Source organism: Saccopteryx bilineata, chromosome 5, assembly GCF_036850765.1.
Source record: "Saccopteryx bilineata isolate mSacBil1 chromosome 5, mSacBil1_pri_phased_curated, whole genome shotgun sequence".
In the NCBI taxonomy this organism is placed as follows: Eukaryota; Metazoa; Chordata; class Mammalia; order Chiroptera; family Emballonuridae; genus Saccopteryx; species Saccopteryx bilineata.
Window position 1 is genome coordinate 255,207,417 of NC_089494.1, and position 286,655 is coordinate 255,494,071.

General features: G+C 46.7%; 7 protein-coding genes, 1 non-coding gene and 1 pseudogene across 8 annotated transcripts; 4 read left to right on the forward strand and 5 right to left on the reverse strand.

Moving 5' to 3' along the window:
- Nucleotides 1-759: 759 nt before the first annotated feature.
- Nucleotides 760-27,516, reverse strand: NCAPG (non-SMC condensin I complex subunit G). The gene is made up of 21 exons (XM_066232482.1): nt 27,306-27,516; nt 26,182-26,382; nt 24,729-24,957; nt 22,722-22,867; nt 21,977-22,061; nt 20,046-20,238; nt 19,195-19,344; nt 17,000-17,140; nt 16,046-16,169; nt 14,803-14,892; nt 14,301-14,480; nt 12,814-12,924; nt 11,511-11,630; nt 8,416-8,640; nt 6,278-6,459; nt 5,833-6,007; nt 4,954-5,115; nt 4,577-4,721; nt 4,085-4,171; nt 2,133-2,202; nt 760-1,071 (listed from the first exon to the last, which is right to left on the reverse strand). Exons 1-21 carry the CDS (start codon nt 27,414-27,416, stop codon nt 948-950), a joined length of 3,051 nt encoding a protein of 1,016 aa, XP_066088579.1. The 5' UTR covers nt 27,417-27,516; the 3' UTR covers nt 760-947.
- LOC136307160 (U6 spliceosomal RNA) lies at nt 17,611-17,710 on the reverse strand (annotated as a pseudogene).
- A 174-nt stretch (nt 27,517-27,690) lies between the features above and the next one.
- Nucleotides 27,691-37,408, forward strand: DCAF16 (DDB1 and CUL4 associated factor 16). Its single transcript, XM_066278767.1, has 2 exons — nt 27,691-27,845; nt 34,337-37,408. Exon 2 carries the CDS (start codon nt 34,924-34,926, stop codon nt 35,596-35,598), a length of 675 nt encoding a protein of 224 aa, XP_066134864.1. The 5' UTR covers nt 27,691-27,845; nt 34,337-34,923; the 3' UTR covers nt 35,599-37,408.
- A 14,457-nt stretch (nt 37,409-51,865) lies between these two features.
- On the forward strand, nt 51,866-123,917 carry FAM184B (family with sequence similarity 184 member B). Its single transcript, XM_066278766.1, has 18 exons — nt 51,866-52,254; nt 73,795-74,547; nt 75,278-75,413; nt 76,285-76,424; nt 77,017-77,223; nt 90,737-90,847; nt 95,554-95,661; nt 103,421-103,527; nt 106,320-106,449; nt 107,227-107,439; nt 110,631-110,784; nt 113,782-113,948; nt 114,606-114,775; nt 116,742-116,888; nt 117,843-117,960; nt 120,065-120,169; nt 120,990-121,189; nt 122,711-123,917. Exons 1-18 carry the CDS (start codon nt 52,108-52,110, stop codon nt 122,802-122,804), a joined length of 3,207 nt encoding a protein of 1,068 aa, XP_066134863.1. The 5' UTR covers nt 51,866-52,107; the 3' UTR covers nt 122,805-123,917.
- Nucleotides 123,918-127,881: 3,964 nt separating this feature from the next.
- Nucleotides 127,882-135,889, reverse strand: MED28 (mediator complex subunit 28). Its single transcript, XM_066280583.1, has 4 exons — nt 135,686-135,889; nt 132,580-132,646; nt 131,781-131,893; nt 127,882-130,451 (listed from the first exon to the last, which is right to left on the reverse strand). The coding sequence occupies exons 1-4, from the start codon at nt 135,842-135,844 to the stop codon at nt 130,254-130,256; spliced, it is 537 nt and encodes a 178-aa protein (XP_066136680.1). The 5' UTR covers nt 135,845-135,889; the 3' UTR covers nt 127,882-130,253.
- Nucleotides 135,890-143,014: 7,125 nt separating this feature from the next.
- On the reverse strand, nt 143,015-169,243 carry LAP3 (leucine aminopeptidase 3). Its single transcript, XM_066280757.1, has 13 exons — nt 169,087-169,243; nt 166,663-166,778; nt 165,272-165,326; nt 164,698-164,803; nt 162,177-162,336; nt 160,542-160,706; nt 156,446-156,604; nt 153,889-154,013; nt 152,052-152,140; nt 150,930-151,032; nt 145,501-145,580; nt 144,242-144,351; nt 143,015-143,554 (listed from the first exon to the last, which is right to left on the reverse strand). The coding sequence occupies exons 1-13, from the start codon at nt 169,189-169,191 to the stop codon at nt 143,365-143,367; spliced, it is 1,563 nt and encodes a 520-aa protein (XP_066136854.1). The 5' UTR covers nt 169,192-169,243; the 3' UTR covers nt 143,015-143,364.
- Nucleotides 169,244-173,186: 3,943 nt separating this feature from the next.
- Nucleotides 173,187-173,262, forward strand: TRNAT-AGU (transfer RNA threonine (anticodon AGU)). Its single transcript has one exon. It is a non-coding gene; the product is annotated as a tRNA-Thr (tRNA).
- A 12,904-nt stretch (nt 173,263-186,166) lies between these two features.
- On the reverse strand, nt 186,167-194,467 carry CLRN2 (clarin 2). Its single transcript, XM_066232543.1, has 3 exons — nt 194,138-194,467; nt 189,576-189,755; nt 186,167-186,456 (listed from the first exon to the last, which is right to left on the reverse strand). The coding sequence occupies exons 1-3, from the start codon at nt 194,388-194,390 to the stop codon at nt 186,191-186,193; spliced, it is 699 nt and encodes a 232-aa protein (XP_066088640.1). The 5' UTR covers nt 194,391-194,467; the 3' UTR covers nt 186,167-186,190.
- Nucleotides 194,468-198,323: 3,856 nt separating this feature from the next.
- On the forward strand, nt 198,324-214,989 carry QDPR (quinoid dihydropteridine reductase). The gene is made up of 7 exons (XM_066281155.1): nt 198,324-198,522; nt 201,186-201,278; nt 204,770-204,866; nt 207,332-207,472; nt 211,982-212,090; nt 212,834-212,917; nt 214,319-214,989. Exons 1-7 carry the CDS (start codon nt 198,421-198,423, stop codon nt 214,422-214,424), a joined length of 732 nt encoding a protein of 243 aa, XP_066137252.1. The 5' UTR covers nt 198,324-198,420; the 3' UTR covers nt 214,425-214,989.
- The last annotated feature ends 71,666 nt before the right edge of the window (nt 214,990-286,655 follow it).

The window sequence follows — 286,655 nt, forward strand, 5'->3', positions numbered from 1 at the left end:
CAGAAGGAAAGGGGACTGATTTCATACCGTGTATGTTTCATAAGTCAGGTAAGTGCCAATTTCAGAAGATAAATGAAATCGACAATGAATAGCGCCCATGATTAGTATATAGAGGACTTCCTGTCACATTCTTTTCTCATTAGTATTGTTTGCCCACAATAAATGTTATTGTTATGCCAAAAACATAGAAAGCAAGTCCATGTTTCACCCTTTGAGTAGTGAGTTATTTGTTAACCCTTTGAGTGAGGACATACATGAACGTTTGCACCACTCAAAGGGGTAATATGAGCGTGTGAACACCTCCCCAGCCCAGGAAACACCATCACAAACAAGCAAACTAGGGCTCTCGTGCAAATATTTTAGGAAGAGAAATTACCCTGCAGGTAGCATGATCAGAAATGTTTTTAGTATAAGAGATGTAAGTTATCAGAATGAGAACTGTTGAACTGGAATGCTGGTAGTGTGGTTCATGATACGTCCTTCCTGGAAGTGAGCTCATTTCTAGCAAGTCTATGGGACTTCATTAGCCCTCGAGACGGTGCTTTTTACATAGGTTCTGAGATTGAAAATCTGTTCAACTACATTGTAACCAGCCCTTCTAGGTCATAAACTTCTCAAATGCTAACCATTAGCTAGTTCTACCAGTGCCGTGATTTTAAGCATGTTCCTAGCATCACCTGGAAAGCCTGTTTGAGACGCAGTCCCTAGGCCCACCAGAGATTCTGGTGATACCCCTGGGACTGACGCGGACACTGTGCGGAGCACGCTGACAGACACAGTCCTCCGGCTTCAGTACAGGCCAAAGTAACGTGGAGTCACACAGCACAACGTCCGGCTAGACATCAGGCAAAGTGTTCCAAATTTTAACACAAGGTTAAGTTTATTAAAGCAAAGAACTGAAAATAATTGTAAAGACATTTGTAAAAGGACTCCCGCCATCATTTCTCCTAACCGACGTCTTCATTGAGCAGCTGCTCGAGGTTCAGTTTACTTTTTGCCAGTGCTGCTGTCTTGGCCCGTCTTGGTAATCTCATCCTCATTTCTGACTGTGGCTCTGGAACATCACGATCACTAAACAGATGTGGAAAATACACCAACTTAAGTACAAGCTTTAAAACCACAGTTTATTTATAAATAAAACTTTCTTTGTTTCTGACTCGCATTCTATCAGTGTGTAATTGATACCCCAATTCCACTAAGCCTGAAACTACAGTCTCAAACAAAGCCAAAAACTGGTTACCCAGCAAACTGAAATCATGGAAAACCTAGCTAAACCTGGTGTTGTACAGAAGGAAAGAAGGAAAAAAAAAACAAACAAACTTTTGTAATGAAGGATGTAATTAAACAAGGTTCACAACTGCCCAAGAGTTTTTTTGGAGAACACAGAAATGGTAGGAAAAAAATGTTCTCTTGATTTGGGCAATAAATTACTAAAACACTGTAAACAGCATGGTTCCAAAAAGATTTTTAAATTTATTACAGTAATGTACTGAAAACATAACACAGTTTTGCCAATGAATAAATGAATGCAAGGCAGCTACAGCCTTCAGCTCCCACCAGTGGCGAATTGGCAGAAACCAAATCCAAACACTGTAACAGTGGTTTTCAACTACTGGTCCATGAAAGAGTGAACCACCCTGATGTATGAAAATTATGAAGTCTATAATCATGGGTCTATAATCTTCACACAACATTAGGGTGGTTAACTTTCACAGACCAGTGGTTGGAAACCACTGCACTATACCCCTAATATGTCCAAATTATAGGCAGAATTATTCTATCATTGTAAATGTAGAGACGCCATATCTTAATCTCAAGAGTCGCTAATTCAAATTAGAGTCACATATACATGATCGTGTAATTAGAACACATGGAAATATAAATTGAAAGAACATACTATCAAGATGACTACCTTGTAATAAAGACCATGCCAACTAATAGGAAAAGCAAATAAGCTATAGGAGGTCAAAATGCTTTTGATAATGGAATCCAAGACATAGCTATGAGTTTTCACTGATTATCTTGTTATATACTGAGGTTCACTGTCATTGTAGAACACAGACATTAGGAAAACAATTTTTTCCTAATTTTAGACACAAAGTAGACCTCTACATACTCTACACATGGAGTACCTTTCCGAGTCAGCCTCAGAAGTCCATCGTCTCCTGGTAATTCTGCCTGATGCTGTCACTTTCCTTCGACCTTAAAGATAGTTCAGTATCAAAATTGTTAATTGCTTATTTTTTAAAATCAGTTTCTGGGCTACCTAAATTCTTTACATTTCTTCTGCAACACATCGCCTCCTAAGTTCCCAGCTACCCTGTACCAACTATCAACACCACAGAGAGAAAGAACTTCTACAATAGATGAAAAAGTTATCAATTTCTTTTGTAAATTCTGATAACAGGCAAGGGAAAATATGAAGGAAAATTTTAATTAAATGTAATTATAGGCAAGAAGTATGTGGAAAACATGCTTTATAAAGAAAGTATCTCTATTAGGGCTGTAGTACAAAGTATATGGAGGAGCTAATGAAAATTTATAGTACAAAGATAGGCAGGTTAATCCCATAAAACAGGTCCTTAAGAAATAGAACTTTAATCAGTAAGTAATGGCTTCTTGTACAATAATCAAACATATACCTGGTCAATTCAAACGTGTTCTAAAACATATTTCAGTATAAATATTAAGAGCCTTAATATGTCAGGTGTTGCAAAAATTCTGCAAGGTTAAGAAGATAAAGTTTGGCAGGTTCCATCTGTGATAACAATATGTATATATATGTGTATATATATATATATATAAATTTTGAGCTATCAAAAAAAGCAGTGTTTTACTGGGATAGTATCTGACTAAAAGCAATCTTATCAAAATCATATTGTTCAGTATAATAATCTGGTTGAAATTTGTAAACCCTACTTATTCATGAAACGTATTGGTTTTTCCCTCCCGAAACCTTATAATACATATTTGCTTTTAAACTTCTAATATCATTATCCCCAGGAAAATATCCAACAATTGGGACTAATTTGGGATATCCAGCAATTAGCATTTAGATAATTGACTAGCTACAAAATGATATCATGGACATATTCCATTTAGAAAAATATTAAATCTGTATAGAAAAAGGCCTCGAAAAACATTTTTCAAGGATTAAAATAATAGTTGACTCATGGATGATATTATTGGTGTTCTTTACATTGGTATGGTTGGATGGATTTCCGTAATAATGCAATGCTTTTGAAATAAAATAATAAAACAATAAACATATCTTGATTTACAGACTTTTTCTCCAAGTGATCGCCTAATAGTCAACATTTACATTTACATTATTCCAACAAATCCTCTATTGTTGGATATCCCTCAGAAAATAAATTATGTTGGAGAAATATGAAATAAAATGTGAAAAAGGAAAACAGAAACCCAGAAAAAGCGACAAGACTGCTTAATCATTTAAGAACAGAACACCACTTGACCAGGCGGTGGCACAGGGGATGGAGCAGCAGACTGGGACGCGGAGGACCCAGGTTCCAAACCCCAGGGTCGTTGGCTTGAGCGCAGGCTCATCTGGTTTGAGCAAGGCTCACCTTGAGCCCAAGGTCACTGGCTTGAGCAAGGGGTCACTCGTTCTGCTGTAGCCCCCCAGTCAAGGCACACAAGAGAAAGCAATCAATGAACAACTGAGGAGACTAAGGAGCCACAATGAAGAATTGATGCTTCTCATCTCTCTCCCTTCCTATCTGTCCCTATTTATCCCTCTCTCTGACTCTCTGTCTCTGTCAAAAAAAGAGCAGAACACCAAAATCTGATAATAGAAAATCATCATTGATCATTTGCTAATAAAAATCAACTTAACCCAAATAATCTTTTGCAACAGATCTTTTGTATCATATTTCTAACAAAGGCACTCAGAGCAACGCTAATATTTTAGATTACAAGACAAAACCTAATTATCAGCTGAAAGAATTAAGCAAAAAATACCTAAGACATCTGTCCCTAGGGAAACAAAGGTTAGGACTTGCAAAGTAGTTCACTAGAAAACAAAACTGAAAGGTTTATACAGAGCTAATCAACCCGCACACACCTCTGTTAGTCTTCGGCTGAGTGGTTTTTGACGCTCCGGTTGCTTTTACATTCTTAAGAGGCGTTATAAATAATTCTTTATTCTTTTCTATTAAAGGAGACAATGCAACAATGTGAATAAAAAATAGCTTCATGAATTATTTTAAATGGTCTTTCCAAGTCAATTTTTCATAAAACAGAAATGACAACCAGTCCCATTAGCAGCTATTGAAAATGTATCATAAATCAGTGTTCCAGAAAATGTGAATACTGGCAAGTAAGCAAGCAAAACTCCTAGGAAAAAAGTCTGTACGGTCATATGGTGAGAAATGTACACAAAAAAAAATTGTAAAAGTAGAACAAACACTTAGCAATTATACGTGGTTCTCAAGGGGATTAATTAGAAAAATTTCCTTTCCGTTTCTGAAACCCAACCGCATATTATAGGAAAAAAACTTCGTCTCAGGAAAGATGACAGGAAGAGTCATGAATATTCAGATGAGCATGCTGTTACCGTCTCCGCTGTCCCAGGCCCTTGCTGTCGCCTTGGTACCAGCATCCGGTGCCACCGCAGCTTGGTCACCAGATTCTTGAGTTCCTTTTTCTAACTGAAGTTTGATTTTCTCCAAAGCTCTCTGACATATCCTATCTTTTACTTGCTATGACAAAAAACATTAACATTTTTTAAATACAGGATTTTCTAATATTTCAAAAAAGCAACATGCTAATATCAAGTTGTTTGAAAATATTCAAGAATTTTATTAAATTTATGAAGGAAATATTTACTTCAAATGAGCAAAGCCATTGTGCTAACATGTAAAACTTAATACAACCATGTAAATTTTACTTTGATAAAAATATATAAATAAGAGTATTTAGAAACTGCCTTACCTCCAGCATCTCATTCAACAGAACCAAAAGATCTTTAGCAACATTGCTACTGAGTTCCAAGGAACTCAAGGCTTTTATATAGACCCGAACTTCTGGTGAACATGGACATGTTAAGATCTCACTGCAAATTTTTATAGCCAAATTGTCGTGAACTGTTAAGGCCTAGAAAATCAAGATAAAAATCTTTGTAAATTAAAATGGTATGATTACAATACAGTCCTACACATCTAACAAACATTTACAACTAATTATCTTGCCATAATCCAAGAAACAAAATGTCTAAAACCAAATGGAACATATTCCTCCCAAAATGAGCTCCCCAACCTAACTGGCAGCTGAAATTAATTACACACTTACTTTCAATGTGGTGACAAGCTTGACCAAAGGACATTAAAGGGTTAAAAACCCAGAGTACATTTAATTATGGGACAGTTTAAATTTATCTTCTTTGAATTAAAAACAAAACTAAGCTTGAGGAAAGTTTCATTCTTTGAATTCTCCTTCCTCCTATCAGAAATAGAGCAGGTCAGCTAACATCAGGACTCTCAATGAGTCCTCGATAACACATAGGTCATTATTCAGAAAGATGAACAGCCAACAGTAGGAGAGGAGGGGTAGTGAGGGTGATGAAATTTTGGTAATTTTTCAGCAGCAAACATGTCGGCACTGATTGCTTCTATGTCTGCATTTCCCAAAGTAACTTTTCTTTTTTCTTACTTTATATTATGGACTAACACATAGACCAGAAATTTCAAGATCAAAATGTAGCTTCTATTTCAAGGAATCTATCAGAGGGACTATTTTATCAAACAAACAAAAACAGTGACCTGCATTCTAAATCATCATCCTGACCACTCAGAGGCCAGCACACTCACCCACCTGATAATCTTGGGAGTTCTTGGCCTGAGGATTCAATCCACTTGGTCTTGTCAAATCTACAAGTAACTCCATAACATTAGCGATATCTATTTCAGCTAAAGGAGAAGATGCAGGAGCATTGAGCAGTGTTTGCAGAGTTGGAAAAAAGGCTTCTTCAAAACACTCCTGGTTGGTCCTATTGAAAAACAATTTCAAAGTAAACTGGCAAAGAAATAGCACATGATTCTTAAAAATATATTCTGTCTCAAATTCACCCCATCAAGACAGTACATTTTCATCCCGGAAAGAGCCAAATGATTCAAGTAGATAACATTTAGGTAAGTTCTTCCATTCATCACTTCCCAATGAAGAAAGAGAATAAACAACAAAAGGATGCTACAGACGTGACCCGGGGGAGTGAAGTTCACTTCCAGTCAGATTTCATTTACGGCCATGACTCAAGCACCTGCTCGCATAAGCAAACATCGGGAAAAACACGCCGAGACAGTGTCGAAGTCGCACGTCCTCCTCGGTCACAGGATTGTACCAGGACAAGAGGAGACGAGACAGAATCCTGCTGCTGACCAGGAGCCCGGAGAACATCAGCTTGGCCAGCCCTTCCGCTGCTCCTGTCCGCAGTTCAGACACCTATGACAAATGACTTGCATTAAAAAAGTCTTTTATTTGTATTTCCTTTGTAAACCTTAAAATGTGACCTATCCTGCAATATATTTATATGAACTATCCAGAAATCATACAGGTTATTATTTATCATGACTTTTTTAAAGCACATAAGATTTTGTTTCCTCTTTTAGGTTCCATTTATGTTATGTTATTAGTCTAGCTGTTAAAACTTCAATTCCTTTAGAATTCTTTGGAAAATAGTGTTGATAAGGACGTGGAAAAACTGGAACCCATGTACATTGTTGGTGGAAATATAAATAGTTCAGCTGCTGTGGAAACAGTTGGGCAGGTCCTCAAAGACTTAGACAAAAAAATTACCATACGACACCACAAAACTCCTAGAAGAGAACAGAGAATAAGGTCCTTGATATAAGTCTTGTGATTTTTTGAATTTGACACCAAAAGCAAAGAAAACAAAAGTAGAACTAAACAAGTGGGACTCCATCAAACTGAAAAGCTTCTGCCCAGCAAAGGAAATCATCACCAAAGAAAGACAACATAAAAAACGAGAGAAAATATTTGCAAATTATATATCCAATAAGAGGTTAATATCCAAAATATATAAACTCATTGAACTCAATAATAAAAAAATAAAAATTTATTTTCCAATTAAAAAAAATGGGCAAAGGAACAAAATAACCATTTTTCCAAAGACATACAAATGGCCAACAGGTACATGAAAAGGTACTCAACATCATAAATCATCAAGAAATTGCAAAACAAAACCACAAAGAGCTATTACCTCTTAGAATGGCTATCATCAGAAAGATCAGAAATAACATGTATTGGTGAGGATGTAGAGAAAAGGGAAACCTTTTGCACTGTTAGTGGGAATGAAAACTGGTGTCGTAGTAACCGAAATTTGTTAAGAGTGGAACTTAAATGTTCTCACTATAAAAAATTAATAAATAAATAAATAAGTGAGGTGTCGGATGTGTTAATTAACTAGGTTAGGGGAGATCCTATGGAGAAACAAAAGAAATTCCCATAGGACACAGTCCCCCCCTCCTAGGTATATACCCGAAAGGAGGGGCACTCCAAGCCACACACACACGTGTGCACAGCGGCACCATGCATTCCTGGTAGCCAAACGTGGAAGTAGCCCCAATATCCTTCAGTGGATGAACAGCTAAACAAATGGTGATATAAATATAAAAGGGCATATTCTTCCGCTGTAAGAAGAAATGAAGTCCTGATCCACAGTACAGCATGCATGATCCTCAGAGACTGGCCCCATGAATGAAAGCGACACAAGTCACAGAGTGTATATGCCATTTATTTGAACTCTCCAGTGTCGTCAGATCTGTATAGACTGAGTGAGGGCGGGGTGGTCTGGAGCTGGTGGCAGGGGGAAAATGTTTTTAAAAATTAGAGGTGGTGCTTGTACTACATTGTGAGTGTACTAGATGCAAATATATTGTTCACATTAAAACTGTTAGTTCATGTATGTTAATTTTACCTCAGTAAAAAAAATCAATATAAAAAATGTTACTTAAATGTTTATATATGCTAAAATATGTAGTTCAAGAGTACCTTAAGAAGAGAGATGCAATCCATACCTGATCTTAGACCTTCCACCCACCCAATGTGAATTTATTTTAATTTATTTCTCAAGGCACTTGGGAAAAAACACTTTAAGTCATAAATCACAAAGACAGAGAAAAAGATGAAAAAATGATAGCAACCACTTTCTAATACTCATTTCATTTTTGCTTACATTTCCATTCTCGGCACATACAATTTATAGCCAGAAACTAGGAGTACTGGAAGTGAACGTAGAGTTTAATTATGATAGTCAAAAGGCGAAATTTTGAAATGTTAGCCAAGTTGAAACTTCAGCCTATAAAGAACAGAAATATAAAGAACACAACGTACACGCCGCACGTGCTGCTGGGGAGCCGGGCTGCGGCTGTTTCTCACCTCGCTGTCTAAGAAGTCAGAGAGAAGCTTCAGAATGTTCTGGGCTGTGGCTGTCACTTCTCTGGCTTCTTTTGATTCTTGCTCGTCAGTGTTTATTTCTTCTCCTTCACTTTGAACTGCTTTGGTATTTTTAGTTGTAAATGGTTCAATCCCAAATGTCATCAGCTGATCAAAGATGGCCTTTAAAGCACTTATTTTTATTGTCACATCATCAATTTGCAAAACCTACATTGAAATATCCCCCGAGAGAAAGGAATTCAGTCAATTTTTATTGTTATGCTGTATAAAATTAACAAGTATCTTATTTTCTTAGTCTAATTTCATAAGAGGGTCAATCACAGATAAAACATTTTTCAAAGATAATAAAAATTTCCATTTTTTAGTTATTTTTATTTATTAGTATCATAACAGTTATAGTTACTTCAGAAAAAGTTGACCATCAGTCAAAAAAAGTCTGGAACTAGTGTCTGGCTGAATTATATTATTTGTTTCTTTTATTTAAAAAAATTAGTATGTTCAACTTTGATTTTATTATATTATTCTTTTTTTTAATCTAGAAAACCTGTTCACTTATACTGAAATTGTCTTGAGCAATCTATCAAAACAAAAAATTACATTCTAATCAATAAAAAGCATTCATGAGAACATCAATACTCTTTGAGGTTATCACGTTTTATTGAAAATAAATGTTTCTCTTATGAGCTCAATAAATTCAGATTTCACTTACAGTGAATTCAGTTTTCAATGAACCGGACAGGGTGGCTCCTTTATAAAAGGGGGAAACCAGAGAGCTCAACCAGCTGTGTGAGTCTATCCTGATACAGAAAACTGAATTCCTACATACCAGGTTTCAAAACCATGAAAATCAGAGCTGACTCTTTCTATTATAAAGAAATTTACTACTATCTTTAATGCACTTAAGTTTTGGTGAGTGATAAACTACTTGGCTATATATTATAGCTTAACCTTCAGAATGAATAAATTGCACATATAACTCATTTTACTTCATTTGAATCATTCACAAACAACATTTTTAATTCAAAAAGTAGACTTATTTTATTCAGGTAAATATTAGTAGCCAGTGTCTGAAAAAATTAAGTTCAGAAATCAAAGGTGTTTAAAACTAAAAACAGAAGGGTAAACTTTTAATTTTTTAAAACTTTAATTCTGTGACAAGGCTGCTCTTGACTGGTTTGATTTGAAAGAAGGTAAGATTGTGGAAGGGTCTTGATAAGAAACTCATCATCTTTCACGTCAACTGATTTTGACAACCCCTTTTCACTACAGAAAATTCTAGAGGAGCCCTCAGTACCAAGGCTCCTGGAGCTCTCTCTCTCAGTGGGGGATGCCTTAGTATTCAATGACTTCAGAGTGCTCCAGGACACTCCTGAGCATTCTGGTCACACTGCATTTCTTCTCTCTACAATGACCAAACCACAGTATTACTACTGATATTATAGTCAGCAAAAATTACAGCGGTCAAAATTCACATTTCATCTTTAAAAATCAAATGAACTTAAAATATCTTCTAAAAGAGTCCTTAGGATTTCCTTTGCTGCTATACTAGAAATCTCATATAACCGTCTACCTCCACTCTCCTCTGTCATAGTTCTAACTTGACAGCACCTTGTCGTTTTCAGCAACACTCATAATGGTATACAGGAAATCTTAATGAACGTCTTACCTCATTTTTATAGCCAAAAATAACTAATTTAGCAAGCTAGATATAAATGAATCCTTACTCTCAAATGTTCTAGCAAGATTTTTCTTCCATTTAAAAAAAGGTAGCCCTTCTTCTGTGTATCTACCCCAAAATTTTAAAATATTTATTTGTAAAGATATATGCACCCCGCCTGACCTGTGGTGGCGCAGTGGGTAAAACATCGACCTGGAAATGCTGAGGTTGCCGGTTCGAAACCCTGGGCTTGCCTGGTCAAGGCACATATGGGAGTTGATGCTTCCAGCTCCTCCCCCCTTCTCTCTCTCTGTCTCTCTCTCTCTCTCCTCTCTAAAAATGAATAAATAAAATAAAAAAATAAAAAGATTGCCTTCTCTTAAAAAAAAAAAAAAGATATATGCACCCCTTGTTCATTGCAGCACTATTCATGATGGCCAAGACAAGGAAATAATAGAAGCATCCTTCAATAAACAACTGCATAAAGATGTGGTACAGATATACAGTGGAATACCACTCAGCCTAAAGAGATGTTAAAATCCTGCCATTTGCAACAGCACAGATGGATCTAGAGTATGTCATGCTTAAGCAAAATAAGTCAGACAGAAAAAGTCAAGAACCATATGATTTCACCCATATGAGGGATATAAAACTGAAAGCAACAAGTGAACAAAAAGAAAAACAAAAACTCAGACACAGAGGACTGACCGTATGATGGTTACTAGAAGGAAGAGGGGTAGGGGGTACTGCAGCGTAAAGGGGGTCAAATATTTGGTGACAAAGGATTTGACTCCAGGTGGTGGCCACACAATGCAATATATAGCTGATGTATCATAGAAATGCACACCTAAACCTATATAATTTAATTAACTGATGTCACCCCAATAAGTTTAAATTTTTTAAAGAATGCTAAAAAAAAACACAAAAAAAAACCAATAACCAGGGTCAATCGAGTGCTTCAATACCCAAATTTCTAGAAAGCCAGGAAAATGAAGTGGAAAATTTTCTGTTCCAATTTCATTTTGAAAATGTAGCATTTTACTTCCTGGGCACCTACAAGCCAGTACATTTCACAAACAGTCAACAAGACTTCTTTGAGAATTACTAGCAGAATCGCTGATGTCAACTATACTGTATATTGTTTATTTTTTCAGTTTCCTCTTCTAAAATGTAAGCTCCTATCTTATTTTTTTCTAAGCTTAGAATAATGGGCATATAATATGCACTCAATAAATTTTACTATATGATTAATTTTAAAGGTACTTTAAATAACTGACATTTCATTCCTTTTCTACAGAGATGTCTGAATAAAAAGGAAATCAAAAGATAAAAATTGAGTCTCTAAAAGTCATGCATAATGATCATGATCCTCAATAAACATGGGAAGAAATTAAATTTATACTACTAAGACAAGTCCTACCTGCAGTAATAACACAAAGTGTTTACTTGCAAAATTCTGATTCTGTAGTCCACAGCATCCCAGGCATAAAACAGCCAGGTTTCTTATGATAGGATGAACACTTATTATTCCAGGAAGAATCTAAAATGAATTAGAAAGTATAATAAATCTTACCAGGACAAGAAATGTATAGTAGTATATTAAAAACATGGTCAAAATAATTTCTGTATCATTTTGCAGATCTACATTTCCAAATTGTCTATTAATTCAAAGTAGTCCATTTTCAGTTGAAAAGGTAAATATTAAATTGCTAAAACAGAAGAATATGGCCAGAGTGAAATAGTCTGATCATGAAACAACTCCCCCTCTCCCTGCTAAAACTTTCTCAATGGCTTCCCAATACCCAGAGGACAAAGAGAACACTCCCTAACATGACGTACAACATACCTCACTGTGTACTCTTTCCCAGCATTACACTGTGCTACTCCTTGCTCTCTGCTTATTCTGTTGCTCTGATTATGATGCCTCCTACTCAGTGCTACCAATAGAAATATAATGGAGCCACACATGTCATTTTAAATTTTCTAGTGGCCATATTAAAGTAAAAACAGGTGAAACTACTGTAATCTTAATATATTTTCTTTCACCCAATATAACTCAAATATCATGAATCATGTAATCAATATTTACAAATGGAGATAATTGACATTTCCTTATTTGTACTAATTGTAAACCCAATGTATTTTTATACTTATAACACATCTCAATTTGGACTAGTTTTTAATAGCCACATGTGGCTGGTGGCTACTGTACTGGAGAGAAAGTCTAGAACATTCTTCCCTCCTTCACATAGTTAATGTCTACTCAAATAACAGATCAAGGTCACCTTCTAGTGTCTGCAGTATTCATGTACCTAAACTCAGTAAAATGGAGATTATCTATGAAGGGTTACTTTAGTAAAAAGTCTTTTAAATATATAGTAATAAACTCCCTCACAGGACTCATATCTTTTCATACTCTTCCTATCTACCTAGCAAGATTCCAGTAATGAAATATTCCTGCTGTTATTTCCTCTTACTATTCCAAGAATGAAGATACACAGCACCTCTTTCCAGCATAATAATTTCATACCAGGTTCTTTACATGCATCATCTTAATTTAATACTCACAATATGATTGCAGTCACTGGATTTTCTTTTACCATTTATATTTATCAGACATTTAAAATGGTCATCTTTTCATACCTCTGCACCCCAAGGAACATATTACTTATAAAACGAGGAAGGAGTGTGCGAAAATCCCTCTCCCAGAGCCACCAGCATACCAGAGACTCAATGATGCCGTTCACGGTTGCGCTTATCCCTGTCGATGGGGCCATCTGCTTCAACAGCTCATGACACAAAATGAGACACTTCTGTAGTGTTTCAGGATCATTCTAAAATGAAACATGAAATATTCAGCATTAGTAAGAATAGCTTCGGCCCATCCCTTAAATGTTTGCTTTCTCGGGGCTTTGTGTCAGACATATTGCCTCTGCTCACACACTCTGGCAATCTCAGACAGCCATCCAGCTTCACGTACCATCTGTGAGCTAGCTCAGCTGCTGTCGAAGTTTCAGATTCATATATACAACTGCTAGAAAACATTTCCTCTTATATGTTCCACAGGCTTCTCAAACTCAGTACATCTAAAAGGAAATTAACTCATCTTTCCCCAACTCCCTCCTCCTCCTATGCTAGATCCATAAATATCACTGTCATCTACTCAGTTGTCCAAACCGAAAGACTAGCACACTTTCTTGACTTATTCTTCTCCCTGTTACTAATTCCTATACTTCTCAAACCTACCACTTCCTTCCATGTCATTATCTTGTTCAGAACACAACCACTTCAAGCCTACATTACTGTAAAGTCTTCAAACTAGCATGCCTGCCTAGGCTTTTACACTGCAATCCGTTTCCTGAATAACAGTGATCTAAGATATAGCCCTGGCCAGCTGGCTCAGTGGTAGAGCGTCAACCCAGCATGTGGATGTCCCAGGTTTGATTCCTGGTCAGGGCACACAGGAGAAGCACCCATCTGCTTCTCCGCCCCTCCCCCTTCACGCCTCTCTCTCTCTTCCCTTCCTGCAGCCATGGTTGATTGGTTCAAGCTCATCGCCCCAGGCACGGAAGATGGCTCCTTGGAGCCTCCACCTCAGGCACTAAAAAGAGCTCGATTGAGAGCATGGCCCCAGATAGGCAGAGCATTGGCCCCAGAAGGGGGTTACGGGGTAGATCCCAGTCAGGGCACATGTGGTAGTCTGTCTCTGTCTCTCCTGCTCTCACCTGGAAAAAGAAGAAAAATATATATAAAGCTCATCCATCCTACCACTTCTTCTTCTTTTTGTTTGTTTGTTTGTTTTCTTTTATTTAAGTGAGAGGCAGGGAAGCAGAGACAGACTCCCGCATGTGCCCCAACCAACAACACATCTATCTGGCCAGCTCTGGGCCCCAGCCAACTAACAACACAGACGTTGCTGGTTCAATTCCTGGTCCAAGCACATACAGAAACAGACTAATGTTTCTCTCTCTCACTCCCTTCTTCTCTCTCTAAAACCAACAAATAAAATTTAAAATAAAATAATAATTGAAGTTAAGGCCTTTCAAAGTCCAAAATAGAAAGGAACCAGAAATAAAAAAAAAGTATTTTCGTATTAATTCAAGGTAGTTAAAAATCCTTCAACGTGCATGTATTCTGGCAGCTGAGTTAAGAAAACAAGGTTTAGTTGAGATAAATAACAGCTGAAATTACTATAAAAAGGCAGAGATACCTTCTCTACATGGACTTCTTTCATCTGGAGCTGCTCCGTCTCCTTCAGCAGGTTTACTCTGGAATTTTCCAATGCATTTATTTCTTCTTTTAATTCTGCTGCTCGATTAAAATTCTGTAAGATGATGCAGTTTTCCAGAGCATCTTTTGCCTCAAGAAGTTTAACTTTTATTTCAGCCATCTGGGAAAGACATAAATTGATTATGTAAATATCAAAAACTATTAATATGCAGATCTGTAGCAAACTGCAAAGTGCAATTTAACATCTCACATCCCAGAAGTTAATCAGTCAGACACATAAGCTATGGTCTTCCTGAAACAGACATGCAAACCTTTCAGACTGACATAATCTGGTGACACTCTAGACACTTCTGTAATTTAATGGTTAACGAATAATTTGACCTTGTGAGAACAAGTCTAAAAACATACAGCAAGAGGGAATAAAAGACATGCACTACTACTACATTATATTCAAGTATTTCTTTAACTTAGAAGAGAATTACCTTGAGTTCTTTCTTTCTGGCCTCAGCAGGATCAATTTTAACACCAACAGTAACAATGGGTGCCCGAATCTCTGAGATAATTTCTGTAACCTGATAAGTAAAGTTACAGTTCACAGTACATGCTTTAATAAATGTTCTATTTCAGAAAATGACAGCAAACTGCTACATAAAACTCCAATTAGTATCCGCAATCTCTTAAAAACTAGAGCAAAATATACAAGTAAAAATGGTGCACATTCTATCTGCTAGACAATTTTAGAAAAAAATGACCAAATCTGACGAAAAACGCTAAGAATAAGGGACAAAACAGGCACATAGATATTGAAGTTCTCAGTGTCTAAACTTAGGCACCACAAAAATGAAGTCTCTGCCTTCAATCTTCACCTCCCTACCCTGTTCGGCTCCATGGGAGCTAGATATAAAAAATAGAACACTCTTCATTGTTCCTTTGCATACAGAACACATAAATAAGCCAGCATTAACTACAAACTTGGCTCAGAGGCACTGGAGTCGGCCATCTCAGGAAAAGGCTGCATCCCTACCGAGGGTACTTAAGCAGACAGTGGATCGCCACTACGTGGGAGTGCTGTGGAAGTAAGTGATTTATGTATAAGTGTGTATTTATGGAGGGGTTGAAAAAGACAACCTCTGAAGTAACCCACAACTCTGAGATGGTATGATTTTATGAAAAATAATGATACAAGTTTGTTTTTTGACTAAAAATAAAATAATACTTGAAAAAAGTAATATTACAGCAACATTTATTTCTGTACTTACAAAGCAGTTTATGAACATTATTTCACTGAACAATGAAAGGTAGGTTTTACTGTTATTCTTATTTTGCGGACAAGAAAAATATCTAAATGAAATAACTTGCCCCAAATCACAAAGCCATCAAGTGTCGGAGAAGATTGGAACCCAAGTATGTATAACTTGAGCCAGCTCTCACTCTAGTGACTAATGCCCAATGTCACCTCTTCCCCAAACTCCATTTCAAATTGATGCAACACATTAACAGGCACAGAGATATTGTTAAGTAAGCTAAGAGGAGATATTATTTTTCAGTGTGTGGGGGGGAGAGAGGGGGAGAGAGAGAGAGAAAGAAAAAGATTTGGTTTTAAGTTTAAAACTTGACAAAATTAAAACCAAAGGCAGTTAAAGAAAAATCAAAAAGTACTGAAAAGAAAGTAAGACAGTCCTCAGTCATTGGCCAATCCTGATCAACACTGGGGAAAATACTTACAATCTGTGTTCTCTTATTATCATCTGTAATGATGTGGAGCAGTCTCTCAACCAGAAAAGAAACTAGGGAAGTCGGGGTTGTGGGCAGAGTAAGAATCTCCTGTAAAATAGCCAGCAGCCGTTTCCTGCATTCAAAAAGAATTCTAATTTAAATATGACGGTAAAAACTCGTTTTATCTCTAACATTTCACCTATTCTGCAGACTTATTCACATTTGTCTCACTCCTTTTTTATATTTATCACTATAGGTACAAAAACATATGTACAGATTTTAAGTCAAAAATTCATCTTCTGGCCTTGGCCGGTGGCCTTGCTCGGAGCACATCTGATCTCCGCCTGGGCACGTACCGGAGTCAGCCAGTGACCACATGAAAAAGTGCAACAACAAATAGGTGTCTCTCTCCCTCTCAAATCAGTCAACAAATCAAACTCTTTAAAAAATTCATGTTCGGCAAAAAAAAAAAAATATTCTAAATGACCTTACAATCTTTCATACATCAACATGATGAAGTAGCAAGATGCCAGAAGTGAATAAAACCTTCTAGAGAATATTACTAGCCCTCTGTCATAAAGACCAACGGATTTTTAAGCATAAACCTGCAATTTCATTGACTTATTCTGAAGAAATGAAGACCTTATCTATTTTATATTTTTATACACACACACACATAAAGGGGGGCAGGAGTGAGGAAAGAGTGGATTTCCTTTGATACAGTACTCTCTATGACATATTAGAGAGCAAGGTAAATACAGAGGTGGGCAAAAGTAGTTTATAGTTGTGAGTACACGAAACACCGACTTTATCCTTGTACTATTTTTACTATTATATTATTTTCCACAGGAGCAACTGAAAACTTACTTCTTTGCTCACTCCTGTATATTTAATTACCTTGTAACAAGACTATACTTCAGAATAGAAGAACAAATTAGAACCAGGCTTAACATTTAGACATACCTTCCTCCTTCTTCATTGGTATCCAGAGTCTTGATAATCAGAACCAACTGCTGCCCTATGAACTCTTTCGTCATCACATGTGCAATGTAGGAAAAATCACTCCTCTGTTCATCAGTAACAACTGGAATGCTCTGAATATAACTAAAACAAGAATTAATAAAAGATAGGAGGTGTTAAGAAACATTAAATAGCTTCCCATTAGGGAGGAAAAAGTTTTTCAGTTCACATAAATCCAAATATGTGGCTGTCTATACCACATGATAATAATTTGGTCTATAGAGTCAATTCTATGCTATCATCATGAAATTTGTCATAAACAAACTTATTGGCCTGAATCAAAAGAATTTGGAAAATCTCAAACTGATAACTATTTCAATGCACTAACAGTCACTGATTTTTAATTTTTCTATTGCAGTTGATATTCAGTATTATATTAGTTTCAGGTATGTATCACTAGTGTTCTTAATTAGAAACTTCTGAGTCTCTTATACAATATCTGATTTCAAAAAGAGCTGTCTTCCATCATCATCCCTAATTAACCATTATTTTGTTTAAAAGAATAGTAATTACACAAGTAATCCACGAATACAATGATCTTTTTAAAAAATCATAAAAATATAGGGAGCTTCATGAATTTGTATTATCCTTGCTTAGGGACCCTACTAATCTCTGTATTGTTCTTATTTTAGTGTTGGTGCTACTGAACAGTACCATCAACTACGTGTGTATTCTTACTGTAACTGCCCAAATTAAAGCTTCTTACAACCTTCACTTAAATAATATTCAATTGCTATCAGCAGAGGAGTAAATTAAATGATACCACTACACTGTGAATGATTTGTTGTTAAGACTGTGATAGATTTCACCTGACCAGGCGGTGACGCAGTGGATAGTGCGTTGGACTGGGACGCAGAGGACTTAGGTTCGAAACCCCAAGGTCACTGGCTTGAGCACAGGCTCACCAGTGTGAGCACAGGGTTGCAGGCTTGAGTGTGGGATCACAGATATGACCCCGAGGTCACTGTTTTGAGCAAGGGGTCAGTCATTCTGCTGTAGCCTCCGTCCTCCACCCCCCAGTCAAGGCACATAGGAGAAAGCAATCAGTGAACAACTAAGGTGCCACAACAAAGAATTCATGCTTCTCATCTCTCTCCTTTCCTGTCTGTCTGTCCCTATCTGCCCATTCCCTGTCTCTCTCACCAAAAAAAAAAAAAAAAATCAATTATGTATAATGTGCTATATTTTAAAAAAGCACTTCTGTATTTAGTATACATGTATGTAAACGTACAGAAACATTTGAAAGTATACATCCTGAATTGTTTAGTTGTTAACTCCAAGAAAATCAATGGGATTGAGGAATTAGGAGATAAAAGAGGAAACTCCACATTTTTGTTGTATGTACACCAATATTGGAATTTTCACAAGAATGCATTCTGTTTCACTGGTATAATTTTAGAGTGAAATAAGTGAAAATTAGAGTATTTCAAATAATTTAAGAAAAAGAGTACAGGTTCAAAAAAAATTTTTAAACAAAAAGCCAAATAGTAACAGTTTTAATTAATAATAAAACTGGCCACAAACAGACACCCTGTCAGTTGGAAAACTATGGCCCACACAACAGATGCAGCCTACTGCTCATGTTTCTATAGTGTGCAAGCTAAAATGTTTACATTTTCAAATAGTAGTTTAAAATATATATATGAAAATATATATGTGTATAAATATATACATGTAAAAATTACTCAAAATTCAAATTTCTGCATTCATAAAAGCCAATTAAAGTTTTATTTAAAATAACATCACACTTAAGTATCACATACTGTCTTTGGCTGCTTTTGCAAGAGCACAGCAGAACTGAGTCATTGTGACAGAGACAGTGTAGCCCACACTCTGAAATATTTCCTATCTGGCACTTAGGAAAAGTTTGCTACCCAATTTCAGAGTTAACACATTGTCATCAACTTTATGGAGAAATGTACATAATCACAGCTTAACAGTTTTCAGGATATATCCCTAAACAGATCGACTTGACTCTTTCTTTGGAAGATTCAGTGTGCATAATTATTCCTCTTTGCCTGTCCAAAAGATATATGGTTTTTAATTTATTCCCAATCAGCCTATCTCTGAGGGAAGTGTTTGGGAGACCGACACGGACAGCAACACTAGTACATTCCAAACCAAAGAAAAAACTTTACCTCAGTAAGTAATCTGCATAAACCACAGGCTCTGGCAAAATCTGCTCCAAAAATTCTTCACCTTCATCTCCCTTGGACTTCAAATATTCACAAAGAACACGCCAATACAAAGTGATTTCAGGAGTTAATGTTTCCACTGGAATCAATTTTCTTCATGTAAAAGGAAGAAAATAAGAAAAAGCATTATCTTAAAATTTTCTATTCAGTTAAAAATGTGAACCGAATAGAAAAATGGGAAGAAGCAGACTTGATTTGTAACCACTATTCTTTTAAATTAAGTAATAGATAAAATGGCTACTCAGCCACCATCTTTCTTAAAAGCAATGCAGGTCGAAAGGAGGAAGGCCTTGCCTACTCAGTAATCCGGCTCAGACCTCCCTTGTAGCTGGATGCTGATAAGGGACGATTGAATTAGGGTGCAGACAATTTTGAGGGACTGTGGTGCCACTCCCAAGCACAAACAGAAGCAGCAATCTTTCACTTGCCTTTGCCCAAGGCCCTTTGACGAATCTGTATAACCCCTGCCCCATCCCTCCCTCGGGACTGACACCCTTTCCTGGTCTCAGCCCGCCTGCACCCAGGTGTTTTTAAAATAAATTTTCCTTTTGGCACACACTAGCCTCATGTTTTTGGTTCGGCCCATGGTTTCAGCCTTTCACTAAAAGTCATTAAGTTGTCAAAAAAAAAAAAAAATCAAATGACCATACTATAGGTTTGCATGTTGCTGAGTAAAAAAAATGAAAAGGGATAAATAAAAAGTACTGATACAATATGAATAGGGGGAGAGGACTAATTTTCATTGTTAGAAGTTCATCAGTATTAACATTTCAAATAATGAATACTTTGTATACCTGTCATCGTTTTTTTTACAGATTTCTACCAGTTCATTAAGAGGAGTCACTGAAAACAAGGCATTGAGAACAGGGACTGCCACTTCAGAAGAATTTTCCACATCCAACCGATGAAGCAACTCTAATATATTTCCTTCCATAAAACGTAGCCAGCTTTGTAGAAGATGCTTCTGCGTTGCTTGTTTCACAGCCTCTGGGAAGTCATTTGAAACATAGGTGAACAGAGGCTCCCTCTAGCTTCCATCCCCTGTATTTCACCTGTTTTAATTAACTTACCAGATCAGTGTTAAGATAATGTTGATATTTACAGTAAAAATGGAAAGAAACTAAGAGGCAAAACGAAGTATATTAATGAGAAGCTAAGAGTACAATGCTATTGCAAAAATCAGTATGATGATCACCTCCCCAAAAAATGAAGGTCAGAACCAAATACTCAACCTCTACCACAACCTTGCATTCCTTCTCCCTGGATTCAGTGCACTTCAGGTCTTGTCCAGACTAAATAATACCTAGTATTTCACTTGTGGACTGATTTCATTGATTACACATGATGCTATTTGCAATGTTAAGTCATACAAGCATTTATCACTGAACAAACCTTATTCTTAGTTTTTAAAGCCATCCTAATCATTAGTCCTGTGACAGTGTTTTCAAACTAAGGTTTCCTTGCTACAGCAAAATTAAGCCATCCTAGCCTTCAGGGATTGGAAATTTAAACCAGATCATTCCTCAACATTCCTATATGAAGATTCTCTAGTCTTAACAGGGACAAAACAACAAAAAACTAAGAAAATTATACTTGTATGACCATTCCTAATTGCTGTTTCCAATGCATAGAACACATTTGTGTCAAATAGATAGCATTTTAATAGGAAGCTGAAAAAGAGATCGTGCCCTACTGGTACTTCTGATGTACATTAGCTCTCAGTAGCCTTAAGCTATGGTTTCTCAATCTGTAAAACAGGAACATTCAAACAAACTCTGCTCCTTCTAAGTATCAAGATCAGGGGTCTCCAAACTTTTTACACAGGGGGCCAGTTCACTGTCCCTCAGACCATTGGAGGGCCGGACTATAAAAAAAACTATGAACAAATCCCTATGCACACTGCACATATCTTATTTTAAAGTAAAAAAACAAAACGGGAACAAATACAATATTTAAAATAAAGAACAAGTAAATTTAAATCAACAAACTGACCAGTATTTCAATGGGAACTATGGGCCTGCTTTTGGCTAATGAGATGGTCAATGTGCTCCTCTCTGACTACCAATGAAAGAGGTGCCCCGTCTGGAAGTGCGGTGGGGGCCGGATAAATGGACTTAGGAGGCCACATGCGGCCCGCAGGCCGTAGTTTGGGGACCCCTGATCAAGATCTTTTTAACTTTAGAAAATGTTTTCTAGGCCCTGGCTGGTTGGCTCAGTGGTAGAGCATCGGCCTGGCGTGCAGAAGTCCCAGGTTCGATTCCCAGCCAGGGCACATAGGAGAAGCGCCCATTAGCTTCTCCACCCCTCCCTCTCTCCTTCCTCTCTGTCTCTCTCTTCCCCTCCCGCAGCCGAGACTCCATTGGAGCAAAGATGGCCCGGGCGCTGGGGATGGCTCCTTGGCCTCTGCCCCAGGTGCTAGAGTGGCTCTGGTCTCAACAGAGCGACGCCCCAGAGGAGCAGAGCATCGCCCCTGGTGGGCATGCCGGGTGGATCCCGGTCGGGGGCATGCGGGAGTCTGTCTGACTGTCTCTCCCCGTTTCCAGCTTCAGAAAAATACAAAAAAAAAAAAAAGAAAATGTTTTCTATACAATACAGCAAGATAAACTTCTATAGACTGTGGAACTAATAAGCTTACTTGACTTATTTTAGGACACCTGTTTCCTAAATCTTTTAAGTCTGAACTTACAGTCTACTAAAGTTTCATATATAAATGTGTTTATCTTACCTGACCTGTCATTAAGACCTTGTTGAAGGAGCATTACTCTCTGAGCAATGGACATAACTCTCATATGAACTTTTTCGCCTAAAACCTTAAAGAGATAATAAAAAATGGTCATTAAACTTAACAGTTTACATATTTCATAACTAATATCTCCTTCTTCTAAGACAATTACCCAGGATCTCCAAAAAAATTTATATCTGGTAACACATTTAATGCAATAAGATACTATCAAATTACCTATGCTCTCCATATGTAAAAATCTCAATTTAAAAAATCATTATTTGTCAAATATTTTTCAAAAATATTTTAAGAATGTGGCTTTTGATAGCCCTGGCCAGATAGCTGGGTCGGTTGGAGAATTGTCCTGAAGCACAGAGGTTGCCAGTTCGATCCCTGGTTAGGGCACATACAGGAACAGCTTAATGTTCCTGTCTCTGTCTCTCCCTCCCTTCCTCTCTCTAAATTTAAACAAACAAAAAAAAATTAAATTAAATTTTAAAAAATATGTATAAAGCTTTTTTCTCTTTTAAAACTATGCCTAGGCTCTAGCCGGGTGGCTCAGTAGATCAAGTGTTGTCCAGGTGCACCAAGGTCATGGGTTCAATCCTGGGTCAGGGCATGTACAAAAAGCAATCAATGAGTACACAACTAAATGGAATTAGTAGAACAGTGAGTTGATGCTTTTCTCTCTTAAATCAATAGGGGGAAAAAAAAGGACACGCTTATAGAAGACACTGAACTTACTAACCTGAAAGGCCAGCCTCCTGACAGCCTCTTTCACATCCCTCGTGCGTCCCACAATCTTCGGCAAAGTCTTTGCTGATGGTACAATACATGATAACACTGCCCGCCTAACTTCTGAATTTGAATCATTTTCAATCAAAGTAACATATGCTAAAAATAAAAATATATATTGGTACATTAAAGAAATATTTCTTTAACCATAGTCATAAAATAGCCCACATTATATTTAATAGTATTTTTTAAATGATAAAAGTAACACTCTTTTAGTCTTACACCTTTAATTTTCGCTGAAGATTTTCTTCTGCCAACTTCTCTTAACACGGTCAGGATGGGAAATTATTCAATGGACTGTACGTGAAGGCTAATACAAAAACAAACACTCCTAAAGATCTCAGAAAAATCTATCATTAAGATTATGTCTCTGCCCTGGCCGGGTAGTTCAATTGGTTACAGCGTCACCCCAATACACCAAGGTTATGGGTTAGATTTGTAGTCAGGGACACATACAAGAATCAACAAAAGCAGAATTTTTTTTAAAAAGCTTTAAGATTATGCCTCTAATACTCTTCAAGATTTAGAAGAGTATCTATTATAGCAGGCAGTTTATTTTTAAACTGATACGGCTTTATAAAAAGCTCATACTATTTTGATTTTTAATGAGTTCTAAAAAGAAGTAACTTCTGGTTTTACATACTGAAACAAAATCCACTCCTGTAATTAAATGTTTATTTATCTCTACTGCCCAAATTTTCCCCAGCTTTATAATCAAGTACATGTTGACTATTAAACATATGTTTTACACACTATTATGTGTACCAATTAACACCAGAAAATATCAACTACTGCCATTTATCAAAATTGATTACAAAGCTAGTAACAGAGACAAAGGGAAAAATGAACAGAAGAGTATACAAAATATACCCAGGCTATCTTTCTGAGCCCAGAGGTAAAGATTTCTTTAATAAAAGATTAAAAAGTGCAAATCAAGAGATTGATAATTTTGACATTAGAAGGTCTACCCAACAAAAGACATTCCAAAAAGAGTGAAACAATAAGCCATCCAAAGTAGGAAGGGATTTACAATTCACATAACCCAAGGATTTCTTTTCAGAGTATAGAACACCAATAAATTAAGACGAACCAACAAAAAAATGAGAACACATCAACAGGCATTAAATAGAAGAAAGATAATTAATTGGCTGCTAAATATCCACAAAGATACATAACAATGGCATACATCATACAACCTGATAAACAAAAAATTAAAACGTGACAGTACCAAACATTGGAGAGGATATGGATCAATGGATCAGTTAAGACTGTTATACACTTTTATTGGGAATATTAATTGGTACACTGTTTCACAGAACACACGTAACTTATCTAATAAAGTTGAACACATATATATGCCCTAGAAAAACTCAACCTGTGCATCAGAAACCACGTGTTAGTTCATAGAAACAACACTTTTTTAAGAAAATAACTAAAAATTAGAAGGTCCATCAATATTAATAACAATAAATTCTGTTCATACCACAGATCGCTATAAAACAGAAAATAAACAGATCAACATGGATGAGTGTTACAATTAGAAATAATGTTGAAAAAACAGAAAAACAGTCTGACCCATATAGCATACAAAACGATAGGCAAATCTTAACATTATTTAGTGATACACACATGTAGTTAACTGTCTAAACAAAAAGACAAAAGGATTAACCCAAAATTTAGGATAATCCTTATCTCTGAGAGAGATGTTACTGGGGTGGTGCTTAAGTTAGGCTCCAAAGTTACCGAGGACACTCTGTGCTTTTAAGTTGGGTGGTGTCTCCTTGGGTTTCTTTTTAAAATCACACACATATATGTGTGTATAAATATACATATGCGCGCACATGCACACACATATACACCTATAGCCTTTCATATATGTCTAGTTCATAATAAAAATTGTATCTACTGATAATTTAACAAAGTCAACAAAACTGAAAAAGGATTTAGGTGCTATACATACCATTAGCCACCGGGCATTCATCATCTTTGGGATCCTGAAGGCGTGAAAGAGCAAGAACTGCCTGTAACCTCACATTTGGAATTTTATCTTTCAGTCTAATAAGCATGGCTTCATTAATCTTAACAAACAAATCATCATCAATCCGGGCATTTTCTGGCAAATTTCCCAAGAGCTTGTTTACGAGCTGGCACACTCGAAATCGAACTGCATTGCTGTTTGCTTCATGAGACTGAGATGAAGACAACCCAAAATTTAGTCACATACTATTAGTAAATAATCACATAGCATTTGAATTCTATATGACTAGAATTTGAAAAATTACAACTGTAATTCATTACTTGCAGATTAATTATAATGCTGCCTCGATCTACAGGCAACTAAACATATACATTATAAAGTCTCAACATATACAGTACAGTCTAAAGCAGTGGTCCCCAAACTACGGCCCGCGGGCCACATGTGGCCCCCTGAGGCCATTTATCCGCCCCCGCCGGACTTTCAGAAGGGGTATCTCTTTCATTGGTGGTCAGTGAGAGGAGCATAGTTCCCATTGAAATACTGGTCAGTTTGTTGATTTAAATTTACTTGTTCTTTATTTTAAATATTGTATTTGTTCCCGTTTTGTTTTTTTACTTTAAAATAAGATATGTGCAGTGTGCATAGGGATTTGTTCATAGTTTTTTTTATAGTCCGGCCCTCCAATGGTCTGAGGGACAGTGAACTGGTCCCCCTGTGTAAGAAGTTTTGGGATCCCTGGTCTGAAGTATTCGCTAAATTAGAAGAATAAATCCCACCTGACCAGGAGGTGGCGCAATGGATAGAGCATCGGACTGGGATGTGGAGGACCCAGGTTAGAGACCCAAAGGTCACCAGCTTGAGCACAGGCTCATCTGGTTTGAGCAAAGCTCATCAGCTTGGTTGGAACCAAGGTCGCTGGTTTGAGCAAGGAGTTACTTGGTCGGCTGTGGCCCTGCGGTCAAGGCACATATGAGAAAGCAATCAATGAACAACTAAGGTGTTGCAATGAAAAACTGATGATTGATGCTTCTCATCTCTCTCCGTTCCTGTCCGTCTGTCTCTGACTTTCTCTGTCTCAGTAAAATAAATAAATAAATAAATAAATAAAATTAAAAAAACAAAATATTATCTTTAAAAAAAAATAGATCCCTCTTTGCAGGAACCGTTGCTTTATTTCTAAAATAGAGAACTCATTTGAAACAACCGTATAAGAGAACTAGTTTAAAAAGCTCATTAAAAATTTTATACTGGAGTTATTTTAAAAGTCCACCTTTTAATCTTAACAACAGTTCTAATATTCCCTATAAGAAACAGGCTCATTCACAGACATTTTTCTCATCTACCAGACATTTCAGTCCCTAACTCCCATTGCCCTTTTAATATACTAGTCAAGTTTTCTACAATTACGTCCCCAGAGTTCTAGTTTTCATAATACCTTTAACAGAAAAGTAAACAAATAATTTAAAATGCCACCGTCTTCCTCTTCATCATCTTCCACATCCGACTGGTGAAAGGAAGTAACAAACTTGGCTGCAAACTCTATCGTCCTCTCCACAACGGGCTCCCGTTTGTAGACCACCATGGCGTATTTAAGGTAATGAACGAACTCCTCATGAAAGATTACTTTATCCTCCGTCTGAAAGACAAAAGAAACCCTTCACAAACTGCACTGATAAAATCCTTATCTTCCCCACACTACCCTAAGACTGTCGGAAGTTTTAGCCATAACTGAAATTAAAATCATCATTAAGCAAACTCTGAATTATCCAAACCATCAAAACGGAAATAAATGTGCACGAATTTCTCTCCATAGAAATTAACTTCTCCCAGGGAGACAACAATCGTGAAGTCTGGCAATGAAAGAATTCCCTTTTTTCCCCCAACAGCCCTGAATTCTCAATATGCCTTGGTACCAGTTTAGTAAATATATGATTCATGAACCCAAGATCAACAGTAGCTTGAATATTTTTATCATATTTAGCCTCACACAGAAACTTCTTTTTGATAATAACTTTCACATCCTACCTATCTTCAAATGCTATTGGGTTGACTTAACAATTTTTCTTGGACCCCACGGCAATTTGTTTTACCGACATTCATTGCCCTATTCTTCTCACCGCCCCCATTCAAAACAAAAGAAACAGTATTGACATGAATAGGAAGAGCCAGGTCCTAATAATTTGCTATTTGATGATCTGATACAATTTAACCACAGGCAGAGGTTAGAGTGGTTTGGCTGACGGTCGGCGCTTCTGGTGTGCGCGGTGGCCAGAGGGACAGCGACAGCTGAAGCACAGCTCTCAGGATCCACCCAGAGGTCCCACACAGGGTGCCCGGTCGCCCCGGAGCTCGTCAACGTTTCCCTCCAAGTGCACCGCCAATAAAGGACTAACGGTCTGCGCCAGAGGTTGCTGGGCACCGAGGGGAGGCCCGGCATCTCTGGCAAGTCGCGCGATCAGGAGGGTTAAGGAGGCTGGAATCGCGGTGCGGCCAGTCGGGAGAGTCGCGGGAGGGCGAGGGGCGAAGCGGACAAGGGGCCTCGGGGTCCGGGGCGCTCACCGTGCGGTAGGTGCGGCTCAGCGCCACCACCAGCTTCGCCTGGTTCTGGTGCGGCTGCTGCGCCAGCTGGAAGGCCTCCTTGATCCGCAGCAGCTTCTTCTCTACCCCCATCGTGGCGCGACTCCGCGGGGACGAGCCCTGTCTGCGATCGCCTGCTGCCGGACAGACAGACCTCACAAACCCAAACCCAACCTCCTCAGCCTCCCCTCCGCCGGCCACTGAGCACTCGGGGCGTGGCTACCGCCAGAGTATTTAAATAACTCCCGCGGTAGAGGAGGAAATACCGCGAGACTGCCACGACTGCCTCGGGCGACGAGAGCGGGAAGAGATGGATCCACTCACGTCAAAGCCTGCGGTTTGGGCGCATGCGCGTAAGGTTTCGCCAGCGGTTTTCCGGGTGGGAAGTGGAATTTCTAACGGGAAGGTGGGGAGGCGTCGGCTCGCCCGGAAGTGGCCCCTGCTGAGGGGACGGAGTGGCGTCAGGCCTGTCCTGGTGGTGTGGCGGGCGGGAGGCAAGGACCCAAAAACGATCCTCCTTGGGTGAGAGGAGGGAACCTGCTGAGGGGAACAGCCCTGCTCCGACCGCAGGGGAGCGGGGAGCCGGGGAGGAGGGGCCGGTTAGGAGGGCAGGCGTGCAGGGGAAGGTGGGGGGCCTGGGGACAGATCCGCGGCCTGCTTCCGCCGGGAGGGGGACGCTTTCGGGTCGGCGGAGGAGGCATGCCGAGGGGCGCGGGCGCCGCCGGTCCCGGCCGTGCCGGCCTCCGGGCCTCGGCTGCGGGGCGCGGGGCGGCAGAGGCCTCGGCGGAGAGGGGCAGCGTGCTTAGGGTACGCAGGGACATCGGGGTGCCTTGGAGCGGGAACGAAGTCCTGAAACTGTTTCTTTAGTGGATGCCGTCGGTCCCCAGTGAGCGCCTCCGTCCCCACGGTGACAGAGCCCCGTGCCTCTGTTTCCTATGGAGCCACCTTCCCTCCCAGTCGTAGCGACTTCCCTGGGTTTACTGTTCACTGGTGTGGATCAGCGACGCAGGAAAACGTCTCTGAATGAGTCTACCGTATTGGTTTCGGGTACTAATAGGGAATGATCAAATATGCAGTTCCCTTTTTTCAATCGTTATCGTTTTTGAGGTTTTATTCAAACTGATTTTTTGCCCTGGAACCCTTTGTGCCAGACTTTGCCCTGAACGGTTCATTTCATCTTTACAAACAACCTCTATGAGGTCATTTCTGTCTCCTTTGAAGATGAGGAAACTGAGGCACGGGTTGCTAGTATTCTGTTGCATGACTAATGCCGGACTTTAATCCCCCGTTGTCTCGCTTCTTGTTCCTAACTCCTGAAACATTGTAGGTATTCAAATGGTAAAGTAGTGAAGATGCAAGCAATGGGTTGCCCATAATTTCAAAATTATCAAGATGTCTATTTTCTGAAGACACATTGTAGCTTAATTAGAGCAAAAGTATAGAGGCCCAAGAATGCTTGGAATATGCTGATAGCATTGATAATCTCAGGATAGCTAAAACGTAGAATGCCCCGAAGGGTGTGGTGGAAGAAACCTGCAACGGGCATTAAGTTTTTAAGCAAATATATCCCAAAATGTCATTTCAACATGTTACCAACATACATAATGAGGTTATTTATATTATTTTTACTACGCGGTCTTTGAAATTGGGATTTTACGCTAACCACATCTCATGTTCAGCAGACATATAGGATGAGTGCCCACAGTACTGGACAGTGCGGAACTATTCTTTGAGAACCTCTGTGTATATTTTTTCTTTTTTTTTTTTTAGTGTAAAGTCAACTGGTAAACTAAAAACTAGAACTAATATTTGGAAGCATTTTCTTATTTTGTGGCCTTTAATTGCTCAGCTCTCCTTATGCTTTGGGTGCCTGCTACCTTTGTTATTTTGTTTGTGAAGTTTCTAACAATATCATTTCCTTTACTGTTTTTTTAGTTGGCTGTCTCTGGCCACAAATGAGATGACTTCATACAATTTTGTCAGTTACTGAAGGATGAAGCATCTATCTGGCCACCAGAGGTCAGCCTAACTATATTTTAATTAGTTAGGTTTTTTTAGGATTAATAACTTTTGTTCAGTAATTTTTAAACTATGATATGAAAAAAAATAAATATTTTAAATTGCAAAATTAAATGATAACCATTGCAATGAAAGAAAATATTCACAAACCATATATCCCAAAAGGGATTAATATCCAGAATATATAAGGAACTTACACAACACAATATCCAAAACAACAAAAAAGTGAGCAAGGGACCCAAATATACATTTTTCTAAAGGAGACATATTAATAGCCAACAGGTATATGAGAAGGTGTTCAACATCAGTAATTATCAGGGAAATGCAAGTCAAAACCAGGATAGATAACCCTTCATACCTGTTAGTGTCTTATCATCAAAAAGTCAAAAGAAAACAAATGTTGGCAAGGATGTGGAAAGGAAAATCTTATACATGTTGGGGGGAATGTAAATTTGTACTGCTGTTATAGAAAACAGTATAGAAGTTCCTCAAAAAAATTAAAAGTAGAACTACTATATGTCCCATAATCTCACTTCTAGGTATATAATTCAAAGGAAATAAAGATGCTACATCAAACATATGTCTGTGCTCCCATTTTTATAGCAGCATTTTTCACAGTAACCAATGTGTGGAAATAGCCTAAGTGCCAATCAATGGATGAATGAATAAAGATGTGAGATACAGAATGGAATATGCAGTCTTTTAAAATCCTGCAATTTGTAGCAAAATGAGTTAACCAGGAGAACATTATATTAACTGAAATAAGGCAGCACAGAAAGACAAATGCTGTATATCCCCCTAATAGGTGGAATCTAAAAAAAGTCAAACTCAGTAACAGAGTAGAATGGAAGTTACAAGTTCTGGAGACTTCATGTACAGCGTGGTAACTACAGTTAAACTGTATACTTGAAATTTGCTAAGAATAGATCGCAAGAATTCACACCACCCACAAAAAAGTGATAGATATTAATTAACTCAATTGTAGTAGTGATTTCACAGTGAATACATACATCAAAGCACCACAGCACACATTTTTAAATATACTTTGTCAATTTTATTTCAATAAAGGTAGTAAAAGAAAAAGATGCTATATTGCTAACCACAGTAGTTTCACTGTCTTGCAGCTTACCTATTTCTTGAATTTTGCTTTTAGTACTGTGGGAAAAAAGAACAAATAATGGAAACTTTGGGAATAAATCTCTTCCTGTCCTTGGGATTCTTAATTTAACAAAACTAAAGAATTTGTATGGTAAGGCTGTGTAGTTTCAAAACTACAGAAAAATTTTTTTTCTTTTTTTAGGTGAGAGGAGGGGAGATAGTTAGGCAGACTCCAGCAGGCACCGAATCCATCCAGCAACCCCATCTGGGGCCAATGCTCCAATACCTAGCTATTTTTAGCACCTGAGGCAGATAAGCTCCCAGGGAGCTATCCCCAGTGACGGGGATCATGAGCCAATCAAGCCACTGGCTGTCCTGGATTGTGGAGGGGTATAAAAACAGAAGCAGATGGTCGCTTCCAGGATTCAAGTTTGGGAGGTCCATACACCAGATCCTTTGCTCATTTCTTTTTATTTTTTATTAAATTTAACAGGGTGGCATTGATCAATAAGTTTCAGGTGAACATCTCTATAGCATTTGAACTGTTGATTGTATTGTGGCCCATCACTCATACTCAAATATTTTCTGTCGCCATATAGTTGTCCCTCTTTATGTTCCCTTCCATCCCACTCCCCCTGGAAACCACTTCACTTTTGTCAATGTCCATGAGTCTCAGTTTTATATCCCACCTATGTGTGAAATCATAGTTCTTAGCTTTTCCTTATTTATTTCACTTAGTATAATGTCCTCAAGGTACATCCATGTTGTCATAAATGCTTTGCCCATTTCTTTATTGAGGTTACTACTATTTTGTTGATTTGTAAACTTTATTCTCGATGTCTTTAGTTCAGTCGAGAAATGAGTAAATTTAATGTGATCGAACTCATTGTTTTTGATTGTGTGATTTACCTGGTGAAAGGTATTTATGTAGTGCACTTTTTAGTTAGTATTACTGGTATAGGAGTTAAGAGTGCCTAGGTTCAAATTCTGACTCTCAGTAGATGTGTGACCTTGGGCAGGTAGCTTAAGCCTTGTGTAGATGGGGACAGTAAAAGTTCCTATCTTACAGAGTTTGTAGAAGAATTTAAAACTAATGAATATTTATAGGTATTTAATCTCAGATCCAGGAATTTTGTTGAGCTCTTTTATTAGCTCTGATAGCTTCTATATTAGTCTTTTTTTTTAATAGATGACCATATCATTTGTAAATTAATAGCTTTATGTCTTCCTAGTTCTTGCACCTGTTATTTGTTCTTTTATAACATTGATTAGAACTTTTGGTTCTTTGTCTATCATTTATGGTCATCCTTATCTAATTTCATTTTTTAAGGGAATATATCTAAAGTTTCTCATATGGGGTAGTATTTGCTGAAAGGTTTGGCTGATAACCTGTACCAAGTTGACAAAGTACCTTTCTCTTGCTTGTTTGGGAAGAGTGTTTTCTTTTGTTTTTTAAAGCATAAATAGGTTTATCAGGAACTAACGAAGGTTAAATATCCATAGTTGATAAATTATGTTTTTATTTTTTTGCTTTATTTTATTACTGTGGTGATTTCTATTTAGAAATTTTCTGAGGTTGAGATATTTTTGTTCGCCTGGGATAAGCTCTACCTGATTATAACATATTTTTCTTTTCTTTAATACACTGTGAGTCTAGTTGGGTAATATTTGGAATTTTTGCAAGTGAAATGAGCCTATACTTTTTTTATTTGATTCATACCTAGATTTGGAATTAATATTTTATTATCCTCATTAAAGGCGTTAGTTTATATACATTTTTCTTTTCTCTGAAACAACTTATATAAAATAGGTATGAATTTTCTAGGAATTAGTGGAACTCACTTATAAAACCATAAGGGCCTGTTGTTTTTAATAGGAGGTTGTTAACCTTTTCATTTTCTTTAATACTTACTAGTCTGTTCTATTGAAGTTATCTAGTTCTTCCTGTATGAATGTAGTATTTTATATTATAGAATTTAGCCATTTCATCTAGATTTTCATATTTTAGCATGTATTTGTCACGTTTATTTTTACTCTCTTATTTTTTAATCTTTTTTTGGTAAGTCTCACCAGTTTTGTTTTTTTAATTTATATTTTCAGTAAATTTTTAGTTTTATCAATCTTCTCTACTACTGTTTTATATACTATTTAATTTCTGCCTTTATTATTTTCCTTCCTGCTTATTTTGCTGTTGTTCTTTTTCATTATCTTGAATTGAATTCTTGTGGATATTCAGAATTCCTCATTTTCTCATCAGTGTATTCAAAGCTATAAATTTCTTTAGGTACTGGTATGGCTGTGTCCCACAAATTATGCCCTGTGGGTGCTTTATCTTATTCAGTTTTAATATTTCTTAATATCCTTTATAATTTCCATTTTAACCCATGAATTATTTACACCCCAGCACAGGATTACTTTTAACTAATGTTTAAGGTCTACTTTTATTGCATTGTCGTCACAGAATCTAATCTGAATAAAATGACTTTTTGGAATCTAGTTATATTTTATAACCTACTACATGATCTATTTGTGTGTGCACTCAAATATCTATTGTTTGGTATAGTGTTCTGTTTACTTACATAATACCCAAAGTATATAATGTTTTAACTGTTTTTCATGCCTTTTGCTTCCCTGCTTATATTTCCTGCCCTCAGTTTTATCAGTTGTTACTTGAGGAATTCTGAGTATCTGTTTTCATGTGCATTTATGATCAGTACAGAAGGTCCTCTGATAATGTCCTTTCATTCAACATCACTTTGTTATGTTGATGAGATGCCACAGAATCTAACTGCTGTTTATATCAACTAGCCTATGATAACATCATTTTGTTTAAAGTTGCAGACCCTATTAGCAACAATAGTGAGGATTTAACTGTATATCACTTTATTCAGTTCCTTTTACCAGCATTATCATCCATCTTTATCACTTATAATGTTTTATTTAAAAATTCTTCTGTTATATATTAAAATTACTGTCTTAGCTTTATTTTGGTCTACAGTTGCCTGATATATCCTTTTTCATCATTTTGTTTTTGACCTTTCTGTGTCTTTTTACTTTAAAATGACTTTTGTTAGCATATTATTAAATCTTAATTTTGTTCTTTTAATCTAATATGGATATCTGCTTTTAATTGTGAATGTAACTTGTTTACATTCAGTGTAATTTCTGCTGTACAAAGGTTTATACCTGTAACATATGGTCATATGGCCACAACCTCTAGGGTCACAGGAAGAGTCCTAATATCTAGCAGTTCTACAAGCAAGATAGGTCTCTTAAACCTAATTCCACCAAGTGCATCTAAAAGTAAAAAGATATACAGTGGTACCTTGAGATACAAACAGACCAACATAGGAATTTTTTAAGATACGAGCTGCGACTAGGTTCATATTTTTGTTTGAGATCCAAGCAAAATTCCGAGATACGAGTCGTGATTCCAGAAGCTGCCGCTAGTTGGCGCGTTGGTGCACGGGTCCAGTATCGGCAGTTTGATATAGGAGTTGACTGACTTATGAGCTCAGTTACAGAACGAATTAAATTCGTATCTCAAGGTACCACTGTATATAAAAGAGTTTTTATGGTTCTCTATTTGGAGTGTGGGACATAAGTGACTTGCTTTAGTGGAAGTAATTTTCTGGGGTAGAACTGCATATTTAAAACAAATTGGCCCAGATATGTACCAACAAGAGATTAAAATGGCTATAGATTCTATTTCCCAATTTTGTGATTTTAGAAATCACAGTCTGAAAATCTGCCTGAGCCTCTGATAGTGAAATGGGAAAGCCAGGAAGGCTTCCTGTTCAGTATGCATGTTTTTGGATACTGATAGTTAGATGGACAGTTAAGTTACCTAGTGCTTTCAGGCTTTAATATCATGTATCTAGTCTTCTCATTCACAGGTTAAGGCTACCTTTCCAGACAGTTCGACAGCTAAGTCACCAGTTTCCAAGGGCATTTGCACCACCTATGGAAAACATCGAATCCTTGTGCACCAGATGTCCGTGACGACTCATTCCACCATCTTCCCTACACAAAATTGGCTACACCAGCAGTCTATGAAGGCAACCACCGAGTTTCTTTTTGTTACCGAGTAGATATCTTATCCCTGACAACAAAACAGAAGACACAAGTGTCTCTTCACAGTATCACAACTTGTTGAGACCACGCTAAGAAAATCAGCTTGCCTAGATGCGGACCCCTTCTCCTTGGGTAGCCAGGCTTTAAAGAGGAGACTGACCTGTGCCACTGGTAAGTGACTAACACTTTTACACACTGAACTGGTCCTGAGAACTGAAATGTCTTCTTTGTAAATGAAGAATATACAACATAATCTCGAAGAACTACACAGTGGTGCAAGCCAGAGGCATACTTTGTGTGTAACGGACTCTGAAACAGGCAAGTTAATCTTGTTGAAAGGAGTTTTCACCTTTTGTTTCTATTTGCCAGTGTTAGTCAGTGTTTTGCTGGCTTAAACTGTTACCTTTTTATGGTGCCTCTCCTGTTCGTTTTAATGGGTCCCAGAAATCCTTCTCCTGACCCCTTATCAGAATCAGAAAGTGAGGAGGAAGAAAGCACCAACTACATAAATGAGAGTTCTGGGGAAGAGTGGGATTCCTCTGAAGAAGAGGACCCTGTGGTGCCCAACCTGACACCTCTTGAGAGTCTTGCCTGGCAGGTTAAGAGCCTTTTAAAGTATTCAACAACTTGGAAACCTTTGAATCCTAACTCCTGGTTGTATCATGCTAAACTCTTAGATCCAAGCACACCAGTCCACATACTTCGAGAGATAGGTCTAAGACTCTCCCATTGCTCCCACTGTGTCCCCAGACTGGAACCAATTCCGGAATGGCCGCCACTGGCTTCCTGTGGAGTCCCACCTTTTCAAAAGCCCCTGACAAGCCCCAGCCGGCTCTCTAGAGACCATGCCACTCTGAATGGAGCGCTGCAGTTTGCCACCAAACAGTTAAGCCGAACCTTGAGTAGAGCCACCCCCATACCTGAATACCTAAAACAGATCCCCAACTCCTGCGTTTCTGGCTGCTGCTGCGGCTGGCTGACTAAGACAGTGAAGGAGACCACCTGCACTGAGCCCATCAACACCACTTACTCGTACACTGACTTTCAGAAGGCAGTGAGCAAACTCCTGACCGCGTCGCTCTGAAGCTCCGCCGTGGGTTCTGGCAGCTCTCGTGCTGCCAGTGGGAAAGGAGTAGCGTTCCACTGCCCAGAGCTGAGAAGGGAGTGTCCCTCGCCTGCAACCAAACTGCCCTGTCCCGACAAGCCGAACTACACCGAGTATTGACTGTCCGTCCAAGAGGCCCATACCTGAACTGCAGAAATGCATTGTGAGCGTTCCCTTTGATAGACCCTGTGGATAAAATGAGAACTGCAGTGGAGAATTAGTGAACAGGGACCATATTACAAAAAATAAATTGACAATTCTCCACACTTAGTTCTCCCCTCAACTTACTTTGCCTACCTGAATGGACTCTAACTAGGTATCTAATATTAATGGGAAGGAAGAGTTAGGTGCTAACCCTTTTGTTACCCAACTTTCACAACAGCTACTGTGGAAAGTGGGAAGTTAGCCACTCCCAATAACATGTTCCTGAGCAGTCTTCTCTGACATCCATTTGTAGGGAGGTAGTTGAATGAAGTTGAATAACTAGACAAAAGAAGCTGGTGGGAATATGCTACATTTCTCAGCTTTTATGTGGATAGGTCACATATGGCATGCTTTAGAGGTTCCTATTTGGGGGAGAGGAAGTACAGTTTCAAACCTAGCCTACCTACTCCAGACCTATTAAAGTACCTGCACTTACAGCATAAACATTTGATAGGTTCCCACCAGGCTGTCTAATTAAAAAGATCATACCTGTGGATTAAATAGACACCTGTTCTATAGGGAATATATTTTCTGTATCTGGCACCCAGACTTTAGTCAAGAGGAAATTAAACACATTCTGAAAGACCAAAGGGAAAGGATTATTAAGAGAGCATTTATGTTTTCGATCCTAACTGCTAGTGGATTAAAGTATTTCAGTCTGTACGTTTCTTAGAGCAGTACTTAATGCACTTTCCCCACCCATTGCAGACTTTCTAGGACCGCTTCGAACTTAATACAGAAAAGTCTCAGCCTAATACAATCTGAAGTTCAAGAGTTTTTAGTATTGTTTTTCTACGTAGATTAGTTTTAGATGTGTCTCAACAAGGAAATGTATGTACTCTTGTAAATGAGTCTTGCTATGTTTATTTAGATGAGTCAAAATGTAGACGTCAGCATAAATAAAATGCATGAGACTGTTAGATCTTTTTACACACCTACAATAAAGAGTGAAACCTATGTATGATCCTGGCTGACTGAGCATCTAACAGATTCAGAAAATACATTGTTAAAGATATATACCCCCTTATTTTAGTTTTGCTTTTTACTATTCTCCATCACTTAGTGCTGTCTACAATGTGGCATCAAAAGATTAAAGTATTAATGGAATCACAAATCCTATAAATGTGTAGTAACTTTTAAGGAGAGAGAAGAATATGTATAACCCAATGAGTATTACTTCTGAGCCTTAGTTGTTTTAAGGAAATAAAGGAGGGATTGTAGTAGGTAGAAAAAATATTTGTTAGTGAGAAATTACTGAACTGAAATCTTATCATACTGTTAGTGTAACTGAATGTATCAGAAACTGTTCCCATGTAGATGTTTTCTGTGAAACTCTTTTAAAATGTTATAACCTGTTTTTTTTTAAGAGGGAGGTGGGAAAGATAGGGAGATCTAAAAATTAAAATATGTTGATGTTTATGTAACCATAGTTTTTTCCTTTTTCTCTGGATGTTTGTGTATGTCTTTGTGTGTACATGTGTGTGTGTATGTGTGTGTAAAAATGCCTTGCTCATAAACACATTATTGCTATTCCTAAAGGAAGCCTTTCCCCAGCTTTGCGGCTGAATAAACCAACAGCTTTGTACATGCAGAACAGAGTATGGTCATTTATTCTCAACAAATGAAATAGATCCCTCTTTGCTTAAGACATATTCAACATTCACGAAGTGCTGAATAAAGTCAATAGATACAGTACTATATCTTCGCAGTCTCTCTGATAGGAGATGACTTGGTAACTCTAGAAATGAAACATACTTGAAGGAGATAATGTGAGATGTTGTCAAGACCCGGATTTGAATGCATTTGTTTACATATTAAGTAATTACAATTGCACAAAAGGATAGGCCCCTGAATAAGCCTTACGTCTTAACTTCTTTCTGTGTGCCATGGATGTGGGATTAGGGCTGAATTGACCATTTTCATACCCCTTGTGGGCCTTTAGCTAAATGCAGTCACCATAATTAGGATAAAGAAGGGCACATTTATTTTCTATATAAATATTTATCAAAGGACTGAGGAAACAGGATTTCTAAAGCAGTGGACATTAATGTTGTTTAAAGGTATTCTCTCAGTACAGATAGGCAGCCTTTTTGTTGAAGCTGTTCATATACCTTGAGCCCAGAAGATCAGGCCTGTATTTTAAACACATCAGCTTTCTAAGAAAGAAAAAAATACATTACAGAAAGAGGACAGAGCCCCTATCACAACTATCCACCTGAAAAAAACTGCTCTAATGAAAACTTTTTTTTTTCTGAAGTTGGAAATGGGGAGGCAGTCAGACAGACTCCCGCATGTGCCCAACCGGGATCCACCTGGCATGCCCACCAGGGGGCGATGCTCTGCCGCAATCAGAGCCATTCCAGTGCCTGAGGCAGAGGCCACAGAGCCATCCTCAGCACCCGGGCCAACTTTGCTCCAATGGAGCCTCAGCTGCGGGAGAGGAAGAGAGAGACAGAGAGGAATGAGAGGGAGAAGGGTGGAGAAGCAGATGGGTGCTTCTCCTGTGTGCCCTGGCTAGGAATCGAACCCAGGACTCCCACACGCCAGGCTGTCGCTCTACCACTGAATGAGAACTGTTTTGATATTAGAATAGATTGTTAGAGCAGTTAGGGACCTTAGAAGTCACTTGGGTTTTTTCTTACTGATGCATAAATACTCTTACAAACAACTTCAAGTGATTTTCTAATTTTGGCTTCAGTGTTAGAGAACTCAGTATCTTTGGAGCAGCACATTAGTTCTAAGTATCTTGTATTAGAAATTTAATCATTCATCTAATACCGTTAGGGAATGCCTACTCTAATCCAGATACTGGGATTGCAAAATTAAATAAAATACTCTATATGTAAGAAATTAGTTTTAAAATATTTTGAACCAGGATAAATTATCCCAAAGCATTTGGCCATTGATGCCATTTCTGCTTTCTAGTCATATTAAATAAGCTTAATCCTTATATTGGGCCTTAAATATTTAAAGTGGGTAGCCATCCTAATGTCATGTGAATTCATAGAAGAAGGACTCTGCAACAAGCAGCCCTACAAAGGGAAGTCGGCTAAGGGTATAGATAAAACAGGTATTGTGCTCCTAGGGCTAAGTTATATATGCTGAGTTCACAGGAGATGGCATACAGGGACCAGGGACAGAAACATTTTGCTCAAATGGCTGGGGAATTTCTGACTTCATGACACAACTTTGTACAAACTACTGGCCTAGGAGTCTGCCAAGAGCCATCCCACTGGACTGAGGGAAATTGAGAGAGCTATACCTGATGACCCAAACAAACTGCTAGCTATTCTGTGTCAACTTGGTGTTATCAAAAGGAGAACTGGTATGTCTTTGCCAATTTTAAACAGTTTAGTTAATGGCTTTATGGATGAGTCTGAACATTGTATACAATCATCTATGCTCTTCCTTTCCAGTTGGTGGCAGCTGTGAGTTTATATAAAAGTTTTGGAAGTGGAACCAAAAAAATGGAAAGAAAAAGGTTCCACAATGACCTGTCGCTCTGATCAGACAGTAGCTAGCTACCCAGCTTCACTAAGCTGTGAGACCTCTGACTTTTCATAAACTCTTTTCAGTGAGGTATGGGAAAGATGCCTGATTTTAGAATAAAATGGTGTGACAGGCAGACTCCCAGAATTGTTGCTTTTAAATAGCGTAGAGTCAGCTGTTAAAATGTTAGCAACAGTTCAAGGTTTGATTGTAAAACAGTAAGTTGACTGGCATTTGGACAATATATTTGAGACAGCACAGATAAACCCAACACATGACATGAAAATCCCTGAGATCATTTGGAATGTGATGCCCTGTTTCCTGGAGTAGGACATAATCAGGAATCAGGAGACCCTGATCTGATCAGCCAAACAAGATGAAATAGTTTCTAGTATATGTACGTAGAAACCAAATTAGATTTCAACAGAAACCAGATGTGAGAGTCTTAGAATAAATGTTGCAGTTTGTAAATTAAGGAGCTGGCAATGTCTTCTTATTTGGGGGAAATTATGTTTAGGTTGACTGCTCAGCTCTTGCTTACTGTTATCTTTGCACCTACGGTGTCAGCTCTGGCACCTGACGCTCCAGTATACCCACTAGTGTTTTACAGCACGTGAGTTAGGCAGTGGTCCAGTAGCAGCGACAGCTGGAACAGCCCAAGGGTGTGGCCACCAAAAAATACCTTGGATTGGTATTATGATTGCACCCTGAGCAACCAGAATGACTTGGTAAGGTAGCAGAGTTCTGATGACACAATTAACAGCTAACCATGACCCAGAGACACTAAATTCCTATATTCATTGGAAACATTAATGTTGGCCACAGCCTATGCATTCTGTGGGGACCTACCACAAAGCAGGTTATATGGTGTTGGCCCCTGCCTATCAGCCTAGTAGTAACGTAGGATTCCCAGTGGCTTGAATGCTTTGGTCCAGATCCCAATTTCCTTCTTTAAAACCACTTTTTTATGTTGGTCACTTTCTACTTATGACACATGGTTTCTTTAAATGTGTTGAGGTGCCAGATTAGCAAATAAAAATGCAAGACACACAAATTTCAATTTCAGGTAAATAATGAAATGTGGAAATCCTTATACAAAAATAATTTATTATTTTTTTGAAATTAAGATTAACTGGAATCCTGTGTTTTATCTGGTAGCCCCAAAAATGTGTTGGTAGCATTGATTCAGCTTGGGTTGTGGTCATGTAGTTCCCAGGGAACAGTATGGTTCTTCCTGTTATGTGGTGTTTTCTTACCTCCAGATACTTGATTGGGGTGGAGGGTAGGCTAACAAACGGTTGACACCGGGTTAGAACATTGCAGAAGTGTAGAAAGAAGACCAGTTGCAGATGTGCAACTTTTTATGAAAGACACATTGATTTAGGCTAAAATAATCACAACCATTAAAGCATTTCCAGGAATTTTTGTAATTTTTAAAATGCTGCCTCAATAATAGGTAGATTGGGTTAACTGTTTCCTTGTTTGTGTTTTAAGCAGTTGCTTTTTCATTATTCTTTGCCATGAAGGGGAACATTAAGTGTATGACCTTTTTAAAGTTTAAACACCTGATAAGTAGCGCAGTTCCGGCAGCTATTCTTCATTGAAGGAAACGTCCACAAATGTAGAACCCCTGCCCTTTCCTCCCAGAACTCCCAAAGGCGAGGATTTGAAGCACAAGGTGCCCAGGAGGTGAGGGTGAGGAACAAAGCTGGAGACAAGGGGATTCCTTGCAAGTTTATTTGTGCCCTTCTTTTATGGCCAGGTGACTATCCCTCTTTCTAGTCGAAGACTGGAGGCTCAGTTTCTGGAGAAATTGAACCAAAGTCCCCGTTAGAACTGGGACCTGGGGGAGAGTGGTCGTGCGGTGCAGTGCGGTGTGGTGCTGTGCTGAAGGCAGGGAGATGGAGAGAATGTCAGTATTCCGAACATGAGCCATCGTCCCTTTTGTCCACCCAGCAGCTTAATCTGGCAGCCAGGTTTATACCCGATCCTGTCCTCCCCATCCAGAAAAATGAGCGATTTAAAAAGCCCCTGGCCACTTGCTTATTTGTTACAGTAAAACCCAGAACCCACAAGCCCTGCTCTTTTATACATGGCTCTCAGTCACTGGAACTCAACATAAACCGGAAGCCAGGAATCATTAGACACTTGGGGGTACCTTCAACAATGAGAGATGAATACCAAAACAGAAGAGCCCGGGGGAAAAAACCTGGAAATAATTCAGGGAACATAAAACTCCCAAAGAAGCTGTAATAGTCTCAGAAACAGGCGATTATATGGCATCCATGAAATAACAGGATGTTATTAAAAAAATAATAAGAAGAAAATAAGAGAATTGGAAAAATAGGAGAGCCACAATTTAAACATTCAATAGAAGATAAGCTGAAGAAATTTCAGAAAGTAGAACAAAAAGATATGGAAAATAGGAAAGAACAAAAAGGAAAATTGGAACATCAAAATGGATGCATATTTGATTAATAAGAGCCTCAAAATGAGAAAACGGAAAAAGGAAATAAAATTAAAGAATATTTCCCAAAAATGTAGGATGTGAGTAAATTAAAAGGATCTACTGAGTACCCAGCACAGTGAAGTAAAAAACACAAAAGCACATCATGATATTTCAGGATACCAGGGTTCAAGATCCTAAATGTTTTCAAAGGGAGATAACAAGGTTCACATAGAAGGATGTTTTTAAAATGGCATTTAGATTTCTTGGTAACAACACTGGATGTTGGAAGACTATGAAAGCAAGACTTTGAAGTTTAAGAGGAAAAGTTAATTCTACTTTAGAATGCTGTATCCAGACCATTCAACCAAGTGTGGGGCTAAAATAAAGGTTAGACATAACATGGTATCAAATTTTACCTTACCATGTACCCTTTCTTAGGAGGCTACTGGAGGATGTGCTTCACCCAAACAAAGGCGTAATCTAAGTGAGAAGGCGTGGGATCCTGAACACATAAGATCTCACAAAGGAATGCAATGAAGGGAAGTCCCAGGATGACTACTGTGTCAAGTAAGTAGGCTGGCGGTTTCAGGAAGTAGGTCTGCAGGAAACTTGGAACGAAGTGAGTACCTGGAAAATATAGAAAAGAGTGGGACAGATGTTGGGAAATGAGGGGAAAAGAAGAAGATAATTAAACGGGAAACTAGGTTCATGATAAAACAAGACAATTAGAAGTATGCCAGATACGTGTTTTTTGGATGAGTGTCACTATGTCACAAAAGTAAATTTAAAATTTTATTTTTTAAATGTAATTATTATCATTTTAACAGATTTTGTAGTCACAGTAAAATAGAGCCCCGCTGTAGTATTGTCAGCATTTTGATCCTTCAGGCATCATACTTCACAATTGGAATAGGTGCTCCCCACCAATAAGATGTGCACTGCAGAAAAACTTTTCAGAAAATATTCAGTAATTTGTTCTGTAAAAGAAGCTGTGTCCATTGCTTAGTCAGATTTTAAAAACTTGTATTTATAGAAGTTATGCATAATCTACAGCAGTAATTTCAACAGGCTTTTATTTCAGTTTTAGCCTTTATAGGCTCAAAAGCATAATGAATCATGTGCTTCTTTAAAAATAATAGTTTGAAAATATCATAGTTTTTCTTCTTCCATATTGTTTTTGCTATCAAGATATACAGTGTGTCCGTAAAGTCATGGTGCACTTTTGACTGGTCACAGGAAAGCAACAACAAGACAATAGAAATGTGAAATTTGCACCAAATAAAAGGAAAACTCTCCCAATTTCATACCTATTCAGTGCAGTTCGATGAGGGCTCACGCACAAATTTTTTTAGGGCTCCTTAGGTAGCTATCCTGTATAGCCTCTACAGACTTGTCACTGACTGATGGCCTACCAGAACGGGGTTTCTCCACCAAACTGCTGGTTTCCTTCAACTGCTTATCCCACCGAGTAATGTTATTCCTATGTGGTGGCGCTTTGTTATAAATGCGCTGATATTAACGTTACACTTTGGTCACTGATTTGAATTTAGTGAGCCACAGAACACACTGAACTTTCCTCTGTACCGTCCACATCTCAACTGGCATGGCCGTGAGCTGCTCCGCTGTATACACAGTGTTACGTCATCATCTGCACATGCACACATGCTGCCACATCATCCTACAGAAACTGGGAGGGTTTTCCTTTTACTTGGTGCAGATTTCACATTTCTATCTCCTTTTGCTGCTTTCCTATGACCGGTCAAAAGTGCACCATGACTTTACGGACACACTATAGTTGTATCCAGTGATAGCACCATAATATATTCCTATATCATGCTTTAGATTTTTTTTCCCCTATAAGTTATGGTTGAGGTTTTTTCTATACTTTGTTTATATTACTATACATAGTCTCAGAATAGATTTTGATTTAATTGCAAATGATTGTATGGTAATGTGTTTTTTCTTTGTCATCAAATCCATTGAGTAAACCATGCCAGACTAATTCGCGCATCTGCCTTTTTATTTTGTATAAGTAAGGGATGGCATACGCACAGTGAAATACATATATAAAGTGTACTCATCTTAAGTGTACTTGGTGATTTTTCACATATGTATACACTCATATCAAAAAAAATTTTGACTTTCTAGCACCCTTTCCCAGTCTATATCTCTCCCAGAAATATCCACTCTTCTAAGTATCAATCAGTTTTTCTTGTTCTTAACTTCATGCAAATGGGAGCGTGTATTGTTTTATGCTTGGCTTCTTTCATCAACGTAATATATGTGATTCACCCAGGTGTTTGCATGTATCAGTGGTCCAGTTCTTTTATCGCTGTAGACTGTCCCGTTGTGTGAGTATGCTGCAATTCATCCACCTGTCGATGGCATTTTAGTTCTTTCCAACTTTTGGCTATTACACATACAGCTACCATAAGTATTCTCATCCCTGTGTTTTGGTGAGTATGTGCACTCATTCCTCTGGGTGTAATACCAGGAGTGAAATTGCTGTGTCATAGGGTAGGTGATAAAGCAAAAAGACAAAGAGGGAACTAATGAGACGTGTTTGCTCTGTGAAAGCAATTCTCAAGGTGGGGTCTGGTACCATCCACAGGGGCAGCACTGAAGTGATTGTTCAAAATGCCTTACCCAGCCCTGGCCGGGTAGCTCAGTTGGTCAGAGCATCTCCCCAGTACACCAAGGTTATGGGTCAGAACCCCAGTCAGGGCACATACAAGAATCAATCAGTGGATGCATAAATAAGTGGAAAACTCTCTCTCCCCCCCCACCCCTTCCTCTCTCTCTCTAAAATCAATAGGTAAAAAAGTTCTTAATGCCTTACCCAGACAAACTACATCAAAATTTCTGATGTGGGGAGTCATAAATATTTATTTTTAACAAGCTCCATATAATTTTTATGTTTACCAAAATTTGAGAAGTTCTAGCTCCATGTCAAGATTTTGGACAATACTTAGATTTGTCTTGCAGAGATTCCATAAATGATTTTAAATTAAAAAACAATAATAAAAATTGGTAGTGGTCAGTTCCAGAAATGGAAATTGAGAAATGGCTTTGCTGAAATATTCAGCCACACATAAGTCGTTCATATTAGCAATACTTAATTTACCAATACTTAATTCAGTTAAAAACGTTCGTGGCTTCCACTGAGTACAGAGCAATCCACTGCTTTGGAATAAACAATTTAAAACATTAGTTCCATTCCTTTTTTTAAGTGTTAGAGAGTTCTATTGTTTAATTACCTTTGAACTCTAGAAAAAGACCAGCAAGGCCACAGTAATGAGCTGCCAGATTCGCTCCCTGCCTGTTAAATGTTTCAAGTATTGGAAAGCCTACTTGTGCCATTGGCTGCTCTTAACCCGTGTACTCACTCTTTTACCCTGTGTTTCACAACTTTGTCACCACTTACAATTTTAGGTAGGAATATGGAAAAAAAAAATTCGAGTTCCTAGACTGACATTGCCCCCAAACTATTCCCCAAACAATTTGTGGAGCTCGTGGTGATCATATTGATGTTTACTATAATCTGGCTATAATTTTGCCACAATACATTTTATTCCAAAATGTCATGTTCCATGGTGGTCTGTCGATGTGCTGTAATCTAAGTGCAGATGTTGACATGTTTTGTTTTTATTTTCCTTCTGTGGGGATGAGGGGGAAGGCCTGATACCAGGCCACCTTAAAGAAACCCTGGTACTGATTCACCTGTGTTAGCATACAATAAAACATAGTGCCAACTTAAGCTGTGTGTTCATCTCTTAAATTGTCTACTCAAGACAGAGAGGTGTTTAACAGGAAACTGTAGCTTTCAAAAATAAAATGATACAGGTGTTTCACAGAAATGCAAAGCCACAAGAGCATATTTTAGGGGCATGCAAATTAGTCTGAAAGATGAGCAGGAATGAGTCAGGCAGACGAGAGAAAACAGCCTTCTAGGGGGAAGGGGGAAGTGAAATTCTCAAGACCCTGCGCTTGTTTTTATATGAGCAGTAGAAGTATAGTAGTAGTGACAACAGCAATAACAGACTTACTTGTGCTACTTAACTGATTAGGGAAAAAAATTACTAAGCAAAGTAAAAAAGATGACCTTAGCAAATTTCTATTAAATAAATCACCTAAGGCAGCACTTAGACTGTCAGTGGGGTAACCATGAATTATTCAGTACCTGTTGGGACAACTGCTTAGCCATCTGGAAAAACTTAACTCTGGACACCAGCCTTACTTCAGATATTAATATAAATCCCAACTAGATAAAAAAATGTAAACATTTTTTTTTAGTGAAACCATAAAAGTGCTAGGAGAAACTAATCTTGGATGGGGAAGGCCTTTCTAAGCATGATGCAAAAGCCAGAAGATATAAGAGAAAAATATCAATACACAGATTTGTCTATGTAAAAATTCAAAATATTTATAGAACATAAGAAAGCTAAAATAAATCACTAACTAGGGGGAGATGTTTGCTTGTATATTATAGGCAAAGTGCTAAAAAGTCCCCACCAAGAGAGATCTTGGAGTAAGTGTTAAAATAGAAAAATATCTGCTTATCTGGAGTCACACAGACAACCTTGTTCGGGATGAGAAGGAACAAGGAAATAAGTATGGACCCAGAGTTGGCTTGCCACGTGGAGATTTTCTGCCTGGATATACTGCATTTCTGCTCAAGCTACACATTTGTAGGGACACAAAATTATCTAAGTTACAGCTCGCTGACCTGGCACCCTGGGCAGGAGCAGCACCATCTTGGGCCTAGAACATTATTTCAGCAGAAGGAAGAAAGGCAGGCAAAAGCAATATACAAAAGGTTTAATAACAACAACTGATCACTTGCTTTGGGGTAAGGTGTTCCCACAGCCTACTAGTAAAGAGATGGTGGAGGGGGAAACATTTGAAGATCAATAGTGGCTAGTTTGGGCCAAGGATATCGGAAAACATGCATTTTTGTGCACTATTAATGAGTGTAAATTGGAATAACTTCGGAGAACAGTATAGCAAAATAATACCAACATTTCAAATTTGCTTACTCTTTGAAACTGGTTTATTCTAGGATTTATTCCTATGGAAATATTTGCACATCTGTGCAAAGATCCACTTATGATGCTATGTAGAAAGTTGTTTTGCTGCAATGATAACCTCCAAGTACACTCTGTCAAGCAGGCTACCCTAGATGTCATTGACAGGAAACTACATCCCAAATTAAGCTGCTCACGTCACTTGGTTTATTGAATCACTCTTAAATAGAAGTCAGTTGGAACCTTGACCAGACAGCTCAGTTGGTTAGAGCATCATCCGGAAGTGCAGAGGTTGCCGGTTCAGTCCCAGTCAGGGTGCATACAGAACAGATCAATGTTCCTGTCACTCTCTCTCTCTTTCTCAAGCCAATAAATTAAAAATAAAATAAAAAAAAGACATCAGAAAGTATAGTGAAAGTTAAGACATTTAAGATAGGGTTTCAGGGCCTGACCAGGCAGTGGCGCAGTGGATAGAGTATCGGACTGGGATGCAGAGGACCCAGGTTTGAAACCCCGAGATGGCCGACTTCAGCACAGGCTCATCAGCTTGAGCGCGGGGTCACTCGGTCTGCTGAGCCCCCAGGTCAAGGCACATATGAGAGAGCAATCAATGAACAAATAAGAAGCTGCAACAAAGAATTAATGCTTCTCATCTCTCCCTGTCTGTCTGTCCCTATCTGTTCCTCTCTCTGTCTCTGTCACAAAAAGAAAAGACAGAGTGTCAGGGAGGTGAAAGGGCCACGTTACCTGCATCCTGTGTTATGCAGTGTTCTTATGCATTCTGCTGCACCAGTCTATGCTTCTGATAGTGTGGTTATGAGAACCACAGCAAATTGAAGAGGGGTGCTGAACAAATGGAGGATGCTTCGAGTCAATACATGCTTGTTCTGTTGGAAATGTGCAGGAGCAAGTATGCCTGGTTAGTGGCCTGCTGAGAGCATGTTTTCTTCTGTTCCTGGGCGGCACACATACATGGAGCCAGAACGGGTGTCAACCATGAATGGCATTTTAGTGACAATGTAGCTGTCGGCCTGAAGGTGGCATCATAATTTTGACCTTACAATTTGTTTTTTACATCTTTTTCTGTTAGTAGCACTCTTGTTTGTTCCATCATTTTTACATAAATTCCATTCTATCTTTATCATGTGTGACATCTTAAGAATTCTTTCTCACATTGAGTTTCACATCTTTTTTGTTTTTCCTGTTGTCTAAAATAATTGAATATTCTCATAATACAGCAAACATAAATTATAAACATATATATAAAACACTTTGCTTAAAATATAAAATAATAAAAGAATTGTTCAATAGGGGTAGGATAAATATGTTATTGTTATATATAATAGAATGCTGGCTGTTAAAAATGGGAATGATCTTTATTGGCAAAAGAAAAAATGTCCATTTTAGATTGAATGAATAGGGTTAAAGAATATTTAATATTGCATAAAAAATGGTTCAAAAATATTCACAGTACCCCATAAATGGTGATGGAAGGAGACTTGACTTCGGGTGGTGTACATATAATACAATATACAGATGTATCATAGAATTGAACCCTATATAATTTTATTAATGTTACCCTGATAAAAATGTTTAAAAACATTAGAATTAAGAAATACATATATGTAAATAACATTTTCTAGGCTGTACAGAGAAATATCTGGAAGTATTTCAAAATATTAACTTTCTCTGAGTATAGAATTTGGGGTGGTTTTTGCTTTCCTAATACTCATTTTTTTTTATTACAGGTGAGGTGGAGGTAGGTGCTATAAGAAGCTTACATTTTATAATCTAAAGAAAAAACAAGTCAATTATGGTTTTTAAAAGTTTGCTATGGCCTGACCTGTGGTGGCGCAGTGGATAAAGCGTCGACCTGGAACACTGAGGTCGCCGGTTCGAAACCCTGGGCTTACCTGGTCAAGGCACATATGGAAGTTGATGCTCCCTGCTCCTCCCTCCTCTCTCTCTCTCCCTCTTTCCCTTTCTCTCTCTCTCTCTCTCTCTCTCTCTCCTCTGAAAATTGAATAAAATTTAAAAAAAAGATTATTAAAGGTTTGCTATGGGCAGCATTTTGCACTGGGGAGAACAGCCTTTGAAGTCGTATAGACCGTGTCCATTTATTACAAGCTATATAAAATTGGTTCTTAGCCTTCCTGAGCTTTGATTTTCTACTGTGTAGAATGAGGATGAGTACCTACCTCAGTGGAGGTAAGAACACATGTAGAGGGCGTAGCACAGTGCCAAGGTCACTGGAGTGGGCTACTTAATGCTCTCCCTCCCCATATTTGGCAGAGTGCTGAGTTCTCCTCTGCCCCTCTCATTCATTCCTGATAGTGTGGGGGGACTGCTAGTCAGTGCTAGAAAGTCCCAGCAGCTACAGAAGGCTCCAAGACAGGTCAGCTTGTGGTACCGAGATTACAGTGGCTACTGGCCACTGGTTTCCCCACTGTCTTTCATCATAAAGCTGAAAGTATAATATCTTTTCTTCTGGAAAATACTTTGGCCCCTAGACTTAATAAAATTGTATTTAAACAACTACCACTTGGGGTTAGACTGCAGTATTACTGAACTTTAGCAAGCAGTGGTTCTCAATTCTGCTGAGACCCAACATCACCTCTTTTAGAATATTCATGTTGCTATCTTTAAATTCATGGATAGCCTGACCAAGCAGTGGTGCAGTAGATAGAGCATCGGACTGGGACATGGAGGACCCAGGTTTGAAACCCCGAGGTCGCTGGCTTAAGCGCAAGCTCATCTAGTTTGAGCAAGGCTCACCAGCTTGACCCCAAGGTCGCTGGCTTGAGCAAGGGGTCACTTGGTCTACTATAGCCCCCGGTCAAGACACATATGAGAAAGCAATCAATGAACAACTAAGGTGCCACAATGAAGAGTTGATGCTTCTCATCTCCCTCTCTCCCTTCCTGTCTGTCTGTCCCTATCTGTCCCTCTCTCTGTTTTTCTCTGTCTCTGTCACACACACACACACACAAAATAATGGGTAATTTATAAAACTACTATACACAGTTTTAAAGTCAGTATAATTATTTTTTAAGACTTTGTTTATTAATTTTACAGAGAAGGTGGTAGGTGGAGCGAGAAGTATCAACTCATAGTTTCTTCACTTTGGCTGTTGTCTGCAGTGTGTACCTCGAACAGGCAAGCCCAGGGTTTCGAACTGGTGACCTCTCTCCACTGCACCACCAGAGGCCAGGCTAAAAGCAATACAATTTCTTGACAGTAACATAAAGGAGAAATAAAGTGGTTATAATTAAATCCTATGCTTTTCAATATAGACCTGCTCTGGTATGATTAACTTCATGACATTGTAGTCATCAGATGCTTTCACATACAAGGAGACTCACCCTGAATGTGGCAGTTGCAATACAAGTGTGTTGGAGGGACAACCAAGTACCATGAGCCATGAGGTCATTGATGATATTTTCCAAAATGGTGAACAAGCTTTTGGTAAAGTTCTGGACCAAAAAGGGTAATTGCTCTCTAGTTTACACATTGATTGAATTCCTGTAAAATTTAGCATGTAATAACACCCTACAGAAAATATTCTCAATATGCAACTTGAAGTTACGTAGAGTTTGTGTAAAATGTGGATGGATTCCCAAATCCCAGCTCCAGAGCGTTTTGACTCAGGGAGTCTAGGGTAGGGCCCAGAATCCCCATCACCCTCCTGGCAGTGAGTCTGATCCAGGCATTCTGTCTGCTAAATGAACCCCGGGAACCACGTAGTCCTTCCAGAGAGGGAACCGAAAATGGTAAACTAGGAACCAAAAACTCGGGTTGGTCCACTTCTGTGTCGTGCAATGTCCTGGGGACAAAATAAGGAATTTAGAATAGGAATATCTCAGTTTCAGCCACGAGTCTGCTACTTGTAATTGCCACACTTGGTACAGATTTTTTTTTTTTGTATCTATTTCCTCATCTGTAAAAATGGTTATTGTTACATTCAGTAGAGTGATGGGATTATGGTTTCTGAGACTCTTTGAAGCTTGCTTGTTTTATTTGTCAAGATTATTGAAACTCTTGATATAAGGCAGTTTGTAAAGTGAAATATATTAACCATGCTAATTGCTAATTATGATCACGCTATTATTCACACGTTCCCAAAACCTGAATGCAGTACTGTCACTTTCCTAAAAGCCCACCTTTTGAAACCAGAGAAAGCAAAAGCCACAATGAAATTTGGCCGGCTCCCCTCTTCACTCACAGAACTCAAGGACACAAACTCGTAATCCAGGGACAGGATAAGGACGAGTCGCTTCACTGTCACTGGGCTTGGTTCACTTAGACGTTCAGCTCCATTTGTTACTCATTTACTCCTCCATTCCTCTTTGCCGCCTCCTTTCCCACACCTGCCATCATCCTTTCTACCTTTCTATTTACTTTCTCTGCGCTCCAATCCCTTCCTGCACTGTGCGATGTCGTTCGGGGCTCCAGTCAGCAGCTTCTCGACTGCCCCTTTGGCATCTTCCCTTTGTTTGGGAAGCAATCCTCCCGCAACATCTGTACTCCTCCCCAAGATGGGGGTTTGGGGCTCCCATCTGCAGCCCCTGCGGGGACCTACGCTCTGCGCAACGGTCTCCCGCACCTCCTACACTCGCTCTCATTTCCCTACCCCTTTCTTGTCATCTCGCCACACACACACACACACACACACACACACACACACACACACACACCACCCCCCACTTTCAGACGGGGTCCAAAGCTCCAGAGCCAGCTGAGTAAACTGGTTAAGGTGGCGGGTTCCCTGTCACCCCGTTCACCCTGCAGCACATTGCCAGGGGCTCCTCCCCAAACCATGTGCACCGACTGCCGGTGAGGTCGGCTCTTCCTCTCTTAGCCAGCGATACCCTCCACGGGCGGGGTCCGTCTCGCCTGAGTCTAGAGCCCGGTGTCACCCACGTGTCCGAGAGAGCGCCGTGCCCGGGCCAGCGCAAACCACCCCAAAGCCACCAGCTCCTGGTGGCGTAAGCGCTACCATTGCAGCCAAACCCCGCACGGGCCGGAGAGCAGCACACAGATCCCGAGCGGCACGTGAGGACCTTCCGCGCCTCGCCGCAGGGTGTGGGTGCCCGCAGAGCCGGCGAGCCTGCGAGAGCGCGGGAGGAGGGAGAGTGGGCTCGCGGGCGGCCGGGAGGCGGCCACCCTGGGGAGCAGGGACCACGCGGCGGTGCGGGCGGCGGGACTGCAGTGCCACCTCTCCCAGGGAAGGACCACAGGCTCACACGCCCGCGCGCGCACGCACGTGCACACCGTAGGCAGCGAGAGCACTAAGAGCCCGTGAGCGCTGGACGCGTTTTAGCGATGGCTTCTGCCCTCAGCAGCAAAATTCACGCACCCGGAACTTGCCCGGGCTCCAAAGCTGATCCCCACGGTGGGACCTGCTGGAGAATGGACTGCGACCCCGAGATGCACGTGAAAATGTGCAAGAAGATAGCACAGCTCACCAAGGTAAGGTGAGAAGCTGCGAGCTGCCTGGCTGCGCTCCCGGGGCTCCCTGGGCTGCGGAGGGAGTGCGGACGCGCCCGGGGGAGGCTCAGGCCGAATCCCGGTTGAAACTTTGTCTCGGGGCCAACCCGGAAGGCAAGCAACCCTAAATCTTGACCTTATGGAGGCACCATCCCAAAGCCGCTGAGAGATCCCTGACAGGGAAACTCCTACAGCCTGCGTGCTGAGCAGGTGGTCTGTGCTCCCAAGGTGGGAACGTGAATCACAGGGGTGTGTGTGTGTGTGTGTGTGTGTGTGTGTCTTTCCTTTGCCGGCTCTGCTCTAGTGATCGTGCCTGGAATGTTGTGATTTCATTCATCACCGTACCTCACAATAAGGGAGGTCATGTGCGCTGTGTTTAAACACTTGATTCACTTATTCCTGCGTTCAACAAATATTTGAGTCATGTGTTGAGTGCCAGCAGCTTTTGGGCACCGTACTAAACCTGGAAGGCAGCCCAGGGGACTTACTATCAAGCTGGGTGTGGACGTGTGTAGGAGTGTAAATAAGAAGATGCAGTATTCCCCATTTAATTATGAGATTACAAAGGACCTTGGAAGGTCAGCCAGCCCATCTCCTCACCTCATCCAAGGGCCGTGATCGAACCTCCACTGATTGTGGTGTCTTCCTTATGAATACCAGCAGGAAGGTACCACTCTGCCCTTTATTAACCCTCCCGGTTCCCCTGGCCGCCTGTGGGTAGATGGAGAATGACCTCCCTCTCTGCCTCTGTACAAGGCTCCCGGTGCCTGAATTTAGTTGTTTCCCCTAGGGTTTCCTTTTGATCTCATAATCAACTCCAGGTCCTGTTCTGTCAGTGAATGGCACAGGCTCTCTTGTCTGTTTCCCTCCCACTTCCACACACACACTCTCTCTCTCTCTCTTTTTTTTTTTTTTTTGTAAGATCACGGGCATTTTCCCACTTATTTTGCCAGAAGGGAGAGAGCTACAGAGACATGGAATTGGGTAGCAGCTGCCTTCTCTACATTCTTGGCATAGGAGCCTGTCTCTAAATAGTGATCTTTTTAGTCAAGGGTGGGAAAGGGGGAATGGAGATAGTCCTCTGAGGCCATGGCATTTGCTGCTGGCACCCCTGCTGTGACCTGCGTTCATATAAGTAGTGGCATCCACCCACAAAAGTATTGATCCAAGGCACTGTACCCAGCATATGGCGTCTTTTTAGCATTTTTCATCCTATCTGTTTAGATGAGACATTTCGATACTGAAATGCCACCTTTCCTTTGGCTACTGTTTGAATGACACACAGTTCACATCTCTTTACATTTAACCTTTCTAGAAATTGTACTTGTATCTCTGGTCATGAATGTAATCTGTGTGTGTTTATTATGATTGCTAATATACTGAGACTTATTCTTATATTGTATTGCGTGTTTTTCATTTAGCATCCTCTTTTATTCCTCCTTTTTCTCCATCCTGCCGTCTACTGGAGTAATAAAATTATCTGTATTTTCTCATTTTCCAGTGCTGGTTTGAGGGTTTTACGCTTTATTTCTATTCTTCTCAGATTTTTTTTAATTTTCCAAAATACATGCTTATAATTTTTAAAAAGATTTTATTTATTGATTTTTAGAGAGAGTGGGTGCGGGGGGAGGAATGGGAAACATCACCTCCTAATAGTTGCTTCTCCTATGTGCCTTGACCAGGCAAGCCCAGGGTTTTATACCAGCGACCTCCGCATTCCAGGTCAAGGCTTTATCCACTGCACCACCACAGGTCAGGCCATACTTGTAATTTTTTAACAAAGTTATCATGTGACTTTTTCTTCCTGCAAAAGAGCTTTCATACCTTACTCATTTAACAGTCCCCCTCTTTTCCCATCTCACCATCATTTATCTGGAGATTTTTACTTTTTAAAATTTAAAAATTGTTTTTACCAATCTGAATTCCCAACAATACCTTCAATAAATCAACAAATAACAAGTACTGGGGAAGATGTGGAGAAAAGAGAACCCTTGTGCACTGCTGGTGTAAATGCAGACTGGTGCAGCCACTGTGGGAAGCAGTATGGAGTTACCTCAAAAAATTAAAAATGGATCTGCCCTACCACTCAGTGATTCTACTTCTGGGAATTTATCTGAAGAAAGCCAAAAGTACACTAACCTGAAAGAATGTATGCACCCTATGTTCACTGGAGCATTATTTACAATAGCCAAGATTTGGGAGCAGCCCAAGTGTCCATCAGTAGATGAGTATATAAAAATGCTGCAGTACATTTATACAATGGAATACTACACAGCCATAAAAAAGAAGGAAATCTTACCTTTTGTGACAGCATGGTTGGGCCTGGAGAGCATTATACTCAGTGAAATAAGCCAGTTAGAGAAAGACAAGTACCATATGATTTCCTCATATGTAGAATCTAATGAACAAAATGAACCAACGAGCAAAACAGAGACAGACTTATAGATAGAGAGCAGTTGGGGATGTGGAAGGGTGAGGGGGTGTAGGGATTGAGCAAAAAAGAACCAAAAGGAAAAACTCATGGACATGGACAACAGTGTGATGATTGCTGGAGGAAAGAGGTAGGGGAGGATGAAGGACGGGACAGGGGCTATAAATGGTGCCAAAGACTTGACTTGGGGCATGTGGAACACACAACACAGTGTACAGAGATGTGTTGTTCAATTGGGCACCGGAAATCCGTTGTTAACTTATGTCACCCCAATAAATTCAAATTAAAAAAAAATAAAAATTGTATTAGTAGTCAAGAGTTAATTAAATTTACTGACATGTCACCAGTTCTCACTATTTTCTTTTTTTCTTGAATCCAAAGCCTTCCCTTTGAGTTCACTTTTCTTCTAGATCAAGTTCATCCCTGAATAGTTCTTTTTGTAGGTGTATCGGTGGTGGAGAGAATTTTTTGATTATTTAAAAATGTCTTTATTTTTCCCTCACTGTTGAATGGTCATTTATCTAGGTTTAAAATTCTACTGAAAAGTGAGTTCCTTATAGCACAATGATGATAGCACTCCATTTCCTTCTGGAACTAGTTGTTCCTGGTAAAAATTATACTGCCAATCTAATTTTCAATCCTTTGTAGAGAATCTACCTTTTCTTTTGATAGCATTTAATATTTGTGTTTGTTTTCTTATTATGATAGTCACTAGAATGTTCTAGAGGTCAGTATACTTTTTATTGTGAACTCATATGCTCTAACTCTGGAGAATTATCAATGATTTTATCTTCAAATATAGTTTCCCAAATATCCAATCTCTTTCCTGGAACCACGGTTAGGTGAGTGAGGAAGCCTTTCCATCTCTAGCTTATAATCTTTTTTTTTTTTAATTTTTTTGTCTCTGTGTTGCATCCTGGTGAATTCCTTAATCCTGCCTTCCTGCCTTACTATTTGCCAATCTTCTAGATATCATTTCTAATCCAGAGTTTTTCCCATTTATTGAGGTTTAGAATTTTGATAGTTAAATTTTTTATTTCTAAGATTGCTATTCTTATTTTCTGTCTGATTTTGATAACGTCTTAATTTTTACAGATTTATTGAAGTATAACCTGCATATCATAAAATTCACCTTTTTAAATGTACAATTTAACATTTTTAGTAAATTTACAGTTTTTGCACCATAGCCATAATCCAGTTTTAAGACATTTCTATCACTCCAAAGAAATCCGTTCTTTGTACCATTTGTAGTCGGTCCCCAATCGCACCCCATTGCCAAGCTGCCATTAATGTACTCTCTGTCTCAATAGATTTGTGTTTTCCGCACATCTCATGTCAATGAAATGATTCAGTAGGCGCTATTACCATCTGGCTTTTTTCATTTAATTGCTAAATCTTAGCATAATGTTTTAAAGTTATCCATATTGTAGCATATATCATTCATTCATTCCTTTTTATTGCTCAGTCATATCCCATTGTTTGAATACACCACATTGTGATCCTCCATTCACCAGCTGACAGACCTTCGGGTTGTTTCCACTTTGGAGCTGTTATGAATAATGCAGCTAAAAATACTACATCCCTGTGAGAGACTTTGTGTGAACACACAGTTTCCTTACTATTGAGTAGGTAGATGCCTAGGGATGGAGTCGTTGGGTTGTTTGGTAAATTTATGTTTAATTTTTTAGAAACTGCCAAACTACTTATTTTCTAAGGCAACTATACCACCATACATGTTTCAGCCCACTTTTCCAGGAAAATCTGATTCAACTCCGTGCACCTCGTTCTCCAATGACAGTGAAGTACAGCTCTTCCTTTACCTCACTGTGCACTCTCTTCCTTCTCTGTTTCCTCTTGTGTTTCCTCTCCTGAGAATGCTTAAGTCCTCCTTGTTAGTGCTGCTGATCTCTTACTGTGCCTAGTTTATAACCTAAGCTTTATCACAGGCGTGTAGGTATAGGAAATAAATAGTATATATAAGGTTTGGTGGTGTTCACAGTCTCAGGTATTCACGGGAGGTCTTACCCTCATGGATAAGGGGTGGGGGGACTCCTGTATATGTAGATACCTCCTTTTTGTCATGGGGAGTTCTAGAAGTCAATACAGTTGTGTCCAGCACAACCAGATAAGGACACTGTTTCTCACAGTGTCCCAGAACCTTTCCAAGGTCTATTAAGACACGTGAGCAGAAACGATGATATTGGATGGGAGTGGGTAGGATTGGGGAAAGAGGTGGTAGGCAGGGGGTGGAGGCATGCTGTTATGGTGAACAGGCACTGAGTATAAAATTAGAAATATTAACGGAAAAGAATTATACTGTACTCAAAGTTATCTTTCAAATGAACTTAAATGATTTATTTCTAGAGGGATGCTGCTTGCTCTTATTTGTACTAACAGCACATAGACTTAAAATTAACTGTGAATAAAAATGAAGACACCTGGGGAACTAATGAACAATTGGGGGGTTAACCTTGGAATGCTCTTCCTCTTGATACTTACATGACTGGTGTCAGCTAAGATGCCATCTCTTCAGAGAGGCCTTTTTTGACCTTTTGGTCCAAAGGGACCAACTTTGCCCATCATATAATTGGGAAAAATCATTCTTTCTTCCTTGATTTGCTGCAAGGTCTTCCTAACTGAAGAATGTAGCTGGGCACCTTGCCCAGGCCCAGGCGCATCATGAGCTGGGCAGACGTTGGTTTGCCTCAGCTTCCTGGACCGGAAGAACTTCAGAGGGACAGGACGGCTGTCCACTTGTCAAAACCAGCAACCTAGAGCACAGCCAGCCCTTCTCTGGGGCCGGGAGGCCGGGGCAGCACCCTAAGGCAGGGCAGTGATGCCTGTCGCCACTGGAGCCCTGTGTTTCCATGGCTGGAAGGTGTGTGAGTTTTATGGCACCCACTGCCTCCCTTAGCTTTTCTGAGACACCCTCCCGCTTGCAGCAGCTTGTCCGGGGAGCTGTGTGAGCAGTTCGACACTGGTTTGCCTTAGGATTCTGCATTTGAAAACTGCAGATCTGTTTTAACAAGCCCTCTCTGCTGGAACCTTTTAAGTGAACAATGTGATTCATGTTGCAAACACGGCTATCTCACAAAAATCTTTTTTGCCGTAACAGCATGAAGAACACCTTAATCTGGGTGTCTTTGCACCCTACTAAGACGCTGCCACTTTTGGATAACCATTCTGGTCTCTGCACCCCTCCCCCTGCCCTCAGCCTTTCTCCCATCCATTCCGCACACAGCCGCCAGGGTGATCTTACAACTGACTCCGCCCCTCAGACACTCTGGTGGGGAAACACCCAGCTGCAGTCATCCTGTAAGGAGTCTGGCAGTTCCTCACACTGCAGTTCCTCACACTGCCAGTTCAACAGAGCTGTCGTCTAAACCAGCAATCCCACGAGAAACTAAACACACACCTACGCAAACACTGGGACACGGTATGAACAGCAACATTATCCATGAAAGCCAAAAAATGGAAATGCATGTCCCTCGGTTAAAGAAGGGATAAATAAGGTGGATACAAAGTACAGTGAGGGGTGATGGTTAAGGGGTGCAGGGTTTCTTTGGGGGTAATGGAAATATTCTAAAGTCAGCTGTAGTGGTAGTTGTACAGCTCTGTGAATAGACTGACACTCATTGAATTATACACTTTAAATGGACAAATTGTGTGGCGTAAGAATTATCTATCAATAGAGAAAATTAAAACAAGCTGAATCTTGTCTTTTTCCTTTTAAACCCAGTTCTGAAGCAAGTTCCAGGGATCTAACAAACTGGTCCCCCTCCATCTCTATGTCCACATCCATCTTGACCCGGCCACCTTCACCTCCAGTCTGCAGCTCCTGCTGTGGCCCCCGGCAGGCCTGCTGGGCCCCTTGTCCTCTCACACAGTGACAAGAGTGATCTTTTAAAATATAAACTGGAGCATCTCATTTTTCTGTTTAAAACCACCAATGGCTTCCCATTTCACTTGGAGTAGCGTTTGTGCGCCTAGAATGAACTCTCTCACGGTCACTAGAGGTGGCGGCTGTTGGCTTCTCAGCATCAGCTGAGCCACCCCAGCCTTCTCCTGGGCCTTCCTATGGGACTGGCTTCGTCCTCGTGGCTTCCTCTGCCTGCCCCTGGCCCTGCGGAGCGGGCCTGGCTCAGAGGGCTCTGCTCGCCTAGCCGATGCTGCCGCCCTGCCCCTCTGAGATTCCCCAGCTCCTGCAGTTCCCTGTGTTCCCTCCATCTTCTCCATGGAGGAAGTTCCACAAGGGCAGGACTTCTGTCTGCTTTGTTCTCGCCTCTGCCTCCAGTGTCTAAAACAGCACCTGGTTAGTGACTGACGCCCACTTCATTGATAAAACTAATGAACAAAACTCTTCCTGGACTGCCTGTTTCTTCTAGGGTCAAATACCAGATTTCAACCATGGCCTGCACGCGGTCATCTGTAGAAGGGTGCAGAGCCCTTCTCACGGCCAGAACTCAGGAAGTGCTAGCACCCAACGTCTAGTTTTCCAAGCACGGTGGAAAGCTGAACACACGTGACAAATGAGTGGACTTCCCCCGTGTCCTCCCAGGCCAGCCTCTGACTTAGTCCTTTCCAGCCTCTGACCAGAGACACAGGGCTTGACCAAACTTGATGCTTCCATTTGGTCAGATGCAAATTCCTATAGGACACCAGCATTATAAGGAAAAACAAAATTAGCAATGACCAGTTATACACTGAAAACACCTATCTTAGAAAAATCAAATATACAGATCAGCAAAGAGGAAAAGATTTTAAAGCATCCCCAAACCTACTACAACTATAGTGATATAATAACTAATCACATTTTTATATATCCCACTAAAACTGTCTCCCATACAAATACAGACATATAATTGTTTAAATATGTAGTTATACAATACTATTGTGTTACCCACTTTTTTTTCTTCCTTCATAAAGAATCTTGAACTCTAACATAATTTGTAATGGTTGCGTTAGTACTCCATTGTATGAAAATTGCATAATTTCACCTCGTTCACTTAAGAAACATTTACAGAGCACCTGTTACGTGCCAGGTAAAACCCTTATCTCATGGACCTTACAAGCAAGAGAGGTAGAGAGACTATGAACAAACAAAATAGAAGCCCTTTTGTTCCATGTCATTTGAACACGTGCAATAATTAAAAATGAAAATCACAAAAGGGGGGGGGGAAGCACAAAGCATAATCTATTTTTTTAATGTAAAACAGAGTCAGCAAACTACAGGCCAGATCCAATCCACTGCCCATTTCTGTATGGGTGTGGGTCAAAAACAGTTTTTACCATTTTAAATGCTTGAAAATTTTTCAAAAGAAGAAGAATATTTTATTACATATGAAAATTATATGTAACTTAAGTCTGAATTCCGAGTCCTTCTAAACCTTTAAAACTTTCCACTTCTCTGCCACACCTGATTTGATACCCACTTTTTTTTTCTTTAATAACTTGCCTTTGTTGAGTCTTTCTGAAGCATTCAACCTAGTTCTCCTAGGAGCCACAGTTTCCTTTTGACATGCATATATAATTTACTATGGTGTTAAGTTACATAATCACACTGGCAACGACAACTGGCATTAACAGGTGACAATCAATGTGAGCGTGTGTGGTGGTTCTCCAGTGGAAAGGTGAACGGTGTGAAGTTACCCACCTGTGGGCTGAGGAGAGACTGGCTAACGGGGCTTCTACCGTTTTCATACAAAAAGCTAGCGGCCACTTTAATAGGCTACCAAGCAAGCAGCACGAAGCCATCAAACGATCTAAGGGACTGAGGAAGTTTCCCTGAGATAAGCAGGGTCTGCTATTGGTGGACATCTTATTGATTCTGGTTTTTATTATTATAATCAATACGGTAGTGGGCATTCTTGAGACTGAGTCCCTGCACACTTACTTGCTAGATTACTTCTTTGAGATCGATTTCTGTGGGCAGAAGTCACCTTTGTTACAGGAAGACTCTCGCAAAGGATGTCAGGAAGGTTGGAAGAGAGACCTAAGAGAGGAGGAGTATTTAGCGACTGGTTGAAAACGACCCAACAGACTGAGAGGTACTGTGCTCCCGACTTGTGAACTTCAGGGCTTGCCCTTTTAAAAGGCACTCGCTGCAACTCTCTTCTCCTACCAGCCAAACACCAGCATAGTTTCCTGGGAGCAACCCTCATAGTTACAGAAACAATGGCATAATTATTTTCCAAACAACTGACACAGTCACAGGCTCTGGCTGTCAGTTCACATTATGACTGTTTAATGGACCTGTTTGAAGTTACCCACTATCTTCTGAGCCTTCAGGGCAAGAGGATGCATCTGGGAAATGCTCTCGGGTTGCTCGAGGCGTCAGGGACAGCAGCAGCTCTGGCACAGCGCGGGGTCCAGGGGGACCAGCGGCTCACCGTGAATTCGCCCGGTCTGGTCCCTCTCTGGCCAGGAAGCTTCTTCTTCGCTGTGGAACCTTCAGCACACAAAGCAGAAAGACCTACAGTGAATCTTTGATGTCATCATCAGAAATAGTGTTGTTCCCGGTGTTCGGAGGCCGAATGGGGCTCAGATTTTCCTGCGGAGGTGTGCCCCTGCCGGCGGGACCCTGAGCAGCTGCCGTAGTAACTTCACTCCTCGACCTTCAGGCTCTCGTTTGGTTAACACTGCAACGCAGTTTAACTGTTCAGTCTTTTACTGCTTCGTGCTAACTGCGCCCTTGGCAGATGCTGTCTCCTCTTGATTGTAGCTGTGGTAGACCAAAAAAAGAAAAGAAAAACAAGATGGCTCCCCACAAGTTATCAAATATCTGGAACCGGTGAATGCTGCATTGTTTGGGAAAAGGGTCTTTGCAGGCATGATTATGTTAAGCATGTTGCAATGAGGTGGTCCTATTTATCTGGGTGTGCTTATCATCATAAGAGAAAGGAAAAGGGAGATTCAGACAGAAAAGAAGAGGCCGAGGCCACGTGGCGACGGCGGCCCAGACGGGAGGGATGCTGCCACAAGCCGCAGACAGCACCGGGAGCCGCCGGGCGCTGGAAGAGGCGGAGCCTCAGCTGCAGTGTGGCCTTGCAGCCAGTCATCGTGCTTCTGAACTGACGACCTCCGGGACTGTGGACCACTAAAGTTCTATTGCTTTAAACCACGAGTCTGTGCTGAGTTGTTATGTCAGCCAGGCAACAAATACCCAGCCTTTCTATCACAATGCCCCCTGACCCACCAAAGGCTTCTTCCCTGTCAGACTCCTGCCGGGGTTCTCTCCTCTGAGGGTTGTCAGAATCAACTCGGGAGCATTTTTCACAAGGATCAGAAACAGTGAATGAGAGCCTGGGCAGGCAGTGGTGCAGTGGATAGAGCGACAGCCTGGGACGCTGAGGACCCAGGTTTGAAACCCCGACGTTGCTGGCTTGGGCTCATCCAGCTGGAGGACGGGGTCACTGGCTTGAGCGTGGGATGGGACACCTGACTCCATGGTCACTGGCTTGAAGCCCAAGGTCGCTGGCTTGAGCCAGGGGTCACTGGCTCGGTTGGAGCTCCCCAGTCAAGGCACATATGAGAGAAGGCAATCAATGAACGACTAAGGTGCTGCAACTACGAGTTAATGCTTCTCATCTCTCTCCCTTCCTGTCTGTTCCTGTTTGTCTGTCTGTCTGTCTGTCTCTCTCTCTCTCTAAAACAGTGAATGAGAACCTTTGGGCAGAGCTCAGGCTACTGTGCATTATTAGAACTCCACTGATGACTATGACTTTAGCCCAGATCGACTGCAGCAGGCCCGGGGCCTCTGGTCTGGATGAAAGGTCCGTGGCCCCATCTGGGAGCAGAGACACTGCATTTGTCTCATTTCCTCTCCTTCTCTGGAAGTTCTGCGGGCCAGTCCTGCTGGAGGCTGAGCATGGAGCACAGATGGCTGGGCTCCTGCAGCATTTGTCAGTCAGTCAGTCCAGGCCTGAGGATTTGCATTCTAAGCAAGCTCAGGTGATGCTGCAGCCCACAGTTGGAGCAAGCCTTTGAGATAAGCTGGACTCCATTTTCCCTCCCTCATTTCTGAACTTCCAACGGCTTCTCCCATGGTGCCCTGCTCTCCATAACATTCAGTACTATAAGCCAGATTTCTTTGAACTGTGAAACCCTGGAGGACAAGGACTTCATCTTATACCTTATTTATATACCTATAGCACCCCCATGAGTGCCAGGTCACAGGGGGTGCCAGCATGAGACATAGTAAAGGGCAGGTGTGCCAGCAAAGCTCCCATCTATCAGGGTGCCAGTGCATGGTGGACGCCGAGAGTCACAGGACATGCCGAGGGATGAGGCCAAAATGGCGGAGCCCGCTGAAGAGAGGTCCTCCAGGTGCTCCGGTGAGCCATTCCCAGTTGGAGGTGCGACTTGGAAGGACCTTGTGGAGTAATGAGATGAGCGAGAAAGTACTTTGTGAAGGAGGGCACCACGGGTTAGCCAGAAGGCTTCTGTTTTACTGGGTTTGGGGCCAAAGCTGAGTTTTCCAGGCAGTAAAAGAAAGAGTGATGGGAAGATAGCCCTCTTTATGCTGCACCGCCCCCCCCCTCCACGTCCTCTGTGCATGCTCCTGCTCTGCTGTCACTCACAGATGTTCCCGCCATCCCAATCGGAATGCCGAGGACAAAACGGGACCCAGACATGCAGGTAAAGCAAGCATGCTAACATGGCCGCCCCTCAGCCTGCACTTGGCCAACGCCTGTTAAGAAACTTGAGTGTGACATGAGAAGAGCCTGCTGTGGGGAGATCAATCTATCCTTTTCCCCCTTTTTGTTGAATTTATGGGGGTGACACTGGTTAACAAAATTATACAGGTGTCCGGTGCACAATTCCACAACACATCTCTGTACACCAGGGGTCCCCAAACTGCGGCCCCCTGAGGCCATTTATCCGGCCCCCGCCGCACTTCCGGAAGGGGCACCTCTTTCATTGGTGGTCAGTGAGAGGAGCATAGTTCCCATTGAAATACTGGTCAGTTTGTTGATTTAAATTTACTTGTTCTTTATTTTAAATATTGTATTTGTTCCCGTTTTGCTTTTTTACTTTAAAATAAGATATGTGCAGTGTGCATAGGGATTTGTTCATAGTTTTTTTTATAGTCCGGCCCTCCAACGGTCTGAGGGACAGTGAACTGGCCCCCTGTGTAAAAAGTCTGGGGACCCCTGCTGTACACTGTATTGTACGTTCACCACCCCAAGCAATATGTCTTTTAAAATTTGTCTACATCACAGTTGCAGCTAAACCAAACCAATTCCCAGAAAGTGAAAAAGACCTTGTTTCTGGTTTTCTGTTCGTTTCCTGCCAGGGTATTCTGCCCTTGAAAACCATGCCCCTCAAACGTCTGCCATGTCTTGATTGCTCTTGCAAGCTCATTAATGGCATTTTCTCAGAGACCCAGAAATAGCAAATTCCATTAAAAGGCTTATCATTAAATACAATACAGGTCCTTATGTGGGAGAAGGATGGCCTCTGAATAAAGAGTCCATTAGAGCTGTGGGCTGGAAAAAATAGGTCAGCTTTCTTTTCAAGGAGAAATTAATACAGCCGGCAAGAGCCAGCAACACTGCGGACATTCATCTCGCAAAGCTTTTCCTCCGCGGGCTGCCAAAGTGCGCCTGTCCAGACCTGCTATTCCTGTCCTCAGCCCCCTGGAGCGGGGCCCATTTGTCCTGAGGAAGCCTATCAAATGGTCTGGCGACAGCCTAAGTAAATATGAGGGAGGAAGTCGGAGCTGGGTCTAGGGTTAAGTTCGTGGGGGTGCACGCACTCTGAACACACTCGAAGTCCGACCACGGGAAAGCGAAACTAATGAGTAACTCCCTTACTGACCTCTCCCTGGGTGGGTCCCAATGTCAGTTCCCTGAGAGGGGGGTCATGTGCTGCTTGTCCCCAGGGAAGAGCTGATACAGAGGAGCTCGTTTCCAGAGTAGGAGGTGAGTGCTCAGAAGGACTGTCCAGTGTCCGCCTCCTCCTCATGACTTGGGCAAGCTGCACACAGGGCAGCTGGAGAGCCAGGGAAAGAACCAGCCCTGAACCGACGGGAACTGGGAAGTGAATATCCCCTAGAGCGCAGCCAGGATGCGGTATCTGAAAAAGCACAGACAGCTCAGGAGTGAAATGGGCACATGTCTACAGTGCCCTTCAGCCGGGTGGGCAGCTGCTTGAACATGACTGGGTCCCCATTAAGAAGGAAGAAAGAAAGAATCGCTGCTGGGTAGTTGTGGTAGACAGAATAATCAAATCACTCCCTCCTTAAGATGACCACAACCTAATCCGCTTTCTGGAGTATAAATCTGTTCACAATGGCATCTAGGGTGATTGAAAAATCCAGAGTACATGTTGATGGGGACAGATGGAGCGCCAGATGGCTCTCGGTCTGAAGTGTCCTGGGGAGGAGACCAGCCATGGGAAGAAGAGGGACAGGGGGAAACGGCTGGTGGCAGATGGTGGCTGGGGCCCCGCACCCATTCTCCGCACTGCAGCCAGGGAGCTTTATGAAGTGTGTTCGGGTCAGGTTGGCCCGCTCAGAGTTCTCTGGGGCTTCCCATCTCACACGGGGTAGAAACTGAAGTTCTTCAATGACGTATGGGCCTCCTTGGTCTGCCCCACCCCCTCTCACCTCCTCTGCACTCTCCCCTGCTCACTGGGCCCCACACACTGGCCTCCTTGCTGCTCCGCAAACCAAACACACCCTGCACCTCTAGGACTCTGCTCTTTTTTTTTTTATTTTTTTTTTTTATGTGACAGAGTGAGACAGAAAGAAAGAAAGAGAGACGAGAAGCATCAATTCTTCATTGCAACACCTTAGTTGTTCATTGATTGCTTTCTCATATGTGCCTTGACCAGGGAGGCTATAGCAGAGCAAGTGACCCCTTGCTCAAGTTAGCGACCTTGGACTTCCAGCCAGTGACCTTTGGGCTCCAGCCAGCAACCATGGGGTCATGTCTATGATCCCATGCTCAAGCCAGTGACCCCACACTCAAGCTGGTGAGCCCACACTCAAGCCAACAACCTCGGGGTTTTGAACCTGATTCCTCTGCGTCCCAGTCCAATGCTCTGTCCACTGCGCCACCGCCTGGTCAGACTAGGACTCTACTCCTGAACCTCTGCCCGAACCGAGTGCCCTTCCCCTCTTAGACACTTCCTTGTTCACGCTTTCATTTTCATCAGGCCTTCATTCAAATGTTAACTTCTCAGTGAAGCCTTCCACCAGTGCCTCGTGTAAGATTTTTAACTCCACCCCGCTAAATATCCTTTTTTTGCTTTAATCTCTTAGTTAACCCTTGTTGCTACCCAACAAATTGTTTCATTTACTTATTTATTACTATGTTAATTGTCTGACTCACAGAATGTTAGCTTGATGGGCATGAGGATCTGGACCTGTGCTAAGCATGTGGGTGCCTCCACTGCTGTGAACAATGCCCGACCCATGCCAGGTTCTTGGTAACTATCCTCTAAACGACTGCATGAAAGGGTAATGTGTGCATAGGAGAGATGAATTTCACTTCCTAAGGGAAATTTCTTTCTCCTTAAAAGGAACTGGTGGCCTGAGCTGTGGTGGCGCAGTGGATAAAGCGTCAACCTGGAAACACTGAGGTTGCCGGTTCAAAACCCTGGGCTTGCCTGGTCAAGGCACATATGGGAGTTGATGCTTCCTGCTCCTCCCCCCCCCTCCCCTCTCTATAATGAATAAATAAAATCTTTTTTTTTTTAAAGTAATTTCTTATAAAAAAAAAAAAAGGAACTGGTGGTGGGTACATTTTTAAAGAAAAATTGTGAGTTGGCTATTCATTCCCACCAGCTACAAACATCCAGACCGGGGCCAATATGGTGTGGCAGCTTGCTTTGCATGCTGAGTCAGCAGTGAAGACCGCTGTGTTGGGAAAGAAATACGTGATAGGAAACGGAAGTCCCCCACGAGGCGCACTCTGACAGAGCACCTGAGGGTCTGGAGGGCAGCTCCTAATGACAGTTATCCTTTACAAATATTAACTAAGGACAAGCATGAAACCACTCATCTTCTCTGGGAAACTTCCAACATCCACTCTTCCTTGTCTGTCTTTTGTGACCCGAATGCTGAGGCCACCTGGTGACAGGGCTCTCCCCAAAGCAAGATTCTGTGTTATTCTAAGAGGTAAGGAGTGTAAACAATAGCCCAGCTGGGTCCTAAAAGCTACTGTGAAAAATTCCTAGCTATCCCCCACATATTTCCTGAAATACAAATACCTACATATGTTTTATATATGTCTTCATAATATTCATTTTGGCCCTGGCCGGTTGGCTCAGCGGTAGAGCATCGCCTGGCGTGCGGGGGACCCGGGTTTGATTCCCGGCCAGGGCACACAGGAGAAGTGCCCATTTGCTTCTCCACCACCCCCCTCCTTCCTCTCTGTCTCTCTCTTCCCCTCCCGCAGCCAAGGCTCCATTGGAGCAAAGATGGCCTGGGCGCTGGGGATGGCTCCTTGGCCTCTGCCTCAGGTGCTAGAGTGGCTCTGGTCGCAGCAGGGCGACGCCCCGGAGGGGCAGAGCATCGCCCCCTGGTAGGCAGAGCTTCACCCCTGGTGGGCGTGCCGGGTGGATCCCAGTCGGGCGCATGCGGGAGTCTGTCTGACTGTCTCTCCCCATTTCCAGCTTCAGAAAAATACAAAAAACCCCCACAAAAACATAATATTCATTTTTTATTGTCTTTATGGTGTGGGCTATTTAACACATACCCATTTGCTTATGATTCATCAGATATTTTTCTTGAGCCCCTATTTTGTGCTAAACACCACGCAAGGTACAGGAGATATAAAAGTAAGCAAGACAAAACAATAATAAAAACTGCGCTTTTTATTACTTCACATCAGGTTCGGCTACTATAACAGGAAACTCTAAGTGAATGAGAAGTGTATTCTTCTCGTACATAAAAGAGATGCGCGGTTACAGGGCGGGATGGAAGATTCGTGCTTTTCTATCTCTGCTCTGCCTCACCAGCTGCAAGGCTCCATCCACAGGGTCGCCTCATGGTCCAGGAAAACTGCTGGAGCTCCGGCCATGGCTTCCACCCTCCACACTGCCGGAACGAGAGGGGTGAAGAAGGGTGCACCCCAGTCCCACTCAAAGAAACCTCCTAAAAATCCAAATACTCTTGCTAAGATTTTATTAAGTGGAACTTAGCCACGTGGCCACAACCAGCTGCTAGAGACTCTAGAAAATAGAGTATATTTCCAGGTTATCAACTAAAAATTGAGATTCTAAGCATCAGCAACTTGTGGCGCAGAACACCGTTCACTGATCAAGGAAGGAAGGTCAGATTAGAGCAGAGGCCCCCTGGGAATCAATCAACGTAGGGAAAAGCCATTCCCAGAGTCAGCCGCCTGTCAGCCACGTGGTGTGAACACTTGAATCCTGGTTCTGCTCGGGGAAGTCAGGTCACCTGCCTTAATCCAGAGCCTTGCCGGCTCAGGGCTCCATGTTGTAATAGGAAGAACTAAGATTTTAGAGTCGGACAAATTTGGGTTCGTGATCCCACTCTCTCACTAGCTGTGTGGCCTATGGCAAATTAGTCTTCCACTCTGTTCCTCAGTTTAGTCTTCTATCAAAGGAGGCTAATAACACCTTCACAATTGTATTCGTGTTACGATCATTATTGTTATTAAATGAGATGATGTCAAGTGTCTACATTTCATATAGGTACCATTTCTGGCATAAACACTAAAAATGTTAATTCTGATGCTGATTGAGGCTGAGGATGATGGTGATGATGTTCCAGTGACAATGAGGATGTGGTGATGATGATGATGATGATGATGATAATACAAGGACCTAGGTATTTCTTGCTCTTAGATGTCTTTAACCCTTCCTCCCACTCATATTTCTGCACTGGTCTGTGTGACAGAGTCATTTATTCTTTGCTATTAATTGGCTTTTACCATGTTATGAAGAATAAGGTCACAAGTCAATCTGAATTCATATCCTTCCAGTCTTCAGACCCAATAGGCTAGAGAGACTCTCTCCCAACTTAATGAATAAAGTCCCTGGAAGGACTCGCTTGGCCTGGCTTAGAACACATGCCCATCAGGTGTCAGTCGTTTCGGTCAGAAGGATGGGGTTCTGTCATCAACCCAGCTGAGAATACTTGCCCCTGTGGACGGAGAGTCCATCACAGATGGTGCGTGGGTATCGTTCCCTGGGAAAATAATTAAAGTAGCCCTATGCTACATCCAGCCGTTACGTCATTTTATACCGCTTCATGTTGTTTTTATGTATCTGCTGCTAAATCATAAGCTCCCAAGACAAGGATCATGACTTTTGTGTCTTTACTTCCCTCCGCCCTTCACATGGCACTTGATGAAGGGAAGGGCTTCCGTGAATGGAGACTGTTGAATTGAAACTGGCTGGTTTCTGAATGGGAGCCAGATCAGAGAACAGAGGATTCTGTAGCTAACGCCCAAGGAGATAGAGTGGGATTTCCTGGGAGTGTCCTGGACTCTAACTGCAGAGTGTTCTGAGGCCCTTGTCCTTCTCACGAGGGGCTTTGAGGTTCAGCAGAATGAACACTGAAAATAAAGAGATAAAGGCCCAGGTGTTGCTCTTTCGCAGAAGCTGTGTGACCATGTAGACTCCTGGGACCAAAATTGCCTTATTTATGAAATGAGGAAGATATGGTCTTGGTGATATTGTGCTGACAATCTTAAAATTCTGTGACTGTATTCACCTTTCTTTTTATTGACTCCTTTTGAAACACTGCTCAACAATTGAGCGATGTCACCATCAGGTACCAGTTTTTTAAAGGTCATGGTATTTTTCTGGCACAAGTTAGACATTTGATGGTAACCTTTTCAATCTAATCTGAAGACTCAATTTAGAAAAAAAGAAACTTGGACTATAAATCAGGGGACAAGCCCTAGATTCAGTTCTGCCCTAATAAGATGAAGAATATTATTTAAACTCTCTGAATCTCAGCTTCCTCATTTACACATAACATAGCTGGTTTTGACTGGGTGTAAGGCAAGATCTGACTTCAATTTTCGAAGGCACTGGGATGGGGGAAACTGCCTCTCTCTTCTTTTCCTTTTAGTAATAGAACCATCCATGCTTTCACTGGTCACATGGCAGCCCAGCCAGAGACTGCTTCTCCCAGCCTCCCTTGCAGCTATGGAGTTAATCGCAGGCCAGTGGGAGATGAGAGAGGTGATCTATGCACCAGTTCCTCCCCAACCTAAGCCCAAGCTGACACCGTGGACCTGCTCCGTCTCCCTTTCTTAGTGATGGGAACGGCAACAAACATGGCGGTGGCCTTGGGCCAGATAACAGAAGCTTCAGGTTGAGAACTGATGAAGGTAGAAGGTGGCAGAGCTGACTGATCACCAGAGCCTCCCACCCACTTCTGACCACCACTCGCCTTAGGACTGTTACGAAAAAGAGAAAAATGAATTCCACCTTATTTAACCCTCTGTATTTTGAAGAGTTCTTTGTAGCAGTTCAGCCTGTACCCTACCAATCACAGAATTAGAATTTACTTTGACTTAAGACCCTACCAGTCAGAATTAGAATTCACTTTTCCTTAATTGGCACTCCTGCTCTCCTTAAACGGTTTACACGGTGGTTAAAAACACAGACTCTAGAGTGAGAATGCAAAAAAGTCCTGGTTTGGTTACTGTCCAGCCCCAGGACCTCAGTCCATGTTACCCAACCACTCCATGCCTTGGTTTGCCAAGCTGTAAAACTGGACAATAATGAGACTTACATGCTGGGGGATTATGGTGAGAATCAAATGGGAGAGGGTGTATTAAGCTGTGACCCCAGTGCCTGGCACCTTGTAAATTCCCAGGAAGTGTTAGTTGCCATTATCAGTATTGCAGCATCATCCTCACTGTTAGCATCACCATTGTCATCTATTGATGTCCTTCTAAAACTGGCTTGCTGAGCATCCCAGGTTTTGGAAACTCTAAGAATAGTCACACACTCTTGGATTCTCTGTACACCTGTTTGACACACCAAGAGTTTAGTACCATGTGTGGCTATGTGTCCTAAAGACACACTTAAAGCCTCCATTTGCAATAAGTCCACTCATTCCATTGATCAAAGCAAGTCACACAGCCAGGCCCAAAAGGAAAAAAAGGAAGTGCTGTCCACAAACAGAAAGGACCATGGTAAAGGGAAGAGAATGGGGGGAAACATGGGCAAATAATACAGTCTGCATCATTCTACTAGCCTCTAAGCCTCTCAGCCAAATGACCATACTTGTTCCATTTATCTAGTGTCTGACACCACGCTTAGCATATAGTAAATGCTGCAAAAATACTGAGTAAAAGTATAATGCCAGCTTCTTTTCTAAACAAGCTTATGGTCTGTTTCTTTTCATTTATTTTTTGGGGGTTTTTTTGTTTGTTTGCTTTTTGAGAGAGAGAGAGAGAGAGAGAGAGAGAGAGAGAGATGGACAAACAGAAAGGAAGGGAGAGAGATGAGAAGCATCAACTCATAGTTGCAGCACCTTAGTTGTTCAGTGATTGCTTCTCAGACATACCTTGACCAAGGAGCTCCAGCCGAGCCAGTATCCCCTTGCTCAAACCAGTGACTTTGGGCTCAATCCAGTGATGCTGGGCTCAAGCCAGCAACTATGGGGTCATGTCTGTGATCCCATGCTCAAACCAGTGACCCCATGCTCAAACCGGTGACTTCAAGGTTTCAAACCTAGTCCTCAGCATCCCAGGCCAATGCTCTATCCGCTGCACCACCACTTGGTCAGGCTATTTATTTTAATTTTGGATCCAGAAGATTTTGAGTTTCAATCCCAACATCCTCACTTATTAACATTTTTAACCATTATTTTACTGCTGATTTTTACCATTATTTTGGCAATAATATCAATAATAGTGAAAATAATAACAGCATTTCTTTAGTGTTTTCTTTGTGCTAGGAATGCGCTAAGGGTTTTGGTTTGTTATGTCATTTTAATCTCCAAACAAATTAAGAGGTAGGCATTGTTCTCCCCATGTCATAGATGAGGTGACAGAATCAGAGAGGTTCAACAACTTACTCAAGGTTACACAGCCAGAAAGAGATGGAGCTCCGATGTGAATCCACATCCAGTAGGCTCTAGCAGGGGTTCCCAAACTTTTTACACAGGGGGCCAGTTCACTGTCCTTCAGACCATTGGAGGGCCGCCACATACAGTGCTCCTCTCACTGACCACCAAAGAAAGAGGTGCCCCTTCCGGAAGTGTGGCAGGGGGGGGCAGATAAATGGCCTCAAGGGGCCACATGCGGCCTGCGGGCCGTAGTTTGGGAACACCTGCAAGCCTCCTTTTAAGCACATGCTATGTCACCCTAAGTGTTAATCCCACCCAATGTCTCTTTTGCAGTTTGCTTGTCTGTAAAATGAGGGTAACCCTGGGAACGTCCACTCTGTAGGACTATTAGAAGATTAATTGAAAAATAATATGTATATTACCTTTCCAGTGAAGGTTATGCTCTGGGCACTCAACAAGTGTTATTTCCTTTATTTCTTTTCCACTTCACTTCTGATTTCTGCTGCCAAACTGATGGAAAATTTCCTCCATATCCGATGCTCTCAGAATCCATTAAATAGTTTTGTTAAGCCTGTAATACTCAAACCCTAAGACCCTAGCGGGCCCTCAGCTGCAATTTCTCTGAAATCAAACCATTAGCATTGGATTTCTAAAACCCTTGGAAAGACTTACCAACTTGCTCGGCATTTCTCTTGGCTGCTGAATTAGTCGTGTCTCTGGATGGACTCTGAAGTCAGCCTCCTTCCAAGAAGGTGGGTTTATAAATGAGGGTTGGGCCACTCGCTTTGATGTTTTGGTTTAGTAGGTGGTGAGGGAGAGAAAGCAAGCAGGTGGCAGGAGAAGAGTTGGCAGGTGACCTGTGGGGCACCAAACCCAGGAAAGGGTGGGTCTGCGTAAAATCCGCTCAGAAATTTCAGACATTGAGGGTCAGGGGAGCAAACTGTGTCTCTAAAAACAATGGACGTTTCCTTGTGAGGGGATAATGTCACAGGAGAGAAGGAAGAAACATTTGTGAGTACCTACTGTGTTTGAGTACCTCCTATGTATAGTTCCTACTGTGTGTGAGTACCTACTATGTAATGAGTACCTACTGTGTATGAGCACCTACTGTATATGTGTACCTACTATGTGTGAGTACCTACTATGTGTGAGTATTTACTGTGTGAGTACCTACTATGTAATGAGTACCTACTGTGTATGAGCACCTACTGTATATGTGTACCTACTATGTGTGAGTACCTACTATGTGTGAGTATTTACTGTGTGTGAGTACCTACTATGTAATGAGTACCTACTGTGCATGATCACCTACTGTATATGTGTACCTACTATGTGTGAATATTTACTGTGTGTGAGTACCTACTATGTAATGAGTACCTACTGTACTCCTGGCTTCCTTCATTCTCTTCTCCGCACAGTAACAAAGCTTTCCTCCCCAGTGTTGGCTGTGGGTTTTTCATAGATTCCATACGTTAGGTTGAGGAAGTTCTCTTCCTTTTCCAGTTTGGTGAGTGTTTTCATCATGAATGCAGTGTTGGGTTTTCTCAAATGCTGTTTCTATGCCTATGGAGACCATTTTGTGGCTTTTTTCCTTTCTCTATTCTATTGTCCTTTAATCTCTTCATGCAGGGTACTACAGTAACTGGTTTTCAGATGTTAAATCAACTTAGCGTTGCCACTTGGTTACCGTGTATAATCCTTTGTATATATATTGCTGAGTTCTATTTTCTAGTGTTTTGCATCCCAAAGTGTTCTTTTTGAACAAATTAGAGCTTTGGACCCGTCTCTGGGTTCCCACCACACTGCAGAGGTCCCGGAGGGGACGCTGCCACAGATACCCTCCGTGGGACCTTTATGTGGTATCACCCCTTCTCTGCTTCTACCCTGTCCCACTTCCCCGTTTTCCAACTGGTTTCTGCTGGGGACAATTTCTAATTAATAATAAATCACTTCCACAGAGCCTCCCTTCTTGGGTGCTGCTCGTGGGGACGGACATAAGTCACCACCATAGAAGACATTCTCTGGTCACAACCATCGCACACACCGCAGTCCTCACACTAACTGGGCTCCGTGGCTCTTCCTGCAGGTGATTTACGCCCTGAACACGCGCCAGGATGAGGCCGAGGCCAGCATGGAGGCGCTGCGGGAAGCCCACCAGGAGGAGCTGCAGAGGGCGGTGGCGGAGACCAAGGCCCGGCTGCTGCAGGAGGAGGGCCGCGCGGAGGAGGAGGCGCTGCTGCGGCGCATCCAGGCCCTGGAGGGCGCCCTGGAGCTGCAGAAGCAGCGGACCCAGGAGGCGCTGGCGCAGTCGGCCACGTGCCGCCTGGAGACCAAGGAGAGGGAGCTGCGGGTGGAGGCGGAGCACGCCGAGCGGGTCCTCAGCCTGTCCAAGGAGATGCTGGAGCTCAAGGCCGACTACGAGAAGAGGCTCCAGCACCTGGCGAGCCACGAGGCATCGCCGTGGGGCCGGCTGGCCCAGGGGAGCCCTGAGCCCAACGCAGAGCCGAGCTCGGGCCCCGAGATGCGGGAAGTCCTGCTGGAAGTGGAGCGACTGCGAGCGGAGAACCAGCAGCTGAGCAAGGACTACTCCCGGAAGGCCGAGGAGCTGCAGGCCACCTACGAGCGGGAGAACGAGGCCATCCGGCAAGCCATGCAGCAGTCGGTGAGCGAGGCCCTGTGGCAGTGGCAGGAGAAGGAGACAGACCTCCGCAGGAACTTCCAGGCCCAGGAGTCGGCCCTGCAGGCCCAGGTCAGGAAGCTGGAGGGGGACCTGGAGCACAGGGGCCGCAAGATAAGCGACCTGAAGAAGTATGCCCAGAAGCTGAAGGAAAGGATTCAGGTAGAGCGCGTCCCTTCCTCTTTCCAATGGGGTAATAAAAGTGTGGCCCCTAACTTTGAACACCCACTATGTGTCAGGCTCTGTGAGAAGCACCTGACTTCTCCCGAAGTGAGCTTTACTACCTCCATCGAATTCAGCCACATTTATTCAGCAAACATTTATTGAACACCTACTACGTGCCACAGAATGAGCTGATTGTGTTCCCTGACCTCAGAGAGCTTAGACTTTATAGATGAGAAGACAAGACTTTGACATTGAAAGGCTTCAGGACTGGGCTAGCTGGGCACACAGCTCCTAAGTTTTTGAATGCCTGTCAGCCTATTTCTAAAGACTGTGCTCTTTCCATAACCACTTGCCTATCCCTGGGACTTTGAGTTCATGGAGAGCCCGACCATTGAGTCAGTATGGTGAGCCCCACATACTTACAGAGCCCCATTCCTAGAAGTAGCAGTGGTTGAGATCCCTGATGCTCCCTGGGCATTATTTCCTGTCCCAGATCCTTTATCTCACTTGGTCCTCACTACAGAAAGATTAAGTAACTTGCCCGCGGTCACCCAGCCAATCAGAGGATGAGTAGGGATTTGATGGAGCCTGAGTCACTGAATTCCAGAGACTAGGGGCTTATGCTGGGCAGGCCCCCACCTTTCAGAGCCGATATTGGTTCTGTGTACAAAGGACATCTGCACACAGAACGGTAAGCAGAGAAGTGACAGCCTTTCTGTCGGTTTAGGACCTGGATGTGCAGCTCAAGGAGGCGCGCCACGAGAACTCGGAGCTGAAAAGCACTGCAAAAAAGCTCGGGGAGAAGCTGGCCGCCGCCAGAGACAGACGCCTGCTGCAGGAGTGTCACGTGACCCAGAAAACCGGTGAGATGCCCTCGGATGATTTCCTTACAGATGGAAGGTCAGCCTCCAGCGTGGCGGCCTGGGGCCGGTGGAGGGAACGGAGTGGAGGGGCGGGGCTGTGTGATCTGACCCGTCTGGTGGGCTGGTCCAGTCCAGGGAGGACACAGGTGAGCCAGCACCTGACACTGCTGCGGATCAGATGTCTAAAAGGCATGATGCAGAAGGACCCCTTGCTCCAAACTATTTCCCACCAGGCCCACCCACCACAGTGCCCGAAGTTCTTAGCACTGGCTTTCCCCCCACACGCAGACAACACTTTATACTTTAAAAAAAATTTATTGACAACATTATATAAAGTTCAGTTATACAACTGCATTAACGCATCTGTAAACTCTGGTGTGTGCTTGCCACCTGAAGTCTGGTTTCCTTCGGGCACCATATAATTGACCCCTTTTACCCTTTTAGCCCTCCCCCGACCGCCTTCCCCTCCAATAACCGCTCTAACTTTATACCTTTAACATTATTTCACGTAGTGACGCTATTGGGTCTCCCCAATAATTTTGTAAGGTAGGTGGTGTCAGTATCACGTGTTACAGATGAAGAAATGCTCTGAGAAAAGGTAAGTGGCTAGATCAAAGCCAACCAAATTGCTTGGTGAGAGAGCTGGTGTTTGTGGCTAAGAATATCTGATTCCAAAGTGCCTGTCACTAGGCTCCCTCATCAGAAAGTTCTAGAATACCTACAGTGATCAGCCTGAAGCCAGGAGGCCACAGAGCAGGGGTGGCATAGCGGAGTGATGGGCAGAATCATTAAATAGCAGAGTGGGGACTCGACTGCAGAAAGCCCCCGGCTGAGGCCGAGTTCCAAACGATGTTGAAACTTTTGCTTCTAGATGGCGTGAAGACAGAGCGAATTTCGGAGAATGAAGTCTTAGGGAAAGCGAAGGACTCGGAAGCCAGCAGCCCCCGACCTCAGCGGGATCAGAACGTCCCCAGGGACTGTCCGTGTCAGAAGGGAGACAAAGATGCCCAGGTAGTGTGTGGCCCCGCCAGAAGGGAGACAAAGATGCACAGGTTAGTGTGTGGCCCTGCCATCGGGGTGGAGAAGGCGCGGGAGGCTTCGGCTACAATGACGCTCAGGTAGAGATCAGTCCCCAAACACCACAGATCCTGGCAGCCGCAGGTGCCACGGCGTGTGGGTGGATGCAGGGCTCTGGATTTCCGTCAACTTCATGTCATTTGAAACTGGGAGACTGAGAATGTAGCAGGATTCTCCCAGCTCCTTATCGCCGACTCCTGGGAAACCAGAAACGTGTGTAGTATCCCCGCTCTGTGTTCCCAGACAAAACAAAGAAAGCGCTCTGCAGAAACCACTGTAGTGTGGGCCTGACTATCTGATCCCCTGACGATAGATAAGCTATTCCCAAGAGCCCTTTGCTGATGGCGCATAAAGCCAAGTCTCTTACAAAGACCAAATATATGATCTTATAAACTTTACTGCATCTCGTGAAGCAGGCTGTAAAATCAGTATTTAAACACTATACAAGTTGCACAAAAGAGACACAGTGGTCCCCTGCCTGGCACCCCACCCTGGACGGTTTACAAGGCCCGGTCTCTCTTTATAGACCAAGAGAGAGGCGAGCCTGGCGACGGAATCCATACAGCAACGCCACGAAGAAGACCTCCGGAAGATCAGGCAGCAGACGGAAGAGGAGAAGCAGCAGCTCAGAGAGCAGCTGGTGCGGCGGCTAGAAGAGCTGGCGAGGAAACACGCGGCTGAAGTCAAGGCGGTCCGCGCGGCGGCGGAGGCCGAGAGGCGGCGGCTGCAGATGGTGAGGGCCGCTCTCCCGGGCGGGCGCTGTGCCGCCTCCTTTTCCTTACCTCCCTTCCTTCCTCTTTCATTCCTATGTATTTATTTATTTATTTATTGTATTTTTCTAACGTGAGAAGCCGGAAGGCAGACAAACTCCCGCATGCACCTGACCGGGATTCAACCGGGCAGGGTTCTTTCGTGTCTTCTTTCCTCCCTCAGACATTTACTGAGCTCCAGATGTAAGCTAGTTCCCAGTCCAGAGGGATTCCGGGGTCATTTGGAAGAGATGGGGACAGGCTAAGACCCTGGGCCTGGAGTCACTGGCATGGGGTAGGATTGTGTCACAATCCTACCTACAGTTAACTTAGGCAACTTCAGCTCTACTTAACAAAACCCAGAGAGAAACGACCTGAAGCAAACACTCAGGCCTGGCCAACTGCCTGGACTCAAGTCCCAGCCCCACCACCCTCTGGGGGCCCCTCTGAGAGAAATCTATGGAGCGTGGGGTTTCTCCTGGGGAAGACACGATGGTAATGGCACCTCACTGGGTAGCTGCGGGGATCGCATGAGGTGATCCACTTGAGAAAACCGAAGCATACCGAGCACTGGTAGATGCGGGTAATGGATCAGTGCCTGGCAGCGTGGGAGGCGATTTCCAGCCTCTGGGTACTATTCCAACCTCCCACCAGAACGGAGGCTTTCTGCGAAGGAGACGTGCAGAGCCCCATTTCTCCCGTTTGCTGGGGAAAGCAACTAACATATGTGAATGTTTTAGGAGAGCAGTGAAGTGTAAATATTATTGTGAACATCGGTGGTGCTTTAATTACACTCACCGTCCCTTTTCCACGTGGGATACATTCCAGGACCCCCCAGTAGATGCTTGAGGCTGCAGATAGTACCAAACCCTGTACCTATACCGTGTATTTTTCTATGCATACATACCTGTGATAAAATGTAATTTGTAAATAAGGCATGGTAGGAGATTAACAATGATAACCAATAATACAATAGAACAGCTATAACAACATACTGTAATAAAAGCTATGGGAATGGCTCGGGGCCATTATGGGGTAAGATAACACAGGCACTGCAATGTCACGATGTGGATCTGACAACCCAGGCGGCTAAGTGACGAATGGGTGGGGGCATATACAGCGTGGAGACGTGGAACAGAGGGAGGATTTACTTCCCAGCAGAATGCAGTGGGATGGTGCGGGGTTTCAGTACAACTCAGAATGGCGCACAACTTAAAACATGAATTATTTCCGGAATTTTTCATGTAATATTTTTGGACTGCAGTTGACCATGTGTGACTGACACCATGGAAAGAAAAATGGCAGAGAAGGGGGCATGACTGTATTACAAGAAAGCCTCTTTACAACCCAAGAGCCCACGCAGAGTTCTGTGATGGTTAGGAGTAGTAGGTACTCAATACTTACATGCTGGATCAATAAATGAACTCGTGAAAGACCCAGACTAGTCCTGGGTCTGAGTCCTGACTCTCTCGCTAGCTGAATGACCATGGACAGGTCATTTAACCTCTCTGAACCCTGATTTTGAAATATAAATACATACTTTGAGGGCTTGTTATGTAAATTAAGTATGATATTATATATATAAACTCTTAGCTCAGTGCATGGCTTATAGTAAAAGTTCAATAAACAGTGGCCAGGATTAGTTACCATAAGCCTTGCATCATGTCTGATAATATTTTTTTGTGTGACAGAGACAGAGAGAGGGACAGAAAGGGACAGACAGACAGGAAGGGAGAGAGATGAGAAGCATCAATTCTTCATTATGGCACCTTAGTTGTTCATTGATTGCTTTCTCATATGTGCCTTGATCGGGGGGCTACAGCAGAGCGAGTGACCCCTTGCTCAAGCCAGTGACTTTGGGCTCAAGCTGGTGAGCCTTGCTAAAACCAGGTGAGCCTGCACTCAAGCTGACGACCTCAGGGTTTCGAACCTGGGTCCTCCGCATCCCAGTCCAACGCTCTATCCACTGCGCCACCACCTGGTCAGGCTAAAGCTCTTTATTCTTATGAAGATAATTAATTCTCCTACAAATTGGGTGTTTGCATCCCCATTTCAGGGGTGAGAAAACAGGCTTAGAAAGGTTATGTATCAGTTCACACAGACGGCGAGTGGTGGGGGTAGTATTAACACCTGAGGGCCTGACTCCAGAGCCCACCGTTTCCCACCCCTGTGCAGGGTAGGAAGCAGCTACACCAGAAGCATTTCTCTCTTCCTGAGCTGTGAGTGCTCACACAGATCCAGTTCTCATACCCCCAGCTGACAATCTTTCCATCCTGAGCCATGGTCAGTGGGAGGGACAGTCGCTCTCCCAGACCTGCAGGTTGCCCTAGTAACCTGTCCACCAAGCCTAACTCCGAGGGTAGAGCTCCCACTTCAGCTTTAATCAGGGGGCATGAGTCCATTTGAGAAATGAATCATGTAGAACTAAACTGGTATTATATGTAATGCCAATTATGTATAGGTTTCCTCCTGGGTTTGGGGGGGTTATATGGTTTGCTTTTTACTTTTCGGTAATTTCTATAAACTGAGGATATAAATTATATAAATTAGTTCATGCAGATTATATAAAACCTTGAAGAGGCCCCAAATCTAGAATTCCTGAACTAAAAATAGACAGCATTTTTCCTTCTAGAATTGAGCACACTATTTCTCTGAGTCCTCCGCTGTGGATTTATTGTGTATCCTGAATGCTACCTGACCCTGAAGAAGACTCTACAGGGGACGGGCTGCAGTTGACCAGGAAGGCCTGTCTTCCTTGCCCACGGAATTAGATGCTATTATCACATAATCTTGGCAGACAGAACAGAGTACACATCCTATAATAGGCACTTGCCTACATCGATTCCTAGGGAGAGCATGGGAAAATTTATTGAGTGCCTCCTGAGCTGTGCTAATTACCGCTGTATTCCACATCTCATTTGTATCACTTAGGGTCCTTGGTGCCAAGCATCACACACCCACCCGGGAAGGCCTGGAGAACCACGCTGTTCTCATATGGTAGCCACTAGACACGTGTCACTATTTACATTTAAATTAATCACAGTTAAATAAAATTTAAAATTCAGTGTCTCAGTGGAACTAGCCACATTCCAAGTGCTCAAGAGCCATATGTTGCTAGTGGCTACCATACCGGATAGTATGGCACTGAGGGATTTCTGCATCTTAGCTACAGTATATTCTAGAACATTTCCATCATCACACAGTTCCATTGGTCAGTGCTGCTTCAGAATGACCAGTCCTGCTGCCCCGGAAACTGAGGTCGCCAGGTCTGCATGCCTCCCGCTTGTACCTATCATGGCTTCTGATGCTAAATCTGGATGAGTGTGTATGATTGGTAGAGCCTCAGTCACATGCTTATGCCTAGTTGCAAGGGAGTCTCCGAGCGAAGGGACGCTTTCTTTTTTTTTTTTTTAATAAATTTTTATTACTGTTAATGGGGTGACATCAATAAATCAGGGTACATATATTCAAGGAAAACATGTCCATGTTATCTTGTCATTCAATTATGTTGCATACCCATCGCCCAGAGTCAGATTGTCCTCCGTCACCCTCTATCTAGTTTTCTTTGTGCCCCTCCCCCTCCCCCTTCCCCTCTCCCTCCTTCCCTCCCGCGCCCCCCCTCACCCCCACCCCCGGTAACCACCACACTCTTGTCCATGTCTCTTAGTCTTGTTTTTATGTCCCACCAATGTATGGAATCATATAGTTCTTGTTTTTTTCTGATTTACTTATTTCACTCCATATAATGTTATCAAGATCCCACCATTTTGTTGTAAATGATCCGATGTCATCATTTCTTATGGCTGAGTAGTTTTCCATAGTGTATATGTGCCACATTTCTTTATCCAGTCTTCAATTGAAGGGCTTTTTGGTTGTTTCCATGTCTTGGCCACTGTGAACAATGCTGCAATGAACATGGGGCTGCATGTGTCTTTACATATCAATGTTTCTGAGTTTTGGGGGGTATATACCCAGTAGAGGGATTGCTGGGTCATAAAGTAGTTCTATTTTCAGTTTTTTGAGGAACCACCATACTTTCTTCCATAATGGTTGTACTACTTTACAGTCCCACCAACAGTGAATGAGGGTTCCTTTTTCTCCACAGCCTCTCCAACATTTGCTATTACTTGTCTTGTTGATAATAGCTAATCTAACAGGTGTGAGATGGTATCTCATTGTAGTTTTGATTTGCATTTCTCTAATAACTAATGAAAATGAGCATCTTTTCATATATCTGTTGGCCATTTGTATCTCTTCCTGGGAGAAGTGTCTGTTCATGTCCTCTTCCCATCTTTTCATTGGATTGTTTGTTTGTTGTTGAGTTTTATGAGTTCTTTGTAAATTTTGGATATTAGGCCCTTATCTGAGCTGTTGTTTGAAAATAACATTTCCCATTTAGTTGGCTATCTGTTTATTTTGTTGTCAGTTTCTTTTGCTGAGCAAAAGCTATTTAGTCTGATGTAGTCCCATTCATTTATCTTTGCCTTCACTTCTCTTGCCTTTGGAGTCAAATTCATAAAATGCTCTTTAAAACCCAGGTCCATGAGTTTAGTACCTATGTCTTCTAATATGTACTTTATTGTTTCAGGTCTTATATTTAGGTCTTTGATCCATTTTGAATTAATTTTAGTACAAGGGGACAAACTGTAGTCGAGTTTCATTCTTTTGCATGTGGTTTTTCAGTTTTCCCAGCACCATTTGTTGAAGAGGCTTTCTTTTCTCCATTGTGTGTTGTTGGCCCCTTTATCAAAAATTATTTGACCATATATATGTGGTTTTATTTCTGGACTTTCTATTCTGTTCCATTGGTCTGAGTGTCTATTTTTCTGCCAATACCATGCTGTTTTGATTATCGTGGCCCTATAATATAGTTTGAAGTCAGGTATTGTAATGCCCCCAGTTTCATTCTTCTTCCTCAGGATTGCTTTGGCTATTCGGGGTTTTTTATAGTTCCATATAAATCTGATGATTTTTTGTTCCATTTCTTTAAAAAATGTCATAGGAATTTTGATGGGAATTGTATTAAATTCATAAATTGCTTTGGGTAATATGGCCATTTTGATTATATTTATTCTTCCTATCCAAGAACAAGGAATATTTTTCCATCTCATTGTGTCTTTTTCAATTTCTCTTAACAATGCTTTGCGGTTTTTGTTATATAGGTCCTTTACATTCTTTTTATGTTTTTTCCTAGGAATTTTATGTTTTTTGTTGCAATCGTGAAGGGGATTGTTTTTTTTAGTTCGTTTTCTAATATTTCATTGTTGGCATATAGAAAGGCTATGGACTTAGGTATGTTAATTTTGTATCCTGTGACCTTACTGTATTGGTTTATTGTTTCTAGTAATCTTTTTGTGGAGTCTTTGGGGTTTTTGATATATAGGATCATATCATCTGCAAAAAGTGATACCTTTACTTCTTCTTTTCTGATATGGATGCCTTTTATTTCATTCTCTTGTCTGATTGCTCTGGCCAGAACTTCTAGCACCACGTTAAATAAGAGTGGAGAGAGTGGACAACCCTGTCTTGTTCCTGATTTAAGGTGGAAAGTCCTCAGTTTTATGCCATTTAATATGATATTGGCTGATGGTTTATCATATATGGCCTTTATCATGTTGAGATATTTTCCTTCTATACCCATTTTGTTGAGTGTCTTAAACATAAAGTTGTGTTGTATTTTATCAAATGCCTTTTCTGCATCTATTGATAAGACCATGTGATTTTTGTTCTCTGTTTTGTTGATATGGTGTATTACGTTAACCGTTTTGTGTATGTTGAACCATCCTTGAGATTCTGGGATGAATCCCACTTGATCATGATGTATTATTTTTTTTTAACATGTTGTTGTATTTGATTTGCCAGTATTTTGTTTAGTATTTTAGCGTCTGTATTCATTAGAGATATTGGTCTGTAGTTTTCTTTTTTTGTGTTGTCCTTGCCAGGTTTCGGTATGAGGGTTATGTTGGCCTCATAAAATGTGTTTGGAAGTATTGCTTCTTCTTCAATTTTTTGGAAGACTTTGAGTAGAATAGGAACCAAGACTTCTTTGAATGTTTGATAGAATTCACTAGTATAACCGTCTGGACCTGGACTTTTTTGGGGGGAGGTTTTTAATAGTTTTTTCTATTTCCTCCCTGCTAATTGGTCTGTGTAGGCTTTCTGCTTCTTCATGACTCAGTCTAGGAAGGTTGTATTGTTCTAAGAATTTATACATTTCTTCTAGATTGTTGAATTTGGTGGCATATAGTTTTTCATAGTATTCTACAATAATTTTTTGTATATCTATGATTGTCTGTGGTGATTTCTCCTCTTTCATTTTGCATTTTGTTTATATGAGTCTTTTCTCTTTTTTCCTTGATGAGTCTTGCCAAGGGTTTGTCAATTTTGTTTATCTTTTCAAAGAACCAGCTCCTTGTTTTATTAATTTTTTCTATAGTTTTTCTGTTCTCTATTTCATTTATTTCTGCTCTGATTTTTATTACTTCCTTTCTTCGGCTGGTTTTGGGTTGTCTTTGTTCTTCTTTTTCTAGTTCCTTAAGGTGTGAAGTTAAGTGGTTCACTTGGGCTCTCTCTTGTTTGTTCATATAGGCCTGAAGTGATATGAATTTCCCTCTTATTACTGCTTTTGCTGCATCCCAGAGATTCTGATATGTCATATTGTCATTTTCATTTGTCTGTATATATCTTTTCATCTCTGCGCTTATTTCTTCTTTGACCCATTCATTTCTTAAAAGTCTGTTGTTTAGTTTCCACATTTTTGTGGGTTTTTTTCACTCTATTTTGCAGTTGAATTCTAGTTTCAAGGCTTTATGATCAGAAAATATGCTTGGTATAATTTCAATTTTTCTGTATTTGCTGATGTTATCTTTGTGGCCTAACATATGGTCAATTCTTGAAAATGTTCCATGTACACTAGAGAAAAATGTATACTCTGTCGGTTTAGGATGAAGTGTCCTGTAGATGTCTATCATATCCAGGTGCTCCAGTGTTTCGTTTAAGGCCAATATATCTTTATTGATTCTCTGTTTAGATGACTGATCTAGAGCCGTCAGTGGTGTATTGAGGTCTTCAAGTATGATTGTATTTTTGTCAGTTTTTGTTTTTAGGTCAATAAGTAGCTGTCATATATTTTGGTGCTCCTTGGTTTCGTGCATATATATTAAGGATTGTTATGTCTTCTTGATTCAGTGTTCCCTTAATCATTATGAAATGACCATTTTTGTCTCTGAGTACTTTTTCTGTCTTGTAGTCAGCATTATTAGATATGAGTATTGCTACTCCTGCTTTTTTTTGGATGTTATTTGCTTGGAATATTGTTTTCCAGCCATTCACTTTGAATTTGTTTTTATCTTTGTTGCTTATATGTGTTTCTTGTAGGCAGCATACAGTTGGATTTTCTTTTTTAATCCATTCTGCTACTCTGTGTCTTTTTATTGGTAAGTTTAATCCATTTACATTTAGTGTAATTATTGACACTTGTGGGTTCCCTATTGCCATTTTATAAATTGCTTTCTGTTAGTTTTGTATCTTGTTTGATTCTTCTCTTCTGTTTTTTTATCATTTGTTTTTGTTTGTTTGTGTTCCATACTTCTTTCTTCTGTTGCTACCTTTTTAAAGTCATGTGCTTCTGTGGTGGTTTTTTCAAGTGTGGTTACCATTATGTAATGAAAAGGGTACCTACCATATTCATTGTAGTACCATATCTTATGAGTGTTTCTGTGCTTCATCGTCCTTTGCTACTATTAATCTCCATCCTCTCCCCCTTTTTTTTTTTTGTTGTTGTCACAGTTTAAATTTGGTCTTATTGTGTTCTTGGTGGAGCTGTTACTTGTGGTTTTGGTTTTTTTTGCTCTTTGAATCTTTTTGGAAATCCCCCTTTAGTATTTCCTGGAGTGGGGGCTTTCTGATGATAAATTCCTTCATCTTTTCTGTATTTGTGAATGTTTTTATTTCTCCTTTGTACTTGAAGGATAGCATAGTATTCTTGGCTGAAAGTTCCTCTCTTTCAAGGCGTTAAATATTGGGGTCCACTCTCTTCTAGGTTGTAGAGTTTCTGCTGAGAAATCTGATGATAATCTAATAGGCCTTCCTTTATATGTTGTATTCTTCTTTTCCCTGGCTGTCTTGAGAATTTTTTCTTTGTCGTTGGTTTGTGCCATCTTCATTATGATGTGCCTTGGAGTAGGTTTGTTGTGGTTAAGAAAGCTCAGTGTTCTGTTTCCTTCTTGAATTTGAGGCTTTAGTTCTTTCCACAGGCTCGGGAAGTTCTCGTCTATTATTTGTTTGAATATATTCTCCATTCCATTTTCTCTCTCTTCTCCCTCTGATATACCTATTATTCTTATGTTATACTTTTTGATGGAGTCAGACAATTCCTGTAGGGCTTTCTCATTTTTAAAAAATTTTTAGTCTCTTTCTTCTTCTCTCTGCTGTGCCTCAAGTTGCTTGTCTTCTATTTCACTAATCCTATCTGGCCTGTTCTATTAGCTAAACCTGTTCTATTAGCTAGGCTTGTTACCTCATTTTTCAGCTCGTGAATTGAGTTTTTCATCTCTGTTTGATTGTTTTTATAGTTTCGATTTCCTTGGTAATATATTCTTTGTGTTCATTGAGTTGTTTTCTGAGCTCCCTAAATTGCCTTTCTATGTTTTCTTGTATATCTCTGAGTATTTTTAGGATTTCTATTTTAAATTCTCTGTCGTTTAACTCAAAGGTTTCCAATATATTAAATTTTTTCTCCATAGATTTTTCCACATCTATCTGAGTTACTTCTCTATCTTTTGTATCCATGATATTCGATTTCCTTTTTCTTAATGGCATCTGAGGGTGCTTTTATTGATAGTATTAATGAGAATTAATAAAGAATAAAAAATTTTTAAAAATTAAAAAGTTAAAAAACAAAGAAAAAAAAGAAGAAGAATTTGGAAAAAAAACCTCACAAAACAACCAAAAATAATTTATTACTTCCCCCCCTTTTCTTTCTTCTCTTCCCATCCTCTACCTCCCTCCTTAGAAAAATATCGTGATGACCTGTGAATTATATTCTGCTAAATGGAACAAAAACTGCCTATAAGGGAGGGGCTGAGTTGAGGGGAAGTGTTCAAGGGTCAAGAAAGGAAGTAGGGACCCACAAAATGCAAAAAAGGAAAAAATCTGGGTCAAGTATAAATGATTTGCTTGTAAGTGATGGCCAACTAAGAGATATAATGAGAGGGATAAGAGGGAAACAGGAAAAAGGAAAAAAATATCTATTGTATTAAGTGGAGCAAAGACTAAATATAATGGAGATCCTGGTTTGGGAAGAATGCTAATGAGTTAAAAAGCAAAGTAAAAAGTACCCAAAATGCCACAAAAAAACAAACAAAACTTGAGTCCCAAATTAAATAATTTGTTCCTGATTGAGGATTGAGTGAGAGGAAAAGTAACAGGAAAAAAGAAGAAACTAATAGAAAGGGAGAAATAATAAAAAGGGGAAAAGGAAAGGAAGAAAAACTAAAAAGAAAAGAAAAAAAACAAAAAGAGAGAGAGCAAGTTAAGGGTTTTGGAGTGTAACCCTCATGGAGGGTAAGGAAGAAGAAAAGAAATAAAATGTAACACTTATGGGTAGTGTAGTTCAAGAAAAGGAAAGAATAAGACAGGCAGAGAATAAAAGGACCAAGGTGGAGGAAATAGAAATAATAATAATAAAGGCAAGAAGATAAAAGAAACAAAAGAAAAAAATAGTGGAACAAGTTATAAAGTCTGTGGATTTTTCTTGATTCTGAGAGGTTAATTTCTTCCTTTTTCTTTTCTCTCCCTCTTCCTGGTCGGTGACTCTGTACCCCAGGCTCTGCCCCTGTGGCACGCTTAGGTAGGGATTTGCAGTTGATGAGACTCTATGGCAATGTCATATATTTGGCTTCAGTCTCATTGGTAGTCAAGGCTTGTTAGAGTTTGCAGGCTCTGACAATGAGAGAGTCCGTTTTCCTGAAGCCTCTCTCCTAGTCTCTCCTTCCTGAATTAGCAACCTGGTGAACCAGCTATGAGGCTGCCACTGCCTCTACCTGGGGAGTAAGAGGCTCAAAGAGCTGGCAAATCTCCACTCTGTCCCCACTCAACGCAAGGCTCTGGGTAAGGTTCTGTCAGTCAGAGCCACCAGCGTAATCAGGCGTGGCTGGGAGCCAATTGCTCTCAAGGTGACTTTCTATGAGCCACCAGGCCTGTTCAGCATGCCTAGCACTCTGTGGGACCACTCTCCCCAGGTTTTCTGCACTTTGTAACCTGTTTTGGCTGGGAAGAAGATGCCCTAGTCTCTGCCTGCAGCACAGGTCTTAACATCTGCCAACTCCCTCTTTTTAGCATATATCCCTGAGTATGAAAGCTCTGTCAATCAGAAGTTGCCCCCACCCCTTTAGCAAGAGGCACTAAAGAATATCACACCTCTTGTCTTGGATCGCTGAACTGAGAAAGATCTTGTCAATTAGAGCCATGTAGGTCGGTTGGGAGATGAGCAGACTGTGGGTTAAGCTAATTTCAGCAATTGAATCCACAGATGTGCTCCAGGACGGACTGCAAGCTGCCTGCATGCCCCTCCCCTGACGCTTGATTGTTGGCTTGAATGGCTGGGTGAAGCACCCTGCCTGTGCAGAGAAGCTTGGGCATAGGGAGGTTCGCTTTGGCGCACTTCCCCTGCGCCGCTGGTGGTTGGGGTGCTCTCCACAGCAGGAGGCTGGGTCGCCTGCCATGTACCCTCTGCTGGAACGCCGGCAGCGTGCGGTGCACCAACTGCTGGGACTCCCATGGCGTGTGGTGCGCCAGCTGCTGGGACGCCTGCGGCGTGCAGCGCATTGGCGGTTTCTCCCTGCATGCGGGCTCACTGTGCGTGGGCTGACTCACCACAGGTACACTCTCTTCTCGGCTTGAACGAATGTCCCTGCTGCAGTTAGTTTCCTCCACACCCTCAGCTCCCTTCCGACTCTCAGTTCCAAGTGAAAGCAGCCCCTTCGTCTTCAGTGTGTGGAACTCCCGAATGCTCCAAGGATAGATTTTTCTGTCTCTGGTTGATGAATTTGTTGAAATTTTGGGGAAATCTGTCGGCCGTGCTGCTCACAGCACCATTTCCATGACGTCTGCTGCTTTCAAGAGGGCTCTGACGTATCAGAAGGAGGATTTCCCAAACACCTGGGGGAGGGCCAGATTCTGAGCAGCCAAAAGGAATGACACCTCTCCACTCCATGATCCCACCCTTATCTCAGACCTGTGGACAAGCGTTTTCCTATTACACAGAAGAGGAACCCAGGAGATTAAGTAACTGGGGCATCACACAGCAAAGAGATGACAGAGTTGGATGTGGATCAGGCTTGCCTGACTCCAAAGTCGCTGGGATTTGTCCTCTATGTGATGTAACAAAATACACATTTCCCTGGGCCTTGGGGAGCAGCCTCCAGGTCCTCACCTGCCACTATCCAGTCACTTTTTATTACCATTTATTGAAAGTGTACTCGGTATTTTGAGCAATGCAGAGATCCAGGAATCATGCATGCCCTTGAAGACCTTATGATCTGGTAGAAGGGACAAGACACACTCCCCAACACCAGACTCCAGTCAGTGACTGTGAAGTGCTATGTCTGGGGAAACAGACTCACTGTCAAACCTTAAAGGTATTACCCCAAACCATTCTAGGCCTCTGCTTTCTACTTTATACAATAATTATAAATGTGAATGATTTTCTTAAATTTTTTCCAAACTTCATTTTTATCAACTCCAAAAGTCCTCTTGGTTATTTAGAAATACGTTGTTTCATATTGGGACTTTTTCAGACATCTCTTTGCTACTGATTTCTAATTCAGTTCCCTTGTGATCAAAGAATGGATTCTGTAATTTCACTCCTTTTCAGTTATTCACCATGTTTTATGGTGCAGATACAGTCTATCTTGGCGAATGGTCCTCTGGCGCTTGAAAAGAATATGGACCTGCTGCTGCTGGGTGGAGTGTTCTGTAAATGATGGTTAGGTTGTGTTGGCTGATAGTGTTGTTCAGGTCTTTTATTTTCTCACTGATTTTTCTCTACTTATTTTATTGATTATTGAAAAAGGAGTGCTTCTCAAATTTAAATCCTCAAATTTTATATATCTCCTTAGCTTTTGCTTTATATACATTCAGATTTATTTATTAGATGTACAATATTTAAACTAAGAATTATCTTTTTAATAAATTGGTCCTTTAATAATTTGTGACATATTCCTGTCCTGAAGTCTGCTTTGATAAAAATATGCATCTTCTATTTTTTTAATGGGTAGTGTTGCATAGTCTGTTTTAATCCATTTCTTTACTTTTGATCCACCTCTGTCTTTCCATCCAAATTGCTTTTATGGTATAGCTGGCTCTTACTCTTTCATTTATTTTGACAATCTCTGACTTTTGGAAGTAATTTAGACCAGTTACAGTTAGTGTAATTATTGGTGTCTGCCATCTTGCTGTTTTTTTTCTGTTTGCCATTTCTGTTCTCTTTTCTTTTTACCTCTTTTTTGTTTATTTTTGATTCATTTAATATTATTCTCTTTTTTATCTCTACTATTGACTGATTAGCTATCTTTTTTTTTTTTTTTTTTTCCCGAAGCTGGAAACAGGGAGGCAGTCAGACAGACTCCTGCATGCGCCCGACCGGGATCCACCCGGCATGCCCACCAGGGGGCGATGCTCTGCCCCTCTGGGGCATCGCTCTGTTGCATCCAGAGCCATTCTAGCGCCTGAGGCAGAGGCCACAGAGCCATCCCCAGCGCCCGGGCCATCTTTGCTCCAATGGAGCCTCAGCTGCGGGAGTGGAAGAGAGAGACGGAGAGGGGGAGGGGTGGAGAAGCAAATGGGCACCTCTCCTGTGTGCCCTGGCCGGGAATCAAACCCGGGACTCCTGCACGCCAGGCCGATGCTCTACCGCTGAGCCAACCAGCCAGGGCTAGCTATCTTTTTTTGAGAAGTATGAGCTAGTGGTTGCTTTAGGATTTATAATAGGAATCTTAATTACTGTCTGCCATCAAATTCTATTATATTACTTCATATGCATACATACATACAAACATTCATACATACATATATGTGTGTGTATATGTGTGTGTATGTGTGTGTGTGTGTGTGTGTGTGTGTGTGTATATATATATATATATATATATATATATATATATATCATTCTGCCTTTAATATTTCCCTGAATCTGGGAATGTAGTTGGCTTTTTGACTTACAGGGCACTGAGAATTGTGTCAGTAATGCGCAGTCTCTTTTCTTACTTGACACTACAAAACTTAAAGCCAGGGTTCTAACCTGCCCTTCCCCCATATGGAGCAAACTTCATGGTATGCATTTAACACTTCTTTTGACTTTCTCTTGTATCTCTAATTTAAGTTCCCTTATAGTATTTTATGCCTCTCACAAGCATCTTTGAACCACTTTGGAAATAAGGCAGGACGTGTCCTGCCCGTGCTGTTGTGCCTTGGTGGCTAACTCTCCTACTCACCACTTAGGAAGTAGAAGCACAGTTGGAGGAAGTGAGGAAGAAATCAGAAAATGAAATAAAGCAGCTGGAAGATGAGAAAGCGGCCCTCAGTGTGAAGCTCCAGAATTCTCTGCTCGAGGTAAGTCCCGAATCAGTGCAGGGAGAGAAGGGAGGCATGGTTCTGGGCCCGCGGAGCTTCTGGTTAACTGACACCCAGGAATCTCAGGAAACTGCCCTGACCTTACTATGTCCAGCGCCCTTGGAAGAAACAAAAGGACTTCAGTGTGACAAGAAAGCTGTCTCCGGGGGCATAAATTCAGCTGCAAGTAGCAGAGATCCTGAGTTATAGAGGCTTATCCAGGAGACGTTGAATGCCACACGCAAGAGAAGGAGGCAGAGGGCTGCTGGTGTTGATTCTGTCGCTAAACGATGTCAAGCCTGGTAAAGCTGCGGTTCTCCTGACCGCCCCTTCATCCTGGCTTCGTCAGCTCTTCTGTGGGCACTAGACTTATATACCATCAAAAAAATTTTTTAATTACATTTTTTGACTGCATTCATATAAAGGCAAATTTAGCCAAGCTGTATTTGTTGTCTTCTGATTTACAAAAAAAGAAAAAAGAAAAAAAAATTTTTTATGACCCCTAAAATATCATAGGCCCTAGGCACGGTGCTTTCTGGAAGGAATGGAGGGGTCGGCTGAGATTCCAAGTCTCTGTTTCCACTCCAGGTGGGAGGTACAAATTTAAACCAGGAAACAGAGAGGGGCAGGGATGACGCCCTTCACCAGGCGTCAAAAAGCATTTGCGGAAGCCCAGCTGCCTCCCACTCCTGCAGCTACTGTACCTGCCCCGTGGCCATTGTATCTGCCCCATGGCCCACCAGCGACAGCAGGGACTTAGCTGCCAGGCCTCCATGGTGGGGGCAGCAAGGAAGAAAGGGATCAGGCACTGGCTGTAGACCAGATGAACAACAGAGTTTGCTTTATGGCCGTACCAGTCCAGACTACCCACAGACCAGGGTCAAAGTTTACAAGAGCTGCTTCTGTCCATGTTACTAGGGAGAAGAGGCTGGAAACAGGTTCACTCCTGAGCCTCATCAGACAAAAATAAAATTGTACAGAGGTTTCCCTGCTGCTTCCTCTGCCCTCCCTCATACCTTCCAGATGAACCCTGCACCGACCTGCCCGCGGAAGCCCATGAAATTGGTTCTTCAGCCCAGGCGTCCATCATGACCACCAGGGGGAGCTCTGAAGGATACAGAGCCGCGTGCAAAGCAATAACGGTGTTTAGGAATATATACAACGTGTCCGTCAAGTCATGGTGCACTTTTGACAGGTCACAGGAAAGCAACAAAAGACGATAGAAATGTGAAATCTGCACCAAATAAAAGGAAAACTCTCCCAGTTTCATACCTATTCAGTGCAGTTCAATGTGGGCTCATGCACAGATTTTTTAGGGCTCCTTGGGTAGCTATCCCGTATAGCCTCTACGGACTCGTCACTGACTGATGGCCTACCAGAACGGGGTTTCTCCACCAAACTGCCGGTTTCCTTCAACTGCTTATCCCACCCAGTAATGTTATTCCTATGTGGTGGCGCTTCGTTATAAACTGATATTCACGTTGCACTTTGGTCACGGATTCGAATTTAGCGAGCCACAGAACACACTGAACTTTCCTCTGTACCATCCACATCTTGACTGGCATGGCTGAGGGCTGCTCCGCTGTATACACGGTGCTACGTCATCATCTGCGCATGCACACGTGCTGCCACATCATCCTACAGAAACTGGGAGGGTTTTCCTTTTATTTGGTGCAGATTTCACATTTCTATCGTCTGTTGTTGCTTTCCTGTGACCAGTCAAAAGTGCACCATGACTTGACGGACACACGGTATAACGGAGTTCGGTTCAGAGACATGCATGAGAATGCTACCATCAAGTTTGAAACAGTGGTTATTTCTAAGAGGGAGAAAGGACGGTGGGTCAGGAGAAGCACAGGGGCTATAACTGTGTTTGTGATGTGTTGTTTCTACAGCTGAGCAACGATACACACATTATGTTTTTTTCTAAACATTTTTCTGTTGCACAGATGATCATTTAAAAATAAAAAGGTTGAGCAGGCCATGCCTTATACTTGATGTAGCAGGGGTTCTGGAGATGCGGTTTTAGCAGAAAGCCCCTGCTGTAGAGGTGTCTGTTCCATCGCAGCCCGAGATGGGCTGCCCAGCAAAGAAGCCTATTTCTCTCTCCTTCCCTTTCTTCTTCTTTCCTTCTTTCCTCCTTTTCTCTCTCCTTTTTTCCTCCCTGCATCCCTGTCAATATCTTCCCATGGGATCTAGAGCACCGGCTCTGCAGAGCTTAGGGAAGCTTCATGGACGTGTGTGTGACTAGCCCGTTTCTACTTCTGACCAGGACACCTGGACCGTCACCTGACTATTTCTCTGAGTGCCCCCTTAGAACCACTCTCTTTAAAAATACCAATGATGAACCTTTGTTAAGCACTTACTCTAGTTAAGGTACTGTCTGAGCAGTTTTACATGTATAAACTCTTAATCCTTACAACCACTGCACTATTAGTATCTCTGGTTTACAAATGAGAAGACTGAGGAACAGAGAGGGTAAATCACTTCCTCAAAGTCATGCAGGTAACAAGTAGTGGATCTGAGACTCAACCCAGGTAGGGGGACTCTAACGACCCCACTGTTTCCCGCTGTGCTAACACTGCGTCTAGTATAGTATGCTGACTCGTTGATGACTGCTATCAGTCAGAACCCGAGTGTTTACAGATGACACCGGTGTGCTAACACTGTGTCTAGTACTTGCAGACTTGTTGATGACTGCTATCAGTCAGAACCCGAGTGTTTACAGATGACACCGGTGTGCTAACACTGTGTCTAATACTTGCTGACTCGTTGATGACTGCTATCAGTCAGAACCCGAGTGTTTACAGATGACACCGCTGTGCTAACACTGTGTCTAGTACTTGCTGACTCGTTGATGACTGCCTATCATTCAGAACCCGAGTGTTTACAGATGACTAGCCCTGACCCAGAGACTGACCTGGACAAAGGGTCTTAGGCCTGCCCTCATCTTCCATTTCTTCTGCCACTCTAGTGGCGTCATTATCTATTCACCCACCTACCAAAGCCAGAAATGGAGGTCACACTTGACCACATCCTCTCTCCCGCTCTCCCATTTTCAGCCCGAGTCCCTGCCCTTCCCCACCGTCACATCCATCAACTGTCAGGTCCTTACGGTCTTTCCACTCAAGCCCCCGGTCCTCTCCCCTCTCTTTACACCACGGTCTTGGTCAAGACCCTCAGATTGGATCACTGAGACTCTTTATTCCACCTGCTTGTAAAAAATCTCTCAGGTCTCATTTAAATATTTCATAAGCCTTAGCGAGTTGCAGTTTAAGTAGTTGCATGATCTTTAGCCATTTCCTCCTCAAATATCCATTAGGCAAAGCCGAGGAGACGTTCCGACGGCCTTGCTGTTCTTCTCTGTCTGTCTGTCTCTAGGGCCCTGTGTCTCCCTGCCTCCTCATCTCCCAGGCCAGCTCCTTCCAGCACCAGTGTTCTAAAACCCAGATCTGCTCAAGGCCTCACTCCTTTCGTCCTCAACTCTGTAATTCTCGTGTTTATCAAAGTTTGGACCCAACCTAACTCACTACAGTCACCCGTCAGCCCTCTGCCTCTTCCTGCCTGCCGCGGGACACAGGACCTTCCTGCAGTCCTCACACAGCCTGGGGACCTTCCTGCAGTCCTCACACAGCCTGGGGACCTTCCTGCAGTCCTCACACAGCCTGGGGACCTTCCTGCAGTCCTCACACAGCCTGGGGACCTTCCTGCAGTCCTCACACAGCCTGGGGACCTTCCTGCAGTCCTCACCACAGCCTGTGCACCTCCCACCATCTCACCTGCTGGTTTTGCCGCTTGGAATGCCCTTTCTCACCTGGGCCACGAATGGATTTCTACTCATTCTTTGGTGCCCCTACAGCTGCCCTGGACTTACCTGCGCAGAGGTTACTGTTGTAAATTCTCTGCTGTAGGACCCAGTAGCACCTACTTCATGGTGGTAAAGATTAGAAGAGTTCATGCTTGGGTCCTGGCCTGGCACAGAGCACACACACATCATGAATGGTACTATTACTGTTTTGTACACGCCTCTATTGAATGTTACTGTGATTATAAACATGTATGGGTCTTCTCCGTAAGGTGGCCGCCCTCTGAAGACGGGGACCATCTCTTATCTTACCAGGTTGCTCTAACACTCCCTTCCCCGCCCTTCTCACACATAGCATGGTGCCCGAGGAGTATTGCTTTTGCTACACAGATTTGTGGGTGGTGTCTGAGTGTCCTTTCTGGTTATTGGCCTTGTTCTTCTCAAAGTCTAGAGCAGGGGAGTCTGTTTAATGACCCTTGATAATTAGTTAGTGAATACTAATTATACTTGAGGCTTTATAGTTTAATAGCACCTTCTAGCTACCCTTCTCTCAATTAGCTGTACTGTATAATTATTAAGTATTGTTTCTTTTCATTGCCAATTAACCTTTATGAAAACTACCCTATAGCTCTAGTATAGACATACATACATCATATTTACATATGTAAAGCATTTCAAGGGAAGGGTGGAATCCTATAAACCTGCCTGGCTCCTCTTCTTCTGGAAAGACTGTACGGCTAGCTCATTAGAAATGGCCTTTCTGGACACAGGTTTGGAATTTGTCTAACGGGGTGTTGTCCCAGGACCCATGGGCTTGGGAGAAGGGGTCCTCAGGCTAAAGAGCACGTCCCGGAGGGAGGACTTGGTCTCACTGCCATGCATTTCTGTCCTTCTGTTTCAGGTTTTAAGGCTGGAAGAATTAATCCAACAGAGTAAGCTCTGTCCCCAAAGCGGTGAGGAGCAGCCCCAGGACCTGGGCGGCCAGCCCCGCCTCACTTCCGAGACCCAGGTGAGCTCCAGCCCTCTCCGCTGTAATCAAGGGTATTGCTCTGTTCCAACACTTCAGCATTCCCAGCGACACACACCGACGCTAGTGGGCCTTTTTATTTCCCCCCTCAGAGTTGCCAAAATGCATGAAAAAGTAAATCACTACAAAGCCCTTCTGCACAAGCCACAAACAAAATAGAGTTCCCAGTAACTGTCCCCGTGGTTTGAGAAAGAACGAGGCTGTCAGATGACTCTCCTCTCTCTGTCTGAGAGCAGCCTGCCCAGCAGGTAAGGGGCCTCCACTCGAGAGGGGCCTCTGGTTCTGCTCAGCACGAAGCGTAATGGTCACAAAAACGCCCCTTGCCGCCTCCCTCCCCATCTCTGATATCAGTTGACTCCCACACCAGTCCTCCCACCACGCTGCCCTTTCATGGACAGACAGATGGACAGACACAGCCCCAGAGCAGGGGCCAGTTCCTGTTTGTCTCTCTGTTCTGTTCTGGTAGGCTGGATAACCTTCCTAGGTTGTCATGGTGAACTACCACACACGTGGTGGCTTAAACCACAGATATATATATATATATATTATTCCACAGTGTTAGAGGCTAGATGTCCAAAATCAAGGTGTCAGAAGGGTTGGTTCCATCTGGAGGCTCCTGAGGGAGGTTCTGTTCCAGCTTCTCTCCTCCTTGCCCCGCCCTGAGCTCAGTTTCCAGAGAGAAGTACCGACCCCTCGCTACATCAGGCTGGTGGGGGTGGGGGCTCAGTGAAAATCAATTCCCTCTAAATTCAACCTTACAGCCATGTTATTTATTCCTCCCATGGTCGTTTGTGGAATCCTGGGATGTGCCAGCCTCTGAGCTCGATGTTACAGGGAAGAAATATGCAGAAACAAATAACTTTAAAATGATGTGGACACTCAGTAATAGAATTAATCACCTGGTGCTGTGTTTTCTACTAGGCAACTCGTATGCACTTTGCAGGCGTAGTTTGTTCTTCTAAAATACGCTGTCTTTATAACAGGTAATCTGGGTACATGGTACCAAGTTCAAAAGACAGAGTGAGTATGCAGTGAAAGCACATTCCCTAGTTCCCTATCTAGTTGTTTTGTTTTATTTTTATTTCTTCTATATTTTTATTTCTCCTTGCAGAGCCATACTATACATATGCAGGCATTTTTTTCTCGCAAATGATAAGATACTCTCCTGCACTCTGCTTTTTCTAACTTAAATTTTTATAGCTTAGAGATTTTAACACATCAATACACTTCCATATTAACTTTATTAAAAAAAACAAAAACAAAAAGAACAACTATCTGGTGTTCCCTTGAACAGAAAAACCATAATATAGTTACCTTTCCTTTACGGGGGATAGTTAGGTTGTTTCTGGCTTCTCTCTGTTGTAGAAGATGCCTCCATGACAGTAGGGAACGGAGATCTGTAGAGGGAGGGGTACAACGTAGCCAGTGAGTGCCCCCCTCCCCCCGGCTCCAGACGCCTGGGTTCTTACTGGTGGGAAGTCTTGGACAAATGATTTGAAGTCTGCCTTGTTTAAGCTGCTTCATCTGCAAAATGGGGCTGATGGTGCCACCTGCCCCCCCTCCCCGGTTTTGTGAGCACTCGATGAGTTCACATGCGTGCGTTGTTGGAAACAGCACCGGCACTTTCAGAAATGCTCAGTAGGTACTAATTCTTTCCATTGTTGAACTTGCTGGTCCGATACATGAGCATTTTTGTTCTTTTTCCATTACAGCTGACATTCAATATTATGTCACTTTTAGTGGTGGTGTGTACATTTTTAACTTTGATTGACATGCCACACTGCCTCCCACTGTGGTGTCCCAATGCCCACTCCCACCAGCCGCCCATGTGAGTGCCTGCAGCCCCACCGCCGACCTTGCCAGCACTGAGTTAAAAACTTTGTGAGCGTGGCCAGTTAGCGAAGGTTTGTAATATAGTTCAAATGCTGTTAGCAAGCCAACTCTAGGGCAGCCCCGTGAGCCAAAGCCCTGCCCAGGCCCTGGAGGTCTGACATCCTACGGAAGTTCCCGGGGCCGCCTACACGCGTGTGAGCAGCCCGCTGCAGCAGCACGGACACGGCAAGGGGCAGGTCGGTCTGAAAAGCCGAGGCTCGGGGGTGCTTGAGCGACCCAGACCTGATCTGGGGCTGGAAACAGGGATGTCAGAACCGAGCGTAGGAGGACAGCTCCCCAGGGACATCCCTGCTGGATTGGGCGCTGTAGAACTCAAGCTTATTCAAGGCTCGGGATTTCTAGTTCCAGCCATTAGCTGTTCTGCCAAAGCATTTCAGTGAGTCAAAGAGATATAAATAACCCCGCCAGCTGAGAGCAGGCTCCCACTCCACTCTCAGGGTGTGCCGAGGGAAGGCTGCCAAGCCCGGGAGTGCCTCTGTCCCCACCACAGAGAGCTGGGACTTTCCTGAACCTTTCGTCCCCGTCTCTCCTGTCCGGTCTCCTTGATTCTCTTAGAGACATAGTTTTACCTATTGGTTCCCAGAAAGCCAGTTCAGTTTTGGTCAATCCAAAGGGAAACTTGTTTTTCTAGAAGACTCCTCTGGTGCCTGGGTCGCACTGACCTTGGGGGAACGAAGGCCAACATTTAACTAGATTCTTCTGCCTGCACATGCTCCAGAAGAAAAAGGAATCGTTTGTCCTAATCGGTGGTCAAGCCATTTCACCTGGACAAGTGTGTGGGTGCTGTGACTCCTCAAGGCACGGGCACGGACACCGGGGTGCCCGAGGCTCAGTCCTGGCCCTTGGAGAGCTCCATTTTAAATAGGGAAGCCGCTATGGACTTAATCAGCCATGTGACAAATGCTGTAATAATGACAGGAAGAGGCTTGTGCAGCCTGTGTGGAGCAGGGGGGCTTCTGCCTAGGGAACCCAGTGACATCTGCCGCCACCTGCCTGGATAGTAAAGGTTCACAGGATTTCCCTAGGAGGGGACAGGGCAGGGGGAGGAGCATAGTGCCAGGACCCAAGGCGAAAACCCTGAGGCCAGTGGGAAGGGAGACGAGGGCATGCCAAAGCTGTCCCAGGCCTGAGCAGTGTCCCCTGCTCATGGGGGACCCTGTGTGGTTAGCTGTGCAGCCGTCGCCCTGTACCATACCTAGAGGGTCATTTGAATCCTGGGGCGCCAATATCCCAGGGTCAGCAGACAAAGGATCACTGAGCCCTTAAGTAACTGGCACCTGTGTGTCCCTAGGCCACAAGGGACCACTACCCTCCCTCTGGTGTGGGAGAGCAAGGTAGCTTCCCTGAGGCTCCATCCCTTGGAGTGAGGCTGAGGTCTGCCAGACCCCAGAGGGCAGAGTACGGGGCAACAGCTCCTGTCTGAGGATTAGGACAGGGATTGCACCTCAGCCTTACCCCCCACCTGCGTGCAGACCTCAGGCGAGCGGAACACCTCTCTGAGAGCAGTTTCCCCACCACTCCCAGGGGCCGCACAGACGAGGCCCTGACTGTGAGCCAGGCACACAGCGCCAGGCGAGGAAACTGAGGCCCGAAGAGCCGCTCCAGAGCCCATGCTCTAAGCCAGTGGTCCCCAAGCTTTTTTGGGCCACGGACCGGTTTAATGTCAGAAAATATTTTCACGGACCGGCCTTTAGGGTGGGACGGATAAATATACCACGTGACTGAGACAAGCGTCAAGAGTGAGTCTTAGACGGATGTTACAGAGGGAATCTCGTCATTTTAAAAAAATAAAACATCATTCAGACTTAAATATAAATAAAACGGAAATAATGTAAGTTATTTATTCTTTCTCTGCGGACCGGTACCAAATGGCCCACGGATCGGTACCGGTCCACGGCCCGGGAGTTGGGGACCACTACTCTAAGCCACTCTTCTGCTTCTCATTAGTAAAGTGCTGATGATAATCCCTGCCCTCCACAAACCCAGAGCCTGGTGGCCACGAAGGGAAGAAAACATATGCAGGCACTTTTCAAAATCCCTGAATGCTCTATAAATGTAAGGTGACTTTACAGTGTCTGCTACAGTCCCCTGTAATCACTTCGGCCAAACCCCATCGCATTAGGTGTTCTATTTTAAGATGTACATAATGCACCTTTGAAAGATTGTCCACTGAACCTGAGAATGACTTTGAACCTTCCCCCTTCCCAGAGCTTTCCGGGGTGTGGGTGTTCCTTTAACATGGAAACAATCCAGAGAGGTTAACTGCCTGGAAGACGAGAGAGGGAGGCCTACTGGGAACACAGGTGGAAAACAACCAGCCTTCTGCTTGGGGGCAGAGTAGGGAGGAGGCTTTGGCGGTGGGGGGCTGGAGAAGCAGCGGAACTATTTATTTTTCTGTGCAAAATGTATACCCAGGCGATCTAACCCTGCAGAGAGAGCGAGCACTGAGCAGAACCCGAGGAAATGCCTGATGGGGAACCGAGAGTGTGAATGAGGGGCGGACACCTCAGGATACACCAGAGTGGTTCAGGTTGGCCCTGGGGGGTCCCCCTGGGATGGACCCAAGCAGATAACCGGAAAAGGAGCCGCCAGAGGGTCTGTTCCACTCGGAACGCAGGGAAGGGTGCACAGCTGGAATAAGGTTGGTGGGCTGGAAAGCCCTCTTTCAGCCAACTCTTGATCTCCATGGTCCAGTCCATTCGTGAAATATTTACATGGCACCCTTGCGCCTTTTGAATGATGTACTTTTATTCAAAATGCCAGGTCAGCAAGGTGTGGGAGAGAGAGGAGGGGGTTTTGTTGTTTGCATGGCCTGTTGGTCCCCCCACTGGGCCGTAAGTTTGTTGAAACCGAGAACTACGTTTAATTCGTCTTTATCCTCCCTGCACCTCCCGCGCCTCACGCGGCCGCCGGGTAGCACTTCCTTGTACAGAGACTGACGCCTGGCAGGACAACCGAACGGACAGACTGAGAGGACCGTTTTGAGTTCTGGTAGATAGAGATCAGGTTAAGAAGTTTTTCAACAATTTTCCCTGGCCGGAGGATGATTTAGAAAAACACGGGTGGGGAGAGGGGTTCACCTCCTTCCTTGGGAAGGACTCCCCTGGCTCTGGAGTCCTGGGGGCTGGGAACAAGTGACTAGAAGTGGGGTAACTGAGTGCACCGCCCTGCTGGTGTGGGAAGCAGCCTTCCTTCTCCGGTTGACTGCGAGTGTCAGCTGGGCAGATACTTCCCAGCAGCACGTTTGTAACAACACGGTTTGAAATCACACCCAGTCAGGTCCGGGTTCTGGCAGCTGGCGAGCGCACCCACACGGCACAGCCAAGTGCCGGCGCGGTCCCGTGGAAGGACAGGGATGGGCTGCAGACGATGCAGGGGCCCAGTCCTCATGCCACCCTCCGTGGCCACGTGACCCGAAACAAGCTGTCGAGCGTCTCAGATTCTCAGAGCCCCAGGCACCCAGGGGTTAACGTGTGGAGACAGACACACACAACGGGGCCGGGAGTCAGGGTGGCTGGCCAGGTGCACGGTCAGCTCTTTCAGCGTGTTCCATCCACTCCTGTTCCTGGACTCCTGCCCAGAGTGCCTTTAAATGTGGTCGATGAGCTGGCCCAGCGATTACATCCTGCACTTTCCCTCTCACGGTCCTCACCGTGGCTTCCAAGGAACGTCTTTGCCGTCTGTATAGTAACCATCAGGAGATCTTTGTCTGTCATTCATGCTCCTTTACGCCCTTTCTCCCGATTTCTTTGATCGAGTTCACCAATAGTTTCATGTGATTTTTCAAAAAGCCAGCTTTCCGATGTGTTGGTCAGATCTGGTTGTTTGTTTGTTTTTTTTCTATGTCCTTAATTTTATCTTTCTTATCTAAGTAGAAGGACTTACTTTAGGTTAATTCTGTTATTCTAACTTCTTACATGTTTTTAAATATATCTTCAGCTGTATTTCAAGAGTTTTGACCTTTATCTTATTTTTTTTAAAACCTGCTTTCTTGTTGCTTTCTAATTTTATTGCATTCTCATCGGATAATATGATCTGTAGAATGTAAACACTTTGAACTGTGTAAAGATTTGCTTTGTAGCCTGCTGTGAAATTGTTTTATTGTTATGTTTTTTTTTTAAAAAAAAAAAAAAACTGTTTCCTATGGGATAGAAGAAAGCATGTATTCTCAGTTTGGTAGTGGAATTCTAGTTCTGTGATGTAGTCCCTGTATGACCTTGAGCAAGTTACATATCTGCCCCGCCTCCATTTCATCCCCTTTCAAATGGGACGCTAGTGCCCACCCCATAGAGCTGAGAACCTGGCACACCCGAAGTACCATATAAATGTTAGTAGTGATTAGAAGTCTCTTGTTAGCTATTTCAGTTTAGCTTATTAGTCTTGTCCAAACCTTCTATATCCTAGCTCATTTTGTCTACCTGATGTATCAGCTTCTAAGAGGTATATGTTAAAACCTCCCTTTATGAATTTGCCCGTTGCTTCCTACAGTTCTGAACATTTTGCCATACGTTTTTAGGCTCTACTGTTAGATGCGTACAGGTTCATTGTCAGAATGTTTTAACAAAGGATTTCTTCTACCAGAATAGAAATCCAGGCTGAACTTAACCAGTTCATGTGCATCGTGGGTTCTGGTACCATTTTGTTTTTGCCAACGTATTTTGTGTCTTCTAGTTACCAAAATTTCTTTATAACCTTCCATCTTCCTTTTGAAACCTGAACCTACTGAACTTTAATCATTTATATATTTATATTATAGTAGTATGCTATTCTGATTTTGGGGGGTGGTTCCACATATAGTGTGTGATTTCTTCTGGATTATACCAAACATATATTTATAATTGTGTGTCCCAAAGTTGTTTTTGCTTAGACTATGATGTTTGCTTCTGGGATTTATAGGAATCAGAGATTTCCAAGATACTTTTAATGCCCCAAATACTTAAAAGTAGGAGGCAAAGATAGGCCTTTCAGCCGCAGGCGCATGTGGAGGCTGTATCTGGTCAGTGGCATTGCTTCTGGGAGTACACAGCCGTGAGCCAGACTCTCTGGGCACTGCAGCTAGGGGCGTGGACACCCCTGGAACAGAGAAGTCTGCTCCCGCCCTGTCTTACTGTAATGTTTCCATGGGCAGTAGTAACTACCTTTGACAAGTAGAAAAATCATAATAAGAAAGTCTTCCTCACCTGTATATACCTGTGCAAAGGGGAGAATGACATGAACAAATTCAATTCCTAGAAAACTCCGAACCTCAGTGTTGACTCCTAGCTTCCACGTTTCCTTCCCACCATGCCCCCACTTCTCTCTGCAAGTGCCACGTGCTCTGATCTATGGGGTGAGATGTCACAGACTGCCACCTGAACGCGGGTACAACCACAATCCCAGTTGCTCCTGGTGACTGAGCAGGGGCTGTTGTGGGCCCTTGTCTCTGGTCCACAGAGCAGCCCGTGAGGCAGGCCCACAAGGACCACTCTGTATGGGTCATGCACGGAGTGTATCACGGGGTGGTTAAAAGCATTTAGGCCCCAGACTCAAATTGTCTGATTGCATATCCTGTTTCCAGTGCTCACTGATAGGGGGACCCTGCACAAGTGACATACTCTCTGCACGCTTTGGTCTCGTCAACCTGGGAAATCCTGGTTGGCTGGGAAGCAGGGGGCGGGGACTGACGCGGCTCCGACGCCAGGCGCTCTGCTGGGTGCTGAGTTGGAACAGGCCTCGTTGCCCAAGCCTGCGAGCGGCGCCCCAGCCGCGGACTGTTGGGGTTCTTTCTCCTCGGCTCTCTGGGTTGCTAAGCCACAGCTTGGATCAGGCAACTGCACTTAGTCTCATCTTGCAACTGTTTTTGCCTTAGGAGCTGTGCTTGAAGCTGAGTGAGCCCCTTCCAACCCTGCCCGGAGGAGAAGAGTATCAGGATAAGTTAGCAGTGAAAGGAGGAACCCGCGGTGATGAGGAGGAAAGGTACTGGAGGGCGCGCAGACTTCCCAGGGCTCCAGTGACGAAGACTCCGACTTGGAAGGGCTCGTTCATTCATTTATTCATTCATTCTGCCCTCAAGTATTTATCGCTGCCCCTTGCATCGTGCCTAGGGACAGACAGACATGCCTTGTATAACTTCAAAGCAGCAGAGGGCCGTACCTGAACTATCTTATGTAGAGTTGTCAGAGAGGCCGTTTTATAGATGAAGAGCCTGAAACTCAAAAAAAAAAAAAAAAAAAAAAAAAGAGTAAACCTGACCCAAACTCAGATACGGACTGGCCCAAACCTCTGCTCCCTGTTCTTCCAAGTGTTCTTTAACTAAGGGAGACAAGAGGGCTTTGTCACCAAGGGGAATCCCGCATCTGTATCACCTATAATAGTCAGCTCTTGCTGCTGTAACAAGCATTCCCAAACTATCAGTGACTTTCAGCTTATAGGTCATCTGCTTTGTTTCTTGGCTCCGCCAAGCTGTGCTGGGCTTGTGTGAGTGGGGCTCCTGGCTGAGGGTCCGGTGTTATTGCCCACCCCACACCATGGGGAGAGTTCATCTGCTGCACGTGCCTGCTCACTCTGGGATGGAGGCAACGGGTTAGTCCTTGCAATGTGATAAATACTAATGGAACTTATTCAAGCAGAAAGGAAATCACACCAGGTTTATACTTAGATCTACAGGCGAAGATAATGAGCATCAGAAATGGCAAAGTAAATATAAGTAAATATACTGTTCACAAAAATTAGGGGATATTTCAAAATGAACATGAAGCAATAAAAAAATGAAGCATTTTTTTTTAATGATTTTTTTTAATTAAACAAGAACATCAGAAAAGCAAACGACAGGTCAAAGAAAGTTGTTCGGTTACGCAAATGAGATGCAAAACCAACTTTTATTTCATTGACAAAAATGCACTATGCCAAAGGCCGAAAGTACTGGAGTATCTGCATGTTCCCTGATCTTGAAAGTGCACATCCTGCAGTTTCCCAGCCCTTGCAATGCCCCTGCCACACGATTTGCCCAAATGCGAAGCGTGGAGAGCCATAGGACGCCTTGAAGCTGGTCAAACACAGACGGCAGTGGCGACGGCAGTGGCAACAGCACTTGGAACATCCCAAAGTGTGATTAGCAGACTGTGGTATTGCTTCTAAGAGACTGGCACAGTACAAAGAAGATGATGGCAGGGTCACCCATCTGCCAGAACAGCAAGAGATGACTGATACTTGACCTCTTTGGCAAGAAGGAACAGGTGCAGCAATGCAACAGAGCTGTGGGGACAGTTTCTTGCTGCCACTAGATGATGGATATGCACCCAGACCATACGAAATCGGCTCCATTGTGTCGGACTGCATTCCCAGAGACCAACAGCATGCATTCCGCTATCTGCTGAACACCGTAGAACCCGTAGAAGGTGGGCTGATGAGCATCATTATTGGACCCGTGATCAGTGATCAACTGTCCTCTTCCCTGATGAGTCATGGTTCAGTCTGCAGCCTGAAAATCATCGTGTCCTGATTTGGCATGAATGAGGTACACGAGAAAATCCATGTTTCATGAGAGAAAGGGACTCCTTCAGTGTTGGTGGAATCATGGTGTGGGCTGGCATCAGCATTGGTGGTCATGGTGACCTCCACGTCATCAGAAATGGATCACTGACTGCTGTCAGATACCAAGATGAGGTCCTGCACCCTATAGTGGTACCCTGTGCTGGACCATTTGGAAATAACTTCCTTTTTAGGGACGATAATGCAAGGCCCCACCATGTGCATCTCGTCAACAGCATGCTTCAGGAGGCAGGAATCGAACGCATGGACTGGCCTTCATGTTCTCCAGACCTGAATCCCATTGAACGTGCTTGGGAAGCACTGGGAAGACGTCTGGCAAACCATCCAATGCCTCCCACAACACTTCTTGAGTTGGAAGTTGCCCTGGAGCAAGAGTGGCAGAGGATCCCACAGGAACTGCTAGACAATCTGACCCTGTCCAGGCCCCATTGCTGTCGGTGTGTTTGTCAGTCTTGGGTGACCATACACCCTACTGAACAGTCCATGTGTGGCTCTCTCGTCCAGTTTGACATGCTTCCGTTCACCCCGCCAATATGTCACTTGCTACTCAATCACAATAATTGAGTTTGTATCTCCACCAGTTACATTTCAATTTCTCAGCTGGTTTAAAAATTCAGAATTGAGGACTGGAAGGTCTCTACCAGTGACATTTGTCAGCGTCTGCTCTAGAATGCAGAGATTACTGCAGCTTTAAACAAGCATCTCCTTCTTCCTGCTACATATGCAAAGGCCTATTTATTACACACACGCATGCACGCATGCGTGCGCACGTGCACGCGCGCGCGCACACACACACGTGTGTGCCTGAGCACAGCCAGTACACGTTATGAGCATGCTTTGGACAGCATAAAGAACTGGATTCAAGTAAAGCATTATTGTTGGGGTTTTTCATTTGCAGGGAGACTGTAGAGACCTCGTCTTCTGAAGCCCCCAAGGACCCTACATAAGTAACTTAGTCATCCTGACATCCCATCATCCTGTATTAAGCACCCACTGAAACAAGTATCAGGAGATTCCAGCGAATCCTGATTGTAGCATAGGGAAAGTAACACTTAGAATTTGTATATCAGGTTGTTTTTTAAATCCAGAGTAGGTGTTTTTCACTCCACTAACTTCCATGAAAGCTCCCTCACCCTGAGTGGTTGAGACATTATCAGGGCACTAGTGCCATGTCTAGACTGGGACCTGTTCTGATTTTGCCCTCCATCTCCTCAAAGGATCGAGGTGCCGCTCACGGAGGGAGGCGATGTGCAGTCCCCACTGGGCTCTGTGCCCAAGGAGAAGGGCCCGGAAATCCAGCGTCTGCGGGAGGAGTGGCAGTGCCAGAAGGCCAGGCTGGAAGCCCAGGTAGGAGGGCAGCCGTGCTGGGGACATGCCCACATGCTGAGCGGGACCCTGCCCCCTCCTCGTCCTTGCGGACAGCCTTGCACAAGCACGCAGGGCCTGACTCGTATGCAGGCTGTGGAGGGCGTTCGAGGTCCTGGGCAAAGTGGGACTCTTAGTTCTATGTGTTCCTTTCTGCAACACCGCGTGGCCCGTGAGCATCCACCACGGGGCGGGGACCCTTTTTGGTGCCTGGGGTCCATCCGCGAACAAACCAGAAATGAGTCCGGCATTCAGTGCCCGTGTTCTCACAGAGGAGGCGGGGTCACACTGTAACTCTTAGAAGGAACAGTAAAGCCCATAGTGTATGAGAGGAGGCCAGGGCGCAGGGAAAGGAAACGCCAGCAGCGGAACGGGGACTGGGAGGCTGTCTGGTGCTGAGGGAGTGGGGACAACACTAACTGGGCTCTCGGGGAAGCTTCAGTCGGAAGCAGATTGTGAGCAAGCACCGCAAAGAGGAGGGGGAGGCCACGTCGTCCCCGGAGGGCACGCTGCTGCCCTCTCCATTTCCTTTGGCTGGTTTGTGCCCTGGTCCTTCTGCTCTTGCTCAGCAAACGTGGCTCCAGCTGAGGAGCCCCCAAGAGGCCTGCCGGTCCCAGCTGGAGGTCCCCACCCCTCCGAGTTGCCACAGGTGGAGAGAGGAGGCTGGGCTGGGTTGAACAGACGGTCGGGAAGCTTGTACTTTTCGAGGCTGTCTGGGGCAGGGGCGGGGCTTAGCTGAGGGCCGCCCCCGGTGGGCAGGTGTCGCAGATGCAGCAGGCACTGCAGCAGTGCGCCAGCGGCTACAGGGACGACCTGCAGGAGCTGCAGCGGCTGTCGGAGCACGAGCGGGAGACGCTGCAGCGCCAGCTCCAGGAGAGCCTGCAGCAGAACCAGGCCGGCAAAGCCCAGCTCGAGGCCGCCCACCAGCGGGCCCTGCGCGCGCTTGAGAAGGCCAAGAATCAAGAACTCAAGGTAAGGGTGCCCACGAGGAGGCCCCCTATTGACTGAGCACCGGCCATGCCTTTCACGGGTGCCGTTTGTACGCCCTCCCCATCCCTACAGTATCTTACTAGGTCACGATTGTCAAGAGTCCCTTTCCGGGTGAGGAAAGGGGCTCAGGTTCAGGAGCTTGCTCAGGGTCACACAGCTGGTAAGTGGCACAGCAAGGATTCGGACTGAGGTCTGCTGGGTTGCTTGTACTGCTTCTCTGACTTGCATGCAACCCTGAGAACATAACACTTTTCCCAACTGGGGCAATTAGTGCCTGATGCACAGTGGGGGGGGGGGGGGGTCAGGCTCAGCCCTGCTGCTAAAAGGGCAAGAACAGCCCAGAGTTGAACAAGACCAGCTCAGCAGAAAAGACCTTCCAAAAGGCTTCGGAAGCAGTGATGAGGGTCAGGCCCCCAGCAAGGAGGTTCGAGCACCGTTCTTCTATGGCCTTCTACCTTCTACTTTCCCAGAAGGCTTTCACTCCCGGCTTTCTCGTGAGTTGAGGCTCCTGCTGTGACTGCCACCAATGACACACTGTCCTTCCCCTGTCATAGCAGTCGTCATACTAATTACTTTGTGTGTGTGTGTGTGTGTGTGCGTGTGTGTGCGTGCGTGTGTGTGTGTGCGTGTGTGTGTGTGTGTGTGACAGAGACAGAGAAAGGGACAGACAGGCAGGAAAGGAGAGAGATGAGAAGCATCAGTTCTTCACTGTGGCTCCTTAGTCTTCTTAGTTGTTCATTGATTGCTTTCTTATATGTGCCTGGACGGGTGGCTACAGCAGACCGAGTGACCCCTTGCTCAAGCCAGCGAGCGATCTTGGGCTCAAGTCAGCGACCTTGGGCTTCAAGCCAGCGACCATAGGGTCATGTCTATGATCCCACACTCAAGCCAGTGATCCCCATGTTCAAGCCAGATGAGCCTGCGCTCATGCCAGCAACCTCAGGGATTTGAAACTGGGTCCTCCGCGTCCCAGTCCGATGCTCTATCCACTGTGCCACCACCTGGTCAGGCCATACTAATGACTTCTTTACATAACCAACTCAATCAAACTGGAAGGCCCCCGAGGCCAGGAAGTGTCTCTGTTCATCACTGAATGCTCTCCCAGCTCCCAGCAGCTGCTCAGTTAAGGGTCCCAGTGGTTTAGTTTATCCAGGCCGATACCTAACAAATGGGATTCCAGAAAGAGATCACAGAGGGGAGGATATTTTTCAAAGAAATTACAGAATGCTATTTTCAGACCTCAATGAGAAAGACCCTTCCCAAGGATCATCTTGAAATCTCAGAGCACCAGGGAAACAGAAGAAATTCTAAAACTCCCGGTAAGGAAAAATGACACCAGACACGAAGTACTCGAATCAGTACATCGTCAGATACCTCCACCGCCACAGGGGGAGCTGAAAGACAAGAATGCAATTCTGTGCCGTTCAATAAAAACGATTAATAAGTGTGAGAATTGAATAAAAGTGGTCAGCCAGGAAATTTGCCTTCTGTTACCAATTTACTGCCTCTTGGCTCCCAGTGCGCCCTCCAGTGTCCACCCTGCAATAATGATCTCCATTCTTGAAGCATTTCTCCTTTGCGAAGAGCACAATGTTAAACTTGGTCCGTAGAGGGCGCTGGAGGCACCTTGCAGGAGGGAGAAGGCTTCTTTTCCTGGTTCCAGCAGCTGCAGTTTTGCTTTGTTTCTGGCTTCTGTTGCAGTGTTGTAAGTGTGTGTGTGGACATCAGGTGATGTTCTGCCTCCGTGACCTCACAGTGACCTCAGAGTTCTGGCCCCGACCCAGTGATTACCTTCCTGTGGCCTCCCGATGTGGACACTACAGATTCCAGCCCTCACACCAGCAGCAGTGGTGCCCTAACTGGGATCCTGCTGCCTGTTCCCCGGGCGTTTGCTTGCTGCGCCCCCGCAAGGCCAGTGCTGTCTGCAGCGACTCTCGCGGGCATGGGCGCCCCTGCGCTCTGAGCACCGGCCCTCCTGTGGCTCACCTGCACTGAGGAGGGTTGCTCCTTCTTCACCAGCAGCGGGACCAGCTCTGGCTCAGGCAGCCCAGAGATGGGTGCAGCCGGTGAGCCGCCAGCCATAGCTCCTCCAGCGAGGTCTTTCGCAAACCTTTGCTTCAACCTCTCCATTCCTGTTTCTCTGGCGACAGAAATGTCACCTGTTGGAGTTCTCGGAGTCTCACAGCAAGTGCACAAGGAGGAGATATTGGAGAGTTTGAAAAGCGCAAGACTGTCCGGCCTTATTAAATAAACTGACCACGGGATGACCGGGTGTCCCGGGGAGAGAAAGGCCGGTTCCTCCCGTTTGCCAGGGATTGGCAAGGCTGGGCCTGTTGCCCTCAGTCAGCTGCCACAGGCTCAGGTTCGAGGATGGCTCTGCTGGCCCCCGAGAGGACCCTCATGCATTTGGTGGCATCCCGATTCCCACTGTCCCCAGGGGCTGCATGAGGGAGTGGAAGAGGCTGGCGCCCTGGGCACTACAGCCCGTGGTTGCCACCCTGCCCCTGCCATTACCTGTCTCCAGCCAGCTGAGATCACTTCGCCTCTCTGAGCCCTCTCCTCCTGTGCAAAAAACAGGAGGTGCGGAGGGCACGATGCTTCCCACGTCTTTTCTGTGTGACCTTGGAGAAGTGACTTTATCTCACCCAGCCTTGGCTTCCTCATTTCAAAAGTGGGGCTGTGTATTCACTGGAACCCTCTGTTGCCAAGAAAAGAAAGAGAGTCTATTAATATCCTACTGCTACTATTAATAAATGACCATAAACTTATACTACGGTTCTGAAGGTCGGGGGTCCTGAAGCAATGTGTCGGCACGTCTGTTTTCCTGTGTTAAAATTTAAGCCATCCAGTCCGTGCCTGTTTCTCTCCCCATCTTGTACTCTCTCCGTCCCACCTCGTAGTACCAGATTCCCAATGATTGCTCCGGCGTGGAACAGGGCCACCCTCATCCAGTCAGCTGTGGACCAGGGTGAGGTTCACGTGGTACCAAGTGGCTGCTGTGGCCAGGACATCACAGCCATCCGGGCAGGGTGGGGAGCAGACTGATGTGCCCTCCACCAGGGAGAGGCGAGCACTCAGCTGGGCCCCAGTGTGCAGGGGGAGCTTGGCAGAGGCGCCGGGCCTCCCCCTCTGCGCCCACCTTTGTGCCTCTCCTCTCCCTCTCTTTCTCCCAGGCCACAGAAGAGCTCCTGAGAAAGGAATCCAGCCACAGCCTCCAGATCCAGCGCCAGGCACACCGGCTGGAGCTCCAGGCCTTGGAGGAGAAGTTCCGCCAGGAACTGCAGGGGGCGCAGGAGAGGACGCAGGCTCAGCAGGCCCTGCTGCTAGGTACACACAGGCCACGCCCCACTGGTCTGCATGGGGAACCAGGGCAGCTCTCCTGGCTCTGCCACCAGCTAGCCGTGAGACTTGGGGCAGGTCACGCTCAGCTCCATCTTCCTTTTTTATAAAAAGGAGTTACAATTGCACCTACCTCATAGGGGTGTAATGTGGATTTAATGAGACATTAAATATAAAACACCTAGCTCATAACATGAGCCCAGTGGTTGTAGATAATATCATCCTTATCATCATTATTGAACATAAAGCATATCTCTGGGCCTTCATAAGAGTTTCATATGATTGCCTCAACCTCTCATTTCCATCCTGAAGATTTCTGCAAATCTGGGGGGGCTGAGGCCTCCAGGCACTGTGTTCTCAGCATCCTTTGCCTGCCCCCTCATTCTCTCCAGCTCAGAACTCCCCTCCTCCTCAGTTTCCACATCGAAAACCAACCCCACGAAGTGACCGGAGGCAGTCAAGCGCTCCAGAGCCAAATGGCCGTGGCGGCTTGAAGCCCCGCTCCCACACTCGCTAGCTGTGTGACCTTGGGCAGGTGGCTTTGCTGCTCTGTGCCTCAGCTGCTCAGCTATGAAATGAGAGCAGTAACAGTGTCCACCTCACTGGGCAGTTCCAGATTGCCATGAGCGAGTCTGTGGTGCGTGAGCTGTGTAAACTGCCGGAGTCTGTGCCGCGTGGCCCACTCCGGGGGCCGCTCTCCATCTTGCAGACCGTCTTTCGCCCTCGTTTTCTGCTTGACTCTCATCTTCCTTCTTACTCTTCGGAACGAGACCGATGCCTCTCCTTATTTCACGCCTATCAGTAAAGACCGTGTTGGCCTTATTAAATATTTTTTCAAACCCAGACAGGGCTCTCCTTAAGAGAATTATGGAGAAGAGCAGTTTCTTTACCTGCGTAAGTGACTCAGATAGGTCTGCTGCTCGGCCGAGTTGTCATCAGAGCATGTGTCCTTCTGGAGGAAGTGGGGGAGCAGGAAGGAGGCCCCACAGACTGCCCGGTTAGCTGCTTTCCTGGAGTGGAGGTAGTCATGTTGGAAAAGCTAACGTTAGCAGAAGCTAAAGGAGACTCATAACAGAGGATAAAGCTCAGGTTGTGCCACATGTCTCAGGTGCAGGACTCCCCAAGTCTCGATCAGGCTGGACGCCCAGCAGCTGTTGGCACAGATGTTTGTGCCGCCCCTTCTCTGGTCCCTCCGATCGCGTAGCAGTCTAATCCGTTCCTGGACAGAAGAATCAGGAGAGACCCTGGGGACAGGCTGGGATTCTCAGCATCAGTCCCAGAAGGAAGGAGTTTTGTGGACTCTGTTATGATGATCGCAAATCATAGGCTTCCCAGGCTGGTGCTGGGTGGGTGGGAGCACCTCCCACAATGACAGGGTGATGTTACATATTCCTGGTCCCAGTGACGCCTACCTCACTGTCTGAGACACACCTGACCTGCATAGAGGTCAACGTGTGAGGGGTGAGAGGGTGAGTGTCCAGAAGATAGTTACACTGGGGTGGGGACCCAGACAGACTGGGTGGATGGGTGGACGCGTGGGGGGGTGGACGGTTGGACAGGTGGACAGGTGGATGGGTAGATGAGTGGATGGGTTGTGGGAGCAACAGGGAGGGTACTGAATAAATACATTATAGTTCCTGCTTTCTAAAGGGTTTTATTGTAATTTTGTGATAAAGGATTTCAAAAAATGGAGTTGTGTCTGGATTTCTTATTTTTAAAGAAAAGAAGCTTTAGAAGTCACTTTATTAAAATTCTATTGGAGAGAAAAGACCAATTAAGTTTTTCAGCATAATGTCATCAGAATATATTAAGTGCTTATATTTGTTTAATTTACTGTGCCTTTGAGAGAAGCTTAGCAGGCATAGAAAAATCTTTCCCAACTAACACAGTTTCACAACATGATTGATTTTCACTCTAAACATCATTTGTTCATTTTACAAATATATGTTGAGCACTTGCTAAGTACTGAGGCCCCTACTGGGTGCTTATCTTTGGGCTTAGGGAATTACTGGAACAATATTTCAAAAGTTATTTGCAATAACTAAAACATCTCAAAAGTCTGTAACAGAAAAGTACTAAATCTGCTAGCCCTTAAAATTTACCTTCTTTTTTCAAAAAAATAAACACCTCAAAAATAAAATAAAATAAAAGTAAACACCTCACTGAATAATATGTACTCTATCAGAAAATATTCCTTTGGAACTGATTGTTTTCTTTGCCTTTCAATCATGCCAGAGCACTACTAGAAATGACCCACCATCCTCAGAGGAGAAACCAGTTCCTGGCCGTACTGTTCTTTGAGTTAAGGAGAACTTGTGTATTTCTCCCGGGTGGTTCTGGTTTTAATCCTGATTCTGTTGGGAGGACACGCCACCTTCTGCCCTCACAGTCGAGCCAAGACCTCACACTCATAAGGGGAAGAACCCGTGAATGTTTTGTCTCCCTTAAGAACTGTCATAAACGTCAAGTTTTCCGACTTGAGACCCACAACCCCAGAAGAGGTCCCTGGTCATTTGATAATTCCCTGTTCTTTGCTTGGTGTTTGGACGTAGCACTGAGACCCAGTGCAGCCTCAGGGTTCAGCTCTGGGTCAGCCACCAGGGTCAGCCACCTAACCCTCCAGCTTTCCTAACCACCAGGCAGTAGCTAAGAGTGGTTCAGAGCAAAGGAGAGCCCCTGGAAATGTTGGATCCTGACTCCACAACTTACTAGCTGTGTGGCTCTGAGCCACTTACTCAACCTCTCTGAGGCTCGGGTTCCACTTCATAAAATAAGGAAGACTAATACTCGATAGAATGGTTGGAGAGCTTCAGTGGACCATTTCCAGGGTTTAACACAGTTAGTGAAATATACACGAAGCTCTTGTTACTGTTATCTTACAGTACGTTTGGAGAACTTGACCCAAAGCCTCCGGCAGCTGCCACCCCAGGGCAGACTTCAGGCCGCACGGTGTGCACCTGACCTTTGCCGCCCTTCCCTCTGCAGAGTCGGTCAAGCAGGAGCTGTGGGAGCAGCGGGCCGCCTGCGCTCAGCACCAGAAGGACCTGACCGCGCTGCAGGCTGAGCTGAGCGCTCTGGGCAGCTCTGACAGGCAGCAGGCCGTCGCCCAGAGTGCCGGGGACAGCGAGGACCAAGGCGCCAACACCACAGAGGTCAGCGCCCCTGGCCCGCCCACGCCACCCGACCCCCACCCCCAGGGAGCAGTCAGAAGCCTCCGCGCAGCAATCTCTCTAAAGGACAGGCCCTGGGCCCTTGACCCCTTGTCTGAAATGCGGAAGACTGTTCCTTCTGCTAGGGGATGCGTGGCGAGCCGCCAGACTCCCCTCTTCATAAAGCAAGACACAGGCTTTAAGTTCTGCTTGTTGTTTTTCATGCAGACACAACAGTGTCTCAGGCTGTTGGTCCAGACGGGGCTTAGAGACAGCCAGTCGGGGTCACTGCCTCAGGTCTGCAGGAGAATGTCTCTGAGCCCCTCTTCCTGTCTAGACCTCCCTGTTCCCATAAGGGGGAGCCGCCTTGCCACCCCAGCCCAATGCCCACTCCCCATGAACGTACTGGTCAGACTTCTCCCATTGCCCCCGTCCTGTCACATCCTTACTTCCTACCTAGCAGGTAGCCACCGGTGTAGCGCGGTGACCTGCTCACAGCCCGGACTCTCTTCCCCAACCTCTGCCCTGTCTAAGGTTTCATCTGAAGCGGCCTCCTACTGCTGCAGAGGCTCAAGGCTGGGCGGAGCACCCCTGGGGCCCTCTGAGCCAGTCCGCCTTTGCGCGTCCTGAACACATCTCTCCTGGCTGCCTTCTCCCCAGGACCGGGGCGGCCCGGGCCCGGCCGGCTCCCCAGAGGGCACCGCTGAGCAGACCCCCAGCGAGGGCTGCCTCCTCGGCGAGAACTCTCAGCTCAAGGACACCGTGCGGCAGCTGCGGGCGGAGGTGGAACAGCACCAGCAGGAGGCGCTGCAGCTCCGCGACCAGCGCAGGTCGGTCTGCGGGTCCCAGAGCTCCCCTCGCCCCCTTCCCTCCTTTCACTGCCGCTTAGAGAGCCTCGCAGACCTAAAATTGGGCTACCCTTTGGCACCTTCCCGAAGAAGAGACTCCCTAATCCGCTAGCACTTCACTGATGTTACTCCCTGGGCGCATGAAAAGAATCCAGGAATTCTAGGTCAAAACTGCAGAGGATTATCCCTGAAATAGAGGCGGGACCCCAATTTCTCTACAATCAGGGAATTTATGGGAGCAGGACTAACGGTACCAGAAGGATCCTGGAAACCAGCCTTAGGGAGACAGTGCTGTGTGCCCCCAACCAGCTGCATGAGCTGGGGGCGAGTCCGCTAACCTCTCCAAGACCGTGCCCTCTGTAAAATGGAGATGACAGCGCCACCTCTGACGGCTGCTGGGGACGCAGGGTCCGCCTCCACGTCCCTGGCGGGGGTGGGGGGGTCATGCCTGGGAAAACTGAAAACTGTGGCGGTGCTGTTCCCTAACGCCGGCCGATAGCTCGTTATCAGCCCTGCACTCACGGCCTTTCCTCCACTTCTTGGAAAGTTCATAACTTGGAAATTTTAATTTCATTAATAGATACAAGACTTTTCAGGTTATCCGTTTCTTCTTTTTTTTTTTTTTTTTTTTTTTGCAGAGACAGAGAGAAAGTCAGAGAGAGGGATAGACAGGGACAGACAGACAGGAACAGAGAGATGAGAAGCATCAATCATTAGGTTTTCGTTGCACCTTAGTTGTTCATTGATTGCTTTCTCATATGTGCCTTGACCGCGGGCCTTCAGCAGACCGAGTAACCCCTTGCTTGAGCCAGCGACCTTGGGTCCAAGCTGGTGAGCTTTTGCTCAAACCAGATGAGCCGGCGCTCAAGCTGGCAACCTCGGGGTCTCAAACCTGGGTCCTTCCCAGTCCGACGCTCTATCCACTGCGCCACCGCCTGGTCAGGCTATCCGTTTCTTCTTGAGTGAGCTTTGGTAGTTTATATCTTCTTCCGAGGACTTTGTCCATTTTATCTCGGCTGTTCAAGTAAAAGGCTCATCTAAGAAGCAGTGATGAGCCCACCTGGCCAAGGTTGAACACCTTAAATTCAGTTAGGGACTCACCATGGGACACTGGAATAAGGAGGGTAGGAGCAGGGTAGGGTCTCCTAACCACTGGGGGTTACAGCCCCCTCCAGTTCAGTAAAGCAATGGTCCTTCTCCCGGGAGAAGGATATAATCATACAATAACCTGCAGGTTCTTTCGGAGGACAGCACCGTCCCCACCCTGGGAAGCTTGTCTGTGCATCCCTTAGGGCCCCGCACTGAGGTTAAGAAAAATGAAAGCTGGTGGTTGAACCCGGACTTTGAGCTACAGACTGATCTGGACATGTATGAACATGCTCATTCTTGCAAGAACCCTATAAGGTGGCCACTGTTGTCACCTCTGGTCACAGATGAAGAAACGGAGCAGGGCATACCTTGCCCAAGGTCACACAGCTGGGCAGTGGAGGCGGCAGCCTGGCTCCACGCTGCTGCCGTTCCCCCTGGACTGGCGATCTCCCCGGTCTCAGAGCCCCAACTCTCCGTAGTTCTGATGCAGGATCTCTGCCTCCAGGTCTCCCTGCCTGCCCCACGTGAGGGGAGGGCTTCCGAGGGACTCCCTCCAGAACTGTGTCTGTCCCTCCCCCTGGCCCCCTGCCTGCTGCTCTTCCTGGAGTGAAGAGGGTTCTCCTTCGTGAGACGCTGGGGTGGGAGGTGCTGAGAAGGGGCTCCACAGCGGGGCTTCTCCTGAACCCCACAACTCAGACACCGCACGCCTCCTTCCCACGGTCTGCTGACCTCAGATTCCAAACCTCCCCCACCCATTGTCTCCAAACCTGGCCGCCCAGCAGAGCGGGGGAGAAAAGCCCATGCCCCCAGGGGGGTCCCCAGAGCCCGGGCCAGCCCCTCTGTGCTTGCCCCGCCGCAGGCAGCTGGAGGAGGCCCAGCAGGCCCAGCAGGCCCGGGAGGTGGAGAAGCTGCGGCAGGAACACCGCAAGGAGATGCAGGCCGTGGTGGCCGACTTCAGCAGCGCGCAGGCCCGGCTGCAGGCCCGGCTGGCTGCCCTGGAAACCGAGTAAGTGAGGCCATGGCCCCAAGCTAGCAGGGACGAGGAGCTGTGCCATGTTGTGAGGGTGACCAACTTACCCCAGTGTCCCCGGAGCCCCCCAGATTTAAAGTAGAAATCCTGAATTCCGGGAAGCACCTCAGCCCGGGACGAACTGGGATGGTTTATCACCTGTCACATTATGACACTGTAGTCCCCTTTCGTGCAGGGCCCTAGGAATCTGTGAGAACTAAGACAGCCTCATGGGCTTGGCTTGACCCTCACACCGGGAGCGAATCAGAAGGCTCAAGGCCTTGACCCTCTTCTAACACGTTCTCTCATTTAATCTTCACAGCAGTCCTTCAAGGTGGCAATTGTTATTCCTATGGGCAGATGACAAAACCGAGGGTCCCTCGTGCATGTGTGCATGCACTCATCTATTCACTTAACAAGTATCTGTCAAGGGCTTACTGTTTTAGGCTCTGGGTTACCGCAGAAAACAAAACAAAGACGGTGCTCTCATAAAACTCACAAATTTTACCGCATTTCCCTATGTGTCAGACGCACCGTAAATTTGGGCCCATGTTGGCCAGCAGATGGCGCGAGAGCCACGTCGGCAGTCACAGAGCCTGTGGGCGTTGTCAGGGCCGGGGCAGGTTCCTGCTGAGGATTCTTCTCCCAAACATCTCTGGGTCTTGAAGCCTCACTGAGTGCAGCCCCTGTGTGCACACACGGACCGTCGGTTCCTAGGCCTGCAGCCTCGGGGGAACTGACAAAGGTCACATTGGGAGTTGGGGCCTTAGGCTCCACCCCGAGTTCTGCAGCCAGTTCACAGGGTGGCCCTGAGCAAGCTCCCCGGCCTCAGTTTCCCCTTTTGTGATCAGAGGGAGTGGCTGGCCAGGCTGACCACCCAATGGTGTCCCTACCACGTCATCACCTCGTCTCCCTGCTCGTGGTGAGTAATTGCATGTCTGCTTGAAACAGACTGAAGGATGGTGGAGAGAAGCCAGGGAAGGGGGCGTCCAGGCCGGAGGACGTCCAGCTCATAGGCCGCCTGCAGGCTCTGCTGAAGGAGCGAGAGGAGATCATCAAGCAGCTCACGGTGAGGCTGCCAGGGCCGCTGGCGAGCCCTGCATGAGCGCGCGGAGATCCGGGACGGGGGTGGGTGGGTAGGCGGAGAACTTGACACCTGGCGTTTCACTAGGCACTTCAGCTTTCGTTTTTGTTTTTGTTTTGTATTTTTCTGAAGTTGGAAACAGGGAGGCAGTCAGACAGACTCCCGCATGTGCCCGACCAGGATCCACCCGGCATGCCCACCAGGGGGGCGATGCTCTGCCCATCTGGGGCATTGCTCTATTGCAACCAGAGCCATTCTAGCACCTGGGGCAGAGGCCACAGAGCCATCCTCAGCACCCGGGCCAACTTTGCTCCAATGGAGCCTTGGCTGCTGGAGGGGAAGAGAGAGACAGAGAGGAAGGAAAGGGGGAGGGATGGAGAAGCAGATGGGCACTTCTGTGTGCCTTGGCCGGGAATCGAACCCGGGACTCCTGCATGCCAGGCTGACGCTCTACCACTGAGCCAACTGGCCAGGGCCAGCTTTTAATCCTGATGACTATAAAGCCCCCTTACAAGAGATCCCTGTTAGTTTTTTGTATTGTATAAAATAACAATACATACTCACTAAAAATAAATAAATAACACAGGAAAATAGAAGGCACAATTGTCACTCTACTCCCAGCCCCACAACATGCCCACTCCTGACACTAGCTTGTTGGCTTGTCTGCGTGCTTGTTTGTTTGTTCTAGCAGCAGAATCTGGGAAGCTCCTGGGTGACTTGCTTTCTGTGAAAACTGTAGTGGATTCAAGCAAACCAGCTACTCTTTATTGTTCTTCCTTCTGTGAAAATGACCGGCTGTTTTCCAGTTTGCACAGCCCCCCGGTACCCCTTAAACAGAAAGTTTTCTTCGACCCCTCTGATTCTGTCTGGCATCCCCCCGCCCCGGGCCGATGGCTGTCTCTTTGAAATGCCCCCCGCGGTCCTCCGCTGCCCATTCCCTCAGTCTACCCCCTCTCACTGGCGTCGCCTTCTGCTTTGGCCAGTGCTTTAGGCTCTAGCCTTGCCATTTCAACTGTGGTCGAAAGTGCCTTATATCCCCCACATTGGACAGTACCCAGTGTGTTACAATCAGCCCTGGGGACCGGGGCAACGGGCTCACTCCTGTCAGTGTGGTTCGTGGGGGGAGAGCTAGTTAGCCACATCAGAAGTCCAGGCACTTCCCACCGTCTGCCTCCACAACCTTGGTCCAAGCCCCGGTGCTCCTCACATGCACATTGGGGGCTCCATGGGTCTCCCCCTCACTTGAGCCTCACACCACTATGCTGACCTCACAGTAACCAGAAGGACCTTACAAAAATGGACGTTGGATCCCAGCGTGGCTCCGTTCAGCACCTCCCGTGGCTTCCCAGCTCTCTCAGAGCGATATCCACGGCCTTAACAGTGGCTTAGCGAGCCTGACGTCCTCCCACAAACACACACCCACACCTCTCTCATGTCTCGGTTCACTCCCATCCCTGCCCTGCCCCCTGCTGGCCAGCCATGCTTTCTCACATCAAAACCCTAATGAGACAGCCAGAAAAACTTGACCACCAACTGAAAATTACGTGATACTAATAAGGAATCCTCCTTTGCTAAGGGTGACAAAGGTATTGTAGTTTTATTTTTAAAGAATCCTTATCTCTTAGAGATATATATTGATATTTTTACAGGTGAAATTGTACAATGACTGGGATTTGCTTTAAAAACAATCCAGAATGAAAGAAAAAAGTGGAGGGTGGCACACAAGGACAAGACCGGCCATGTAGTGATTGCACCTGGGGGTCTTCTTTCTTTGCCTCAATTATTAACTTTTTGCATCATAATTATTAACTTTCTGCAACAGAGTCTTCTCAGATGCGCAGAGTTGGGGGTCTCTAACTTCCCTAAGGCATTCCAGATAAGCTTGCCCTTTGCTTTACAGGAGTGTCTGGGGACACAAAAGCCCCAGGAGTGAAAGCGCTTCCTCAAAGCTTCAGTGCAAGGCATTGACCACCACTGGCTGCCCCTCCCTCCCCTGCACTTGCTTTCTCTTGGTGCTCCGGCCTCACACAGTCCTCACACAGTGCCCTGTGGTTAGGCGCATTTAGATTCTGTTGTGTTGTTTTCCTAGGAGGAGAGGAGGTTTCACTACGCAGCGTTCCCCAGCACCATGTCCCACCGGAATCGGTCCTTCTCTTTCCATCCTCACCCAGGGTATCTGACCCCTTCCATGAAGGTAAATGGGTCCTTCTGGTTTCAGTGCATTGCATAATTCTGCTGGTTGCATTTTTCCTAAGGTAACTGCAGCGTATTTATTAATGGCGGGGATACATTCAAAAGAATACTCATGGGAAGTGAGACCCACAGGAAATAGTCCGAACAATTAAACAGTGTTTAGATCTGGCTAGGAGGATGATGTGTATTTTTTGTGTGTGGGTTTTTATATTTTCCAAATTTCCTATAAGTCAATGTGTCACTATTAACAGTGGCTATACTAATAATTGTTGGTAGGAAGAAGAGAGAGAAGAGCAGGAATCTGTCACTTCTTAACATTTTTTTCTATGCGTATATTTGGAATTTGTTACAATGAGAAGATTCACATCCGGCTTCTGTCTGCTATCACAAATCCTAACAGCATTAAAAATATTAGTATTTTTTGCAGCTCAAAAAACAATATATATAACCTAAGCTGAGCTGATGTGAGATTCTTTATAATTTTGTATGTTTCACTTCAGCAATATTCATGCGTTTGAGGACGAGATAGGCCCAGCCCCTGCTGTGGGTGTTATGTGGCCTTTTAAAATCTAAAAAGAGATTTTGAATTGCAAACCACATCTGTCCCCAGAAATTTTATGTAAGAGATTGTGAACATGTGTGTGTGTGTGTGTGTTTTTTAACACAAAATAGAGAAAAACATGCTTTAAAAATAATGTGGAAGTACATAAATAAAATGTTGCCTCCTCACTCCTACGGTTTGGGTTGGGTAGGTCTTATTTACTTTTACAGTAGTGCCTCTTTTGGGTGACTCTAAGAGGCCTTTCCTTGAACACAAACAGAAAAAGAAGATAGAGGAAGTGCCCAACCGCGTGGTCAGCGTGCCAAACCTCGCCTCCTACGCGAAGAACTTCCTGAGTGGTGATCTGAGCTCCAGGATCAACGCCCCCCCACTAACGAAGTCACCCAGCCTGGACCCAAGCCCCAGTGGGGGCCGGCCTTACAAACCCGCCCCGTCTCCAGATGCGAAAACTGCCACAAGGTGGGGCAGAAGCTGGGATTGCACTGTCCCATAGTGGGAGGAGAATGGGCATTGCGTTCAGGCACCTAGTAAGGGCCGGGCATTTGGGCAGATATAGAGAGTAGCGGATCAAGCCCCGCCTGGGGAAAATGCCCGTCCAGCCAAACGGGTAGATTGTGTAAGAGCACAGAACTATTCCCCTCTTTAGAAGAGGGTCTACTCCTGGTACCAAATTCCAGAAAGCCTTTTCTTTTTCTCATGGATGGTGACGAGTGATCTCGAATCCCTTAGCTGACAACTTCAGTGTGACTTACACTGGAAGATGGACTCTCACCATCGGGCCTTGAGGTCTGGGTTCAGGTTCTGTTCCTCCTCATTTTTAGCTGTGTGGCCTTGGGCAGGTTACTTGACCTTCCTGAGTCTCCATTCCCTCGCCTCTGAAGTGAAGATAATACAGCACCTACTTCATCAGACTGCCGTGACAGGCTAAAGGAATGAATCCATAGAATATTCTTAGCGCAGAACCCGCCACCGAAGCATTCAGTATATTTCCAGTTATTATCAAGGTTATTTCTCAAGCTTTATTGCATCATCTTGGAATTCTAAGACCTGTTACTCTGTAGGTTTGGTTGACCATGCATGGCGATCTCAGATACCATCTCCTTATTCCGCCAGACAGCTTTGCAGCATGCTTCTCTTGCAGAAAGTGCTTTTCCCTTTAATTGGTGCTCCCTCCTATCTAGCCCTCCATTCAGAGGCAAAAGTTTAAATTCTAGGCTTTGAAGGTTGCACTTCAGCAAGGGCCACTGGTAAAAAGTTCCTTTTCGTAAGGCCCCGCCTACCTGTGGCTGTTTGGACCACGGGGATGGCTGCGCTGCAAGGACCCGCCCCCGTCCTGCGGTCTGTCATTGAACGAGTCCAGCCCTTTGTTTCACAGCTAAGGAGTCTGAGGACTGCCCCACCCACTCCGAGCACAGACCTGGCTAAATGCGAGAGCCCCTCATGGGTTCATCTCCTAACTATACCTCCGCTTAAGGCCGTGTTCCCATTGTTTTATGTGAACCTCCAAAATTGCACGCAGAGGCCCGTCAGCCAGGTGTGCGCCACACCTTCTCGCTTACTGCGTCCCCTTTGCAGTTTATTAGGCTGATTTTGCAGCCTCATTGTGATGCTAGAACTTTCTGTAAAAAAAAGCCATAAATAGTAATGTTGTGTTGATCAACAATTTCTTTCTTTTACTTTTTTTATGGGGTTTATATATTGTTTAATTTGTGCCTCAAATAACTATTACAGATACACCTCATTGTCTTGTCAACAGTGGAGAACCTTCTGTTTTCAAAACAGGAATCAGACACTGCCTCACCCCCCCCCCCACCCCACCCCCGTTCTTCATAACTGGTTTCTAGACACTAATGTGGGCCAGTCATGCTCCAGTGTCTTTTGAAGAATAAAGTGCTCCCTGAAAAGATGGTGGGGTATTACGTTGTTTATTGAGCAATTTTCAAAACCATCTAAACCTTTTGTTTGTTTGTTTGTCTTTAGGACACAAGACGGTGAGACAACTCAACCCAAAGAAGGCCAGCAGAAGCAGAGCTCTGCCCACCAGGAGTGGTTCACAAAGTATTTTTCTTTCTAAATTGGTCCTTGGGATCTATCACAAAGAAAACATTTGAAAAACATTTCTTTTAAAACGTTTGATTGAGGATATCAACTAAAAAACCAATCAACCCAATAACTTGCTTTGTAATATCATTTGCATACAGTAGCCGAAACAGATGTTGGCACTGACATTTTCTACTGTTTCGTTGTGATACCAGTTCATTAAAAAATTCATGACATTAGGGTAAGCCACTGTTACCAGAAAGCATCGTGGGAAGACGTTATTAATGTTACCTACCCATTGTATTTCCAGTGTCCACATGATTGCAGTCCACTTTGTGGCTTCCAAGGTCCACTTTTAAAGTGATTTCATTTTCCCATAGGATGCAAGTCAAATCCACTCGAAAAGTGTTTCTATGGAAGTGATGTCATTCAACATGCACATCTAACCTCAATAAGAAGAGGAATAAAACCAAGTTCCGAATAATCCAGGAAAGACAGTTAAAAAACAAAACAAGCAAATCAAAGCTACTAGGAATGAAAAGTCGCAGACCTTGACATGCTGGGATTAAGTGTTTCGATTTCCTAATCTGGGACACGGAGCAGATAACAGAGGGGATAACACCTACCTCAAACAGGGGCTCTCTGGGGATTAAGCAAAACAACAGGGTCCCGATTCCACTCATGCCCTGGACGGGAGCACCGCCAGGAATTTTCTGTGAATAGCTGAGCCCCGTCACACATCTGGTTCAATGACTGCAATGTCAACTCGGTCCTTTGTGAAGGTTTCCAGTTTATCTGTTCTTTCAAGTTGAAGATCTACGGAACCTCTGGTCTTTGGGTTTGGGCCATTTGCCCCGTGGCCCGTGGCTTCCCCATTGCATGGATGCTCTGTAGATGAGAGGGAACGGGGTGTGGCCATTCACGGTGCTGACCTCACTGTCAGGCCACTTTGAACTGTCTGACCCTCTGAAGGAGCAGTGTGAACTGACGGGACTCAATACATCTTTTAATGGGCAAAAAAAAAAAAAAAAAAAGTTCTCAATCCTTTGGTGCTGGCCCAGAAGTGGCCCGTAAACAGTTGTTAATTCTATGCACTGTCAAATCTTTGCTCTTTGAATAAAACTTTAAACAACTGGGCAATAAAAATGGGTGTGACTTGTATTGATTTGCCAAGGAAAGGATGAAATTAGATGAAGACTGAACTTGGAAATAGGAAGTTCACATTGAACTCCATCACACAGACCGTCTCCACTTATAAAAAGTGGCTGCTTAAACGTTTCTGTCATTTTAAGAGAAATGGAATTACAACTCAAAACTCACAATTCAAAGGGAAATCTACTATCTGACCAAAATACGCGGCCCCAATGATACTGTAAATACAGATACTTATTACCATATATGTGACACGCTGTATTATTTTCCATTATCAAGTATATTTTAATTGTCTTATTTCCTGCTTAGAGTGAGCATTGTAGGGTTTATATCTGTGTTCTGTGTTTTAAAGACTGCACACAGGTACTTTTGTTTTATTTTTTAAAAACTTTTGGCCCTGGCCGGTTGGCTCAGCGGTAGAGCGTCGGCCTGGCGTGCGGGGGACCTGGGTTCGATTCCCGGCCAGGGCACATAGGAGAGGCGCCCATTTGCTTCTCCACCCCTCACCCCCTCCTTCCTCTCTGTCTCTCTCTTCCCCTCCCGCCGCCAAGGCTCCATTGGAGCAAAGATGGCCCGGGCACTGGGGATGGCTCCTTGGCCTCTGCCCCAGGCGCTAGAGTGGCTCTGGTCGCGGCAGAGCGACGCCCAGGAGGGGCAGAGCATCGCCCCCTGGTGGGCAGAGCATCGCCCTGGTGGGCGTGCCAGGTGGATCCCGGTCAGGCGCATGCAGGAGTCTGTCTGTCTCTCCCCATTTCCAGCTTCAGAAAAAAAACAAAACAAAACTTTTATTTATTGATTTTAGAGAAGAAGGGAGGGGGAGACAGAGAAATATCGATTTGTTGTTCCTCTTATCTATGCATTCATTGGTATATTCTTGTGCGTGTCCTGACTGGGGCTCAAACCCGCAACCTCGGCCTATCGGCATGATACTCTAACTGAGCTATCTGGCCAGGACCTACTTTTGTTTGTTGAAACTTCTTCCCACCCCCCTGCAAGTCCTGACGACTAGCAAAGCGGGCTTCACTTCATTCTGCTGGCCTGTGACTCAGCGTCACACCTGCTGCGGGAACAGAATTGTTCTCATTGAGACTGCATCTCTTTTGGCTCCTTTCCTGGTGCAGATGAGTGAAAGATCTTGTTAAACTTCTAGATTCCACCCAATCATTACCTATTTGTTAACTGAGTCTTTGCATGGTTCTGGTTTTTTCTCTTTAGGACATATCTCTTGAGCGTTGAAGTAAAGCATCAAAGGATACATGCTTAAGCCTTTTTATCTGATATGAAGAAATTAACCATCCCGAAGGTTTGTAGCAATTTACACCTTGACCAGGTACCGAATGACATTCTCTCTCTCCCTCTCTCTCTCTCCCCTAGGTAACATTAAGAAGCTCAGTTTAACAAAACCACCTTCTTGTTTTCTTTTGCATCACCTGAGCCATCGGCCTCTCAGAGCAGAGTGGTCTGGAGATGCTGGGGCTGGTTTGGAGGGAACAGCGGAGGCGAAGAGAAATGAATGGTTCAGGACTGAGTTGGGAGGGAAACACCAGGATTTGATGATAAAATCTCTGGGTTATATTGTGGCAGGAGGAGGAAGCGCTCACAGATCCTTGGAGCAAAAGTGGAAGGAAATATTGCTGCAAACTTTTTTCACTGGAGTAGAAAAGAATTCACGCAGTGGATAGCTGCCTACCGTGTCCCCGAGCCCTTAGGAACGGCTCTGGTGTGGATGGGCTTCCAGCACAGCAGTTGGGAGTGCGGCTGCTGGTCTGTGCTGTCTCTAGGACTCAGCTGGTTCTGCAGATGACATGGAGCCACGGCGGGGGCTGCCTTCCCCCGCACACTTTAGATTCCCAAAGGGCAGCGCTGATTCGTCTCCGTCACCCCAGGTTGCAGTACCAGTTTTGATCTACTATCTCCTATTAGCTCCTCAGCAGTCTGCCCTCCCCTGGCAGGAGGTAACCAAAGGCGCCCTGGCACAGAGTGGCTTTGGACTATTTAATCAGTTAGTTAGGATCTCTCTCCGGGAAGTCAGGACAGCGTAGTGATAATCAGCCAACTCCACTGTTTTCGTTCGCAGTCTTCGCCCTTCCCTTCCAGAGGTGGGAGCCCTGGCTCTGACAGTGTTCCCTGAGCACTGCTGGTGGCATCCTCCGTGACTGGGCCTCCCCTTGTGCTGGGGACTGTCTGTACTTCACATCCTGCTCAGACTGGGTCCTCCTGGCCAGCCGGACAGGGAGTGAGCCCGTGCCCAATCCTCATCCGACTGTCAGCCACGTCGGTCGGGGGCACTGGGGACACACCCCGAGACAGACTTAGCGGTGCCAGTCATTTCGATGCCGCCCAGCCGAAGACCACCAGAAACACACTGTAGCTGAAGAAGCTGGGTTTATTGTTGCATAGACGGAAAAGGCTCATCATGGTGGGCTTCTCAGAAACGTGTTAGAACCTAGTTTGAGATTCTGGCACTGGGTGATTTCAGTAGTCTCAGGAAGCAGGGGTTCACTCGAGATTGGACGCTGTCCGAAAGTGGGGGCAGTTCTATGACTGGGTGCCTTAAATCTTATCTACAGGGATGGCAGGCTAGGGTGAGGATAAAGATGTAAGTGGTTAAAAAAAAGGTGGCAACTCATTTTGGCCCAGGGGACGTTTGGTATTTCGGGGATGACACAGTGACCTTGTTTTTTTCTGTTGAGACAAAACTGTGACCATTATCATGTTCTCATGGTCTCAGAGCAGCTTTGTGTGAGGTTGGTGTTCGGAGACTACTCACGTCCAAGAAGAGAGTAGCGTGGCCCAACAGTGCTGGGTCTGCGTCCGAATGTCAGGACAGCTTCCCCGCCCCCTGACCCCCTCTCAGGGGAAACACCCGTGTCAGAACCCGGGAGGAAGCAGAGGCAGGAAGAGCCCTGGGACCAGGACGCAGGGTTGATGATCGAGAAAGGGGAGCCGAGGAGGACACAGGAGGAAGGACGGTTCTGAGGAAGCCGTGGCCAGGCTGACGGAGTGCCAGGGCGGAGACTGCCCACACGGGGTCCATGTCCGCAGAACACGCTGGCTCCTGCCACACGGAGTGCGGCCACGACAGGAAGAGCCCGGCGCTCACTGGACCGCCACAGGAGGTCCCCAGAGGCAGGGGCTTTGGTGACTGCACCCCCTGCAATGGCTCTCTCCAAGCACCTGAGCAGCGCTCCCCTGTGGCCTCCAGGGGCCCAGGACCAAACAGGAAGGCCAACACCCAGGGGCAGAACGACATTCTGGGCAGGAGAGGAAACAGCAAAGGGGAGGTGTGTCAGAGGACAGGCTCGAGTCAAGACGCTGGAGTCCACTTGCTTCGGCCGCAGCGAAGTGGCTGGTAGCCGTCACAAGCACAGATGTGGTTACACAGGAGGGACAGACGGCAGCCTGGGGCAGAAGGAAGGGAAGGGAGGAGCTGGAGACTGTGGATGAGGGGCAGGGAGACGGGACAGCCCAGGACACAGAGGGGAATGGTGAGCGGGGATCCCTGTGAGCAGCAGTGAGCCAGCCGAGGGGCGACGCAGGGCTGTGGGTGGGACCGAGTCCTAGAGAAGGCGATGCAGGGCTGTGGGTGGGACCGAGTCCTAGAGAAGGCGATGCAGGGCTGTGGGTGGGACCAAGTCCTAGAGAAGGCGACGCAGGGCTGTGGGTGGGATCGAGTCCTAGAGAAGGTGACGCAGGGCTGTGGGGGGGGACCGAGTCCTAGAGAAGGCGACGGGCCCGGGCCCAGGGTCTCCCTGGGTCCACACACTTCAGCAGGTGGAACTGGAAGGAACAGTGAGGCCCTAGGTGTGGGGAGTTATCCTAATGGGAGTGAGAGGGTAAGAGAAATCCCAGCTGATAGCTTGCTCTTTTCTCATTAAAGAAGGGTTTTCTATGATCAACCAGCAAGATATCATTAAATGTCATTAAAAGAAAAAAGATATTTAAAAACAATTGAAAAATTATTTCTCAGAAATATTTTGAATTTAATAAAAAAAATGGCAACTGATACAAACATTAATTCAAGATATTTTCATTAGGCACCAATTCAATGTGTCTGCCAAGAACCTCTTTATTACTGAAAGATGCCTAAAACTCAGCTTATTTACTTTATTTTTAGAGTGAGAGAGAAAAAGAGAGGCAGGGGCAGAAAAAGGAAGAGATGAGAAGCATCAACTCATAGGTGGGGCACCTTAGTTGTTCATTAATTGCTTTCTCATGTGCCCTGACCCGGGCGGGGGGGTGGGGGGGGTGCTCCAGCTGAGCCAGTGACCCCTTAAGCCAGCGACCTTTGGGCTCAGGCCAGCGACCATGGGATCATGTCTATGATCCCACACTCAAGCCAGCGACCCCATACTCAAGCTGATGAGCCTGCGCTCAGGCTGGGTGAGCCCACGCTCGAACTGGCAACCTGGGTCCTCAGCATCCCAGGCCAATGCTCTATCCACAGTGCTACTGCTTTGTCACGCAGCTTATTTAGGTTTTTTCTTTATTATTATTTAGGTTTTTAATGTAGAAATCTAAAGCTGCCAATTAGAACTTCTAATTAGCATGAGATGACCAGGTTAAGAACCCTGAAATCATATAATGTGAGGAAAATAATTTTTAAAAGCTTTGTCTAACCCAGTGGTTGGCAAACTCATTAGTCAACAGCCAAATATCAACAGTACAACAACTGAAATTTCTTGAGAGCCAAATTTTTTAAACTTAAATTATATAGGTAGGTCCATTCTTCTCGAGGTAGCGCCCACACGTGGTATTTTGTGGAAGAGCCACACTCAGGGGGCCAAAGAGCCGCATGTGGCTCGCGAGCCGCGGTTCACCGACCAGGGGTCTAACCTATACTTTTCCACTGGAGGGAGCAGTGGCCTCAAGCTGCACAGCACACACACACAAATGGGTAACAAGTGCTACATGTAAAAGATCAACACGTGAGCCCGCTGTACTCAGAGGAAGATACTGCCTTCTCCAGAGGGGCACAGAGACATGCCAATTACCCTCGAGGGAGCCCCACGCGGGCTGGCAGGAGATGGGGAGTCCTGTGGCGTGGTGGAGAGAGTGTCTGGGGGATTCAGGGACCAGGTGGCACCCAGACCCAACAGCACTGTGAGTGATGTCACTGCGTGTGGCCAGGGGCCTTCAAGGCCAGAGAGAACAAGATGAGGAAGAAACCGAACACAGAGGTCCTGCCCGTTAGGGGGACAGTGGAGTGTGGGTTTGGGGGAAAAGGAGTCATCGCTAGAAAGATACACAGCCAAGAAAGGGAAGCCTCGTCTGGCTGGAGCCAGCAGCGGTCTGAGTTGGTCTGCGGCAGACCCATGAGGAACCGCCGGCTGTGTGACCAACACGAGGCTGAACCATCTCCCCAGCGGTGAGGCTCCACCTGCTCTTTGTGGAGTGTCACCCAAGGTCACTCTGACGCCCCTCCCCAACCTCTAGGCCCCATTCATTAGCAAGAACCTTCCTTAAGGGAAAATTCTGCTCCAAAAAACCAAAACACAAACACAAGCAAATAAAACTCAAAACAAAAAGAGGCGACTGCAGTGAGTTCTAACCCTCACGCTTCACCTCTGCCCAAGTCGTGCTACTGAGAACAGGGTCCCTTACTTAAACTGACTCATTACTGCAGAGCATAACAAAAACTGCTTCCACCACATCCCCCAACCCCCAAAATAAGCATCACAGAAACAGAAACTTACCCCAAATAAAAGTCAACATCCACTTTAAGATCCTACTGTAATATTGCTACACTAGTTAGGCTATTACAATCCTCTTCCGACCTGTTTATAAACACCGTCCCGCTGAGAGTGCTGGGAGCATTATAAGCATTGCCCCATTAGATTCCTCTTCTTGAGGTAGTTCAGTCTTGAAACAAGTTTAAATATTTTCACAAACAACCCCTGGGAGGTAATTAACACAAAAGGCCCACAAACCAAATCACCACCCTCTGATTCACAGCTCAGATCATACAAACTTTTTCTGTCAGGTGGTACAAACTGATCTAAAACTGGAAACAGAGATTAAGTTACAAAAATTACAAAAAAAAAAGAAGAAAGAAACCTACATAGGAATATTAGTGGTGTCACACTAAACAGTCTAAATGTTCCTAAAAAACAAAAATATTTACATGGTTTACAAGGCTCTGGACACTATAAAGCAATAAAATAAAAACAAGAGCTTATAAGAAGGGGGGACTTTAAGTGGCAGCACACACCGAAAGCCATGTCAGTCTCTGGCAGACAGTTCTTCCAAAATGTCATGTCACCAACACGTGACGTCCGTCAAGAAACCCTTGCGCGCTGACCGGAGCCGGCTCCCTCCGGCTGGCGTGCGCTCAGGTCTGCTTCAGCGGCGCGGGGATGTTGGCGGACGCCTGCTCGAGGTAGGCCAGGGAGCCCTGGGGCAGCTCGGCCGGCTTCTTGTGCTGCCCGTCGATGTCCTCCAGCACCTGCTGCCAGTGCCGCAGCTTGGTCAGGTGCTTCTGGACCAGCGCATCCTTCCGCTGCAGCTCGTTCCTCAGTTCCGACACATCCTACGGAGCAAGGGGAGGAAGTTAGGGCGCACTCGCAGGACGTGAACACTGTTCCTGAATAATTCAGAGCGCTAAGAAGCTCAAAACAAAGGAAGTCTATTAAACCATGCTAAGCCCGCGACCCCTGCCCCCAAAATGACCATCTCTTGGCTCCATTGTTAGAATAATCCAAAGCAACTCTTCCCATGGCAGATGTCTGCCTAACTCTGAGAGTTTTTAGTTTTAATTCACTTTCTTTTAATAAGTAGTACCCAAGTTATTATACTCCAAAGTATCACAGATCCACCAGGGTCACTCTCTTCCCATGCTGGTCCGCAGGCACCGAGCACCTGTCCAAAGGCTACTGCCGAGACTCCACCAGACTCTGAACCACTACTTAAAGGGACCCACAACCACTGTTCTGTATTTCAGATTTATAAAGAGTTAAAATCTCATTTTCACGAGTTTTTTTTAATGCACACTAGCACTAATTATCAAGATCTGGCCTTGAACACACCTGTTATTATTCAAGTATTCAAATCAGGAAATGATGTGACAGGATGACGTGTGAGAGTATCACCTTCTCAACAGCTGATATCATTAAGTAAAAAGAGTATTTTTAGTTGGCCAGCTTGTGGGAGTAGTTATTTCAAACACTGCCCCCCAAATGAACATCTCAATTTTGTGTTTCTCATTAGGGGACACCACTGTCCTCTTCCTACACCGCAGGGGGCAGGCCCTGGCCCAACACCTTAAATGCAGGAAGTGGGGAGAGGGAGGGAAAAACATCGATTTGTTGTTCCACTTATTTGTGCATTCACTGGTTGATTCTTGTACGTGCCCTGACCCGGAATCGAACCCACAACCGGATTGTAGGTGTAAAAGAGACTTTTACACCTATTCAAAAAATAATCAATAATGCTATGCTCAAACCAACTGAATTACCCGGGCAGGGCTTGAACAAAATTTAACAAAGCCCTTCCTGTGTCCATGGTACTGTCTAAGGCAATTGGAAATACACGGATCACACAGCTCCCGTCCAAAATGAGCTTATCATCTATATTAATGGCTTTTCAAACTTTTAAAAACAGAACCTCTTTTAAGAAAAATCTTCCATGAAAGCCAATACATGAAGCTGCTCTGTGGGAACCCCTGCACCCCAGCCTCCTTTCCTACCACAGTTCTGGTCAGGACTGTCGTAAACACTGACAACTGCAATATTCATACTCAGTCTACAAACTCTCACTATAACTAACTAATGGGAAAAGGTTTGCATTCAAAACCACCCCAAGTACAGATGGAACCCTAACATGTGCTCCTCCTAAGAGCTGAGAAGAAACGAGTTCATACCTCTTTGATAACCTGCTCTGGTTTCTGGACAGACAACTGCAATCTTTTTTGTAGAAAAAAACATTCTGTCTGTCTTGCAATATCCAGAAATTTCTGGATACACTGATCAACACCTTAAAAAAAACACACATACACAAAGTATTAAATCAAGAAAAATATTACACAAGTATCTCCCTCATACACGAAGTCAGAATATCAAAACATCACCTTCTCACAGATGTAATTTGGGATTTTAATCCTGGCCACAGCAACAGTATTGACCCCAACCCTCCGTGTGTTAACCAGCGTCCAAGAGCAGATAATTCGTACTTTACCCGGTAAATAAGAGACCTTACTATACAATACGGTTCTTCTGAAGAAAGACAATCCAGAGTTCCAGCAAGGAGCATGACTTCCAGTTAAAATGGAAAGTTTAAACTAGAGCACAAAGGAATCACAAGCACTGGTCAGCTCTGGGGACAGAACTTGGGCAAGGAGGAAGGCACAGAGGAGACTGTCACCTCTATTCAAAAAATAGTCAAAACTTATTGTACAAGCAGCACACACTATTGGTCTTCTCTGTCCTCATACGGGTGTGAAAAGCTCATCATAAGTGGTTCCTCATGAATGACGTAAGATGTCAGTAAGCTGAACAGAGAACCAGCACTATCAGCAGTATACAAACATGATCTACAGAAATCTCACTCTCCGGAAAAGCCCTCTTAGGATACAAGCAGGACTGAAACATACCAAGTGTGAAATCAGCAATCAGGGATCTTGCTGGAGGCAAGAACACTGTCTATAAAGAGGGAACTCTTACCAGTTCGAATTTCTTCCTGATCTGTGCCGTTGACATAGTCCTGACTCACCAGAGAAGCAAAGCAAGCCTGGGTGACCAAAACATATCACAAAAGAAAAAAATGTTATTTGCACATCAAAAACTTTACTTTAGGGTAAGAAATAACCTCTCTGGGAGCCAGCCATTCACTAAGTGGATAGCATCTGCATTTGCACACAGAGGACAAGACATCGTGCCAATGAAGAAACATGGTACAGTGACTCTATCAGGCCCAGGGAGGAACAGTTGGCATTTATTAGATCCCGTCTGGTCTCTTTCCTGTCACTCGCTCCTTTCCCACGATCTCATCCCACACCAGGGCCTGGAACCCTATGCCAGTCCTACCCACAGCCCTTCCCTGCCATGCTCACCCATTATACCACCCATTCAGGACTCAGGTCAGTCAGTCCCTCCTCAGAGAGACCTTCTCTCACTTCCCCCTTAAAACGGCTCCCCTCCTGTTCACGCTCCCTCCTCTAGTCCAGCCTCACTGTCACACAGTTCACTGACACCATTCCATTCCTTCGGTCCATCAGCAGCTGTCCCCTGCGAGCAGGTGGGAAGTTTGCCTTGTTCACTAAGTGCCTAGTGCAGGAATACTGCCCCGCACAAAGTGGCTGTGCAACAGACACACGCTAATGACTGCCTGGATGGCCCAAGAGAACAAGGTTGGTGTCCCGTGGATCAAAGTCCCAAAGATGTAGTTCTCTCAAAAGGGACAATGATCCAGATGCAAACGTGACTTAGGCAGGGAGTTCTACGAACAAAGAAAGCCTGACACAGGGCAGTGGGACCAGGAGGAGCCAGGTGTGGAGGAGCAGGGGTCAGAAAGGAAGCCCCAACCCCAGGGGAGCAAAGCCCAGCCAGCAGTGAGCAAACCACACTGAGTGTGAGGCAAGGAAATCTAGGCCACATGTAGGCCAGCGACCACATGTGAGGGCCCTTCTGCCTGCAGCTGCTGCAATTTGATTTATAGAGAAAGATCACATGGTTCCCCCTACAAATCCCTGTAACCACTTAGGAGGTCAGAAAAACAGACTTCCCATTCTGTGTAACACGTCACACACTGGCCAACAAAGCTGGCTACTCCCCCAGAGCCAGCCGGGCCACCAGACTGGCTGGGAGAAGATCTGATCTCAGGAATTTTAGTCTCCGCATCCTCCTTTAAAAACAACAAACACACAGGCCTTTATAGAGGATTGGACAGCTGCAAGGAGAAAAATGTGTGATGGTCTATAAAAAGAACATGCTTTTTAGAAGTATGCCAGAGAGAGAGCCTTTGCCTGGAAAGTCAGGAGGCCCAGTGGTAGTACCTATTTCCACAAGCTGAGAGTTTGGCTTTGGCAAGTTACTCCCCTTCTCTGCACCTCAGTTTCTCCATCTGTAAAAGGAGGGGATGATCCCCAAGGTTCCCGCCCACAACAAGAGTTCATGACCTCAATAAACTCATTCCATCAAAGAGCATTTGCTAAGCAACTAGAATGAGCAAGCCAGAGAAGGGATCTCATGCGGTGGCGGCAGAACCAAAAGAGGAATGACAAGACGGCCAGCTGGTGCCATGAGCCACTGGAGGTGGTGCCACAGAGGTCCCCGCAGAGCACAGGAAAGACCAGTGGCCTCTGAGCTGAGTTTTGACAGGAGACTCGGTGGATGATCACCAGCACCGGAGGAGGGACAAGCAGCACCTCTCCCACTCCCACAGAGCCACGAGCTCCTTGAAATAATGGGGACTGTTTCTGTGTGTTCCTAGCACCCGGGACAGGGCCTGACAGACCACAGGCTCCTTCATCGCTTGACAAATATTCATCAGGCATTTGCTATCTGCTACCGCTGTGTTCGTACCACAGATACAATGGTGAAGAGGGGTGCTCTCTGACTTCACGGAGCCTGGTCAGCGTAAAGTGCTACAAAGGATGCCAGGGAAGGGTCACCGAGAAGATGTTGTGTGATGGGACCTGGAAGTCCAAAGAGAAAACATGCGGCATATGCAGGCAGTCTTGTGTGGCTAGAGCAAGAAGAGACGGGTTCAGAGCTGAGATTTGACCATGCAGAGCTGGGGAAACCACAGCAAATCTCCTGGTCTCATCCCAAGGGCCACAGGAAGACACATTAAGGGTTTTTAAACGTTAAGCTGCTGGTGGTCAGCTCTGGCCAAGGCTTCTCCAGGGCCGGTCTTTCAGCAGGCACTCACCTCAATGCTACACGCTGCTCTCAAGCTGACATGTCCCTCCTTTAGAGCTGAGCCCCTTTAAATCAGTTATCACCAAACTTCTGAATGGACGCTCCATCAATAAAAGCACTTTGCCGATGCACCCCCAATACTACATTCATTTACAAACTACACCCACACATGTCTGTGCTACCATAAAGGCGCAGCATAAAACTCACATGACTAGGATTTAAAACGCTGAAACGGAGGCCACTACAATAAAAAGTTACATTAGTTTATGTCCGCATACGAATGGCTCGTCTTCCCGTTCAGACAGACCACCGAAAACAACTGAAGCACTTATTTTTACCTCTCTTTTGTCTACTACCATCTTCCTGGCTACAGGGTACACTCCTTGGACCAAACTCCTATTTTTTGGGTCAACTCTCTGCCTCCCTCCCTCCCTAACCCTCAGCTTTCCTCCTTTCTCGGCCCCTAAAGTACCAAGTTCCGCACACTCTTTAAACAAGTCCATGTCAGCTCCAAGAGTCCCGCAACGAGGATCGCCAAAGGGTGGGGCCCAGGGAAAGGCTACAGACATGAGCAGTGTCGCGTGCGCTCCAGCCCTCACTCACACGCAGGGATGCGGGAAGGGATGTTTGAAGGCGGGAGAAAGAACTAGTGGGACGGGATCAGTTGCCTGGGAACCTGGAAGGGTCCCAATGTTGAGAGTGGACACACTCCAAGCCCACGTCAGACCTGAGTAGAATACACGCCACCACTCACGGTGGGGACTCAAGCAAGGGACTTACATTCTGAGCCAGTCCCCTCATTTCTAGGACTATAGACAGATAAAATGCGCATGCGCAGCTTGCACTTCAGGAGAGAAGGGAAGCTGGGAACACAGAGCCCCCACCCCCTCCGTTGTTGTTTTTTTACCTCGAAAGACGATTCCAACTCATCCACCAAGGTACTTGGAGAAGACCTCGGGGCGCCTGGCGCGGCCTGAAGAAGCGAAGCCTGGCCCGGGAGTCCCGGCGGCGGTGGCGGGGGTCCAGGTGGCTGCGCACTGAACATACCTCCCAGCGGAGCTGCCATTTCTCAGCCAGCCAGAAGAAGCCCACTGCGCCTGCGCAGAAACTGGCGGTCGCAGGACACGTGACGTAAAGGGTCACGTGAGAGTTCCGAGCGCCGGAAAATATCAGTTGGGTGCCAAGGAAACTGAATGTTTGGTACCTCGGTCTCCTCCTCCTTCCCTGCGTGCACTATGCGTCTAGATTTTCCTTTTATTTTGCTTGAGAGTTGAGGGCTTGGACCGGGTTTGACACAGTTGTGTGGAGAAGAGAATCAGTAAATATTTTGGACGGAGCCCTCGGGCGGGAGTCAGGATACTGCTGTGCTGCTGGGCCTGACTTGATCCTGAATGCTTGGAGTGATTTGGGCCAAGAGTCGTTCTTTCTCCTGGCTCAGTTTACCCGCTGTAAAAGGATGGAGGCACCCGTTCACCCCACAAACATTTCCTGAGACTTCACTGTGCACCAGTTACTCACCCAGTTCTGTGGAGCTAAAGAGAACAAGCAGGCAAAATTCCCCCTAAATTCTCTCCGGGGAGAAAGACGGGTAAGGAAAACTGATACCGGTTCTGGTGCTAGTTGAAAGAGGGTTCGGGTATGGTGACGTATAGAAAGCATTTCACTGTACCCGCGCTTGGAGGAACTTAGGCTGTTGCAGTAAGAGTTATTCGGGGCTGAAAGAGAAAGTTGCTTTTACAGGTACTGAACGTCTCATTTCCCTTTGTCTCGCTGAGGAAAAAGTCCAGTCCTGTCTTCATTAAGCCCAGTATAAAAACCAAAATCCAGATTTCTGCGCCTTGGGTTAGCCCATATCAAAGTTTAGCCTAGTCCAGACGCTGCTCAAAGCCTGTATTTGGGAAATGGCTCAGCTGTTGGCGCAAGCGACTGCCAGCCCACGCAGCACGGCTGCTTCTAGGCGCTCCCACTGTTGAACGAGTGGGGCAGGCTTATTTCCAGGCAGGAAAAGAGAGGGGGAGCTTGACTAAGCCTTTGTTTATATTTTGGGCTGGGAAGGACTAGCTATCCTTTAAGCAGACCAATCCGTTTCTTTCCAATTTCGCGGGTGTGGGTGGGGGTGGGGGTGGTTCCTCCCACTAACCAATCAGGTCCTCCTTCTAAGCTAGATTGACAGTCGTCGATGGCAGCCACTCTGGCTTCCACTGCACTTGCCTGAAAGTGAAACCACAGAACCTCTTTCCCCAGCACCAGTTTGGTAGTTCCTTGGGGTGATTCCTCCCAAACCTGAGTCCCGGGAGGTCTGAGACTCAGTGGACTCTGAGAACAGTACATTCCTGAAATGTGCAATTGAGCCTCTATCAGTACTTTAGCCTTATAGCAAATTAAGCTAAACGGAAAGTTGCAGCTTCTTACTAAAGCAAGGTTTCCAAGTTTTATGAACTCCAGTGTGTCCGTAAAGTCATGGAGCACTTTTGACCAGTCACAGGAAAGCAACAAAAGATGATAGAAATGTGAAATCTGCACTAAATAAAAGGAAAACTCTCCCAGTTTCATACCTATTCAGTGCAGTTCAATGCGGGCTCACGCACAGATTTTTTAGGGCTCCTTGGGTAGCTATCCCGTATAGCCTCTACAGACTCGCCACTGACTGATGGCCTACCAGAACGGGGTTTCTCCACCAAACTGCCGGTTTCCTTCAACTGCTTATCCCACCAAGTAATGTTATTCCTATGTGGTGGCGCTTCGTTATAAACGCGCCGATATTCACGTTGCACTTTGGTCACGGATTCGAATTTAGCAAGCCACAAAATACACTGAACTTTCCTCTGTATACCATCCACATCTCGACTGGCATGGCCGTGGGTTGTTACGTCATTATCTGCGCATGTGCACATGCTGCCACATCATTCTACAGAAGCTGGGAGGGTTTTCCTTTTATTTGGTGCAGATTTCACATTTCTATCGTCTTTTGTTGCTTTCCTGTGACCGGTCAAAAGTGCTCCATGTGCCTGACCTGTGGTGGCGCAGTGGATAAAGTGTCGACCTGGAAATGCTGAGGTCGCCGGTTCAAAACCCTGGGCTTGCCTGGTCAAGGCACATATGGGAGTTGATGCTTCCAGCTCCTCCCCCCTTCTCTCTCTCTCTCTCTCTCTCTCTCTCTCCCTCTCCTCTCTAAAATGAATAAAAAAATAAATAAAAAAAAAGTGCTCCATGACTTTACGGACACACTGTATAATGTCCAATTCCTTTTGCTCTCTTTCCCTGTCATTATTTAGCTACCTGCCAAAGTTAACAAAACGACTAACATGTTGACGCTACCTATCTATGTGCCTGGCTCTGTTTCCGTTAGATAATTATTGTTACATCAGAAAGAAAGTCACTATGCTAATATTTTAGTGACTTGCTTTTAAAACTTGCTTATTCCTCTTTTTGGAAGGTAAGTATATTTTTATTATATTTAAATTTACAGTCCTATATGTGATAATGCAGCACATTTATTGAGCCCTCCATGTCCCAGGTATTTTTTAATAATCTTTGTGTTACAGCAATCCCTCCAAGTCTCTGCCCTAGTAGAATTTACCATTGTTTTTGTGGGAGAGAGACAAATATATATAGAAATACCATGTAAAGATCAGTGCTAAAAAAAAAAATGTATGCTGGTTAGGGGATGGCAACTGATAGATTTGAGATAGGTGGTTGAAAAAGGCCCTGGTGGAGTGATTGTAAAGAACCACAGACAATCTGGCCCAGCTGGAATGAGTGAGGCAGGCAGAAGTAGTCAGAGAAAAATCGAGCTTCCCTTTGCCAGGCGGTCTCAGATCAAAGGTCATCTTCCTCGCTTCAATCTCAGACCCACACCCTCAGCTGTTTAATTTTCTTCACAGCACTTGAACATCATTAGAACTTGTGTTGTTTTCTTCTTCACTGACTAAATGGCCTTACACACATGCACACACCAGCGAATGCAAGCTGCGTGAGATCAGGGCCTGCATGCCTTCTCCACATAGATTCCCACCACCCAGAGCTGTGCCTGGCACAAAACAGACAGAATAGATATCTGTTGATTGAATGAACAAAAGTAGACTATTACGAGGGAACTAGTCCACTTCAGCAATTGTCAAACTTTTGGGTCTCAGGATCCTTTACATTCCAAAATTTCACTGGGGATGCCAAATGTTTTTGTTTATGTGAATTATGTCAGCTAACATTTATCTATTCAAACTGAGAATAGGTAAAATATTTACCTGTTAATTAAAACAGAGAATTAAAAAATTTATTTTAAAGGTTACTACATATTCATAAATATTATTTCAATTTAAAATGTATTTTCCAAAACCAAAAATAAATTAGTAAGAAAAGTGGCAGTATTTTATTTATTTATTTTTGCAAATCCCTGTACTGTCTGGCTCAAAAAAGTTTTTTTTTTTTTTTTTAATTAATTTATTTTTAACAGAGACAGAGAGAGAGTCAGAGAGAGGGATAGACAGGGACAGACAGACAGGAATGGAGAGATGAGAAGCATCAATCATTAGTTTTTTTTGTTGCCATTGAGACACCTTAGTTGTTCATTGATTGCTTTCTCATATGTGCCTTGACCGTGGGCCTTCAGCAGACCGAGTAACCCCTTGCTCGAGCCAGCAACCTTGGGTTCAAGTTGGTGAGCTTTTGCTCAAACCAGATGAGCCCATGTTCAAGCTGGCAACCTCGGGGTCTCGAACCTGGGTCCTCGGCATCCCAGTCTGACGCTCTATCCACTGTGCCACAGCCTGGTCAGGCCAAAAAAGTTTTTATGTCATGTTGCCCTAGCCATGAGGAAGTTGCCTGAGAGAGTGGTCTGTGGTATCCTCGTTTGGGTTCACCCCAGAACAAAGCATATTTGGATTTTGCTGAAAACACATTTCCTCATTTAAAAAATGGGAGAACACTGCCTTGCCTGGGAAGGATCACAGAGAAGACAGGATGTACATAGGGAGTTGAATGCAGTTTCTGAGGTAGACTCAGTACCAGTAAGAAAAGAAAAGCGACATGATATAATTTTTTTAAAAAAACACTTCACCTGGCCTGGTCAGGTGGTGGCACAGATAGAGCGTTGGACTGGGACACAGAGGACCCAGGTTCGAAACCCTGAGGTCACTAGCTTGAGTGTGGGTTCATCCGGCTTGAGTGTGAGGTGAGGTCACCTGCTTGAGCGCGGGGTCTGGCTTGAGCATGGGAATATAGACGTGACCCCATGGTTGCTGGATTTGAGCCCAAAGGTCGCTGGCTTGAGCCCAAGGTTGCTGGCTTGAGCAAGGGGTCACTCGGTCTGCTGTAGCCCCTCAGTCAAGGAACATATGAAAAAGCAATCAATGCACAACTAAGGAGCCGTGATAAAGAATTGATGCTTCTCATCTCTCTCTCCTCACCTCTCTCCCTTCCTGTCTGTCCCTATCTCTCCCTCTCTCTGTCTCTGTCACAAAAAGATAAAATAAAATAAACCTCTCCCCAGGTACAGAAACAGAAGGTAAGTAAGTGCAGGCAGGACCAGTAAGGCAGTAGCCTAGGAGTCATCTAGCAATCTAACACGGAAAGCCTAGGAGTCATCTAGCAATCCGGAACAGGGAAAGCCTAGGAGTCATCTAGCAATCCGGAACACGGAAAGCCTAGGAGTCATCTAGCAATCTAACACGGAAAGCCTAGGAGTCATCTAGCAATCCGGAACACGGAAAGCCTAGGAGTCGTCTAGCAATCCGGAACACGGAAAGCCTAGGAGTCGTCTAGCAATCCGGAACACGGAAAGCCTAGGAGTCGTCTAGCAATCCGGAACACGGAAAGCCTAGGAGTCGTCTAGCAATCCGGAACACGGAAAGCCTAGGAGTAATCTAGCAATCTAACACGGAAAGCCTAGGAGTAATCTAGCAATCCAGAACACGGAAAGAGGGTTGTGGCTTGTACGGTACTAGGGCAGTGGAGGCAGAGGGCAGAGATGGTGAGGTGTGGTCAAATAAACTCTATGATTTGCTTAGGAAAAAGAGCCAACTCTTTGGGAATGGACTGTGTAATGGAATTTGTTGGTTATGACTTATTTGAAGGGTTTAGGCTCACGTTTCCCCAGGATCGTGATGAAAGGGAGTAGCCGGAAGTTGAAGAGTGGCAGAGCTGCAGGCCATAGAAGATGGAGGGCAGTAGAAAAAAGGCCCCAAGGAAGTGGTCAGGCCAACACTGTCCAATTGATGGTCTGAGGGACGGACGGGGCATGGTTTCAGAACTCTTCTTTCTTCAACCCTGATTTTTCTGAGGGCAAGGACAACATCTTGCCTACAGTGTCATCCCACCATCTTCTACAATGCCTGGCACAGGTTAAGCAAGAAATAAAGTGCTGGATCAAATTCTTGACTGCAAAACAGTACCACTTCCTGTTTCTGTGCCCATGCAGGGTATGAGGGCATTTTTTGGATTTACTCTACTATAATCTTAAAACTATTAACTGCCAAAATTTCATCAGGTTCATTTCCCATCACATGGTCACCTTTCTCAACCATTCATTCAACCAGTATAGACACGCCTGTGTTATGAGCAGAGCTATAGTAATAGAGACGGTACCTCACCTCACTGCAGTTATAATATGCACTGTCCCTTTATGGCAAGGGTCTTCACGCCGCACTGTATTCAGTAATGGCTTCTTGTGCTCAACGCCATGTGTTGTGTTGCAGGTGTTGGGCTTTGCAGATCCATTGATGTGGGTTCTAACCTTTTCTTCTATTTCCTAGTTCACAAACATTAGCAATATACTTTTTTTGAGATTTAGTGTCTTCATCTCTACAGTGATGTTACAGAGACTGTTAGTTGCCAATCTCCTGTCCCCTCTCCCCTTCTTTCATCGAGGTGACAAATGTACTCAGCTAACAACCTTCATCCTTCCAAATCCCTGGCGGTAACATGGTTTACTCTGGTTGATGACATAAGCTCATGACATGGGACTTCAGTGAATGCTCCTTAACATGTGTTAGTGGTGGTTGCACCTTTGTGCTGCTCCCTTTCCTCATTTTCTTGTAGTCTTCAGCCCCCAGAGCTACCTGGGACTGAGGGAGCCCGAGGTCATGGTGGTGACACACATTTCGCAGACCGTGGGGCGGCTTGGGTTTTGGGTTCCCTGCTTCAGCCACCTCTGAACCCTGTTCTACAGCACTGCTGTTCGGACTGCGGCTCTCCACAGGCATGCCATGTCCTCCCTGAAACGGACTCAAATACCACCTGTCTCAGGCCATGGCTCTGAGGGCAGCCAGAGGCCCGTGAAGTCCTGGCAGCCAGATACTTGGGCATCAACCAGGTTAGGTAAGCACGTGAGCCAAGGGCTCTGCCACGCCTTCTGGATCTCACTCCAGGAACACAGAAGTTCTACTGTTCTTTTCTTTATGAAAGGCCTTGATAGGAAGCCTTCCATCATCCACCCCTACTTGGCCTTTTGAGTCACCCAGAAGGGATGATTTTAGTTTCCCTTCCCAAGCTGGTCGTTCCACCTTTTCTGGACACGGGCACCTAGAGGACCTTGTTGACTCACTCTTCCTGCCTGGTTCTACAGGACTACATGCTGCCGTTTCCGGTCCCTCGCTGTAAACCAGCGTAGACACAGAGAGTATCTTCTTACATGTCAAGTTTTTAAAATATTAAGAGTAACTCTACACAGGGCTTTCCTGTAAGACTTTTCAAGTCTTAAAAAAAAAAAGGCACACATCCTATTCATAGGTGATTTGATTCACCCCACGCAGAAATAACAGAGAGGAAAAACTGTCTTCCAAATCTGCACAGATGGAATGTTGACTGGTTGTAGTCCCAGGTGGTAAGCAAATAGTTTACAGATTGACAGTCCGTTACAGTCTTGTTTATTATTTCAGTATTTCAAGGAACTTCCACATCCACTCCAGTCTCGGATATGAAAGCAAGCACTGCAGTGTACCGAGAACACCAGCTCTGGAGGCAGACAGCGGGGGTTAAGTCTCCGTGTCTCCACTTCCTAGCTTGGGGATGCTGCTGGCATGTCAGAACCTCCCTGCGCCTCGCTTTCCTCCTCTGTTACATGGGATAATGTACCCACGTCACAAACTGAGAAGCTCATCACCTGAGGGCCCCAAAATGATTATTAAGAGAATACCTATACCTGTGTGCCTCCACTTGCTTAGCTCACATAATGCCAAGAGACGTTGCATTCCACTGGCTTCACAGCAATTCATAAAGGATAACAGAGCCACACCAGGGACCACAGAAACCTGGGTTTATTGTTTCTGACAACTGCACAGTAACTTTCAGTTTTTTCACATTCCTGGCATCACAAATCTGTAATACAATTTTGCTACTTGATTAAAAACATATACTCTGAAAAGTGATTAGGTGGTTTTTAAAAAATCCAGTAACATATAGGATATCTTTAAAATCTTTGCCAAGCAAGATATTAACTTTATATTTTTTAATCTCTGCATAGAAATGAAAAAAAAGTCAAGGTATACAAATTTTATTTTGTTCTACATTTTTAATACCATCCTTTATTTCCTTTAAAAGGAAGCTCTACTGCCCATTTGAGACAGAGGAAGGACTTGTGGAGCCTCTGAACTAAGCGCTGTCTTGACTGAAGCGAAGCAAGAACTCGATCAGGGTCCTCGTGGGCCTCCCGGTCATGCCTTTCCGCAGGTACGCGATCTCGTCCTTGTTGGTCATGACGCCCGCGATGTCCAAGTGCGCCCACTTTGGGTGGGACACGAACTCTTTCAGGAAAGCCGCAGCTGTGCATGCTCCTCCAGACCTGGCCAGACAGACAGACACCACTGCTGTACCCCAATAAATGTGCACGGGACGTTCTTTAATCCATTCTTGCTAAGTAGGGTCTATGACCAGAACGCGAGAATTAAGCTTACGAGGCCTATTAAGAAGTTAAAGCCCCTGGCCGGTTGGCTCAGCGGTAGAGCGTCGGCCTGGCGTGCGGGAGACCCGGGTTCGATTCCCGGCCAGGGCACATAGGAGAAGCGCCCATTTGCTTCTCCACTCCCACCCCCTCCTTCCTCTCTGTCTCTCTCTTCCCCTCCCGCAGCCAGGGCTCCATTGGAGCAGGGATGGCCCGGGCGCTGGGGATGGCTCCTTGGCCTCTGCCCCAGGCGCTAGAGTGGCTCTGGTCGCCGCAGAGCGACGCCCGATGCCCCGGGAGGGGCAGAGCGTCGCCCCTGGTGGGCATGCCGGGTGGATCCCGGTCGGGCGCATGCAGGAGTCTGTCTGACTGTCTCTCCCTGTTTCCAGCTTCAGAAGAAAAGAAAAAAAAAAAAAGAAGTTAACGCAGCTTTAGCAGCGAAGAATAAATCCAGATTCCCCGTTTCTCAAGATAATGGATTCCTATATTATCCATCTCTTTCTTTTTGTGAACGGGGTTAAAACTGAAAATGGTCATTCTAGCAACCAATGACTGCAAAAATGCACTTCCGTAGCTCATTTTACATACCTGTATTTTCCAATGTTGTTAACATCAGCGAGCTGGCAGTCTACAACCTGTCTTGTGTAATGTTCAAAGAGAGGCATCCTCCAGACACGGTCCCCCGTTTCCACACTGGCCTGAAGAGGAAACAGGGCAAGAGTGGGAAGACGGGGCGATGGAAGGTGTGGGGTAAATTCACGCAACGACTGGGAAGTGTTCAGTGCAGGAAGGAGGGCCGTCCTGACCCACTACTCTAAAGCACAAGCTACACAGCAGGTTCCAGATCATTTATTACTGATGAAAACATTTACTTAGAACTACAAACCAAACCAAGCATATTGTAAAGCAATCCCACAAGTTTATAGGACATTTGCTAAACTCATCACACTAATATTAAGGGTCTCAGTTTAAATGATTAAGCTGGGCCCTGGTGGGATAGCTCAGCTGCTTTGAGTGTTGTTCTGATCCGCAGAGGTTGCCATTTAGATCCCCAGTCGGGGAACATACAGAAACAGATCTGTGCTCCTGTCTCTCTCTCTCTCCCAACCTCTCTCTAAAATCCATAAATAAAAAATAAAAAATAAATCAAGTATTAAGCTGGTATCCTGTGTTATGGACAAACTGGAACAGTGAGGCTGTCACCTTGGTTTGCTGAGGAACACAGACATGCCTGGACTGTACCACTGACGCCCAGATTCTAAGACAAGGTGACCTCATTCATTCAGGTCATCATTTCCTTTTTAATTTAGTGGTTTTAGAGAGAGAGGAAGAGTGAGGAAATGAAAAACCATCCATTTTGTTGTTTCACGTAAAGTCAGGAAGCAGCAGGAGGGGCTGAGTGGCTATCAGATGAATCAGGTTGAAGGTGGCCTCCAGGAAAACAGACTTATTGTCGTAAACTGCCGCCGGTATTTAAATAATGCTTATGCACACATCACTTTGATTTTTTTCAAAGAGGCTTAAAAACAAAAACCCAACAGTGTTGTGGCTGCTAAGGCAGAGAGCCTGGGTGCACGGAGGCTGGAGCAGAGGTCCAGGCCCAGCCTGGAAGGAGACAGCTGAGCTGGTGTCCCCGGGGGGGGGGGGGGGGGGGGGGGGGGGGGGGGGGGGGGGGGGGGGGGGGGGGGGGGGGGGCGGCGGCAGAGCACATGGAATCCAGTATGCGGAGTTTTCAATTCAAAGGCAAATCTACAGCATAAGATCACTTTGACACAGGGGTTGAGGAACTGTACTGTGTAAGGCTAGACTAATCCTCTCCACAATCCAGGCCCCTCTATCAGTCCTACCTCAAAGAGTCTGTTCCACAGCCAGGACGAATTGGTGAAGACCCCAGTGGCCCCGGACCCCAAAGCGATATCCATGGCACCTGTAAGGCACGCACTTTGGTCAGTGTTCGGTCGCGTCATGCACGATGGCTTTCTCTGCTACTCACACCAAAACGTTAGCCTTTAGCCCTACTTAAATGCTTTCCCCATTTCAAAAACAGATAAGCTTAGGAAATCCTTAGTGTACACATCCAAGCTAGAATTCACCTTCAATTATTAGGGCAAAAGCAAAATGAAAATAATATTAAATATCACCAATCATCATCCCAGGGATAATAACCATCACGTATTTTTAAATATTTCCTTTTAGATTTTTCCTAAACTTAAAAAAACAAATTAAGATCATATTGCATATGTCCAAGTATGCGTTCTTCCCTTTATGCTGTGAACACTTATTACAAACACGTTTGAAAGCAGTTTTAATGATTTTAAAAGTCCATTGGGTAGAAATATCAACTTACTTACTATTGGATATTTTAAGTATTTTTCAAAATTTTGAATCACATCTCAGTAAGTATCTATCTGGCTATAGGAGTTTGAGGCCCTCTTCCAGTCCTCTGCACACCGCCCCCCGGTTCCCCCACGGCCCCCCCAGTCCTCTGCACACTACCCCCTGGTCCCCCCACAGCCCCCCCAGTCCTCTGCACACTGACCCCCGGTTCCCCCACGGCCCCCCCAGTCCTCTGCACACCGCCGCCCGGTCCCCCCACGGCCCCCCCAGTCCTCTGCACACCACCACCCGGTCCTCCCACAGCTCCCAGTATCTCTGCACACCGCCATCCGGTCCCCCCACGGCCCCCCAGTATCTCTGCACACCGCCACCCGGTCCCCCCATAGCCCCCAGTATCTCTGCACACCGCCACCCGGTCCCCCCACAGCTCCCAGTATCTCTGCACACCACCGCCCGGTCCCCGCACAGCTCCCAGTATCTCTGCACACCGCCGCCCGGTCCCCCCACAGCTCCCAGTATCTCTGCACACCATCGCCCAGTCCCCCCACAGCTCCCAGTATCTCTGCACACCGCCGCCCGGTCCCCCCATAGCCCCCAGTATCTCTGCACACCGCCGCCCGGTCCCCCCACAGCTCCCAGTATCTCTGCACACCATCGCCCAGTCCCCCCACGGCCCCCCAGTATCTCTGCACACCACCGCCCGGTCCCCCCACGGCCCCCCAGTATCTCTGCACACCACCGCCCGGTCCCCCCACAGCTCCCAGTATCTCTGCACACCGCCGCCCGGCCCCCCCACGGCCCCCCAGTCCTCTGCACACCGCCACCCGGTCCCCCCACAGCTCCCAGTATCTCTGCACACCACCACCCGGCCCCCCCACGGCCCCCCAGTCCTCTTCACACCGCCACCCGGTCCCCCCACGGCCCCCCCAGGCCTCTGCACACCGCCCCCTGGTCCCCCCACAGCTTCCAGTATCTCTGCACACCACCGCCCCGTCCCCCCACGGCCCCCCACTCCTCTGCACACCGCCGCCGGCCCCCCCACGGCCCCCCAGTCCTCTGCACACCGCCGCCCGGCCCCCCCACGGCCCCCCAGTCCTCTGCACACCGCCGCCCGGCCCCCCCACGGCCCCCCAGTCCTCTGCACACCGCCGCCCGGCCCCCCCACGGCCCCCCAGTCCTCTGCACACCGCCGCCCGGCCCCCCCACGGCCCCCCAGTCCTCTGCACACCGCCGCCCGGCCCCCCCACGGCCCCCCAGTCCTCTGCACACCGCCGCCCGGCCCCCCCACGGCCCCCCAGTCCTCTGCACACCGCCGCCCGGCCCCCCCACGGCCCCCCAGTCCTCTGCACACCGCCGCCCGGCCCCCCCACGGCCCCCCAGTCCTCTGCACACCGCCGCCCGGCCCCCCCACGGCCCCCCAGTCCTCTGCACACCGCCGCCCGGCCCCCCCACGGCCCCCCCAGTCCTCTGCACACCGCCGCCCGGCCCCCCCACGGCCCCCCAGTCCTCTGCACACCGCCGCCCGGCCCCCCCACGGCCCCCCAGTCCTCTGCACACCGCCGCCCGGCCCCCCCACGGCCCCCCAGTCCTCTGCACACCGCCGCCCGGCCCCCCCACGGCCCCCCAGTCCTCTGCACACCGCCGCCCGGCCCCCCCACGGCCCCCCAGTCCTCTGCACACCGCCGCCCGGCCCCCCCACGGCCCCCCAGTCCTCTGCACATGCCACTGGGTCCCCTCAGGGCGCAGACAGGACCTTACTGTCTCCATGCTTAATACGTCAGCAGCTTCCTGCTGCAGTGGTTCCAGACAAAACCCCGCAACACGCCAAGGCCAGCCGGGGTCTGGTGCCCACCCGCATGTCAGCCTCACTGGTCCGTGCCACCACCCCCTGGCCACACTGTGCTCAGCCCCGTGCCACTCTCCGCTGCTCCCCCCTGCCCCACACAACTGGGCCCTTGGCTGCTGGGAGCTCTTCCTTCCCTCCCAGGGCCACCGCCTCCCCCGGTCCCCATGCTTCTCAGACGGGGCGCCTGGTCCCCCCCAGCCCCCCAAAGCCGCGGCTGCACAGGCTCTCACTCCTTCACTGCTTCTAATGCCTGTCCTGCAACCTCAGACCCACCAGTGAGAGGGCCGCTGGCCGCCACTCTCCACTAGTCGCCCCGACTGACCCACCTCTGCCACCCAGTCGCCAGCAGTGAGGACGTGCTGTCACCCACACAGGCCACACACTGTGACGGGGCAGGCTGCTCCCGGCCTGTAGTCTGTCTACAGCTGGGGTGGGACACACATCAAGCTGTATGTTCATACTCAGTCATGCCTTACTTTTGAAGTGAGTGGTTTTTTCCAAACTTATTTGTTCTCAAAACATTCCTATCAGCCTTCAAAGTCTTGCATCAGTGTTTAAATTCCTCAGAGAAGAGATGAACACTAACTTCACAGAAGACCGTGACATGTTTTCTTGAAGGACCAGACAACGGTAGCCGTAAGCCCTGGGACCCTGGCTCGGGAGGTGACTGCAGTGCAGACACTGGGACCCTGGCTCTGGAGGTGACTGCAGTGCAGACTTCAGAAAGCCCGCCCACGAGGAGGGGCTGCCACAGCCCTTCTGTGGGGCGGGAGCCGAGGCCTTGTCCACAGTGACCTGCTGCTAAGGGGAGGGCACGTTTTAAAGTCAGGTTGTCTCTCTCCAAAGACCATGTACTTCCTTGTGCTGTGAGCTCAGGGGAACTGCTTGGCCCCCCCCTTGAGCCCAGCCCACACTCAGACGGGGCTCAGTAGGTATGTGTGGCTGTGAGCTCAGGGCTGGAAACTGCTCGTCCCCACCTTGAGCCCAGCCCACACACAGACGGGGCTCAGTAGGTATGTGTGGCTGTGAGCTCAGGGCTGGAAACTGCTCGTCCCCCCCTTGAGCCCAGCCCACACTCAGACGGGGCTCAGTAGGTATGTGTGGCTGTGAGCTCAGGGCTGGAAACTGCCCGTCCCCCCCTTGAGCCCAGCCCACACTCAGACGGGGCTCAGTAGGTATGTGTGGCTGTGAGCTCAGGGCTGGAAACTGCCCGTCCCCCCCTTGAGCCCAGCCCACACTCAGATGGGGCTCAGTAGGTATGTGTGGCTGTGAGCTCAGGGCTGGAAACTGCTCGTCCCCACCTTGAGCCCAGCCCACACACAGACGGGGCTCAGTAGGTATGTGTGGCTGTGAGCTCAGGGCTGGAAACTGCTCGTCCACCCCTTGAGCCCAGCCCACACTCAGACGGGGCTCAGTAGGTATGTGTGGCTGTGAGCTCAGGGCTGGAAACTGCTCGTCCACCCCTTGAGCCCAGCCCACACTCAGACGGGGCTCAGTAGGTATGTGTGGCACTGACGGGAACTTCCTACAGCCAGGCAATGGCAGGGAGACTGACGCTCACCTATCAGGCTGCCCTTAGTCACCTGTGGCCAACTTTCTTTTTTTATTTTATTTTAGTGAGAGGAGAGGAGGCAGAGAGAAAGAGCCCTGCATGTGCCTGACCGGGATCCACTTGGCAAGCCCACTAGGGGGCAATGCTCTGCCCATCTGGGGCGTTGCTGAGCAACTGAGTAATTTTTTTTTTCCAGCACCTGAGGCGGGGGTCATGGAGCCATCCTCAGCCCCCGAGTCCAACTAACTAGAACCAACTGAACCATGGCTGCAGGAGGGGGAGGAAGAGAGAGAGAAGAAAGAGGAAAGGGTAGAGAAGCAGATGGTCTTTCTCCTGTGTGTTTCTCCTGTGTGCCCTGACCAGGAATCGAACCCAGGATATCCACACGCCCAGCTGACGCTCTACCACTGGGCCAACCAGCCAGGATCTGGGGCCAACTTTTAAACCTTCTCAAACCCTTAGGCTGAGAAAGGGCATGGGACCTCTGAGTCCTCACTTACAGGAAGGTGTACTACCCACCCATCACCGCCCAGGACACATGCCCACACCTCCATCATTCAGCTGGACGTGTCTGCTAACTGAACAGGGAAACAAAGGACTGTGAAAACAGAATGATATAATGCCAGCTCATAAGAGGACCCAGCGGATGCCCCTGTGGACTGCTGCCCGGCCCACACGATGGGGGTAGAGGAAAAGGTCTGCTAGGGCCAAGGCTCCACAGCCGGGAAGAATTGAGAACAAAGGAGAGAACATGATCTGAGTTGTACTCTTAGCAGAGGAGACAGAGTGAACCCCCAGGAAGAAACCTGTGGGTGAAAGATTCCGAACACGAACATGGGGTTTCTGCAGGACGGCAACGCCCGCTATCAGCACCTAGGAAGTCACCCCTTACGGTCCAGAGCCGAGCGGTGGGGTCTGCACCCGTGTGCCGTATTAAAGGGGATGGCCCGCACGCCCCCAGTCTTCACAACTCTGAAAACAGACTTGTCGCCAGGTTCTGCCGCTCACAGGGTCCAATCCCTGCCTGAGGCCGCCGACTGCTAAGGGGCACAGCTGGGAGTCCTCCTGGGCTGGCCCTCAAGCCGACATGCTTCCTGTTACACGGCCCTGCCTCTGTTAAACGGGACCTTGCCACTCCTCCACCAAAATGTTTTTATTTCCGTTCAATGTCAACTGGGCATCAGATACATCGCGATTAATTTAAAAAAATGATTTTGGGATCTATCACTCAACTTTTCAGATCTGTATCAAATGGCCATCATAACAAAACACCTCCGTACCCATTTTAGATGTCATTCTGGACAGGCTGATCTACCCCACTTGTTATTTCTTGTTTCAAAGCTACAGCCTGGCCTGCCTCCCAACAACAAACCCAACATTCCAGGCAGTTTATAACTGCAGTTCCTCTGGTGAAAGATCTCTGAATGCCAGGGGAGCGAGCCAAACCTCAGCAGGATGCCGAGGGACAATGTGCGCCTTCTAGGCCAACAAATGAGACTTTCCTCCAACAAAGACTGGAAAAGCACGCCGCGCTGTCTGACCTGTTAGGGTGGCGGCGTCAATGATGACCTTTGGGTTAAAGGTGTGTGCGTAGCAGAGTGCATCGGCCAGGATGAGTCTGCCCTCGGCATCGGTGTTATCCACCTGCAGGGGAGGGGGGGAGAAGAGAGGCCAGCCAACATAGGTAATGAGTATCAGAACCAGACACTCACATCAATGACCAATTCAAAAGTGAGAAAAAGCTGCTGTGATGTTTGCCACTCGGCATCAAAAACATGCTTGTATTTCAATTAGAAGAGGAATAGAATTAATTCAAAGAGCTGATAACTTTGGAAGCTAAACTCAAAAGGAAGTATCTCGTCCATTTTACCGACAAGTTTCTAACAGGGGAAAAGTTTCTAGATTTCTGAAAACTAGTAAGCTGAAGAGTCTAAGGCAGTCTCAGCGAGGCCGTAGCCTGGACCTCCAAGCTCAAGAACGCTGTGCTTCAGCACCTTTCTGTACGTGATGTTCTCCCTTTCAGAACGCAGCTGACTGCTGTGGGCAGTGTGCGCACGCTCACGCCCTCGGCCAGTCAGACAGGACTCAGACCGCTTTCCGCCTGGACGCCTCCACGGGGAGTTCACGGCACAGGTGCACTCAGAGAGCAGCTGACTGCTGTGGGCAGTGTGCGCACGCTCACGCCCTCGGCCAGTCAGACAGGACTCAGGGCCGCTTTCCGCCTGGACGCCTCCACGGGGAGTTCACGGCACAGGTGCACTCAGAGAGCGGCTGACTGCTGTGGGCAGTGTGCGCACGCTCACGCCCTCGGCCACAGTCACAGACAGGACTCAGACTGCTTTCCGCCTGGACGCCTCCACGGGGAGTTCACGGCACAGGTGCACTCAGAGAGCGGCCTGCTCCCTTGCCACGCTCTGCAGGCCTGGCTGCAAAGTCGTGGTGATTTGTGTACAGTATACAGAACGTAGGACAAATAAGGTAGGAAACATATTCTTAAAATTAACATAAAGAAATACTTTGACTTCACATGAAACTCCCTGAAAATAAAGCCACCGCCCTCGCCCGCAGAACCTGCACCCGCACCCATGCATGGTGTGTTTGCGGGCCTCAGGGGTCCTTTGGGAATGCCACAATGGGAGGGGCTGTGCCTCCCAGGTACACACCTGTATGGTCTTCCCATTCTTGGCTCTAACGACATCCCCAGGCTTATTGGCCTTACCGCTGGGCATATTTTCACAGAGTGGCGCCAAACCTGTTGGAAAAAAATAACAAAGGACCATGGAATGTGCTGGGTCCAAATGTGCCACCCACAGGAGATGCCACTGGTGGGTCACCAGGAGCGTGCCAAAGACGTGACCTTAACCCCGTGACCGAAGTTAGCATCACCATGGACCCAACTGACGTTCTATGCATCAGCGACAGAAGTGCACATCACCTGACCTAATTCCTCCATGCAGAAACCACCAAGTAAATCCAAGTCCCAGACACCACGACAGGCTGGGACCCCTCAACACTGCCATGTCGTGAAAGGGGGAAAAGGGCAGGAGCAGGGTTCCATGTTAAAGGAAACTAAAGAGACGTGGCAACTGTGTGCAACGTGGGACCCTTCACTGGTTCCTAGATTTTAAAAACTAAACAATGAGCCTGACCAGGTGGTGGCACAGTGAATAGAGCGTCGGACTGGGATGTGGAAGGACCCAGGTTCGAGACCCCGAGGTCGCTGGATCGAGCAAGGGGTTACTCGGTCTGCTGAAGGCCCGCGGTCAAGGCACATGTGAGAAAGCAATCAATGAACAACTAAGGTGTCACAAAGAAAAACTGATGATTGATGCTTCTCATCTCTCTCTGTTCCTGTCTGTCTGTCCCTGTTTATCCCTTTGACTCTCTGTCTCTGTAAAAAAAAAACCAAAAAATGCCTGACCAGGTGGTAGCGCAGTGGATAGAGCGTCAGACTGGGATGCAGAGGACCCAGGTTCGAGACCCCGAGGTCGCCAGCTTGAGCATGGGCTCATCCGGTTTGAGCAAAGCTTACCAACCTGGACCCAAGGTCGCTGGCTTGAGCAAGGGGTTACTCGGTCTGCTGTAGCCCCACGGTCAAGGCACATATGAGAAAGCAGTCCATGAACAACTAAGGTGTTGCAACATGCAATGAAAAATTAATAATTGATGCTTCTCATCTCTCCGTTCCTGTCTGTCTGTCCCTGTCTATCCCTCTCTCTGACTCTCTCTGTCTCTTTTAAAAAAAAAAAAAAAAGAAAAACTAAACAATGAACACTTTTTAGGCAGCTGGGAAGTTTGAATTAGGTCACCATGTCTTTGGAAATGATGGTATTGTCATTACACAGAATATGCTTTTCTTAAGTGACACATGCTAAAGTAATCAGGGGTAGCATATGATGTCTGCCATTTACGAGTCACCAAAAAAATAAAACAGACTCGGATATTAAATAGGGTTGGGAGATATCAGGCAGACCTGGATTCCAATTCTCACTTCCTGGGCTATGGATGTGACTGACACACTGGGAAGTCACTGACCAGTCTCCCCGCCTCCTCAGCCCGTCCGCTGAAACCTGGCAGACGCCCAGCATTGTGTCTGGCCCCGTACCACACGCAGACCTGCTGTGCACAGAGCACCTCTCAGTTTCTAGCATTTTCTGTGTGACTAGGAGACAATCACTAGATGACCCAGGAATGTCCTTCCCCCCTGACATCTGGGCCTTTTTCACTAGAGGAAACCACAGAGTCAACTTTGCGTGCCCCTGACTGCTAACCACTTGTTGCAGAAGTAAAACAAATCAGTTCTGGTTACAGCCCAAATTGCAAAACACAATTAGGTCAAGGAGTTCAGACAGGAAGAGATTCCCCAGCTAGACAGCTTCCCCTTGATGAAAAGCTGTTGCAAAACCACTTCTCGATCTGTTCAGATGAGAGGACACACGTGGCTCGTCTCAGTCTCCCGCTTCACTGGCCCCGGCGCTCCCGCGACACCGGCCCACTCACCGACGATGTTGATGGGCAGGCTGAGCTTGGCGGCGGACACGATGGCTGAGCATATGGTGGCGGCCCCGCCCATGTCAGCCCTCATGAGGTCCATATTCGCAGAAGGTTTGATGGAGATGCCACCGCTACAGGGAAAAGGACAACACGCACTGTTAGCATAACGAGGCCACCGTCTTAGAAAAGAAAATACGAGCTGAGGGTTACCTACCACGTAAAAGCACTATCTATCTACCTGGCAAAGGAAATTCAAATTTCTAAACTGAGTATCTGAATGATTTCAATATTTTAAGTGAGGATATTGCAGTCTTTGTTAAAATAGAGGGGGTATCTTGGCTCATTTTGTTTCTATTTGAATGACATTTAAGCAGTGCCCCTGGAAACACTACTATGTCGTGTACCCAGTGGTGCTCGAGTCCCAGCTCCGCACTGGTTCATTAACTGCTGACCCCACACGGATCTGTCTCTCCGGCAAACTTGCTGTGGACTTTCTACAGTAAGGTCATGAACCACGAAGGAAGTCAACAAGCTCACAGAAGACTGGGAGGACCCTACCCCACAGAAGGATGGGAAGAACACTTCCCTGCCACACTGCCAGGGGCCCTGGGTCCTGCTGACGGCGAAATATACTGCTCACAAAAATTAGGGGATATTTCAAAACTGAATATAACCGGAACCAGGCAGCAGCACAAGGAAGGTGCTGACCCAAAGCCTCGGAGATGTGAGAGCTGACAAGGGCCTCAGTGAGCAAGAAACCCAAACTACTCTCCGAACAGCCTTCTACAGCTAACTAGTGACTGTGCTTCCAGATGGAGGCCCAGAAAGCACTCTCTTAGCCTGCCGGCCTGGAGGCGGGGCTTCCCCTTGCCCTGGGGACTCTGGAGGCGGGGCTTCCCCTTGCCCTGGGGACTCTGGAGGCGGGGCTTCCCCTTGCCCTGGGGACTCTGGAGGCGGGGCTTCCCCTTGCCCTGGGGACTCTGAGGGCCTGCGCCCTGCCCTCAGGCCTTTCTTCAGGCAGGCCCTCATTCTCACTCACCCAGAAGCACTTGACAGGTAGGACTCTGTCAGAGCTGGAATTAAAGGTTACCCACTGACTCCCAATAAGATATAATCAAATATCAAAATGATCTGGAGATGTTTTCTCTGAATCTATGTACTATAATTGATGAATGTCACCCTGTTAAAATTGTCTAAATAAAATTTATAAAAAAAAAAAAGAAAGGAAATACACTGGGTCCAAGAAAGCCAGGACCAGCCCCACGGGGCAAAGGGAGCATGCCGGCTCACCTGGCTGTCCTATCTCCTCCCACCTCTAGCTCAAGGCCACGTCCACTCGGGAGCTCCCCCTCTACCTGCAGGGCTCTTGTTAAAGCGACCAGTCAATGCCAGCAGTTATCTGTGCTGGCTTCCAGATCTCTTCTGAATGCATCCACTTCTCTTCTGCTGGACCCAGCCCAGACGAGGCTACCGCTGCCTGTCACTCAGACGTCTGCCACGGCCCTACACATGCAGGTCTCCCTGTACCAGTCTAACCCCTCATTTCATTACCCGCAGGGCCACCAAATTTTTATAAAAAGAAAAAAATGTCTACTCAATCAAAATCCCAACAGATGTGTATACAAAATGGAAACAGATTCTAAACTTGGTATGCAAGTGCAAAGGGCACAGCCAAAGCCATTTTGAAAAAGAAGAGCAAAGCTGGAGGACTCGATTACTAGACTTCAGGACAAAGCAGTCGGTATCAGGACACTTGGTCACGAGGTCCTGGTGGAAGGACTCGGAGTCCAGAGATAAGCAGCAATTATACGGTCAACTGCCTTCACAATGTGCCGACCCCGAGGTAGCTCAATGGGGAAAGGGTCGTCTTTTCAACAGCAGGTGTGAAAACAAACAGATATGCACAGAGAAAGGAAAGAAGGGGAGAGAAGAGTCTCAGCGCATTTCACACTACACACAGAAACTCAAAAAGGGTCACAGCCTAAGAGCTAAAACCATAAGACTTACAGAAAAAAAGACGGACTCTGGCATAGGCAATGATTTCTTAAACAGAGCAAGAGAAACATGAACTATAGAACTGCAAATGGATAAATTACATTTCATCACAATTTAAAACAGGTCTGTGAAAGATGCCACTTAAGAAAAGGCATGCTACAGGGTGGGAAAACTAAATTCTCAACATGTATATCTGATGAAGGACTTGTATCTAGAATACAATTTTAAAAACGTGTAACTCAGTAAGACAAACATTTCTAAAAAGAGCAAAAGATTTAAACAGATGCTTCATTAACAATAAACCAGTGGTCAATGAGCACATTTCCTACCTGCAGAAGGCCTACAGTGCCTACATCCCAGGGGTAATATCAGGGTTAATATATGTAACATGCCTAACAGAGTCTCTGATACACAGCAAACATTTCATAAATGGCAGCTTAACACACTGAAAGTTAACATATAAGATGACAACAAACACAATGCTTTTGAGGCAAACTCTACACCAAATAATACAAGTACATACAAGGCCTTCGCCAACATGCAAAGCCCAGAGACAGTGAAGACCCACCTATCAAAGGTGATTCCCTTCCCAACAAACACCAGGGGCGCATCGCTGTCATTGGGGCTGCCTCTGTAGTGAACTTCCAGGAAGACTGGGGGCTCATCGGACCCTTTGGCCACACTTAGGAATGATCCCATTTCCTGTTCCTCAATCCAAGACTTGGGTCTGCAGGGCAGAAAGGGAAAAAATTAAATACATTTTGTTGTCTCTGTTTCAAAATAACTTAGCAAATGCTCACCCATGTATAAAGAAGTGTAACATATATGCTCTTAAAATATGCACACCACTGCTTCAGTTAACACGTCCTATTTGCTCTCATTTTGGGGACAGTTACTTGTTTCTGAGTCTACTTTCTCATCTTTAAAGTTAGGTCAATCGTACCCTCATTGAAAGATTAGCTATAGAATTACTAAAGGAGTTCATGCTTGGCCCTGGCCAGTAGGCTCAGTGGTAGAGTGTCGGCCCAGCATGTGGTAGTCCCAGGTTCAATTCCCGGTCAGGTCACATAGGAGAGGCGCTCATCTGCTTCTCCACCCTTCCCCCTCTCCTTTCTCTCTCTTTCTTCCTCTCTCGCAGCCAGGGCTCCACTGGAGCAAAGTTGGCCCTGGGTGCTGAGGATGGCTCTATGGTCTCTGCCTCAGGCGCTAGAATGGCTCCAGTTGCCACAGAGCAATGCCCCAGATGGGAAGAGCATCGCCCCCTGGTGGGCATGCCAGGTGGATCTCTGTCGGGCACATGTGGGAGTCTGTCTCTCTGCCTCCCTGCTTCTCACTTCAGAAAAATACAGAAAAACAAACAAAAAAACCAGTTCATGCTTGGTACATAACACAATGCCAGGTAATAACAAATAGTCAATAAATAATTCTTACTTGAATTTCCACCGTAACCTACTCACATATTTTTAAAGTGTTAGTGTAAAGATAAGGCTCTGAGACCATAAAGGGTGCTTAAAAGATAGTTAAGGGATCCAGTACTTTACTTTCTGTTATTTCTTTTTTTTTTGTATTTTTCTGAAGCTGGAAATGGGGAGGCAGTCAGACAGACTTCCACATGCGCCTGACTGGGATCCACCCGGCACTCCCATCAGGGGCAATGCTCTGCCCATCAGGGGCGTCGCTCTGTTGCGACCAGAGCCACTCTAGTGTCTGGGGCAGAGGCCAAGGAGCCATCCCCAGCGCCCAGGCCATCTTTTGCTCCAGTGGAGCCTCGGCTGCGGGAGGGGAAGAAAGAGACAGAGAGGAAGGAGAGGGGGAGGGGTGGAGAAGCAGATGGGTGCCTCTCCTGTGTGCCCTGGCCGGGAATCGAACCCGGGACTTCCGCACGCCAGGCCGACGCTCTACAACTTTCTGTTATTTCTAAAAATAGACAAAAACAATCAACCCATCAATCAACAAAAAACCAACAAAGCTATACCCTTCACTAAGTGAACAAAAATATCTTATTTCCTTGTTTTTATTTTCTTTTAGAATTGCTGAAATCCAGTCTGTTCAGTGTTGTCAAACTATTTCTCAGGGTTTCCACCCCAGTTTGAGATGTGATTGAAGTGGGAAAACTACTTACTATGACTTAAACACAGGACCGACAGGGGCAGTGTAATGGGAATAGACAGAGGCCAGGTCACCCTTCTGCGGGGCCGGAGGCACAAAGGGCTTCGTGTTGCCTTCTGGCCGCTGTAACTAGGCCGAGAGAAACCCTGCACTCCCACGGGCAGGCCAGCAGCACCGCACCCGGGAACGCTGCTCTGGCCCTGCCTATCCATTTGCTGAAACTGTTTGATTTTTCATTTTAGCCCTGGCCATTTAGCTCAGTCAGTTGATGCACCGTCCCAAAATGACAAGGTTGTGGGTTCAATCCCTAGTCAGGGAACACAAGGGAAGCAACCAATGAATGCATGACTAAGTGAAACAACAAATGAGCGCTTTTTCTCTCTCCCTTCCTCTCTCTAAGATCAATCAATAAATTTCAAAAAATGTTTTATATTTATTGATTTTAGAGAGAGAAGAAGGGAAAGAGAAACATCAGTTTGTTGTTCTACTTATTTTTATGCACTCACTGGTTGGTTCTTGTATGTGCCCTGACTGGGGATCAAACAGACAACCTTGGTTCATCAGGATAACGCACCAACCAACTTAGCTACCCAGTGATGCCCATTTATTGAAACTATTAAACTAGGATTGCGCTGTGGAGAGATGGCCCCCAACTTCAGAAGGAAAACAATGTAAAAACGGAAGGTATGACAATAAAAAATCACTTCAAAAGCAGCAAGGCTGTATGTATCATGTGGGAATCTTTAATCATGACCTCGGCCCTCGAGTTCTATTCAAGTCCTGCCCTCTGGACGCACCGTGTACCCCTTCGATCAGTGGGTCCGGCACAGCTCTGTTTAATGGGTTCGCCTCGCCCACCGGACCCTCCCCGGTTCTGGCTGACTTCCCTTTGCTCCGCCATCAGCCTTGCAGGTTCCCAGGGTGTCTGCACATGTCCCCACCTGAACCCCCCCCCCCCGTCTCTGTTCACTTCTAAGCGAACCCCGCTCTGCTCAGGCACCACTCGTGCTGGCAAGCCTTTCCAACTCTTCCACAACCCTCCTCGCCTCTCTGCTCCTGCAGCCCCTCTGCATGCCCCCTGCACTGGCCGATTCCTCCCCAGCGGGTCCTCACTTCTGAGGACAAGGATCACTGTCGTCCACCTCTGTGTGCCACACTCCCAGGCGCACAGGAGACGCCGTCACTGATGTGCAACGACACGGCCACAGTGTGCTGACGCAGACTAGCTCTGGGGGCTCCTCCAGAAAAGCACGAAAGTCTTCGCCAGACACCTCAAGAGACTGAACCTCGCCTCAGGCGAAGTATCTAACCATCCCAAACTCTTACTGAGCCCTAAGGACTACGTTTTCTACAGATTTCACATCTTCTTCAGTCTGTTCAGGCCATCACGGTTTTCCTAAAAAACGTGAACTCTAAGCACAATTAAGTACTGAGCAATTCTTTTAAATGGAAGTTCTCTTGAGAAACAACCTTGATAGTGAATTCTTTATGTAAAGCAAATATCTCTCAATTTATTTTTATCATAAATCCCAAACGTTCAGAGTTGGTTTGCCTAGAGGGTTATGGGTAGGTTATGGGTGGGTTATGGATGGGTTATGGGTAGGTTATGGGTGGGTTATGGATGGGTTATGGGTAGGTTATGGGTGGGTTATGGATGGGTTATGGGTAGGTTATGGGTGGGTTATGGGTAGGTTATGGGTGGGTTATGGATGGGTTATGGGTGGGTTATGGGTGGGTTATGGGTGGGGCACGGGCACATTATGGGTACCAAAAGTGAGCGAACCCGGAGGAGCAGCCTTTGACCTCCAGCAGCCTCCCTGCTGCTGACACCTCGGCACTGCCTGGGCCCATCTGCCCGGCGCCTACCTAGCTCAGAGAACCCTCTGGGCCACCTCAGGCATCCTCTGCTCTACTCCTGTGTCAGAAAGAGAAAAGATGGGAGGAATTCACCAAAACAAAACAAATCAAATCAAATGTAAGTTGCTCAAAAGCATATAGAGAGTAACCAATTGATCCAAGAGACAGGAAAACATCTGTCCACATAGAAACCTGCACACTGATGCTCAGCTCACAGCAGCACTACTCACAGCACCCAAAGGTAGAAACCACCCAATGTGCAGGAGCTGGTGGCTGGGGCGAAGGAATGAGGAGCGACTTCAGCGGACACAGGATTTCCTTCTGAGTAACAAAAACGTTCTAAAATTGACGGTGGGAAAGTAGCACAATGCTGTGAATATACTAGAATTCACTGAACTGCACAAGTTACATGGATAAACCATACAGTACGCGAATGACATCTCAACACAGCTATTACCAGCCGTACACACACATACACACACTCTGTAGTCTGCAGTCACGACAGTCTTCAAGGTCAGGTAGGAAAGACACGACAGAATCTCAGAGCCCTCATCCCACTTGCATGACCGCTAGTGGGTCCTCCCATTCCTCTGGTCTCAAGGTACGATCCCCTGAAGAGTTGAGGGAACTGGACTTCAGACTCCCTCAGGCTCCTCTGGCTGTAACTCTTCTGAGTCCCAGACACCATCCCCAGTTACCTGATGTGGACTTCTGTCTTACTGCTGGCACTTTTGAGATTCTTCTCAATCAGTTCGGCAAATTTGGTTGGCGTCATCTCGTTGGCAGGAGTCTCCATCAACTGGCGTGCCAGGTTCTGCCCGGAAGCAAAGAGGACGCCTCTCTGCCAGGCTTCCTGGTCGCCGCTGGCGGGGGGAAGCACAGGGACTGTCAGACAACCTCGAGACACTGACCGTGCCGCAGCTTGCAGAAACAAGAGGACGACTGCAGAGACGATGGGCGCCTGGACTCACTGTCTGGGACCTGACCCAGGGTGGCCGATGGCATGGCGCAGAGAGCTAGAAAACGTGGCCCCACTGTGCGAGCTGGGAGACCGGGCAGCGTGTCACCTCAGATTCCTTGTCTGTATAAAACCGGGCTGGACTGACGGGTCTCCGAGGCCCTCAATCTACCGCACAAGCTCCTAAGACAGTGGTTTTCAACTTGTGGGTCGCGACCCCGGCGGGGGTCGAACGACCAAAACACAGGGGTCGCCTAAAGCCATCAGGAAATACATATTTTATTTAAAAATGTATTGTATAATAAGTATGTATTTTCCGATGGCTTTAGGTGACCCCTGTGTTTTGGTCGTTCGACCCCCGCCGGGGTCGCGACCCACAGGTTGAGAACTGCTGTCCTAAGAGGTTTCCATGGAGGGGCGATTGTGTCCCCCTTCTTGGCATCAGATGACGCAGCCCCGTGCTAACTGTGGAGAGGGCGTCCTGCTCAGCGCTGATGGGGAACTGAAAGCCCCTCCACCTCATTTCCGCCTGGGACAGGGCTCTGAACGCCGGCCCATGACGGGCAGAGTCAGCCTTAACAGAGAAAAGACAGGGACACGTGTTCCGAGCCCAGCACTTCCTGTGCCCGGGACGAATGATCGTGAGCGGCACGGAGACGGTAACACAGGAGCGTGTCGTCTGGGGTTCCCTGTGCTGCACGCTTGCCAGTGGCGCCTTTCTGTCATCACGTGAACCCTACGGGTCGGAACCAGGACGCCACTGCACAAATGGAAATAAAGCACCAAGAGATTTCGGTCACTTAACCGAGGTCACCCAGCCAGTGAGTGGGGGACCCTGGACCCGAAGCAGGCTGCCCGGCTGCAGAACCCTCATTCCGAACCGTGACATTAGAGCTGCCAATCAACGGGCTCTGCCACGCCCACCACTGTTCTCAAAGCACCACGTCCTGCAGGGCTCACTCCGTCTGTCCCTGACAGCAGGGACCCTGTCTCCCCGGACCCAGAACAGAGCTGGAATACAGTAGGTGCTCCACAAATCTGTCCAAAGACCAGTGTTCCCACGACAGCAAGAACTCCGTCCCTGCCCGAGCAGCGCCGGCCTTCAGCACAGCGGCCACGATGGGGTCAGTGGGGCCCGTCTGGGCGGAGACCTGCTGGGACCTGGCGTCATGTCCCCTCCCTTCTCGGGGAGCGAACCTGGAGTGGTCTCCTAGCAACCAGCATGCACGGAGGGGCCCAGGGAGTCATGGGGGGACACGGACACGACGAAAGCCAGGAGCAGGACGCGGGGACAGGACAGACTCCGCCCCACACTGCAAGGCAGGCACTCACACCTAGGGCCCCGCCGTCAGGACCCAGGGGACGCGGCCCTCACCTGCCATGGAGCTCTGCTGACACGACCGCCTTCTTCTTCTGCTTCAGGTTGTCGTACTCATAGAGCCCGAGCACGGCCCCTTCTGCAGCCGCCTGGGCGTCTCCGCAAGGGTCCACCTCCACGGATGGGATCTCCAGGTCCTGAATCTGCCTGCACCCCGCTTGAAAAGAACAGAGGAACCAGAAAATCAGAGTCAGTCATTGACAACCCAGATAGCAGAAGGCAGAGAAAACAGCAGGACTGGGGTTTGAATCCCGCTCAGACACGTGATCCTTCGGAGGCTTCATTTCTGTGTAGGTAAAATGAAGGTGTCCACACACCTCACAGGTCGTGGGAGGACAGAATGACGGATAAAATGACTGGTCTGGCTCCTCACACAGTGACCATGATTATTAACTACGATTACTTCTGTACCACTAGGGCAGCGGTTCTCAACCTGTGGGTCGCGACCCCGGTAGGGGTCGAACGACCAAAACACAGGGGTCGCCTAAAGCCATTGGAAAATACATACTTATATTTAGGTGACCCACAGGTTGAGAACCGCTGCACTAGGATTTCCTAATGAAGTGTCCCAATCACCAGAATCTTGCCAGATTAAAGACAAAGAAGTGATGAGATTGAAATTATATCCAAGGAGGCCCTGGCCGGTTGGCTCATTGGTAGAGCGTCGGCCTGGCGTGCAAGGGGTCCCGGGTTCGATTCCCGGCCAGGGCACATAGGAGAAGCGCCCATCTGCTTCTCCACCCCTCCCCCACTCCTTCCTCTCTCTCTCTTTCCCTCCTGCAGCGAGGCTCCATTGGAGCAAAGATGGCCCGGGCGCTGGGTATGGCTCCTTGGCCTCTGCCACAGGCGCTAGAGTGGCTCTGGTCGCGACAGAGCGACGCCCCCCCCCCAGGGGCAGAGCATCGCCCCCTGGTGGGCAGAGCGTCGCCCCTGGTGGGCGTGCTGGGTGGATCCCGGTCAGGGCGCATGCGGGAGTCTGTCTGACTGTCTCTCCCCGTATCCAGCTTCGGAAAAATACAAAAAAAAAAAAAGAAATTATATCCAAGGAGCTGAGCAAAGTCTACTATTAACAACATCTTATTAAGGTCAGGTCAGCAAAAACTCCCAAATAAAGTTATGAAGTAATCACTCACCGTGAACTTTGAAAGTCAGTTTAACAAGCACATCTGACATACACTAGGCCAAAGATCACTCAAGCTAATTCTCCAGTTCAGCAATGTTTCTCAGAGCATCTTCCTGCTGCCCAGCTCGGAGGGGCCTCAGTGGTATCTACCTCAACTCTGAAACCAGCCACGTGACAAACGGGACCTCTGGAAACTAGTGATAAACAAGTACCCCACACTTTGTGTCCATGTCCTCTGATCTATGAGTATGTCTCCATGAGGCTGAAAAGTTGGGCAACATCAGGGTTAAATCTCAAAAGGGAAAAAAATCCACACGCAACTCTCTAGTAAAATAGAGCCTCTAATGTCAATACTGATAGTACAAATGGTCGTGAATCCTACAAATACAAGCTGAATATAAAATATAAAAATGAAATTCTATAAGCTAACCATTTATCCATTTGTATCTAATATAACGCCAAGCATGTTGGGTAAGGGAAATTAGGTACTCAGATGAGTTATTTTTGGGGGAAGGGCAGATGACATTGATCAATAAGAGCACATAGGTTTCAGGTGAACATCTCCAAAGCACTTGAAATTTTTATTTTATTTTATTATTATTTTTTTTTTAGTGAGAGGAGAGGAGACAGAGAGACAGACTCCCTCATGCACCCTGACCAGGATCCACCCCTCAAGCCCACTAGGGGGCGGCGCTCTGCCCCTTTGGGGCCCTTGCTCCATTGCAACCAGATCTTATTTTTTTTTTTTTTTTAAGCACCTGAGGCAGAGACCATAGAGCCATCCTCAGCAGCTGAGGCCAACTTGCTTGAGCCAATCAAGCCATGGCTGTGGGAGAGAGAGGGGAAGAGGGAGAGAGTGAGAGAGGGAAGAGGGAGAAAAGGGGCTGAAGGGGAAGGGGGAGGGGTGGAGAAGCATATGGTTGTTTCTCCTGTGTGCCCTGACCGGGAATCGAACCCAGGACATCCACACTCTGGGCAGACATTCTACCACTGAGCCAACCAGCCAGGGCCAACATTTGAACTTTTGACTGTGTTGTGTGCCCATTAAAGACAACTCATTTTCCATCACCATATATTTGCCCACCTTACTCCCTTAGAATTCTATTTATTGAGTTGAGAGAGAGAGAGAGAGAGAGAAACAATGATTTGTTGTTCCACTTATTTATGCATTCATTGGTTGATTCTTGTATGTGCCCTGACTGGGGATCAAACCTTGGCATATCGGGAGAACACTATAACCAATTGAGCTACCCGGCCAGGGCCAGATGAGTTACTTCTCTGTGAACGTGGTAGGGATGGCGATGGTCAGTGGACCAAAAGAGGGTAGCCAAAGTAATGTTAAAGAGCAGAACCTTAGAAATCTCCATCAGTATTAAACCTCAAAAGCAAAAGAACCTGCAACAGCCGCCCTGATGTTTTCTTTGCCTTCATGACAGTTTTCCTGGTCATCCACCGCAGCTGCCTTTTTGCCGAGGCCAACCACCACCACGCTGGGGAAGTCCTGTTCCGGAAACACACAAAACCGGCCACTTTGTATCTTTAAAGCATTCATTTCCAGCAGGGAATGGTATCTGAGCTCGACTACCTTAACCTCAGCACATGGCAAAATCAGCGTCAAATGTGGTTGTTCGGTTTTCTGAGCCCTGGATTTTGGTAAAATTTTATAACGTGTGTCTGACAGGTAAAGTGTGAGGATAGTCCTGCAAATAATTCTACTATGTAAGAGTTCCCCAACTCCGGAACTCCGGCAACCGGACAGAGAAAGTCTCCAGATTAAGCAACAGAAGAGAGCCAGTGTGTTCTGACAGCAACAATTCACCTCCCTTTCCAATCTTAAATAATACTATGGCTTACTGCTAGGACAGAACTATCTATACACTCCAATACAAAACTTTCTGCAAGACTGTGCAGTCCCAGCCCTTGGCACACAGCAGGACTAAGGGTTCGCCACGTCTTGTCTATCTCATACCTCATGCAGACCATAAAAGGTTCGGGTTTTGCCGGCCTTCAGCGGGGGTCCTGATCTGAAACACAAGGAAACAGCTGTTTAAAATATGAGTTTGCTCTGTTCCTTTGAGAGGTGACATATGCATACCGTTAGCATTATTAAAATACTCTGCTACTTCTGTGAATTCCCCGTGCTTATGTCTTCATCAAAATACAGAATTTCCGCAAGCCAGGTTTCTCAGCCGCAGTGTTCCTAATTCTGTCTCAGATACTACTCACCATGCTTCCAGATTAGATTTAATACAAATACATCTGCAAACAAACACGGAAAGCGATGCCACGATGGACAATGCGAGGCTGCAGACGAGAGCTGAGCACCGCTGACGGCTGACGGGATCTAATGCTGTCTAAGGTCAGATACACGGCACCACACTCAGGGCCTGGCCTGTCTGCAGGGTGTTCGGCGTGCTGGTCATTTATGGGGGCTTCTCTGCAAACAGGATGCCAGCTGATTTCTATATTGGGCATTTTCCAACCAAACCATGCAGGATTAGAGCCAAGGACCGGGTGTCCTGGTACTGCTGGGAGCCATCAGTCAGGAAGGCCAGTCTGTACTCCTAACTGTTTAGCTTTTGGATTTCTGAATTAATCAGGGCACATGAGAAAGTCATCCACTGGTGAATGACTGCTAAGTAAGAGGGATGCAAATTCTGTTATGCAGTGATTAGACAATGACTATCATTATTAGACTACCTGTATTAGAGCCAAGAAATGATCTGCAATGCGAGTAAGGTGTAGCTGCAGCGGCTTACACTGACACTTCCCTTTCTGCCACACGTGGCCTGCAGCTCAGAAGGACATGGAAGCTCCAGTGTTTCCCCACCTTCTCTGGATCCGGGCTAATCAGAGAGGCCAAAATCTCAGGCCCCACCGAGACTTACTACATTGGAATCCGCATTCTACCTGCACCCCCGGGAGATTCACCTGTACTGTAACAGTGGAGAAGCCCCGGAAACTCAAGATCCGCACTACAGGGAGCAGTATCCGTAGACTGTTCTGAACTCGTCCCGGGTCACAAGGCCGCCCCACGAGAGAGGGGGAATTAAAGGAAGAAATGAATTGAGCCAACAGGGTGGACTGAGGAAATCTGGTACTTTCCAGATCCTTCGGGGTCAGCTGTTCACAGTAAGTCTGCGATGTGGCTGAGATGGCCTGACTTCCCAGAAACGCGGACCCACCCACACTGAAACACAAAGTACCAGGGTGCGTGCCAGAGACCCAAACTTTCACTTTCCCCGGCTGCTAGTGTCCAGCATGCTTCCGACAATTTTTATCTGCTAATAATAAAGCAGGAAAAACCCTATCTGATTTCCAAGGCATTTTAAAAACTAGAACTTGTAGGTAAATACTTACATGTTCAAAACTTCTCTCAGCTTTCCGGACACCAATTTATCAAAATTCTCTCCTGCGCTTGTGAGCTGCGGCACATCATTTTCTTTTTCTCTGCTATAGATTCCTAAAACCAGGCCCTGAGAACAAGCAAAAATAATAGTAGTAATATATGTATATATCCATATAATCTGAGTCCCCAAATTCCAGAAGGAGCCAATTAATTCTACCCAAAGCGTGTCCCCATCAAGAACAGAAGAACAAAATGAAAAAAGCAGGTGCAGGGCAGTCAGCTACACTCACATCTGGACTAAATGTTTCAAAATCCTGCCAAAGCAAGGCTGCAATCACTACCTGTCCTGAATCATCACAGTCCCTTCCCAAGAAAGGTCCTCATGACATAAAGGGCTTCCTTTGCTTTCAAACAAGAGCAGGAAGGTATGTTGTTTAATAAAACAATGCCATCTGTAACCAGATCAGAACATGCCACTCCAAAATATGCCAAATTTGTCCTGTGATTACTCTGGACTGCAGCTGTGAGGAGGGCTCTCCGACCTCTCACTTTCTACCCAAAAGCAGGTCACAAAATTTCCCATGAGACGGGTGCTCTCCTTGTATCAGGAAGAGAACATTCTTATCACCAGAAACTGGGAGTCAACACCATCATGGACCTATATAAACAAGCCTACTAAAATCACCCTATCTCCCATTAGTTTTCCCAACATATTTCCCAGTCACTGTCACCTTACTGCCCCCAGCCCACGCCCATGCGTCTTGTCATCACCTCACAATTTTTCGTTCTCTGTTTAAAAAGGTGTATCAGTTTTGGGGCCTAAAGGGTTCAGGGTCTTTATTCTCCTTCTGAAGGCTCCCACGTCCACAAAAATATCAAATAAAAACTTGTAGGCTTTTCTCTGTTAATTTTATGTCTGTTTAACTCTCAGGTCCAGCCACAGAACCTAGGAAAGCAGAAGGAAGTTTTTCCTCCCCTACAAGTTTCAAATGCAAATTGAAATACTTGGGGATGCTATTCCAGCAAAGCCAATGGCCAGCTCATGGGCTGAAAAAGAGACAAAGTGATACAACTTCTCAGAGGGGCTGGAGCGGAACACTGTGCCCAACACTTAGTGACTTACCCCCCCCCCTTGGGCCTCAAAATAACTGAAATAAGGAAGTAATCCCAGAAATCATACCTGCCTTTCCCGGGCAAATGACTTTAAAAATATTTTCTGCCTTATGGCAACTCTGTGATTGGAAAGAACCTGTAGTCTTCTCACTGGACTGATAAGGAAACTGAAACCCGGTCTGACATACCAGCTGGTGGCCAATCCTGCCGCCTTCATACAGCCCTTCCTCCTTTCCACAAAAATCACACTGGCACTTAGACCAAACCGTGCCCCTTCCCTCCTAGCCATCCAAGAAAATAGGCTTCCTTGGTGTTGGTAACCTTTCCGTGTTCTCATTTTTCTAAGACTGCTTGCTTATTCCTCAGATTCCATAGGACCAAGAGGGGGGAGCTAAGGGGACAGGACACAGACGACGTTATTTGGGAAGGATGTTACCCGGGTAGGATGTCCTACAGTATCAGAAACAGCATAGACAGGCTTCTGGTCCCTCTGCCATCTGACACAACTTGAGACCTGGGCTCAAGCCCCATCTAGAACTAGAACGTTCCTCACGGGGAATCATTTTTTTCCTGGTCCTCAAGCATGACCCCAATCTTGTGCGCCTTCCACCCATCCACTCCCCTTTCCAGACCCTCCACATCCCAAGGGTGACCTTCTCCGTAATTTCTTGGAGTTCAATTAGGTAAAGAAGGCTTTTCTTCTGGAAGCCACTCTCCTTTTAATTTCGCGAAGAGCTGGGTCTCCAGGACAGGCCCTTGTCCCTAGGGAGGTATTGTTTTTCAGCACAAAGGCTTTCAGATAGTTCGTTGTGTTTTCCTGGCCGCCCACTTGAACGAAGGAGGACGGGAGGCGTAGAGCCCTACTGGCCGACCTGGGACCTGAGATGACACTCCACCTCAGCAAACTAGGGCTCTCTCCCAGCTAAGGTGGGCACAGTACTGGCACCGTCCTTCCCGGCGTTACTGCGAGGACTAAACAAAATGATGAAGTAAAGGCATGACACACCGTGGGAGCCCCGGAAACGGCAGCGATGGCTATTCTCTCGCCCTGAGTTCGGATCCTAGCCCCCTTCCCAGCAAGGAAAGGAAAGAGAGCGCAGCCTGCGCACAGCCGGCTGGAGAATGCCCAGGGTCCTCGGCAGCCCCGAACCCCGGCCGATGCCAGGCTGAGCTCTGCAAAGGGAGAGAACTCTTCCCCTGAGCCCACGTTTGCAACCTGGCGCAGACACCGGGGTCACCGCGGCCTCGATGCGCGCCCGCAGTCCCCGTCACCCACGGGCGGCGCTCCCGGGGCGGCACCGGAGCCAGCCACGGCCCCTCACCTTCGTCATGGCGGCGGCGGCGGCGGCACGGTGACTCCAGCAGCGTTTCACCTCCAGACGTCGAATGGCGACTCGCCCCGCTACCGGAAGAGGCAGCAAGAACATCTTCTCCGTAGGCCCCCAGCACCGCCCTCACCGAGCACGTGGCGCCCGGAGGGCGGGCGCGCGCCCAGGGGGCGGGGCAGGTACCAGGGGCTGAACCGGCGGGCGGCTGGGGCGGGGCGGGAGGGTCCTACGGGCGGGGCTTTCAGGTGCGCGCGCGGACTGACGTGCGCGCGAGCAAGTGTGCTGCGCCTTCGGGGCGGGGCGGGTGCCAGGGGGGCGGGGCGAGCGATCATGCTCCAGAAGACTGGGTGGTGCTGGGATGGACGCGAGGTTGTGAAAGGGCCTCAGGGGCGGGCCATCGTGCGCGTGCCCGTGGGGACTGGGGCGAAGACCCGGGCTCTGTACAAGTCCTCTAGAGAGGCGGAGTCTAGGTTATGGCGTAAGCGAGGGGCGGGGCTCCGAGGAGCACCGGGAAACCGAATACTTACTGTTTTTTAAGATGGGAGCTTTGCAAATAGTGCTCAAAGTTTTAATATATATGTTTTAAAGGGGGTTTTAAGTATTTTGTTGTAAAGAAGGTACATGGTTAGTGTTGCTCAAATAAGTTTGCAAATATGATGTATTACATGCTGTAAGCAGGCAGGGTCATTAAGCCTTTCCCACCCTAAGTGACTTTGTATCAGAGACTTCCTTGTTTGTATATTGAATTAAAGGTTTTGATTTCTACACTATAAAATGAGGCAGAGGAGCCCATGCTGGAGGAGAGCAGAGAAAGGCCATGTGGAGGAGAGGAGAAGTAGCCAAGATAGCAGAGTGCTGAAGGAGAAGCCAGTTTGTGCAGAAAGAAGGAGATGGGGAACAGAGGTGAATAAGGCTGGTGAGGTACAAACCTTTGATTCTGGGAAAACTCGGATAAGTCAGTGGCTTTGGGAGCCCTGAATGGAAAGGGAAGTGTTTTCCCACTATGTGCATTTCTTGTCCGCTGGAATTAAAGCTAATAGCCCACCAGTTCTTGGCTCCGTTGTTTCATTACCGTCTGTCCGAATCAAATGGGAACCTGCATGGGCTGGGCGGCTGTGACCGTGGCCGTGGCTACTGGCCTTACAGTTGGGAAGAAAAAGAAAAAATGTACACGATTGAATGCAAGTCAATGAACATGCAGAAACTCAAGAAGGGATAGGAAACTCACCCAAATTGTTATGCCAGATCCTAGCTGGACCTTCGATTTTAGCTAAGGGCATGGTGTTGGGCAGGATTCACACCTGAAGTGTGCAAAGTCTCCGCCGTGGTCTCAGTTGCAGAAAGGAGAGACTGTTTATTTCATTCAAGGCCTAGGAGCAGAGAGACGTGACTGGCCTTCCTCGGAGGCCGGCAGAGTTGGAGATGGGAGGTCCTCTTTGGCTTCCACCTCCTTTAGATCGCAAAAGCACAGTTGCATCATAAACTCAATAAACTCTCCCAAATTCATCTATATTCACTACAAAAAGAGAAAAGTCCTTGTAATCACTTTATAGCTCTTTTCTTGTTTCAAAGATATCAAGCTGCAGTTTCTACAACCAAAAATTAAGTCCTAAAACTTGTCCTCCAACCTTGTGTGTGAATGGCGTGGGCTCTGTGGGCTTCAGAGGCGACCGTGATGCAGAGCTGGTGTCATTATCTCCCTTCAGCTGAGTCTGTTCCCTTCATTTTATTTGTCTGCTGCTCCCACAAGGAATAACTTTCTTCCTGGTGTATCCTCACTTGCTTCTCGGCTTCAAGGATCATAGCATTTACATTTTCATGTGCCTAATGTGATATGGGAGAAATAAATTTCACAGCCCCCCCCCAAAAAATATGTCCTTACTGAATTATTGACCACTTGTGATGTAAGATTTAGTCATCATTCATACTCTAACTGCAAAGTGTTTACTATATTTTCCTTTTTATAAGCCATGGGATATAATGGAATTTAAGTATTCCTGGCCTCAAAAACTTTATGATCTGCTAGAGACAAGATATATGATGACTGTAAAAAGATTTTAAAAAGGTCCTGGCTGGTTGGCTCAGCAGTAGAGCGTCGGCCCAGTGTGTGAAAGTCCTGGGTTTGATTCCGGGTCAGGGCACACAGAAAAAGCAACCATCTGCTTCTCCAACCCCCCCACCTCCTCCTTCTCTCTATCTCTTTCTCTCTCTTCTTCTCCCGCAGCCATGGCTCAGTTAGAACAAGTTTGCCCAGGCACTGATGATGGCTCCATGACCTCGCCTCAGGTGCTAAAGCAGCTCAGTTGCTGAGCAACAAAGCAATGGCTCTAGATGGGCAGAGCATCACCTTTTAGGGGGCTTGCTGGGTAGATCCTGGTCTGGGCGCTTGCAGGAGTCTCCCTCTGCCTCCCCGCTTCTCAGTTAAGGGAAAAAAAGAGAGAAATTTAAAAAAATCAACAGTGTTCATACAGTTATATGTTCTGTGCTCCAGTTCCTCCTGCCCCCTTGTCTGCTTGAGCAAGACTTTGGTCTGATGTCAGTTCCTCCATAAACCTTCACTGACATTCCAGATCTAGGTTATGTGCTCTCCTTTTGCTCCCAAAGCAACCTGTCTCAAAGTGCTAATCACCTGTGTGCTCATTGTTTGGTACCTAGGGCATCTTGGGAGCCATGACTTTTATCTCTGGATTTCCAGTGCCTCAATCTAGAGTCTAGACTGGCACATACACAAGGTGTTTATAAAATGTTTGAATGAATGCTTGATCAAGGTCTAATGAATGTAGCATTGACAACTAAAGAGCAGGATAGGTCCCACTTGTGTCCTTCAGCTAATAAATGCCAACTTTTTAAAAGCGTGAATGAGGCAGCAGAATGAGAAGGATGTAGATGATTGAGGAGGACATCAGGAGAGGGAGGAGTGTGTGGGAGGGTGTTGGCTTGGCTTGGGCTGTAAGGATCAGGCCGGCCTGGAATAAAAGGTGGTTATAAAACACAGTGATGCAAGATTAATGAGGATTTTGAAAGGCTAGAAGTTTATTAGTGATGCAGGAGTCAACATGGACTCAATAATGTTCTTTGTAGGAGCTGGGAGGAGTGTTTTAGTGTGATTGGTACAGATTGGAGGAGGTGGAGCCTTTCTCCACCCTTAGGGAGCTTTTCCCCAGAACAGTCCAGGGGAAAAGCTGTGTTTCAGCGGAAACCTATGCATTGTCCAGAGAGACTGTGCGGAGACTTTTCTGGGTTATCTGATTCGTGTTCCAGAGAAATTCTTTCACAACTTGGTAAATCGTTATGTCGTGCAGTACAGGTCTTGTCTGTAGATGTGCAGACTATGTCTTGTCCAATCAAAGTCCAATCGACAGCTCTCTGCTGCGGAAAAGTCAGCTTTGTCTTCATTTGCAGATTCATTTCGGCATGCCTAATCTATAAATATATGGGTTCTCAGAATTCTCATTTGAACCAGTTACATAACAACTGTCTGTTTCATGAGTTTAAAAAATGTCTTCATTTTTATAGCTGTAGGAGAGCCATGATTTTTAACTGTTTGGAAAATTATCCTTTAGCAGGAGGTAGGATGACGAGAGGCATGAGTTTCTCATAGAACTTGCTGGATGACTCCATTTGGGAAATGAAAGGCAAAATCTGTGAGAGACAACTTACAAATGTGGGCGAGTGCCCATCACTACCCTGTTTGGGACCCTAACACTCCCTTTTCGCTTAGGGAGGGAGGAGCTGCGAAGGTGATGGGTGATGTGGAATTCAATGATAAATGTTGGCTCTAAAGTGACAGTGGACCATGCGAGGGAAAGCAGATGGGGAAAAATGTCCCATGAGAGCTTGAGATGAGGATGCAGAATCTACAGGGTCAGTTTCACAGCGAGGGGTCTGATGCCTTCCCTAAAGGGACCGTCACAGAGCGAGAGGAGCAGAGGCAGAGGGCAGAGCTGTGGGGCATCCACTTCTTCCTGGTCTGCGTTCTCGTGTGGTTTTTCTTGTGGTTGTTCTGTTGTGTTTTTTGTTTGTTTTTTATGAAGTGAACAAACTCTTGTGGGGCATATTGGCAGTGTTAAACTTTAGATAATAAAGCCAATTAGGCCCTGGCCGGTTGGCTCAGCGGTAGAGCGTCGGCCTAGTGTGCGGAGGACCCGGGTTCGATTCCCGGCCAGGGCACACAGGAGAAGTGCCCATTTGCTTCTCCACCCCTCCACCGCGCCTTCCTCTCTGTCTCTCTCTTCCCCTCCTGCAGCCAAGGCTCCATTGGAGCAAAGATGGCCCGGGCGCTGGGGATGGCTCTGTGGCCTCTGCCTCAGGCGCTAGAGTGGCTCTGGTCGCAACATGGCGACGCCCAGGATGGGCAGAGCATCGCCCCCTGGTGGGCAGAGCTTCGCCCCTGGTGGGCGTGCCGGGTGGATCCCGGTCGGGCGCATGCGGGAGTCTGTCTGACTGTCTCTCCCTGTTTCCAGCTTCAGAAAAATGCAAAAAAATAAAAAAATAAAAAATAAATAAAGCCAATTAGCATGCCACAGCATTATTTGACGTTCTTTGATGGTGAGAGACACACTGAGAAACTGTCCAATGGGCTGGTCTCCAGGTGGGGGCATGGTCTGCAGCTGCTCCTTAGAACGTGCACATTTGTTTGACAAAACACTCCACAGAGAAGAGTAGCATCGTGAGGAGTGTTTGGTTTTCATTTGAAGGTATTATGTACTTTGTGGGAAGAAACGCAATTCATATTTCACTAGCTGCATGAGAATTAAGGTAGGGGACTTTGAGTTAATTGGGACCTATATTTCTGAATTGGTCCATCACTAGGTTAGAATATTTTACCAGACCTGGCTACTTCATTTACAGGGCCCAATGCATAAGGAAAATATAGAGCCCCTTGTTCAAAAATGATTAAGAATTATAAGATAGTGACAGCAAAGCATGAAACCAAGTGTGGGACCCTGCGAAGTGTGGGGACCTGTGTGCCCACACAGATCACACACACACAAAGCTGGCCCTGTTCCTATACCGCAAACAGGTATGCCTAGAGTTTCCTGCCTGGATAACCCCACCTATAGCTCTGAGGTTGGTCACTCTGGTCAGCCTCGTAACGTTCATGGTGTCATTCACCAAAGCCCAGGAAGGAGCAGCAACTCCTGATTGAGCGCCGAGATTTTCAAGTGCTCCTGAGGTTAAGGAGCCCGATGACAGAACGTTTCATTGCATTTGTCAGGAGGAGCCCCTCGTTCCCACACCCGTGGCCGTGTCTGCCACTGCTTGTTTATCATGTTGCTCTAAGCGAGGCACAGTTTCAGCGGCAAACAGCAGAATATCTGCCTAACAGCGGCTGCTGCTGGCAGCGGAAGCCACCCTGGATGATTCTGCAGAGGAGTTTGTTAAAGGGGGGGGGGCATGAGGGTTGGAGAAGAGAGCTTCCAGAAACAATGCTCTGGAGCTGCACCCCCCCCCCCCGCCCCAACTGAGCTGATGAGAAAACTGCCGCTCTGCCCAGGGCACAGGGCAGCACAGAACTGCACGCACGGGTTGTACCAATGTCAATTTCCCGGTTTCGCTACGCTACTGGAGTTACACAGGTGCAGGTCTGCTCATGCGGTAAAACAGCTTTAGACTAGGTACACACACACGCACGGCACCTTGCTGGGTCCAACATTGAAAGTCTGAAAAGTGAGTGATTTGGAAGAGCTTGGTGAGTTTTGAACAGAGTAGTGACAGGAGCTAACCTGCATTTTTTCCAGGATCCAGTAGGACGAAAAGGCCTTTGAAATTGCTCTTGCCAAGGTTAATAATCACTTTGCAGAATGCACTGGACGCTTCTCAGTCCTTATTCTTGCCAACTGCCCTTTCAGCAGTGTTTGGGCTTGTTGACCACTCTTGTTCTCTAACCAGTACCTTTATCTCCCGCCTCTGAGGCCACACCTTACCAGTCTCTTTTCCCTTCCCCGTCCCTTAAGTATAGGACTTCCTTGAGATGAGGTATGTGGCCCACATATCAACCAAGCACAAGTACTCTACTTGGGCAAATCCCCTGGTTTCAATCTAGCGGCATGCTTATGCTTGCAAAGCTGGTGTCATTAGCCAGGATGACTCACCCACGCTCCAGACCTGCCTGCCTATTGCCCATGTCCACTTGGATATCTCAAAGTCCTTCAAACTCCACTTGTGGGGAGTGGAGCTGTTTTGTTCTGCTGCCTCTTTCCTTCATCCTCAACCAGGACTGCTTCTGCTTCTGTGTCCTCTGTCTTGGTTAAAAGCAGGGCGTCCACTTTGTTGCTTTACCACCTGCAAGCCTTCCCTTTCCTTCACTCTTTAATCCGGTCCATCACCAAGTCACCTTGATTCTACCTTCAATAGCATGCCATTCTCTGCCTCTCTCCCGGAGTCAGCCACCACGCTGCACAAGCTCTCCCCAGTGTACGGCAAGCACACGTGGAGGAATGCCCCTTCCCTGGTTGGTGGCTGTGCCCTAGGAACAGGAGGAAGAAAACAGCCAGGTCAGCGCAGGTGACTTTATAGGTTTGGGGACAGGAACAGAATGGCTTCTCTCCTCCCTATTAAACAAAGAATGGAGGCCATGCTGAGAGTGACTGTGCTCTGGGATCAAAGGACTCTGTGGTCACACAGGGCTGGGAAATGCTTCTGCTTAATGCAGCTTCCTAGCCCATTACAAGTTTGGAGAAGTCCCCGGGTAAAAAAGAAACTGGTCATCTTCTGTAGCCTGGACAAATAAATTTGTGTGGTGAAGGATTACTATTTTTCATCTCTGCATTTATATCTAAACCCTCCTGTACACTCCCCCCCCCCCAGAGAGCAATTTTCTCTTCAGCAACTTTTGGAAGGCTCTGGTATAGAATGTAGCTGCAATAAAACATTCATGGCATTTCACCATTGGAAATATACATCTAAATTTAAATATATGTGGGATTAGGGTATTGTGATCAGATTTTTAGTAAAATATCCTAATATTGAAAAAGTATTACAATAGTCTGCGGTGACGAAGTGGATAAAGCGCCAACCTGGAATGCTGAGGTCACAGTTCGAACCTTTGGCCTGGTCAAGGCACATATGAAAGCAACTGTGGGTTGATGCTTCCTGCTCCCCCCCCTTTCTTTCTCTCTCTCAGTCTCCTCTCTCTAAAATCAATAAGTAAAATCTTCAAAAGAACAAAAAAGTATTCCAATAGGCTGGACATGGCTCTTACTCCTCCCCAGCCTCCTCCCCAAACGCATGAGGCCATAGTCACGGATCCTGACCTCTGGCCAGGAGATACAGGGCACTAAAACCAAAACTAAGGCTTTACTAAGAACGAACTGAATCACTAGGTGCGTCTCAAGGAGGGCAATACAGAGCAGGTGTGTACCCTTCCCCCTACCTCCTGCTCACCTACTGGCTGTAGACAAAAACTGTCCTTGAGTCCCTGCCCAGGGCTTAGTTATTATAAACCTCGATCCCACCTTGTGGGGCACAGAGCGTTCACCGACCAGCCTTCGGGGCTGCCCCTGTATGTAAGAAAGAAAGGCTATGTCTGCTCCATCTGCTCCCCTTCGTGGTTTCTTTGGGATCCCACAGCAACACTAGATCTATTTTCTGGACCTGGACCTCCTGTGTTACACAATATAATTTATTTTATGCAGTAGTTATGCCAAACTGATGTTGAAAAATGAGTTAGCACTCTTATCTGAACATATACCTTATTATAAAGTGGTTCCACAGGGCTGTGGACAAATAATATCCTTTTCAATAAATGAAGCCCTTTCAGCTCAATAAATGAAACTGGGTGAACTGGATCTTTGTGAGGAAAAGAGTCAGTTTTGACCCTTACCTCACGTCAAACACAAAAATCATTTCCAAATCGGTGTGAAAGGTAAAACAATCAAACTTTTAGGTGATAGCACAAAAGATGATTTTGGTGACTCTGAGGTAGGCAAAGATGTCTTAAGTAGGGTACCAAAAAACATTACAATAAATAAGAAGGTTGATAAATTCAATTACATTTTACTTAAAAACTTCTGTTCAAGAAAAAGACACTAAGAGCATGAAAGAGCAAACCCCAGAACATGGGGAAAAGTATTTGCAATCCATGGGATCTGCAAAAGATTCATACCCAGAAAAAATAAAGAAGTGCCAGAAATTAGAAGCAGGCAGGCCCTGCCGGTTGGCTCAGTGGCAGAGTGTCAGCCTGGCGTGTGGATTTCCTGGATTCGATTCCTGGTCAGGGCATGCCTAGCTTCTCCACCCCTCCCCCTCTCGCTTCTCTCTCTCCTTCTCACATGCTCTCTCCATTCTCCTCCCCTCCCGCAGCCAAGGCTCCATTGGAGCAAAGTTGGTCTGGGCACTGAGGATGGCTCCATGGCCTCTGCCCCAGGTGCTAGAATGGCTCTGGTTGCAATGGAACAATGCCCCAGATGGGCAGAGCATCGCCCCTTGATGGGTTTGCTGGGTGGATCCTGGTCAGGCACATGCGAGAGTCTGTCTCTGCCTCCCCTCCTCTCACTTAGAAAAAATAGTAGCAGCAGATCCTGTAGTAGTTAGTAAACTGGGGTCAGAGCCAGACGGCTCACCTCAGAGCCACCTCACAGTGTGACTCGGGGCACATCAGCCCATGTTTCCCTGCCTCCGTTTTCTCATTGTGACCCTTACATAAAGCTACAGCATCCACTGCATAAATGTGCAATTTACTGCTTCTACCAGTAGTATGGTTGGACAATTTGACAGAATTACTGAGGGCAATACAAAATCCCTAACATTTTAGGCTTAGCATGTGAGTTGCTGTTCTCCACTCTGGGCAGCAGAGGCCCAAGTTCTAGGTAGCCCACCCTCCCAGGGAAGCACCGCCAGACAATTCTCTCCAAGTTCTTCCCTGTCTCAGCTGGCTGTCATTGGCCTCCCGGGGAACAGAAGCGTTAGTAAAGCCAGCACATCTCTGGGGCCTTTCGACCTCATCCCTCTTCACGCTCGAGGAGGCGGCCTGCCTACGGATAGGAAGCAACCATTCATCGCGAGGCCCACGGTTCTCAGAGCGTAGTTGTGGCCCTTGCGGGTCGGATTTACCTGGGGTGCTTGTAAAGGCTCAGCACTCTGGGTCTCAGCTCAGACCCTCTGACTCGGAGTCTCTGGGAGTAGGAGTGGAAAGTTAGCGTTTTTAAAGCTTTCTGCCTGAGCCTGAAATTTGAGACCTGTAGAAACGAGTTAGAAAATCGGTGCCCAGAAATTCAAGCGGATTGTATAGTTTGTGAAAGTGAAGGCCAGTTGAATCCGTGTACGGATTAAATTCAAGGAAGAGGAGATTGGTGACGTGCGGGAAAGAGTGCCTGAAACATTGTGAGCACGCGATGTGTGTAGTCCCGATTTTCCTGGAGCTAAGGGAGTATTTTGCCTTGTTTCTGAAAGGTGAAATACAGAAAAAATAGATTTATTCCATGTCACCAATTTTACTGATGACTACAAATATAACTCTAAACTCCTATATCTTGAGCACTCTGTTTAAGATCCGAGTACTCTTCTTATCTGCGGCAAGTGTCTCGGTCAACCTATCAATTCAGGTAATTCTGCCCTTACTTAGGGACCTTCAGGCTGAAGGTCCTTCTAAGCTAATGAATGAACAAGTCTGCCGTGGTCATTCTTGGTGGCCTTCACTTGCCCCTTGTGGTTGGGTGGTTGAGATCATCTAACCTCCAATACCTAGAACCGCCCAAGGGTCTCGTAAAAGTGCAGTTTCTGATTCCAGGGGTATGGCGTGGGGCCCGAGAGTCCGCATCGCTAACGAGCTGTCTGGTGGTGCTGATGAAGCTGGCCCATGAACCACCGTGAGTAGCAGTCCTGCTTAAGAAGCACCCACCACCTTACTTCTGACCTCAGGAGGGGCTTTCCTGAGAGTCTTCAGGCCCTGGGTACCTCTGAGTCAGTCTGCTGACCGAGGCAGGGGACACCCCACGTGCCCTTTGCTCTCAGCAGTGCCCGCTGTGAGCGCCGTGCTGGCTGCCAGTGAATCACAACCTTCCCCTCCCTTCCACACCTGAGTTCAGGACTCAACCACGAGTCTTCCTAACCAGCTAGCTCTCTCTGGGAACGTAAGATTGGGACTTTGGTCTGTCTGGACTGTTGACGTGTCTCCTGGACTGTTGACGATGACCATGACTTACCTTAAAACCTCCTACGCCTTCCACGGCTGGGTGGTGTCTGCATCCCACGACGGCTGTTGCTCTTTAGTTTTCAGTTCCTGTCTTAGCTTTCAGGCCTGTTTGAGCTTTCCGTCCTGAGACACTCTGGTGCGAATTCCCCTTTCTGGCAGGAGTCTCACCTGGGGTGGTCGGCCTCCCCCTCCCAGCTCCTCTGTCATCCAGCCTTAGCAGGACACCCAGTCCTGCTTACTTTTTTAAAAAAAACATGGTGGTAAGGTCTTACTGGGGTGAAGGGATACGCCCTTGGGAATGGAGAGGGCAGGCAGGGTCTCAAGGTCTTTATACTGGAACGTGTGTCCATGTGCCTTCTAAAGAATTTCCTTGAATTCTTCTGCCTCCATCAGCTAAGAGTAAAGGTGAATTCTCTTCTCTTATTCTCACTACTATCCGGTCTGGGATCTTTCTTCAGTAACCCCTGGGGCTATATCTTCTTGGAGAATAATCTTCCTTGCAATATGAATAATATGAAAAAATATGAACGACAGTTCTGAGAAATGCTGTAGGGTGCTTTCTTTCATATGTTTTTCCTCCTTTATACCATGAAGTTCTTTAGTGAGTGCTGGCTCTCACTTCCTCGTTCAGTGGTTTGTTCTCTAATAGTTCCAGAGACAAACTGCTCTTGCTCGTGGGGGTTTCAAATAAACCCCTTTCTCTAATAAAATATTACTGACTTAAAAATGGATTATTAGATGACACTGTGTCAAATGTATGCCTCCTACAGTTTTCCGTATTGCAAAATCATTTCTTCTTTTGAAAATTTCTTTAATTCCAGTTTGACCTCCACAGTTTGGTTTAATTAAATATAAGTAGTTAACCCTGCAGGCACTGAATGCCTTCTGTGGCACTGCCCACAAATTCAGTAGTTACCAGATGCCAATTCTAAACTTTAAAGTAGAGAACTCAGAATACACACATACACACTTAAGAAACTACTGCCTTCTGATTTAGGTTTTTAAAGATTGCCTGACCTGTGGTAGCGCAATGGATAAAGTGTTGACCTGGAAACACTGAGGTCGCCAGTTTGAAACCCTGGGCTTGCCTGGTCAAGGCACATATGGGAGTTGATGCTTCCTGCTTCTCCTTTCTGTCTGTCTGTCTGTCTCTCCTTCTCTCTCTCTAAAATGAATAAATAAAAATATTAAAAAAAAATAAAGATCACTAGGTAATTCTGATCATCAGCCAGGTTTGGAAACTATTGAGATGGTTCCTGTGTATCCATCCATCCATCCATCCATCCTGCTTTCCTTATTCCAGAAAAAATTTAAGGTATTGACTTAAATATAATAACTTAGGAAATCAGTCATTTAAGAAAATAAATAATTAGGCCCTGGCTCAGTAGATAGAGCATTGACCCAGTGTATGGACTTCCCGGGCTCAATCCCCAGTCAGGGCACACAAGAGAAGTGACCACCTGCTTCTCTTCCCTTCCCTCTCCCCTTCTCTCTTTCTTCTCCTCTCCCAGCCAGTGGCTGAACTTGTTTGAGTGTGGCCCCGGGGATAAAGATGGCTTGGTTGGTCTGAGCATGTCAACCTCAGGCACTACAAATAGCTCAGTACAGGAGCATGAGCCTATGATGGGGTTGCCAGGTAAATCCTGATCAGGGTGCATATAGGAGTCTGCCTCACTATCTCCTCTCACCTAAGAGGGAATAAATAAATAAATAAACAAATAAATATTTATAGCAAGAGCCAGTTAATCTTTATTTGCTATCTCATAGTTTTTCAAATTTTCTTGACATGTATTATTATGATACTAGCTTTTAGACAGTGAAGCTTTATGAATTAAACAAAAGAAAAAATGATCCAGTCAGGATTGTCCTGTTTCTTTTTATATTTGGTGAGTTATCAGTTAACCAAATACTTCATTTTTATAACTCACCCCCCCCCCCCCCCAGCGAACTGAAAAGAAAAAGTTATGGCTGTGACTTTACAGATTACTGGTAAAATGTAAGACCTTTAAAGTTCTAGCAGTTTCTGTCCTCGAGGGTCCTGCAATACCTCCCTGAGAAATGATGCCCACAGTACTTAGGAGGCTATGTTATATTAAATGTGGAAAGAGCTTTCATTATTTGATTAAAATTTGAAACTGGCATCTAGCATATTAGGATCCGACTGAATCTGAGTGGAAAGAACCATTCAAGGTCCCCAAAGCACAAGGCTATTATAGCCAGTGGACTGCTTCCCCCTAGTGGTGGAAAGTGGTCAAACACTTCAGTGTTTTTAAAAAACGGGTCAACGTCAGAATCATAGTTCATAAATATCAGAAATTTATTTCTCACAGTCCTAGAGGTTGGAAGTCTGAGGTCAAGATGTCATCAAGGCCTGTTTCTTCTGAGGCCTCACTCCTTGGCTTGCATACAGCTAGGGTTTTCACAATCTCTTTCCTCTGTGTGCATCTAGGTCCTAATGTCTTCTTATGAGGGTATCAGACATAATGGATGAGGGCCCACCCTAGTAATCATATTTTAATTCCATTACCTATTTAAAGACCTATCTCCACACATGGGCACATTCTGAGGTGCTGGGCGTTAGGACTTAAACATACGAAAGTTGCGGGGGGGCGGGGCGAAAGGGGGGGGTTGCATAGCTCAGCCCGTAACAACCCTGTTCCCTTATATATACACGTCTTGCCTCACACTTGACCCCCACGGACGCTAACAGGCTTTGTGACCGGGCCATCCTGTTTCGTGCCTTTATGCCCTCGCTTAAATTTATGCCTCCTCACCCAAAGACCTTTTTCTTCACCTGCCTACTTCTTCCTCCTTCTTCAGAACAGGGCGGCGGGAGCCTTTCCTGGTTCCTTCCGGCTGATCACAGCGCTGGCTCCCATTACGCCCCCGCGCATGAGTGCACCTCGGGACGTTCGGAGAGACCGACCACGGGAAAATCAGCGTCATTTACTGCGGGGCCGCTTTGTTTGTCCATGGTTAGGAACTCTCTGCCCCGGCTAGCTGCCATTCGCGCTCCCCGGGGCCCGATGCTGTGGGGACACCAGGGGGCCCCGGGACTGCTGAGGCAGGTGGGTGAGTCTGCAGCCGAGCCTGGGCATGGACCAGCAGACAGGTGAGCTGGAAGAAGTGAGGACTTGGTGGTCTCTCAGGGGTCTGCAGCTGGTAGGATCTAAGATGAGGGGAAGCCTTTCAGGCATGACCGGACTCTGACCTGTTGGGAGAACATTTCATGAATTGTTTCAGCTCAGCCTCCTCAGACAGCCCCAGGGGTGGGGTGGGGGGTGGGGGGTGGGGCAAGCAGCAGCCAGGGGCACGGGGCCCAGTGAGCCCACCAGTGCACACCCAGGGCCAGCAGGAGGCCAGGGGATGTTCCTGCAATTGGGGTTATGTGTGTATGTATGTCTCCCTTTCCATAACCTCAGAGTCACCTTCCCGAGCAAGGCAGGGACAGAGAAGGCAAGCGACAAAATAGCATTTTATTCCAGGGAAGCTTAACATTACCTCGAGAGTTAGTATAAATCAGTGGTAGTCAACCTGGTCCCTACCGCCCACTAGTGGGCGTTCCAGCTTTCATGGCGGGCGGGAGCAGAGCAACCAAAGTATAAATAAAAAGATAGATTTAACTATAGTAAGTTGTTTTATAAAGATTTATTCTGCCAAACTTAGCGAAAATCCGACATAAAGTACTTGGTAAGTAATTATTATTCTATGCTTTAACTTGCTGTAACTCTGCTTTATAAATTTTATAAAGTAAAGTTACTTCCCTACTTTATAAATCACCATGACTGTGGAACCAGTGGGCGGTTAGAAAATTTTACTACTAACAGAGATACAAAAGTGAGCGGTCGGTATAAAAAGGTGGACTACCCCTGGTATAAATGATCGGGTCAAGGCTGAACTTAAATGGTCCTGAGCATTTATTATTCCCTTATGCTTATTCGTAAAGTGACCAGATTAACTATAGTCAAAATGAAGGAACTGCGTTTTCTCTCCACCTTTGAGTGACCACGCCAGTGAACTGTGTTGACCTCATCATCTCCAGCAACATCGCAGCTGCATCTGATGGGTCGTGGTTTAGAACTTTCAAGTGTCACAGACACTCCTGAAACTTTTGAAAGCCGTGAATTCTGTCACCAGGGAAATGCACACACAAACGCCTGCGCTTCAACTCCTCGGAACACAACCATCTGAGTCAAGGTTACCATTTCAATACGGCAAGTCTGCTATTAGGAGCACAACCAAATTCGCTCTGTTCTTGCTAGACAGTCTGCACCTGCCCGAGGGCCACGATCATGTTGAAGGTTTGACTGGGCTAAGGGCTCAGTGCCCCTGTCACACGTGTTCTCAGTATGTGATCCCCAGCCACTAGGAGACTGAAATCTCGGGAGGGCAGGGATTCCCGTCTGTTTGCTCATTGCTCTACCCCAGCACTCAGGTCAGTTTCAATACTTGTTGGATAAATAGATTTACCAGAGCCTCAGATGTTAATCACATCAACTGTTGCCTGAGTCTTCCGTATTTATGCTATTGATGGTTCTTCACTGTCAGCAGGACTTGGTGTTAAACTTGGTAGGAATTTGACGTTTCCACTTGTTTGGAGACAGCACGGCAGTTTGTCACTATCTTTTGCAATCATCTCCTATCGAGTTAACAGTCCCTTCCAGCCATGTGCCATCTGCATATTTGATGAGTGACATCAACCACTAATTAGCACTGAGGCTGTGTCTGGGATGGGGGTAAAGGGCTGGAAGAGACAGATGGGCCCAGTGAGAGGGGTGTCATAGGAATTAGGACAGAAGAGATGAAATTTCACATGAAATGAAAATATAGTGAATCTAAACCAGCTAATTTGGGGGATTAGGTAACTTTTACTTGGCATGAAGACAGGAGACCTGGGAAAGGATTCACCCTAGCTGGCATCACGGGACAAGGAATTAATAAGATGTATACCTGTATGAGTGAGGGTTCTCCAGAAAAATAGAACCAATGGAATGTGTGTGTGTATGTGTGTATATATATGTGTAGGTATGTAATATATATAAATATATTGACATACATGCATATATATATATATATATATATATATATATATAATATGGGAGTGGGGAGAGAGAGATTTATTTTAAGGAATTGGCTGACATGATTGTAGAGACCAGCAAGTCCAAAGTCTGCAGGGTATGCTAGTGGTCAGGAAAGATATGCATTTTAAGTCCAATGGCAATTGTTGGCAGAATTGCCCCTCTCCTCTCTCTCTCTCTCTCTCTCTCTCTCTCTCAACTGGAATGTTTCTTTCTTAAAGCCTTCAGTTGATTGGATGAGGCTCCCCAACACATGGAGAGCAATCTGCTCTATTTAAAGTCTACTCATTTAAACATAAATCTGGCCCTGGCTTGTTGGCTCAGTGGTAGAGCCTCAGCCCAGCATGTGGATGTCCTGGGTTTGATTCCTGGTCAGGGCACACAGGAGAAGTGAGTATCTGCCTCCACACCCCTCCTCCTTCCTCTCGCTCTCTCTTCACCTCCCACAGCCATGGCTTGATTGGTTTGAGTGCATCAGCCCCTGGTGCTGAGGATGGCTCCATGGAGCCTCTTTCTCAGGAGCTAAAAATAGCTTGGTTGTAAGCATGGACCCAGATGGGCAGAGCATCGGCCCCAGACGTGTTGCTGGGTGGATCCCAGTTGGGGTGCATGTGGGAGTCTGTTTATCTTCCCTCCTCTCACTAGGAAGAGAAGGAAAAACAAATAAACATAAATCCCATCCAAAAAAGTACCTTCACCAAAACATCTAGAATAGCGTTTGACCAAATATCTGGCTACTGTGGCCTAGCCAAGTCGTCACATAAAACTGACCATCACAATCCCACTTGGGAAACCGAAACCCCACACAGAAGAGCTGGGTTTATCCAACGGGAGAATGAGTCCTAATCCCATTGGTGTTCACACGCTTCCAAGCCCTGCTTGTCACCCACACTGGCCCTCACGACCGCCACACCCTGGAATGCCCCTCTCCAAGCCTGCCTCCGCCACCACTGGAAAAAACCTACTCATCTTTCAAAGTTCAGATCAAATGTCACCTCGGTGACACTTTCTCCAGTTCCACATGCCATCCTGAAGAACTAATTCCTTGCCCGGCCCCGTAAGCCTGTACTGTTACAGCACCGGCCACCCCGCACTGCAACTGTTTGCCCATCAAACACCAGACTGGCAAAGCGTCACAATGTGAACTCCGGCTCCAGCTTCCGCCATTCAGTTCCTGAGCCCAGCAAGTTGGCCAGCCTCTTTGTGCCCCGGCTTCTCATCTAAAAGATGGAAACAAAGTCGTACTGACAAGCTATGGTTGTAGGGAGGCCCTCAGAGATGCGAAACTCTCAGGACAGTTTTCAGCACGTAGCAACCACTAAAAATATCAATAAAAGGTTGCTATTTTCATTCTCAGTGTCATTGTTGCTGATTGCTGTGTCACGTGGAAAGAGTCAGTGTTTCTGGAGGGCAGGGGCATCAACATGTGCCCCCCAATAATGTGCAGACTGGATCAGGGGTCTATAGGCATTTATTGGGGTGCTCAGTATCTTATATTTGTGGAGTGCATTATGATACCCAAAGGTGGGCGACCTGAGAGCCCATTAAAACCTCATTACACTCTTATGAGGTCATTCTTATCCCCATTTTACAGAGGAGGGAACTGAGAAGTAGACATTCAGTGAAACTGTCCAATGTCACAACACAGCTGGCAAATGCAAAGTCTCCAACTCCACCTCTAAGTGCAAAGTCAGTGAGACAGAAAGACAGAACGCCAGGAATTCGGGAAGGCTTTTCTTTTCGGGCCCAGGTACCACCCTTCCTCCTTCCGTCTTCTTCTTTCTGCCACAATCACGGACCCGCTGGCCCGGAAGCGTGCAGAAGAGAGGTCTGCGCTCCCACCACAGAACTGACTTAGGAGAGGGTGTGACCAGCGAGAAGGCCATTAATACAAGATATCCTCGGCCGTGACCGTGGCCTCTTCTATTTTGGTCTTCATCTCTGGGAGGGGAATCTGGCTGATGGCCACCACGACCAAGTTGGCAGCGTGGGCGGAGGCGCTGGCCACGCAGATCCAGAACGACTCTTCGTAGCGCTCTTCCACCACGACGAAGCGGAACAGCCTCTCCTGGAAGTTGGCGATCCGTTCCGTCAGGTCGTGAGACCTCACCGCGGCCATGAAGCTGGTGATGGCCAGCGCCACCACGCCACCTGAAACCCAAAAAGGTGATCCTTATTCACAGAGCCTTTCGGCGGTTGTAATGACTTTACGGGAGGTGGTGTTTCTGCGGCACCAGCAACAAACTCCCTTTGGGGTAAAAAAAATTTTTAGGCCCTGGCCGGTTGGCTCAGCGGTAGAGCGTCGGCCTGGCGTGCAGGAGTCCTGGGTTCGATTCCCGGCCAGGGCACACAGGAGAAGCGCCCATCTGCTTCTCCACCCCTCCTCCTCTCCCTCCTCTCCCTCCTCTCCCATCCTCTCTGTCTCTCTCTCTTCCCCTCCAGCAGCCGAGGCTCCATTGGAGCAAAGATGGCCTGGGTGCTGGGGATGGCTCTGTGGCCTCTGCCTCAGGCGCTAGAATGGCTCTGGATGCAACAGAGCGACGCCCCAGAGGGGCAAAGCATCGCCCCCTGGTGGGCATGTCGGGTGGATCCCGGTCGAGCGCATGCGGGAGTCTGTCTGACTGCCTTCCCGTTTCCAGCTTCGGAAAAATGAAAAGAAAAAAAAATGAAAAGAAAATTTTTTTAACTGCTCTTTAAAGCCGCAGATAACCAGACAGTGTGAGAGGTGGGAGGTGTTGGAGATAGAGAATGAGCTTCACATCAGATGGACTTTCACCCTCGACCCCTCTACCCCACCCCCAGCCTCAGCCCTCCACCCATTGGGATGAATTTAATCTCTAAATATTTCGGGATTTGGATGTAGACCCCATGGGTGAAGTGGGAAGACATAAGAACATCTTACTGTGCAGATCGGGGTGTCCACAGAGGGTAGACGTTCTCTCCTTGTTAATGGCCCTCTGCATGCGCTTCAGATCAAGAAGAGGTGAGAGGAGGAGGGAAGGGGAGGATTCCAAAGTTCACACTGTGACTTCTGGGTCTCCCTGTCGCTCTCCTTTTCAACTGCTTTAGTTTTCATTAATATTTTAAAAACCACAGTTCCTATGCGTTTTGTTTAGATTGTTACCTCTTCATTGAAGGAGATTTGGACGCCAGAGAAAAATCATAAAGATAAAAATACACACTTACCTGTATCCTAAAAGGTGGATATAAACACTTCAAACACTTCAGTGTATTTCCTTACATTTCCTTGTCTTGAACAAAGTTGGTATCATAGTGCCCTGGCTGTTTTACCCTTGATTTTTCTCCAACTTGAACATGTTTCCAAGTTGTCAAATATCCTGTTACAGCACCACTTTAAACTGGTACATAGTATGTTATTCTGGCAATGCAGCTAATTAGTCAAGTTTTATTAGGTGTGATCTGATTTTTGGATATCTAGGTTGCTTCTAGTTTTTGGTATTAGAAAGCGCTGCAGTGAACTCCGTTTTATGTATATCTTTGTGTTCTTTTTCAGTGACTTTCTTAGCAAAATCCCAACTGGCGTCGTTTAATGAAAAGATTTTCATATTTTTTATGCCTTTTGATGCTAAAATTTTGTCAAAATGCCATTTTTTAAATTTAGAAAACTAAATTTAACAGGGGGACATTGATCAACAAGCGTACATAGGTTTCAGGCAAACATTTCTATAGTGTTTAAAAAGTTGATTATGTTGTATACCCATCACCCAAAGTCAAGTCATTTTCCATCACCTTATATTTGTCTTTCACAAAATTTTTTTTTTTTTTTTTGTATTTTTCTGAAGTGAGAAGCAGGGAGGCAGAGAGACAGGCCCCCGCATGTGCCCGACTGGGATCCACCCGGCATGCCCACCAGGGGGCGATGCTCTGCCCATCTGGGATGTTGTTCCATTGCAACTGGAGCCATTCTAGCGCCTGAGGCGGAGGCCATGGAGCCATCCTCAGTGCCCAGGCCAACTTTGCTCCAATGGAGCCTTGGCTGTGGGAGGGGAAGAGAGAGAGATAAAGGAGAGGAGAAAGAGTGGAGAAGCAGATGGGCGCTCCTCCTGTGTGCGCTGGCTGAGAATTGAACCCGGGACTTCCACCTGCCAGGGCCACAAAAAATTTTTTTAATACTCTGGTCAGTGGAGCTTGAGAGTATTGTCTCTCTGAGGAAGGAAACTGACAGCGATAAGAATTTGCTTAAGGAGCAGGACTGAGCACTGTCTCCATGCTCGCACTGTGAGGGTGCGGGTGGAGATGAGTGGGCACCTGTAGCTCAGGTGTGGGCGAGCGTGTATAGAAGTATTCTGTAGGATGGCCACCATCTGCAAGCACAGGCAGGTACGTAACAACTGACTAGCTGGCACGCTCTGCTAATATATAATCACACAGTGGTCCCTGAGTTTATACCTCCTGGCCAGCCTGTGTGAGGTAAAGGTGGTGGTGGTCCCTGAGTTTATACCTCATGGTCAGCCTGTGTGAGGTAAAGGTGGTGGAAGGCTGTGGCCATGCCACCTTGCTCACTGGACCTGGGTTTTCTGAAATGTCTCTCATTCCTTAGGATTTTGTACAAATGCTTTTTATTTTTATTTATTTTTTTCCAAGGTGACTGACTCACCTCCTAGCTTTAGCTCTTTTACAGATGATCTTTTCAAGTTTATCATTAAATGTGAATTAATTCCTATGTACCAATATACTCCCAAATCAACACACACACACACACACACACACACACACACACACCTTCTGTACTGGTGTTTGCCTGGAAACATAAGTCATGATGGTCATAAATGAGACCATGGATTCATGAGAAAGCAAAGGGCTTAGACTCAGTTTACCTGGGTTGAAATCCCATCTCTGCTCCTCGCTGCTGTGTGGCCTCAGGTGCGCCTCTTGACCTCCCTGAGCCTCAGGCTCCTCACTCTGTAACTACGGGTCTAACAACACTCACTACCGCCTTCTCTGGAGGTTGTGAGCTGTAGACAGAACAGGCAGGGAACGCCCAGGTCTGTCCTCGCCTGTCACGTGTGAGGGTTCCTCCCAGCCTCACAGTGGTGGCTGTCACCCATGCACGCTAACAGCATGGTCCTGCACTGAGACAGGGCTCTGCAGCATCCAGTAAAGAGGACGTCGTGGCCATCAGGACGGTTGTAGACCCAGGGAAGGGAAGGCGAGGCGAGCACGTTAATCCCTCAGACCTTCCCCCAGTTCCCCGGAACTCAGTCTGGTGTGGTGGTGCGGACAGTTCCCCCCCCAGGGGCCTCCCTTACCTGCCAGGACGTTCCAGAGGCAGATGCCCCCGGGGCCATTGACCGCCTTGTAGGGCACCTGGATCATGTTGAGAATGGCGAAGCCCATGCTGACCAGCGCCAGGGCCAAGGCCAGGAAGAGGAGCAGCAGAATGGTCACGTGGAGTCCGGCGTTGATCTCCTTCAGCAGCTGCGGGAAGACTGGGGAGAGAAGCATGGCCCTGATTTCCATGTCAGAGGTTGGCCCAGGTCTATAAAGCCCTCGCTCGGGGACCACGGGGGCTTTCCTAGAGGGGCGAGAGGGTCAGGCAGCAGGTGCTGGGTTTTCAAAGGGCTGCAGCCTTCCCCGGATGAAGCCATGGCCCCCAGATTTGCCACTTGTCAGCTGACCCAGGATCCGCTTTTCCTTGGGGACAATGCAAAGTCAGAATGTGACCTGGTTGGCAGTTTCAGTTGTGCTGCCCTGGCTGCCCCGGGATCTGGTGTGAGCTGGTGCCCACAGCCCAGATCCTGTCTCTTTAGTAAAGGAGGCTGGCAAGAGAGTCAGAGAAAGAGGGCCAATCGTGAAGCTTGACTCTGGGTTAGAGAGTTGCCTTCATTAAACCAGAACTGGTCTCAGGCATATCTGTGAGTAGGGTAGCAGGGTGTAGCCGAGTGAAGCCTAGCTCTGGCATCCAAAGATCTGGCATTCAAATCCCCGCTTTGCTAATTTGCCACAAGTATAAAGCCTGCCCTCCATACTCATCTTACAGGATTGTTGAGTAGATCAAGAGACATGCATAGGGATGATAACAGCGCCCCCTATTGGTCACTATGGGAAACAAGGAGCATCAGCTTGGATCTCATAATGACTCAGCAAGATAGACGCAATCCTTATGTTGCAGAATGCTCTTTCAAAATGTCCATATGCACCTGGCAGAAAAATTTGGTGAAATATTTATTTGTTTTTGTTTTCTCTCTATTTGCCTCCAGGTCCTACTTGTCGAGATTAAATGATATATCATAAGAGAGTATTTTAAATATTGCCTGGGAAAGAGTCAGTTCTCCAAAAGCTGACTGTGGTTGTTGCTGTTATTATTTTTATCTCTGCCTTGGGGGAAATCATGTGACTTCTCAGATCCTCGGTTTCCTCATCAGTGCAATGAGGGTAGTAATGCTGCGCAGTGTATGAATTGAGGATATCCGCACTTACTAAGCAGAGTCATGGGCTGAGCATTTTATGTTTGTAGTCTTTTTCAATCCCTGTGACAAGGATATGAGGTTGCTTTTATTAACCCCCTTTCCCCACAAGCCTGGAGACGTTAAGTCCCTTATCTTTGGGTGAGCTGACCCTGAACTCTACATGCAGGATGATGGCCTTGTATAGCGTATGGTATACAGAGTTTAGATCACTGTTTCCAGCAGCTATAAACGAACACTTTAAAATGATGGAAACTGAAGAACTGGGCATACCCATTCTGCAACAATTCCAAGGTTTCTACGCATACCTTCTGGTCAAGTTGGGGTCCAGCTTGTGAGCTCCAAAGTCCCTGCTTCTTCATTTGATATCACTGACCAGCAACCTGTTGCCCCCCCCCCCCCCCTCAGGAACCAGGACTCAAAGTTTTCCAGGTTCCAGGTTCCGCCCCTGCTCCGGCACCTTTGCTGACTCTCTGCCTCCTTTTCTCGATTCCTCAAAGGCCGGTGTCTGCCAAGCCTGAGAACTAGCATTTTTTGCTCCTTCTCCCTCTCAAGGGTCCTTTCCACTCAAGAGTTTCCAGACACCCCACGTTTCTGTCCTTCGTTTTGATCTAACTTTCTTTCCAGTTCTGAGTTTCCATTTATAGTTATCTCCGCCGGGTCATCGCATCAGCATTGGAAACTCGACCCTGGAAAAGAAACTTCTTCCCACGGGATTTTCCTGCGTCAGGTATCTCTCTTCCTTCCCTTCCCTTCCCTCTGGGCGCCCCTTAGATTGTATTTTTCCTTTCACACTCTCAGCCCCTTTTTACTCCAAACATGGTCGCTTATGCCTGGTTACTTAATTGTTTCATGATCCTCTTTCTTGAAATGCAATCCTGAGAACACTTGGCTAGTATAGTAATCCTCACCAAAGGCTTAGAACAGGAAATAATCACCTATGTGATTGGCAGAGATCAATCAGTTTGCTAATACACTGTGTTGATAAAGCGTAAGGAAGAGCTTTGTAGGACTGTTAATTCATATACCCTTGTTAGAGGGCAATTTGGTAATGCTCATCAAAGCAATTGCACAAAAGCACACCCACATGTGCTCAAAGCTGTATATATATCAGATATTCATTCATATAGTAGCAAAAGATTGCGGAAAAAACACAGTATGAAATTGCTGATCATGTGTTCTCAGGTATAAAAGCTGTACATCACTGGCTGTGATGTACAGTTGACCCTTGAACTACATAGGTTTGAACTTCATGGGTCCACTTACATGCTCATTTTTCCCAACTTTGTAAGCAGATGATGTAAGCTTACGGTATTGATCAAATGCAGTACAGTACTGTAAATGTATTTTCTTTTCCTTATAACTTCCTTAATATTTTCTTTAGCAAAAAGTTATTTTCTTTAGCTTACTTTAAGAATATAATATATAATACATATAACATACAGAATATGTGTTAATTGACTGTTTATGTTATCAGTAAGGCTTCTGGTCATAGCAGGCTTTATTCGTTACGTTTTTGGAAAGTCAAAAGTTATACACAGAATTTCGACTTTGTGGGGCATTGGTGCCTCTAATCCTCATGCCATTCAAGGGTCAACTGTATAGTTCTTTAGTTTTCTCTAGGATTGGTTTGGAAATTGATTCTCTGGGGTGAGTTTCCTTTTAGTATGTTCTTTATTTTCATTTCTTTGTGTGTGTGTGTTTTCAGACTTTTATATAATGCTTTTATTTTGATTTTTTTCTTTATTTTTTTGTTTTAAGGCTTTATTTATTCAGTTTAGAGAGGAGAGGAGAAAAGAGAGAGAAGGGGGGGAGGAGCAGGAAGCATCAACTCCCATATGTGCCTTGACCGGGCAAGCCCAGGGTTTCAAACAGGTGACCTCAGCATTCCAGGTCGATGCTTTATCCACTGCGCCACCACAGGTCAGGCTATTTTTATGATATAAAGATTAAAAATTTTTCAATTTAATTTTACAGAGAGAGGAAGGGAGAGAGGGGAAGAGGAGAAAGAAAGAGCGAGAGAAGGAGGGAGGGAGGGAGGGAGAGAGAGAGAGAGAGAGAGAGAGAAACATTGACCTATTGTTCTGCCTATCCTTGGATCCATCGGTTGACCCTTGTATGTGCCTGGACCAGGGACTGTACCCACGACTATGGCATATCTGGATGATGCTCTCACCAAGTGAACTGCCCAGCCAGGGTGTTATGTTTTTAATAGAGTTTTTTTTTTCTTCTAATAGCCTCAGTACCCCCATTCCATGTTAATTGCTAAGTAAATGCATCTATTCCTAGAGGCCTTTCTCTTGAACAGACATAACAAATATGTATTTCCTTCATGTATATAAAATGATATCAATTTGTATTAGTGTATTTGTCAATGGCCCAGCTTCTGTCTTAATAAATTTAATAAGATGCTAAACCTGGCCAGGTTCCTAAGAACTATAATTCTGAAATACAGAAATCAAATAATGAATACAATTTCTTATCCTCTTGCATCAGCACTATATTGATTATGATTTTGTAGGACATGGTTGTCACTACTAATCTGTTTTATTCTAACAGCTTGCTGAATATTACCTTTTTTTCCTTCCCAGAAGACCCTGCATAAGCCGATCATGGAGTACTGCTCTATTTACATCCAGAGCAGCTCTGACGTGACACTGGGTGCCAGCCAACACTTGCGCCTGTCATCTGATGTCTGTGCCTGCCCACGTCAGGGCCAGCAGTCCGGGGCCCTGCCCAAGATCTCCCCACCAGCAAACGTCCAAGCGGGGCTTTGAACTGCGGTAGTCTGGCTCCAGAGCCCAGGCACTGAGCCCCTTTTGCATTTTCTCAGACGACAGAACTTTGATGTAAACAGAAGTGGAAGCAGTTGCCACGCTCCTTGGAGGCTCACTGCTCCAGGGAGTCTGCTACACCTGCGTGCTGGGCTGGCTGCGTGTGCCCGAGTCACGTGGCCTGGCTCTGAAGTCTGGCTCTGCCGTTTCCTTGGCTGGGTGACCTCAGTCAAGTTATGCAACCCCTCCCCGCCTCAGTGTAGCCCTCTGCAAAATGGGATGGTGAGTGACCCCTTCTTGACAAATGTGTTGTAAGCCTTAAGAGACAAGCGGTGTTAAAGCACAAGTAGAATGTCTGATACATGTGGGCACTCAATATTTCAGTAGTTATTATTAAACATGGTAAGCTCAGAGGAATACAGACCCCTATGTCTAATGTTTCTATGAGCCTCTACAAGGCGAAAAATAAAAGGTCTCTTCTTAGTGCTGAACAAAAACTGCTGGGTTAGTGCAGACGTAGAATGAAGCAGAGGTCGAATTCCACAGTTAGATATAAACACCTTGCCAAATTTGAAACAAACAAACACACAAAGTGTTCTAAAGCATTTTCCGTGCCCCGAGTATACTCACTCGTGAACTGGGACTGGCGGCCGCCGAGCCCGCACTGCCGCACCTTACACCCTCGGAAGAGCCCGTAGTAAATGTCCCCGATGAACATGACCAGCTCCGGGTCGGTGGCGTTGACCAGGTCCACGCCAGTCTGACACAGGATTTTCCCACTCAGCCAGTGGGGCACTGCCAGGGCGACGATGATCAGGATGAAGGAGGAGAAGCTGAGTAAGGATGCCAGCCCGTACCACACCTTTTTGAACCATCCAGGCATCCTAGTGGGCGCAGGTCATCTCCCTGGCGTCCGAGCTGCGGTGGGGGCCGTTGACATCTTCCGGATACTCGGCAATCCTCTGGTCCAAGGTCGGCTCTTGGAGACACACCATTTCAAGACCCCAAGGCCGGCCCCTGTCCTCCTCAGTGCCCGTGCCCACAGCCCGTGTTTACTACGACCACATCCGGAAGTCTCTGCAGAGACAGCCTTCCCCTGACAGCGCGCAGAGGCGTGCGTTACTGAAGGGAGTAACCCTATACCTCCCTCTAGCCTACTGTTTCAGCCCAGGGTTTAATTGTTCCTCGTCTCAAGTATTTGCATAACCATGGTGTGGACCTCTTCACACGAGGACGTCATTAGCAGGCAGAACCTGGGAGAGGACTACAAAGAGGCAGAGACAATTCTCAGAAATGCGTACAGTGGACAGGGAAAAATAAATGGAATAATTAGTATTTGAATATGGCCTGGTGTCAAATGTCGATCACGCTGATGCGTGCCCGGGCATTTCCTTCTGTAAAATGTCACCGCTGTCAGAATCCCCAGGACCATTTTTAATACTGTGAGGTGCTCAAGGCTTTTAATTGAAATGTATAAACAAAGCTTTATGACTCCTGGATATGTCACTGGGTGAGTCTGCGCGGATAGAACTGCAGCATGGGTCCATTGGTGACTGCTGGGGTGACCTGGACCCCAACACTCACATTCCTCTCTTCTGCCCCCTACCTGTCGTGTCATGGAAATGGGAAAGGAAAGTGATTTTTTCATGTGTTAGTAAATAATGACCACTTTGCCTGACCAGGCGGTGGCACAGTGGTGGTGCAGTGGATAGAGCATCGGACTGGGATGCGGAAGGACCCAGGTTCGAGACCCCGAGCTCACCAGGTTGATTGCGGGCTCATCTGGCCTGAACAGAAAAAAAAAAAAAAAAGAAAGAAAAAAATGCTCATCAGCTTCGATGCAAGGTCCCTGGCTCGAGCAAGAGGTTACTTGGTCTGCTGAAGAAGACACATATGAGAAAGCAATCAATGAACAACTAAGGAGTCCCAACAAAAAACTGATAATTGATGCTTCTCATCTCTCTCTGTTCCTGTCTATCTGTCCCTGTCTATCCCTCTCTCTGACTCTCTCTCTGTCCCTGTAAGTAAGTAAGTAAGTAAATAAATAAATAAATAAAAATAATGAACATTTTGCTAGGACCTTTCTCTCTTCTCATAACTGAAGAGGTCTCTTTTTCTTTTAATCTGTAGGCATGAGGAATGAAATAGTCCCTAATTTCTATCTCACACTGTGGCGTTCAGTTTTTGACTTTCAGTCTATTGTTTAAATGTCAACTTAATATCTTGTGAGACAGACAATAGCCACTGTCAATAGCTTTGGGGAGCAAAACGGGGCAGAAGGGTCACAGTAAAATTCCTTTTTCTTGGTCACAGAAGTCCAGAGGGCATTTCAGGAGGTTTCCTTGCTAATCAATAGAAATTTCAGGAACATCAGTCACCTGGAGAGTGCTGAGGGGTAAGCAAGATGTGGGAATGGAAATGCCAGATTCCTTCCCTATAACTGGGGTTCCCTCTGTGTTCTCTCCACAATGAACTCCCCCAAAGTGCCTCTGAAGCTTCCGCAGAGCCCTCCCACCTACAAAGGGATTTTGCGCATGCTTGCTCACCTGACGCTCAGAAACCCTTTGTGGAAGGCACAAGGGCGCCTTCCCTCTCTCCTCCCGATGCTCAGAAACCCTTTGTGGAAGGCGCAAGGGCGCCTTCCCTCTCTCCTCCCGGGAGAAGGATGGCAGAAAAACCCCAGGTCAGGGCTGCGGCTGGGATTCAGGTCTCTGATGTGCAATAGCTTATCTTCACCACAGTGACTTTCAAAGAACAAATGTTTTTCTGGTAACAAATAACAAAATACACTTTTAAAAGAGTGCTCAGCACATCCACACTTGACCTGTCATGCTATTCTCATTGTAACGATCAGCAGGTTCTGAGGGGTGGGGCATGTGCAATGCCTTCGCATCACATTTCGGCCCCACAAGATGGATCTATGTCAACTTGTGGCATTTTCGAGATCAAGCAATTACTTTTAGAAAGATTCTCTAGGAAGCAACTGATTCTCAACAAGCCCTTTCTGTGATAAGTGCACGCGTGGTTAAGCAGAACTATTGAAGACCTGGGTTCAAATTCCTAATCTTCTGGGCGAGTGTATGGGACTCTCATGACTCAGGTTCCTAACCTGTCATAGCTTTGTTGTATGAGGTAAAACGGAATAGCACACGCAGATAACTTAGCCCAGCGCCCGGCACACAGAGGGTCCTAAATAAACGGTGTTCTCCCCATCCAGTCTTCTAGCAAGTCAATGTGCTGGTAATGAAGCTTCTGATCAGAAAATGAGCTGCACAAGGCACCTGCCCTCTAATGACGTATTTCTGCACGCCTCGTCCGGCACAAGTTTACTGAGCAAGCATCTGTGTGTCTGCTGGGTGCCAGGCCCTGTGTTTGGGTGGAGGGTGACACAGAGATGTGTATATAATATGGGTTCCTGCTGTAGAGGTTACAGCAGTGCGAGGGCAGTGGTTCCTAACCAGGAGTCACTTTGCCTTTCCTCCCCCTCAAGGACATTTGGAAATATCTAGTGATATTTTCTTTGTTTTATTTTGAAAAACACTTTATTCATTTTAGAGTGGAGAGAGAGAGGGAGAAGGGAGGAGGAGCAGGAAGCATCAACTCCCATATATGCCTTGACCAGGCAAGCCCAGGGTTTTGAACCAGTGACCTCAGCATTCCAAGTCGATGCGTTATCCGCTGCGCCACCACAGGTCAGGCCTCAGGTGATATTTTTGATTGTGATGACTGGAGGGGTGGGATGATGCTACTGGCATCTAGGAGGTAGAGACCAGAGGTGCTGTAAACATCCTAAAATGCACAGGACAGCTTCTTCCCCTACCTCCTATCTCTAGAAGTTAACTAATTTGTCACAGAGAAAATGCCAGACCCTGTTGGTGGGGCAGGTGGTGCTGTTTGGTGGGGCTCCAGCGTGTTCCTGTGGACCTTTTATGTCCTTGTCAAATGGGGGCTTACAGACAGTCACAGGAGTCTGAGGACAGTGTTACAGGACTTGCCATCATTAAACTTGGGTTCCTACCGGACCTAGGGCCTGTTATGTCCTCACAGCTTTAAGCAAGCTTGTAATAATTTTCCGCGATTTTTTTCACCTCTTTTTTTTTGTATTAAAATCATTGACTTGTAAAGTATAAACACTTAAAATATAGTATTGTAGAATTTTTGTATCACTCCTTTGGCCATTTTTAATGCTTAAATATGCCCCCAAAATAGACATATACCCCCCCACCCCCCAACACAATACACCTGGATCTCACAATGCCTGAGGCCCAGGTTATTGAAACAGCAGTACTGGCGAAAATAACTGCATTAATAATGCTCGACCAGCATTTATTGAGCTCCTACTAACTGGCTACACAAGCGCTAAGTACTCTAGCATTAGCTTTTTAAATCCTTGCCGAAACGTTAGGAAGGTAGGCCATCAGTATTCCCATTTTATTGGCGAGGAGACCAAGGCACAGAGCAGTTAAGTTGCTTAGGGCCATAAGGCTATTAAACAGGGTGGTCAGGCAGTAGGCTTAGTCTTATGAAGAGAAAAATAAATTATCGGTGGCTTCTCTTATCTCCTCAGCGGACTCTCACTCTCTGATGCTGAGATGATCCTGGGGCCATCCCCCCTCTCGCACCCCTGCTCTCCACCTTAGCTCTTCGCCCTGCACGCCCAGGGTGGCCCGAACCTAACGGCAGGGGGCGGGCCAGCCGGGTGGGGGCGCGGCCGAGAGCGCGGGTCCCGCGGGGTGGCTTTCCTCGCCGAGCGTGGCGGCGCGCTAGGCGGCAGCAGCGGGCAGGCGCGGGGCGCGGCCGCCGCGCGGTCCCTCTTGGCTGGATTGGCCGGCAGGGCCGGGGCGGGGCGCGCGGCGTTGGCTCCGAGCGCTCGGAGCCGCGGGAGCCGAGCGGGAGCCGAGCAGGAGAGCGGGATGGCGGCGGCGGCGGCGGGCGAGGCGCGCCGGGTGCTGGTGTATGGCGGCCGGGGCGCGCTGGGCTCCCGATGCGTGCAGGCGTTCCGGGCCCGCAACTGGGTAACTCCGCGGGCTGGACGCGGGGTCCGCCCGGAGGGGCGGGCAGGCGGGGATTGGGGTGCGGGGGGCGCCTTCCGATGAATCCTGGGAGGGCAGTCTGGAGGAAGCGGGGGCCCCTGGGCACCGCCGCACGTGGGTGCTTGCAAGTGCGCGCATAATTCCGCGCGTCCATTCCTCCGGGGAGGACGTGCCCACGGCGGCCGTAGGTTCGCGGCCTTTGCTCTGTAGCGGGGGAGGTGGGGTCCGCCCCTCCGACAGCGCTGGGCCCGGGAAGTCTGGCATGACGCAGGAGAGAATTACACGGCCGGGGGAAGAGGGGCGCAGGTGAGGAGAGAAGAGAAGGAGAAGGAAGGATCTGGAAATTATACTGCCTGACTCTGGTTACTACTAGTCCTGCCGCCGTGAACTGATTGCTCAACTTCCACAAACCTGTTTCCACGTCTGTAAAATGGGGGCAGTGATAGCATGTGCCCATTTGGAGAGTTGTAAGGATTACATGAGATCATTGGTGTCCTAGCATGTGAATTATATGACTCCACGTGTTTAAATGCTAGCTATTAAATATATACTTATTTTATATGTTGAAGGGGTTCAGAAGAGCCTCCCCCCCACCCCCAAGATGGCCACTTTGGCAGGTGAATTATTTTGAGCTGAAGGCAGTAGAGACCCTGTGGGTCCAGGAAAGACTTTTAGCTCTCCCTTTAAAAATTCAAATTAGGGGCCTTGCCCATAGAGTTATTACCAGAAATAGATTTTTAGTTCCTATCTATAGGACAGTGCCAACTTCTAATGACCAGACACCTGCTTTTCTTATGTCCTTCAAATGACCTTTCCCCCCAAGGCGCCTTACCTTGTCCTTAGCTCAAAATGTCATTTTAACGTTCTCTCTCTGACCTCTTGTGTATGTGGGGTTCCCATGTGTACGTCTGTAATTAAATTTGGTTATTTTCTCTTGTTAATCTGTCTCATGTTGATTTAATTGTTAGACCAGCCGGAAGAACCTAGATGGGTAGAGAAATGTTTCTTCCTCCCCCTGTTATTGATATATATTGATCTGGGCCCCTGTTCCTTTAGCTTCCATTGGACCTGATACTTCCAAGGCTCAGCCCCTCAAATACTGGTGGCTTCTTTGTTTTGTAGACTATTTCAACTACTTGGCATATTCAAGTATTCCCTCCCTGAAGGGGGCAAGTAGGAACTGAGCTGGTGAAGGCCAGGAACCCTGACCCTCAGCCTGCTGACAGGGATCAGAGCATTCCCTGTGGAGACTCCAGCATGTGTCTTCCTGCTGTATCTGTCACTCGTTCGAAGTCCATGCAGGTGTTTTCCTGAGGGTTCGGTTAGCAGCAGCTGCAGTAGCCTCGGTGAGGGCGTCCTGGGACCAGAGAGAGGGGGTCCCAGGGTTTTCTTCTAGCTCAGAATCTGTGCAGGAATATGCTTCTAAGGAAATCTAAGCACACTACCCCCTTCCTGCTACACACCTGCTCTGTAACCCAGGGAGTCTGCGTAGATGGAAAGTGGTGACAATCATAACATTTAAGGGGGTCCGTCCAGCCAACGGCCAGGTACTGTGTTCCCACATACCAGATCCCTTACATAGTCTGAATTTCTTTACTCTATGCAGTGGTTTTAATACATTAGTCCTGTTGGTATGCACATGTTCCCCTGGTGGAGACATGTCCCGCTGATGGGACACTTGGCTTTACCTTTGATTTGGTGGTGACTGACGGTGACTCAGCCCCACCCCTTCCGTTCCTGGGAGCTCTGGGATGGACACTTGCCTTTGTCTCTGTCTCTCCCGTGGCTGCTGAGATGGAAGTAGTGAGTGTTCTTGAATGGATGCTCTGTCCTTCAAAGCTTGTGGTTGTGATTTTTATCTCTGGGGCCTGGGGACCTGAGGGCCTGGGGCTTTCTGAGTAAGAACCGTGCACCTGCCACCCGTGCTGGCAGCCTTACCCTCCTCTGTTTCATTCGATTCTCACACTAACCCTGTTAATGGTTAACCCCCACTTCACAAGTGAGGTCCCTCCGCAGAGCGGAGCCCGAGAAACCACTATAGAGCAGAGCCCGGATTCAACCCAAAGGCCTGAGTCTCAAACCCCAAGCCACCCCTCCGCTCCCGGCAGGTGTCCAAATCTCTCCTCGGATATCTGTTTCTGTGCAGCCAGGAGCTAAGACTGGTTTTACATTGAGTGGTGCAAAACAAATCAACACAGGAATCATGTCGTGAGACGTGAAAGTGACAGGAACTTCATGTTTCAGCCTGGGACGTTTCATGGGGACGCAGCGCAGGCATGCTCATGGCTCCCCTGTGGTCTGTGGCCGCTCTCCCATTAGAACCTCTCCCATTAGAACGGCAGAGTTGGGTCATTGCAACAAAATATATCGGCTCTGGCGCTTGTCCAGGGGCCGGCTCTGGAAGTGCATTTGGCTTTCAGAGGTGAGAGTGGAGGAAGAGGAAGATGAGTTTGGAGGCAGAATGGGCTGGGCTGGGGGAGGGGAGGCTCAGGTCAAACCTCCCTGTAAGTGCAAGAGGTCTGTAGCTGGCGGGTTTTCCTTGAAGCTTCTAGTCTGTCCCTACTGCCCCTACTTCTGGGCGTGGCTCTTTAAAGGAATAACAATTTACTGTCTCTTGACCCAAGCTGTTCTCTTCTTGACTCCAGTGGGTGGCCAGCATCGATGTGGTGGAGAACGAAGAGGCCAGTGCCAGTGTCGTCGTTAAAATGACAGACTCGTTTACTGAGCAGGCGGACCAGGTAATTCCAGGAAAGCCCGTGCCAAGCCTGTGGGAAGGTGCCCTGGGGAGAAGTATTCACTGGTGGTGATGCGTTCTTCTTTTTTGAGTATTATTTCTCTAATTATGAAAGCCATGGGTACCCATTGAGGGAAATTTGGAAAAAGTGAAAAAAAATGCAATGAAGATAAATTATAATCTAGTTAGCCGACTGTTCACATTTTGGCCCATTTTCCTTCCTGTGGGTACAATTATGTTACTAGCATTACAAGTTGAGATGATCTTGTATTTTATATTTTATGATCACCTTTTTAAAAATTTACATAAAATTATATTTAATGTCAGTACTTTTCCAGATCACTTAAAAAAATCCCTCTGTGTCAACATGTAATTTTTAATTTGGGGGCTTGGCCGCAATTTTCTCAGTTTCCACAGGTTGAACATTTAACTTCTTTGACATTTTTTTATGTTTACCATGAACAGATACAGCGTGGCAAACGTCTTTGTCTCCATCACTGATTATTTAGTAGTTAGGATGCATTCTGAAACATGGAGCTCTACCTAGCTCAAAGCAAAAATACTAACAAAACGGGTTATTTTGAATTGTAAAACGCTTAGCGTAAGACAAGAAGGCAAATGGAGCTCTGTGACTATCTCAGTCAGTGGTGACCTGAGATGGTGTCCCCCCACGAGGGAGCTGTGTGAGCAGCTCCGAGGATGGCCTGGCACCCCAGGCGGAGCTGTTCCCGGTGGCTCCTGCCTGAGGATGTCCTGGTACCAGAGGCAGAGCTGCTCCTCCATGGTCCCTCCCCGAAGGGCGCGCCAGCTGTGGTCCCGGTGCCAGCAGCTCCCCAGGAGATGACAGCCTTCTTTGTGTGATGGGCTGTGTTTACACAAGCACTCAGGGAGGCGGGCGGGTGGGGTGGCGGTCCCATGTGTAGCTCGGGACTGAATTTCAGGCACTAAGGGACACGGCCAACAAGCTAGCTGGTGGTGGAGGCGGGAGCACGGACCTCCCAGCAAGAGACTTGTTGACCACTGACTAACAACTTGAACGAGCCCAGGGTCTGTTTTTGTGTTTAGTTACATTCTCCCCAGTCATCGGAACACGGTTGGGGGGCTGATGTTTGGTGGTCCTTACCTGTTTATTATAACATGAAAAGAATTTAAAAGTTATGCATGTACAATGTAGGAAGTACAGTAAAAACAAAGGAAGGGGAAAATCAAGTCAAATCTCACTATGCAGTTAACATGTGAGATTTCCTTCCAACCCGTTTCTTCACATAGCCACACGTCCTAAGAAAACCCCAAATTGTGAGGGTACTGCTCACTTCCTTTCTAAAGCATCAGTTTGACATAGGTTAGACTATAAAGAGCCAGCTACCTTCTGCCAGGATATAGATTTTTGCTGTCCTTACTTTTCATAATATGGTCCCAATGTTTCCTATACCATTGGCCTAGCGGGCTTAATAATAAAAATTGTGATGTCAGGCACCATTCTAAGTGCTTTCTTCACATTATCTCACTTAATGTCCACAACACCCCCAAGAACAGAGTTTCTAATTTATGTTTCTTTTAGACATGGGGAGTCTGAGGCACAGAAGGGCCCTGGTATTTGCTCAAGGTCAAACAGGCGGTAGGTGGCGTAGCCAGGATTTGAACCAGGGCAGGGTGTCTGCTCTGGGTTCGATGTCTGTGTCCTAATTGCATGCGAAGCTGCCTTGCCACAAAACAGCTCCGTGTGAGTCAAGTAAGCAAGGCTAAGTGGAGCGCACGGAGGCGGGGCTCGGAGCGGCCAGGCCAGCGCGGCTCCCTGCAGGCCTCTCTCCTGTTCTTGCTGGTTGCAGGTACTGATGTCGGTGCGCTTTTCTGAATGCGAAGTTGTCCGTCTCTGAGACTTGACTGTATAGTGCTTTTAAGCTCTAGTTAAGAATTCCTGTCCAACTGCATGACATCCAGTGTGTGTTTGTAAAGCTCTAGAAGAGGAAATGCAATTCTAATCCGTGTCACCTTGGCCTCCTGGGCAGGAGTTCCCTCGCGACAGTGAAGAGATGTAGACGGGAGGGAGGCCCGAAATCTAGAAAACTAGTGGGCAGAAAGCAGACTTTAAGGAGGAGGAATTATTTATATTTATGTTTAAAAACTTTTTTGCTGACTTTATGGGGGTGACATTGGTTAATGAAGTTATACAGGTTGCAGGCGTACAGTTCTATAATAATACATCATCTGTATATTGCACTGTGTGTTCGCCACCCAAGTCAGGTCTCTCTCACCATCTGTCCCCCCTCCCCCCTTCTATCCCCCCCCCTTCCTTGCAGTCCCCACACTGTTGTCTGTGTCTGTGTTTTTTTTTTTCTTTGCTTAATCCCTTCAAGGAGGAGGAATTTAAAAATGCACAGATGTAGGGGCCAAAAAGAACAAGTCAAATGAGCATTGTTGCTGTGGGTACCAGGCTTTCCTGAAAAGTAGAACTTACAGGCATCAGGGGAGGTAATCAACTTCTGGCAACAGAGCATCTGGGGTCTTGGCAACAGGTCGTGGCTTAAGAGTGAAGGGAGGGACCAGCCTGGGGAACCAGGGTGACAGGCGGAAGGTCAGCGGAGAGAAGTCGGGATTAGGTGAGATCCTCACACAGAGGCCAAGGGAGTGTCAGAACTTCTTAGAAGGAAAGCTTCGTGTGTGAGGCAGAGGGAAAGATTGGTGTCCGTTGCCTAAGGACTCTTTGAAAGCGTAGTCGGAGGCCTCAGACCTTGCGGGAGAGGGGGCCAGACTGGACCCTGCTGCTGAGGCAGATGTGTCACCCTGGAGTGAGTCCACAGGAGCTCGGTGTCCGGAGGCTCGGAGAGTCGTCTCAGCTGTCCCAGGGAAACAGGGCAGAGGGTCGGGGCCCAGGCCCAGGATGGCCTCGCCAGACTTCGGTTTTAACAGGTTGTAGCAGGAAGACATATATATTTTTTCAACTCTTAAAAATTTTTTTATACCAGCAGAAACAAATAAAATGAAGCCCCATGTACTCAGGACTTAAAGCCATTTTGTTACTGACTTTTTTTTTTTTTTTGCTTTAAAATAATAATTTCTCTTTGGCGTTTCCTTTTGGAGGGATCTGTGTCTTGGGGGAAGAGTAGGATGATCTCAGATTAGGATTCTGTGATTTATAAAGAAAAAGCTGGAAAGAAATATGCCAGAAGGTAAGCTGTAGGAATCGAAGCTTTGGGTGACTTTTTAAACTTTTTCTGACTTTTCTTCTATTTTCTATTGTTAATTGTTTTGTTCCAGAATGCTTATAGCCCCACCCTTTACACTGTCCAAAGGAAGATTCTAGGTTACTTGATAGAAATCACATTGACATGTAGATGGCCTTCACTAACCCAAATGGTTCTTGGCGATTGGTCCCACACCCAGTTTTCAAAGTGCTCATTGCCAGGTTCTGTTAACTGTCTGAAAAGGAGGTGGAAAGTGGACTGAAGCACCTTTTTCTGTTTCCCTGACATCTCTTCGTCCTTTTTGTTCCAGGTGACTGCCGAGGTCGGAAAGCTCTTGGGTGAAGAGAAGGTGGACGCGATCCTCTGTGTGGCCGGAGGTTGGGCCGGGGGCAATGCCAAGTCCAAGTGTGAGTCCTTCTCTGGGTTCATCATTCATTCCGCTCTGCTCTTCGTCCTGCGGGCGGGGGTTGGGTCGGTTCTGTGCCCCCGGCCAGGTGGCTCCCTGTGTGTCTCCCAGAGTCTTTACGGTAGCGCTGTGAGGCGGGTAGGGGTGAACACCCCACTGTACAGGTGCGGAAAACACTCCCCATAAAAGGGGTCAGTGAGGGAGGGGGCATTGTGGCAGAGTGAAATCAGTATTAGTCCCGCCCCAGTCTTACCTTGCATTACTGGGAATCAGGGGATGCGTGTGCAATGGAGAGATCGTCCCGCAGGTCAGAGGGAACTCAGAATTGAGCTTCCATGAGCGCCGAGCACATTTCCCAGCTTTTTATGACGAGCATTTCCAAACCCGCAGAAAAGCTGGAGGAAAGCTCAGTGAGCACCCGGGACCCGCCCTGCGCAGTCAGAGTCGCTGACGCTGGCCAGACTGGCTCTCTCTGGCCTCCTTACACGTGGGTGCTATGGGGTGTGTCTTTTTTTGTCAACCGCTTGCAAGTAAGTTGACACTTGACCGATTTCAGCGAGCATTCCCCCAAGAATGTCCATTTTCCTATGTTAATCATAGTACCATTACCATATCTACGAAAATTAATAGTAACTCTATAAGATTAATGACATCCAACACATATTCAAATTCTCCAACTTACTCATATCTTTTATACTTATTTTTTTTCTTCCCTAAACCTAGTCCAGTCAGGGTGTATGCTTCATTTTGTTGTTGTTTTTAGTCTCTTAATCTAGAATTTTTTTCTTGTGATAGACTTGGTGAGTCAGGGCAGTTTTCCTATAGAACAGGGGTCGGGAACCTATGGCTCGCGAGCCAGACGTGGCTCTTTTGATGGCTGCATCTGGCTCGCAGACAAATCTTTAATAAAAAAAAATAATAACGTTAAAAATATAAAACATTCTCATGTATTACAATCCATTCATTTCCTCCTGCTCATGTTCATGGTTGCGGGTGGCTGGAGCCAATCACAGCTGTCCTCCGGGACAACACCAAATTTTTATTGGATAATGAGTAACGCACACGGGTCGTTGTATGGGTCTCACAGAATTACATTTTAAAATATGTGGCATTCATGGCTCTCTCAGCCCAAAAGGTTCCCGACTCCTGCTATAGAATGTGTACAAATGAATGTGTCTCCTTGTTTCTTCAAGGTGTCATTCACCTTCTTCTTGTATCCCTAGTGTTGCCTGTGCACTGGGCTTCAAGTCTAGGGACTCAGATCCAGGTTCAATATTTTGGAGGGGAGAATTCTTCCTGAGCAATGTGTGCCTGTCAGATGGCCCTGCCTCCACAGTGATGGCACATTTGATGCTTGGGTAAGGGTGTAGGTAGCTTGTGGACTTCTGTTGTAAAGATCCATTTTTCTGTTTGCAAACAGTAAGTGACCTGCGAAATGGTGCTTTTGTGTTATGTGTGACTATCTTCTTCCCAAACCCCTCGAGACACCCACATCTCTGAAACCCTAAGGATTTTAAGCAGCCACGGACAATCCTTGCCTGAATCAGTTACTCCAGTGGGGGTTGGAAAATGATAGCGTTCTAATTCTGTCATTGCTTTCCTACATTTGGTGGTCAAAGCCATAAGCCATGTAACAAGGAGTCGATTTACCGTGAACCGCACTTGACCGTAAAGCTGGCATTTTGGGGGGCAGTCAGGTTGTCAAAACCACCCTCACGGCCCTTTGTGTATTTTGGGAACAGGGAGTGATAAATGTGGGGCTGTCAGTGTTTCTGTGTCAGTCCTGTTCAGTCGGGGAACGCAGTGCACAGTGCCGTGGTTGTCATGCCGTGAAGACTGCTCCCACGGTGTCGGCATCGGCATCGGGAGGGCTTTCTGTCTGGGGACAGCGTCCCGGGGTTCCTCCTGCCTTGTAAGGAGGCAGGGGACAGCTGCCCAGCCGCCGAAGCCGCACGTGTTACCATTACATTTTTAGCAAGGCCAGAGAGTTAAAATAGGTGTGAAATGGCTGCCGTTTCAGCTTTCTTTTTAAAAGGTCTTTAAAGCTGGTGTTAAACATTCGACTGTGAACAGTACAGCTCTGTGAAAGCGCTCTCGGGGTCCAGGTGGTCACAGCTTTTTATCACGGGCGACCCCTGACTTAGACACGCCGGGTCTTATTCCAGATCGTAAAGCCCTTCAGAGAGTAGAGTGGTCTTCAGATTAAAGCCAGTCCCGTGTGTCTGTTAGCGGTCCTCATTTATTGGGTCCAGTGTGACCGGTTTGCAGGTGAGGACGCTGAGACTCCGGCGACCGCGTGGTCTGGATTCGAACCTGCGTCTCTCTGCCAGCCACTCCCGCGCTGCCTGCACCGGCCCCTGTCGCGGTCACGGCCGGGAGAGTCTGGTGCGTCGGTGCCAGGGCTTGATTTCGCCCTTCAGCTTGTCCACCGCTGGTGCTGAGCCGACCTGTTGTTCTCTCACTCAGCTCTCTTTAAAAACTGTGACCTGATGTGGAAGCAGAGCATCTGGACGTCGACCATCTCCAGCCACCTGGCCACCAAGCACCTCAAGGAAGGAGGCCTCCTGACCTTGGCCGGGGCCAAGGCCGCCCTGGATGGGACTCCTGGTAAGCCTTCCTTTCCCCGTCTGTGAAATGGGAACATGCTTAGTCCCTGCTCACTGGGGCTGCTGGGCGTTTGCCTGAGATGAGGGGTAGCGAAGCCGCTTGCCCTCTGAGGTGCTTTGTGTGGGTCGGCTCTGCTTCCTTAGGTCTGACTCTCCTTAGGACTCCTGATCCTCTTATTTATGTTGTCCTTGTGTTCCTGGTGGTTAAGGAATGCTGTAATCTGCCCCCCCCCCATCTAGTTTATTTAGCCATGATCCACTCGGGATGAATAGTGTTGTAGTCAACAGGAATTAATTGACAAACGGGTATTGTCACGTTGTGTCTGTCCCCGGGAAGCAGCTCGACAGCTGGAAACAATGTCGGTTGTAGAGTGAGAGAGGCTCGGGTGGCTTCTTCACCCTAGCGGTGTGGCCTTGACCGGATTTCGGCTGTAGTTTCCTTAATTGTGATGACAGTGGTCACGTCTGCTGGGAGTAGCTGGGAGGCGTCGGAGGTCGGAGGTCAGAGGTGTGAGTGTGTGAAATCGAGTGCCCCGGGCGTGCAGGGAGGGAGTCTCCCCATAGGTCACTTGTCTCACGTGCATTCCCATTTCATCCCGAGGCCCATGTCATTCCTCACCTTTTCTGATTTCTCGGTAAGGAAGCCAAAACTTAGAGCGGTTAACTCACCCGTCTGGGTTTATGCAGTAAGTTGGTTGTCATCCGACTCGGAGCCAGAACCCTGGTCATCTCTAACTTGCGTGCTTCTTCCATTATTGTCACACAGTCCATTTCCTTTGTGTTTTTTACTCATGTCCCTTCGCTGGGGCTGCCATAGCAGAGTGCCACTGGGTGGCTTCTGCAACAGACATTTGTCTCGTAACGCCAGCAGCTGGAAGTTCAAGATCAAAGTGTCAGCAGGGTTGATTTCTGGCTTGCTTTCTGGAGCGTCTCCCCTAGACATTGGTCTGTCTTCTCCTGTGCCCTCACCTGGTCTTCCCTCTGTGCCTGTTAGTGTCCCAGTCTCCTCTTATAAGGACACCAGTCACACTGTGTTAGGACCCACCCTCACTGATAACCTCATTTTAACTTAATTACTTTTTTAAAAACTCCATCCTGGAGCCCTGGCCGGTTGGCTCAGTGGTAGAGCATTGGCCTGGCATGTGGATGTCCCAGGTTTGATTCCCAGTCAGGACACACAGGAAAAGTGACTATCTGCTTCTTCACCCCTCCCTCTCCCCCTTCCCTTCCTCTTTCTTCCTCTCCCACAGCCATGGCTCACTTGGTTCAAGTGCATCTGCTCCAGGCACAGAGGATGGCTTCATGGAGCCTCCACCTCAGGCACTAAGAATAGCTCAGTTGCGAGCATGGCTCCAGATGGGCAGAGCATCGGCCCCAGATGAGGGTTGCCAGGTAGATCCTGGTTGGGGCACATGTAGCAGTCTGTCTCTCCATCTCCCCTCTTCCTCTCACTTGGAAAAAAAGGAAAAAAAAAGACTCCATCTCCAAATACAATCACATTCTGAGGTACAGAGGGTGAGGACTTCAGCATATGAATTTGGAGGGGGTGGCACAATTCAACCCATGACACTCCCTTTTGGATCCGGTTGAAGGAATTCAAGTTGGGGTTTGGAGGGTACAGCACAGAGGCAGAAAGTGTCTGCCTCCCCTCCCTACAGTAGACTCTAATATAAGGGGGGCCTGTTTTCCAGCCTCCTCAGGGTGCTAGAGACCTTGAACACCTTTTTCAATTGTCATGTAAGTCACTCAACTGTGAGGCTCTTACAAATCAACCATTTCTTGCCTCTCATTTTCTTAGGACGTTTCTCAGTGCATCTGATCTTAACCAGCCTGCGGCTGTTGCAGTCATTAAAGCTGTGTAAATGTCAGATGTTAGTTTGGTTGAATTCTGATTTTTAATAAAGGTTACAGAGAGCAGAGGCACTAGAAAGTCAATAGAGAAATGAGTCATAACTTGACATTTAAAGAGAGAAAACCCTAGGACCACAAGACTATTTTCTGAAGGACCAAACAGTCTCCAGCTCTCCTTTGCTTTGTAAATACCTGTCTTTGTTTATAGTTTTGGATACTGGTTAAGACTGTGGGCTCTGGGGCAACACAGGTTGGGTTTCTACTGTGATTTTGCCACTTACTGTGTGATATGTGGCAAGGTACTTTAACCTCTTTGAGCCTGTTTCATTATCTGTAAAATGGGAATAAATAATAAAACCCTTTGTACCGTGGTTATGACTTACAAACATCTTAATGGATGTAAGTGGCTTAGAAAGACATGACAACGTTCCTGACTAGTTGGCTCAGTGGTAGAGTGTCAGCCTGGTGTGTGGATGTCCCAGGTTTGATTTCCGGTCAGGGCACACAGGAAAAGCGCCCATCTGCTTCTCTACCCCTCCCCCTCTTGCATTCCCCCCCCTTCTCTTCCTCTCCTGCAACCATGGCTCAATTGGAGCGAGTTGGCCCCGGGCGCTGAGGATGGCTCCATGGCCTCTGCCTCCAATGCTAGAATGGCTCCAGTTGCAACGGAGTGATGCCCCAGATGGGCAGAGCATCGCCCCCTGGTGGGCTTGCTGGGTGGATCCCGGTTCGGGAGCATGCAGGAGTTTCTTTGCCTTCTCTCTTACTGAATTAAAGAAAAAAAAGAAAGACATGACAGGGAGTCAGCCTTGAAGGTGAACTGGTGTTACTGTTTACTCCAGGCTTGCTTCTGCCTGGCGACTCCTGCTCCAGATGTGAACACGAGTGCTCCTCTCTACGTTCTTTCATTATTGGTGTTACACTTATCTGAGTCACGAAATCTTTCAGCTTTGATTCAGACCCCGAAAAATCTGGGGAAATCCATGTATAATTTGAAAGTAAATGACGAAGAGGCTTATAGTCCTTCAAACCCAAGAGAAGTTGTTCAAAAATGAAAAGTTTTTTTTTTTTTTCACTTGGAAAGATACTCAGAAAACTGCCCCACCTTCTTACTTCCAAGGTTGTATTTATACATTATCTACCAGAGGATAAACTTTATTAAAATGAGAGTGACCACTCCTGTTTTGCTGTGTTTGGACATCGGGCTTGAGGGGCCTTACCTTAATCATTTTATAATTGGGAAGAAAGTATTTATCTTCTTATGAAATACTTTTGTTTTTTCATCTTTTGCAAGTGATCTCCTGACCTGCCTTGTGTAGGATGCTGGAGAGTTAAACCTCTAGGGCTGCTGGTGGCCCGTCTCCGTCTCTGTGGGAGCCCGCCCTCATGCTGTTTGAGTGGCGTTTGGGGGCCCGGGAGCGAGCTGGGGACGCGGCTGGTGGATGAGACTCGAGCTGCTTTCTGTTAGTCCCTGCAGAGTGCGACCTGTCTGCCCCTGCTGGCCCCCTGTCCCGGATTCAACAGGGAGGCGGAACGGTGAAATACTCTGCTACCTGAAATACTCTGCCACGAGACCTTGACCCGCTTTTGCAATTCAGGGTTGCTATGGAAGCGCTGTGGTGATTGGTCCCTCGGCGGGGCGTGGTCCCCACCGCCCTCTGCACCGTTGTGCCTCCTCAGCGGCCCTCCTTTGGAGAGCACACGTGCTGGGAGTCTGTCCAGAGGCTGCTGACTTCTGGAAGAAGTTTTGTGGAGGAGAGGTGTTTAGGGCAATAAACCGTCCTTTTTTGCTGTGATAGTGAGGTAGTGAGAGTCTGCAGCTGGGTGCCGAGGGGGCTGGGGAGAGGAGAGACCCTGCTCCTGCCCCAGGTCTGCAGGGCCAAGGAAACCTGTCCCGATGAAGGCGTGCCCTGCTCCCTCAGCGGACATCCGCTCATCAGTGGGGCACAGGCCGCCTAGTGGGTGCGTTGTACACGTCTATCCCAGCCGCTCAGTGCTGCAGTTCACGCAGGGCGTTGGACTCGGGGGCACATTACTTCTGTCAATCTGATGGGAAACATTTATTTGAGTGCCTACCCTGTGCTGAGCCCGGAATTAAGTACGAAGTACTGCGTCCCCATTTCACAGATGGGGTAACTGAGGATTAGAGGGGCGATGAACACTCGCTCAGGATTTCTTTAGTGATAAGTGGAGGAGCTGGGATTTGAACCTGTGCAGCCTGACTCCAAATGACAGCTTGGTTTTACTCACACGCAGTTAACAATCCAGGGGTTCAGAACCCAGCTCATACCAGGCCTTTTGCGTCTGGATGGGCTTCAGAGCAAGTGTGTGTGTGTGTGTGTGTGTGTGTGTGTGTGTGTGTTCAGTGAGTTAACATGGGTTAACTCACTGAATTAACATGGGTATGTTATTCACCCCGTCTGCGCCTTGGCTTTCTCAACAACAGAAATAAAAGTAGGACCAACATGGTGGCTTTTGTGATAGATGCTCAGTGTGAGGTGAAGGTGGGTGCACTTGAAGTGTTAGGCGCCTCCCATGCCCTCTCCACAGGTGTCCATCCTTCTCGTCTTCCCGGCCTTCTCTGGGCCCTGGTGTGGTGGTCCTCGGACGCACGGGTGGTGGCCGGTGGTCACTGAATTGTTTTCTCCCCCCTCCCCAGGGATGATCGGCTACGGCATGGCCAAGGGCGCCGTCCATCAGCTCTGCCAGAGCCTGGCGGGGAGGAGCAGCGGCATGCCGGCCAGGTCTGCGGCCATCGCTGTGCTCCCGTGAGTGCTTGGGGACTCCGCCCGCCCGCCTCCACTAGAGTTCCCCCGGACGTGTGCATGGGTCAGCTCGGCCCCTCAGACTCAGCCCGGGCCCCACAGAGCCTTCCGCAGGTGCAGCATGAGCCCGGCAGCCAGGGCGCGGACTGGCCGGTGGATGGGTCTGCCTTTCTCGTTTCTTTCTTTCTCGTTTTCTCTCCTTCCCTCCATCCGTCCCCATGCTTTCTCCTAATTAAAAGTAGCTTACACGCTTTAGTTTAACATGGGTGGTCCTGTCTTCCACGTCATTGTAAGGTCACCATGGAAGAGAGACTGTGTTTAGTCTTTGGGGGGGATGGGGAGGAGTCGGGGGGAGAACATGGGGAACTGTGGGCAACCCTTCGAAAACCCTCAGAAACGAGCCTACTACGTTTTAGGGAGCGGTTGAAGACACAGCAAAGTCTTTACTGAAGACTTGACCTCAGTAAAGACTATAATCTTTTAAAAAGCCAAAAATGTGGCTCTTTCATTTTGTTCCTGTCTGCCTAAAGGGTGAGTCACAAAGCCCTCACTGAATTACGTTCGGATGTGACCTCTGGCCATGCAGATGGCTTTCCGGCCTCGCTCTGATTGTCATCGTGTTATCTCTCCACATAAAAGGCTGACATGGTGGGGCCAGAGGCTCCTGTGTGTGTTCCTGGCCCGGGAGGTCCGCAGCTGCTGTTCTAAAGGAGGTTATAAATGACAAGCTTATCTCTGCACTGCAGGGTCACCCTGGATACCCCGATGAACAGGAAGTCGATGCCCGAGGCTGACTTCAGCTCCTGGACGCCCTTGGAGTTCCTGGTTGAGTGAGTGTCACAGTCATAATGTCGGTGGCCATGCTGCTCCCAGCCCCCTTTCTTCACCCTTGGTGGGCCGGCCTTGTGGGCGTGCTGGGTTCTGTTGGCTTACCAACACAGATGGTCTGGGAGTTCACTGGCCTCTGAGTGTAGCTGGTACTCAGGGTGATTCTCATAGAGCAGGGGGCTGGGAGGGTAGACCGGCCAATGGAGGTATCCCCCAGCTCTGCCCGGCCCCCGGAGGCGGGGTCATGACGTATCACAGCACTTTGGGGAGTTTTAGCAGCGCTTTGCCTTGTGAGCCCTGGGTCTTCTGTTGGCTGTTGAGCCCTCAGAGTGGAGCTCCAGAGCCTTGGCCGGTGGACATCAGTTCTGGTCCGGAGGGTACAGATAGGCACTGAGGACTGTCCCAGGAGCGTGCCCCTGAGTGCTTTCCCATTAAGGTCCAAGGTCCCCGCTGGGGGATTGTCGGAGGGATGTGAACTTTACCCCCGAGGGAAAGGTTAAAAATTACCAGTTGCTGTTCAACCTCGTGGGTCTCTCATGCCTCCTCTCCTTCCTGCCTCCCCGAGGGGGTCTTCTTGACTCCTCTCCTTCCTGCCTCCCCGAGGGGGTCTTCTTGACTCCTCTCCTTCCTGCCTCCCCGAGGGGGTCTTCTTGACTCCTCTCCTTCCTGCCTCCCCGAGGGGGTCTTCTTGACTCCTCTCATTCCTGCCTCCCCGAGGGGGTCTTCTTGACTCCTCTCATTCCTGCCTCCCCGAGGGGGTCTTCTTGACTCCTCTCCTTCCTGCCTCCCCGAGGGGGTCTTCTTGACTCCTCTCCTTCCTGCCTCCCCGAGGGGGTCTTCTTGACTCCTGTCCTTCCTGCCTTCCCGAGGGGGTTTTCTTGACTCCTCCGGCAGGGTTACCCTTCCCCACACGGAGTTAGTAAGTGTCCCTGTTCTAACATTTAATGTATTTTATAGGAATAGTCTGTGTTTTTGTATTTTTGTTTCCATTGCTGGACACAGCCATGGGTGCTCCATAAATGTTTGCTAGAGAGAGAGATAGAGAGAGAATGAATTTCTCCTTTCTTTCAAGTATCTGAGAAGGTAATATAGCACAGTATCAAGTATTGTGCACGGGTCTGTCTCTTAGAGTGAACTAATTGAAGTTTTTTTAATTACTTATTATACCACTGTATTATAAAGTATTAGCAAAAAATTAAAAAATTAAGGTTTAAATCCTGCCAGATATTGCCACTCAGAAATCAGAACGAGTCAAGTGCTGACCTCACTGGGGACCTGGTTGTGTGTCCCTGACGCCCTAGTGGCCTTTTCAGCGCGGCTCCACCCTCCCATGCCATTTGCAGGAAGATAAGCCTGTGTCAGATTTCGCTTTCAGAATGTAAAGCATGTCTTGCTTGTTCTAGAACCTTCTACGACTGGATCACAGAGAAAAACCGACCAAGCTCAGGAAGCCTGATCCAGGTGGTCACGTCGGAGGGAAGGACAGAACTCACCCCCGCATATTTTTAAGCTGTGGCTCCGTGCCTGCGAGGGGCCCGCCAGGAATGCCCAGGTGTCTCCGTGCAGCGGCGTCGGCCCCGTGTTCTGTCATCCTGCTTGAGATGCGAGAGAGGGAGGCCTGGTTTGCTCTCACCCCGTGTGCATTTGTTGTCCCGAGTCAGTGTCAAATGTCCGTGTGAAGGAAGGATGTGTGAGTGGGACTTTACAGATAGCCCCGCGGTCCATCCGTGCTGGCGCCCTAAGTCTCGGGGGCCCCTGAGGCCCCCCTGTCCTGGCGTCTTGTTGAATTACCGTTGAGACTGTGTGTCTGTCCCTGACGACGGCTGTCGGCTTGGCTGGTTCAGAGGTTGGTTGGGCATTGAGACACTTGGGGGCCTGAGTCATTTTTGAATGTTATGTCTATGTCACAGATGTCGTTTCTGCAGCCTCACATTAAACTGCCTTAAGACTCCCTTTGTGGTGTGAGCAAACCCGCAGGCTCTGTCAAGACGTCTTTCCTGTCGGCCGCCAAGTGTGGGAGGGAGCCCTGCGTGACTGTTTGGAGTTTACCTTCCTAATAAATACACTACATTGATTGTGTTGTCTTCTGTAACCAGAGCGTATCTTACACACACCTGTAGATCCGTGTGCTAGAATCACGGGCTGATAGCCGTCAGTAGTCTGGTGCATTCGACAGGAGGTTGGCCCGAACCCTGGAATACGTTTTTTTCAGCACTGTGAAAGCACAGGTCTCTCTTGGGATGGTGGGTGGGCCTGTGCGTTTAGAAGCCATGTCCCACGGGTGTGTCAGACTCGGGATGGTGGGGTGGCCCTGTGCATTTAGAAGCTGTGCCCCTCGGGTGTGTCAGACTCGGGATGGTGGGTGGCCCTGTGCATTTAGAAGCCGTGCCCCTCGGGTGTGTCATACTTGGGATGGTGGGTGGGCCTGTGCGTTTAGAAGCCGTGCCCCTCGGGTGTGTCAGACCCGGGATGGTGGGTGGCCCTGTGCATTTAGAAGCCGTGCCCCTCGGGTGTGTCATACTTGGGATGGTGGGTGGGCCTGTGCGTTTAGAAGCCGTGCCCCTCGGGTGTGTCAGACCCGGGATGGTGGGTGGGCCTGTGCGTTTAGAAGCCGTGCCCCTCGGGTGTGTCAGACCCGGGATGGTGGGTGGGCCTGTGCGTTTAGAAGCCGTGCCCCTCGGGTGTGTCAGACCCGGGATGGTGGGTGGGCCTGTGCTTTTAGAAGCCGTGCCCCTCGGGTGTGTCAGACCCGGGATGGTGGGTGGGCCTGTGCGTTTAGAAGCCGTGCCCCTCGGGTGTGTCAGACCCGGGATGGTGGGTGGGCCTGTGCGTTTAGAAGCCGTGCCCCTCGGGTGTGTCAGACCCGGGATGGTGGGTGGGCCTGTGCGTTTAGAAGCCGTGCCCCTCGGGTGTGTCAGACCCGGGATGGTGGGTGGGCCTGTGCGTTTAGAAGCCGTGCCCCTCGGGTGTGTCAGACCCGGGATGGTGGGTGGGCCTGTGCGTTTAGAAGCCGTGCCCCTCGGGTGTGTCAGACCCGGGATGGTGGGTGGGCCTGTGCGTTTAGAAGCCGTGTCCCACGGGTGTGTCAGACTCGGGATGGTGGGGTGGCCCTGTGCATTTAGAAGCCGTGCCCCTCGGGTGTGTCACACTCGGGATGGTGGGTGGCCCTGTGCATTTAGAAGCCGTGCCCCTCGGGTGTGTCATACTTGGGATGGTGGGTGGGCCTGTGCGTTTAGAAGCCGTGCCCCTCGGGTGTGTCAGACCCGGGATGGTGGGTGGGCCTGTGCGTTTAGAAGCCGTGCCCCTCGGGTGTGTCAGACTCGGGATGGTGAGTCGGCCCTATACGTTTAGAAGCCGTGCCCCTCGGGTGTGTCAGACCTGGGATGGTGAGTCGGCCCTATACGTTTAGAAGCCGTGCCCCTCGGGTGTGTCAGACCCGGGATGGTGGGTGGGCCTGTGCGTTTAGAAGCTGTGCCCCTCGGGTGTGTCAGACTCAGGATGGTGGGTGGCCCTGTGCATTTAGAAGCCGTGCCCCACATGACCTGGTCCACGCTGTTCTGACAGAACTAGAGATCTGACCCTACCCTTCACTGTACAGAGGAGGACACAGTCGACTTACCATCCTCACTACTGGTAAGTGGCAGAACAAAGCCCAGAATCCTGGTCACCAGATGGCTACTGTTTATGAAGTTCTGTCCCATATGCTGTTTTGATTCTTTTAAAAATTTTTATTGATTTTTAGAGAGAGGAGGGGGGAAAGAGGAACATAAATTTGTTCTACTCATTCATGCATTCATTGGTTGATTGTTATATGTGCCCTGACCAGGGGTTGAACCCACAACCTTGGTGTATCAGGAAACACTAACCAACTGAGCTACCCAGCGAGGGCCTTTGGTTCTTTAAAATATTTTTTTTTGACAGAGACACAGAGAGAGGGACAGATAGGGACAAACAGGAAGGAGAAAGATGAGAAGCATCAATTCTTTGTTGTGGCACCTTAGTTGTTCATTGATTGCTTTCTCATACGTACCTTGACTAGGGGGCTGCAGCAGAGTGAGTGACCCCTTGCTCAAGCCAGTGACCTTGGGCTCAAGCCAGCGACCATGGGGGTCACATCTGTGATCCCATGTTCAAGCCAGTGACCCCATACAAGCTGGTGACCTTGGAGCTTCAAACCTGGGTCCTCCATGTCCCAGTCTGATGCTCTATCCACTGCACCACTGCCTGGTCAGGCTTAAAATAAATTTTTTTAGATGAAATTTACATAACAAAATCACCCATTTTAAAGTGAAAAAAAATTTTTTTTATATATATATTATTGAGAGGTGGGGAGGCAGAGACAGACTCCTGCATGTGCCCTGACTGGGGTCTACCAGCCAAATCCTACCAGGTGATGTTCTGCCCATCTAGGGGCATCCCCAGTGTCTGGGGCCAACTTGTTCAAACCAATTGAGCCATGGCTGTGGGAGGTGAGAGAAAGGGAGGTTAAAGGGTGGAGAAGTAGATGGGAGCTTCTCCTCTGTGCCCTGACCAGGAATTGAACCTGGGACATCCACATGCTGGGCTGATGTTCTACCGCTGAGCCAACTGGCCAGGGCCTAAAGTGAAGAATTCAGCAGCGTTTAATAAGGCCATGATGTGCCACCACCAGCTCTGTCTAGTTCCAGAGCACGTTCATCACCCTTCAGTAAAACCCTGTGCCCAGTACGCAGTTGCTCCCCCTGCCCCTGCTTGCGGTCCCCCGGCAACCACCAACCCACGTTCAGTCCCGAATTTCCCTGCTCTGGATATTTTATGTAAACAATCATGCATTCTGCGGCCTTTTGTGTCTGGCTGCCTCCACTCGGCGTGTTACTGAGTGTGTCCATGTTGCAGCGGCGGCTGTTAGAATGTCCCTCCTTTTTGTGGCTGAATGTTGTTTCTGCTACAGTTTGTTAATCCGTCCACCTGTTGATGAACATTGGGGTTTCTGCTTTTGGCTGTTGTGACTAGTGCTGCTGTGAACATGTTGTGCAAGTATTTGAGTGCCCGTGTCAGTTCTGGGTACACACTTTGGAGGGGGCTGCTCTGTCACCTGGTAATTCTGTGTTTAACTGTTTGAGGAGTCTTTCTTTTCTTTTTTAATTTATTCATTTTTAGAGAGAGAAGAGAGAAGGGGGAAGGAGCAGGAAGCACCAACTCCCATATGTGCCTTGACCAGGCAAGCCCGGGCTTTGAACCGGCGACCTCAGCGTTCCAGGTCAACACTTTACCCACTGCGCCACCACAGGTCAGGCGAGGAGTCTTTCTTGATTCCTAACATTTATCCTTCAGAATGATATCCAAGATTTATAGGGGATGTGACCGGGGCTCAGAACGGTAGGACTGAATTGTTCCCCCAGTGCTATGGTCTGAATATTTTGTGTCTCCCCCCACCCCCAAATTCATTTGTTGAAATCCTGATGCCCAATGGGATGGTATTAGGAGGTGGGGCCACGCCCTGACCTCTGGGAAGGGGAGAGAGGCTGGAGGTTGCATCACCTGTCAGTGGCCCGAGATTTAGTCATGTTTAATGAAGCTTCCCTAAAATGAAAAGGAGGGTGTTCCCGGAGCTTCTGGGTTGGTGAGCACGTGGCGGCGAGAGGAAGGTGGTGCCCTGCTCCCAGACCTGGCCCTCTGCGTCGCTTATCTGCTGTTCCTGCGTTGTACCCTTTTATGATGAACGGTCATCTAGTAAGTAAAATGTCTCCGAGTGCTGTGAGCCACTATCGTAAATCAGTGGAGCCCAGGAAGGTGGTCGCTGAAACCTCCAGTCTGCAACCGGTTGGTCAGGAGCACAAGTGACAACCTGGACTTATCTGAAGTGGATTGCAGGGCGTGGGGGGTGGTGCATCTTGTGGGACCCAGCCCTTAACCTGGGGGATGTGACGCGGTCACCAGGCAGACAGCGTCAGAACGGAGTCGAGCTGTGGGACAGCCAGCTGGGGTTGGAGAACTGCGTGGTGCGGGGAAGACACCACGTGCTGTCACTGGTGCCAGGGTCCTTACCACGCCCAGCTCCTTTGCCACGCCCCTTCCTTTCTGCGTCTGAGTTGCGCTGAAGGCTGCATGGGGGGGGCACAGACAGGTGGTGCTTTGGGCCCAGTGGGGACGCCTGGGTCGTGGGCACTCAGCTCTGGTCTCGTCCACTTCGTGTGAGGCAGGTGTCGGGTGCGTCCCTGCCTCTGCTCTTTTGGAAACAGCATGAAGATCAGAACGGGTGAACGTGACCCTGACTTCTCTTTACCCCTCACTGTGCTCCAGCCGGACGGACTGCCGCCTGTCCCTGCAGCGGTCCACGTGCTCTCCCTAGCTCCGGCGGCGGAGACAAGGCTCATGGGCCTGTGTGGGCCGCTCGGGAGAGCTCAGAACTCGAGCTGCTGTGGATGGATGTGGAAAGTGCCTGCTGTGGAGAAGTAGATTTTTGATTAATAAAAATTTCATGTAGTTTGCTTTTTTGTTTGTTTGTTTTGTTTTTCCTCTCACGGGTAGAAGCAGACCCAAGATTTTGAAGATGTTTTGCAGCCTCACTTGTTGGCTGTGTTTATTCTGTATTCACGCTTCTGCTGTCTGATCTTCCAGAGCAGACTTCTAGTTCCCCCGAGGAAGGGACTGCAGTTACAGACGTCTAGAGCTAGGAGGCAGCAGAGAGGCAAATGTGACCTGACTCAGAACCACAGTGCCCCGGGGAAGTGGGCTCTTAGGTCCAAGTGTGGAAAAGGAAGAAAACCCCACTCAGCTGGGAGTATTAACAATGTCTCCTGATGCTGTCAGCTTAGGTGGAGTGTGGTTGGCTTTTTTGGCCACTCATTCCCATGGGTTTCAGGGACCCTTAGAAACGGACGCCCCAGACCATTTCCTAACTCCTTGGAAGACAGGTCCCACCCACAGTTACAATGAAACAACTTGCAACCAGAGGAATAGGTTCTGGAGATCTAGTGGGCAGCCTCGTGGTTAAGGTCCACAACTCGGCTGTAAGGAGGAACCAGCACAGGTCGCTTGTGAACAACAGAAATGTATTTCTTGCAGTTGTGGAGTCTGGAAACCCGAGATCAGGGTGCCAGCCCTCCCCGGGGTCCCAGCAGTCTCACTGTATCTTCACGTGGCAGAGAAGGCTGGGGAGCTCCCTGGGCCCCTTTTATAAGGGCAGGCAGTCATCCCATTACTGTGGGGTCCCAGCCCTCATGACCTGTCTCCTCCCAAAGGCCCCGCTTCCTGATGCTGTCACATTGCATATTAGGGTTTCAACATATGAAATTGGGAGGGGGCGACACAAACATTCCAACCATTACCATCCCAGGGAGCCAAGCCCTTTCTGCTCAGGTGGCAGCCCTCCGGTCAGGAACCCAGGAACCGTGCCTCAGCCTGGACCACTCCTGCTCTCCTGCTTCCTCCATCTGCTCATTCATCAAGTCCTGCCGGTTTCACCTCCAGTTACTTCCCCGCGGTGCCCTTCCTCGCCTGGCCCGCGGTGCCCTCCAGCTGCGTTCTCTCCATCCCTGGTCGCCTCATTTCTCCCAGAGCCAGTGCGGTACCCCCCCCCCCCCCAGACCTCTGGAGCTGCAGCCCCACTTCCAACCGGAGGCTGGGCTGAGTTAGGTGTCCCTCCCCCGCGATGCCCTGCACCACCGCTGGACCCCTCTAGCGCCCCGTCTTGCATCCCTGTGCCTGCGGGGGCTGCCAGCCCCGACCCGTTGTCCAGCCTCCCTCGCCTTCTGCTCGGCGCTTGCCTGCCTTTCCGGAGTGGGCTGCCTGTAGGGATGGGCGGGGCACAGACCCCGGAGGGAGGGGAGGCGTTCCCACCCCAAGGGGCCGCTCTAGCCCTGGCGGATGAGAAGTTCCTTGTGGCTCCTTACGGAGTCCCAGTGGGAACCAAGCTCCACGTGCTCCCGTGACCCAGCTTCACAGAGCGCCGTGTGTTGTCATTCCTTCCCGACCTGACCGGGTCACCCTTCCCAGGCCCCCCTCCCCCCGTCTCTCTTCCCTAGGACCACTTCCCAAAATAAACTGAAGTCTACAATCCCTTCTCTTAGGTTTGCTTTTGGGAGGATCTCCGACTATCTTCAACTTTACCAATGCCTTTGCCAAAATTAAAAATAGAACAGTTATGTGAGTCTGTAATTCTCTCTCTTACGCCTGACCACCAGGTCTTTAAGACTGTGCCTTATCTGTCACCCACGTGGTTCACAATTAATGCTGGTTAAATAGTAGAAAGGGCTCTGGTTGGTTGGCTCCGTGGTAGAGCGTCCGCCTGGCATGCAGGAGTCCCGGGTTCGATTCCCAGCCAGGGCACACAGGAGAAGCGCCCATCTGCTTCTCCACCCCTCCCCCTCTCCTTCCTCTCTGCCTCTCTCTTCCCCTCCCGCAGCCAAGGCTCCATTGGAGCAAAGATGGCCCGGGCTCTGAGGATGGCTCTGTGGCCTCTGTCTCAGGTGCTAGAATGGCTCTGGTTGCAATGGAGTGACGCCCGGATGGGCAGAGCATCACCCCCTGGTGGGTGTGCTGGGTGGATCCCGGTTGGGCACATGTGGGAGTCTGTCTGACTGCCTCCCCATTTCCAGCTTCAGAAAAATACAAAAAAAAAAAAAATAGTAGAAAGAACACGATGAGTTTACAAAGAGCAGCTGAAGGGTGTCGGGGCGTGTCGCTTCTCATGCTGCATCTCTTTCAGCTCCACAGCAGCCCCGGGATAGGTGCTATCATCACCCTCACCTTACAAAGCAGGCACGGCTGGGAGACGTTCTGTACCTGCCCAGCTAGCCAGGAAAGAAGTTACGGTTCTGAGGCCTGGACTGATTCCCAGGTTGGTCTCATCACTACGACGGTTGATTGTTGGGGGACTAGGGAAGCTGGTTATCCCTGGAGCATACAATGCTGGCGGGGAGCATGTGGAGAGGAGGTTGTCTTGGTTGGCAGGGGATGGATCAGTGAAGTATCTCTGTCTAGGGATTTTTATCTTGTGGGCAACAGGAACCTCTGAAAGCCTAAAATATGTTCCCCTGAACCTTTCAAGTTTCCTGGTTATTTTAGAAAATACAAGCAGTTTGAGGAATGGCCACAAGGGGGCAGGCGTTGGCAAAAGATGAGAACCATGTGGTGGAAAACCTCTATGTGCAGAAACTTGGTTCACTTCTCTTTTCCTCCTGGGGCCTCTCTGCTCAGCTCTCTGAGTAGATCTAAGATTGATAAGTAACCTCGAGCACTGGAGACTTGCTGCTGTTCTTTCTGATTTTTGCTCCTCCCTCCCTCCTTTCCTCTCACCCTTTCTCCCCTGTTATTCCTCTTGTTTACTTTCTTCAATGAAGTGGAAATTCAGGTTCAAAAAAGCAGCGGATGCTTCCTGAACACTATCAAGCTTGCAACATTTTGAAGCTCAATCCATAGACAAACAGATGACAACTCACACACACACACACAAACTACCACCACCACTCCAGCAGCTTAGACTGCCAGAGTGTTCACTAGCCACCGGGGAAAAGTGTTCTGTCCTGTCACTGTGTCAGAGGTCCCTGCAGAGCTTCCGTCACCTCCCCGGACTAGGGGACGCTTGAAGGCTGAGGTCGAGGAAACGTGGCTATTTGGGAGTATAACTGCCTGCTCATGAGGGAAGGTTATGTCGTGGGAGGGCCCCTTGGAGGACAGGTGGACCCAGGGTGAAATCTGGGCATCAGGCCTGGAGGAGGCTGACTTGGCCCATGTAGAAGCCTGAGAAGACTTCGAGGGGCGGGTGATGCCCAGCCCTGCTGCGGTGGCGTGAGGCTCGGGACACTTGAAGACGACGGTGTTCTATTTAATCTGGAGTTCTCTTCATTCTTGTCGTGTAACCTCTCTGTCTCGTCTCATGCTTGGAGAAGTATAAAATTGCTCTCTCTCTCTCTCTCTCTCTCTCTCTCTCTCTCTCTCTCTCTCTCTGTGTGTGTGTGTGTGTACATGCACTTGAAAAAGATTAATTGTCTCTCACTGGCCAACATTTTTATCCTTGCCTCCTCCTCCCTCCGGATTAAGGGAAAGGCTGGTTTCCACATCCGGGTCTTGAGGGACTGAGTGAACGGAACCCCTGGCAGGATGGTGAAATGGGGTGCAGATCGAGAGGCGAGACCGGGGCGGAGGCGACTGTGACGGCGAAGCATTTGCAGACACCTCAGGGGGCGTGTTGCTCATCTTCGCACGTTTTCTCGGTCCGTCTCACCAGAACCTCTGAGACCCAGAGAGGTCGTGCCGCCAGCTTACGTAGACCAGCTGGGATTTGAGTCAGAGCCGTGCGGCTGATGCTAAGGCCAGCTCCGGAGTTTGAGGTCCTGAACAAACAGGCCTGGCGAGGGCGTTTTGCGGACAGGGCGGTCTTAGAGCTAGAGTTCACACCCGGCCTGGAACTCACGTTGCATAAACAGTGCCTCCAGGACCGACCTTAATGAGGATGCTCGGAGACGCCTGTGTGGAGAGAGCTGTGCTTGCTGACAGGGTAGGCGCGTTGCATTGGTGTGGACCTGTGCTGTTTCCCAAAGTGTGTTCCTTAGAACACCGCTGTCTCGGGCTGGTAATAGGTGTCCCTGAGAAGGGTTCTGTAAGTAAGGAAAATCCTGAAAAACTGTCTGTCTGTCTGTGCATCCATCCATTCCTCCACCTGTCACCTATCTCTCATTTTTCCATCTGTCTCTGTATTCTTCGCGGGGCTTGTCAGAGCCTCTAACACGTGCATTGGGAGTGGCCAGGAAGGGCCTGTGAGACGCAGCATTGCCCAGCGGGTCACGTCTAGAGAGAGTGTGTGACGGGCCCAGAACGGGCACTCTGCCAGCGCATGGGAAACGGTACAGACCAGGTAGTGCAGGCATTCAGAGAGGGACAGACAGGACTTCCCTGAGCGAGACGCAGCGTTGCCCAGCGGGTGCCCACACGTCTAGAGAGAGTGTGTGACGGGCCCAGAACGGGCACACTGCGAGCGCATGGGAAAACGTTACAGACCAGGTAGTGCGGGCATTCAGAGAGGGACAGACAGGACTTCCCTGAGCAAGACGCAGCTCAGGGCTCCGGCCAGGACCGAACGGAGTGGAAAATGTTTATGGAACATTTGCTGTGCTAATAGCTACCATTTACTAAGTTCCCTCTATGTGTCAGGCAGAATGCTAGATGCTTGCTTATATGACCTTTTTCTTTAGAAATGGGATCGAGAGGTGTGAGCAGTTATTTTGGGAGGGCTTCTGCAGGCTCTGTCTGCACAAGCAATCTTTACAAAGCGATGGCAATAGCTCAGTGAAGACTTGCCTGAAATCTGCCATCGGACTCGGGAGGACCACAGACCGGCTGACCCCTCGCGCCGTTTGAAGTGCCGGCGATGAAGGACAGGGTGTCATGCATAACTGGACACCACTGGGGTGCAGCTCGTTGTAAAATGTGGCAGTTACACTGAGTGTCAGTTGTTCCGTCAGAAAACTATCAGCACGCTGTTAAGTGAAAGCAAACAGCTTTCCAGGTTAAATTCTAATTAAATGTTACCATTGTTATTTGAAATATAACAGCTTAGTGTTGGTGTCAAATTGACTTTTATCAGCAGGTGGAATTATGAGCTTTTTGTCATTTTAGGGCTGTCTAATACACATGAATACAACTGCCCGAGAAACATTTCTCAACATTAGTTAAGGATGAAACAAAGAAAATGAACATGGTTAGGATGGAACTGAGGGAGTCCTGTAGCACAGGAAAAGGGTTCTGTCGTTCCATCTGGTTCTCTCTGGGGCCTGTGCCCACTGTTTGTAAGCAGGCTGAATCTCTTCCTGTGCTGTGAATTCGAATAGAAATCATGCTCCTGGTTGACAGTTCAATGGACAAGTTGTTCCCTTTTCCTGGGCAGTTTCCATAAACCGGCCGTCTGAGCACAGAAATGACTGGGCTTTCCCAGCGGGCAGAGGATGAAATATGAGAGAACTTTGAGTTTTCAGCAAGCACGTACTTCTCAACAGGACAAACAAATCAGGAGCCATCTCAGGACGGGAAGTAAACATTGATATGTCAGCTGTCAGGGAGGCTGCACAGTGGTAGCACTGAGCAGCAGAGATTTACGGGCTGCTGCTGGTGGAGTCCTGCTGGTTGCCAGCACCCTGGAGTGCCCTGGTAGTACCAGACGAGTATCGCCTTTGAGGCTCTTAGACTCCAGAAGCCTGGGGAAGAGCTAGCATTGAGGGTGACTGGGAAGTGACCGAGACTCCACGTACCAACTCTCGCCATGTCTCTGTGACCTTGGACATATGACTTCATCCTGTGATTCTCAGACTCCTCCTCTGTAGAATGGGACACTACACCCAATGCACAGGCTCCCTGTGAGCTGAAACGCTGGCCTTTATTAGAAGGTCCAGCATCGTCCGCTGCGTGCGCATAGCCCGTCCTCGGCACCCTTCCGGTGTCCTTTCTCCTAGTGCCTTCCTTCTTAGATGTGAGAATGACTTTGACTGGACCAGCAAGAGGAGACTTACAGCAGGAGACACAGGTCATGCCCGTCCTGGACAACGATAAAGAGTGAGGAGGCAACTCGATCAAGGGGTTCTGGCTCTTCTCCCCGGGGTTGACTTTTAAGCATGGTTGGGTAGATGTCATTCCGTGAGGTCCACGGAATGATCTCAGCCCAATGGCGCTGTGCTCTTGAGCTATCAACTTTAACTCACAAGTGTGGACATCATTCACTGTTTTATTCCACAGACATCCATCAACTGTATGGGTGTTGTGGGTGAGGATGGGTGACTGACAGTGACAAGAGATTGGTACAGTCCTTAAATGAGATGAGATAATGAAGTAGTTAAATGAGATAATATATGTTCTATAATTCATCTATATACAATACCTATGCATATATAATAAATAAAGGGGTTGGTACCCAAAGTTACATATGATATTATAATATATCTGAAAAACAGTAAGCTTCTTAAGCGCTTGTCTGGTAGACAAGCGATTTGTATCCTGGTTAAGTGCGTTGAGCTTGGTGTCAACCTGAGAGTTTAAACCTTATTGCTACTCCTTCCCAGCTGGTATTCTTGAGCGAAGTAGATGCCTCTGAGACTCAAGATCCTCAAACTGAAAATGAGAATAATAACATCTTCCCACAGCGTTTGCGAGGATTCAGTCGAATATAACGAACTTCTGCGTGAGGGTGAGGGAGGGGCTTGCTGGCACTAAACCAACCCTGCCAGTGACAAAAATATACAAGTCGGAAAGATGACAAAAACAGCTGCTTGAAGGCATAAGAGAACAGCCAAAGCAGCCACGGATTTTGGTCACATCCTATTTTTTGATCCAGGTAGCAGTCGTGTAAATGTGTTTGCTCTGCGCATATTGATTGAGCTGTAGACTCATGAGCTTTTCTGTTTCAGTAGGAAAATTTACAAAAATGTGGAATGGGTTGTCAGAGGCATTGACCACAGCTCTAGAATGGAGGGTGTGTGTCCAGATGTTGTCTGGTCTTTTCCTTTCTCTCTTTTTGTGATGCCCGAGCCTCGCCCTGTGCCCTACACTGAGAAGGTGCTTGTCAGATTGCTGAAGGACCTAACTGAATTGCGTGCTGGTTTATGTTTCCTGGTGCCTCTGGAAAACATACTTCCTCTCCTTTGTTCCCCCTCTCACCAGCCCACCGGCATATCAATTTCTTCCTCTATTGTTTAGAGAGAGCTGTTTAGGCAGAAACTTCATTTGCACCCCTTATCCCTGGGGGGAGGCATTAATAGAATACTGAGTTCGATTATAAGGAGATGTAATTTCTCCAGTCCCATGAAACAGTCTGCCGAACATGCAAACAGTCTTCCAAACACACCTGAGCACACGGCACACCCATGCACGGTGTCTCATGACCTCTCCCCACCACCGCAGTGGCTTCTCTGAGCGATGTGCTCTTCACGCCGAAGCCAAGGGTGGCAGACTTCTGGCAGAGAGAATCCCGAACAGGTAACTATTGTCCGTATTGATGATTAGGTGAAAAAAGAAAAGAATGTTAACGCAGTTAAGAAAGCTCAGCTGTTGACTTAAAATTAAGGCACCGCTCTACTTTTTAATCCTTGAACTAAAAGGCTACATTGGGAAGGGCGCTTTCGTGAACTGGAAATGTAGGGTGTTCTGGATGGAAAGTCTGTCAGCAGGGAGGCTTCACTGCTCAGCAGGAGGAGGGGCGGGGAGCCCGACTCCCACTCTCAGACCCCCTACTCACCTCTTCCTCCTCTCCCCCGATACCCACCTCTGAGCAGCAAATCCATTTCTAGTTGTCCCTCATAAGCGAGTTACAGCCCTGGAGAGCACCACTTTTATAGACAGGTAAAACTAATAAGAAGAATTGGAAGTCAATCTTATAAAGGGGTGAAAAACAGAAAGAATTGGCTGCCATAAGCAGACCCTTGGCTGTGGCTCCCACCCCTCCCTCCGCCTCAGTCAACCACCCAGAAGAGCTTGTTCCAGGCCTGTAGGGAATGGCCCCAAACTCCAGAGTGAAAGTCAGGTTCAAAGCTCAGCTACCTCCTGCTTCTGTTTTGTTTGCTCTTGCCCCGTGAAGATGCCTTACACTTGGACCAGCTTCCTTAGTGGTGCCTTTAAAAGATACTTTTGAAAGATTTCTTTTAGTATTTTAGTGACTTTTCTTTGGAAAAGTGGTTCAAAGTACCTGGTGTGTCATCCTGCCAGAATAAAAGTCCCATCAATTATTATCCAAAAAAGGCAGTTCTCTCCCTGCGAAGAGTGTAGGTCTAGTTTTTAAAACATTTTCCCTCCCCCTTATGGCCACCTATGTGGATCTGGTCATGTATTTACTCAGCAAACACCTGAGAGCCCACTGTGTGCCAGCCACTGCTTTGGATACTGGGGATACAGTGAACAAAGTAGCCCTGTTGTAAAAAAAAAAAATGCGCACACACTGGCATTACTGTAATTTCATGAATGATGTCTCCTGAAAATGTGTAGAAAATCAAATGTAAGGAAGTCTAAACATTAGGCTTACTTTGTGTAAGAGAGGGTCTGTTCTCAAAGGGCTCCATCTTGCGTTTTAAGTCGCAATCTTGCTGATCCATTCCCAGCACTTCCGGGTCTTCCTCAGTTTGTTTTTGCACTTCCGTAATTGAACACACAACTGATGGGGGCGAGCCCCGTGTGCACCTGTTCGTAGACAAAGACTTGTTACTTTAGACACCTGTGCACTGATCTCTGGGTCTGCCTCAGTTCTATTAGGCTTATGATGTTTACACCTCCAGAAGAGAATTTAGCATTTATTCCCCCCCCCCAGGTTTTCACTCATTATATGAGATAAGGATCCAATGCTCTACAACTTGATCAAACAGAAATACTAGTTGATTTGTGTAAACGGCTACTGTGTTATGAGCGCTTTGTTAAGGGAACATGATCTCACTTACTCCTTGGGTCTCCGGGTCACGTTACAGGACTGCATTCTGCTTGGTTAGTTATTAGAGAGAACGGGATGTTGAGGCAGCTGGAACGATCACTGTGCAGTAGTAACAAGTATTACCCAAAAGAGAGGATTGGCATTTGTTCACATTTCTGCGTTCTCAAATAGAATGATACTTATGTCAGTGAACAAATGATCTCTTGATTATATGCTTCAGGTAATACTAAGTCTAAGAACGGCTGTGTGCCAATAACTGCTCCGTGCTCCTTGATCTGAGGTGGATTTGTGGGGCCCCCTCATCATGAGCCAGATGATGTGGGCTGAGGTCCCCTTTTCCACTCTAACTATAATAGTTATGGCCTTGGGCCAACTACTATATTCCCTGAGCCTCAGTTTATCTGACTGTGAAATGGCAGCAACCATGACAACCTTAGAGGGATGTAAAAAGGATGAAATATCTCAGTATTTGTAAAGAGCATATCGTGTGAAGCTGGGAACATCATAGTCGTGCAGTCAGGCATGCTGCAAGTCTCCAGTAAGTATTTCTTGGAGGTGTTGGATTATGTTACTAATCAAGCAAAATGGGGAATAATATTAAAACAAAACTGTTGTTGCGGTCGGAAAGAGGCCTGAAACCTTTCAAACCTCGCTGCCTTTACTTTCCTGCTCAGGGATCCCCTTAAGGATGGATGTCCTGAAATGGCCAGTTGTTTTTGTTTGTGTGTTTAATTCCTTTGGTTCTTTCCTAGATAACCGGTCAGGACACTGGTTAAACAAACATGCCCAGGGAAATAGGACCGTAGATGAGAACAGGGAGGCGAACGACTTCCTGCTCCTGCCTCTGCTCTGTGCAGGTGAGGTTCTGCAGCCGGGGGTGCCGAGGACACCCCTCCTGCCTCAGTCTTCTAAGGGCCGTCTTCTCGAGGGGGTGGGGCGAGAAGCAAGCGGCCTCTTCGAGCCTGCCTTCCCTCGGTCAGGTGCCTGGAGAGTTTCCCAGGGCTGCTCACTCGGGGCGTGGGCTTGGTGGGAAGGGCACCGCCCCCTGGGGTGGTATCGCCAGAGCTCATCAGTACCTGGTTTCCCGCCCCGTCCTGGCCCACAGAGGGCTCCGGGTCCCAGCCTCCTTCCCTGTGACCGGGGATCATGTCTGGTTCGGGCCAGCGTGGCTGTGGCTGATCAGTACCCGGTTTCCCGCCCCGTCCTGGCCCACAGAGGGCTCCGGGCCCCAGCCTCCTTCCCTGTGACCGGGGATCATGTCTGGTTCGGGCCAGCGTGGCTGTGGCTGATCAGTACCCGGTTTCCCGCCCCGTCCTGGCCCACAGAGGGCTCCGGGCCCCAGCCTCCTTCCCTGTGACCGGGGATCATGTCTGGTTCGGGCCAGCGTGGCTGTGGCTGATCCCATGTGTGTCACTTCTGAGCTCAAGTGCGGAACATGCAGGTGTGAGGTCCTCGTGCCCTCCCTTCACCTCATCCGGAGAGGTCACAGGCACCAGCTGAGAGGCACCTACCACACTGAGTGACTGCACTTGTCACAGTTGCCCTGGAGAGTGGCCCAGACCCCCGTGGACTTTGCAAAAGTAAGAAACAAGGTATTATAGCACAAAGGCACACTGGAATCTAGGCACGGAGCTGTTGGTTACTGCCTCGCAGACTAGTGGATCCGACCTCTAGGAAGCGTTGGCACAGGGTTGGGAGCATTCCATGCCAACCAACTTCCTATGTTCATAAGGTTCTGCCAGACAAGTAGCCCTGTCCTGCATGGTGGAGAAGCGAGACTCGGAGAGGCGGAGAGGCGAGGAGAAGGGAAGCGATGAATTAGACGAGCTGCAACAGAACTGCTGTGTAAAACAGCCTGATTGCTTTCTCTGAGTTTTGAATTAGCTTGTCAACTTTCTGGATTCCCGCATTCTCAAAATAAAGTTTGTGCTCTCCCTAGCTCAGAAGAATCCCCCTGAAGACTAGTGTTTTCGAAACGCCTTGAAGATGGTTCACAGCAGAAGGCGGCTAATGAGGCCCCCGCCTGTGGCCGGGCTCCTTTGCAAGCTGGGAAGGGTCATCACGGGACTTACAGGCCGTCATTCTTCCTTCCCTGGGAGCGAACGAATTTGGGTCGGCACGTACGGATAGGGGGCCTACCAGCTCGAGCCGTGTGTTCGGCTCTGGGCTACAAAGATGAATGATACATCTGCCCCCCCTCCCATACACCCTCAAGAGAGAGGAGAGAAAGAGGCAGACAGAACAAGCCCCCCAAGTTAGCCCGGGGAAGGGCTTCAACAGAGGCACCAGCAAAAACCCAGGCTACGCAGGAGGAGAGAGCCGTTCTGATTGGGGGTCGCTGGGAACACTCTGTTTGAGCCGGTACTTGAAAGACAGGAAAGACCTTGATGATTTTTCTGTGAGCTGTGGAAGGGGGCCAGCCTTGTCTCTCTTGCCGGTGCGGTTTTTATTCCGGTGATGCTGAGTCCTCATTCAGGAGATGTGTCATTTGGGCCTTTTTAAAGGCCATGGAACCAGAGATCTGGGCTAATGGGAAGAGAGTCATAATATCGTCACTGTAAGCAAGAACTTGTGGATGTATTTTGCTAAATTGCCCTTATTAGTTACGCAACCAATTTTTTTGACATCTGGCTTTAAAAAAAATATCTCGCGGCAGAATTTAACCCATACGTATACACACCCAGTCCTGACCCTAGACAGCAGTCCGAAGTGGGGTGTGTTTTCCAGATGCAGCTGTTGACATAACAGACTTTGGAATTCAACAACAACGAATGAATGTGAGGGGGACAGAACAAGTCGTCCGTGGTGTATGAAGATCAGTGTCTCTTCCACTGGGGTCCCCAGAATATTTCTGGAAATATAAACAGATGTAGTATTTTTAAAAAGGTATATGTGCTGTGTTTTCAATCAGTATGCCAGCTGTCAACTTGTTGCCTCTGGGTTCCAGTTCACCCCTGAGGACAGCACTACTAGCTCCACCGAGGAGCTTGAAAGCTTCAAGCTTAAATAGCGAACATATTAAGCTTTGTCAAGAGAGGGCGCTAGAGGGACATGGTGGGAAGACAGGATGCTCTTCCTGGGTCCAGATTGCTTTTGTTTCCTCTTGCTTCTGATGATGGATGCACCCCTGTCAACAATACTCAGCCCGTCGGTCGTAAGCCCAGAGCAAGCTCACCGTTGGGGCTCAGCCTCCCTCCCACAGTCCCCCCCCAGATGTGGACAGCGTGCACTCTGGCTGTGCGCTACCTGGATAGCCTCACCGCCCACCCCTCTGCACTCTGGAAGGGTGTTTCCCGCTTTTCTGGAGACTGTGGACCAGTTTTGGCTTGGGCAACGGAGCGGAGTTGTTGGCTAGTCACTGGGTTAGAGCCACGCCTTCTCCTCGGCCTTGGGGAGGGGTCCTTTGGTTTTGTCCTTACTTGGGTACTCTTTCTTGGCCCCTGGACATTACTTAGAGTTCTCTTTCCGTCTTTAGAGTTACTCCATTGTTATACTGAAAAACTCTTCCCAGTTAATACTTCTTTTATTAAACGTTCCCTGTTCAAGTTCCTGTGCGGCTTCTCTCTGCTCACTGGATCTGACTGGGACGGGACATCACAGTGAAGGTTCCCGTACATGTTTCCCCAGGGCCCCTTTATGGTCTTAAAATTACTGGCAACTCCCAAAAGCCCTGGTTCATGTAGGTTATGTCTATATTTGCCATGTTAGAAAGTAAAACTGATACATTTGAAGCACATTTATTTACTACTTTAAAATGGCAAGCCATGTAAATTAAATAATAATTAAAATTATATTTTTCAAAACCAGAAGTAATAGATAAGTAGTATTGTTTTATATTTCTGCAGACATCTTTCATGTCTGGCTTAATGAAGATAGCTGGATTCTCACATCCACTTCTGTAATCTGTTGTGATACGTTGTTTATCTTGAAACTGATGAAGACAACCTGGCCTATCACCGATGTTCAGTTGGGAGGAGAGGATTATTAGAATAGCCTTTTAGGTAATTTTGTGCATTTTTGGATGCAACCCCCAAACTCAACAGGTGGTAATTTTCAAGAGATTAGTTGTGGTGTGGAATCTGAAATTAAAATCCATTGATCTGGGCTCTGGCAGGTTTGCTCAGTGGTAGAGCATTGGCTCAGCATGTGGAAGTACAGGGTTCGAGTCCTGGTCAGGGCATACAGGAGAAATGCCTATCTGTTTCTCCACCCCTCCCCTCTCGCTTCTCTTTCTCTTTCTCTCTCTCTCTCTTTCTCTTCTCCTCCTGCAGCCATGGCTTGATTGGAGTGAGTTGGCCCCAGGAGCTGAGGATGGCTCTATGGCCTCTGCCTCAGGTGCTAAGAAGAGCTCAATTGCTGAGCAACAGAGCAACACCCCAGATGGGCAGAGCACTGCCCCCTATTGGGCCTGCTGGGTGGATCTTGGCTGTGGTGCATGTGGGAGTCAGTCTCTGCCTCACCCTGTCTCACTGAATTAAAAAAGAAAATTTCATTGATCTGTCTTGTACCTTGAGTGTCTTTTACCCATGACTGGTATGTCATAGGTTATCAATTAACACTCCTCAAGTGGATACATGAGTAAAAGAATGGAAGGCTGCCCTGGAAGTAAGATTTCTTTTTTGTAGCCTTTCATGCCTTTTATTGTTTGTACCATTTAAGTGGCACTTATTACTGGAAGTGCCAGTATCACCCTGGTTTGATACCTGGTCCAGGCACATACAAAGAATCAACCAATGAATGCATAAATAATGGAACAACAAATAGATGTTTTGTTTTGTTTTTTCTCTTCTTTCATTCTCCCTTCCTCTGTCTCTAAAATCAATCAATATATAAAATTTAAAAAATGTTTGAATTTATAGAAAAGCGTCGAAGCTCTCAACAATTTCCAATTTATTAGACATAAAATGCAATTTGGAAAAACAGTGTGGGCCATTTTATAAAAACATTGAACATGATAAAACCATTAATTCTTTAGAAAATACTTTTGAAATTGTACTAGAGGCAGATAAATTGAAGTATTTGATATATGAAGAATAATTTTTCTGTTTGTTATTTTAATGTTCAGAAGAATCAATACTAAGAAAATTTCCTCCCATTTTCTAATGGTCATCAATATATTTTTTTTAAATAAAAGACTTAACTTTTGAAAGCAGTTTTTGAATAGAACTATTTTATAGGTCCACCAATTTAATAAAATCAATTTGGTGGTTAGTAAATATATATTTCAAAAAATTCAATAATTTTAACTTAAAAAGTTCTTTACTTATAAGAGGGAAGTGGGAGTGGGGGGAGGTAGGAGAGGTTAAGGGGGACAGATGATGATGGAGGGAGACTCGACTTGGGGTGGCAAACAAGCAGCACAAGATGCAGACGATGTATATATTATAGAAGTGTACACCTGAATCATGTAGTATTTTATTAACTAATTGTACACCTGAATCATGTAACATTTTATTAACCCAATAAATCCGGTTAGAAAAATAAATTAAAAAAATTAAAAATGCCATAGTTTGAAGGACAAATCACATGGTCACTTTAAGGGTGGGAGTGACCAGTCCCTCTGGTCATCTGCAGGAGAATGAGCGCTGGGGGTCTCCCCAAAGGGAAGGAAGAATGGATGCTGTGTAGACAATACCAATGGCGCGTCCCCAAGTTCTAGGTCAGGACTCCCGGTTCCTGACTGTGATGCTTCAAAGTACCAAAGTTCATTTTCCACTCCCACCCCCGCCTCCTTTTAGGTGGTAAGATTTCCTGCCCTTGTCCCTCTGTTCACCAGGGCCCCAGGGCAGCTCCAAAGAGCACAGCTTCCTTGGGTGCCCTGACAGCAGCCCCAGAGGTTTGTGTCGTCTTTAAACATTTCTGAAAGCTGCAACAAGCACTCAATTCATTGCAGAACAAACTCAGGATGCTTAAATCATTGTTCTCAGCAACATGAGCTAAAAAGCAGAGCAGAGGCAGATGCTTTCAAACAAAGCCTCAGGAAAAACGAGAAGAGAGACTAAAATATTTAATATATAACTCGTATATTTCTCTCCCACCCTGTGGGTTTTTTTTTTCCCTCCTGTAGTAAGTTGTAGTTGCCAAAGCAAAGCAGTCACGCCATTAATTATAAAGTAAGGGAAAAAATGGGTATTGATCTTAAGCAATTCCATTCTACTTGTTCAGTATTAATTGAAAGTTATTCCTCCGGTACCACTTCAAAGAAATCTTCCGAGGCCCTATAGAAAATAATGCTTAAAATATTCATTCAAGGTTAAGTGAACTCAAAGCTGAGTTCTATAAAACAGGACATTGAAAAATCTGAACTAGATTTCATGTGAGTGACAGGATGATTTCTGAGTTCTCTTTAGACCTCATGGTTCAAGAACACACCTGCTGACGCACTTGCTGGGGACAGTCAGGGTGTACGTCTGTCCAGCATGAGGATAGTGTGCTGTCCCTTACCTAGACACGCCCACTTGCGAAACACATCCATTCATTGACTTACTGATTGAGTCAATCACTCTTTTTGAGCACCGGGATCTTGGTAGGACACCAATCTAGATGTAGTGTTCTACTGATCTGGGTATAATAATACCTTGGGTTAAAGCTTACAGAATGCTGACTCTATGCCATATTTTGTTCCAAAAGCTTTATACAATACATATTAACTCATTTGACCTTCACGACAGCTTTTGGGGGAAATACGCTCATCATCACCTCCCCTTCACAGAAGAGGAACTGAAGATAAACCACCCCCTGCCACACATCCGGTAAGTGGTTTAGCCAAGATTTGGACTCAGGCAACCTAGCTTTAGAATCTGTGCTCTTAACCACTATTCTATGCTGTAGCTATGAAAAATACATTTTCTACCTATTGTAATGTCTAAGATGTCCTTTGTGACTATAAAGCAGTTTATGTCTATCCCCACACTTGCGACAAGAACCACATACAGCCAGGGTAAGCATATTATATACAGTAAGTACGATACAGTGTGCTTTTGGTGTTTATTTTTAATCCCTTTTTAAAAGAATTGGTGAAAACCTTTATTTAGAAATGGCTCCAACTCTGCTCAGGTCAGTTCTGGGTTATGTTACATTATGCTATGTTATATTATTCGTGGAATGCTTAGATCGAGGAGTAAGAAAGACCTAGCTTGCTATCCAAGCTCCATTAGTTCTTCCCCAGGAAAATGAGAATACGCCGGCTTTGCTAGGTTGTGGATAAGCGATGGTAATTCTCGACTCCAGAGACATTTCACAATTTACTTTCGCTGTAACTTGGTGCCTATCTTAGTGCCTGCTACATCACAGGGGTACTGCACATGTTAATCGAGTGATGAATGAAAATGCTTGGACTGAAGTATATTTCTTTGGCTCCCAGAGCTCTTGCTCATATTTTAACTTTTCCAAAACTGGGAGAGATCCCACAACCAATGGACTCTTACAGGAGATCTCCACCAGATCGCTACCAAGATGTAGTTCTCATGGTTCTGGGATAAAAGTCCTTTCAAAGCTGGCTTTTAAGCGTTGTTAGGCAGGACTAAAAGAGACCTTAGGCCTTCCTACTGAGCCAGTATCCTGATGTCCCTTGCATTCCGAGGCGGTGCAAACACGAACTATTCTTGGTTCATTTAGAGCCCTGGTGATGACCCCTCTGTTCCTGCAGAGTATGACTCCTGGGGCCAGGCCGTTTGCTCAAAAGCTTCAGTACTCAGCTAAAGATTCCGTGATCTTTAGATCTCTTTCTCTCTATCTATCATCTATCTATCTATCTATCTATCTATCTATCTATCTATCTATCTATCTATCTATCATCTATCTATCTATCTATCATCTATCTACCTATCATCTATCTGTCTGTCTATCTATCATCTATCTATCTATCTACCTATCTATCATCTATCTATTATCTATCTATCATCTCTCTCTCTCTCTCTCTCTCTCTCTCTCTCTCTCTCTCTCTCCATCTCTGTCCTGCAAACTCAAGCTCCCTGCCCCCAGCCCCTAGACTCTCAGCTTTAACAAGTCAGCTCAGATGCTGCCAACCTGCCCTCCCTTTCCCCTTTCTGCTCTGCCCCGGGGGCCCTTCCTAGGGACAAGCTGGGGCCACAGTGGGACTCACCTTTGATTCCGCTTTCCCGGGGCCCCTGCACCTCACGCCCTGGTGTCCAGGGAAACTTTCCCTTCGTACGTGTGTCAGTCTGTTTCAGTTCAGGGCTGTGCACGTAGATAAACCTGGGTTTGATTGCTGGCCCTATTGCTTATTATCCGGGTGACTCCGGAAAATGGACTCACAGTTACTGTCCCCGAGCCTGGTTCTTCACCTGCCGAATGGGAACGATCACAGCCACCTTGCGGGGTTACGGAGATAATGTATGCGAACCACACAACAGTAGGTCACTTGTATTGTTAAGCACTTACGTACCAGGCTTTTTAAAATGGGGAAGGACCAATTTAATCCTTATAACGATCTCGTGAAACAAACACTGTCTTCTCACAGAGAAGGAAATAGAGAACTTGTGTCATCAGGGGCCAGCTTCCAAACGCGGGTCCCCTGGCCCCAGCCCCTGCGTTCTGGGTCGCCCCTCCCTCCTGCGCCCCAGGCCTGCGCAGTTACTCCAGAAATGGTCCCCGCTATGATTCACTGCCTGTGGCATCCAGTTTTTATATGGGTTTGCGTCCTGCTGATCAGAAACCCTAATTGGCATTGTGAGCAATAAAAATATATAAAGAAAAACTGCTTGCCTACAGCTTGGGAATGTAGATATTTCAAAAAGAGAAGTCTGCGGGTATGCTTCCTCTCCATTTATGGTGTCCTCAGCTTAGTACGGGTCTGCACCGGAAAGAGCTGGGTGGCTGTTTAGATTTACACGAATTAAGATGAAAGTTAGCTCCTTAGGGCACCGGTTGCATCTCAGGAGCTTAGGAACCCCATCTGGCTGGCGGCTCCCCCACGAAAACTCGGTGAGGGGACGTTTCCATCATCACAGGAAGTTCTCTGGGACGCCCCGGTCTAGGTTCTCCCGGTTTCCCAGCCACGTGGCCATCTCAGTGGTCTCCAGGTTCCTAGCGGTGCCTTCCTCGTGCGTTCAGGACACACCTCCCAGGTGAGCAGAGCCAGGCGGGGGCCCTTCCCAGCTCCTCCAGCCTCAGCAGCAGCCCTGCAGGCCGTTTCTACGGGCTCCCAAGGCATCTGTTTCAGGATGTAAGCCTGAACCTGTCTCTTTTCTTGGAAAGAAACCCCCATCCCCACCCCAAATAAATTCCCGGCTCCTTAGTATGTGCCAAGGCCCTCCCAGGTGTGGCTCCCACCTCTACCTCCAGCCCTCGGCCACCTCTAGTCCAGGGGTCCATGTGGTGCCTGCTGCCAGAGGCCTTGCTGGGGGCAGTGACACTGGCCCCCGCGTTCCAGTGGCCCGCTCTGCAGCCTTGCTCTCCTGGGCACGGAGAGCCTGGGGCTGGGAGCCGACCCCCCAGCCAGGGCTGGCGGCCGCGTCCCTGGCTGGAGACCTCACCAGCCACGCAGCTCCCGACTTTATCTTGGCTGGCCCTAGCTCATCCTCCGAGGGTTGGCTCAGATAGATGGCACCTTCTGTAACACGTTTTTCTGGCTCCCAAACACATCGTGCCCTTTCTCCCTGGTGCCCCTGGGGTATCCTGGACCAGCCTGTGTCACAGGGCTTGAAGTGCCAACCATGCAACCGGCACTGCATACCCCCTGTGTGCCACACACTCTGCTAAAGGCTCAGGATGCAAAGCCAGGCGAGACTGGTGCCTGCCCTCTGACAGCTGACCCACCGAGCCACAGACGTAACCAGAATGTGACCCGCATGCGGTCATGACAGAACACAAAGCAGGGAAGTCATGCAGAGGCCAGAGAGGGTCTCTAGAAGGGGCCGTGGCTCAAGGGAGCCTGCTGACTAAACACACTGACTGTCACCACTGTCTTTCTAGTTGTGGAATAAATATCTGCATATGGATAAGAACCAGCGAGGACTGAGTACCTGTGATGTGGTCACCCTGTGCATTCTGTCACTCATTCTCTCACTTATAACCACCTATGAAGGTACACATAGTGGCACCATGTGACAGAGAAGGAGACTGAGGCTGAAGTCTCCTGCCCACAGTCCCCCGAGCCAGTAAGTGCTGGAGCGGCATTTGAGTACAGGACTGTCTCAGCCGAAAGCCTGGTCTTCTTATCACCAATTCAAAGTCCCGCCCATTGTGAATGCAGTAGGGTTTTGTAGAATGAATAGGAGTTTTTCACCTGGCCAACAAGAGTGACGAGCGTTCAAGGTGGAGGGAAAAGCAAAGGCATTTTAGAGGTGGGAAGCTGAGAGAGGTGAATTGCTTTGCCCAAGGGGACACAGTGGTGAGGGAGAGTTTGAGCGTGTGTCAGAGCTCTCCTGAAATGCCACGCTCGAGAGGGTGAGAAATCGGCAGACGTTTTCTTTTTCAAACCCCCCTTTTCTCTCCCTTTTGCTATGGAGAATGAAAGGACTATTGATTGGTAGCGCAGAATGTGCAGTTAGTAATGAGATTCCCCCTGAAAAAAGCCTTTGCAGTCTTCATAATTAACTTATTTGGGAGGTGCAACAAACTGCCCATGAGATGAATTAATATGAACATTGGGTCCATGGCCCAAGGCTGCGTGGCCTGATGCAGGACGCCGGGATTCAGGTCCACGTACCGGAGCTCCGTCACCCTCCAAACCATGTGCTGTGAATCGGTTCTGGGTCACGGCCTGCTTGGAGCAGTCATTTCTTTCTGAGCTGTTGCAGCTCATCCTGCTGTGGCTTCTGCCCCTGTTCTTGCCTTGTTGGGTGGAGCCGGGAGGAGGGCGCTGGGGGCACCCCAAGTCACACTGACCACCCTCGGCTGCGTTCTCCCACATCACGTCCCTGATTGTAACCAGTGGAAACATGATCACAGGCAGCCTAGCTTCTGAGAAGCCCCTTATCACAGGTCAGGGTAACCTGGGTCAGAAAGGATGCATTAAATTCAAGAAGCAGCAAAGCGGATGAACGCTGATGAAGCCAGAACAGTGCTTCCTGGGTGGGCGGCGTGTGGGCCGAGAAAGGACAGCCCGCACGCCTTGACATAAAAATGTGTGCCTCGAGCCCAATGGTCTCCTGATACAGTTAAGGTTTGTACATTTTCTTTCTCTTTTCTTTCTAACGAGCAAGAGAGAGAAAGAGACAAGAGAGGCAGAGAGAGGAAGGGAGAGAGATGAGAAGCATCAACTCATGGTTGTGTTAATTTAGTTGTTCATTGATTGCTTCTCATACGTGCCTTGACTGGGGGATGGGGCAGCGACCTCTTGCTCACACTAGCAACCTTGGGCTCAAACCATCAACCTTGGTCATCAAGCCAGCAACCTTGGGCTTCAAGCTAGTGACCTTAGGCTCAAGCCAGTGATCATGGGATCATTTCAATGATCTTACGCTCGAGCTGGTGATCCTGCACTCAAGCTGGCAACCTTGGGCTTTCAAACCTGGGTTCTCGGTGTCCCAGGTTGATGTTCTGTTTACTGCACCACTACCTAGTCAGGCCGGGTTTGTGCATTTTATTGCATATAAATTATATACTTCAAAAAAGGAAGAAGTGAATTGTATTTATTTTCTTTGAGTATAGGAATATTAATAATAATAATAAATAATGGCTAACTCTGAATTCACACTTTATACTGGGCATTGTTCCAAGCATTTATTTTAATTAAACATTTCTTATTATAAGAGCAGTTTTAGGTTCACAGCAAAATTTAGGTGAAGATGCAGAGAATGCCCATATATTCCCTGCCCCTCCCCCACACAGTCTCTCCCATTATCAACACCCCCACCAGAATGGTAGTTTCGTTACAACTGATGAACCTGCATTGGTACCTCATAGTCATCCATGTCCATAGTTCATAGTGGGGTTCACTCTTGGTGTTCCACATTCTGTGGGTCTGGGTGACTGTGTAATGACACGTACCCATCATTATGATATTCATTTCTTTACTGCTCTAAAAATCCTCTATTCTCTTCCTCTTCATCCCCTTCCCCACTTCTAAGCATTTTTCAATCTGTCCAATCCTCATGACAATTCTATGAAGAGGGTTCTATTATTAGGCACAGAGAGGTTAAATAATAGCTTGCCTCGGTCTTACAGGGACAGGAGCAGGACAGGCACTGTCCCTCTGGTGTGGGTCCTTATGCTGTCCCTAACCCAGGGTGTGTGCACTGTTGACTTGTCACCCCAGGGGAGAGTTAGCAATACCCTGACTTCCAACTCCAGACAGTGGAGCTGGGGCTGGTGGGAGAAAGGCGATGTTCAGGGAGCTGAAGGGGAGTTGAAGGGGAGAGGAGAACTCCTCCCCAGGGAGGGTTGGATCTGCGGAATAAAGAGGTGGGGTCCTGTGCCCCACCCCAAAACAGCACACGGGTTTCAGGACCTCCAACAGAGGGACTGTCAGGATGCCTAGGTATGGGACACCCAGCATGCACCCCTGACCCGGTCTCAGCAGAGGCCCAAGAACTGAGGCTGGTGCCAAGGTGTGAGTCCAGTGGGCACTAGAGGTGTGCACCTTCCATCACAGCCTGATGGCGTGGACAGTGAGCATCTCAGGGGTCTGCTAGTTTGCTGCTAAAGCCCCGGGACCCTCCTACACCCACGTGAGGGCCAGCCTGCCACCCTAAGGCTGGGATTAAGGTTCATATCAACACCGAGATACCAAATAAGAAACATATTATGTCTGCGTGTCAAAGGAAAAGTCACACCGGTTACACGGTTTTGCAAAAATATTTTTTTACAAATACCATCGTTTAATCTTAAGAACAGCCCTGTGAGAGAAGGATTACCGTTCTCATATGACAGATCTGGAGAGAATGAAAGCTTAAAGGGGTGGATAGTGGCTGAGACAACGGCGAAATCCGGGAGCTGAACTCCAAATCCACCACTGCTTCCTTATCCCACTGTGTCAAGGGCGTCCTCTGAGGGGAAAAGCATCGCCCGACCGTGTCCCGGGGGAAATTATCTTGATACAACACTAACTCTAAGGAAGGCTAGCAGAAAGCTCTTGTAACAGAAAAGCTCAAGGAATGAGTTAAGATGCTTGAATCTCATGGCTCAGTGTAGAAATTTAAAACATACAGTGCAAAGCAAGAGGAACGGGGCGGGTGGGTGGTGCACTTAGGATCAGGTACCGGCAGGGGACAGGGGCCCCACTGCCTGAATGCTGCTGGTTCACGCGACGCTCCTCTGTCCCCTCTCTCTGCTACGTCCGCCCTCCCTGAGGATGGAGAGATGACGAGGAGAAGAGTTGGGGATGAAGAAGGAACAAGGTGCCTGTGGTCAACACGGTGTGCTTGCTCGCAGAGAGCCGGGCAGTGATGTCCGGCCCCTCATTGTGACTGGCCAGTTACCCTGGTGAGCAGCTGTGGTTCTCATTTGGCAGAGGACTTGTGGGGGCTGGAGTGGCAGTCACCAATGGGCGGCTGACTTAAGACCTCGTAAATGTTGAGTGCCTCGTGCATGCTAAATGTGTTACGAGGACTTGGAACCTCAGGTGCCTCATGTATATTTAGTGAGTCACGGATATTTGTCGCCTCCTGGTCTTTCACCCCTTTCTGTGTTCGGGACACCCAGGCTCTACTTCCTTTGTCAGTGCTACTGTGTCTCCACATGCAACCAACATATTTCCATGTACTTAACACAGCTCATGAGTTCCGTGTGTGCTTCCCAAGTTGCTTGCTTCTGTACTGGGTTTCATTTATTTTCTCTTGTTTGTGTTCCTGATTTTCTCTAGCAGAATTGAGTGTCTTAAACAGCTTACCAAATGCATTCTTAACATGTAAGGGAGCCTGTGGAGGTGTCTTTGTGGTGACCGGAAAGTGGGACCCCCGGGACTCCTGGATCCGCAGAAGCAGTCCCATGCAGGGTGTGTGTGTGACCTGGGAGTTGGGCCCGAGCCAGAAGCCAGCTCCATCCTTGATGGCTGGGGGTGATCCTCACCTCGCGGACCCTTGGTGTTCCCACATAAGGAGGGCATAACCACACCTACCTCCTAGTATGGTTTGAAGACCTAATGACCCTCTGTATTAAGCATTAGCACAAGCCCTGGCACGTGGCACGTGCTCCGTGAATGTAGTTTTAGACCCGGATGAAGGACTCATTTCCTGTTTGCTCTGCTTAGGACCCACCCGAAGAGCCATGGTTTCAGTTACCCTTGGCAACTTTACAACCAGAGAAGCTGACAGACAGGAATGCCATTCTAAACCCTGTGTGCCCACTCTGTCCTGACGGGGCCACCAGGCACGGTGGGGACACTCTTCTTCTAGCGCAGAGGGGGGCTCTGATAGGTCTCCCTTGAGATGGAACTGTAGAGTGGGCAGGCAGTAGCTAATTCACGTGGGGAGGAGAAAGATGGAAAGTCTTGTTTCAGGCAGAAGGAGAAGCCATAGGAAGGACTGAGGGCAGGAGAGAGCTTAGCACACGTTGGGGACCTGCAGGTGACCTGGCCTGGCTCCTGTGAGTGGGACTGTTGATGGGTGACTTCTCACCAGAGTGAGACCAGACTGGCGCTTATTAAAGGCAAAGTTAAAAAAATTAATAGTTGCCTTTATTCAAGTCTAAGGAGTAAGAACGGCAGTGGAATTAGGAACATGAATGAGGAGGAGTGAAACGTCTTCATGATGGTGGGAATTTCATTTTTTTAATGTGTGAGATGCTTCTAACCTCCAATTACTAATACTCAGTATAAGGGGGGGTTTAGCTTAATTCTGGGAACATGGTGGGAATAAAAGGTCTGAGATGCCCTTTCCAGGATGTTTTGTTAATATGTATGAGGCTAAGAAGACAGTGCACCTATTTGAACTTGGCAAAGTTGGAATTAAAAAAGCAGTTCTGACATAACAAAGAATGTAAAGGACTTATATAATGAAAACTATAAACCATTGTTAAGGGAAATCGAAAAAGATATAATGAGATGGAAGAATATACCTTGTTCTTGGCTAGGAAGAATAAATATAATCAAGATGGCTATATTACCCAAAGCAATATACAAATTTAATGCAATTCCCATCAAAATTCCAATGACGTTTTTTAAAGAAATAGAGCAAAAAATCATCAGATTTATATGGAACTATAAAAAACTCCGAATAGCCAAAGCAATCCTAAAGAAAAAGAATGAAGCTGGGGGCATAACAATACCTGACTTCAAACTCTATTATAGGGCCACGACAATCAAAACAGCATGGTATTGGCAGAAAAATAGACACTCAGACCAATGGAACAGAATAGAAAGTCCAGAAATAAAACCACATATATATAGTCAAATAATTTTTGATAAAGGGGCCAACAACACACAATGGAGAAAAGAAAGCCTCTTCAATAAATGGTGCTGGGAAAACTGGAAAGCCACATGCAAAAGAATGAAACTGGACTACAGTCTCTCCCCCTGTACAAAAATTAACTCAAAATGGATCAAAGATCTAAACATAAGACCTGAAACAATTAAGTACATATTAGAAGACATAGGTACTCAACTCATGGACCTGGGTTTTAAAGAGCATTTTATGAATTTGACTCCAATGGCAAGAGAAGTGAAGGCAAAAATTAATGAATGGGACTACATCAGACTAAGAAGTTTTTGCTCAGCAAGGGAAACTGATAACAAAATAAACAGAAAGCCAACTAAATGGGAAATGATATTTTCAAACAACAGCTCAGATAAGGGCCTAATATCCAAAATATACAAAGAACTCATAAAACTCAACAACAAACAAACAAACAATCCAATAAAAATATGGGAAGAGGATATGAATAGACACTTCTCCCAGGAAGAAATACAAATGGCCAACAGATATATGAAAAGATGCTCATCTTCTTTAGCTATTAGAGAAATGCAAATCAAAACGGCAATGAGATACCACCTCACACCTGTTCGATTAGCTGTTATTAGCAAGTCAGGTAATAGCAAATGTTGGAGAGGCTGTGGAGAAAAAGGAACCCTCATACACTGTTGGTGGGAATGTAAAGTAGTACAACCATTATGGAAGAAAGTATGGTGGTTCCTCAAAAAACTGAAAATAGAACTACCTTATGACCCAGCAATCCCTCTACTGGGTATATATCTCCAAAACTCAGAAACATTGATACGTAAAGACACATGCAGCCCCATGTTTATTGCAGCATTGTTCACAGTGGCCAGGACATGGAAACAACCAAAAAGCCCATCAATAGATGACTGGATAAAGAAGATGTGGCACATATACACTATGGAATACTACTCAGCCATAAGAAATGATGACATCGGAACATTTACAGCAAAATGGTGGGATCTTGATAACATGATACGAAGCGAAATAAGTAAATCAGAAAAAAACAGGAACTGTATTATTTCATACGTAGGTGGGACATAATAGTGAAACTAAGAGACATTGATAAGAGTGTGGTGGTTACGGGGGGGAGGGGGGAATGGGAGAGGGATAGGGGGTGGGAGGGGCACAAAGAAAACAAGATAGAAGGTGACAGAGGACAATCTGACTTTGGGTGGTGGGTATGCAACATAATTGAACGACAAGATAACCTGGACTTGTTATCTTTGAATATATGTATCCTGATTTATTGATGTCACCCCATTAAAAAAATAAAATTATAAAATAAAAAAAAAAAAAAAAGAAATGGTATCTGAAACCTGTATAACTGTCACCCCAATAAATTCAATAAAAAATGAAAAAAAAAAATAAAAAAAATAAAAAAGCAGTTCTGAATTTTATTTTTTTCTTTTCTCCCCCTGGGGAAAGTATTCAGGTGGAGATTTAGCATCAACCAAATTCATTCTGATGTCTTTCTGTCCGAGAGCCTCCAGCCCAGCCGGTCCCCTGTCCGCTGCAGCAGGAGGTGGCCTTGAGAGTTGGCGTGGAGGTTGTTTTAATGTAAATAGAACTTTTAAAAGAATCCTTCCAGGAAGCGGGGCCCAGACAAACTCTCTGACAGGTCTGAGATCTTATTGTATTAAGTGGGTCTTGGGGGGAGGGGGGATGCGAGCGAGTCGGGCCACCTCTTACCCTGACACGAGCTTTCTTCAGGAAGGGACCCATGAAGCATCATTATGGAAAGCAGAAGGCCCATTATGAACCACTTTGCTGTAGCTGCGGTTGGGTTGGCCATTTGCTAATTTAATAAAGGTTGCATATTCCCCGCAGCTGATACTCAGAAATTTGAGATGTTACGCCCTGAAGACTTCAGCGGAGCATCTTAGAAGAGAGCTGGAGGTAGACACACTTCCCGATTTCTAAGGAGGGGGATGGGTCTGGCTCATGCTCCACGGGAAACAACCATGTGCCCAGAGGGAGCCGTGGACTCAAAGCCACTGGCCTGGGCTGGACTCCTGACTGGGACACTTCTGAGTGAACGACTTGACATCTATCTCTGGGTCTTAGTTTCCTCTTTGGTAAGAATGGGCGTAACGATGTCTACTTTCAATGTGCTCATTGGATAAAGTGGACGACACGCTTAACCTGGTGCCTATAATACTAAATCTTCAAGTGAGTTGGAGCTGAGATTGAGAGAGAGAGAGAGAGAGAGAGAGAGAGAGAGAGAGATAGATATTTGGGTGAGGGATGGGAGATGGATCAAATGAAAAATGTAAATGAGGATGAAGTTAGGGAGGAATAATAAAACACTAACGACACCAACAGCTGACATTGAGCGAGTACAGTGCTCACTATGCGCTGATACTGTTGAAAGTGCTTTACACGCATCATTTCTCTGAGACTGTCATTAAAGGGGAGGAAGATGGAAGGCACATGGTGGAGAGCAGCAGGGGACACTTTGCATAAGAGATGAGGTGTCACTAACCAGTAGCTGAGAAAACCACTCATATCATAGTCAACAAGTATTTACAGAGCCCTGATTAAACCCTCGCCACTGTGCAACTGAAACACCTCAAATCTCCGCTGTAAGAAACCAAAGTTTGTTTCATGTTAGCTCAAGTCCACTGTGCCTCTGGACAACTCTCCAGGGCAAAGTGTCAGTGTCGTGGCACCTCTGGCTCATCACATGGCCTCTGATGTCCGCATGACCACCCAGCAGGGGACGAGGACAAGGAGCGGGCTGCCCTCGCCGGTAGGCACTTAGCCTTCCGAGCAGACCCGCCACGTGTCTGCACACCTCCCTACACACACAGTAAGACAGCGCAATCCTTCTAGGATTAGAAGAAACCTGGATATGAGACCGGAGGGCCAGCAGTCACGGCCATCACAGCCAGGCAGGTGCAGGTTCCCATTAAATTCAGGCAGACGGTAAAGAAACTGCGGAGCCAAAAACTGGTGGGCCATTCCTTTATTCTAGCCTCACACCCGGCCGGTGAGTAAAAACACACACAGGGCACCAAAACCCACTCACACATTCTCCGGTTCCACAACCAGGAGGATCTTTTCCGGTTTTTCTGAGAATCAAAGGCCCCCGCCAGTCTAAGTCACCTCTGATTCCCCATCTGCCAACATGGCTTCTCACTCTGCAAAACTGGTTTCTCTCGCTTTCCCTTCCATTTTGGCTTCTTTTTTTCCTTTTTCTCCTAAAAAAACTTTTTGGTGTGAAACCCCTCCTCCATCACACATTAGCATAACAATGGCCCTTCCCAAGCTGGAAGATAATTAGCAGTTTCACAGATCACATACCTGGGCAGAGGCCATTTTTAACAATAAAAGTGAGCAAATGCAAATAACACAAATTTTACAAACTTATTTGCCCAACAGAGACATACTAGAACTTCGTGGTATTTCTGGGGTCAGATCCTTCCTTCTTTTCTCCTTTCTTCCCTTCCTTCCTTCTCTCCTTCCTTCTTTTCCACTTTCCTTTCTTCCCTCTTCCACACTCTTTGCGCCTCCCCTCACCCCCAATTTGTTTTCAGGATTGGTGCTAGAGTTAGGTCCAAGACTTGACCATGAGTCCCAGAGACATCTGGGGAACTGACCTTTGTCTTAGTTCCACGCTCTAAATTCAGCAAGTGTAACATCTGGACCAGGCTGCACCTGTCCAGGAAGGCGGCGGGTGATTAATGACTGTGTCCGTGCTTGGCCGTACAGTGGTGTACCACATTTTCAATCATCCTGTGCATTGCGTAGCTCTAAGATTGATGAGGTGCACCTGCTCTAGGTGCGGCGGGCTCCAGGAGATGCCCGGGACTGCGCCCGGTGGGCAGGGCCAGCCAAGCTGCCAGGAAGTTAGACTTTTTTAGCAGTTGTTCAAGTCTGACATTCAAAGTGTGTGGAAAGTCTCTCAGGAAATTAGATTTCTTTTCAAGATTTTCTTTTTCTTTTTTGCATGGCTGGATTCTCTTGTGTATGAAGTCCAGTCTATTATGCATTTTTTTTGTGGCTTTGAAGTGATAATTTTCAGATTATCTCAGTGGCTTCTTCATCTGATTGAAGGGGGTCTGTGGGTCAACTCTTTCAGGCTTGAATTATTTCAATCCCTGCTCCTGGGTGTCCATCTGGAGTCACCCAAGGAGGCAATAGAGGCACAAAAGCTTATTATTCTTAACACCTCAAAGAAATTCATGCCCATAGTCTCCCACCATGAGGTGGCACAGATATACAAAACCATAAAATTTGTTTTGTTAAGAATATATCAGCAAAATAACCTAATGGTTAGAACTATGGCTCCTGCAATCAGACTTAGTTTTGAATCATGACTTGGCCACTCCTTGTCTGTGTGACTTTGGGGAGAGTGTTTTTTGGGCCTTGATTTTCTCATCAAGATGGGAGAAATAATAGTCCTGATCTCACAGAATTGTAGAGAGGATCCAGGGAGTCAGTGCAGAGAAGTCACTTAGCCAGCACCTGGTGGACTGTGGGTGCCCAGTTCACACTGGTTTTCATCATGAATAAGCCCTGTCTTATGCTGTTTTTATGGAAGATAGATCTTTATCCATGTCTTTGTCTAATAAAACTGGAGAATGAACCATGACTTCATAAACAGCATTTATTTACTGTTTGAATCTGCCAGAACCTTGCCTCTAAGTAGGAAAATCAAAATGGGGCTTTTGGTGGTAAAGAGAGAGAGAGAGAGAGAGATGGAATCAACATCCCATAATATAAGGCAGACGTTGCAAACTAGTTCACCAGCAAAGGTGCCTCCAGAGGAATTTGAGGTGCATAAGGTTTGGTGGGGTTAAACTTGACTAAGCTGCTAATGTTGAAGAAACAAAATATTTCACATAAAAAGTTATCTCCTTTTTGGCTGTGTCTGGCCTGTTTTTATCCCTACACATTGGAAGGCAGACTCAGGGTCCTCCAAAGATGTTTATGTCCTAATTCCTGGAACCTGTGAATTCACGTTAGATGACCCGGCAAAGGAAAGTTAAGGTTGCAGATGGAATAAAGGTTAATTATTTGACCTTAAAATAGCAGATGATCCTGGATTGTTGGGATGGGCTAGTGTCCTCCCAAGGGCCTTTATACGTGGGAGAGAAAAGACAGAGAGAAACGTGGTTATGAAAGAGTGTTGGCAAGGTGCAATGCTGCTGGCTTCAAAAACAGAGGAAGGGGCCATGAGCCAAGTTATGTCAGTGACCTCTAGAAGCTGGGAAAGGCAAAAAATCTGATTCTCCTCCGGACCTTCCACAGAGAGACGCAGCCCTGTCAATACCTTGGTTTCAGCCCAGTGACGCCCGTGTTTTCAGTGTTAATCTTGAACAAAGCATGACAATGACACCATCTTGGGATACATGGAATTGTGACATATTCCACAATTTACTCTCCTGAACGTGTTTACTCTGTCTCGTGTTCTCTCACGTGTCTGAGTGTTATACTCTTGTAGGACATGTGTGAGTTTCACTAGGACTTGGAGGGGGTAGACCATAAGGGAAGGGTGGGCTTACTGCCCACACTTCTCTAGAAGGGTGGGCTTACTGCCCACACTTCTCTATCCGACACCTCCCCACCCCGCACCGGGCCATCCCCTCCGCCAGCCACTGCCTAGTCATTGAGCCTCAGCCTGGAAGTTCCAAGTGTGAGAATGTTCAGAGTGCCCCTCTGAACAGAGACGGTCTCCCAGAATACATTTCCCCCCTCCTATTGCTAAGACTTAAAACTTGGAAACACCAAGACCCTTCCAATACAGAATCTTATATTCGAATGCTTTGATTGCTACCACATCCAAGAGTTTAAAATTCACTCCATGGTGTAAAATCTGCCACTGAAAGGAGCGTCTCTGATTTGTGTTTTCAGAAGTTTGTGACTTGACCATTCTTTTCTGTCACTGCACTATAAAGCCGAGCTGTCCCTGAGCACGGCCCAGTGCCCGCCTCCAGTGTGACAAATGTTGAATGTGTTTTCCTAGATACACTTGTACACCGGCGTGATCTGCCTAGGATGTCTTTAGGCCAGCTTGACCGGGAGGCCAGCTCGGTGACTTGGAATTGCTTGAGCAGTGGTTTTCAAAGGTTTATGGTTTAAACGCAGGTATGACTGTGACTGGTCTGGGGGCGGGGAGCAGGGAGAAATCACATGCCCAATAACCACCCGAGCAGCGAGACTCTGACCCAGACGCCCTTCCGTCCTCCCTTGTGCCTGGTAATTAATGCTCCAGGTAGAACCAACAAGCTTGTGGGACTTTGTACTGCCTACACCAAACCCAAGTGGAGCAGGTGAAAGTCTGGGAGTAATTACCTGTGCAGAGGCAGGATTTCCCTGAGGTCTCCAGGGGACTCCAGCTCCCAGGGGAGGCCGCGGAGGCGAGATTTGGAAGTGAATGCGTAGGTGGGGCTCCATGCACTGACTTCTGTGTGCTGACAGTCCTGAGCAACGAATGATTCTAGCTTTTCTGCCTTGAGCTACCGCCTCTGGTTTCTAGGAATAGGGTTAGACTATTTCTCACTTAGTGACATTTATCACCACCCCTCCCTTCATAGCAAAGCTCAACCTTCATCTTCCGTCTCCCAACCTCCACTGAATCTTGTATTTCAAAGAGCCCTCAGTCTGTTATCCATCATTAACACTAAAGTATGAATGCGGTGGCAAAGGTTTGTTTTTACCATTCTGACAACCACTGAGGTAGATGTCCACATCCCAGGCGGCGGGGAAGTTGCCGGCAGATTCCAGTCTCAGGGAGCATCTGGGCTGAAACAAGTTGGGAGCCCAGGCACGTGGCACCTGCTTTGTGATGTAGACGGGTCTGCGGAGTGAGCGCAGAATGAGAAGATTTGATTCATAGATGCCTCATCCTGGGGGGCATGGCCCTGAGAAAGTGGGTTTAGCGGACGTGGAGTTCTCATTGGCATGTGTGTTCACGTATGTACATGACGTGTCCTTTTCTGATCTTCTGACCTGTCACAACTCTGGCTCAGAATTGGTGGCTATTTGGCATTTACTTTTTTTTAATTCTATGAGTCGAGGAGTCTCTGCAGTAGGAGTGTGCTGATGAGTGATAAAAATGGTCTTGGTCATCTGTCAGCATCACTGTCCTCCTCCTCATTATCACCATCACCATCACCATCACCATCACCGTCACTGTCACCGTCACCATAACCATCACCATCACCACCAACACCACCGTCAACACCACCACCATCATCATGACCATCACCATCACTACCATCATCACCATCACCACCACCACCACCATCATCACCACCACCACCATCACCACCATCACCATCACCATCACCATCACCATCACCATCACCATCACCATCACCACCACCATCACTACTACCACCACCATCATCAACCACCACCATCACTACTACCATCACCATCATCACCACCATCACCACCATCATCACTACCACCACCACCACCACCACCACCATCACCACCATTGCCATCACCACCACCACCATCACCACCATCACCACCACCACCACCACCACCACCACCACCACCACCACCACCATCACCACCATTGCCATCACCATCTCCACCATCACCATCATCATTGCTATCATCATCATGGTGGTCGTTACTACCATCGATGTGATCATCTTTCCTGAAGCTCACTAAGAGTCGTCTCTGCTATGTTAGGTGCTTTAGAAGAATAATCTTATTTAACTCTTACAACAACACTGCAAATTAGATATTATTATTCCCACTTGGCAGTGAGGCACCTGGCCCTCAGAGTGGTTAAATATCTTATACCAGGTCACAAAGTTAGTGACAGGCCAAGAGACTTGACCATAGATCTCTTTGACTTCAAAGCTTCTATTCTATCCTCAGATTCATATTATATTGTCTTTCTTAGAGATCTAGCTAATCATTTTTCTAAATAGAGATTTTGTCAACATCCAAATCAGTGGGATTGGTAAAGCCAGATTAAACAAAAAACTTTTATTTTTGAGAGAGAGAGAAACATTAACTTGTTGTTCCACTTTGTTGTGCATTGATTGCTTCTCATATATGCCTTGACCAGGGATCGAGCTGGTGACCCTGTGCTCAAGCCGTTGACCCCAGCCTGCAAGCTCAGGTTACAAACTGGTAACCTTGGCATTCCGGGTGGATGCTCTATCTACTGCACCACCACATGTCAGGCACAAAAAACTTTCCTTTTTTAAAAAAAATTTTTTTTTTCTGCATCCTTCTGAAGCTGGAAACAGGGAGAGACAGTCAGACAGACTCCCGCATGCGCCCAACTGGGATCCACCCGGCACGCCCACCAGGGGCGACGCTCTGCCCACCAGGGGGCGATGCTCTGCCCCTCTGGGGCGTCGCTCTGCCGCGACCAGAGCCACTCTAGCGTCTGGGGCAGAGGCCAAGGAGCCATCCCCAGCACCCGGGCCATCTCTGCTCCAATGGAGCCTCGGCTGTGGAAGGGGAAGAGAGAGACAGAGAGGAAGGGGGGGTGGAGAAGCAAATGGGCGCTTCTCCTATGTGCCCTGGCCGGGAATCGAACCGGGGGAATCGAACCGGGGTCCCCTGCACGCCAGGCTGACGCTCTACTGCTGAGCCAACCGGCCAGGGCCACAAAAAACTTTCTTAAAGCTGCATTCTGAGATGAAACTATGTACTTCTTAGTGAGTTAATTAGGGTGCATCTAGTTTTCACTGCAGCTAGTAGAATATTAATGTTTTAGAACTTGACATTTCTGTTTGATTTTGTGTCACTTTGACACTTTGCAAATCTTCAGATTATTGCACTAAGTTTTCCTCTTTTATAATAGAGCATTCTCATGAGTGACTGTTTTATTAATTTTCTTGACTTCAGGGAAGGACAAGGTTGGAGAGATTGTTAGCTCATAAGACTTCATAATGTCTGTTGCTCATCAACTTTATCTATGAGCTATTTTCTGCTGACCTCTATCATTGTTTCTTGACACGTTCAGGAGCTCAGCCTGTGTCCATTTATTTATTTTATAAGAACAACCTTGGATTAAGGTATAAGGAAAAAATCATTCTGGGGAGAGGCCGAAAAGAGAAGGGGGCTTTGGTCAGAAAATCTTTAAGGGAAGCATGTAAACTGTCATTTGTTCTCGCTTTAGCTTTTTTCTTTAAAAAACCACAGGAGTAGGGTCTTAAATGTGAGGATCATTTTGGAAGAGAAGAGAGACATTAAAATTAAAACAGGAACAGTAACCGGCGAGGGTCTCTTGGTTCTAGTGAAATCTGGGGAATGTGTTTCTTAAGCGGAGAGAACTTTTGGGTTCTCCATCCATGCACCCTAAGTTCCTTTGGTGGGCTCAGCATTCTGGGACGGGCGCCCGGGGGAGGGAGTTTAATGAATGCAGCAAGCTAGCAACCCAAGCGTGCTTTGCAGACACGCCCCAGCGCAGGAATTCTCCTGTCCCTGCTCCAGACGGGGTTTCTTTCCTTGTGGAAGGGATGGTGGAGGGGAGCCGTGAGGAGCTCTGGGCACACAGATGTTTGTATCATTTATCCTCACTTCCACCTTGTCAATGGACGAGGCACTGGAGAGCCTAGGATGTCCTCAAACTCCTGCACTTAGATACAATGCCCAGTATTTGCAATTAAGGGTATTTCCTCGGGATTCCCCCTTCTACCCCTGAACACCCGCTCCCAGACTTCTTCCAAGCCCCTCTCTAAGCTAATTAAGCCGAATGTTGCCTTTAGGTCCAGTTACCTTCATCGGCTTTGTTTCCAAGGCAACTGAGTTTGTCGCTGGTGCTTTCTCAGGGTCCCCTGGAAGCTCTGCTCAGTTTGATCATTTGCAGAGGGCTTTCGGTGCTACGCGGCCGGTTTAAAGCTTTAAATCTTCTCATTATCTCCAGGATAATGGGTTCCTGGGAGCCCAGGGACAGAGGGGTCTGAAAAGACAGATTTGAGCAAGGCTGAGTTCTGTTTGTCCCTATGGCATGGGGTCCATGCACCTGGCCTTGGGGATAACGGGCCGTCTGTGTCAGGCATTATGGCCCGGTGGGCGGCCTGGCACTCGGGACTCCTCACGTGACCCTTGCCTGGCATCTTGCTCTCATCCTGGGTCCCAGCAAGTCTCTTTTCCCCATTTCGGGCAAATGCTCTCAGCTCACCAAGGCCACGGGGACACCACGCTGTCCTACTGAACGCCTGGCCCAGACCCTGGCATATGGCATATTTTCTCATATTTGTTGAATTGTAGGTGACACAGTCAGTTCTTCCTTTTACCTTTCCAAGACCTAAGTAACCAACCTATCACTCAAACAAATCGTTATTAAGAACTATATTAATTTGCTCAGGCTGTCCTCACAGAATACAAGAGATTGGGGGACTTAAGGAATGGAAATTTATCTTCTCCCAGCTCTGGAGCCAGACGTCCCTGACCAAAGTGTCACCACGTTTGGTTTCTTCTTCTTGGGACCTTTCTCCCTGACTTAGAAGTAGTTGCCTTCTCTCTTCATCCTCACACGGCAATCCCTGCGGTGTTGTTTTGTGTCCAAGAGCCCTTTTCTTATAAGGACCCAGAGCAGGTTGGATAGGAGAGGAAGGATACGAGGGACCTACCCTTTGTCTCAGTCCCAGACGACTCCGAAGGGTTATCCGAGTTCCGGTGCTCCCGGCAGGATCTGCTGAGGGCTCTGCTGTGACCGTGTCCTGTCCCAGCCCGTTAGTCCTGCGTCCCTCACTCCCCCACAGATGCTGCTTTGAGTAGCACGTTCTGAAAACCTCCTGCCTTCAATCTCTGTCTCAGAGTCTCAGATGGGAAACATGACCTAAGACACATGCAGAAAAAAAAATTCCATCCACAACCTATGCTTTTCGATATTTTATGATGTTCATTTAAAAAGTTAGGATATTAAGGCTTAAAGAGGTTGAGTATCCAGAGGACAGAGCTAAAAAGTATCTGAAACGTTTCTGCCTGATACCCTTGAAGGTGGCAAGGAAGCTGGGCCTTCAGGGATGAGCTGGGCCCCCAGGGACGAGCAGGGCCCCCAGGGACCAGCAGCGCCTGGGCCAGTGTGGATTCTGAGGGTGGCTTCGCCCAGCTCCCGGGACCACCTGTGTGGGCTCATCTCCTGGGTAAGAATCAGGCCATTTACTATTAATCCTAAAAAAGCCACTGTTCTTTTTTCCTAAAGGGTCTCTGTAAATGCAGCATATTGATCTCAGAAAGACAATCTAAGCCATTAAAAAAAACAACCCCACTATGAAAATACAGCTTTTATTAAAAACTTGCATCTCCGAGAGCCATTTCGGTTTCTCGTGACTGTGCTGTATGTAACCTCTGACTCTCCTCCCAGCAGACCAGATGTGAGTGGTTAGGGCGCAGTCAGGACATGCCTGCCAGCCTTGATGGACAGGAGGCTGAGTTCTCTTACTAAAGCACGGGGGCCCTCAAATCCCAGTGTGAGCGGGTATTTAACAGCCAAGGACACAATCCTCCGGTGACTGGGTGACTGGAGAGTCACACGCAACCCGGCAGGTCGGTTTTGGTATCTCTATATCACAGACGAGGGAACTGGGGCACGGAAGGACTCAAGGGCCCCAGTGTGATCATGGCTGCTGCTGTTATTTCTCCATTCAAAGGACCCGTTTTCTTTCATTGAATCGACTTCTTAAAAATAGTTTTTTATTTACAATTTGTTTTATATTTTACTGATGTATATTTTATAGAAAGGGTTGGGCAAAGTAGGTTTACAGTTGTTTATATAGAAAATAATACATGAATTAATAAATAATATAAGAATAAACTCGTGTTTTGTGGAATCACAACTCTAAACCTACTTTCGCCTCATTCTGTAGTATGCCTTTCTTCCCTTTTCTGTATACTTATTTTTTATTTTTAATTTCTTGAAACGAATTCTTAGATAATTTATCCCAATAGACATATCAAAGGCTTCTGAATACCACTGAAGAGGCATCTCAAAGATTTTGTTAGGGAGTGTTATCATTGGTATTAATTTTTAAATTATCTATAATTTTGGTTTGGATATCTGCCTTTACTGAGAAGTTACTTAGAAGTGCTCTTTAAAATTTCTAAATAATTATTTTGTGGTTGGATGCTGCTGGTTATTTTTTGTTATAAATTTCTAATGCCATTGAATTGTGAAATAACCTCTAGTTTTACAGCTTACTGAGATTTTGTGTTACCTTTATTTTTAAATAATTCTTGGGTGGTTAAAAATGAATAGTTTATGTTGTGTACAACTTCATATAGAGTGATTTGATTAAGCTTGTGAATTGTGAAATTCAGCTCTCCACTTCTATATAGGAACACAATAATTTGTAAAGAGGTTACTGTTAATCCAACCTACTGCTTCTATGAATTTGTCAGTTTCTGCTTGGTTTTCTAACAATTTTACTTTATATGTTTGCAATTATGTTGTTAAGTTCTGTAGTAGGTATTTGGTGGATTTTAATTTTGTTAATATGAAAATTTCTTGTGTGTCAATGTTTCAGCCCACTGAGTTTCACTGCACCTGCAATTACAATACTATTATGATTCCCTATACTATTATGATGCGGTTTTCTTTTGAGGAGGACAGATGAAGGAATAGTACCTACCATTTGTTGGGTTTAATCTTTCTCCAACACCTTATTTTTAAACTTCTAAGCTATTATTTTAATGGGATTCCTACAAAAAGCATACAAATAGGTTTTATTGTTTGGTTTGCTTAGTCTTTCATGAACAATCTAGGAGTTTCTGTGTGATGAATTTAACCCAAATATATTTGTTGCGGTTATTGATACATTGGACTTATTCTTACTATCTTATTTTATGTTCTCTTAGTTTCTTTTTTTCTTTATTTATTTTATTGAATATATAATGTTTTGGTTACATTTTTTCCCTCTATAGATAGTTTTTTGAAATATAAGCATGCAACTTACATTTTTCTAGTAGGTCCTTTTAATTACTGACATACGTTTAAATACATATACACACTAACATCTAGAATTATTCTCAATGGGTGTAATCTGTCACTGAGTTCAATTGTCTAAACTTGTTACCATGGGGCTGTGGTCCTGGTCTTTTGCATGTTATGGAATAGTAATAGTTCCGAAAAATTAATTGTGGACCTATACAGGGTTATCGAATTTTATTTTGTTAAATAAGGACATTAAAGAAAACAATAACAACCCTCTTTGTCACCTCCCATTGCCACCATTCATAACACATAAAATATTTTAATGTCAATAAATTAAGGAGGACATAATAAAGGCTAATTTGAAAAAAATTGAATAAATACTTTATGTATCTACCGTTAGAGAAAATTCCATGTTTTTCTCATTTCACTGTGGATCTATGAAAACCCCATCATGGCTGACACTGACATGACATGAAGCCTGGCGTTTGGGACGCAGAGGGTCACAGCTAGTCTTCTCCAGCCTCCCTTCCCCTTCCCCTTCTCCACGCCCTGCTGTTTTGCTTCTCGAATATTCCAAACGCTCTCCTTGCTTGTTGCCATCCTTCCCCCTCTCTCTCCCTTCCTTTGATCCTTTCTTGCCTCTGTGTACTTGCAAATACTTTTCAACCTCTTTCTGGGTTGCACATTCCCTTGCTGTCAGACAAAGAGATGACATTTTCTCAGAGGGGTAGAGTTGGGAAGAATTTGCATAATTCAAAACTAACATAATTAAAGATTCATCTTCCCTCAGACCTGACGAAACCGTTGCTGAGGGTGCATACTTCCGCTTACCAGCTCAGGTGGTAGTGGTGTCAACACTGCTGACAATTCCTCGGCATTACAGCCCCGAAAAGGCAACAGTTCCTGGTGAATTAACCAACGGTTTGGCAACTGCATAATCTCACATTTACTGCATAGGTTGGGACTTCATTAATCTCTTTATATCACACACAGACTTTCAGATTGATTCCATGTGGCATAACATGCAGTTGCCCTTGATCATACTCCCATCCCTAATTTCTCAGTACTGCTTAATTGTATCTGTGTTACAATTGCTATAGTTGCAGCCGGAAGCTTCCCTCATTCTCTTCCAGAAGCGGGGATGCTGTTCCGAGTGGGTGGAGTCTCAGCCTGGATTGGGCGGAGAGAATGTTTAGCGAGGAAGAGTCCCGTGCCTGAAGGGGAGGGTGGGCACTACGTCCAGCTTTCCTGGGACAGCCCTGATGAGCTACCTTCGCCACCACGTGGTCAGCCCCCTCAGGACTCAGGAGCCGCAGGACCCCTCGTGGGGACCGCACTCTTTGTGCATCCTGTTTCCAGGTGGCAGACTTTCCAGCACAGGGCCTGCCACATCTTTTGGTCCCTTCTGGGTCACTGCACCTGAGAGTCTAAGTTAGGGACGCTCTGTCCCAGATCCTACCATCCAAGATTCAGGGCAGGGGTGCGGAGCAACTTTTCCAGTGCGGCGTGTACCTGCGCACGAGGTGGTCAGCGATTCCAGCTGCTCCCCCTCCTATTAATAACGGCGTGCTCTCTTTTCTCCTGGTGATTTGAGTGTACAGCTCCCTGTAGAGGGGAGGGAGGCTTGAGCGTAGATTCACAGCCCTCTCCCCAACAAGCACATCCCAGTGTTGGGTGGTTGCGTTTAAGGCGGCGCATCCCTTCCCCATCGTTCGGGTGAAACTCCCGGAGCTCCGGGTCGTGTCTTATTTATGTTTTAGGCTCAGTGCCAGCAGACCCCGACGCTCAATATCTCTGATTAAGTGAAACTGCCTTCTCCTTAAACCATTACCTCTAAATAGATGTGTTCATTCTTGCTAAATGAAATATCTTCTTGACCGTGTATGAAGTGTCATTTTTCCCCTCCGTGTGCATGGGGACCATCTGGCAAATGCCACTTACTGTGTCTCTTCTGGTACCTGAAGGCAGATATTGTTATCTTGAAATTCTATTTCTCGGGATTAAAAAGCCACAATACATCCAATATCGCCCCACTGTGCTCCTGGGATCCAACAATGGAATCATTATCTCCCTTGGATCTTCTCCAATTTTTTTCTCATCCTGCTATCAATGTGGAGGCCGGAAATGTGAGCCTGGCCCCGAGGAAGGGCTCCTCACTGACCCTTCCACGTCCTTGTCCCTCGCTCGCCCCACCCCATCTGCACCCTGCACACGCCTCTCATTCACTCCGTTTTCTTCCATTGCGGTCCCTGCAGGCTTCATTCTCTTCCTATGTCTTCATGGGTCATCGACCCTCTTGTACCTGTGGCTTTTCTTTGTTTTCGCTTACAGTCTGATATCTTTTACATAAAGCCTATTAAGCTGCAGCCTTGATTTTGTGGTTTGTTGAATGCAAAGTCAACTTGACAAATTATATTGTGGATGTTCAGCAAGTCAGCCCAGGTCTTCATAAACTGTGTTGATTGCTGCTAGCCATCAGCTCACTGTTGCTTGCTCCTAGCAATCAGTTCACTGTTGCTTGCTCATGTAAACTTTAGTGTTCTGTGGATATTTTGTAATGTACAGTACATGACTTAGGACAGTTTTGTATATATAAAGTTTGCCAACAGCGCAGGTATGTTACTGTACTCAATTTCTTTTTTATTTTTATTTATTTTTTATTTATTTTTATTTTCTTCTTTCTGAAGCTGGAAACGGGGAGAGACAGTCAGACAGACTCCCGCATGCGCCCGACCGGGATCCACGCGGCATGCCCACCAGGGGCGACGCTCTGCCCACCAGGGGGCGATGCTCTGCCCCTCCAGGGCGTCACTCTGCCGCGACCAGAGCCACTCTAGCGCCTAGGGCAGAGGCCAAGGAGCCATCCCCAGCGCCCGGGCCATCTTTGCTCCAATGGAGCCTTGGCTGCGGGAGGGGAAGAGAGAGACAGAGAGGAAGGAGGGGGTGGGGGTGGAGAAGCAAATGGGCGCTTCTCCTATGTGCCCTGGCCGGGAATCGAACCTGGTTCCCCCACACGCCAGGCCGACGCTCTACCGCTGAGCCAACCGGCCAGGGCCTGTACTCAATTTCTTTAAGATGGTGGGACGCACAGCCAGGCTGGCTGCCGGCTGCTTGGTCTGGGCTTGCACCACGAGCTCCTGTTCTGCCTCTGTTCTTCTAGTCATAGCATTTGTAGTTTTGCCTTTCCCTACCCGGGGTTGACCTCTTGCCCTCCCTGACCCCTTGGATGCCAACCCCAGGTAGTGGCGTGTGGGCTAGCGCCCTAAGGAAGCAGCTACAATATCCCACCTCTCTTAACAAAGGGACGACTTGGACACCCTTTATGACCTCTGCAAACCGTAGCAGCCCAGGGCCTCTAGGCTGGAGAACTTGGGTCTTATTCAACCACATTCTTTTTTATTTTTGTTTACCGAATTGCAAGTTTTATTCAACATTTGTTAAAAGCTTCAAAGAGCCAACTTGCTATTGCATGAAAGGTGACCTCTGTTTTAATTTTTGTCCAGTCTATCATGGCTTCTTTTGTCCAGGCCACTCCTGCTCCCAGAATATTCTAACCGTATACAACAGGTGGCACTGTGCTGAGTCAGCTCACAGTCTCGTTTTCACCCATCCAGGTACTAACCAGGCCTGACCCTGTTTAGCTTCCGAGATCTGACGAGATCGGGCGTGTTCAGGGTGGTATGGCCGTAGACTACAGTCTCGTTTTCACCCCTCACCTTGAACCCGTCCGTGGACCGCCTTTCACCCCACATGTGACTGGCACTCCGGCCACCCTTCTGGCTCAGCTTTGGTTTCTGCCTTTTTTTTTATTATTTATTTGCTTTTGCAAGGACTTATCTTCCTGTGTCTGAGCTGGGCTTCTTCTGACAAGGATCTGGACCTGCTCCCATGTTGCTTGGGAAAGTCTTCTCTGGGAATGAACATTGTCCAAGTCTTCACAGCCTTTTACTGACTTGATCACTATATTTTCACCTCGTCTTTCCCAGTTCTTCTGGTGACGTCTCAGATTTCTTCGGCCTCTCAACTTCATTTTCATTCGATTGTCTCTGGGTCATTTAATTTATGAGCCGGAAGAGACCTCAGGGCTTGCCTAGCCCACGCCCTTCATTTTTTCATGCAGGAACTAAATGGAAATGGCTCGCTCTAAGAGTGTTGTCAGCTAGAAGAGAGCTGTCCTTGGGCTTGGAATCTCCTGATGTATTTACTTAGTTATTTTTTAGTGGTTGTCCTTCCATTTAACCAATAGTCCCAACATTTTCTGCTAAAAAAAAAAAAAAAAAAAAAGTTCTGTGATTAAATTGATGTAGGCAGCCATGGGTTAACCAAATGTCACTAGGTCTCTTTGCTGCAAGAGTATTCTGAGCCTTTAAGATGGAGACCCATAATGTGTAACTCCGAGGTGGGTGGGGGTATACTATAGTCAACAATTTCTTTATTCCCCACTTATCTGACAATATATTCTATATCCATCCAGAATTATGCTGGATAGTGTGCTCTAGAATAGTTGGTAGATGTGACATTTTTTATTTCTTCAAGGACAGAAGTCTGGATATTTATGGGTAATCAAGTACTCCTCACATATACATTTTCCCCCTCCTTTGCCCACCAAGAATTCTTTTTAATAGTAGACTAATTGATTATTGAATCATCTTTCCTTGATGAGGTCGAAGTGCAAGATGCTCAAAAGGAGATGGTTTGGCCCTAGCCAGGTAGTCCGGTTGCTTAGAGCAACCTTGATACGTCAAGGTTGTGAGTTCGTTCTCTAGTCAGGGCATGTACAAGAATTAATCAATGACTGCACAAATAATGGAGTAACAACTCAGTGTTTCTCTTTCTCTTTCCTTTCCTCTCTAAAAAAAAATCATTATATTAAAAAACAAAAATAAAAAGGAAAAGATGACAATTTCATTCAGGTTTGCGTTTCACCCCCGTAGGGGAATGCACGGGCTTTTTGGCATTCTGCTTTGTGTTTAAGTTGGGTCCCTTTTGGTCACATCGTTAGATTTGGCTTGTAAATGTCAAGGTTAAATGGAAATGAAACCAACCAGTTCTAGGAAAGCCAAGAGGCAAATGCTGGTTGTTAATCCGAGTCCATTCTCAGGGCATTAGCCTTCCTAGCCATTAGCTCTCAGACACTGTTATTAGCACATAGACACCCAACCACCCATGTGCATCAGCCAAATTAGATGTGTTGATTAGTCTTTAATAATAAATGTGATACGTTTATATATCAAAACAAGATGGTTTTAGTTTTACAGGAGAGCATTTGCTGTGTGTGTGTGTGTGTGTGTGTGTGTGATAGAGAGTGAGCAAGAGGCAAAAGAGATGTGATAAATTACCATAAAAATCTTTATTTTGCAATTTAAAAAGAAAAAGCCATCTCTGGCAAAAATCTATTTTCCCCTATCAGTCATGGTATTATAAGGAGGTTACTTAAAACATTACTGTGACTACCATGTGAAATTTCTAGTAAGTGTGAAATCAGTTAAGAAGTCAAATAAATCGAACATTACAATGGCCAGGCAGGACACTGTAGTATAGCGGTGAGTGTCACCATTCAGCTCCGTGTCACTCATAACAAAAAGTGTGATTCGAGCTGGAACCATGTCACTTTAAGGAACACTCCCATTTTGTAAGGAGGCGTCTTTAATGGAACTAATAAATTGTTTATCACCTTTCAAAATCCAGCGGCACATACGAGTGATCACTGGGCGGAGGAGGGAGTCGTTACAAAGGGCTTTGTAAGATGGCGGGATTATGTTTTGTCTTTTATAAAATTCATGAAACAAGGTGAACAAGGTGCAAGATTATCTGCATTTAGAAGACAACACAAATGGCAGTGAAGAGTTTATCTTGAACGTGTAGAGGCGGCTTGGCAGCCGGTGCCCTTAATCTCTTAGGTTAGATGCCTACGGGCCGCCAGGACACGGCTCCTCACACGCCTGCTTCATCTGATACGCACCTTCTAGAGCCCCTGCGAACTTTTAATTTTAAGTGCTTGCTACAGAGAGATGACCAAAGTCCTTACAGTCTAACAGTTGCCATTCTCTGATGTTTCCTCTAATGAAGAAACACGTATACAATCATCAGTGCTCCTTGATCCTTCCACCTTGTTTCAGAAAACCTAGGACACGGGAGCTTGCAGCCTGTCCCGTTGCTTTAGGTGCCACGAAGAAAATTACGACCTGCCAGTATTGATAGGGTGCACCATAGGTTTCAGAGGCTAACGTCTGAGAAAACGTGTATTTTATCATCAGTGAAATATGAGGTCCATAATTTCTAGACCTATGAAGCAAATTTTGTTCTTTGTTGTATCTCCAGTGCTATTTGGGAATTAGCTTGCCACCCTGACAGCATTGTTAGTGATATGGGTAAGAGGGCTTAATTAAAAAAGAATTTTTTTTTTGCAGTTACTCATGTATTTGAATCTTTCTATAACTTATTTAACTTTTCATCTACTTGGGACTTATCTTCTTAATCTAGCCCATAGTAGTCACCCTTGCAAATAGCAGGCATCAGTAAGCATTTCATTTATTCATATGTTCATCTATTCGGTAAAGGCATGTGTTTATTGAGTGCCTACTCTATGCCGGGTCCTGTGCCAGGTAGAAGGAAGCCGGTGAGCATGGCACAGGCTCTTGTAAAGAGTTACAAGGATCTCACTCAGCAGTGGGGGAAGCGGACAAACACGCCATCACAATGCAGAGTGTGAAGTGATGTGATGGAGAGGCCCTGGGTGCGTGGGAGCACAGGGCGGGCCACCTAATTGAGACTTGAGTCAAGGAAGGCGTCCTGGAGGCAGTGAGCTGAGCCACATTGGCCAGGGGGTGGTGTCAGCCTTCCGAGCGGAAGCACGGCAGGTGCACAGGTGAGACATAAGGAGAACAGGGAGAGTTTAAAGAAACTGAAGGAGGTTCAGCAAGGGTGCAGCACAGATTTGAAAGGGGGATCGGGAGATGAGGTGGGAGATTGGGCTTGTAAATGAGGATCAGGTCACGAAGATCTTAGTTTATTAGAATACCTTGATAATGTATTCCGTCCTCTGTCTTGTCAGTGAGTTAATCAGCAAGCATTTAGCCTCGTTTATCTAAGTAGAAAAAGAAAGAATTGTGATCCTGAATGCTTACATAACGCCGACACTGTTCCAAGTGTTCTGTGTCAATCAAGCCATTTAATAATCACCACAACCCGTAAGGCGGGCACTTCCTGCAGTCCCACCTTTCAGACAGGAAGACTGAGGAACAGAGTGGTTTGAGTTAAGTTGCCTGAAATCTTACACCTGCTAAGCGGATTCGAACCCACACAGTTTGCCTCCACAATCAGTTAACAGCCCTCTGCAGTTTCTCTGATGATCTGTGATAGCCACTGCACTCATGCCAACTGTGCCCGTTGGTGGCTTGCTGGTGTGATGATGCACGGGAGGCCCCCTTCTTACCACGCCGGGGTGCAACAGGGCGCTGATTCTAAACGGAAGGAGTAAAGAAAGCCGCCCTGTCCAATAAACAACGTGGTCGTACTCACACAGGAAGGACCCGCCAGCCCAGGACCCGCCCCCAAACTTGGCCTCCGTGGCTGAAGAGCCCATAATGTTCATACTGCGTAGACCTCAGAGCCACTGTTTTTTCTTGATCTTGATTTCAATGGAAAGAACTTCCACTCAAGACAGCCTGTTTCAGTAGGTCTGGGTGGGAGATGGGCTGGAGAGAGAAAGGTCTTGTGATTAATTTAGAGACAGAGGAACATTATTTTCCTTGGCGACATTTTTCTCTGTGAGTGATGTGTTATTTGATCTTTTCTTTTCTGTTTTTCCTGAGGGAAGGGGACGTCTGTCCATTTTTTCCTTCATTCCTATTTTTTAGACATTTTCTCAGAAAGCACATCTTTAAAAGAATGTCAGTCTATAATAAGTTAGCTGAGATGTTCATGCAAATATCCTGCAATCCTTGTTAGGTGGGAATAAATATTAGAAAAAGCAATACAAGAAAGTTTCTAGTTTTACAAGTGTGAGGGATGGATTTCCTTTTCCTATCACTAAATATTCTGACAGTGACCAGGGAGGTTGCCTGATTCTTGTCCAGGGACCCTGGGCGGTGGTCCAGAGCAAGGTGGAAACCTTTATATACAAATGATTTAGTGACAAAAGGAGTGTTGGGAGTAAATGAAAAATAATTTCTAAACCGACCTCCCTAATTTGTTATCAGCTTCCCTGGCTAATTTTATTTTGCACGTGTCTTCGCCTGCATTGACTTTGAGGGAAGCTTTTCCTTCTTTGAGGCCGAGCCAGCCGGTAGCTCTAAGTACTCTAGCCGTGTCTTGCGGTTCTCTGACATGCTCTGCGTCTCATGAAGAGGCAGGGTGCAGACTTCCCTTCGGAAGAACTGGCTAAACACGCAGTCATTTTAAAAGGGACCATCTTTTTCCTTTGCGGATAAAGTGTAACTTATGTTTTTCAAAGTGTTTTTACAAACAGGTTTGCCAATTGGACTTTACAAGTGGTTCCTGAACTCCTGCGGGCTGGCATCAAACTCAGGGGTAAAGAAAGGCAACACAGAAGACACGTAATCTAGCCGATTTCCTACTGAGGCTTGCGAGCTATTTCTTACCTCTAGTGTCTTTGCTGCCACTAGTAAAGGGAGGTTAGCTGCCTCGATCCCGTTTCATTGAAAGCTCCTAGGCGCTGGTGGGCTGGAGCTGGCTCACATGGACTCTGGCATATCTTCCCAACTCCTCAGTCCAGTGGTTTTGCAGTGGTGGCTGAAAACTGGCCAAGACAGAAATATTTACACTGGGGAGATTGGCAGTAAGTATTTCACTACCCACTTCTTTTTTCTTCTTTTTGATTTTAGCGAGAGGAGGGGAGGCAGAGACAGACTCCCACATGTGCCCCAATGGGGATCCACCCAGCAAGCCCACTAGGGGGGCGATGCTCTGATCATGTGAGGCTCTTGCTCCCTTGCAACTGAAGCCATTTCTTAGCACTTGAAGCAGAGGCCATGGCACCATCCTCAGCACCCGGGGCCAACGTGCTCCAATCGAGCCATGGCTACAGGAAGGGAGGAGAAGAGATGGGGGAAGGGGAGGCGAAGCAGATAGTTACTTCTCCTGTGTACCCTGCCCGGAAATCAAACCCAGGACATCCACACGTCAGATTAGTGCTCTACCACTGAGCCAACCGGCCAGGGCATACTACCCATTTCTACATGGACAGCTTGGTAAACCTTTATCAGCACATCACTGTTGATTTTAATTTAAAAAATGCAGAATGTATTTTTACAATAAATAATTCTACAACTAAGTGTATTCTTTGCCAAAAGGCAAATAAAGTTAAGTGAATTATCAAGAGCAGCCAATAATGCAGTGTGTGTCTTCCTTCTTAGCCCGACACAGTGGCAGTGGTTGGTGTTTGGCGGAGGCCTGAACGAACCATTCTCCAATATGTAGTCCACTTTTCTTGTCTCCACAGTAGCGTGGACGGGTTGCGTGGGCGGGTTGTGCGCACTATGCAGGCTTTAATCTGTCCTCAGAGCGGAGCTCTTCTGCCCTTCCTTCCCCCTGGCTAGGCTCTCGTGCCCCAGGCTCTCTCTCCTGCTGACTGTAAAATATGACATTGATTGAATTCTCGGTGCATCTCTAACATTCCAAACTCCTGAAACAGTGCCCAGGGGACCCTTGCTCTGCTTCTCTGGGCAGAGTCTTTATATGTCAGGGGGGGGGAAATCCAGGATATTGTTTACAGAACATAACATCTTTTAGGTTCACAGAGTGAAAACTTCCACTGGCTCCCGCCCTGAGGGGGCCTCGAGGAAGGGTCGCTGTCAGTCCTATTTCCCGGCGACGGAGAGCCACTTTAAGCTTTGATTTCATGGGGACCTCGGAGTCCGGAAGCCCCAGGCCTGGGCGGGAAGCTGGACGACCTCTGAAAAGAGGTCAGAAGAAGTTCCCCTTGATGTAAGTGGCTTGCTCATTCGGTGGCTTGCCAGCGCTTTTGACTCCAGACTGTGAACCACGAACTTCGTGTAGATCTTTCTCCTTCCCCCTCCTACTTATTGATCTTCATCCGCCACTCTTTTCTCTTGGTCTTTGAGGAAAGTCAGTAGTATGAAGAAGGAGGCAGCACCGCGTAGCTGAAAAAGCAAAGATTTGATGTCAGGTAGACCTGCGTGGCTCCACCACTTACCAGCTGCATGACCCCAGGGCAAGAATTTTTTTTCTTTCTGAAAAATGGAAAACGGAGCTAATAATACCTCTTCTTTAAGGTTGTTCTGAAATGAAAATGACGTGTAAAATGATGAGCCCCCTGCGCCTGGCACACAGCAAGGACTCAATGAATGGTCGTGCCCTCTAGTGGGGGTTCCCTGTAATAGCAACAGTAAATATAGCATATTGGCAATATTTATACTCACTCTTCAGCAACGTACATGCATTGATTTCGTTTTTATCTTCACAAAAACCCTCTGTAGTTTAGGAGATTAAATTTAACCTTCTCGATGAGGCTTTTATTGATAATTTTATTTCAGGTTATCCCACCTACCCATCACGGTACATCCCAATGCCCCCGGAAATTTTCTCTGCACCCCCGTACCGTTGCCCCGAGTTTTACTCTTTGTCAGTTACACATTTATTGCTGTCTCCGTTTGTTAACATGTAATAAACTTTGTTTTGATCTGAACCGTGCCTCCAGTGCTTGGCATGTCATAAATAATTAATAAAACACAGTTTAAGCTGTGAGTGAGGGAAGTACTCATGCTCCCTTCATTTTGTCTCAGGAGGAAGCACAGACGTAAGTATGTTACAGGAATGGTCTGAGGCTATGGAGCTCGTAGGAGTGGAATTCAGATGATTGGACTCTCGAATCCGTCTTTAATTACTATCTCACCCAGGCTTGTGTTCCAGGGGGTGAAGTTCTTCTAGAAAGCCAATGTGTTTCTCAAAGTCTTTGTTAAGTTGTATTATTAGCCTAGCACTGTATTAGGGGATATGAAATCGAGATAAGAAGCTTCATTCAAAGACGTTTGTTTTGTTAAGACCTCACAATCCTAACAGGGAGAAGGCGTCCACCATGAAGTGGAGAATCGTGTGGAAGCATGCTCGGTCGAGTGCCCCAGGTTGAAGCGTCGTGTGTGGCTCAGTAGGCTAGCCGGGAGGGACCAGCTGACCAAGAAACACTTTTGCTATATTAGAAGCTTTGGCATTGTTCTCTGTGTCAGTGGTATAACTGATGTTCTGTGAAAAATCTTTATAATCATAGCTAACATACTGCATCATAATTAATTCTGCATATGTCTGCATTTCTCATTAATCATGAGCTACTTAAGAGTGGAGGACCATCACTTACCTAGCCCTCTGAATATATTCAAAGTGCCTAATGAAGGTGGCCTACAGCAATTAGGAAGTATTGGATGTTTGTTGGGTAAATGAACAAATGAACTGAAGAGGATTTGGAAACAAGCACAGCCTTGGCTTTCGTGCCCACCGTTGCCTTCTCTCTGATGAAACGCAGCCGAGAGAAACCGGGGTCACCGGTACACTTTCCCAGTCAGGAGAATCCCCAGGGGCTTTCTTTTTTTTTTTTTTTCCAGGGACAGAGAGAGAGAGTCAGAGAGAGGAATAGATTGGGACAGACAGACAGGAAGGGAGAGAGATGAGAAGCATCAATCATTAGTTTTTCGTTGGGACACTTTAGTTGTTCATTGACTGCTTTCTCATATGTGCCTTGACCGCGAGCCTTCAGCAGACCAAGTGACCCCTTGCTCGAGCCAGCGACCTTGGGTCCAAGCTGGTGAGCTTTGCTCAAACCAGATGAGCCCACACTCAAGCTGGCGACCTCGGGGTCTCAAACTTGGGTCCTCCGCATCCCAGTCCGACGCTCTACCCAGTGCACCACCTCCTGGTCAGCTCCCAGGGGCTTTATAATGCGCCTTTTTCTTTTGACTTTTCCTGGAAAATCACTTCCTTTTTCCTTTTCAGTTCAGTCTTGGATTTCTAAACAAAAACCATGGCTGCAATTGATATACTCTATCAGTTTATCCCAGTTTGTCTGAATCTTTCCCAGTTTTGGCACTGAAATCCCCACATCCTGGGAGGACCCTCAGTTGCATGCATATCAGGACAGTTGGTCCTTATTTCCATACTTGTTTGAGCAGAATGCGCTGTGCTACCTCCCAGAGTTTTAAACTAATGGGTAAGGTCTTGTTAGTTCCTGTGTCCAGAGCCAGGGCAGTTTTGTTGTGCTGGGTCCTGGGGAAGAAATAGTAAGCAGGGGAAGGGTGACCATCTGCAGACACTCTGGCAACTAGACAACTATGGTTCTGTCCTGTGTTAGTAACTGCTGAGCCTCTGACAATGTCACAGAGCCCCAGCAGGACGGGGGCCATTGACTGTTTTAGTCAATTTGCTGAATTCCTTCAACTGAGGTCGATGTTAAAGGACGTTCTTATATACTACAGTTAGGTTGGTCTGTAAACAGCTACGTACGGAATGAAAAGAAATAATTTGCAATGGTAGAGCTTTGCTTTCTCTTTGCGTGCATAGTCTATTGTCCCTGAGTGTTTCAAGAGCAAGACGGTACCTGCTGACTTCCGTTCACCTTGGCTACCTGGAATGCAATCGCTGGTAACCACAGGCTTCTGAGTAGCCAAAGAGGGGACACCAGCTGAATATACTAAGTTCACTGAATTTAGGTAATTGGAAAGTTCCTCAGGCCCTCACTCCTGGCCTAGAGATGGTTCTAACCACAATTTAAAGAACTATGCTGTCTCTTTCCAAGCTCTGGGCAATTGGAGATGGGCAGTGTGCATGCCACTGGGAGGCCATCAACGGGAGAGGTGCCCGCGCACCCGAAGGGCCCAAAGGGGATTGAAAAGCCATAATATCCAGTCCTAGAACAGTCCGTGGTCTGGGGTTATGCAGTTTGGAGGCACACAGTGGCATCCCCTCTGATAAAATCTGAGAGCGTCAGGGTGATGATAATGCCAACAGTGGTCGCACAGAAATGGAGCTCTGGTGAGCAGATTCTCTAGAGTCTCCAGATTCTCTAGACTCTAAGGCCAGATGTGGACTCTTCACCCCGGAAGGCCTCTTGGGGCCAGCTGACCGAGCCTCCCCAATAGGTGCTCTGACCTGGGGCTTTTTACTTCTTCAAAATTTAGTGGCACCTATAAAAGAAGTGGCGTGAATCTCAGAGAAGATAGGAGTAGGACACTCAAGAAAATGAGGTGAAACTCAATCCTTTAACCCAGTAACGGATCATGATCTGTAGCCACTAAGCCGCATAGAAGTGTCTCTTCCCTGCCCCCCTCCCCCCGGCCCAAAGAACAGCAGTCCAGTGTTAATGCTTTCTGACTTGGAAAGTAATAATTTGTGGATGTTATGGCCCTGGGAAATGTGGATGCAGCTGTGCCACCCAGCTCATTTAGGCAGGAGCATGTGGGACATGATGTGGCCAAGTGCCCCAGGCAGACTGCAGTCACAGCTTAGAGATACGGATTAAATTGTGGGTCTGGTTATAGGCAATCATTTCCCAAGGTCTGATGTCGGATCTGATTGCACTCAGTGGGATGGGGGGCTGGGCTCCAGGCTTCCGGGAGAGAGTCCTCATCCTGGAGCCCCGCCCCGTCTCCATGGTGTTTCCCCCTTTGAGTCCTCTGTGATGTCCTGTCTTGACTTTCCATCTGGAAAACTTACCCAGTATTAGGACCCAGCTCCTCTTTGGAGCTTTATCCAAGTTGGCATGTACTTGATCTGTTTGGATATCTGTTCCTTCCATTAGATAAAGGGCTAGCACTTTTTTTTTTTTTTGAAAGGGCTAGACAGTAAATATTTTAAGGTTTTGGTTCATCGGGTCTCTGTCACACCTACTGAACGGGGCCATTGTGGTGCATAAGCAGCGCTGGAGAATACGTCAACGAATGAGTGTGGTTGTTTGCCAATGAAACTATTTATGGACCCTGAAATTTGAATTTTATATAACTTTCATGTGCCATACCATATTCTTCTTGTGAGTTTCTTTTACCACTTAAATATGCAAAAATTATTCTTGCATCCTTAGGCCATACAGAAACAGGTAGCAGGACAGGGTTCGGCTAGAGGTTGTCGTTTGCTGTGCTCTCTTTCTGTTGCTATGTAACAAATCACCCCAAACTTAGCAGCCGGAAAATCACACATATTTATTATTTCAGTTCCTGTGGGTCAGGAGGTCAGGCACAGCTTAGATGGGTTTTAGACTAGTCTCAAAAACTACAATCAAGGTGTTAACCAGGCTGTGCTGTCACCTGGGGGCTTGACTAGTCAAGAATCTACTTCGGAGCTCATTTAAGTTGTTGGAAGAATTCATTTCTTAGGGTTGTAGGACTGATGGCTCCCACTTTACTGTCAACTATGGTTCCTTGCTGTGTGAGTTTCCATAACGTGGCTGCCCAAGCCGGCAGGAAGAAGTCTTATGCAATGTAATCTCATCAGAGGGAGTGATTGTCATATTGTATTGATTAGAAGTAAGTCACAAATCCTGCCTGCATTCAAGGGCAGGAGATTATACAATATGTAATGTAGTATACAATATATATAGTATATAGTATATGTAATATAATATAATATACACATAATATACAAAGTACTATATATAAATACATAACAGAAGCGTCTTCAGCACTGAGCTCAGGGTCCAGCACCGAACGGGTGCCCCGTAAATGGTGACTGAAAGAACGCATGGATGGTTGCTTACACATAATCAAATAGTAGCATGGAGTCCTTGTAAAGCTTCAGAAAAATAGTCATAACGTTGCAATCCTTCCTGGTTCAGGGCTGTCAGTAACGTTAAGACATGTTTGTGGGAAGTGGGACTGTGAGCTAAATTTGTCCCACTTTCTTGGATTTGGGGTCACAGCTAGATTGAGTTGATCAGTTATCAAGAAAACTTCCCACATGATGAATACGGCATTGTTGAAACCAAACTCCAGTCAATCAGCATAAGATCAGGATGGAAATAGCTCTGAACAGGGTGCTGGCGTGGTGGGAACTCCCCAAAAGCAGTTTTCCAAGACAAGCCAAATGTAGCTTTTCTGGCATTTATATCCCTGAATGAATATAGCCACAAACAAGGAGAAGTTTTGTTTAAATAAAGATGACACACTTTTAAGCAATAATAGGAAGTAAGAGAGAGCTAGAATGTGAAGCCGCTAGGCAAAAAACCCCACAACAACAACAAACCGAAATAGGTGTGAACACAACTGTGGGCAAAAGCTTCCCAACTGCCAGACTTTCCCTGAAGCCTCAGTTACTAAGAATGTTCTAATCAAAACACGTGGAACCCCAGTCTGAACACCTGTTTCATTTGCCAGCTTTCCCCAGACACCTACATCGATTGCCCTTTATTGCAGTTTTCTCTGTGTTGTTCGTCTAATTACCTATGTATCTCTCCCACTTTTGTTTATGGTTCCGCCAATTGTTTTTCCCTCCCCCGTTCAGAGGATGGGGGGGGGGGCGGGAGCTGCCTTTTAGGCAGTTTATTTTGTACCCTGAACCGAGCAGATGGTTTCTCTCAATGCACATCTGGCTGTGGACTATTAAGGAGCTCCAACTATTAAAGAGCCGACAATACAGCAAGCCTTGCGTTTCCTTGTCTTTCTGGGAAATAACCCCTTTTATTGAAATGAAGAAAAATCTTCTTTTCATCGACCAGTCATAAAAGCCAGAGCCTGAATTTTTGGACACAGATAGCCCAATGGCCTTTGGTCAGCTTGGATGTGAGTGGTTCTGGGTCATCATTTTGCCAGTTCTGTCCTAAGCATCACCGCCCCCAACCCAAGGGAGCCGAGAGTCGGCACCCACGAGGCAGAGGGGGCGTCTGGCGTGTGGTGTGGGTTCCGGTCTCGAAACGCTCAGTTTCTCTAGGTGCCTTTTTCGCATTTGTTCTTTGGGATGACTGAGCTAGGATCCTCTTTAAGACTTCTTCATCTGCAAACCCTGGAACTCAAGGGTTATCAGAATTCACAAAAGAAATCGGCGACTTCTGACGATGCTTAGATTTGTTCTTGTTCATTTTGAAAATTTATTATTTTTGCCTTAATGAAATGTACGCAGAACTAAAATGCCTTTATTGATGAAATTCATACAGGGAGATACCTTCGTTATAAACCTCTAGCCAAGGTCACCGAAAAAGCGTGCCTTGTCAGTGAGGTTTTTGATAAGATGATGTTACTTGAGAATCTCATTATTGTATAATAGTAGACCGGATTGTCCCGTGCTAGACTGGGGGGGGGGGATGAATAACACACAGACTCCCCCCCCCCCCAGCTTTAAATCCATCCTCCACACTGTTGCTATGGATACCGATGAAACATGCAAGATGTTTCTTGTCACTCTCCTGTTTAAAACTCGGCCGTGTGGTCCTTGTTTCCACCTCTTGACTCCACAGACATCCACTGAGCGTTCACCGTTGGGACTGGCTGGGGCTACAGGACGCATGAGGCCGATGAGGCGTCTGCCGCCCTGGCGCGAGCTTAGCTAGCGGGAGAATTCCGCTAACAAGCAGGTCACCACCGGCTGAGCGAGAGCTTTCAGCTTGCGGTAAAGGCTTGAAAGAAATAGAGTGATATGTGAGATGGTTAAGCCCAGCCTTACTTTACAGATGTGGCCAGGACATGCTCTCTGGGGAGGTGCCACTTAAACTGACACTCGTGTGACAACGCGGAGGAAACAGAAGGCAATGTGAGTGGGGCCACCAGGCGTGGAGGACCCGCGGTGGGACGTATCGAGACATGTTTAAAGGAAAACCAAACACGAAAGCCGTAAAACCCGTTTCCAGAGCTTGGTCAGGAAGAAGGAGAGTAATCTGAGAAAGGTCAGACAGGGAGGCTGGGGCGGGGCCAGGGAAGGACTCACAGACCGAGCCCCCTTTTCCTCACTGCAAGGGGAAGCCCCCGTAAGGCTTTCGGGGGGGCCCACGGCACGGCCTGGCTTACGTTGTAGGAGGATTGTTCTGGAAGCTCTGTGGCTAACAGTCGCGTGTGCATGCGGGTTGGATGGCAGCAGGGAGGGCAGTTAGGAGATGACGGAAGTAGATCGGTTAGAGATTTTGGAGGCTCGGGCTTAGGGTGGGAAAGGGGAGACAGACAGAGTTTGCGATACCGTTAACAGGACTTGTTGAAAGACGGAAGAAGGCAACAGAGGGAAAGAAAAAAATACTGATCAAGGATAATTCTTTAAGTGTTTGGCTCGAGGAATGGTAGAAATTGGAGGCATTCACTGAGGTGGGAAAATCAGGGAATAAAAAGGTTTGGGAGAAAAGGCAGATCAGAGAATTCTGGCCTGACCAGCTGGTGGCACAGTGGATAGAGCGTCAGAGTGGGACACAGAGGACCCCCCGGTTCGAAACCCCACGGTTGGTGGCTTGAGCATGAGCTCCCTTCCAGCTCCCTGTTCTTGTGTTCTGTGTTGGATTTCCATTGGCTACATAATAAATTGCCGCAGAGTTCCTTAGAGCAGTACATGTTATCTCTCAGCTTTTGTGGGCCGGAACCCGTTGCCCAGCAGAGCCCGGTGCGTGAATGAATGAAGGACTCGCACAGGGCCCTGTTGTGAGTCCCCGGGTGGGTCGGCCAGCGAAGTCCCTGACCTCTCCCACGCAGTCACACCCTCCCACAAGCACGAAAGGAAGACAGTGAACTATCGTGTAGGAAGGAAGCATTGTGCAGCCCGATGAACCCTGGGCAGCCTGTTCTTATCAAGATGGTTCAGTGAAAATGTGACTGACTTGGCGGAAGGTGACTTCCCGGAGCATGGAAATGGATTTTGATATCCTCTAACAGATGTGATAAATTTTCTCCAACTTTTGTTTCTAACTTGTCATCCTCATCATGGAGGATCCCACACATTCCCTTCTAAGATTTGGAAAGATTGTGGGAAAATTCCATTGTTTTCATTGTCTCGTAAACGTTTAGCCTCGGAGGAGACGAAAGCCGGTTAGGATGCAACGAAGCAGGGACCTGTGGTGGTATATAGCAGGCAATGCCAACTGCAGCTCTGTCACCTTGGGGACCTTTCTTAACCTTTCTGGACCTCAGTGTTCTCATCTTCATGGGATTCAGAGAGAGAGTTCCAGGCTCCTTAACCCAAGCTAAGTCCCCTTTTCCTCAGATGAAGATTTATTTTATGAGGCAGGGCTGCGGTATCTTTTTTTTTTTTTAGAGCGATTCTGTGTGTGAAGCTGCTGGTGTTTCTAAGGTTCTCCAAAAACGGCAACTTCTTCCATTTCTCATTATAGACTGGAAGGAGTCAAATAACGTTCAAGTAAAGAGAGAGGGAGACGGGCAGGGAAGGCAGGAGGCCTAACTGCATCCCCACGGTCCTGGGGTGGGCAGGATGTGCCCTCCGGCTTGGCTCCGGCTCCGGGCTGAGTGAGGAGACACAGCCTGGGAGACAGCTGCCTTCCTAACCTGGGGAGGGGTTAGCCTTTCTGTCTCTGCTGGGAGGGGCGGGGTCCTGGCCTAGCCGGATTCTCCTGCTATTCACGCAGGCAGTCCCCGAGGGGGTGCTCTATCAGAACCTCCTAGAGCAGAGTAGGCTGAAAGGGGAGCCCTATTTTCACTGTCCTTCTCCACCTAACAGCTCTGAGCAGGGCGCCTGCATGCAGCCGAGCTGGTGTTCGCTCTTGTTTTCTCTCTGTTTCCAGAAGGCGTGGAGCCTTCAGTCTCCTGTTCTTCCAGGGACACGTGTGTCCAGTCCACGGCGGGCAGCCTGGTGTTTTGGCTTTGGTTTCAGGTTGTCTCGCCAGGAATTAGAGAGAGAAGTGGAGGTGCCTTTGGGAACAGGGAGATCAGATCTCTAAGAGGACAGAAGAGGACCCAGGACTAGAAAGGGACAGGGAGGGGTTGGTGGTTTTGTAATTCATGGGGACCCCTGTCCTGGGCCTTCACAGCACCTGGGACAGGAGGTGACCAGGTCCCAGAGGAGGGAGGCGGCGAGGGGCGCAAAGGTTCGGATCAGGTTTGCGAGCTCACAGGGCTGGCTGGGCTCTCCTATCCCGGCCTGGGGGTGAAGCGGGTGCTCTGTGTGCCCTTCTGTGTGCCCTCCACGTGTGCCTGCGACCTTCCGACTGCCAGTCTGTCGGAAGACCCTTTGCCACAGGCGTTTCTCTAAACCCTCGCGGGTCTGCTGTGCTCGGAGTCAGAGCAGCTAAAGCCCCAGGGAGTTAGCACCTTCCGGGGCAGCCCTCTTCCAATGACTCAGGGAGCCAGAGGCCCCTGGCCCTCCATTAGGATAGCTCTGGGTGTATTCTGCAGTGTTTCCCATAACTTGCACGTGGGGTAAGTTCCAGTTGCCCAATCATGTAGTTGCTGTCTGTACCTCCTTGCCTCACTTCCAGCCTCCCATTCAGTGGTGCCTTTGCCTCCTAAAGAAACCACCTGTTCTCACGTTCCTATCCCAGGATCTGCTTCCGGGGAACCCCAAAGGAAGCATCCGAGAGGGCACAGCGGGCCCCTCCTCTCACAAGACCATGGCAAGTGCATGGAACACATCAGGAGGGTGAGAGCTGGCCTAAGACTGAAGGCGTCTTCCTGAATTTTGTGCTGTGAGAGGATGTTGGCACCCTCACACATCTCAGGTGGGCAGAGTGTGGTAGAGGAGGGAAGGATGCCAGGTCCGTGGCTGTCAGCGAAGATGGTCAAAGACCGAAATGGGCCAAGGTAATGGAGCATTCTGTCTATACACATCCTCTCTGCATAGCCCCACTGTTCATGGGCTCGGGCTATTTTTCAGCTCTCTAAGTTGTAGCGCACTGATGCTAGGGACAGGACGATGGTCTACAGAACTGCAGGTCAGTTCTGTCTGCTGGGAGTAAGCGGATCGTTGCGGTACGAACGGACCCATTTTGGATCCTCTGTAAAGTCCCGTCGGCATTTCTTACCTGCCTTGACAGGTGCGGTTCTTTGAAGTCCTCTTTAGACCAGGTCTAACACCTTCCTGGGTCTTTCCTTATTTAGTGAGTTATATAAAGTTTTCATATATGTTCTTTTTATATTTCTATGGATGTCATAATTATACCTTAAAAAATGCATCCTTTAACACGGCGACAATGAAGTTCTCCCCCGTCTGGTGCGAGGGGGGGGTAGGGTCAGGTTTAAGGAAGAGTCTGGGAAAATTCTCAGGAACTCCATTATGCTGTTGACTTCAGGGAGGGAAACAGGGTGACTGGGCGCTGAGGTGGGAGGGGACATGTTTATCTCCGTTCTTTTGTTCTTTTTTTAAAAATTTTATTCATTTTAGAGAGGAGAGAGAAAGGGAGAGAGAGAGACAGAGAGGGAGAGAGAGGAGATAGAGACAGAGAGAGAAGGTGAGGAGGAGCTGGAAGCATCAACTCCCATATGTGCCTTGACCAGGCAAGCCCAGGGTTTCGAACCGGCGAACTCAGCATTTCCAGGTCGACGCTTTATCCACTGTGCCACCACAGGTCAGGCTCCGTTCTTTTGTTTTTTTTAAAAATTTTTGAACCATGATTCATTCAAATGAATTAAACTTGCCAAGAAAAAGCTGAATAAATTAAACCAAACATGAATTTAAAAATTGAATAGAATAAACCTAAGGAAAAAAAAAGCATGATTTAAAAAATATTTATGTAAAAATATAATTTAGTTTCCCCAGCAGCCCCTCTGGGTCACGCCTTCGGAGTGGGGACAGGATGGAGAGTTTGTTTCTTTTGGCTGCTAGCTCTTCTTTTGTGGGTGTCTTTAGACAGATGGCAGGTGTGGAGAGGGATTAGTACACATACCTTGGCAAGGGTAATCTCTGCGGCTATTCCTAGGCATGGCAGATAGGAATTCTCCACAGATTCCGCTGTGCCAGGAACGGTGATTTTGGCATTTCTAAATTATTTTTCCAGTGTGATAGCTTTAAAAAGTTCATTTTTCTAAGAGGTCACACATTAAAACGGCACAAAATTCCAAAAGGCATATTAGTTATAAAGTGAAAGGGAAGGCATTTAAGTAGGTGATGGTTTTCTATTGTAAAAATTCATGCAATTCTGTCTGATTTCACGGCGTGACCGTGCTGCTTCGGGAATAAAGGTGTGCCTCCCTCCTCACCTCGTTCGTGAACACGGGTTGCCCTGGGGAGATGGGTTCTGTCTGTCATGTTTTCTCACACCACCGGGCACAGAGCCCTACAGTTCAGGAGACACTGCCCCACCCCCTGTGGGACAAGCACCGCCAACGTCTGTCTCCACAGAGGGTGGACTATTTTACCTCGATGAGAAGCTAAACGAATTAGCAAAAGCCACACGGGCCTCGCCAGCTGATTGGAAAGAGAAAAAAAAAGTTGTCTTCATTTTATCGCAGTTTAAACAACAATAAATTTTTGAGGTCAAGGTTTAATAGTTGAATAACTTATTCAGCAGTAGGGTTACTTCCTCATTCTGATGAAAAAAAACAAATTTAACTCTAGGTTTAACGAATTACTTGTCAAATGCTTTAAAGGTGTAATGTGTGTATAGAGATGCTTAACTATAACGTGGTGTTGTTTTCGGTTTTGTGTTCTTAGGGGTAGGGATTCCAATTTTCTTTTTGACTAATTAGGTAAAGTAAAGTAATAACATTGATTTTTATTATAGGATGTTACCTACCCAATGAAATGGGCATGGGACTTAAACTAAAATGGTGCACATAGGCTGGACTTTCCCCTAATTCCTATTGAGTAGCGAGGCAACTAAAGTGTTTAACAGATTCTGGACCTTTTAATCTAAGTCACTAGTAATTCACCTTCCTTTCCAAATTTATCCAAATAGCTCCACTTCAAATTGCATGGTTTCCTTTAACGGCATCTTATAGTTCTTTCCCCTATGTAAATGCCACTAGTTCTACGTGTTTCTGGAAAATCATTTATTCATCAGAACAGATGGCTAAAGTTATACCTTAGGTTAGAGCTACACGAAAACACATACATTGATGTAGTTTAAAATTGTGTGTAAGAACGCATCGATTCAGAAATTCTAGCATACCTTTGCATGTAAGTCTCTTTTTGTTTACCTGTAAAATTGAGGTATCAGTTGCTGCCTCACGGATTTGTTGAAAGGATGAATTGATGGCCCTGGCCAGTGGCTCATTAGATAGAGCATTGGCCCTGGTGTTTGGACATCCCTGGTTCTATTCTCAGTCAGGGCACACAGGAGAAGCGACCATCTACTTCTCCCTCCTTTCTTTTCTTCCTATTCCCTTTCCACAGCCAGTGGCTCATTTGGTTCAAACATGGCCCTGGGCACTGAGGATGGTTCCTTTGGAGTGTGACAGCCTCAGGCACTAAAAATAGCTCTATACTCAAGCACTGGCCATAGATAGGGTTGCTGGGAGGATCCCAGTTGAGGCACATGTGGGAGTTTGCCTATCTCCACTCCTCAACTCCCCCCCCCAAAAAAAAGAAAGGATGAAATGACAGATATGTAACATGCTCAGAATATTACCTGGTACAAAATAAGTATAACAAGTATGTGATGATGATGATTAGTGGTGGTAGTAAAATTTTAATTGTACTGATGAAGGACCAGGATGGTGGACTTCTAGAAGACTTCTAGAAGATGGTGATATTTAAGCTGAACTTTAGCCTGACCAGGTGGTGGCGCAGTGGATAAAGCATCAAACTGGGATACGGAGGACCCAGGTTCGAGACCCTGAGGTTGCCAGCTTGAGCACGGGCTCATCTGGTTTGAGCAAAAAGCTCACCAGCTTGGACCCAAGGTCGCTGGCTCAAGCAAGGGGTTACTCGGTCTGCTGAAGGCCCACAGTCAAGGCACATATGAGAGAGCAATCAATGAACAATTAAGGTGTCACAACAAAAAACTGATGATTGATACTTCTCATCTCTCTCTGTTCCTGTCTTTCTGTCCCCATCCCTCTCTCTGACTCTGTAAAATAAATAAATAAATAAATAAAATTATAAGTTGAACTTTAAAGCTGGAGAAAGACAACAGAAGGAGTAAGTGAGGTGGAGGAGAGGAACAAAAGGCCAAGACAGCACAAGGTACTAAGAGTAGATTTGAGGACATAAAGGGACAGAGGGTCGTAGGCTAAGAGTGGGCCAAGCTAAGGCATTTGTAATTTATCCTAAAAATAAAAATTTATCTTAGAAAATCAAGTCATTCAAAGCCTCCCAATGCTACGTGAGATAATCAGGCACTTCCTAACATTTATTCTAAAACAGTAGTACAGCCTGTGCCCAAAGCTAGATGCTCAGGAGAGCTCATGTAGGTGTTGACTATCACATCACAAGTTTAGAAAGCACCTAAATAGAGAATTAGTTAGTTTATGCCCAAATCATGATGATACTTACCTGTTCTTAGTTATTAACGTAAAAAGTTGTGCACGATAGCCTGTTGAGTAGAAAACACAAACGGGTTTTAAAACAGCCGTCTTATGGTCTTGTTTTGTGAGAATTTATATCTATCCGAGGCATGCGCAGGTTAAATGACTTGTTCAAGGCCATGCGGCTAGTAAGCAGCAGAGATGAGGTTTGAACTCGGGTAGTCTGGCTCTCCAATCTGAGCTCTTAACCATTTTCCCCAGTTTCCTCCTAAATTTAATATTCACAATGGTCCTGACAATAGTCAAGCTAGATGTTATTATTTCCCTGTTTTTGGATAAGAAACTCAAGTTTAGGTAAACTGTAGGTCACTCAACTCAAAGTCCTTGTTCCAGGACCTGCAAACAAGTGAAATTCTCTCTTCTCTGCATCGGACCTTGGTTACGTATTTTGATTGCCAGGAGGCAGAGGCCGGTCAAAGGGCTTCATAAACACAACGCCAGGCTACACCGTCCAGTTATTCCCTCCTGGGGCCGGGGTGGGGATGTGTGATCCTCCCATGTCAAATGTTTCCCAGCCCCACAGTTGATCAGTGTGGGGGGCCGGCGAGGGGGACATCGGTGAGGTCTTGCCTGACATCTGTAGTCAAGACCTTGGAGGGACCGGCCGTCCCAGGGGAGAGGCTATACAGCAGCCTCTAAAATTTCCCCCTGAGGTCATCAGTTGAGAGCCCGTGTTGACATCCGGCTAGAACTTACTGGTTGCCTTTCTGGGCTACGTGTAAGCAGGCCAGATTTCTAAACAAAGGGGCTTTTCAGGCAGGAAACTGGCAGATGTTATTTGCTTTCCTCTCTCACTGCAGATGTGTAAGCAGCTCTTTCAGGAAGGGACACAGGGCCTTGGCATTCCCTGCTTTCAAGATCAGCGGCCCCCTTCTAGCGAGTCTATTGTGCCCAGGAGAAGGAGGAACACAATGGTCTCGTCCCTCATTGTGGGCGTTTGGAGGGTTGCCCACAGGAGCCACATGCCTAGTCTTTGATGGGGTCAGGACAGGAGCCCAGGGCGGTGAGCCTCTCCTCTGTGGCTGTTTCCATGACCTCAGTGCCTCTTTTGAACCTTTTGAACATAATTTTGGTGTGATTGCGCACAGTTCTTTTGTTGAAATAGAGTCACCGTGGCCCTGGCTCCAGTCCTCAGCTCTACATTGTTTGGCTTTCAGCGCTGCCTCTCCCTCAAATTTCCTCTATAAAATAAAACCCGTCTCACGGGGTTGCTGTGAGGACTGGTGGCTTACTACGTATAAAGCACATAGTAAGTGCTCAGTAAACACCAGCTCTTGTTAGAACGGGGCAAAGGAACGGACATTTTTTGAACGCACGGGGCTGGGCTGTCATCCTCGACCACGCAGGGCAGTCTTGGGGGTTGGCATGGTGGCTGTGATTTAATTGGCGTTGAGGAATCTGACGTGATGTGAGTGGACGGATATTTATAAAAGTGCATAGCCGGGTCTGTCCACATGGGCTGTGTGGTTTCCACTCCCCCTCTGCCTTTCCTACACTTACAGTTTTAGCAGGTGGTTATCCCAGGGTTTAGCAATAATCCAGATTATGATTCAGTTCCCCAAACCTTACATTAAAAATAGAGTTTAAGAGTTTGAAGGCAGATATGAATTCTTAGGACATGGAGGATGATGTATACCCCAATGGGTGATATAATAAGAAAGATATTGTGGAGCTTGGAAATGCTTTTTAAAGCCTCATTTAAGACCGAACGTGTGCTGAATTATGACGTGTTGACGTCGGACCACTGAGAAAAGATGTTGTGGAAGGTGTGACGGCTGAAGACCCTGCGGACAGAGCAGGTGCGCGGCTGGCTTGGCCGAGGGACCGTGAAGCATGCTCCCTTGGGCAGCACCGGAGGGCTCGAGGTTTTCATTTCTGCACCTTCTCTTATTTCAGGGCTGTGGACGTTTTCGGCTCTGACAACCCTGCTCTTTGTCACAGGGCTGCTGTATAGCATGTGGCTTCGACCTTGGCCTGGGAACTCGCACAGAGGGGCTCCCTGTGAAATTAGGGGGTCCACAGAGAAAAAAAACCTGCCAGCCATTGCCTCAGGGGATGCTTAACTCATCATCGGGGTGGAGGGGCAGAAAACATCACCTGAGGACAAATCTGACAGGGGCAGAGGGTCTGAGAACAGCCCCCCTGCTGGGGCTCCCGCGGGGGGGGGGGGCGCGGGGTGATCTGTTCGCAGCTGGCAGCCAGGGCACCTCGCACCACGGAGGGCCTGTCCCCATGGAGGGCCTGTCCCCACGGCCTGGTGCTGGGATGGTGCTAATCCTGACGTTGCGACAAACCTTACAGCCCATTTCTCCGACAGACTCAAATCCTCGGGTCCCTAAATCCAAGCTCTCACTGGCCGGTTCATTTCTTGTGACCTCAATTATCCTAGTGCCCTGGTCGCTAAGAGAGTCTAGTTCTGTACAAAACAGACGGTGTCTTTCCTCTCATCTCCCATCTCTTCATGGACCCTGTTGAGGAAAACGTGCCTGAGCCCCTCTGGGTGCCTTGTCCGGGGCACTCGGAGCTCCTGGGGTCCTTGTGGGAAGCTGACTGCCCCCCGAGATGCAGTCACTGCAGGAAAGAAGGTAACTGGTAACAGAGTGTCACTGAAAACGGGGAAAGACCAAGCTGGCGCCCGGGGGCACGGAGGGGCAACTGTTTGAACTGAGAATTTACCCAGGGCTCCGGGTTGGGGGCGGGGCGCAGGAAGGGGCGAAGGGCGTGTCCAGGTCACAGTTGCTTTCCCCCAAACCAGCTTGTTGCAGAATCACTTGTCCCATGACCAGTTTATTTAAAATGCGACCCATTTTCCCCTCTTCCCTCCAACTTTCTATTTGGAAAATTTTTCGCCCTCTCATATTCACATTTTTTTCTCCCTGTAATGGAATCATTTCAGAAAATGCGGCAGACACCACGACACCTTAGCCTGACACCCCCACGTGGTTCTCCCAGGAATAAGGACATTCTACCACGTAACCACAAGACCGTTAGCACACCTATATTTTTCCTTTAATGTTTTGCCTACATTTGAGGAAAGTTATTATTATTATTATTATTATTATTATTGGTCATTTTGAGATTTTAAAAAAACAACAATAAAACAAATGCAAGTAAATAACTAGTTTAAAGTGTAACTAAATTTGAAGAAAGGTGACTGAGGAGTTCGAAAGCAAACGAAATAGAGCGCTATGTGTCTAAAAAACCACAAAATAATCCCTTTTTTAGGAAATGCTGGGAACAGGCGTTGAGAGAAATGGTCCAGAAATTCAAGTGACTCCGACGTGGCGGGAGCACAGGTGTGTCTGTAGGAAGGGTGGGTTGCAGAGGTCTGGGGAGGGGGAGGTCAAGGGGACCCTTGGACGCCCTTTCGAGGGATCTGACTTTATCTCGAAGGCCATGGTGACAGGACGGAACCAGTTTAAATTCCTACTTTGGAGAGACGCTCTCGTCTCTCAGGACAGATGGGCTGAGAGGGTCCGGGGACGGCAGGGTGGCCAGGCAGGGGGCTTTAGGAATAGCAGGCGAGGTGCTGGACCAGGGTACGGAGACCCGCCAGGAAGGACGTGACTGTTGCAAATCAAAGGAAACCAACCGTCTGCTTCAGGCCCTCTGACCTTCTGGAAGATTACCGAATTGTGTCAAAATTTACAAAAACAAATCCTGGAATTCTCAGCGGTGCCTCCCCGCACCACGGAGAGGACCGCTCATTTTGCTCCCGGGTGTGCACCTCTTTCTGGCCCAGACACTGTCCTAACGCAGAGCGCTCCTGCTGGGCTCCAGGGAGCGGGACCCTCTCCATTTGGTTTGCGGTCACTGTCACTGCACTCTTGAACTCTAAGTTTTCTGAGGGGAGGGCATCTGGGGGCTGGCTGAGTCGATGAGTAGGAATATTACCCACCTTCCTACGAGTAGCAAGTAAATGATGGTGGGATTAGGTGTTGACTTTGTAAAACCGTGCATCACAAGAGGAGCCATTCATGGAGGCCAGCGTGCTTCCTCCTCAGACAGACAGCTCCCAGGTTTCAGCTGAAGAGGTAAATGAAGAAAACGCCCGGAGGACCAACGACATCCTTAAAAGATAAGATGTGTGATTTGGAAGCTGAAAATGTGTTGTAGGTAGACAAGAAAAGATCCTCCTTCTTTAATTAATACTGCGCTAAAGTAGCAATTACCTTCATTATCAGGGCATTGATGGTGCATGGAAAATGTGGAAAGTGTGTCAGCTCATCACACGCTCGCAGGTCCTGTGTCCTGGAGTCTGCGGGGCGAGGAGTACATACCCGGGAGGGAGGCGTGGTCACGGCCGGAACGCGATGCCCTTGGGCCTGTAGAAACTCACCCCAAGGGAGGCACGTGAGCCAGAGGCGGACCCTGCAGCACGTGGTGTGGGGCGTGAGAGGAAAGCTGCCCGGGGTGCTGGGACTACACCAGCTCACGGACTACACCAGCTCACAGACTCCCGCGGGGCTCCACCGTGGGGTTTAGGGTGGACTGGAGTGGGGGGAGTGGAAGAACAGGACAGTCCGTCCGGTCAGGAAAATGAACTTGCTTGCTTCTAGAAGGATGGTTTACCAGCACGGCTGATTTGCTGGCGGGACGGTGTGAGGTGTGGAGGTGGAGGGTGAAGCAGATTAGACATCGGTGGCCATTTCCAAAATCAATCTATATCACAAACAGGCATTTTCTTTTTTGCTCAAAATGTAGGCATCACGTGCATATTCACGTGCGTGTTCACATTCCGTGTTGTAGTAATTCCTTGTGGTGCTTTCCTTCGGCTGCTGTAAGTCATCACTATAAACACGGTAGCTAACCACAGACAATGATTCTCTCACCGTTCTGGAAGCCAGAAGTCCAAATCGCAGTGGCGCCAGGACCACGCTGGCTCTGAGGGCTCTGAGGGCACGTGCTCTCCTGTCTCCTGCCTCTCACCAGCTCCCAGCAATCTTGGGCATTCCCTGGCTTGCAGACGCCTCCCTCCTACCTCTGAGCTGTCACCCCAGGGGCCCCTCTCTGGGTGTCTCTGGGTGGCCTCCCCTCTCCGCCGCGCTTCGGGAAGATGCTCTCCGGCCAGGGCTTCCTCTCCTCACAAAGACACCAACTCCAGGATGACCTCATTTAGAGATCCCTCGTTCCATCTGCAAGGACCTAGTCCCCAATCAGGTCACGTTCACAGATAAAGGGGTGAGGACTTGACTGCCTCTTTTGGGGGTCGCTATGTTACCAAGGGTGAGAACAAGATAACGTTTACCCTTCGAACTCTGTGTGCGAGACACTGCGAGGAGGAAAAGAGGGCGAGTAAGACTGGGACGAGGCCTCGTGTGCCTCCCGGTCTTGTGGGCCGGAAGCAGGTAGAGACGCAGGCAGGGCCTTCGGATCCACTGTGGCCGGGCACAGGGCAGCCTGGGTGCACGTTGCTAAGGAGCCCGGGGGAGGCTGCAGCTAAGGAAACGGGGGCGGAAAAGAAATGGGCCAGGTGAGGGAGGCGAGGGTAGGCCCTCCTGGTAGAAGATGCTTCATGTGCGCAGGTCCTGACCGACGCTAAGCCCGAGAGTGTGGTGAGCCCAGAAGCAGTGGGTCTGACGGGGAAGTGGGGTGGTGAGAGGGGGGACAGTGAGGGAAGGAGGGGGCCAGGGCGCTTGGAGAGCAAGCGGGAAACCAATGCAGTGCATAGGGAATGGAAAGTGCCCTGCAAAGATGAATAGCGTTCCTAATATTTTTTTGGCGTATGCTGGGCATTTGTACTCAGTATAAGAAATTACATAGGCTGGAAAAATATTTAGGGCACTAGAAAGAAAATGTGAGTGTTTGGGCATTGCTACATGACTTTTTCTAAACAGGCTGACATTTGAGAAGAAAGCAATCTTGAAGAGGAACAACTGGAATGACCCCCCTCCCCTCCTGGTAGGAGAGAAAACCCGAAAAGGCAGATGGGTGGATAGTTGTGGTTCTGTCCCACAGAAGCACCAGGGCAGGTGCTGGCGAGGTGGGTTAGGCCCTGGGAGGTCTCCAAGTCAAGGCAAGGGGTCAGGATGCACCCCCAGTCCTGAGGAGCACTGGGCCCGGCCAGGGCAGCTGAGCTGCTGGTGGAGAACCAAGTTCAAACCCCTTCCTCCGGTTGGATCAAGGCGGCAGGCGGGGCTGCAGGTCCCCAGGGATTCCCTGGGCTCCTGCAAGCAGATAGAGCCCGGGCTCCACTGTGTCCAGTTACGAATGTCCGCCAGCCTAGCCAAACTTGGACAAGAGACGGAGACCTTTCCTAGAACCTTCTCCTGTCTCCTACTCACCCCATCTCATGTCACTTGCCAAGCTTTGTTAGTTTTACCTGTGCCCACTTGTCTCCGTTCTCTGTCACCATGATGTGGTCCCGTGGCTGTGCTCCTCCCATTGCCAGTCTCTCGTCGGCCCCAATTCACCCTCCAGACGGCAACCAGAGCGGTCTTTCTAGAACAGGAACCCTGTGTCCTTTGTTTATGCTCCACCCACGGCCTCTGTCCTCTCTCTGCTCCCAGCGCCCATCCTTGTTCCCCATGCAGCCTGTGGCACAGACACTGCTGACCTCACCCCGTTCCCGCAGGGATGGCTGCCCCTTTATGCATCTGTGCCTGTTGCCCACTTTGCTGCTTCCGTCAACACTCTGTATCCACCTTCAGGACCAACTCAGCTTTCCTCTCCTGCAGGAAGCGGAGCTCGATGAATGCCCCTGCCATCATCCCTGGGCCCTCATCATGTGTGTGATGAGTAATCATGACATCTGCCTCGTGCTACTGTCATCACTTGTTGATGGTTCATCTCTCCCACCGGGCGGTGGGCTAC

What these genes read in the sequence shown, in the direction of transcription:
- NCAPG (XM_066232482.1), bottom strand. Translation starts at nt 27,416, where the DNA reads ATGGGGGTAGAGAAGAAGCTGCTGCGGATCAAGGAGGCCTTCCAGCTG. An exon ending in ACCAATGAAGAAGGAGGAAG is followed by an intron (nt 16,170 to 16,999) that starts GTATGTCTAAAT and finishes TTTTGAATGCAG; the next exon opens with GAAACGGCTGCTGGCTATTT. An exon ending in TCAGCCGAAGACTAACAGAG is followed by an intron (nt 2,203 to 4,084) that starts GTGTGTGCGGGT and finishes ACTATCTTTAAG; the next exon opens with GTCGAAGGAAAGTGACAGCA.
- DCAF16 (XM_066278767.1), top strand. Translation starts at nt 34,924, where the DNA reads ATGGTGCCTCTCCTGTTCGTTTTAATGGGTCCCAGAAATCCTTCTCCT.
- FAM184B (XM_066278766.1), top strand. Translation starts at nt 52,108, where the DNA reads ATGGCTTCTGCCCTCAGCAGCAAAATTCACGCACCCGGAACTTGCCCG. An exon ending in AGGGAGACAAAGATGCCCAG is followed by an intron (nt 76,425 to 77,016) that starts GTAGTGTGTGGC and finishes CTCTCTTTATAG; the next exon opens with ACCAAGAGAGAGGCGAGCCT. An exon ending in AGATCATCAAGCAGCTCACG is followed by an intron (nt 117,961 to 120,064) that starts GTGAGGCTGCCA and finishes TTGTTTTCCTAG; the next exon opens with GAGGAGAGGAGGTTTCACTA.
- MED28 (XM_066280583.1), bottom strand. Translation starts at nt 135,844, where the DNA reads ATGGCAGCTCCGCTGGGAGGTATGTTCAGTGCGCAGCCACCTGGACCC. An exon ending in AGTTGGAATCGTCTTTCGAG is followed by an intron (nt 132,647 to 135,685) that starts GTAAAAAAACAA and finishes TTGGTCACCCAG; the next exon opens with GCTTGCTTTGCTTCTCTGGT. An exon ending in TCAGGAAGAAATTCGAACTG is followed by an intron (nt 131,894 to 132,579) that starts GTAAGAGTTCCC and finishes GTTTTTTTTAAG; the next exon opens with GTGTTGATCAGTGTATCCAG.
- LAP3 (XM_066280757.1), bottom strand. Translation starts at nt 169,191, where the DNA reads ATGTTCTTGCTGCCTCTTCCGGTAGCGGGGCGAGTCGCCATTCGACGT. An exon ending in CATCAGGGCGGCTGTTGCAG is followed by an intron (nt 162,337 to 164,697) that starts GTTCTTTTGCTT and finishes GTTCTTTTCAAG; the next exon opens with CGGGGTGCAGGCAGATTCAG. An exon ending in TGACGCCGCCACCCTAACAG is followed by an intron (nt 145,581 to 150,929) that starts GTCAGACAGCGC and finishes CGTGCCTTACAG; the next exon opens with GTGCCATGGATATCGCTTTG.
- CLRN2 (XM_066232543.1), bottom strand. Translation starts at nt 194,390, where the DNA reads ATGCCTGGATGGTTCAAAAAGGTGTGGTACGGGCTGGCATCCTTACTC. An exon ending in CCGCCAGTCCCAGTTCACGA is followed by an intron (nt 189,756 to 194,137) that starts GTGAGTATACTC and finishes TTCTCTCCCCAG; the next exon opens with TCTTCCCGCAGCTGCTGAAG. An exon ending in CCTCTGGAACGTCCTGGCAG is followed by an intron (nt 186,457 to 189,575) that starts GTAAGGGAGGCC and finishes TTTGGGTTTCAG; the next exon opens with GTGGCGTGGTGGCGCTGGCC.
- QDPR (XM_066281155.1), top strand. Translation starts at nt 198,421, where the DNA reads ATGGCGGCGGCGGCGGCGGGCGAGGCGCGCCGGGTGCTGGTGTATGGC. An exon ending in CGTTCCGGGCCCGCAACTGG is followed by an intron (nt 198,523 to 201,185) that starts GTAACTCCGCGG and finishes TCTTGACTCCAG; the next exon opens with TGGGTGGCCAGCATCGATGT. An exon ending in CGCCCTGGATGGGACTCCTG is followed by an intron (nt 207,473 to 211,981) that starts GTAAGCCTTCCT and finishes CCCCCTCCCCAG; the next exon opens with GGATGATCGGCTACGGCATG.